Below are 278,161 nucleotides of genomic sequence, written 5' to 3' on the forward strand. Positions count from 1 at the left end.
CAAAGCAGGTAAAGACTTAGCCTTGTTGTCAAATTTATTAGGACATAGCTAATTGATCTTCCTGACTCATCATACAAATGTCATGAATCACAAGGCTGAGACATATTTCTTATTTGCCCCCAAAACAAGACTACTGGGTACTGTATACAGTGGTAGGTACTGTTTACAGTGGATTGAGCATCCAACCACAGCCTTTTATGTAGAAATGCTTCATTCTCCTGTTCACAGATTGAATCAAAGTGCTGAAGGCACTGAAGTTGTAAGCTATTGCATACTTCAAGACCACAATGAACACAAGCCATTCAAATTTATAAAGAGTGTGTCTTAACGCACGGGTCGAGATGTGTGTGCAATTTTTATCCTATTTATTTTATAGAGACAAAATAACAACAGCATTGCCCTTTCTGAAAGCATAGAAAGTATGATAAAAATGGTAATGAGAACTGAATATAGAGACAATTTGCAGACGCCATCATATTAAATGAATATTGTTGGAATATCGAATACTTATCTCACTAAGAATATAATTTCATGATGGAAATTCCTTATACATACACAACTTTTTATTTTTGACACCATATACAAATTCAAAATACACAATAAGATAATTGATGAAAATAAATATAAATAAATTTGTGAGAAATACTTTTTACTCCTGAATTGGGTAGTATTAGTTACGCCGTTAGTAACTGACGGTGTATGGGATATACACCATCAGTAATTTCATACCATACGAGAGCGAACTAACGATGTAACAATTATATCTCAACCGACTACTCGGAAATTACTTGGGGTGTATGGAAAATACTCCATGGGCACGTGACCGCTCTAAGCCAATCAGATTTGGTCATTCTTGTAGAAGGTGAGATATTATTAGTTACACTGTTAGTAACTGATGGTGTATGGGATATGCGACGCTTTCGTATGGTATGAAAATACTGAGGGTGTATATCCCATACACGGTCAGTTACTAACGGTATGAAGATTATATCTCAACCGACTACTCAATTACTAGAGTAGTATGGGAAATACTCGGGGGTGTATGGAAAATACTCCATGGGCACGTGACCGCTCTAAGCCAATCAGATTAGGTCATTTTTGTAGGAAGTGAGATATTCATAAAGACAGCCCTGTTGACTTGTACTTCGTTATGCCCCCTTACGAAGAAGAGGGGGTATATTGCTTTGCTCATGTCGGTCTGTCTGTCGGTCCGTCCACCAGGTGGTTGTCAGATGATAACTCAAGAACGCTTGGGCCTAGGATCATGAAACTTCATAGGTACATTGATCATGACTCGCAGATGACCCCTATTGATTTTGAGGTCACTAGGTCAAAGGTCAAGGTCACGGTGACCCGAAATAGTAAAATGGTTTTTGGATGATAACTCAAGAATGCATACGCGGCCAACAGGGCGAACTCTGAACAATATAACTGAAGCAACTGGTCTGTAATCCTAAATCTATAATTATCAGTCCAATGAAACATCATCCTTTGAGTAAAATAAAGTGGATCAGTAAAAATATTATCAGAATATGATTTTTTTTGTATATTTTGTGTATTAAATATTGTGTTAATGTTTAATTTTGTTGATTAATATAAATATAAGCAGGACAGGGGAGGTAATACACTTTTATATCTTTCTTATATACAGGGGAAACAAATGCAATAAGTTAAAATTTCATGTTTAATGAATAGAGGATATCACTCCCCCCCAATTTTTTTTTTAAACATCATCTAATAAATTACCACACCCCTATTAAACCCCCCGCTCCCCCCAACCCCCTCCACCCCACCCCCCAATTTGTGTGTAACATTAATAAATAACCCCACCCCACATATAAAACCCCCCTCCACTCCCCCCTACCCCCACCACCCCCCATTTTTTTTTTAAACATCTAATAAATTACCAAAACCACATTATACCCCCCTTTCACTCCCCCTAACCCCCGCAATTTTTTTTTAAAAAAGAATAAATTACCCCCACACCACATCATACCCCCCCTCACCCCCCACCTCCCCCCCCCCCCCCCCCCCCAAATTTTTAAACATCTAATTAATTACCCCACCCCCATACCCTACCTACCCCCCACCCCCCCCCACCCAAGGGGTTTTTAAACATCTAATAATTACCCACCCACATGATATCCCCCTCGCGGCTCCTACCCCCCACCCCCACCACAATTTTTTTTTTTAACATCGAATAAATAACCACACCCCACATTATTAACCCCGCGCACCCCCCTACCCCCCCCCCCCAATTTTTTTTTAAACATCTAATAAATAACCCCACCCCACATTAGGACCCCCTCTCACCCCCCCCCAAAAAAAAAAACATTTTTTTTAAACATCTAATAAATTACCACACCCCACATTATTACCCCCGCTAACCCCCCAATTTTTTTTAAACATCTTATAAATTACCACACCACACATTATACCCCCCTCTCAACCCCCCACACCCCTACCCCCCAAAAAAAAAACATTTTTTTTTTTAAACATCTAATAAATTACCTCACCCCACATTATTACCCCCTCTCACCCCCCTACCCCCCCATCCCCCCATTTTTTTTATGTCCCCCACTATAGTAGTGGGGGACATATTGTTTTGCCCTGTCTGTTGGTCTGTCTGTCTGTCTGTTTGCGCCAACTTATACATTTTGCAATAACATTTGCTATATTGAAGATAGCAACTTCATAGTTGGCATCTGCATGTGTATCTTATGAAAGCTCCACATTTTGAGTGTGAAAGGTGAAGGTCAAGGTCAATCCCTTCATTTTTTTTTTAAACATCTTATAATTACCACACCCCCACATGTATACCCCCCTACTCACCTCCCCCCCTACCCAACCCCCCCAATTTTTTTTAAAACATCGGAAGAAAGTTACCACACCCCACATTATTACCCCCTCTCACCACCCACCACCCCACCCAATTTTGTGTTAAACATCTTATAAAGTACCCACACCCCACATTATACCCCCCTTTCACCACCCCCACCCCCCATTTTTTGCTTTTTTTTTAAACATACTAATAAATTACCACACCCCACCTTAGTAACCCCTCTCTAATCCCCCACCACCCCACCCATTTTTTTAAACATATTTAAATTACCACACCCCACATAATACACCCCCTCCTCCACCCCCACCCCCCCCCCCAAAAAAAAAAAAAAAATTTATATAAAAATATCTAATAATTACCACACACCACATTTTACCCCCCTCTCACTCCCCCTACCCTCCCCCCTCCCCCCAATTTGTTTTTTTAAACATCTAAGAAATTACCCCACCCCACATTATACCCCCCCTCTCACCCCCCACCCCCCCCCAATTTTTTTTATATTTTTTTAACATCTTATAAATTACCACACCCCACATTATACCCCCCTCTCACTCCCCCCTTGATCATGACTGGCAGATGACCCCTATTGATTTTCAGGTCACTAGGTCAAAGGTCAAGGTCACAGTGACTCGAAATAGTACAATGGTTTCCGGATGATTACTTACATTAGGTCAAAGGTCAAGGTCACAGTGACAAAAAAACGTATTCACACAATGGCTGCCACTACAACTGACAGCCCATATGGGGGGCATGCATGTTTTACAAACAGCCCTTGTTGTTTATGCATTACTTGTTACCCTAGCAGTTCACACGGTTTCAACAACTCTGACCTAAACATGGGTATAGAGCACTAATGCCCTTTTTCGGCGTAGCTGTTTTACCCAGCTTTTCACCTTAAATGACTTATACATTACGCCAGCAGACACGCATGAATATATTCGAATACAACATAGGCTGATTCGAGATGAAACCTCTGAACTTTGGCTACATCACTGTGTCTGTGCTCAGCGCAAAGGATGTAGCACTGTTCAGCGTAAGGAATTCCAGACTACTCCCTGTATGATCAAACGACACAAATTGTGGCCCAGTTACAATAACGCATAAAAATCCATCTCGCAGAATTTCAAGGTCAGTACTTGTTCACTAAATCGTCCGGGGAATATATAATTGTCTTTCAATAAACAGTTTTGCTTTCATGATGAGAAAACAAACACTACCGAAATAGTATAGTGTCACGATAAGAGGAAAAACGTTTAATTATCCAACCACAAATGTTGCCGTACTTGGTCAGCATGTCTGGAAATGGTTCCCGAACGCCTGGATAGGCTGCCCTTATTTACAACTTTGCTACCGGTATTTTGAAATGGATTTTGTATCCAAAAGCATTGTGCTTAAATGTGCCATTTACAATACGCAATGAGATTTTTAAATGACCCTCGTCATGCAAAAATGGGTCTTATTCCATATGCGCCCATCATATATATAGCCCACTCAGCCTGCGCATCTCTCGATCCGGTCAGGAGATACATAATGAGACAATAACACATTGAGTGATTTTATAGCAAACAGCATCGCCTCTGACCAGACTGCGCAAATGCACAGGTTGGGCTTAAGATACGCTGGCTGAAACACATAAGACCCATTTTTGCATGACGCCGCAATGAAAGAGTCATTTAAATGTGTTGAAAGAAAACTGCGTGTAAATCAAATATTAACATAACACGCAATTTGGATATTTTTTGTGAAACCAGTGGATCAATGTAAGCATCTTCACACAAAATATGGGACATTTTTAGTGTCAAGTTTCTACAATCCTTTCCTGTTGTTCCATTTTTAGCTCCAAAAGTGGGAGACATTGCCATGAGACATAGCATAATGTTGCTTGTTATTTTTTTAAATCAATTCTAATAGAATTGATTTTAAAATATAACAAGCAACATTTTGCTATCGCATTCTAAGCAATACACAGTGTACAAACACATGGTCAGCGTGTTTATTCTACGTACCGTATGTCTGTCAATAAACCAGGCTACGGCTCTAATAGATTTATAGTAGCCCGGTGGGCGTGTGCTGGAAAATTTCAGTAGCCCGATGAAAAAATTCGGTAGCCCCCGGGCTCCAGGCAATGGATTTGTGGGACACTGAATTCTATCAACACATGTTCACAAGAGGTGTGATAAATCAAAAGATTGCCCACTGAATTTATTTAGGTTATATAGAGAAATTACAAATCGAGGCATACAATTTGATTTGAATTATTAAGATCCAAATCTTGATTTCTCTACATGGTGTTCATACATTTCATCAAACAAGTGTTTGGTTTAGTCACAACAACGTCTTCCACTACTGTTATGTTGCTATAGGGGATTGGAAGAAGAAGGTACTTAAGGAGATTATTAACAACGTCTTACAAAAGCGCTCGTCTTTGGAGAAGGCTCTGGTTTGATACATTAAATGAAATATCCCACTCTAGTACATCATTAGTGCATTTGTCAACACGAGAAAAAGTTGTCCACTGCTTGGACTTGGAGGGACAGTATTTCCTTGGGTTGATAACATGTATTATTAGTCAAAGATTCTATATAATTGCCGTCAAAGCATGAAATATGTATATGTTTACAAATCAAAACATTAAACGGGAGCAAATTGACTGCAATATGGCATTAAACATATGAAGTTGGTTATTAAAATTAACAATGTTTGTTAAAATTCAAGCCATTTATTATATGCTTATGATTGTCCGATTTGATGAAAAAAGGTTATTTAAAGGCAAATAGTAACGAAGCATTTACAGATTTTAGTACACTTGGGTTTAATTAGGAACAATTAGAATATAACCCAAGCTTTCACTATGACTGGGTAGATCATGTACAAGAACTACATTTTTCATGCTTTATTTTACATCTGTGATATGTACAAGTCAAATGATTTTTTTTAACAATTTAAAGGGACTAAGCAAAGGCAAACACATGTTAGAAATGAGAGAATTTATAAGAAATAAACTATACACATTTTAATAACTTTTTTATTCTTAAAGATAATCACACAAATACTGTATTTATCAATAAATAAATGTGTGAAAAAATGGGAAATAGATTTTTGGGGAGAAATACTGTTGACTGTTCAGAAACAAACACTTTCATATGATAACTAAAGAACTTTCATTTTTGATATATATATATAAATCTCAATTTATAACTCTACCGGTATACAAAATTTGCAACAGTAACTTAAAAACAGATTGTAAACAAGACTATTGCCAAGCAATATATGTTCCCTACCGGCTCCACCATTGTCAGTATTTTTATTTTATATTCTATTTGTTGCCATAGCAACCAGAATTTTTGACGTAGGAACAAAATGAAATGACGTGCATAATGTCCATATTGCCATCTATCCATGTGTAAAGTTTCATGAAAAAATATTAAGAACTTTTAAAGTTATCGCAGGATCCAGAAAAGTATGACAGACAGACAGACAGACAGACAGACAGACAGATGCACAGAGCGCAAACCATAAGTCCCCTCCGGTAAAACCGGTAGGAGACAAAAACACTTTTCAGTATATAAACATGTTAGTCCTAATGGCAATGTCTTCAAGACTTGTCCGGTACCAGCCAGTGTAAAAACTTCATCGCCATCTCATATCCCATGAAACAGGCCTGCAAAAAAGAATGGTGGTCATGATAATGTTCAATGCTTTAACCCATTTATGCCTAGTGGACTCTCCCATCCTTCTAAATTGGATCAATTTATTTCCAAAATTAGGTATTTCTAGTATATTTATTTCTATATTTAGAACATTTCTTACAGAAATTCCTTTAAGCACAGCGCAGACCTGCATGATGCGGCATCTCATCTGGGTCTACGCTGTTTGCCAAGGCCTTTTTTCTAGACACTAGGCATAAATGGGTTAAAACTCAGTTTTTAGTGTGAGTGTGTGTATATACACCCTTGAATGTTATGTATTTCATAAAGAAGCACATATGGCTCAATGAAAGATACACAAACCTTGAAAAAAGTTAATATTTTCAGTATATTCGGTAATAAAATTTTGTGATGTGAAATCGAAAGTACATCGCGAAAATAGGTGACATAAAGATATACACACTATGAATAACGCAAGCAGATTGATCATTTTATTTATAAAATATATGCAATTTACTACGCATGCACAATTTGCATTGGGTTTACCACGTGACGATGATGATCAATCTACTTGCGTTATTTATAGTTAACTAGTAGTTACCTGGTAGACATACCCAGTAAAATTTATTACCGAATATACTGAAAATATGAAATCTTAACAACGTTTTTCAAGTAATGTAATATACCAGTCGTGATATTTTAATCAATATAAAATATTAATTGTAAAAAAATACTGTAATTTAGAACTTTTCTTTTTTCGTCAATCGCGGTTGACAGTCCCTTTAAAACAGGAACTTACAAAACAATGAACTTAAATAACCAACAAATAAATACCCTTTGCAAAGTTATGCTCAGGTTATTTATGTTTTGTAGCCCATACTATCTGTGGGTTTATTTCAAACAGGCTTTTAACATTAGCCTCCACTTTCTATAAAAAATTGACATTTTCAAACAAAATGTATGCCAGATTATTTGAGACATTATCTTCTTATTTTCCATACACCATTTTCGTAATCTAATGGTGTTAGAACTGTTACTCAGAGTCATTTTTAAAAAAGGTACCTCAAAACAATAATGCAGTTAAAATTGTCTGTAAATTTGATTCCCCTCAAAGATATAAAGACCTCTTAATATTTATCATATCTAACACAGAATCCCTTGTAAACACACTCCTTCTATATCTTAATCACATCTTAAGTTTAAACTGATCTAAATAAATCCCCTTTAAATCTTTAAAACCATCCTAATACCTTTGCATAAGATGTTTTATTCATTTTGCAATGCCTTCAGAGCTTTGATTTTATATTACGAAATATATACACTCCAAACTAGACTTCACTCTAAACTAGACTACACTCTAAACTAGACTACACTCTAAACTAGACTACACTCCAAACTAGACTACACCATAACCAAGACTACACTCCAAACCAGACTACACTCCAAACCAGACTACACTCTAAACCAGACTACACCATAACCCAGACTACACTCCAAACCAGACTACACTCCAAACAAGACTTCACTCTAAACCAGACTACACTCCAAACCAGACATCACTCTAAACCAGACTACACCCTAAACCAGACTACACCATAACCCAGACTACACTCCAAACCAGACTACACTCCAAACTAGACTGCACTCTAAACCAGACTACACTCTAAACCAGACTACACTCCAAACCAGACTACACTCTAAACCAGACAACACCATAACCCAGACTACACTCCAAACCAGACTACACTCCAAACAAGACTTCACTCTAAACCAGACTACACTCCAAACCAGACATCACTCTAAACCAGAATACACTCCAAACCAGACTACACCCAAACCAGACTTCACTCTAAACAAGACTACACTCCAAACCAGACTACACTCTAAACCAGACTTCACTCCAAACCAGACTTCACTATAAACCAGACTACACTCTAAACCAGACTACAACCAAACCAGACTACACTCTAAATTAGACTACACTCCAAACTAGACTGCACTCTAAACCAGACTACACTCTAAACCAGACTACACTCCAAACCAGACTACACTCTAAACCAGACTACACCATAACCCAGACTACACTCTAAACCAGACTACACTCCAAACCAGACTACACTCTAAACCAGACTACACCATAACCCAGACTACACTCCAAACCAGACTACACTCCAAACCAGACTTCACTCTAAACCAGACTACACTCCAAACCATACATCACTCTAAACCAGAATACACTCCAAACCAGACTACACCCAAACCAGACTTCACTCTAAACAAGACTACACTCCAAACCAGACTACACTCTAAACCAGACTTCACTCCAAACCAGACTTCACTATAAACCAGACTACACTCCAAACCAGACTTCACTCTAAACAAGACTACACTCCAAACCAGACTACACTCCAAACCAGACGTCACTCTATACCAGACTTCACTCTAAACCAGACTACACTCTAAACCACTCCAAACCAGACTACACTCTTACCCACTCCAAACCAGACTACACTCTAAACCACTCCAAACCAGACTACACTCAAAACCACTCCAAACCAAACTACACTCTAAACCACTCCAAACCAGACTACACTCAAAACCAGACTACACTCCAAACAAGACTACACTCCAAACCAGACTACACTCTAAACCAGACTACACTCCAAACCAGACATTACTCTAAACCAGAATACACTCCAAACCAGACTACACCCAAACCAGACTTCACTCTAAACAAGACTACACTCCAAAACAGACTACACTCTAAACCAGACTTCACTCCAAACCAGACTTCACTATAAACCAGACTACACTCCAAACCAGACTTCACTCTAAACAAGACTACACTCCAAACCAAACTACACTCCAATCCAGACTACACTCTATACCAGACTTCACTGCACACCAGACTACACTCTAAACCACTCCAAACCAGACTACACTCTAAACCACTCCAAACCAGACTACACTCTAAACCACTCCAAACCAGACTACACTCTAAACCACTCTAAACCACTCCAAACCAGATTACACTCTAAACCACTCCAAACCAGACTACACTCTAAACCACTCCAAACCAGACTACACTCCAAACCAGACTACACTCTAAACCACTCCAAACCAGACTACACTCTAAACCACTCCAAACCAGACTACACTCTAAACCACTCCAAACCAGACTACACTCTAAACCACTCCAAACCAGACTACACTCTAAACCACTCCAAACCAGACTACACTCCAAACCAGACTACACTCTTAACCACTCCAAACCAGACTACACTCTAAACCACTCCAAACCAGACTACACTCCAAACCAGACTACACTCTTAACCACTCCAAACCAGACTACACTCTAAACCACTCCAAACCAGACTACACTCTAAACCACTCCAAACCAGACTACACTCCAAACCAGACTACACTCTAAACCACTCCAAACCAGACTACACTCTAAACCACTCCAAACCAGACTACACTCCAAACCAGACTACACTCTTAACCACTCCAAACCAGACTACACTCTAAACCACTCCAAACCAGACTACACTCTAAACCACTCCAAACCAGAATACACTCTAAACCACTCCAAACCAGACTACACTCTAAACCACTCCAAACCAGACTACACTCTTAACCAAATTACAAGATTTATAAGATTAATAACCAGTTAACTCCCTCCCAAACCAGATAACCATCTTTACCAGGTTATCCTCTGAACCAGTTAAGCCCTAATCCTTCCACCCAGGAGTTTTTGGTTTGACTCCCCATAAAAGTTTCGGACACTTACAGCGTTAGCAGGGAAAGCCCTCAGCATGACCGGTGTGAGACCCCTGAACAGGGCACGGGGTCCCTCTTCCTTCATGACATGCCTGAAAACGTCTCTGACCCCGTTAGGATAGGTCCCCTCAGGGGCTGCAAGGAACAAGTAGCAGGTTGAATCGCCATAGCAACAGACCAGAGCATAAACTAGAGTATGTGAGAGCAGGGTGGTAATGAACACCTACCTAGCTGCATGGTGTCAAATCAAGCAAATTTGTAGATGAAAGTTCTCTGACAGTCGAAAAGGAGGAATACATTTTGTAATTTTATGAAATTAATGATAAAATGATAAAAAAGTATTTTATTCCCATTATTAGATGCATATACATATGCAAGAGAATACTATAAGTATTAATATTATAAGTGCTCCATTAAATACATTAAAAGATTGTTGCCTTAAACATACCTTGTCTATAATTTGCTAAAGGTATATGCACGCCCTATAGACAATTTCTAAAAAAATTTAAACATTTAAAAAGGTATTTATATAAATATACATCTAAATTGGAGCTTTGGAGCCAAGAATTTTTAAGTTTTTGTCTTTTAAAAAGTATTCAAATTAGCTCAGCCAAATAGACCCATGACCGATTTCTGACTACAGACAAACAGATACCAGCAATGCACCCAGACCTGTTTGTAGCCTGGATTTCAGCACGTCTGGACCGATGGCCACACACCAGTTGAACACTCCCGCCATACCCCCAGCAAGCAGGGTTCTTCCTACACTCAGATCACTGCGACTGAAGTAGACAGAAGAAGTGTGCCCCTCACTCTTGGAAAACTAAGCTTAATGCATGTTCATTAACTCTTTCAGTGTGGGAACCGAATTTTGAAGGCCTTTGCAAACAGTTTGGATCCAGATGAGACGCCACAGAACATGGCGTCTCATCAGGATCCAAACTGTTTGCTATTGGGATAGTATTCTTTGAAAATAATCAAAGAAAATGCTAAGTTTAGAAATTGAGCAGACGACATTTTAGCAGACGACAAATTTCCCAGCATGCACAGGGTTAAGTGTTGTCTAAGATAAGTCTGCGCAGTCTGCACAGGATTATCTTAGACAACACTTTACGCTGTATTAATTTTTTTTAGTATAAATCAAGTCTCTTTTCAGCAAAAATCCAGATAAGGTAGTGTCATATGTAACTTTAGGCATATGCATTAAGCTCTGTTTTTATCAGAGCGCAGCTTAAATATTTAAACAACAATTTCTAAAATTCATTAGTCTCTTTAAGAAATAACTGGAAGTCTCTTTAAGAAATAACTGGCAGAAATGTGTTTTATTTTATTGATTTGTTACACTCTTTTAACAATGATCTACTTGTTCTAAATTGCATTTATGTTGTTTATTACATGTGTAATTTTCATTGAAAGTTTGTATTATTTTTTCAGAGACTTTAAGTTACTGCTCTTAAAATAGATTTAGAATATTCAAGAAATTTGAGCCAAAGGAACAATCTCTTTTTTCTTCATCTGTTTTTATTGTATATTTATGTTTCAAACGTTTGCTTCATACTATTAACAAATCAAGATTTAGAAGCAATTATGTTTTTTTCTCTGACAATAAAATATATATTGTTTTATGACACATGTTAATAAATGCCCAAAAAGACAGATAAATTGTTGTCTCAAATTGTTCCCAAAATTTTCTCAGCCCAAATACTTGCCTACTGTTAAAGCGAGATTATACGGTTTTGTCAAATATTTATTAATTTATATAAAATGTGTAAAAAACTTATTAAACATATATTTCAATATAAATTAAAATAAAAGTTAAGAAGAACATGTGTCGAAAAATGCGAAATAAGCCAGATATTTAATTCTGAAATCGAAAATGTCTGTACAGTCAAATACGCCAGCATGTAAATCATGCATGTATTATGTGAATCTAAATTTAGTTTAACAGTTCATTTTCAATTCCTGCAACGATATCTATTCATACAACGCACAAACACTAACTAAAAAAGACGAACGCTTCGGTTATTGTAGGAAAATATGTTCGAAATATCTTCCTCACAATTGGCTCAGGGTGCTTATTTGTCTTTGCTGCATTTTATGAAATTTGTCTTCAATGTATAATTTTTCTTGCCTATTTTGTGTTATTGTAACATATTTTATCAATTTATTACAATTTAACACATATAAAAATTCGTATAATCTCACTTTAACACTCAAGCAAGCAGTGGTCTGATTGATATAAGCCTTACCTGGCCCCCTCTGGTGCTAGAACATGCTGTAACCACTCGTACGACATGAAGTACATTCCGCTAGCTGGAACATCTGTAGAGGAGGCAAAACACCTTCATTTTTATAGCAATAGCACGAAATCGCATGATTCGGACTGCATACATTAAGCTTCTGTGACACCCAAGTACTATTCTTTCCCAGAAAACAGACTTGAATGTCTGAAACAGCCTTTGGCTTTCAAAACAATCTAATTAAAACTAAAGCTTTTAAGCAAATGTTACTTATTCTCCATCAGCTATGTGCAAAGGCCATAACTCAGGGAAGTTTTGCTAACTGAGGATGAAATCAGTCTTGCTTTTTTCAACTTCATAGAGACATATTTGATGTTTCAATTAAATCACTTGAGAAATGTTGAATTATTTGCTTGACAAACTTTAACCTTTCAGACAGAGAACCTGACCAAAAACGGACAATGAACAGACTGTGGGGTTATTAATACTACACATCAAACATGTTAATCCCAAATGATTTCGGGTGCGGCTCGCGGCTCGCAGGTCATTAAATATAAGGGCAAAAACGTTTGAAAAAAAAAATTGCGTATAAGCGAATATCAATTCTGTTATTAGAATACTGACCATTCAATCACATATTCAAATAATTTTGCCATCCATTGTTATTATTATTGGTTGGAACTGAACTAAAAGCAGGAATTTTCTGCACAGGCTTATCTAGGATGACACTACACACGTACATTAAGTTTATTTTTAAAAGAATAAGACTCATTTATAACTTTTATGATGAACATATCTCACCCCTGAGCAGTGTGGCACATGTTCCCCTGTATATACTACGGATTCCACCCTCTCTGTACAGCTGTTTAATGCAGTCTATCGGTCCTGCATATTTCTTGGTGTGAGCGTCAGCTTGGATCTATATGAAAAGTAAATATCAGGTCAATACAATCACAAAATACCAAAGATTCTGCAACATTAAAGAATCTGTTCGCAAGATGACAATTTTCATAGATTCCAAAAAGGAACATAATATTTTAGCATAATATTTTAGCGAGTGACTAAGAAAAATAATCTAATGGAAAATAAATAAAACTATAGTTTCTTCAAAGCATAATCATCAATCAAAATAGGAATGACAATGAGTTTGCAAAGCTTTAATCTTTACTTTAAAAAAACATGTAATACAAAAGTACATTTGAGTCGCGTTCTGAGAAAACTGGGCATAATGCATGTGCGTAAAGTGTTGTCCCAGATTAGCCTGTGCAGTCCTCACAGGCTAATCAGGGACGACACTTTCCGCCTAAATTGGATTTTTGCTAAGAAAAGACTTCATTTAAACGAAAAATGTCATAAAAGCGGAGAGTGTTGTCCCTGATTAGCCTGTGCGGACTGCAAAGGCTAATCTGGGACGACACTTTACGCAAATGCATTATGCCCAGTTTTCTCAGAACACGACTCATTTAAACTACTGAGCAATGTGCTAAATACTAAATGGAATGAGGGCACCATCCTGGACGAGGGTACTACTGTTACCTGCAGCAGGCACTTGATGCGTTCCCCAGGCGTCATTATCACAGTGGTAAACACACCTGAGAGCATGCCCGCATTCCAGTACTGGAGATATCTACATGAAAAACATAATATTATAATATTAAAAACATAATATTGAGATATCTACATAAACATCAGCATTCCAGTACTGTAGATATTTACATGAAAAACATGAAATCAAGATATTGACTGTACATATCTACATGATGACAAAAAATAGTGGGTATCAAATGTAGATATCTACATGACAAACACTGAATTGAGATATCAAATACTGAAGATATCTACATGATCCAGTACTGTAGATATCTACATGATGAACACAATGTTGATATATCAAGTACCGTAGATATCTACATGATAAATGTGATATTGAAATATCCAGTACTGTAGATATCTACATGATAAATATGATATTGAGATATCCAGTACTGTAGATATCTACATGATAAATATGATATTGAGATATCCAGTACTGTAGATATCTACATGATAAATATGATATTGACATATCCAGTACTGTAGATATCTACATGATAAATATGATATTGAGATATCCAGTATTATTATACCTCACTTTTATTCACAATGCTAAACTCCCATAGGCCATCGTGACATAAAAATACTGTCATACCCAGCGGGAAAAAATTTACTGTCCAAAAAATACTGTCGCCCGCTACCTTAGCAATCACGTGCCACCAGCGGGAAAAAATTTACTGTCCAAAAAATACTGTCACCCGTTACCTTAGCAATCACGTGCAGAATGGTACAAAAAATATACTTCCCATTCACGCATGCGCAGTACGCAGTTTTGCATTTTCGTTGTATTTGGATAATAAAAATATCGATTGCAGCTGAAACTTTGCTGTAGAATAGATTAATGCCATTATTTAAGCTTTGAAAGGAGTCATAAAAAAATTCAATTTAGTATAAACGACACACTTACCTAAATGGCAAATCTAATCCAATGCTAAGAACAATAAAGTTACAACGATATACACTTCAAATGTCTGTTCTTAAGGTGTTATGCATGACAAACACACAATCCGAAATACGTTTTGGATTCGTTTGATGCTTTAAACAAATATTTTACTGTTAAACAAGACTATTGCCAAGCAATAAAAGTCCCCTACTGGCTCAACCATTGTCAGAAATTCCACCATTGTCAGAATATTTTTTTTATTTGTTGCCATAGCAACCAGAATTTTTGACGTAGGAACAAAATGAAATGATGTGCATAATGTCCATATTGCCATCTATCCATGTTCCAAGTTTCATGAAAAAATATTAAGAACTTTTAAAGTTACCGCAGGATCCAGACAAACACCATTTTCAGCAGTATTTATAGTCTATTTGTTGCCATAGCAACCATAATTTTTGACGTAGGAACAAAATGAAATGACATGCATAATGTCCATATTGCCATCTATCCATGTTCCAAGTTTCATGAAAAAATATTAAGAACTTTTAAAGTAATCGCAGGATCCAGAAAAACACCATTTTCAGCAGTATTTCTAGTCAATTTGTTGCCATAGCAACCATAATTTTAGACGTAGGAACAAAATGAAATGACATGCATAATGTCCATATTGCCATCTAGCCATGTTTCAAGTTTAATGAAAAAATATTAAGAACTTTTAGAGTTATCGCAGGATCCAGAAAAAAACACCATTTTCAGTAGTATTTCTAGTCTATATGTTGCCATAGCAACCAGAAATTTTGACGTAGGAACAAAATGAAATAACGTGCATAATTTCCATATTGCCATCTATCCATGTTTCAAGTTTCATGAAAAAATATTCAGAACTTTTAAAGTTATCGCAGGATCCAGAAAAAACACCATTTTCAGCAGTATTTCTAGTCTATTTGTTGCCATAGCAACCACAATTTTTGATGTAGGAACAAAATGAAATGACGTGCATAATGTCCATATTGCCATCTATCCATGTTCCAAGTTTCATGAAAAAATATTAAGAACTTTTAAAGTAATCGCAGGATCCAGAAAAACACCATTTTCAGCAGTATTTCTAATCAATTTGTTGCCATAGCAACCATAAATTTAGACGTAGGAACAAAATGAAAAGACATGCATAATGTCCATATTGCCATCTAGCCATGTTTCAAGTTTAATGAAAAAATATTAAGAACTTTTAGAGTTATCGCAGGATCCAGAAAAAAACACCATTTTCAGCAGTATTTCTAGTCTATTTGTTGCCATAGCAACCAGAAATTTTGACGTAAGAACAAAATGAAATAACGTGCATAATGTCCATATTGCCATCTATCCATGTTTCAAGTTTCATGAAAAAATATTCAGAGCTTTTAAAGTTATCGCAGGATCCAGAAAAAACACCATTTTTAGCAGTATTTCTAGTCTATTTGTTGCCATAGCAACCACAATTTTTGACGTAGGAACAAAATGAAATGACGTGCATAATGTCCATATTGCCATCTATCCATATTCCAAGTTTTATGAAAAAATATTAAGAACTTTTAGAGTTATCGCAGGATCCAGAAAAAAACACCATTTTCAGCAGTATTTCTAGTCTATTTGTTGCCATAGCAACCATAATTTTAGAAGTAAGAACAAAATGAAATGTCGTGCATAATGTCCATATTGCCATCTATCCATATTCCAAGTTTCATGAAAAATATTAAAAACTTTTAGAGTTATCGCAGGATCTAGAAAAAAACACCATTTTCAGCAGTATTTCTAGTCTATTTGTTGCCATAGCAACCATAATATTTGACGTAGGAACAAAATGATATGACGTGCATAATGTCCATATTGCCATCTATCCATATTCCAAGTTTCATGAAAAAATATTAAGAACTTTTAGAGTTATTGCAGGATCCAGAAAACAACACCATTTTCAGCAGTATTTCTAGTCTATTTGTTGCCATAGTTATCGCAGGATCCAGAAAAGTGTGACGGACTGACGGACACAAAAACGTAAGTCCCCTCCGGTGAAACGGGTAGGGGACTAATACAAACTAGAAATGGCGCGGCAGAGGCCGACGCGTATCCCCACGCCGCATGTTTGACCCAGGGGCGCCCCAGGGTTGGTAATGGGGCCATGCATAGTTGAGATTGACCGTATTGTCATAAGAGAAGTTCAGTATCAATTAGAAGTGAATCGGTGTAGAAATGAAGAAATTATAGTAAAAGGCAATTTTGGGTGGGCGTGGCCTATGTGGGCGGGGCGCCCCAGGGTTAGTAATGGGGCCATGCATAGTTGAGATTGACCATATTGTCATAAGAGAAGTTCAGTATCAATTTGAAGTGAATCGGTGTAGAAATGAAGAAATTATAGTAAAAGGCAATTTTGGGTGGGTGTGGTCTATGTGGGCGGGGCACCCCAGGGTTGGTAATGGGGCCATGCATAGCTGAGATTGACCGTATTGTCATAAGAGAGGTTCAGTATCAATTTGAAGTGAATCGGTGTAGAAATGAAGAAATTATAGTAAAAGGCAATTTTGGGTGGGTGTGGTCTATGTGGGCGGGGCACCCCAGGGTTGGTAATGGGGCCATGCATAGTTGAGATTGACTGTATTGTCATAAGAGAAGTTCAATATCAATTTGAAGTGAATCGGTGTAGAAATGAAGAAATTATAGTAAAGGCAATTTTGGGTGGGTGTGGTCTATGTGGGCGGGGCCCCAGGGTTGGTTATGGGGCCATGCATAGTTGAGATTGACCCTTATGTCATAAGAGAAGTTCAGTATCAATTTGAAGTGAATCCGTGTAGAAATGAAAAAATTATAGTAAATGGAATTTTTTGGTGGGTGTGGCCTATGTGGGCGGGCGCCCCAGGGTTGGGATTGGGGCCATGCATAGTTGAGATTGACCCTAATGTCATAACAAAAGTTCAGTATCAATTTGAAGTGAATCCGTGTAGAAATGAAAAAATTATAGTAAATGGAAATTTTTGGTGGGTGTGGCCTATGTGGGTGGGGCGCCCCAGGATTGGGAATGGGGCCATGCATGGTTGAGATTGACCGTATTGTCATAAGAGAGGTCCAGTATCAATTTGAAGTGAATCGGTGTAGAAATAAAGAAGTAAATGTAAAATAACCTAAAAAAATGAGTGATAATTTCTGACGCGGCCCCACCCCAACCGCTATAACTTTTGACCCAGGGGTCAGATCAAAATTCCAAATAGTGCAGGGTCGCACATATGCTCATAGCTACCATGTGTGTAAGTTTCAAGGTTCTAGTGCTTTTAGTGTAGGAGGAGATAGTGGCCAGGACGGACGGACAGACGGACGGACGGACGGACGGCGGAGATAACCACAATATCCCCACCTTTTTTTCAAAAAGCGTGGGGATAACTACCAGGTCCATATTCTTGTCCCAAAATGTTTCGTCACCGAAATGACGTCACACGAGTACGTCATAAATTGCGTAATCAAGTGATGAAAATAAAAAACGGAAAGCCGGTTCGGTAATATATTTTAAAGAAATAATTGACGACTAAGAAAATTTATGGGATAAATCGATTACTAGGTCAGTGCCGAATAAACCAAAGTTCATTTTGCTCGGCCCGAAAATCTGAACCACTCAACATATTAATGGTTGTTCATTGCTGAAATTAAATACAATTATTAAATATTGAAACTGTTCATGGTTTATATAAATTGTTCATGTTTGAATAGTTTGTTCGATATAATAAAATAAATATTACATGTCTGACAGGGTGACAGTAAATTTGTCAACTTTCGGAAAAATACTGTCAACCTTGGCTTCGCCTCAGTTGACAGTACTTCCTCAATGATAAATGTGATATTGATATATCCAGTACTGTAGATATCTACATGATGAACACAATATTGAGATATCCAGTACTGAAGATATCAACATGATGAACACAATATTGATATATCCAGTACTGTAGATATCTACATGATAAACACAATATTGAGATATCCAGTACTGTAGATATCTACCTGATAAACACAATATTGAGATATCCAGCACTGTAGATATCAACATGATAAATACGATATTGAGATATCCAGCACTGTAGATATCTACATGATAAACACAATATTGAGATATCCAACACTGCAGATATGTACACGATAAACACAATAAACATGTATTGAGATATCCAGCACTGTAGATATCTACATGATAAACACAATATTGAGATATCCAGCACTGTAGATATCAACATGATAAATACAATATTGAGATATCCAGTACAGTAGATATCTACACACTAAATACGATATTGAGATATCCAGTACTGTAGATATCTACACACTAAATACGATATTGAGATATCCAGTACTGTAGATATCAACATGATAAAAACAATATTGAGATATCAATATATGAGCCGCTCTCTGAGAAAACAGGGCCCAACGTGTGTGTGTCAAGTGGTGTTCCGGATTAGCCTTTGCAGTATCGATAATCAGGGAGGACGCTTTCCATCTAAACTGGATTGTTGCAAAAAAGAGTTCCTTTAAACAAACAAGAGCACCGCCTTCCAAAAATGCAAAAAAATGCAAAAAAAATTTTTGGGGGGTGGGATGGTTGGACGGTATTTCAAAAATAAAATAATAAAAATAAATATTTGTGTTTTTTAACCATGTTAGAAAAAAACAAGAGATGTGTTTGTCAGAAACACACTTCCCCCTATTGCGCCGCTTTGATTTTTTTTCTTTGACCTTGAAGGATGACCTTGACCTTGAAGGATGACCTTGACCTTGAACTTCTACCACTCAAAATGTGCAGCTTCATGATAACGCCGCTTTGAAATTATTATTTTTTGACCTTTGACCTTGAAGGATACCCTTGACCTTGAAGAATGACCTTGACCTTCCACCACTCAAAATGTGCAGCTTCATGAGAACGCCGCTTTGAATTTTTTTTTTGACCTTTGACCTTGTAGCATGACCTTGACAATGAAGGATGACCTTGACCTTGAACTTCCACCACTCAAAATGTGCAGCTTCATGAGAACGCAGCTTTGAACAATTATTATTATTTTTTTACCTTGAAGGATGACCTTGACCTTGAACTTCCACCACTCAAAATGTGCAGCTCCATGAGATACACATGCATGCCAAATATCAAGTTGCTATCTTCAATTTAAAAAAAAGATATGGCCAATGTTAAAGTTTTCGGACGGACAGACGCCATATATTTGACATTTGACCTTGAAGGATGACCTTGACCTTCACCTTTCACCACTCAAAATGTTCAGCTCCATGAGATACACATGCATGCCAAATATCAAGTTGCTATCTTCAATATTGAAAAAGTTATGGCCAATGTTAAAGTTTTCGTAACGGACAGACGCCATAAATTTGACCTTGAAGGATGACCTTGACCTTTCACCACTCAAAATGTGCAGCTCCATGAGATACACATGCATGCCAAATATCAAGTTGCTATCTTCAAAAGTGAAAAAGTTATGGCCAATGTTAAAGTTTGTTTCGGACGGACAGACAGACTGACTGACATACTGACGGACAGTTCAACTGCTATATGCCACCCTACCGGGGGCATAAAAACTATTTTTTTGGGGTGGGGGGTGGGGGGGTATAGTGTGAGGGTGTGGTGGTAATTTATTAGATGATCTTTAATTAAAACAAAAGGGCCTGAAAGGCCCAAAGTCGCTCACCTGAGATAAAAAGAAATGACCTGTTCTTTGCAGCCCAAGATAGCAATGGAACAAATGTTCTAACCAAGTATCACGAAGAATGAACAACAAATGGCCCCTTGGCGGCCATGTTTTTTTAACAGACCTGAACCATTTTTTAACTCTTCCAAGATATGTCCAAGTTTCATGAAGATTGGGAAAAAATGTGTCTTCTAGACTGTTCACATGTTGTCACTATATACATATAAAGAAAACTGCCCCACTCCCTGGCGGCCATGTTTTTTCACTGATCACGACCATTTTCAAACTCGTCCGAGACATCCACATAACTAATGTTTTGACAAAATATCATGATGATTAGGCAAAACATGTGACTTCTAGAGTGTTCACAAGCTTTTTTACTATATAAATATAAGAAAAAAGAGCCCCCCCCTCCCCCTGGGGGCCATGTTTTTTTACCGATCCAAACCATTATCGAACTCAACTGTCCTATCCAGGTGTGGTAGTGCGGTCTCCTTCGCTTACGCAAATGAACCGGTCACAGGACGGTTACAAGCTATGTAACTTTGTGAGCACTTATGTAATGCGGAAATATTTATTTGACAAACTCTTATTTCTGGTCAGGATGAATATACTGACTGGTTGTAATTCAATTAACTAAAGGCGTTCAGTCAGGGACGCCTAAATACACTATAAGAATTTATTTATAAGTGAAAACCAAGGCAGCTTTAACAAAAATAACTAATTTTTATTCCAAGAACTCGGAAAATGAAGATTAATGACAGAAAATTAAGAACAGGTACAAGCCAAGTCTAAAGAATCTAAGTATCGTTACAAAAATGAACAACATACAGCAAATACCTTAATTAATGTAAAAAGAAGTTCAAAATCTGTCAAAAAAAACTGATATAAATATAAGTCAGAGCTAGAGATAAGGTGCGTATTTGTGTAAATACCCAATGTAAAATTGCCGATTACGCATAGAAAAATAAAACTCTGCGTACCGAAACCCAATTGAAATTGCCGATTACGCATATCGTATTTTTTCTCTGCGTAATGAGTAAATCTGTCCCAAAAATACCTGGGTCCTATATACCGGATTTGTTCCGCTTATTCCAAGCGCTTTCATTATAACATTCAGCACAATAATATGTACGGAAGAAAGCGTCTATGTAAATACGTGTTATTGTTGTGAAAATGTCGAAACATCGAGGCCGTAAAAAGAGAAATATCGTATCCCAGGCACAAAAAACTCAATTTTAAAGTGATATTATGCGCGTCAAACAGTATATCATGCTATGTTTATAGGTGTCTATTGCAACCATTGTTTATTTTTGGTGTTTTCACTGCATATACACTTATATTTTTTAATGCAGCATCAACATACTTAAACAATATCCCGGAAAGAGAAAAATAATGCATTTGAATATCAACTGTACTTTCGTTTTGACAACTGACAACAGAAATGATTCGATGAACGATGTGAATCTAAATTTAGTTTTAGTGCAGATTTGTTTATACGACACAAAGACACAATTTTGTTTTACGGATCATTTCGGCTTAGAGGACTGGGACAGTCATGTACAATATCGAATATAATATATAATTTTTTTATAAACAACTGGTAGCAAGATGAGTTGTAGATAATTGGTCAATTACCACATTTTAACTAACTCTTTTGACCTGTTACTTCTTTTCAGCTCATTTCAACAGTGAAAAATGCGCATAATATCACTTTAAGTTATTTAACCGCGATCAACACAAAATCAGAAGAGGAAAATATAGTGCAACCAATTTTTGACGATATTGTGTCGGAGGCAAGCGCTGACAGTGCTTACATTGTAAGACACTGGTTGAAAAAATCGTCTAACTTTTTTTTAATCAAGACTGTATATTATGGATACATCTACATAATTACACAAGATCTCTGAAACTAATCAATTAAGAGTGGAACTTAACCAGCTCATTCAGGTAAGCATATGATAATCTAAGACAATGAAAAGACCCAATTTTAATACAAAAATACCCAATTGTCAATTAAAGTAGTGGGTACCAACTTTTTTGTACCCAATCAAAAATGAAATACCCAATTGAACTCAAAAGTAGTGGGTATTTACCCAATTACTCAGAAAAGTTATCTGGAGCTCTGTATGTTACTGTTAGTCTAGAAAGTGCTTCAAAAATCTAGTTTACAAAATAGGTCTAATTTAATCAAAGAACAATATTTTTGGAGATTAGGAAACTTCAGTGAATAAAATGTAAAAATAAGAAAAATTTACTACAATTATTGAAATAGAAGAGTCTTTCTAATTTAGAAAATGCCAAATAAAAATAATCTTAATAATAAGAATAATTTAGAAAATAATGCCAACATTTCTTGATGCTGGTGTTAAAAATAATTTAGAGTTTAATTATTTCAAAATTCCAACCTTTTTCAAGAGCTGTTAACTTTTCAAGAAAGCATCAAGAGGTGTTTAAATCAGCCCAAACAGCTTATTTTATACAGTTCAGAAGAGATCAATGGCAGAGTAGTAAATTTTCCCTCAGAACAGTGCATTTATCAATGATCAATATCTTCCCAAATTCCAGAGCAGAACTTAAAATAGATTACTGAACCAGGTTAAACAAGGGAGATAAATACTGCATAAATACTGCAAAATCATGTAATGTTGTCTTTCTTTCAGTTATCTCTTAGTTAAAAGGCTTATCATAAGTGTTAATGGCTAAAACAGTTATGTTAACTATGAAAATTCTGTGTTATAAAAAATCACATAATAAGTTAATGTCACATAATATTGACATAATAAAACCAAACTTTACTACACAGGAAACCAATGTTCTGACCAAATTTCATGAAGATTGAGCAAACTAGAAAGTTAACAAGATTTTACTATAGCCATATATAGCCATACCCTTGTCAAAAAATAACCCACTTTCATACCAAAACACATTTAAACCAACATAAAACTGTGTTTTTTCTGAGTTTTTCTTAGCGGAAGTTGGTTTTTGCTAATAAAAGTGAGTTTTATGTGTGCTAAACTGTGCTTAACTGAGTTTAAAGTTGGTTATTTTAAGAAGATGTGTGTTTAAGCGAGTTTTTTTCTGTAAGAAGTCGGTTTTTTGTGTGTCAAAAGTGAGCATTTTTATTTATGAGTTGGTTTATGTGTGTTTAAGTGTGTCTTTTTGTTTTATAAGCGAGTCTTTTACAACAGAAGTTGGTCTTTTTTTTAACAGAAGTGGGTTTAAGCGAGTTTAACTTGGTCTTTTTGTAAATAAGTTGAGAGCTGCAACGAGGCTTAAAGACTCACTTTAACACACTTTTCAACAAGTTGGTCTTTTGTTTATTAATATAACTCATCAATGAAACAATAATTCTTCAACTGGGTCTTTGTTTGATGTTTATAGCCATAAATAAAACAAGTCAATTGTAAAGGGGCTTTTTTTACAGCTTGTTTGCCATTGTCCCTATTGTACATTTGTGTGCTCCCCATAATTTTTAGGGAATATTGGATGAAAATGGCTCTTTCAGAACATCACAGGTTCACAGATGGACAACAAGTATCACTGACAAAAACTATAACAATGGTCAAGCTTAGTTTTATACATGAAAATGAAAGAGTTTGTGTTTCACTTTGAATTTTTATCTTTATGTTTGTTTTTATTATAAACAATATCTTATGATTGTTTTATGTCTTAATTTTTTATTTTTTTTAAACAATCTCATATGATTGTTTATATTTGTTTAAAACAGTATTTACTTGTTAAATCTGCATATTTAAATAATTATGGTATTGGAAACATTATTTTGGAAATAATCTATTTATTTTTGTACATAAGTTATGCAAGATTTTGATATTTGCATATGATACCATCATATCCATTTTCTTAATTTGCAATAAAATAATAAAATGCCAAACATGACCTGTGTTACATAAACTGTCAACAAAATAACAAGACAATACCTAAAAACACCCTTATTTCACACCACTAACAATAAACAGATAACAATCTGTCAGGCACTCAGAGCTAAACAGGGTACAGATTATCTAGGGGCAGATAAGGCTACTGATGGGGTTTGCCTAGAGATAAGGCTGTGTGGAATAAGATATAAGGCTTTTGATTGGCTATTGCACCGAGGAAGTTATCTTTTTGAAAACAACAACTTTTGAAAAACAAGCTGGTGTCAGCAATTGAATATTGAGCTAAATTTAATTCAGCAACATTAATATAAAGAAGTGAAAGACTTATAATGGTAGTGTAAAATGTCTTGAAATTCTGTCAGCATGAAGTATTGTGTGATGAAAACAATGTGTTTTTTACTGCAATGTGGAAATCAATAATAAGTTGGTTGGAAAGGAGGTTGAACTGCCTGTTGTTGTTTTTGGAATACTGAAGAACAGTTTTAACAGGTTTGTATTGTCATTTCTTCACCCCTTATTTTATTTAGTTTATTGAATTAATTATGATCTTTATCATATTTATGTATTGTCACTGGGAAATGTAAATGGATGTTATTGTATTGCAATTTAAAGGATAAACAACACATTTTGAAGCAAAAATAGATAAACTTACACATGAAAAAGTGTAAATGTTGTGTACAGTGAATAAATATGGTTGTGTTTCATGGTTATTGTCATCTAAAATTTTATTTATATCTATTTCTGGTTATTACTGAACGGATTTCTTTCCCTCATACTTAATTAGAACTTATATATTTTAATTTTGAAGGTTAAACTCTTGCCACAAGGCAAAATAGACATTGATGGGAAGATCCTTTGGAAAGAATGTGCATCATCGCCTGCCTGATGTATGGACTTTTAAACCTGGTTTTTATCCTGCACAAGCTGGCAAACTTGAGGGGATCAAGAGTGGGAAAACCTCGCCCTGTCCTTGACCAAGAAAGCTCGATTTGTTGAGAGGTAAACTATACAGGTTATTGCATTTACAATGCCACCAGACCACACAGCCAAATGAGACCACGCATCTTGGTACATTTTCAAACTGCATTTTCTACCAAACCCAATTTCTTTTAATAATTGATGAAAAGTGCTAAGTCACATGTGATCAAGGGATTAAAATTTCAAAAATAAACAAACAAAAACAACAAGCAAATAACTTAAATTTATTATTATTAAAGCAACAAGATTACCATAACAGCAATATTTCATAGTTAAGTGGAACGAAAACATAACCAATCAACATGTTTGAAGAATGCCTTGCCCTTTTGAAAGTGATATGGTATTAATCCTTTGCAGATCAACTGGCATAAGAGATGCTCAAGAGGAGAAGGACACAAGCAGCATCAATGGTACATGTCACTCCAGCGCCTGCTTTCCAGGTCTCTACCAGCTGCTTTCCAGGTCCCTCCACCAACCAAGATCAGGTCTAGGTCCCTGCACTGGCTGCTTTCCAGGTCCCCTAGCGGTCAAGGTCTCTCCAGTAGCTGCTGTGCAGGTCCCAACACCGTATGCCGTAGGTCCCTCCATAAGCTGAAATCCAGGTTCCTCATTCCACTGCGGTTCAGGTACCTCCAACAGCTGAGATCCAGGTCTCTGCAGCAGCTGCGGTCTAAATACTCCACCCGCAGTGGTCCATTGCGGTCAACCTTTTGCTTTAAAATCTTCCATAAATGTCTATTATTGTATAATGTATTGTAAAAATAATCTGTTTGTATTAATTTGCGGTGTACTATTTTTGTCATATAAACATAATTTTTGTACACATTGTGTTTTTTCCCTTTTAACCACATGGGGCTTATAATGAACTGTTGTAATTGCTTCACAAAAACCATTTTTTCTAGAACATATCAGTCCAAAATTATTTTTTTTCACACTGCAAAATCCCACAAAAGGCTCACAAAAAACCTACTTTCTAAAAAAAAATCACTAAAACACTGTTAAAACCCACAAAAATCAACTTACCCAAACGCACAAATTGCTTTTGTTTTTTTCACAGATAAAATACTGTTAATAACTAGGTTTAAAGCGAGTTAAAAGCATGTTTTCACTGTGAAAAAAACTAACAAAGGCGTGCTTTCAGCTCACTTTTCGCTCACTTAAAAACCGTGTTTAGCCTGCTTATAGCTCACATAAAAAACACACTTTTTACCCACTTAAAACCAACTCCACAGACAGAAGTTGGTCTAAGCATGTTTAAAAAACCTCAAAAAACCAACTTGTAGAAAATCATACTCACTTTAAACCCACTTAAGATGGTTAAAAAACCCACTTTGTTGGTTTAAAGCGAGTTAAACCAAGATTTAACTCAGAAAAAAACCAAGTCGGTAAGCTAAAAAACCCAGTCGGTAAGCTAAAAGCATGTCTGAAAAACCCGCTTTTAGCACAGTGCAAATACCGCAGAGTTAAACACAGATGCCTGAAAAAAACTCACTTTAAACCCACTTAAGACGGTTAAAAAACCACTATGTTGGCTTTAAGCGAGTTAAACCAAGATTCAACTCAGATAAAACCAAGTTGGTAAGCAAAAAGTGTGTTTAAAAGACTCGCTTTTAGCTCGGTGCCAATACCGCAGGGTTAAACCCAGTTTAAAACTGGGTTATAACCGGATTTTGCTCACTTTTTTGACAAGGGTATAAGGAAAAATACCCCGCCCCTTGGCAGCCATTTTTTTCAAGCCAAGGTTACCATTTTTTAACTCATCTAAGATATCATTGGGACAAATCATCTGAGCAAGTTTCATGAAGATCGGAAAATAAATGTGGCCTCTAGAGTGTTAACAAGGTTTTACAATAGCCGTATAAGGAAAAATGCCCCGCCCCCTGGCGGCCATGTTTTTCAACCAACGGACATCATTTTCGAACTCGTCCAAGTTATCATTGGGATGAATCTTCTGACCAAGTTTCATGAGGATCGGACAATAAATGTGGCCTCTAGAGTGTTAACAAGACTTTGCTATAGCCATATAAAGCCATATAAGGAAAAATGCCCCGCCCCTTGGCAGCCATGTTTTTCAAGCAAACGTAACCATTTTCGAACTCATCCAAGGTATCATTGAAACCAATCTTCTGACCAAATTTAATGAAGATTGGACAATAAATGTGGCCTCTAGAGAGTGAACAAGGCAAATGTTGACGTCGCACAACGGACAACTGTCACAAAAGGCAATCACAAAAGCTCACCATGTGCTCAGGTGAGCTAAAAAAAAATAAATAATGGGGGGGGGGGGATTGAGGGGGGATTGAGGGGGGATTTTGGGGGGGGGGGGGCGTGGGGGATGGTTTGGGTGGAGTCTATTGTGGTTTGTCAGGTAAGAGTTGTTTTGTCAAAGTATCAATCGAATCTAATCATAAATAAAAAAGCTGTGGCAATTTTAGCATAATTTAATAATTTGACCTTGAGAGTCAAGGTCTTTCAAAGGTCAAGGTAAAATTCAACTTGCCATGTACAGTATCCTCATGATAGCATGAAAGTATGACAACCAGAGTTATGCAACCTGTCCTTTACTGTCCCCTTATGATAGTTAGTAAGTGTTGCAAGTATAAAAGCAATATCTATGATACTTTAGGGGTTAAGTGGACCTAAACACAAAACTTAACCAAATTTTCAAGTATAAAGGGCCCATAATTCCGTCAAAATGCCAGTCAGAGTTACATAACTTTGCCTGCACAGTACCCTTACCATGGTTAGTAAGTGTTGCAAGTATGAAAGCAATAGCTTTGATACTTTAGGAAAAAAGTGGACCTAAACACAAAACTTAACCAAATTCTCAATTTTCTAAGTATAAAAAGGGCACATAATTCTGTCAAAATGCCAGTCAGAGTTACATAACTTTGCTTGCACAGTCCCCTTATGATAGTTAGTAAGTGTTGCAAGTATGAAAGCAATAGCTTTGATACTTAAGGAATAAAATGGACCTAAACACAAAACTTAACCAAAATTTTCAATTTTCTAAGTATAACAAGAGTGCCAAACTGTCACAAGATACGCCCGTTTGAAGGTTTTGGACAACTTGATAACTTTACCATGACCCATATTTGAACTTGACCTACATATCATCTAGACACAACTTCTGACCAAATTTGGTGAAGATCAGATGAAAACTACTTCAATTAGAGAGCGGACACCATGCTTAATGCTTGAAATGCACTAAGTGACCTCGTGATCTAGTTTTTGACCTGACATGACCCATATTTGAACTTGACCTAGATATTGTCTAGACACAACTTCTGACCAAATGTGGTGAAGATCGGATGAAAACTACTTCAATTAGAGAGCCGACACCATGCTAAATGCTTGAAATGCACTTAGTGACCCCGTTACCTAGTTTTTGACCCGGCATGACCCATATTCGAACTTGACCTAGACATTGTCCAGATACAACTTCTGACCAAGTTTGGTGAAGATTGGAAAAAAAACTAATTCAATTAGAGAGCGGACACCATGCTTAATGCTTGAAATGCACTAAGTGACCCTGTGACCTAGTTTTTGACCCGGCATAACCCATATTCGAACTTGGCCTAGATATCAACTAGATGCAACTGCTGACCAAGTTTGGTGAAGATCGGATGAATACAATTTGAATTAGAGTCCGGACAAAGTAAAATGCACTAATTGACCCTTTGACCTAGTTTTTGACCCAGCATGACCCATATTCGGACTTGACCTAGATATCAACTAGATGCAACTACTGACCAAGTTTGGTGAAGATCGGATGAATACAATTTGAATTAGAGTCCGGACAAAGTGGCGCCGTTGAAAATGCACTAATTGACCCTATGACCTAGTTTTTGACCCGGCATGACCCATATTCGAACTTGGCCTAGATATCAACTAGATGCAACTGCTGACCAAGTTTGGTGAAGATCGGATGAATACAATTTGAAATAGAGTCCGGACAAAGTGGCCCCTTTGAAAATGCACTTATTGACCCTATGACCTAGTTTTTGACCCGGCATGACCCATATTCGAACTTGGCCTAGATATCAACTAGATGCAACTGCTGACCAAGTTTGGTGAAGATCGGATGAATACAATTTGAATTAGAGTCCGGACAAAGTGGCGCCGTTGAAAATGCACTAATTGACCCTATGACCTAGTTTTTGACCCGGCATGACCCATATTCGAACTTGGCCTAGATATCAACTAGATGCAACTGCTGACCAAGTTTGGTGAAGATCGGATGAATACAATTTGAAATAGAGTCCGGACAAAGTGGCCCCTTTGAAAATGCACTTATTGACCCTATGACCTAGTTTTTGACCCGGCATGACCCATATTCGAACTTGGCCTAGATATCAACTAGATGCAACTGCTGACCAAGTTTGGTGAAGATCGGATGAATACAATTTGAATTAGAGTCCGGACAAAGTGATGCCTTCCGCCCGCCGCCCGCCGCCCGCCGCCCGCCGCCCGCCGCGGGGTTTCACATAATACGTCCCGTATTTTATACGGGCGTATAAAAAAGGGCACATAATTCTGTCAAAATGCAAGCCAGAGTTATCTTACTTTTGCCTGCCCAGTCCCCTCATGATAGTAAGTAAGTGTACCAAGTTTGAATGCAATTGCATAGATACTTTATGAGAAAAGTGGACCTAAACGCAAAACTTAACCGGACGCCGACGCTGACGCCAAGGTGATGACAATAGCTCATAATTTAAAAAAAAAAAATAGATGAGCTAAAAATACCATAAAACGGAAAGTGGCGTCCCTTAATAGCCTTGTGCAGACTGTTCAGGTGTCAATGATCATCGGGAAAAAATCAAAAGTGAGGAAACATGTTTTTTGTTCCCACTTATCCATGGGCATAGGTGTTAGGCTTGTGACAAAGCGGTGCCGGTGTATTTTAAAACATGTTCTCATAATCCTTCTTATAGTTTGGCTATTGATATTGCAATTTCAGAAGAAGGTGCATCAAATCAGATATGTTTATAAAATGGGAGAAAGCATGTTAATAGCAATTTTTCTGAACTGGCTTAATATTGTTTTTATCCAATTTACCTACAACATTTGTAGCCATAGGATATTTTTGTATGGATGCAAACTAGAGCTTAGTCACATACATGATTTTAAATACGGCGGCATCGCTTTGTCAAAGTCATAACACCTATGCACATGGATGAAAAGTTCAAGGGCATTTAAATAACAAGAGCACCGCATAACGGGTGCCAACGCTCGGCTGCCGGTGCATTTTTTAATTAATGAAAGCTTGTCAGATTTTTTTAAAGAGCTCACAGTGACCTTGACCTTTGACCTAGTGACCCCAAAATGGGTGTGGCGTGTAGAACTCATCAAGGCACATCTACATATGAAGTTTCAAAGTTGTAGGTGGAAGCACTTTGATTTAAGAGCAAATGTAAAGGTTTTAGCACGACGCCGGCGGACGGCTGACAGCGGATGACGAGCAGGCTATGACAATACCTCGGGTTTTCTCCGAAAAAAGCCGAGCTAAAAATTATGTGAATGACCACGTGTGAAAGATATGTTTAGCACAGCCACATTTAATAGTTTATTGTATCAAGTTCCAATTTAAGATCTAGAGAAATGTGTAAGTAGTTTGCGCCACAAACTTTGATCAATTTGTGCTTATGACAAAGAAATATATCAGTTGAAAGGTACATAGCTCATGATTGCAGGAAGGGCATCGCCTCACTTCTAGAGCCCTTCCAGAGCAAATTTTATGCAGAATATCTTATCAGAGGAATTGAAGAATATTTGTAATTTACTTATTATCTACTTCCTTAATAAAATAACCTACTGGTATTTGAAAAGAAACAGAGGCAATATTTAAATATAATCTAAATTGAATTATTGAAATTAATATAAATAACAAAAAAAGATAATTGGCGGGATTTTTTACTTGCGGGGAAAAAGCATACTTTTTGTCATTGGGGGAAATAGGGCCCTACAATGGATGAAAAATGCCCAGATAGCATTTAAGAGAATTCACTACTCCCAATTATCAACATGGACTCACGTGAGGTCGTCGGTGGGATGTTTCTGTTGTAGTTTCTTGCCGATTCCAAAGCCCAGGAAACAGATGGCAAACATGGGGGACACGCCTGTCAGTGGGGCAGCCATCCCTTTGTAGAGGCCAAAAAAACCCTGAACACAAATGTTTTTTGGATAAGGCTAAACAAATAAGGTCTTTTGTTAAGCATTCACATAATTGTAGGTCAACCTGGCTTCAATTATATATATGTATATGCATTGAAATTCATTTTTTTCGCCTTAAGAGTGGTAAAATTACAGCTATGTACTTTTCTGCGTTCCAAATTTGTACGAACTATCTGGACAATAATGCCTAATTTATGCAAAATTACTATCAGCTTTTATGCAAATACGGCGTAATTTAACCGACAATTCAGAAACCAACGAAATGTTATTCAATTGTTAAATCAATTCGAAATAATTCTCCTTAATAAAATCTGGTCCAGATTGTCCTTTATTTTGTTAGTTAATTGTAAATTACAATTGATTTGTATGTTTTTGTGGACTTCGTGACGCTTTTATTATTGCATAAAGCAAAATCATTGATCATTCTTCAGATATTGAACTCATTTAGGCAACTTTTCATAGTTAAATTAAAAGCTGCTACAAGAAATACATCTTAAAGAAGACCTGTGTTTGTGAAACACTATGCCCCCTACCGTGCTTTAAAGCTGCCCAGCAACTATTTTAGAGATAAATGTCCAAGGCAAATCACTTCGCAAAAAATCAATGGACCGGAACGAAACTCACACTTCATCTGTAGGTCATGTAGGTAGACTTACATACCAATAATCAGTTAAATATCTGAAAATTGTTTCGTAAAAAACTTTTGGAAAACATTTATTACAGAGAAAATTTCTAAGTCAAAGGCCAATAATTTCGCTAAAAATTAATGGACCGGAATGAAACTCACACTTAGTCTTGAAGTCATTTAGGTCGGCTCACATACCAAAAATCAGCTCAATATCTGAAAGGGTTATGTAGAAAACCTCCAGAAAACGGAATGCCGGACGGACAGTCTGACTGCTATCTGCCACCATATTGAGGGCATAAAAACATTTAGAATATGCTGTTTCAGACCAACAATAGAAAAAAAGGCATTTTTGTTTAACCCTTTGCATGCTGGGAAATTTGTCGTCTGCTAAAATGTCGTCTGCTGAATTTCTAAAATTAGCATTTTCTTCGATTTTTTTTTCAAAGAATACTATCAAAATAGCAAACAGTTTGGATCCTGATGAGACGCCACGTTCTGTGGCGTCTCATCTGGATCCAAACTGTTTGCAAAGGCCTTCAAAAATTCGGTTTCCGCACTGAAAGGGTTAATAAAGGACCAGACAGCTGAATACTTCCTTTGTACTGTTAACTGTTTAACAACAAATAGAAGGTCTTTGTAATATAATATGTCTCAAATTATTTTGGAATTCCCAAAATGAAAAATAAAAACCACTTTTTTTTTACAAAAAACTGGTGTTGTGCAAAATTAATCATGCTGGTTCAGTATAAAAATGAAACTATTTTTATTTAATTTTATGATTTTTAGGTGAAGCAAAGCTGAAAAACATCTAATCATTTTGTTGTGGCAGGCCTAAACACAAACAAGAAGTATAACCAATTACTTTTACTTGTACTAATAAGCCCTGGAAATCCCACACACATAAATACAAAAAGTACTATGCCAATAAAACAAATGTAATTTGAATCTATACCTTTAACAAGTACTGAATTGCTTTGATATTTTAATTCATTTATTTTAGAATAGGTGTACTGACTTGAAAGTAATTCATGTACTGGTATTGTTTATCATAAACTAACAGAGTGAAACTATGGTTTACATTGTAAAACACTGAGAATTGTAGAGGCTATAGTACATGTATAGACGGTTGTCGATTGAATATACGTTTTTAAGAAGTTATATGCTTTGCAGTTTGCAATTGTGTGATATAAATATCACTCGATCTTTGATCTTCTAAATGTTAAATTCAAGTGATTTTATCATAAATGTTATCATGTAACTTTTGGGGGAAAATAGATCTAAACAAGAGCTGTCAGAGGACAGCGCGCTCGACTATTCGAGTGCTTGACAGTATAACGTAAGCCATGATGGGGAAATTGTTCATATTCAATAATTTATTAGACGATCTTTCAAAAATAATAAAAGGAAAAAAAAAATAAAAAAAAATTTGGGGGGGGGGGGGGGTAGGGGGGTTGAGAGGGGGGTATAATGTGGGGTGTGGTCATTTATTTAACGATCTTTAAAAAATAAAAAAAGGGAAAAAAAATAAAAAAAAAATTGGGGGGGGGGTAGGGGGGGGGGGGGGGTTGAGGTAAAATGTGGGGTGTGGTCATTTATTAGATGATCTTTCAAAAATAAAAAAAGGGAAAAAAAATTTAAAAAAATTTGGGGGGGGGGAGTAGGGGGGGGGTTGAGGTAAAATGTGGGGGTGTGGTCATTTATTAGATGATCTATCAAAAATAGAAAAAGGAAAAAAAAAAATTTGGGGGGGGGAGGGGCAGGGATTCTGGGTTGAGGCGTGGGTTATTGTTTGGGTGGAATCCATTGTGGTATTCAGGTAAGTGTTGTTTTGTCAAAGTATTAATAAAATCTGATCATAAATAAAGAAGTTATGGCAATTTAAGCAAAATGTTCAATTACCTAAGTATAAAAGGGGCCATAATTCTGTGAAAATGCTTGATACAGTTGTCTGCTCTCGTTTATAGGTTGGGGTCATGTTGGTAAACAAGTATGCAAAATATGAAAGCAATATGTCAAGGAACATAGGAAGTATATGGGGTAGTACGCAAACTTTAACATAGATTTATCAATAATATGCATATTCTAAGTATAAAAGGGGCAATAATTATGTCAAAATGCTTGATACAGTGGTCTGCTCTTGTTTATAGGTTGGGGTCATGTTGGTAAACAAGTATGCAAAATATAAAAGCAATATGTCAAAGGACATAGGAAATATTTGGGGTAGTACGCAAACTTTAACATTTGCACGCAAACGGACACGGGAACGGATACGGGAACGGCAACGCCGATGCCGGGGTGAGTAGGATAGCTCCACTATATATATTTCATATATAATAGTCGAGCTAAAAATCATGGAAGCAAAATAAGGCCTTGTGGGTTGTAGATAAGCTGGCATAAGCAGAAATTAACATTAGATTTGTATTCGCCTAATAATTGTTCCGTATTTGTGCAAATTCATGGAGCCCAAAAGGATACATTTTCACAGTTATTAAAAAATAGCCTTAATAAAAAAAAGGAACCATGGATAAAACAAGAGCTGTCTCTATCGGAAGACATATGCTCCCGAAAAACGCTTTCTGAAACCTAAGCGCAGATTTCGAAACCAAGACCCTTGGTTCAAGGCAGGGCAAGGTCAAAGGCAGGGACAAAAATATGTCTAAACTTTTCACTCGTCCTGCAAACACATACACTCGTCAATTAAATATGTTTGAAATAAAGATTGCAAAGGGCTGATATGCCTAATAAGGTTTCCTATATCACTGCTAAAATGCTGCTTACTCAGTTATTCATGCCAGCTGATCACAAAAGAAATGTTAAGCAGTGAAATAAGTTACTTCATTTATGAGGAACACAAAATAAATAAATGAAGACAAATATTTTTTCTAATGCTCGCATGCTTTCCGTTTTGGACGTTTGAACATCGCCCCTGCCCCCTTTAAAGAAAGCTTGTATGTCAGACATTTTTCATACGAAATTCAGACTGGTTTAAAACCGTACTTTGCGGTCAAATAATTCTTTAAAAATCAATTCTAAAAGTCATAGTGAATGCAGTCGGATGGTTCCCTGTCAACATAGACGCGCTTAAAGTTTACATCAAAAAGCCAATATTTACTTGGGACACCTGCTGTATGAAATTTACATTAACAATTTCCGATTCATTCGGGTTCTACTTTCGGAATAGATATGCTTCTATTTAATGAAAAAGAGTCTTACTGGTCAGAAAATACATATTTTTACATCAGCCTTTTTTCACTCAGCCTGTAGGACGAGAGCTTTAGGGAAATTCACTCGTTCACGAATTCTACTTTCGGAATAGATATGCCTAAAGAAAATGATTTTATTTAATGAAAAAGAGTCTTACTGGTCAGAAAATACTTATTTTAACATCAGCTTTTTTTCACTCCTCCTGTAGGAAGAGCTTTAGGAAAATTCACTCGTCCTTTCAAGATTTCACTCGTCAATACAAGTGGAATTTTTGTCCCCTATAAGAGGTCAAAATTTGTGTGCGTATGGAAAGGCCTTGTCCATATACACATGCATACCAAATATGAAGGTTACATCTGAAGCGACATAGAAGTTAAGAGCATATTTCGAAACCTAAACGCAAAAATGTGACGGACAGACGAACAGTGCGATCACTATATGCCCTCCTTCGGGGGCAAAATAATGGATGAAAAATATGAAATCTTTATAAATTATTTCAATAGTTAAATGTTTGCATGAGTGATCAAATGAAAATCATCTGTATGTTGAATGCAATAAAACAAATGAATATCACCAATTATCATTTTATTTTAGCTTACCTCTCTATTTTAAATGTTAATATTTTTCTAAATTCTTGGAATTTAAGACACATTTTACATAATTTACATTGAAGAACAAAGTCAAAAATCACAAAGAAAAAAAATTCACTGACCTCTTTGCGTACGGTCTGCATTGCACAGTCCCAAGTGCCAGCGTACAGAGGCTTCTGACCGGGGGCAGGGCGTGGCATGGTCTGTAGCCGCACCTGAAGCACACAATTTATTTCTCACACATGCAATATCATTTTACATTTGAGTTGTGTTCTGAGAAAACTGGGCATAATGCATGTTCGTAAAGTGTTGTCCCAGATTAGCCTGTGCAGTGCATACTGCACAGGCTAATCTGGGACGACACTTTACGCACATGCACTATGCCCAGTTTTCTCAGAACACAACACATTTAAATAAAGAAAATTTCACGCATATGGGATAGAGCTTCGATAAACATTTGTAATTTAATGTAAACAATGTCTAAACCAGATGAAATGGATGTTTGAAACACAAAATATTTAATTGCCAGCATCTAATCTAATTTCTTTTCCTGGCAAAAGCTTATTGTAAAGGTCTACTTTAAGTCATTTTATTTTTTATAAATTCACAAAGTTCAAACACATTTCAATTGTGTGGTATTTTCAGAAACAAGAAGGAATATCCTTGGTTTTCATTAAGTTTACACTTGGTAATGGATTTTCAAAAGTAGTTGGTGAACTTAAATTTATTTTACTCAATCTTAAAGCGAGATTATACGATTTTGTCAAATATTTATGAATTTATATAAAATGTGTAATAAACTTATTAAACATATATTTCAATATAATTTAAAAAAAAAAAGTTAAGAAGAATATGTGTCGAAAAATGTGAAATAAGCCAGATATTTAATTCTGGAATCGAAAATGTCTGTACAGTCGAAATTGCCAGCATGTAAATCATGCATGTACGATGTGAATCTAAATTTAGTTTAACGGTTCATTCCTGCAACAATATCTATTCATATGACACACGAACACTATCTCTGATCCTAATAAAAAGACGAATGCTTCGGTTATTGTAGGAAAATATGTACGAAATATCTTTGTCACAATCAGCTCGGGGCGCTAATTTGTCTTTGCTGCATTTTATGAAATTCGTCTTCAATGTATAATTTTTCTTGCCTATTTCGTGTTATTGTAACATATTTTTATCAATATATTACAATTAACACACATGAAAATCGTATAATCTTGCTTTAAAAAGTGGCCAGGTGGTGTCATTTTGGTCAGAGAACAAGGCTGTTTAATCTGTCTACTGGGTCAGTATGAAACCACTAAATATAAATGCATATTGTCATGTATATTTGTATTTTATGCTCTGGGGTTATCTAGTGAAAATCTAACTTTTACTTGAGTCAAATGGGAAGGTTTGCTCATTTTCATTTTTCTCTGGATTCTTTATATTGTAAGTAGGTGACAAATAAAACTTTCAGTGTACACGTCAAATCCCTGGACAACATTAAACAATAGGCTGTACATGAATATATTTAGCTTGAGATCCTATTTTTTATTTTGCCCCTTTTAAGAAAACCTCTAGGTCATCTTCACACTTGCTTCACTTTGGGGGATTAAGGCCGGGGCCCTTAAAGGGGGGAATTTCGCGTTGTTTTGGGCGAAAAGGGGAATTTTAGATCTTTTTTCACCAGCCATTCAACACTTTAAATATACAATTGCTATATTTTAATGTAATTTACATAAATATACATTTAATCAAAGGTTAATAGCATGATACCAGCTGGCAACATAGGTATAACAAGAGCACCGCCTTGCGGGTGCAGACCGCTCATCTATTTTCTTTTTAAAGGTGAAGGGACTCTCATTTTCAATCACAAAGGAGGGAGGGGTGGAGTGAAGAGGGGTGTATAGTGTGGGGTTGTGGACATTTATTACATTATCTTCCAAAAAAGCGAAAAAAAAAAAAAAAAAAAAAATCGGGGGCGGGGGGGGGGGGGGGGGGTGGGTGGGGGTGGGGGGGAAGGACGGGGGGGGGGGGGGGGGGGGGGTTGGGGGGGGATTTTTTGGGTGCGATGGTTGGACGGTATTTCAAACATAACCGTTTAAAAAAAAAAATTGGGGGGGGGGGTATAGTGTGAGGGTGTGGTGGTAATTTGTGAGATGATTTATAAAAAAAAAAAAAAAAAAAATATATAATAAAAAATTGGGGGGGGGGGTGGGGTGGGGGGGGTGGGGTGGGGGTATAGTGTGATGAGGGTGTGGTGGTCATTTGTGAGATGATCTTAAAAAAAAAAAAAAAAATAGGGGGGGGGAGGGGGGAGGTGGGGGGGAGGGGGGGAGGGGGGGGAGGGCACGGGGGACGGTTTGGTTTGGGTGGAGTCTATTGTGGTATGTCAGGTAAGAGTAGTTTCGTCAAAGTATCAATCCAATCTAATCATAAATAAAGAAGTTATGGTAATTTTAGCAAAATTTAATAATTTGACCTTGAGAGTCAAGGTCATTCAAAGGTCAAGGTAAAATTCAACTTGCCAGGTACAGTAACCTCATGATAGCATGAAAGTATTTGAAGTTTGAAAGCAATAGCCTTGATACTTAAGAAGTAAAGTGGATCGAAACACAAAATTTAAACATATATTAAAAGTTACTAAGTCAAAAAAGGGCCATAATTCCGTAACAATGACAACCAGAGTTATGCAACTTGTCCTTTTACTGTACCCTTATGATAGTTTTTGAGTGTTCCAAGTATGAAAGCAATATCTATGATACTTTAGGGGTAAAGTGGACCAAAACATAAATCTTAACCAAATTTTCAATTTTCTAAGTATAAAGGGCCCATAATTCCGTCCAAATGCCAGTCAGAGTTACATAACTTTGCCTGCACGGTCCCCTTATGATAGTTAATAAGTGTTGCAAGTATGAAAGCAATAGCTTTGATACTGTAGGAATAAAGTGGACCTAAACACAAAACTTAATCAAATTTTCAATTTTCTAAGTATAAAAAGGGCACATAATTCTGTCAAAATGCCAGTCAGAGTTACATTACTTTGCCTGCACAGTCCCCTTATGAAAGTTAGTAAGTGTTGCAAGTATGAAAGCAATAGCTTTGATGCTTAAGGAATAAAATGGACCTAAACACAAAACTTAACCAAAATTTACAGTTTTCTAAGTATAAAAAGGGCACATAATTCTGTCAAAATGCATGCCAGAGTTATCTAACTTTGCCTGCCCAGTCCCCTCATGATAGTAAGTAAGTGTAACAAGTTTGAATGCAATAGCATTGATACTCACTGAGAAAAGTGGACCTAAACACAAAACTTAACCAAAATTTTCAATTTTCTAAGTATAAAAAGGGCACATAATTCTGTCAAAATGCACGCCAGAGTTATCTAACTTTGCCTGCCCAGTCCCCTCATGATAGTAAGTAAGTGTACCAAGTTTGAATGCAATAGCATTGATACTTTCTGAGAAAAGTGGACCTAAACGAAAAACTTAACCGGACACCAACGCCGACGCCGACGCCAAGGTGATGACAATAGCTCATATTTTTTTTTCAAAAAATAGATGAGCTTAAAATTAAAAAGATAACAAAATAAAAAAAAAAAAATTTGGAGGGGAGAATTTAAAGCTGAAATACGGGAAAAAAGTATACTATTTTAAGGGGGGAACGGGGCCGAATTTCGGCCCCAAAAACGGCCAAATGAGGGCCCTGTCACCTGAAGTATTGAAAAACAACAAAGGTGGACAGCTGCTGTCACAATGCAAGTTAATAACATGCAAAAAAATCAACATATCCTCAGAAGATACCCTGTATCACAGGCAGAAATATTCTCATTCATCATCGTCATACATTCTCCGATATTCACATGGTAATAATAATAACTGTGTTGCTTTAAAATCTTTTCACCATTTCGAACCAAATTTGATCAGAATGATAAACAGTGAAAATCTACACTGTGCAAGACCATATTAAGTCCATAAAAATTGATGATATTGATGCCGGAACCTTTTCTAATTTTGCCTAAAATAAATGGACATGAGGTCATAGTTTAAAACTTGCAAAACCAAAAGTGCATATGTAAATGCATTCATTTGGACATTGCATAATCTCTGTTTGGAATGATCTACATCAAGACATTGTGACATGTGATACCATTCATTCAAAACACTACTATCCCTTACTCTCATAGTATCGGCCCTCCTCATTGTGTCGTGACTTAAATGAAAACCCTCAAGAAGTTCTTGAAAGTTAATGTTTTCCAATTTTTAGAAGTTTTACTTTATTTACCTTTTTAAATGAAAATTACGACATATATTTTCATGATTTTCGGCTTTCATTGGAATGTAGGCAGTGATTTTTTTGCTTTAATTTGTTACAGCCTGTGCCATTTGAATTGGGAAAATTAGCGTGATAAACCGTGAAATTGGGAAAAATAGCGCGATAAACCATGAAATTGGGAAAAATTAAGCATTATAAATAGGAATATAAGTAACAGAAGTGATATTGTTTTTAAGTGCATGTTCAGGGAGTTTTCTAGAAAAGGAGTCTGGTCAAATTGGGATTTTTTTTAATCAATAAAAGTGGCAAGTTTGGGAATGATTTATGGACAAAAATGACTAAATTCAAGTTATATATTTTGTAAGATGTTTAAAAAATGAAGTTGAGACCTAGATTTAAGAAATCATAATTAAGTTATATGAGACTTCTATCTAAAAAATAAAAAAAAATGTTTTTTTTTTTGGAGTTTGGCTTTTTTGGGGAAATTTTGGTCAGATTTTTGGGAAAAAACGTGTATTTTTGCGATTGGGAAGCAGCCGAAAATCGGCTGTAAATTTGAGCAAAAAAAATCACTGGTAGGTCACGTTTATTCCAGGGTAATGCTATGATTTTTAAATTGCGTAACACTTAATTGGATTACTTTGTTTATCATTCATTAGTAGGTTTATCAAATGTTTAATAAGCCGCTTATTTGTTAATAAAATGTAACAATATTTTATTAACAAAATGAGCTAGAGTTATATTTTACCATTGAGAATCTTTTCATGTGCGCATAGTCACAAACCTTAGCAACCAATCAGAAGGGCCGATATAATGAGAAACTTTGTACATGATACAGATTACTACAGGGCGCTAAGTCTCGCCAGAATTTTGTTAAAATATGGCTGATTTCAATGCAGTTTTTGTTGGTATGTCCAAGAATACATATTTAATTATAGATTGACATATATAACATGTTGTTTTTTTATCTTTTCACTTACAATATTTAGATGTATTCATTAAGAGGGCCAATACTTTGGATACACATGTTAGACAAATTATGGTTGGATAAGCGTTTTGACATCTCTGACGTGTATCAATTAAAGTAAATCCGATTATCAAGTGCCATTTATAACAATACAAATTCAGCCCATAGTGTAGATATTTATTAGGAAGACGTTTAAAGGGATCAACTAGCTGTGATAGCTATTGAAATTCCCAAGAATACACAAGGTATGTTGACATGTTTTTACATTTAGTCTTAATATTCCTCTTAATTCAAACATTTGCGTAAATTTGTCTTATGCATTTACACTTATTTGCGAAACATGTTAAAGATTGAGCAATGATGAATGTTACATAAAACAAGAGCAACGCATAACGGGTGCCACGCTCGGCTGCGGGTGCAGTTTTGAATAGATGAAAGCTTGTCAGATTATTTTTTTTTAAGAGGTCACAGTGACCTTGACCTTTGACCTAGTGACCCAAAAATGGGTGTGGCATGTAGAACTCATCAAGGTGCAGCTACATATGAAGTTTCAAAGTTGTAAGTTGAAGCACTTTGATTTTACTTTTTTAGAGCCAATGTTCAAAACCTTGACAAAATTTTAAGGTTTTAGCACGACGCGGACGGCGGACACGACGACGGACACGACATGACGAGCTGGCTATGACAATACCTTGGGTTTTCTCCGAAAACAGCCGAGCTAAAAGTGATTGTATCCGAATTGTTTCCTTTCCGGATACTAAGTCACTTCATGTCGTTACGCTACCTCGCCCAAACGACACGTATTTGGAACAAGTTTCCACTGACAGTATGTTTTCGCTTTACCTTTATCGTGTCTAAAGGGTGTCCTACAAATACCAGACATGCTCCGCCGAATCCTCCAGCCAAGAAATCTTTCACTGGACTGACTTTTTTCCCCATTTTTACTGGTACCTCTGCCGGAGATAGATAGATATGAAATGCACCAAGGTTCACAATCGAGAACGCGCGACTAAATACAAAAGTCATCATATTAGCACAAGGTTAACAAGCACTATTTGTTTGTTTGAAATTCAATGTTGTGCCACATTATATTATTCATCGTTGTTTTGTTATATTATATATTCATTGATTTTAAACTATTGTACAGGCAAATGGTTAATTGCAATAATCCAACGCCCATCTACTGACCCTCCGGATCTTTGAAAGCTATATGTATGTACACATAAAAGAACTAAGCAAATTGTCACTTTCTCTCAATTGGTTGTTTTCTGCTCAGGTACTCCTTTAAAGTAACCCGGGTACTACTACAATGTAACCGGCAGCCGAAAATACCCGTAAAGGCAGCCGGCCATACTCCAGTGTACTTTTTGGTATATTTTCTGTGCGCCGGGTACTTTGTAGTATAACCTACCCAGGTTCAATTCCTGTTCCGGGAAGCATGTGAGTTTGTTTAGTGGTCACCAGACCGGACAGGTGGGGTTTCCTCACTGTACTCCAGCTTCCCCCCACAAGACCACACAGAAATTGAAAAATCTTTCAGGAACAAAATAGCTGGATATTGCAGCTATAATTCAACTTTCATGAGTTAAGTGAAGTTAATTAGGTTGGTGTGCTGGGCAACACTCCGGGTCCACGCATAATGTAGCCTCTGGCTCGGAGAGGACCTCATAAACTTCAAAATACACAAACGCACACTTTTAAGTGGTACCAGAGCCGATAACCAATCAAGCGTCACTAGCGGACGTTAAAATGAATTTACTTCCCATATGTTTCTGGCATTGCTTAATATTGCCAATATAGCTGTAATTCATTATGATAATTATGTGAAGGATGATCTCTGCTTTTGCATGTCATTGGTAATTTTTTTCGCAGTTTTTACCATTTTTAGGACAGAAAGAGTATGACTGGTTGTAATTTATCACCTTTATTATAGTGCAATGGCAAAGCACACATGGGGATTCGACGACCGTGAATATATTGTCCGCCTTGAAGATTTGATTACAACACATAGAGCCTTTCAAAAACATTAATTATTGTTTCTCCCTTCATAGGAAACAAAAGAAGGCTTTTAATGCTATAAAGAGTAAAATGCGTAGGTTTTAACTTAAATGATTATATAACTATATTCCATCAAACAACGAACCACTTGCTATGTCTTGCAGTTCGAATTGTGTAAGCTTCACTATATACAGGTAACTCTTTAAATTAATCCATATATAATAACATTCAGGATTGAAATAGCTCTCAAGTAAAGGCATACATTAAAACGAAGACTCCATTTACATCAATGCTTTTTATTGGGAGTTTCTTAAGTACCATAAAATCAACAATTGTCAAGAACATAAGCCTTGCATACCACATTAAATGCCTATACAACATAATTATTTACAAGAAATGTAATCACCTATTTTATAATGAAAGATAAAATACTGTCAGAAGACAAAAAAATCTATATATAAAATAAGATTATAAGTTTTAGGTAAATGCAATTATTTTTAACTTTATCAAAATTTAAGGCCAGTGAAATCCATCTAATAAGATTTTATTTTCAAGTGAATCAAATTGACTCAGTAACTTCCACAAAATATTTTTAATACGTTATTATTTATATTTTGCTCTAGAAATATTTATTTTATTAAATCCTGAAAATAACAAGACTTAAAAGAAAGTATATCAACAAGAAAGAGGTATTTTGCAAGTTTTGCTAAGCAATAAGTTCTACGCCTGTTCCATATAAATCACAATTCCTGGACTAAGTGATCCACCATATGCCAGATATGCCGGGTATAAAAAATTCAAGTTTCCAAATTCATAATTATGATAACAACAAAAGTCACAGGCATACAACAACTGAGGCTTAACAGATTGATTTGATTATTTTGAGGTTCACACTTGAAATTGTATAGGTAAACTTGGAACTATCACAGCTTGAACTGAGGACGAGGAGTCAAGTATTCGAGTCTTGCTCTGTGAAAACGAGGCTTAATACATGTGCATAGTATTGTCTCAGATTAGCCTGTGCAGTGTAGTAGTGTTGTCTCAGATTAGCCTGTGCAGTGTAGTGTTGTCTCAGATTAGCCTGTGCAGTGTAGTGTTGTCTCAGATTAGCCTGGGCAGTGTAGTGTTGTCTCAGATTAGCCTGTGCAGTGCATTAAACCCCGTTTTCCCAGAGCAAGGCTTTTTTGTACAATACACAAGGTTATAGCTGACCATAAGCCCTAACAATCAAAGAATGAACAAGAGATAGCTAAGCAATATTGTCCCCTACCGTTGAAACCCCACGATTGTCAGATTTGTTTTATTTTTTAATTTTATTTTATTTTATTTGTTTCCATAGCAACCGGAATTCTTCGCGTAGGAACAAAATGAAATGACATGCATAATATTCTTATTGCCATCTATCCATGTTTCAAGTTTCATAAACAAGATGTGTTTGTGAAACACAATGTCCCCCTATATGATGTTTGACATTGTAGGATGACCTTGACCTTGTGAAGGATGACCTTGACCTTTCACCACTCAAAATGTGCAGCTCCATGAGATACACATGCATGCCAAATATCAAGTTGCTATCTTCAATATTGCAAAAGTATTCATAAAATAAGCGATTTGGGCCACATATATTTGACCTCTGACCTTGACCTTTCACCACTCAAAATGAGCAGCTCCATGAGATGCACATGCATGCCAAATATCAAGTTGCTATCTTCAATATTACAAAAGTATTCATAAAATGAGCGATTTTGGCCACATATAATTGACCTCTGACCTTGAAGGATGACCTTGACCTTTCACCACTCAAAATGTGCAGCTCCACGAGATACACATGCATGCCAAATATCAAGTTTCTATCTTCAATATTGCAAAAGTATTCATAAAATGAGCGATTTTGGCCACATATATTTGACCTCTGACCTTGAAGGATGACCTTGACCTTTCACCACTCAAAATGTGCAGCTTCATGAGATACACATGCATGCCAAATATGAAGTTGCTATCTTCAATATAGCAAAAGTTATTGCAAAATGTTAAAGTTGGCGCAAACAGACAGACAGACATACAGACAGGGCAAAAACAATATGTCCCCCACTACTATCGTGGGGGACATAAAAAATATGAAGAACTTTTAAAGTTATTGCAGGATCCAGAAAAGTGTGACAGACTGACTGACAGACTGACGGACAGAGCGCAAACCATAAGTCCCCTCCGGTTTCACCCGTAGGGGACAAAAAATTACATGACAGAATGACCGAAGCAACTAATTTCAATACAGTCCACTCTCGTTATCTCGACATCGGATATCTCGATATTCTCGATATGTGGAAGTAAGCTCAATGTCCCAACTTTTTTCCTTCTTTATCTATATAAATAAACATCGCATATGTCGATTTTCGTTATGTCGAATAATTCGATATCTCGATATAAAACTTTGTCCCGAGTCCCGATTTTACATGTATTTACTGTGGTCTATCTCGAAGTGCGAATAACTGTTCCAGTGTCAGCAAAAGGTGAGAAATTTTTCCTTTGATACTTCACCGTTCCGCTTCGCCCTGCTGCTCCCGATACTGTACGGTAGGAAATTGATCCGTTAATTGCATCAATAATCACACGTGTGTAATGTCGTTAGCCATTAACACTTGAGTAAGGTCTGTCACTTTAACTGTCGCTGTAACATCAATTAACTGCAATTAATACACAGCCTGCCGAAAGGCCGAAATACTAATTGTTTTTACAAACAATATTCCAAAATGCATCGAGTTATATTTTTACTTATAATCGATTGAACTTTGCATTTCCAACTACAAAATGTACAGTTACAGTTCAGTTTTCCGGAACGTGATTTACGTATGATCAGATGGAAAACCCTCGTCTTGATTGGACGTCAATTGCATCATAACTTTAAATAGCAACAGTACCGGATGTTTTCTCGACAGTTTAAAAATATTATAACCGCATGCAATTATGTTATACTTAAAACGTCATTTTAAGCATTTAAATAGCAAAATCAATCGTGCCTCGTAAAAACGCGTATATATCAGGTAGAGAGTATTATTCCACACGGTGACGGCATTAGTTAGACCTCTTAGCTGGTATTCAGATGTTAAAAACAAGGTAAATTTTTAGTCTCATATTTCTTTGAAAACGCCTAATCGGATATCTCGAACTCTCGTTATCTCGATATTTTTTCTTGTTCCCGCCGACTTTGAGATAACGAGAGTGGACTGTATGATAATTTTACTCAAAGATTAAGTGACATATCATCAGAAAAAGAGATTGCATAGATTTCATGTAAAGTAAATTGCTAACACTTGTCACCAATTATACTTAATAAGCAGGCATCAGGAGTATGAATTTCCTCAAACTTAGCCAAAGCTGATATTATCGTCCAATCAGGTTGTGACAACTATATGGAGCTTACCGCTGGGAGCACACTACAAAAATCTTCTTGGTTTATAAAAGGCGAATTGTTGAAGTCTAATAAAAATACTATATCTGATCATAATATATAAAACTGAAACAGCCCAAAACTAGATTAGTGTCACGGTTTCAAGAATAAAAAATATTTAAATGTGAAAAACAACTTATACAAGTCAACAGCTTTTTAATCACATGGGCTATAGATGTAAAGACAGTTTAGCTTTCTCCACAGAATTATTCAGACCAACTATAACTTAGAAAATTCAGAGTCTGATATTGTTCATATTCATTTAAGTTTGTTTTTATGGTAAGCAAACACAAATATCATATGGTTTTGAGACCTTTAACGACTAATAATACATAAACATTCAAAATAAAACTTTGCAACATAAACAAAGTTGAAAAGAAACAAGAAAATAAAACAACACCATTGGGTGTAAGACAGGAACAAAAGATTTGCAAAGGAAATAATCTCTTTGATTTGCATTAACAATGTTTTGCTTGGCAGCAAAATAAATCTAAAAAAGTTAAGTTTTCTTTTCAGAAAGCTCTCTAAAGTGTTATACTATGCAACTTTATTGTATATTTAACAACATTCAAAGCAATTAAACTTTTCAAGAAACTACCTTGTTGTTTGGTGTATTACATGTATTTGATATTTGCACATATTTAACAAGACTTTTGCCAAGCAATATATGTCCCCTACCGGCTCCACCATTGTCACATTTATATATATATATTTGTTGCCATAGCAACCAGAATTTTTGACGTAGGAACAAAAAGAAATGACGTGCATAATCTCCATATTGCCAGCTGTCCATTTTTTAAGTTTCACGAATAAATATGAAGACTTTTTAATGTTATCGCAGGATCCAGAAAAGTGTGACAGACACACAGAGCGCAAACCATAAGTCCCCTCCGGTGTAACCGGTAGGGGATAATAAAATGTAGGTCATATTATTTAATATTGCAAACAGTTTACAAATAATCATTCAGTAATAGTCAGGTTAACAAATTCATGATACTTAAAATCACAACATCGCTAGCAAAAGACACGTGCAATATTTTAAATAGAGCACATCCTAGAAGATTAATGATTGTGATCATGCACACAAAAACTAAACAGGTATCACTGCATGTATTACAAAACATGCATACAAACTGATTATACTTTTTAAAAAGCATATATACATGACTATATACAAGCATTTTTTTTGCACAATTGTTCTCACTCATTAAAACCGTAAAACCAAAATTACATACATACAATAAATAACATTTGATGTTCAACTCACTGACCAAAACACACGCACAATATATTCCTTTTATATGGTGCACATTAAAAATTATCGTCTTTCATCCAGACAATCAATTTGTTTCAAAACACTCATATTTTATTCAACCAGAATTAAAAACTGAATTTGTGTAAGTAAATACACAAGGATCTATTGACATGATTTATTAAAATTTTCATACCTTTGTTATTAAACAATAATGCTTTAGATTTCAAATTAGCAATTTTTAATGATAGTGCAATGCTTAATAGTGGTTTACTTTTGATTGATATGTTCCAGTTTTCCTGGTTGAATACAGAATTTAATAATGTCCAAACAAAAATAAGATGAAATAAAGGTTTTTGATGTAATTAACAAACGGTTCAGCTAGGCTTATGAGAAACTTCATTAGGAAGAACAAATCCTCCATGCGAGTTTCTTGAGATGAATTCAGGTGTTTCTGTGTGTCTAATCACCTCCGGACACAATCACAGATCGCTTGTCGCGGTGCTTTGAACGCGCCTTCGTTCGAGCTTTGTAGGCAGCAGCATTGTACATTGTCTGAAAAATAAAATTATTTCTATATGTGTTTTTGTTTGCTTCCTTTTTTTCATTAATACTTTTTTGACTTGTTTTTAGCTAGTTTGACAGTTTCCATAGTATCATATTACCAACTGATGCTTTTCCTGGGTAATCTGCTTTACCAGTTCTAAACGCATATACATACGCCAGTAACTGACAACCTCCCTAATTTAATTAGAGGTAGTCTGGGTGAGGGGGGGGGGGGAAGACAATTACGGGTTTTTAGTGAATAACTTCTTCAAAAGAACACGATTCCTTAGACTTCCTTGTGTGAGAATATTGGAAATGGATTTTACTGCCAATGAACAGTGTAAGTGTGAACAGTGATTTCTTATAAGTTATGACAATACTACTTAACACAAATATGTATGTATACAGTCTGGCTGAAATGCTTCATAGTTCGTGGCTGCAATAAATAAGTCCTACGGTAAAAATGATGAGTTGATTACTCCTGATCTCATCAAAGCCAAGTTTTTCAAAATTAAAGATTGACTGTGGGTACATACCCTCTCCCACTTAGTGGGTTTGTTGCTAGGGACACCTGTTGCTAGGAGGGGAGCTCCGAGATCAAACACGTCACGCACCAGTGGGTTCCACTGTAACACAGAACACATGGGTGGTAAATAAGGGGTTCCATCGACTTTTGAATACAGGAACTTTTTAATTTAATCATCTGTACTGCTCTTAGACTCTAAGTACATCAGCATTAATCGCAAAACAACCTATTGTACACTTAAGCACTATCTTATCGCTATTTTAACGAATGTTTATTGGATTGCTATTATTATAACACTAAGCATTTAAATCTGATGTCATACCAAACCGGATTTTTATTCAAAATATATTAAAACAAATTGACATGATTTGCAAGACAAAAATCAAGACAGTTTTAAATGAATGTAAGACAAGGAAGTTCCATCATACTAATCATAAGACATTTTATCATATGTTTCTAAGCATTGGTGAATGTTTTGATCGCTATTCAATGTTGCCAATATCCCTGTTCAGCGTCAGCCAAAGCATTGCGTGTTGGTATCTCAACACTTCCATTGGTCAGAAATGTACACAGTCATCACAGGCTGGTTGAATGGGAAATTGACATTAAACTTCACATGTCTAATGAGAATTGTTAAGCGTTCCTTCCCCTAAAATAATTCAATGCATTTCTATGGAATTCAACAACTTTCATTTCACTGAAAACTGTTTCATTTGGAAGACATGATTCAAACTTTGCCCCAATGCATTCATCTGAATGGTATACCAATTTCAGAGCTATAAAGCATAAAATAAGCCATAAATGCCACAATTTTAGTAATATCTACATTTTTGTATTCGATTGATATTTAAAATGCTTTAATTGCTTTAATTGAATAATTTGTGAATTGAGGGCTTGTAACAAATGAATTCTGTGTACCTGTAAATGTTCGTAGACCCCAGAGCCGATGGCCTGACAGAATGCACTGTACTGCATCTTCTTCACCCATGTGTAGATCTGCAGAGATTCTTTTGCAAACTTGACCAGCATTTCTGGGGCCTCACCCTCCTGATCAATAAAAGGACTGAGCACATAAGAAAATGTTATGTTTTTTTTACACAAATTCTTTTTATCATGATGTTAACCTAAACATCTATAAATGGTTACAAAAGGCCCAAAGGCTAAATGGTCCTGAATAGGTTTTGTTCACAAGGTTTTACAATACGCTTATAAGGAAAACTGCAACAAGTGGCAACTATGATTTTTTTAACAAATCATATATATTTTCTCAAATCAGCCCAGATATCATTACAAAACTATTTTCTGATGTTCTGAGCAAGTGATTGGTTCAAAGGTGTGACTTCTAATCTAGGATGTTCAAATGCTTTACAATAACCACATCAGGAAAACTATCCCGACTAATGGTGGCCATATTTTCAATGGAGCCGTACCATATCTCACTAGGCAGAGAAATAATTCAAACAAGCCAATTCCTTGAATTGATATCCCCCACCAATATGCTTCTGGACACAAAAGTGTTATATTTGACACTAAGCTAAACAAGAGGGCCAAGATGGCCCTAGTTCGCTCACCTGAGAAGAGTCAGTTCATTCGATCTTTACCAAAACGTCAAACTTGACCTAGATATTGTCCAGACAAACATCCTGGTCAAGTTTCATCATTATTGAACCAAAACTCTGGCATATGGAGTGATTTTTTGTGTGTAAGATTTGACCTGGTGACCTATATTTTGAGTTGACCCCCCCTTACCAAACATCAAACTTTGCTCACAAAAATAAATATTATGACCAAGATTCATAAAATCTGAAACAAAATTGTGACCTCTAGAGTGTTTACAGGGATTTTGTATAATATAATGAAAATTTGGACAATCTAAGGGCAATAATTATGGCATTAATTATGTGATATATATAAAACCAATCTTTTCAACAAGTTTCATGATGATTGGGCAAAAAATGTGACTTCTAGAATGTTCACAAGCTTTTATTACTATATAAATATGAGAAAACTGCCCCCCCCCTCCGGCAGCCATGTTATTCAACTGACCGGAACCATTTTCAAACTCAACTCTCATAACAAGCAAACAAATTTTCTGACCAAATTTCATGAAAATTGGGCCAAAAATATGACTTCTACTGTGTTCACATGTTTTCACTATATACAAATAGAGAAAAATGCCCCGCCCACTGGCGGCCATGTTTATCACCAATCTGGACCATTTTCGAACTCGTCCGAGATATCAATAAAACCAATGTTTTGACCATTTTTCATGATGATTGGGCAAAAATTGTGACTTCTAGAGTGTTTACAAGGTTTCTCTATAGCCAAATAAGGAAAACTGCCCCCCCCCCGGCAGCCATGTTATTCAACTGACCGGAACCATTTTCGAACTCAACTCTCATATCAAGGAAACAAATCTTCTGACCAAATTTTATGAAAATTGGGCCAAAAATGTGACTTGTAGTGTTCACATGTTTTCACTACATACATATAGAGAAAAATGCCCCGCCCACTGGCGGCCATGTTTTTCACCGATCTGGACAATTTTCGAACTTTTCGAGATATCAATATAACCAATGTTTTGACCATCTTTCATGATGATTGGGCAAAAATTGTGACTCCTCGAGTGTTAACAAGGTTTCTTTATAGCCAAATAAGGAAAACTGCCCCCCCCCGGCAGCCATGTTATTCAACTGACCGGAACCATTTTCCAACTCAACTCTCATATCAAGGAAACAAATGTTCAGACCAAATTTCATGAAAATTGGGCCAAAAAGGTGAATTCTAGAGTGTTCACATGTTTTCACTATATACATATAGAGAAAATGCCACGCCCACTGGCGGCCATGTTTTTTTACCGATCTGGACCATTTTCGAACTCATCCGAGATATCGATAAAACCAATGTTTTAACCAACTTTCATGATGATTGGGCCAAAATTGTGACTTCTAGAGGGTTTACAAGGTTTCTCTATGACCAAATAAGGAAAACTGCCCCGCCCACTGGCGGCCATGTTTTTCAACGGACCGGACCCACTTTTTAACTCAACCAACATATCATTAAGACAAACATTTTGACAAAGTTACATGAAGATTGGACATGAAATGTGACTTCTACAGTGTTTACAAGTTTTTCTTTTTGTTGACCTAGTGACCTAGTTTTTGACCTGGCACGACCCAGTTTCGAACTCAACCGAGATTTTATTGGGACAAAGCTTCTGACCAAGTTTCATGAAGATCGGACAATAAATGTGGCCTCTAGAGTGTTTACAAACAAATGTGGACGGACGGACGGACGATGGACAAAGACCGGTAACAAAAGCTCACCTGAGCAATCAGGTGAGCTAAAAAAAGCATGTTCTTTAAGATACAAAGGGCCATAACTCTGTTATTAACAGATGGTGTATGGTGTACAATGCCATTTGGCGTGCATCATCCTCTTATTCATATAATTATATACTCATATAAAGTTTCAATGAAATCCCCCAAAGCACTTCCAAGATATGGCTCCGGACACAAAAGTGCCTGACAGACGGACAGAAAGACAGACGGACAACGCCATAACAATATCCCTCCACCTATGGCGGGTGATAACAAATGTACATAGCAAGTTTCATGAAAATGGCCCAAACAAATAAAGCTTCTAGTGCTCACAAACTTTGTTTCCACTACATGTACGAGACCCAGTTTCAAACTCAGCCGGGTATCATTTGGTCTGGTTCTGAGCAAGTTTAACCCATTTATGCCTAGCGTTGGCAAACAGTGTAGACCCAGATGAGACGCCACATGATGCGGCGTCTCATCAGGGTCTGTGCTGTTTGCTTAAAGGAATTTTTGTAAGAAATATTCTAATAAAGAAATAAATATACTTGACATCCCTATTTTTTTTTAAATAAATTTATCCAATTTAGAAGTGGGAGTGTCCACTAGGCATAAATGGGTTAAAAGTTTGGGAAAGGGGCCTCTGAGTTCACAAGCTTTCTCTCTAAGTTTACATAGTAATGTAACCAAGTGTTTGACCCCAAATGACCCAGTTTTCAACATACCTGAGATATAATAAGGACAATTTTTGACCAAGTTTCATGAAGATAGGGTAATAGATGTGGCTGCTAAAGTGTTCACAAGGTGAATGTTGATGATCAACGACTTAAAACACATTATTTGATCAAAGTAAAGGTGTTAAATAGTACTTTGCCTTTTTTGGCAGTAACTAGAGAGCTTTGTCACAGACGTGACGAATACCCCCACATGCCGCATTGACACATAATATTTTGCATGTCGTCTTCACAAAAAACAGCGAACACCGTGCTCAATTTTTCAAACGCACTAAGTGACCCCGTGACCTAGTTTTTGACCCGGCAAGGCCCATGTTCGAACTTGGCCTTAAGATCATCTAGATACAACTTCTCACCAAGTTTGGTGAAGATCGGATGAAAACTACTTGAATTAGAGAGCGGACAACATGCTGAATGTTTAAAACGCACTAGGTGACCCGTGACCTAGTTTTTGACCCGGCAAGGCTCATGTTCGAACTTGGCCTAGACATCATGTAGATACAACTTCTGACCAAGTTTGGTGATATTCAGATGAAAACTACTTGAATTAGAGAGTGGACACTTAATATGGACCGACAGACAGACGGACAGACCGACCGACAAGTTCACTCCTCTATACCTCCTAAACTTCGTTTGTGGGGGTATAAAAATAGCAAATGAAAAATCACTGGTAAAACCCTAACCTTGTAAGGGTAATATACTGAAAATAAATAAAAGTTACCAAGACATACACAGGCCTCAGACAAAGCATTGCAAATTTGTTTTTTTCTTCAAATTTGTTACAGATCTCTACATTCCATCACAGGCTCTGCAAGGGTCACACAATTGCTGAGGAAGAATCAACTGTAACTCCTCAGGATTTGTATAGTATCTAAAGTATCTAACATCAACAGTAACAATGTGTTTGCGATTGATATTATCTGGCAAAAGATCAGACCTATTTTGTTGTCCGAGATTTTTTAATATAAACTTTGAGAAAGTTTGTTTACATCAATCTTTACCTTGATTCTCTAATATACATCTTAAAACAATATTGGTGCCCTGTGTTTCTGCAAAGCAGCATGTTTGTTTGTCTTTGTTGCAATCTCAGACCAAACGTTTCAATCATTATCTCTCTGTACAGGTCTGTGTTGTGTCATCATGGATTGCTATGCACAAACTTGCCACATAACAACCCGCCCCCCGTCCATTTGAGACAATGGATAAAGCAATGCAAGCAACTCTGAACAGTAATTAGTGAAGGAGAATTTTTGTTCCACAACTTTTTGTCAATAGAGTGTCAGACATCCATGTGAATACATTATTTTTTATACTTTAAAATCTCATTTCAAGACTGAATCACATTTCCAAATATGGCCATATACATGTACATGAATTGCACATTGTGCACTGGTACAATCACAGAACCTCAGTGAACTCTGTGTACTGCCTCAGACAAAGCATTGCAAGGTTTATATCGGCAGATACACAACTAGGATACGTTCTGTTGTCATCACAGGCAGTTAATGTTTCATGTAAGAAACATGGAAGTTTTCCACATTATGGAATCATGGCATTTACCAGTAAAAAAAGGTAATTTAAGAGTGAAGAAAGTAATGCTAGTGTTCATGCAAGTCAGAAAGTAAAAACATTATTGGGAAAGAATGATCATTATCATAGGAGTATGAAGTAAAACTTGTGTTCAAATAAATTAAAAAAAAAATGCATTTTTTTTTATAATTCAACAATAAAGGCAGTTTGCAGAAACATAAAATCTCAGCTAATTATCATGCAATCTCAGACGAAACATTTTCAGTCCTTTTCTCTCTGTACAGGTCTGTGTTATCATCATCATTGAATGCTAAAAACAATTGCAGACAGGAGTTAACTACCATTTTATCACATGGCAGACAGCAGTTACCTCCTTTTTTAAGACACACCTAAGCATATTAATTTAGCAGGTACGTCTAGTAGCATACATATTAAACATTTCGAAGTGGCCTCATTAAGTAAGTTCCTGAGACTTCAAACTAGAGCTTGAAAACAGAAGGGTTGAACAAGTCAGCGTCCTAAAGCATAGGTCTATTGACAGGCGACTGAATAGAAGTCCACGATTGATCAAGAGTACAACCAAGGCTTTTTTATTCATAAGCTTTAGTAGAATAAAGGCCATATCTTCTCATAAAATGTCTCTAAATTAATGCAGTTTCCCCCAAAATAAACCTCACCCCTGGAAATTTTAATCAGTTGCAGTGCATTGCGTGAAATTCATCCCAAAATGTGAATATCACAAACTATATTTTTCACATGAAAGCTAGGGCCCCTTCTCCAGAGCCATATAAAAGCCCTCAACTTTGTTATGTGGCAGTTTAATAAAAGAATGACTTTGTAGCACTATAAAATGTCTAGCCTCAGACAAAGCAATGCATAAGTTTATTTCAACATTGACACTGCTAATCATCAGCTATCAATAGTTCTAAATATATACAGATTGAGCCCTTTTCACATTTCCCTGGAGGGGTCCCGGCCCCATTCCACCAGCCGTGAGAATGAGCCATGTCTTAAGGACACAAACTGTCATGGCATTACATCAAGGTTATTCTCTATCCTGTCTAGCTTCAGACAAAGCATTGCATAGGTTTGTTTCAACATTGACGCTGCTCTGTTTACAGTTTGTCATCATCAGCTTTCCATAATTCATGAGATATTCATAATGGCTTCTTTGTTTGGTGCTTGTTTTTGTTTTTTGCCCTTTCAAATAGCATTTCAGCAATATCATGGCAGTTAACCTACTTTCAGTTTCAAAGTCACGATAAGCTTTAATGAGGTGTAGAGAAGTACATCCAGCAGGGCACATCATGTTCTCAATTTTCAGAGATCTGTCCCCCTAACCAACACTCCACTTCCACCAACTTAATAACTTTCATGTCAGTAATAACAGTTTTTGTAAGTAGAACAGTCATTTAAGATGACAAAAACCCCTGGGCCATTACAAGCAGGTGCCGAACTAATTTTAAAATTTTACAAATAAAAACACGTTCATACATTGAATCCTTGCAAGGGCATATAACTCTGCAACAAATAGTGTGACATACACAACATCTGCCACTTCTAAATAGTAAAAACATTATTCCTATAAAGTTTTGTTTTAGTAAACAGACCACAGAGAAAGAAGTTCCCATCAATGAGGTACCACAATGCAATAATCCAAATCCAAAATTTGCCCAAGTTCAAGGCCTAGGGCATATAACTCTGCAAAGAATACTGCAATATAAATGAAAATAATGTTTTGCACTTCTACATAGTATGAGAAATATATCTATAAAGTTTCATGTTGATTATACTGAAAACAAAGAAATAAACGTTTTCAACAAGAAGTACAATTGTGCAGCATGACAGACTAACTGACTGACCAACCAACAGGGTTACTACAGTAGACTTTGTTTGCGGTGGCATAATTAAAATATGTGTCTTGTTCTAAGAAAACTGGGCTTAATGCATGTGCGTAAAGTGTCATCCCAGATTAGCCTGTGCAGTCTGCACAGGCAAATCAGGGACGACACTTTCCGCCTTAACTGGATTTTCGAGTAGAAGAGACTTCCTTTAAACGAAAAATACCATAATAGCAGAAAGTGTCGTCCCTGATTAGCCTGTGCGGACTGCACAGGCTAATATGGGACGACACTTTACGCACATGCATTAAGCCCAGTTTTCTCAGAACACGACTCATATATCAAGGAATATCACTTCAAGTCAAGTGCAGCCTCAGACAAAGCATTGCAAAGGTTTGTTTCAACATTGACACTGCTCTGTGACTATATTTCATCATAGGCTCTCAACAGCTCAAGAAAACCCCCGATGATAAACCAGGGATATATAAGCACACCTCAGTAGGTTAATGTCTGTCAATACAATTATGAAATTTCAGAATTAACATAAATAACAAAGAGTTATACAATTATGAAATTTCAGAATTAACCTAAATAACAAAGAGTTATTAGGAGTACATCTCAGCCAATATTCATGTTATTGTTTATGCTCTTTCTATTCTAAACAGGTCTGTGTTTTTTGAAATTATGTATTTTGTTGAACGTTAACAAACCTTTAAACAAATCTCAGTAGTTTTTATTTCTGTACAGGTCTATTTAATGTATTTTAAGTGTTTTATTTACAAATAAATATCTAAGTAGACTTTTCTCAGACAAAACATTTTCAGTCCTTTTATTTCTGTACAGGTCTGTGTAATGTCATCATAGATTTCTTGCTTTCAACCTTAAAGGAAAATGCTCAGACATTTTCACACTTAAACATGATGTACAGTCAAGTTTTCTTCAAAAGTAACAAGAGCTTTGTCACAAAGATGTCTCACACCCACACTGTTTTGCCAGAGGAATAGCCATTATGGCCATGACTTAGTTCAAAGGGCACATAACTCCGGAATAAGTGCATCACTATGAGAACAACTTGTTTTTCTCCACAACTGCATTATTGATGATGTCATATTCTAATTTTCATTAACACAGGGATAGAAACTAACATTTTGGCAACTGATGTGAGCCATTGTTTTAAAAAACAAGAGCACCGCCTTGCGGGTGCAGACCGCTCATCTATTTTCTTTTTAAAGGTGAAGGGACTCTCATTTTCAATCACAAAGGAGGGAGGAGTGGAGTGAAGAGGGGTGTATAGTGTGGGGTTGTGGACATTTATTACATTATCTTCCAAAAAAGCGAAAAAAAAAAAAATCAAAAAAAAAAATTGGGGGGGGGGGGGGTATAGTGTGAGGGTGTGGTGGTCATTTGTGAGATTATCTTAAAAAAAAAAAAAAAAAAAAATTAGGGGGGGGGGGGGGGGAGGGGGGAGAGGGCACGGGGGATGGTTTGGGTGAAGTCTATTGTGGTATGTCAGGTAAGAGTAGTTTCATCAAAGTATCAATCAAATCTAATCAAAAATAAAGAAGTTATGGCAATTTTAGCAAAATTTAATAATTTGACCTTGAGAGTCAAGGTCATTCAAAGGTCAAAGTAAAATTCAAGGTGCCAGGTACAGTAACCTCATGATAGCATGTAAGTATTTGAAGTTTGAAAGCAATAGCCTTGATACTTCGAGTGGATCGAAACACAAAATTTAACCATATATTAAAAGTTACTAAGTCAAAAAAGGGCCATAATTCCGTAACAATGACAACCAGAGTTATGCAACTTGTCCTTTTACTGTACCCTTATGATAGTTTGTGAGTGTTCCAAGTATGAAAGCAATATCTATGATACTTTAGGGGTAAAGTGGACCAAAACATAAATCTTAACCAAATTTTCAATTTTCTAAGTATAAAGGGCCCATAATTCCGTCCAAATGCCAGTCAGAGTTACATAACTTTGCCTGCACCGTCCCCTTATGATAGTTCATAAATCTTGCAAGTATGAAAGCAATAGCTTTGATACTGTAGGAATAAAGTGGACCTAAACACAAAACTTAATCAAATTTTCAATTTTCTAAGTATAAAAAGGGCACATAATTCTGTCAAAATGCCAGTCAGAGTTACATTACTTTGCCTGCACAGTCCCCTTATGATAGTTAGTAAGTGTTGCAAGTATGAAAGCAATAGCTTTGATGCTTAAGGAATAAAATGGACCTAAACACAAAACTTAACCAAAATTTACAGTTTTCTAAGTATAAAAAGGGCACATAATTCTGTCAAAATGCATGCCAGAGTTATCTAACTTTGCCTGCCCAGTCCCCTCATGATAGTAAGTAAGTGTACCAAGTTTGAATGCAATAGCATTGATACTTACTGAGAAAAGTGGAACTAAACGCAAAACTTAACCAAAATTTTCAATTTTTTAAGTATAAAAAGGGCACATAATTCTGTCAAAATGCACGCCAGAGTTATCTAACTTTGCCTGCCCAGTCCCCTCATGATAGTAAGTAAGTGTACCAAGTTTGAATGCAATAGCATTGATACTTTCTGAGAAAAGTGGACCTAAACGCAAAACTTAACCGGACGCCGACGCCAACGCCGACGCCAAGGTGATGACAATAGCTCATAATTTTTTTTCAAAAAATAGATGAGCTAATAATTTGTACAGAGGTTATAAAAGTTTTATCAGAAAATATTGGGGCCAATCACAGATTTTAGGGGCTATTTGAAGATAATTGCTATTATCATCTCAGTTTTAAAAACTTGATAAATGTGGAAGAAGGTTTCTATACAAATGTCAGTGGACATATCAAGTTCAACAGACCAACAGACTGACTACAACAAATCACTCCTTATGTGGATATTATTACCAAATCTTTTCCAAAACACTCTATTTATTTGTATTGGCACTAAACATTTTTTAATACTTTGAATCTCAGACAAAACATTTTCAATCCTTTTACTTTCTGTACAGGTCTGTGTAATGTCATCATGGATTTAATAAAACATCCTTTTTCAAAACTGTTACAATACATTTTTTAACGGTGAGAAATTCCTAACATTATTTTTTTTATCTCAGACAAAACATTTTCAGTCCTTTTATCATCTGTACAGGTCTGTGTAATGTCATCATTGATCTTGTTAAGTGGATAAGGATGATTTTTGAAAAAAAACACAAACAGAAACAGAGCTCTTTTCACCGTCTTTTTAAAAGTTTATGTTGAAAGATTTACAGTTCCTTACTCAGGTTAATGATATTATAACCTATTTATTTTCGCTAGATTTCATCCTAAGCTTGGGATAGAGACACTCTTTTAAGTATGTTCCCTGGGCAGAACCAGTAATTGTAGAGATTTGGAGAGATCTAGAGTGGGAATCAAAATTGGAACCGCCTGGTCACAAGGCACAATATACAATACACCATTGTGGCCTACTCTCAAATGATCTGAGACAATCATTTTCAGCCTTACATTTTCTTTGTAATATCATCAAGGTTTTGTTTACATTAGCTAAGCCTTAACAAATATCTCAATACACTTTCATCTCAGGAAAAACATGTTGTGTCCTATTATTTTCTGTACAGGTCTGTGTTCTGTCATCACTGAAGTGTTCAGAGGGTTCAGTTGATTCTTAAACTAGGTCAAGACGTTATTCTTTCTTTTGTACAAACCCTTCTCTTTTTGGTTGAAAACAAATAGATATCCTTACGGGAAACAAATGCAGATAAAGTTTTATAAGTTTAACAAAAAATGCGTTTGTCATAAACACAATGCCTCCTATTGCGCCACTTTGAAGCCATATATTTCACCTTTGACCTTGAAGGATGACCTTGACCTTTCACCACTCAAAATGTGCAGCTCCATGAGATACACATGCATGCCAAATATCAAGTTGCTATCTTCAATATTGCAAAAGTTATGACCAAGGTTAAAGTTTAGTGACAGACACACACATACAATGACAGACAGACAGACAGGCCAAAAACAATATACCCATCATTCAATCCAGGGGCATAAAAACAATAATTTAAATAGTGCCGAATTTCTGCCTTAAAGTCACACATAGTTCATACCTCGACTGCTCGTAGTATGTCTCTAAAGCTGGACTTCTGTTGTCTGCGGTCTTTCTTGGCGACGTACTTGTGAGACTCGACTGACAGTCTCTTGATGGTCTCACACAGGTTCACCATGCTGGCAGACTGAAACTCCTGAACAGGCCGGCAATCATATGTCAGATCACAATCCATAGAATAACAAGATGCGTTTGTTAAACACAATGTCCCCCTATATGATGTTTGACCTTGAAGGATGACCTTGACCTTGACCCTTCACTCAAAATGTGCAGCTCCATGAGATACACATGCATTTCAAATATAAAATTGCTAGCTTCAATATTGCAGAAGTGACAGTACATGAGCAATTTTGACCCATATATTTGACCTTGAAGGATGACCTCGACCTTGACCTTTCACCACTCGAAATGTGCAGCTCCATGAGATACACATGCTTGCCAAATATCAAGTTGCTATCTTCAATATTGCAAAAGTATTTATAAAATAAGCGATTAGGGCCACATACATTTGACCTCTGACCATGAAGGATGACCTTGACCTTTCACCACTCAAAATGTGCAGCTCCATGAGATACACATGCATGCCCAATATCAAGTTGCTATCTTCAAGATTGCAAAAGTATTCATAAAATAAGCGATTCGGGCCACATATATTTGACCTCTGACCTTGAAGGATGACCTTGACCTTTCACCACTCAAAATGTGCAGCTCCATGAGATACACATGCATGCCAAATATCAAGTTGCTATCTTCAATATTGCAAAAGTATTCATAAAATGAGCGATTTTGGCCACATATATTTGACCTCTGACCTTGAAGAATGACCTTGACCTTTCACCACTCAAAATGTGCAGCTCCATGAGATACACATGCATGCCAAATATCAAGTTGCTATCTTCAATATTGCAAAAGTATTCATAAAATGAGCGATTTTGGCCACATATATTTGACCTCTGACCTTGAAGAATGACCTTGACCTTTCACCACTCAAAATGTGCAGCTCCATGAGATACACATGCATGCCAAATATCAAGTTGCTATATTCAATATAGCAAAAGTTATTGCAAAATGTAAAAGTTGGCGCAAACAGACCAACCAACCAACCAACCAACCAACCAACCGACAGGGCAAAAACAATATGTCCCCCACTACTATAGTGGGTGACATAAAAAGTCATGTCAATAATTCTCAACAGGAGTGCTTTAAAAAAAATGCCAGTCAGGGCTAATTAGGAAAATATTGAATAATTCAAGGGCCTTTATTCTGTAGTGCTTAAGGATATCTTGCTTAGAATTTACACCCACAAACGTTGTGACCCAAGTCTGATGATGATAATATTAAAACAAGCAAAGTCGTTGAATTGATATCCCCAGCCATTATACTTCTTGACACAAAAGTTTTCTGGATAGATGGACAACATGCATCATCCTCTTATCCATATATATACTCATACAAAGTTTCAATGAAATCCGTCAAAGCACTTCCAAGATATGGCTCCGGAAACACACAAAAAGCATTTTTTCAAAGAACAAAGGGCCATAACTCTGTTATTATCCGATGGTGTACAATGCCATTTGGCGTGCATCATCCTCTTATCCATATATATACTCATACCAAGTTTCAATGAAATCCGCCAAAGCACTTCCAAGATATGGCTTCGGACACAAAAGTGCTGGACGGACGGAAAGACGGACAACGCCAAAACAATATCCCTCCGCCTATGGCGGGGGATAACTACTTTAGTTAGAGAGCAGACGATGTACAAACATAAAAAAAAACACATTATAATGCCATCAAACATTATCACCAACCTTCACAAAGATCTATTTTAAAATTTAAGGGGGAACACAAAATTGTCCTGGATGTTGCCTGCCCACAACAGGCATTCCCATATCACATGTGTGAAATGGGTGTACAATCAGGACATTCATTCTACTAACCATGCAATATATTACTATTATTAAACTTAAAACAAAACTGTAATGTTTTTTCATGTTTATGTTAGTGACAAAAGCTGCTTACTGTACACATTGTTTCTTTGTGATTAGTCTGATAAGGTGTATTTTTAAATCGAATAACAATCAGTATACTTTAAATGTTACACATACAAAGTTAAGGAGTAGATCAGACAAGTTTGTGTATAAGGACAGATGTCCATGGTGTTTCAGTACACCACTCCTGTACTTAATAGAATGTAGTATATTTCAAATGCCAGAATAAGTATGATAATGAAGTGTGCAAACACAGCCTTTTAATTGGCTTATGAATTTAGACATAAGGGAGGCAACTACCTCATCCTCCTCTCTCCCCAGCTCATAGAACAATGCGATGGTCTCCCCTGCCACAATACGAAGCTCCACATCCTGGCTCTCAAGCATGTCTGGAAACTTGGACAGGTATCTACAATATATATCACTTTTTTCTAGGGATGGCATCGAATACCAATATCGGTATTCGAATGTTCGCAAATTCATTCAATCGAATATTCGAATATTCGCATAAAACGGCTGGATTGATTTTACCATGGTATGTGTTAATTTCCATTGGTTTGTAAGTTATATCCGTTTACTATATACGAGGCTGTTTATTAACGTTGCTATCTAAAAAAAATGTACGCTGTCGACTAATACTATGACCGATACTGTGATCGGGCACAAATAGAATGAAAAACATCGTGTCATAGAATTTTATTTTTTATTGATTCCACAGATTTGTAGCAGACCGCGCCTATGTAAAACTAAGTTTACACACATTACACGTTGCGGTCTTCTTATCCTCAGACCGTGTATAGTATTCCATACTGCAGAAGGGGCTGGTGGCATTTTCAGATTTGAATTATGATTCCTTGATGATTGTTTAGTTTATATCATCTGTTCCTTTTGAGTAATTCACATATTTAAATGTGTGTCCAAAGTGTGATCACAAAAACTAAATTATTATTCGCAAGTAAATTGAAGCCCTTAATTGGTACCTAATTGACAAACAACAGTTCGGGCCCTTTCTTATATTAAGTATATTGCATTGCACGATTTGAGTTATTCACACATTTTAATGGCTGTACATACTGTGATCACAAAACTTAATTATTATTCGCCAGTCAATTGAAACCGTTAATTGGCACCCCATTGGCGAAAGCAGTCGGGGCCTTTCTTAGAGCGTGTATATTGCATTGCGCAATCAACACTGATACGGGCCGGGTTATCAGTTTGACACGAAGAACGTCACGTCAAACATGTTACTCCCAGATGATTTCGGTTGCTTTTAGTAAGCGGATCGCAGGTCATTAAATATTGGTGAAATTACGGTTGTATAAAAATGCGAATATGCGAATATCATTTTTATTATTCGAATGCTGACCATTCAATCGAATATTCGAATATTCGAATAATTTTGCCATCCCTACTTTTTTCATAAAATTTAAATTGGAATCATTACACGGGTTATTAAATAAACTGAATCATCTTTCTTCATCTTACATCACTGAATTCCTTGCACTTTTAAGCTGGATATACAATCTTCACACATACCATTTTCATGAAAATACTGTCAAGATCATTGAAAACTGTAAAGACTAAGAAGTTGAGACATAAGAGCGTTTGCAGAGGCTGCCCATGCTGATTGTCGTATTTGTTGTGACCTTTTAACTTCCCTACCATGGGCACTACAGGGCTCAAAGCAGAAGGCCTGGATACCTACTTTGTGACCGTTGCATCTGACATAGACATACACCAGACCTTGAGTGCATTCCAATAAACACTGCCACTGCATTAGATTGAATCTCCCTTAAACAAAGGCCTCACTAAACCATTCCTTTAACAAATTAAACTTGAGAACCAGTTTATCTTGCAATCTTATATGAGCCAGATACGTAGTACCTCAAATTTCATATTGAGCCTTGCTCTTGCAAAACAAGGCTCAATGCAGTTCCCCACAGGCTAATCAGATACAAAACACTCCGCACACTGGATTTTAATTTATAAAAGACTTCCGTTAAACTTAAAATTCCATAAATGCGGAAAGTGCTGTCCCAGATGAGCCTGTGCTGACTGCTGACAATATGCACGTGCATTTAGCCAAGTTTTCCCATAACAATGCTTATTTCATTCTATGCCACCTACTTGACGACCATTGCGTCGACCAGATACTGCGGCGCTACAGACATGAGCAGACACCAGGCCGTGAGAGCATTACTATGGAGACGGCTGGTCTCTGGGCTGTGCGTAGGCACGGACTTGTCACCCTTTCTGAACGAGAGCTTGAACACGTTCTCTAGGTTCTCCATCGTGTCAGTTGCATCCTACATATAGAACATTACAATGATTAGCAACATTTCCAAGGACAAATCCCTGATTTGTTATAAAAAGTTATAATACCCTAGTATTGTTAAAGAAGATTACGGCAAACATAGGTGTGATTTAAGATCCATCTCAGGGGAGAAATCTTTTAAAATTATTTAAAATATCAATGGTGATGAGCACTTTCAATTTAATGTAAAACTGCAGGTACAATTTGTTTGAGATTTTAAGTACACCGTTTTTTAAGTATAAAAAACAACAAAAATTGTAGGCATATTTTTTGGATCAGTAAATACTGCCCCCTCTAAGAATAATGTACTTCGGCCCCACGTATGGTGTGCTATACTACACCCCTAATCTGCCAATAATATTATTAAATAGTTATTTATTAACCATTTACCAAGACACAAACCAAATGAGTTTAATTGTCTCTCAGTAACTCACCTCGTCAGTAACTCACCTCAAGTTCTACACAAGTGATGAAAGTACACATGGCCACTGCTATCGCACTCTACAGCAAACACAAATTTTCACTCATAATTGATACACAGTTTACAATTTAAATCAAAATTTCTTCTTAAGTTAGTACTTTATATAATGTCATTTATAAGACCAATAAGAAAATGAGATGCTGATAAAATGTAAATGTACAAAATGTGACACATATTCCCTTGAATTACTGACATTCTGATAAAATCTAAACATGGGTAAAAAAAGGCCATGGTCATTTTTGTGGCCTTTGATTTACAATCATCACAAGGATTGAAACCAATAAAATTGAATTCAACCAATCAAATACTTGTTGTGTTACTTACGTCACAAAAAAAAGTTTTAGTATTTGACTGGTTTTAAGAATTGTACCGAGAGTTAAAATCACCAGCAAAGATAGCAAGTTTGACTGGTTGGTAAAATCCATTTTATTTTCAAGTTAAACCATTTATCAAAGTACATGTAAACAAGGGCTGTTTGTAAAGCATGCATGCCCCCATATGGGCTGTCAGTTGTAGTGGCAGCCATTGTGTGATTATGTTTTTTGTAACTGTGACCTTGACGTTTGACCTAGTGACCTGAAAATCAATAGGGGTCATCTGCCAGTCATGATCAATGTACCTATGAAGTTTCACGATCCTAGGCTTAAGTGTTGTTGAGTTATCATCCGGAAACCATTTTACTTTTTCGAGTCTCTGTGACCTTGAACTTTGACCTAGTGACCTGAAAATCAATAGGGGTCATCTGCCAATCATGATCAATGTACCTATGAAGTTTCATGAACCTAGGCGTAAGCGTTCTTGAGTTATCATCCGGAAACCATCTGGTGAGGACGGAGACCCCACGACACCAGTACATAATATAATCTGCAAATGTGGTCCTAAACTGCATCCAAGAACGAGTCACTGTGACATTGACCTTTGACCTAGTGTCCTCAAAATCAATAGGGGTCATCTGCCAGTCACGATCAATGTACCTATGAAGTTTCATGATCCTAGGCCTAAGCTTTCTTGAGTATCATCCTGAAACAATCTGGTGAACGGATGGACGGACCGACCTACCGACATGTGCAAAACAATATACCACCTCTTCTTCAAAGGGGGGCATAAATATACATAAACCAGTCCATATTTTTTATTTTAGATATTCCTCGATTCTTTTTTATTTTTAACCAAAGTGAAGTTTTAGATATTGTTTTGTTTTTTTGTCAGACATGAGGACCAACAGTTTCCAGAATAATACCAGACCTCAGCAAATTTTATCGTAAATATCAGAAGTTTGATGTCTTTTGCATGGGTTGCAGAAAGTGTCTACATAAGCCCAAGGCATTTAATGTTATCAAGCTATATACAAAAAGTTATAAGCTCAAACTAAACACATTCTGGACAACACTCGTGACACACTTCACCTCCAGACATACCTCCCCGCGTGCTTTAAGCGACGCTGCCGTGTCATTCATCAGCGTGAGCAGCACGGGCCTGGCGTCCGTGAGCAGTTCCGCAGCGTCCTGACCCAGCTGGATACACAACAGCGCCACACAACGGGCAGCCAGCGCCTGCTCCTCACCCTTGCCCTTACGCAGACAGCGGATTATAGCGTCAGCCACTGTCACCTTCCTGTAAATAATTTTTTTAAAGATATTTGATCGCCAATCCTTAGAGCTTTTCTTCATTCGTAATCTAATTATGATTTTTTCATTCTTAACCTGTTTATAGTCATTTTATGTCATCATTCTCGGCGAAAAAATTCCAAGGTAGACAAGGGATTTCAAATGAAGCAAAATTTTTTTTTTCATGCAAGCATTTAAAAAAAAAATTATGAAATATGATCAATGGAAAAAAGTCAGCATTTGTAATGCTTTCCATCAGTTACTTGGATAGTAGATTTAATTCTGTAAGTTTTTTCAATGACTGCAAAAGCCTGAAAGGCCATGTGGTCGCGTATCTGATAAGGGACCTGTGTTGGAGTCCCACTGACAGGTGAGACATATATGTACAACCAATTTTGTCTAGCTAAATGTATTAAATTTCTTCAATACTTTATACACAAACCTTCAATTTTTTTACAAGGTATTTATGAATAGCAGATACACATTTTTTTAATTACCTATCAGCAAGAAATTCAAACAGGTATTTCTTGGAGAAGGCTTTATTGATGCTCTCCAGACACGTCTTCCTTCCCTCTGCACTGAAAACAAATTTTGACGGGGTATACATTAGCACTAGCCTAAATGTGGGCATCTGGAGTCAAACCACTAGAGCACCCACTTTATAAAGCTTTATTGGGAAAACCAAACATTAACCAATTTATGCCTAGCGTCTAGAAAAAAGGCCTTGGCAAACAGCGTAGACCCAGATGAGACGCCGCATGATGAGGCTTCTCATCAGGGTCTGCGCTGTTTGCTTAAAGGAATTTCTGTAATAAATATTCTAAATATAGAAATAACAAGAGCTGTCACCATAGGATGACATATGCCCCCTATAAACGCTTTGATAGAAGTTATAGCATTTTTCGAAACCTAAACGCAGATTTCGAAACCTAAACGCGGACCCTAAGTTCAAGGTCAAGGTCACAGGGGTCAAAATTTGTATGCGTATGGAAAGGCCTTGTCCATATAAACATGCATACCAAATATGAAGGTTATATCTCAAGGGACATAGAAGTTATGAGCATTTTTCGAAACCTAAACGCAGATTTTGAAACCTAAACGCAGACCCTTAGTTCAAGGTCAAGGTCTCAGGGGTCAAAATTTGTGTGCGTATGGAAAGGCCTTGTCCATATACACATGCATACCAAATATGAAGGCTTTATCTCAAGGGACATAGAAGTTATGAGCATTTTTCGAAACCTAAATGTAGATTTCGAAACCTAAACGCGGACCCTACAGTACACTCCACGCGTTTTCCCCAATTTCCCTCCATACTCCGCGGGTTTCGACCTGGAGGGAGATTAAGAAAATCCCGCTATACGCGGCGTTTGCATGATTTTGGACGCGGCGGTTAACGATCGGCAAAACTGATAAACCGACGCGGCGGCCCTCGGCGTTGGCAACGCGGGGGAAACTCCGCGTTTTACGAGATAACGATCAATTTAATTTTGTTTGACTTCCTGATTTTCAAATAAAATTACATTTATTACAAGTACATACATGTACATGTAGTATAATATTTACAATTAAAAAAAAACAACCAAGATAGATCGATCCCGACGTGGTTGTAGAAGTAGTTGTGGTTGTATAGAAAACTCGTTGATTTACGACACACAAAACGTCGTCTTTTAACTAATACTTACCAATTAATATAAACACAGTTTGCAACATTGTTTTTATTTTGATAATTTAATCCAACGTTTTCATGTTAGCAGGTGATTTTCTATAATGAACATGTATACAAATGACCAAGGACCCTAAAAATCTCGCAAATCTGTGTGAATTACAGTTTGACGTAATCAAAGAAAAGCCGCTTCCTGTCTATAGGCATAACTTACTCAAGTAAACACGTTCAACGAATGCATAAGGAATGGTTTTAATTGTCGGAACAAAGTCTATTCTCTGCTCGCTAATGCATTGATTTTCTCTTTGTTTGTAGGTTATTCCATTGATTGCTAAAAGGTGGTAACTATTGAGTTGATAATTGCATTTAATATTCACAGTTGTATTCTTGTTGCGTCGACATTCTAAACAATGTTTACCAGTAATTATGGACCAAATCGGCAGAGTGACATTCACACATGTTAATCCCTTTTGTCAAAACACCGAATACAGCAGTCTACACAATAGGTCAGTAGACAAGCTTTGCGTGTTTTCATAACGTCAAACACTTAAAATCCAGTTCCGTCCAGATGTCTTCTGTAATCAGTTTACAGTACAATTAGTGTTAAAATAATTACTCTACTAAAATACCGTAACGATAAAGATTCGGCGTGTTCGATTTGAAATTATTTTAGAGGAAATATCAACTTATTCGCGATATAATTTCGTTAATAAATACCAAAGAAACTTTTGACCGAAATCAACAATGTTCTCTGCGCTACAAAGTTTGTATCAAAAAAATCAATACACGCACGCTTTGCAGGAGTATACATTGTACCTTGACCTTGTACATTGCAGCATAATTTTCGCGCGCTTTTGTCGGGAAATATACATGACTGTATATTGGAAGCATTTGTAAACGTCGTGTTAACAATTAAAAATCGTAGTGTGTTTCGGATTACTAATTATTATTCTCATTTGGAAATTTTACGGAACATTTATTCTTGTGTCGTATGTGTTATGATTTAAATATTAAATTGTCAAATGTATTATATTAGACTAATTCATATTGTAGACGTACCTGTGAATTAAAAAACATAATTTTTATACGTATTAATTTTCTATACAATTATCTTTTTATACATGTACTACAGTATTTAAACAATTTATTATAACAATGTTTTTATTTTTTGGCATGCCCAGTAGCACACTGCTAACGCGGCGTTGCGCGGCGATCACTGATAAGAACGGAAGGTGTCTGCATTTACCGACTACTGGTCATGTACGTAATTCCGGCCTGTACGTAAAAAATCGGCCACCTGTGTAAAATCATTTTCATGATCTTTACGCACATATTTTGTTTTTATTTAGAAAAATCAACATGAAAACCATCCCCACTCGCAATATTTTGCAAATGTAAGAACCATATCACCGTAAACTTTTGTGTTAAAATGTCACAAATATAGCAGGAAATATTTGGCTCATGGGGAAAGTGATGTCATCATATGTTGCAAAAATTATAATCATATAAGAAACAAATATATTTGATAAAATTATTTTTATTTTATCTAATAAACTTTAATCAAAGTTTTACCAATTTATTGTACAAAAACTTATATTCAAAACATACAAATCAGAACCTAAATATAAATTTTTAATATATGAATTACCTCCCTTTATAAGAATTTTGCTAGATTACATGTTTAAATATTATATATAAGCGTTTACTAATAATCAACACTGAAGTCAACTTTTCAAACAAAATGTGTTTACTTTTTTAGCTATGTTTGAAAAAATTTATTAAACACATTAAATACAAATATTTTTTAATGAACTAGCAGTTTCCCCATTGTTTATATTTATTAAAATAGGTAGGGGGAGTAAATGGTGTAATAATTTCGCATTTATTTTAAATTTCAAGTCAAAAATTTTAATAGTATAAACATTGATTAATACTCTGAAATTGAGGACATTTGTCAAAAGATATTGCTTTGTAATTTTACCTGCAGATCAAACCGAAAAGTGGCCGATTTTTTAGGTACATTTAACCTACGAAAATGGATAGTTTACATGTCATCATTTTCTGTTCATTAAGTAACATTCACCGATCTAATTCTATTTAAATTTTCATGCTAGGTGAGTTTTGAACCCAGGATTATATATGTGAAGTTTAGTTTCAACCAGTTGCCTAACACTAAAGATTTTTCTTAAATAGTCCCAAAAGTGGCCGGAATTACGTACATGACCAGTAGCCTAAAATAATACACGCCGCGGGAATTAGCGAACGCGTCGTAACGCCGAGCGTTTTATCGAGTTCACCTCGCTCTTCCAACGCCGCGTGAACACTCGCTAGCAGAAAAAACCCGCGGAGGGAGCGCGTTTTTTGGGGAAAACGCGTGGAGTGTACTGTAACTTCAAGGTCAAGGTCACAGGGGTAAAAAATTGTGTGCGTATGGAAAGGCCTTGTCCATATACACATGTATACCAAATATGAAGGTTATATCTCAAGGGACATAGAAGTTATGAGCATTTTTCGAAACCTAAACGCAGATTTCGAAACCTAAACGCGGACCCTAAGTTTAAGGTCAAGGTCACAGGGGTAAAAAATTGTGTGCGTATGGAAAGGCCTTGTCCATATACACATGCATACCAAATATGAAGGTTATATTTCAAGGGACATTGAAGTTATGAACATTTTTCGAAACCTAAACGCAAAGTGTGACGGAAAGACGGACAGTCCGATCACTATATGCCCCCTTTTCTCCGAAAGGGGGCATAAAAATACTAAGACATCCCTAATCTTGGAAATAAATTGATCCAATTTATAAGGATGGGAGAGTCCACTAGGCATAAATAAGTTAACATAATAGTGAACATTCTAGGATCACAACGGTATATGAGGGAGCTAAAAGAACACAGGCTTGAAAGCCTTGAAAGGTGATCTTTTCTATTTGCTTAATCAAGGAATTTCTCAGGCTTTCTTTCTTTACATTTCCCAAACAGTATTTTTGCCAAACTAACTCTTTTACAACCAATAACATGTCAGAAAACAATAATTCTTCTAAACCTTTGCAAATCTATGATGAAATAATGCTCATAACCTTTAATACCTTTTTTGAGACAGGCCCTCTATTGCGTCTTTCAGTTTTTCTTCAAAATTCTCCTGACTTGCAGTCTCATCAACTTCATCCCTCTCTAAAACAGGAGTTTTTATGTAAAACTCATTGTGATAACCACTCAGACATGACTGATAGACCATGAGAGATTAGGAAAGAAAAATATCTTAGTCATCAATAATTCATGAGGCATCGCATTTGTTTCCTTGTTCAATCCTACATGGGGTACCAAAGCCAAATTTTACATAAAAAGTAAGAACACTTCATTGGAAATAAATTTGACCCCAAACTCACCATTATAGTATGGATGGATACTAAATCCCTAAGTTGCTCTAATTTTGCTAATAAATAATGGACTCATGCTTATTAATAAGCACAATAATTAACAGAAAGTTATCATAACAGAAAAACTGATCAAGTCTTCTATAATGCCATGGGGTAACAATATATTACCATTTTCGGGAATGCTGTCGGGCTGGTCCTCTGACAACACACTGGCTGTACTCCAGTTGTCTGCCGTGTCATACTCCTCATCACTTGGGGTGGCACGCACTTCGGTAGGCTTTTGGCCTCCTGAATGTATGTTAGTCTTGTCCGTCATGTTTGACGAAAAATATATTTCTCGATGCTTAAGTTCAGCTGACAAAATGTTTTAAATTCAATATATTTCAATAAACAATTGACACAAATATTTGTAGATAAATTTATCTATGTTTAGATATTAGCATTATATAATTTAACACTTAAAAAATAATAATAATTTGAATGTTAATGTCAATCTAAATTTAAACAAGAGCACCGCCTTGCGGGTGCAGACCGCTCATCTATTTTCTTTTTAAAGGTGTACATGTATGTAAAGTATCATTTTCAATCACAAAGGAGGGAGGGGTGGAGTGAAGAGGGGTGTATAGTGTGGGGTGTGGACATTTATTACATTATTTTCCAAAAATGTGAAAAAAAATGCCAAAAAAAAAACAAATCGGGAGGGGTGCGGGGGGGGGGGGGGAGATTCTTGGGTGCGATGGTTGGACAGTATTTCAAACATTAAATAATAAAAATAAATATTTGTGTTTTTTAACCGTTTAAAATAAAAAGAAATTTGGGGGGGTGGGGTGGGGGGTATAGTGTGAGGGTGTGGTGGTCATTTGTGAGATGATCTAAAAAAAAAAAAAAAAAAAAAAAAAGGGGGGGGGGCGGGGGAGAGGGGGGAGGGCACGGGGGATGGTTTGGGTGGAGTCTAAAAGAAAAAAAAAAAGAAAAAAAATTAAGGGGTGGATTCGGGTGGGGTGAGGGGGGTGGGGGGGGGGGGGGATTCTTTGGTGCGATGGTTGGACAGTATTTCAAACATAAAATAATAAAAATAAATATTTGTGTTTTTTAACTTTTTCAAAAAAAAAATAATTTGGGGGGGGGGGGGGTATAATGTAAGGGTGTGGTGGTCATTTGTGAGATGATCTTAAAAAAAAAAAAAAAAAAATAGGGGGGGGGGGGGAAGGGCACGGGGTATGGTTTGGGTGGAGTCTATTGTGGTATGTCAGGTAAGAGTAGTTTTGTCAAAGTATCAATCAAATCTAATCATAAATAAAGAAGTTATGGCAATTTTAGCAAAATTTAATAATTTGACCTTGAGAGTAAAGGTCATTCAAAGGTCAAGGTAAAATTCAACTTGCCAGGTACAGTAACCTCATGATAGCATGAAAGTATTTGAAGTATGAAAGCAATAGCCTTGATAGTTAAGAAGTAAAGTGGATCGAAACACAAAATTTAACCATATATTCAAGTTACTAAGTCCAAAAAGGGCCATAATTCCGTAAAAATGACAACCAGAGTTATGCAACTTGTCCTTTCACTGTACCCTTATGATAGTTTGCGAGTGTTCCAATATCTATGATACTTTAGGGGTAAAGTGGACCAAAACACAAAACTTAACCAAATTTTCAATTTTCTAAGTATAAAGGGCCCATAATTCCGTCCAAATGCCAGTCAGAGTTACATAACTTTGCCTGCACAGTCCCCTTATGATAGTTAATAAGTGTTGCAAGTATGAAAGCAATAGCTTTGATACTGTAGGAATAAAGTGGACCTAAACACAAAACTTAACAAAATTTTCAATTTTCTCAGTATAAAAAGGGCCCATAATTCTGTCAAAATGCCAGTCAGAGTTACATTACTTTGCCTGCACAGTCCCCTTATGATAGTTAGTAAGTGTTGCAAGTATGAAAGCAATAGCTTTGATACTTACGGAATAAAATGGACCTAAACACAAAACTTAACCAAAATTTTCAATTTTCTAAGTATAAAAAGGGCACATAATTCTGTCAAAATGCACGCCAGAGTTATCTAACTTTGCCTGCCCAGTCCCCTCATGGTAGTAGGTAAGTGTACCAAGTTTGAATGCAATAGCATTGATACTTTCTGAGAAAAGTGGACCTAAACGCAAAACTTAACCAAAATTTTCAATTTTCTAAGTATAAAAAGGGCACATAATTCTGTCAAATTGCACGCCAGAGTTATCTAACTTTGCCTGCCCAGTCCTCTCATGATAGTAAGTAAGTGTATCAAGTTTGAATGCAATAGCATTGATACTTTCTGAGAAAAGTGGACCTAAACGCAAAACTTAACCGGACGCCAACCCCGACGCCAAGGTGATGACAATAGCTCATTTTTTTTTTTCAAAAAATAGATGAGCTAAAAAATGAACAGTTTAGATCTAATACAATTTTCACTGTGGTTATTATCCATATCATTCATGTTGTTTTATTTGTTTTTTTCTGATTATAAATCATTAGTCATTTGACTGACTATTTCCGATTGCACAACAGCTGGAAAGTTACTATAAACATATTAAGGCAAACACATGTACAATCAACTCAACCCCTTTTCAAGGAAAAACATGAACTTTAAATTCACATATTTTATAATATCTTGTTTTGAATCTCATCAATCAAATTTAAATAAATGATTGTTCTATTTAAAAGAACAAAATCTGTGTTACTTTGTTTCTATATGCCTGACTCATTTTATAGATGGGTAAAGAGTCTTTAAACATTTTAAATACATGGACGCAATAAAACATTCCTTTGGCAAGTCTTTATCGACATTTCAAAATAAAAACGTCAGATATAGGATGTCATTTTTTTGTTGAAGCTTGTAACTTTTTTTTATAACACGAGCTTAATAAATTAATAATATGTCAACATACAAACAAGGAATAAAACTTTAGTTTACCACAAGTTAGAATTCAATTCAATTCGAGAGTTGTCATACGACTATAACAATATTAAACACCAATTGAATAAAAAATAAACCAACGACATATGTTGTTATTTAACTTATTGCGTGGTTTACATGTTGATCACGTGTGTTTTCGTGGTTCATGTTTTTCAAGCGGTAAAAAAGCTTTGGTCACGTATGAACAATACTCACCCCTTTTACGTCCCTTCGGCATTATTTTCTAAAAGAATTTACACTTTGATAATGTCTAAATTTTTCTAAACACATTAACCTTCGTATATGAAACTCCGAACAATATAAATATGATAAAATAATCGAAAACTCGCTCGGCCACATGGACATCTTACTATCGGAGGGAAGTTCAAGGTTGAACTGATTCTTAAAATAGACAAGAATTTCGACAGTGACTGGTTTGCGACAACAACCGGGGTATTTGTCGATAAATTATATTTCACCATTTTGATATTTCAATTCGTTGCGTATTCTCTGGGTAAACCATCAAAGATAACTGAAGAATATATCAAAATAGCATTCCAAACAACAATCTTACTCCTTAAGAACATTGAACTTTTGAATTTTAACTACCATACTGTAATGTGCGGTTTGGTGAGCAAAAGGGATATTGTTTACTGGTACAGTTATCAATGACTATGTGGGTAGAGACACGGACTCTAGATGAACACAATATACGCTCCGTGGCAGAGGCAAGCCAGAACGCATTATAATAATAAGCTAAGTTTTGGTGATCTATTTCAACGCACGATATTTCAGAACAATACAACACTTGGTAAAAAGATAATAATAATTTTCCTTCTGATAATGTTCCGGAGTTTCATTTTCCTACCGTTCATAATATATCAGATGCAGTTTAAAGTTATTTATAGAAACAGAAAACACCGTGTATTAAGCACTTTTATTTTAAGTTATGAACCTTTAACAAGTATAATATTTATTTATCATTAAATTCATAATTAAATTCGGTCGTGTTTGCTTCAACCATTCGGATCCCAATTACGTGTATTACATATCAGTTTACCCATATGAACCCCGCTGTGGTCCCAGCTAGTGTCCCGACAATTATCAGCGTTGATTAATACACAGATGCGGAGGGAGCACTGTTATAAACTGTTGATTAGTCAGCAGAGAGATGATACCATTATATAGGTTATCTGTATAGTGCTTCAATACACATTCTTCAACTGGGCCTTTTGTTTTCCACACAGTGTATTGGTCTAACATACAGTATCATATATTTATATGTGATCTTTTTTCCAGACCAGTGCGTATTTAGGTCTCATTAGCCGCCATGTACTTGGTTCTTCAAATCCAAAATTATTTAAAATTATATTATTAAATGAACCGTTATAAATTTGACCACGTTTGGCTCACATGGACAGGTCCCCACATACACGAAACCTACTGACGCAGAGTGACATGTAAACAAACTTGGAACACATACGGGTTATGTATCAAATAAAGAATAATTAAATTAGGCATTTATGGCAGGACATATGCTAATTCCTTTCTATGACAATGTGATACTGGGTCACTATGTATTTCTAGAAAACTATTGAACAATTATGATGACATATTGTACCCAGAGCAGCTAGCGTCAATGTTGAAATAAAACTACGTAATCCATTTAAAAGCATAGTTAAATCGTTTATTTGACATCCTTCTAAAATCAGGAGTACTCTACTCATGTGGACACTTTGCAGCGGTCGCTTTTGCATGCTGACGTATGTTAACCTGTATGTACGGCTGAATTCTTTTGACATAAGGTCATAATATACTAAATAGTTTCCCTATATATTTGTTATTTAATGTAAAAGCGACAACTTTGAGCGAAAATAAATGCAACATTTTGCATATAAAGACCCACATAACCATGCCTTTTCTCGAAAGCCATTCTAAGCGGAATCGATTTATGCAATGAAAATGATATGTCATGTTCAAACCAAGAAAGAACTTGACACGAATCAAAATCGGCTGTTTTTGAAACTCTTTTTTTTACGGCCGTTTTCTAGTGTAATATAAGCTTTTTCAGAGCAATGTTTTACTATAGTCTCTTAGTTAATCATATTTCAGTGATTTAGTAGTGAACGCCTATTCATATCCTACCACATATCTCCAAAATATAAAACAAGAACAATAGTTTTAAGTGTAAAATATGCCTTCGAGTCAACTATAATATATTTTTTAGAGAGTATAGCCCTACATCACACGATCATTTAGTATACTGTAACCACTAATGATACGTCATACAATGCTTACGGACAAGAACGGAGAAACTCGAACATGTCTCAGCTAATCAAATTACTGGGTATACGGACAATACGGACCATGGACCATACGGCCCAGGTCGGCGGACGATACGGCCCAGACTATCGGACCCTACGGACCACATGTTTCTTTATATTATTCTAAAACACGAATATACTACAATACTGTGCTACCATTGTTCTATGAATGAGTTAAAAATAAATAAAACAGGAAATGAAACGTTTGTGTCATATTTTTGCAATAGTTATTATTACTCTCAGATTTTAAATTCATTTTAATGTTGTCATCAATTATTCATTTAAAGGCTCTATAAAGGTCACAAATCCAATTATTATGCATATCAACTGGTCTAATTTTTACCGGATTTCAGTTACTCTTGCAGAAAAACTGCTAATAACACAGCTTAGGTACAACGTTGTCAAGAATTATGGAAGATAAACCCGTTTCATAATTTGGAAGAAATGTTTACATTTTTGCAACTAACGTGATGTGTAGCCTCAGAGCGTTGACATATGCTAATCAAATCGCTGAAGGCACCGAAGATGTTCGCTATTGCATAATTTAACACGCAATTCATTTTTCAAAATCAATCGCAAGTTTGAAATGAACACACGCCATTCAACTTTATAAAGTGTGTGTCATAGCGCACGGGTCGAGTTTTGAGTGCACTTTTTATCTTCCTTATTATTTCATAGTAATAACTAAGACAAAATAAAAACAACATGCTTTTTGGAAGTTCTGAAAGCATAGAAAGTATGATGAAAATGGTAATGAGAAATACAAAGAAAATTTGCAGTCACCATCATATTAAAGGAATATTTTTTATAATATCAAACGACTATCTCACCAAGAATGAAAATTCCGTGTACAAAACTTTTGATTTTTGACACCATATACAAATTCAAAATATACAATAATCTTCGTATCTTGTATATGGAGGAATGAAAGTATATAAACATTGCTGTTTATGCTTTACTTGTTACCCGAGCAGTTCACACGGTGTCAACAACGCTAACATAAACATAGGTATAGAGCACTAATGCGCTTTTAGGCGTAGCTGTTTCAGTTTTCATCTTAGTGACTTTTACATCACGCCAACAGACACGCATGAATATTTTCGAATATTTAATAAGCTGATTCGAGATACAACCTCTGAATTTTTGCTACATCACTGCGTATGTGCTCAATTCAAAGGATGTAGCACTGTTCAGTGTAAGGAATTCTGGACTACTCTCTGTATGCTCAAACGACACAAATTGTGGCCCTGTTACAATTACGCGTTACAATCCATCTCGCAGAATTTCACTTTCGCCTCCAAGATGAGAAAACAATCATTAGCGAAATAGTATAGTGTCATGATAAGAGAAAATCGTTTAATTATCACACCACAATGTTTGCCGTACTTGGTCAGCACGTCTGGAAATCATTCCTTGATGTGTGGATAGGCTGCCATTATTAACAAGTTTGCTATTTTGAATTCAATTTTGTATCAAAAAGCATTGTTCTTAAATCTGGCCTTTTCAATTCGCAATGAGATTTGTAATGACCCTCGTCATGCGAATATGGGTCTTATTCCATATGCGCCCATCATATAAATAGCCCACTCAGCTATCCCTCCTTCTGGTAAGGAGAAACATAACATATTGAGTGATTTTAAAGCGAACAGCATCGCCTATGGCCTGACTGCACAAAAGCACATGTTGGGATTAACAAACGCTTGTCGAAACGCATAAGACCCATTTTCGCATGGCGGCGCTATTGACGTGTGATTAAATTGTGTCGAAAGAAAACTGCGTTTAAATCAAATATAAACATACGATATATTTCGATAGTGAAGAAAGATACTCATAAAAAGGCATATGAGGACACATATGAAGTGCTCTCCCGTAGTATATTTTTTATTTACTCACACAAATGTGTGGTTTGACAATGCTAACACACATTTCATGCGGTGAATATGCAGCTTACAAGTGAAAAACACAACACAATAGTCTAACTTTTGTTTAATTGTATTTAATTATTTAGAAAAGTAAATTGCTAACTTTATTTCAAAGTCAGCGTATACGCCGACTACATTTTTAAAAGACATTTATTGTTATAGATATATTTAATATAATATATTTAGTTGTTTTCGGTTTTACCGATTATAAAGCATTTTCGAGGTTGCCTATAGTATGCCTGTAGAAATTGGTGAACTCATATCCAACTGTCTATGTATTGAGAACTGTGAATATAAACAAGCTAAACCTTCTACTAACCTTCTACTATTGCGTTGCTAGCACCCGTAAATACAAAAGAACGCCGCTATCCGTTGAGAACCAAAGAACGTTTTCCAGAAATACCCGCTGTAGAAGCATGAACGAGGTTATGAAACAGGTCATTCGTATTATTATGATAAATTGTTTGTTATATTCGGGTTTAGCTAGGATGAAACTTTTTTTGTTTTTGTCTATCGTATCGCTGAAGTTATTGTTGAACTTATGTTCAACGTTTTATAAATTGAGAATATAAATAAGCGTCAATTTTTTCCCGAATCTCTCAATTTACGACCTGTACTACGTCATTGAGTTGTATGTGAGAGCGTAACCTATTGCGTTGTTATCGCCCGTAAACTTTCCTTTGTTTATCGACAGGCGCATCTATTAAAGGTGCCTTTTCACAGATTTTGGCATTTTTTAACTTATTCATTAAATGCTTTATATCGATAAATGTAAACATTGGATCGTAAAAGCTCCAGTAAAAAATCAAGAATAAAATTAAAAAAAGGAAAAGAACATTGCCCGGACCAGGTTTCGAACCAGTGACCCCTGGAGTCCTGCCAGAGTCCTGAAGTAAAAACGCTTTAGCCTACTGAGCTATTCCGCCGAGCACGCTTACTCGATGTATTTTATACCTTATATAAGCAATCTTCGTAGTTTCACAAAATTTAACGACAAAAACAGAACTCTCCAAATTATTCAATCGTTTCGCGTTGCAACGCTTTATAATTTTTAGATTTTAAAATCGTCAAAAGATGCATATAATAGCTATATTAGACCATGGTAAATGTTCAGTATTACTGTTTCCTCACACATATAATAACTAAAACGAAAACTTGCGAATCTGAAACAACTTTTTTCAATTTCGTCAATTTACCAAAGCGTGAAAAGATCCCTTTAATAGCCTCATATCATGAATGCCAAAACGCCCTCGAAAAAAAAGAACCACGTGACCAAATAGGACGCTAAACGCAAATACCATGCGTCTACGACTTTTATTATGTAAGAACGCTTCGCAATTCCTTTGAAGCCGGGGCCTTGTGATTGCTATTACGTAAAGAATTGACCTCTAACTGAAGTAAGCAAAGGAAACGCAGCACCTAATTGACCAGTCGCCAAATTATCGATCGCTCCGCCCACATAGTCACGTGGTTTAGTGATAAGAAAACTCCGACAAGCAGATCGCAATTATAGCGGATTACGTGAGGGAAATTCTATATTTGTAATGATGTATTATGCTCTTTTCTATAATATAAATTATTAAAGCCGCACACTAAACTAAACTGCTTTGTAAAACGTTAATACAATCATAAAAACTCTAGAGAGAAATGGCGTAATCAAAATAAATGAGTTAACGGCAGACTGACTATCAGAAACGTTTCTTATACATATTATATAGGGAGTTGATGATAAATCCGTTGTAAAAATGAGCATTTATTTCATATTGATTTTGAACTTGTATTCAACCGTCTGACAGTGAACACGGTGGCTATTCATATATAATTTTGAAAATATTTTATTAAATGCAAATGACATATCCATATCATGATGGGTTTTTTGTTTATTAAAAATATTTAGATCTTTGTTTTATTGTGTTATTTTTAAACAGACACCGATTTTTTTTATTTAGATATAAATAAAATTTTGATTGTAACCATAATTTAATACAATATAAAGAAGTGAAACTCCAGCTGCTGGAGCAGTATTGAATTTTCATTAAAAACAATTAGTTGGTCCTTTATTTAAGGCAAGTGACCGATTGCCCAAACAGTACAAACAAGGTTTCTTAAAAATAATAAAAACACAATACCGCTACCAGCCTCTGAAGGCTGAAAATATAACAACATCGAAGATATGTACGGGGATAAGCCTAATTTCGTGGTTTCATTAACAGATAGTCTAATATGCATTTTATTTCATTTTTGTTTAATGCGAACCTGTTACATTTCACTATCAAAAAATGAAGTGTTGGTATTACGGTGCTGTTCACGAACATTCGAATTGAATACATTTAGCATATTATGCATTTGCTTATTTATAACAAGATATGGCCCTTATATGTTAATTGCAATTTTCACAGTTCTCCCCGTATCAATATATGTTGTATTAGAAATGTTGTTGTTGTATTATAAGCCGTACATTTTACACTTGAAGTCGCTTTAAGGCTAAGCCGCGTTGAAATCACCTTTTTGTTGTTTTTACTTTAGTTAAAACAATATTTAAGTAAACAATTTATAATGATTGCCCTTGTTTATGCTCCACAGAAAATAAATATATAATTGGAAATCATTTAAGTAATTAAATAGTTTTCTTTTCTTGTGTACAGTACCTAACAATGCCTTAATGTTCCTTCATTCTGAGATCCACGCAACATACTGTTATTTATTAATCATCGACAATTACGCTGACATTAATAAGCACGTGTGGCAATTATTATGTTGCCCAAACTGCTTAATAATATTGTGCATCAAACGGTATAACACGTTTTATAGAACACACACCTGGTGTGGTTAAACTATTTATTGTGTTTGTTTTCTCATTACTCGTTCATATGTTCAAGAAATAAAGATAAAATAATAACCTTTTATAAAGTATGTATAGCACCTACAATTTTGAATAATGATCGAACAGTAATGATCATGCATTTGATATAAAATCTGTGTAAACTCTTAAAAAATACGTCCATTCCACATGTACAACACGCTTTGTTTGTCGGACAAAATGGCGGCTAGATAAGCGTTGCTGAGGGGTGTGTGAAAAATCGATATCTGATTGGCTGATCGACAAAATGTGGGCGGAGTTGGCGACTGGTCAATTGACCCATTCCTTCTATGTGCGAAGGCAGATTGAATTTTACTAATGTATGGTTTGCCTATAATAACACACATTATACTGCGGTAAATATGCGACTATAATAAGTAAAAAACACTATAATTAAACTTTTGTTTTGAATTAAGTTATTTAGAAACCAAAATTCCAAACCTTATTTCAAAACAGCAAGACTACATTTTTTTTAGAGAATATTCTTGTTATATTTAAAAGTTTTTTTAACAGTTTCAGCGATAATGAAACATTTTTTATGTTGTCTATCGCATCCCTGTAATAATTGTTGAACTCGTGGTCAACGTATTATTAATTGAGACCTGTGAATATAAACAAGCGTAACCTTATACTAGTGCGTCATTCTCACCCGGACTCCCCTTTGTTTATCGCCAGCCTCAGATTTATGAATGAGATGAGCGAAAATACTACGTCACGCAGACGCAGCAGAAAGTGGACTATTTTAATCATTCATAAACAATCTCCTCCGCGACACGTACACTACGATCTTTGTTTTTAAACATAATTGGAGATCTCAAACCTCTTGCATAAATTTTACAACTCTTTCTTGCGCGGATAAGTAAGCGGGAATTGGGCTAATCGTACCTAGGCCGTACCGACCTGAATTTTACACTAAGCACTTTAGACGGTCGCTAAAGCGACCATCTAAAAATAGCCGAAAGAAAATTCAATTTTAATTCTATTTTAACAACTTTTTACCAGCAGAAAGTAACTTATTAGATCACTACAAACGTTTTAACCATTTAGAAGAGACCTACTTTGTGAGTGATACCGGAAAACGTTAAAAGTCATCGTTATATTTTTGGTGATCTGAGTCACTTTCACTTTCACTTTCGCGAGTAAACAGCGATGTAAATAAACTGATTGTTTGTAAACACAAATGACTTGGAGGACACTTTATTTTGAGCTCAAAACAAGTTGTATTGCTCATTTTTTTTATTATTATGTCCAATAGCATATATATATATATATATATATATATATATATATATATATATATATATATATATATATATATATATATATATATATATATATATATATATTGTTTTTTGATAACCTTTATAAATAAAATATGAAAAAAATATTTAAAAATCTGTAAATAATTACGTATCTTCACCTTTATAGAGCCTTTAAGCAGTACGCATCACGCAAACATGCAATTTTATTGACAGAATATATTTTAATACAATTGTAAATTAATACTTATTAAATTTAAAACATGCCGCGTGGTGAAAACGGTAATAAAAATTTATAACACAATTATTAAATATAATACATGCCGCGTGATGAAAACGGTAATAAAAATGGCTTACATCACAAAAAAACTGCACATGTGTTTCTATATTAACAAATAAATGCAAACAATACATGCTGTATCAATGTATGTTTAGACAACACATTTTTATTCCTCTTGAATGAAGTTGAGCAGTCAAACGTATATTTTAAAATTGCAATAGGGGTATGACACTCGAATAAGTGACTCGTACGTTTGCATATTGGATACGCCCTATTTATGACACCTACTGATTGATCTTATCTATTACAGTAATTGATAATATACCCTAATTGATTAACACGTCTGTAAGTACCAATTAAAGGTAAAGTGTGATAATCGTTATAATTGTAGACATCAACGGCTTGTGTTTGCATATCTGGTACGCTATTTATAACATAACATAAATATAGATTGATGTTGATAATTACACTAATGAATAATATACACTAATAGAGTGAGTACGTCTTTAATTACTAATTAAAATTTAAGTGTGACAATCGTTATTATTGACAACAATATAAATATCAGGTATGGACATGGTCTTGCCATATTCGACAAAATGCCTGCGCCTCCTTGTTTATTCTGCTTAAGGAGAATTCACTCCACCTCTAGAGCGGTTACTTGTGACAAGTGCCAACGGTGGCATCACATCCGGTGTGAAAACACTGGAATAACGGAGGACGAGTATGACGAAGCAGTTCGAAACCAGCACGAACTGCGCTTTGTATGTATGAGGTGTCGTCACTACGATACCACCGATGATGATGAAGACATGGATGTAGATGCCGAGGAAGTCAGTCACCTACAACAGCGGGTGCCTAATGGACCGATGGTCACGGAAGAAACACAGGCGCATCTGTTGTTGAACGAAGAGGCCGATACTTGTGATGTTACGGACGCTGCAGCAACAGACCACGCAACGTCAATGTTTGACGTCTGTAGACCTGAACGTGTTGTGGAGTTGGAGGAACAAGAAACGTAAGTAATAATAAAAATAATACAACACATTAAAAATAAAATATAATAAATAAACAAAAACAAAAAGATCTCAATAAACACAAATATCAAACGAATATTTGTTTTTTAGTCTCATAATAATAATACCATAATAATAAAAGATACCAGAGTAAACAGAGCCGTGCTATCCAAGGGCGTTTGTAGGCGACTTGGGACCGCTACGGAAAGAAAGAGATCTGTATGAGTGAGTTGCTGAATGAGTGCTGTAGATTGTATGGACCTGTGTGAGCGATTGAGTGAAATGTCTGATTGTTAGCTTGTATATATTGACAAATATATATAATGGCTTGTATATATTGTTTGCTCTTGTACATTCGTTTGTATATATAGAGAGAGATACGTACGAGTGAACTGTTAAATGGATGTTTTATGGACCTATGTGAGCGATTGAGGGGAACGTCTGTTTGTTGACTTGTATGTTATGTTTGTTCTTGCACATTCGTTTGTATATAGAGAGATATGTACGAGCGAACTGTTGAATGAGTGTTGTAGATTATATGGACTTGTGCGAATGGTTGAGTGTAAATGTATATGTACGTTTTTTTGTTTGCTTGTATATTATAAATGTTTGTTCATGTACATTCGTTTGTATATAGATCATCCATAATTGTTATAAACGTTTTTCTTACAGACATTTGTCAATACAGGTATTTAAACATATATCCATATTTTTTTCATTGAACAGCTATTGTTTATTGCAATGTCATTTTTGTATCAATACTTACTGATTCAGACATGATCCGTCCGCACATGTTCAAATAAAAAAAAAGTATGGTGTGATTAATGTCATTACAGCCACTTAAATATTTTAATTAATTTATTGATACATTATTGAAAGAAGTGAAACACGAAATAAATATAAATTCAGACAGGTTCCGTATGATCCGCAAATCTGGGCCGTATAGTCCGCTAATCTGGGCCGTACAGTCCGCTAATCTGGGCCGTATAGTCCGCTAATCAGATCCGTATGGGCCGCAAATGTTCAAATTGAAACAAGTATACTGTCATTACTGTTATTACAGCCACTTTTAATATTTTATTAAATTTATTGATACAATAATGCAGGCGTGGAATATTAATTTTTCCATGTTCCATATGGTCCGAAAATCTGATCCGTATGGTCCGCACATGTTCAAAAGTATGTAGTCATCAACTTTAATATTGTAGTAAATGTATAAATACAAAAAAATGAAGAGGAACACGAAATGATCATTAATTCGACTGTGTTTTGTATGGTCCGCAAATCTGGGCCGTATAGTCCGCAAATCTGAGCCGTAAGGTCCGCTAATCTGGGCCGTATGGCCCGCTAATCTGGGTCGTATAGTCTGGGCCGTATGGTCCATGGTCCTTATCGTCCCTAATTCAAATTACTGTATTCACCGGAAGCAGACGAAACGAATTAAAACGTTGGCAACGTACTGCATACGATTTGACCACGTGACATATTTACATATAAACAAAAACACGCGGATTGCGACACAACGTGGCAAGACAGATCAGAAAACGAGTCGTGTCGAAAACTCAATTATTTAAGTGGAATTATGACATTTGACGATTCGGAGTGTGTTATGAAGAAATCGGAATTACTGTAATGGATAATAAAATGGCAGAAATATTGGAAGTTAAAAAGTCGAAGAAAACGCGTCGTGGAAAGAAGAAGGGCCGAAATTCGGGAACAGTTTTGGGAAAAGGTAATGAATACGTCCCGACAACGTTTTTGCCGCTTTCATGTCGTAATCATCCGTATTCGAATTTCATACACGAGAAAACACATCACATGTTTGGTAGGCCTCTTAGTCCGAAAGCGCCTCAAAACTCGACTCAATTCCTTATAGAAGACAGTGGGAATGACAAAATCGACGTCGTACAACGTTTACCAGTTTGCTTATCCTCGTTCCAGTTAATGGACATGGTAGTTGAGCCAAAATTTGAAGATTACAGCGAGAAGTCTTTATATGACGACGAAATAAAAGCGATGAAAGGCGCGGAAGAAGAGTACAGTCTGATTTGCGAATTAGACACTGATAATTTTATAGCAGAAGAGTTTGAAAGAGAGTTAAATTTGGAAGTTGAACTAAAAAGCAAGAATGACACGTATAGAAAAACTAGAGAACTAAAGAGCTGCTCAAAAGATGAAATAGTCAGGAGGCTTTTAGCGTTAGAGGACCGACTTCGAAGTATTGAGCTAGGGGAAACAAAATGTTTGAAACAGAAAATTAATGATTTGAAGTCAAACAATATGAAACTGATTCAGGAAAACTATGTTCTAGAAAATTGCGTTCTATATCAAGAGTAAAAGTAGACAACTTCGAGTACGACTAGCAAACATTTGTAGTTAATTTGGAGTACATGTATACTGTAATTAATTAGCACAATGTTATAGTATATTATACAATGTTAAAGATATTTATATGTATTATGACGTACCTAATTTACTCTTATAACTGCCACTGTACCAGTATGTCTATATATACTGTAAATATTGGTTGAAATTTCCCCACAGTATAACTTGTTTATATTGCAATATTGTTTTATTGATATGATGCATATGTTATTATGAACATAAATTATGAGCATAGTTTTCCCTTTCAGTCTGAGGAAAAGACAGTCGGTCGACCAGTGACCGATCAGTAAACCTACTGTTGACTCTACCTTTCGCCCCGTTTAAATTGGGATGTGAAAAGGTAAAGAGGTGTTTTGGAGCATTGTTTAAAACATTGAAAATTTTATTTAGGAAATATTTCAGGGTTAAGTGTCAAAGAAATAGGTCCAAAGATTGAGGTTATAATAGTATTGATAGAATAGCCTAACATGTATCAAGATCTTAGCATAAGGTTTAACTCACTAGTAGTCACTACTACGGATACTTGTACATTATAGATAAAGACATAACTAAAAGATATGAAACCGGTCTAGAATTTCTAGTAGAAATGTCATTTGTGAACAATAATGGATAAAAATGGCTGCATGCACATGTAATTAACATTTTTAGCTCTTGGTTAAATTATGAGATCTTGTTATATACTAGTTACACAGTTGTACACACAAAATAGCTTGAAATGCATTGCTTAAAAGTTTTACTTTGTGTTTATCCAATTTGTTCAGTGATCAGACTCGAAATATCGTGCCAAATGAAATAATGTTTATATATTTCATTGTTTTGTTTGTTCAAACTTCAAAGCCTGTGTTTCTATACAATTCCTGATACTTTTCAGAACAAACGAAGGTTTCCACTGGTGCTTAGCAAGCAATGGGGACCACTGTTCCACAACAGTAAAACTGTGCACCAGGACGGAATATGAGGCCTTTTGGATAAGTCTGGAGGCATAAGTCCATAAGTGGTGTCCCAAAGTTTCTTTATGGTGCACAAAATCATAGTTACTTGATCACAGATTTCTAATTTTTGTATGAATAAGAGGCTCTTTGAACGTGGATATACCGGGTAATGACATTTTTACTAAACAGCTCTTGAGTTTATTTATATTGTTTTAAGTGATGTTGAAAACTACTCTTCAAGAAACCAGCTTATGTGATATCTATTTTATATCCTTTTTTGTACAAGATTGTGAGTTGCCATCAATCTGTGAACAAGGAACTTGATGTTGGTATTTGATTAATGCAGCATTGCTGCACAATATGTACTACTGTACTTGACATTTTAATGAGAAAAGTATGCGAGTACGATGTGTACAATTACAATCTTAAGAATTAAAATAGTTTGAATATGTGTTTACAGACTTAATTACAACAAAATCTTGTTTTCAGGTGCAGAATAGTCATAAGGGTATAAATGTAGCTGCTAAAAATCACTGTAAATTGTAATATAAAATTGTTATTTTGATTTTGTTCCTTTCACAGAAAATCACTGAAACTGTGGTGTGTTTACTGCATGTTTTATTAATTTCATGTATGTTTTATTATATGACTTTAAAGTGTTTTATGTACAATAAATTCTAAAATTGCATCCATTCTTGTGTTTGTCATAACAACATTCTGAATCAAAGATAAAATTGTTAAAGATCAAAATAACTTAATTTCTACGCGACAAAAAAGTACCTGTGTAAAAAGCATAAAAAAAGCAGACTGTTTTACGCTGTAAACTGGCTCTGGTCGAATTCTTAGTTTTTAACTTGTATGAATGCAGACATGGTAACAATAATGGTGTCTATTATAGATAAAGACTATCAAGTTAATATTAACCTTCAGGCAATAAGACTGGTATCATGTATAGATACTCTTTTACATTTATAAAGAAGTTGTTCAAGTAAAATTATCCGGAAGCCAATTTTGATTAACTATGTGTTTAATATTTAAGCAATAAACGAGCATAACAGGTATAAAGTGAGGCACTGGATTCTGTTTTATAAAACATCGTACATCAATAAATTTAATTTTTCAAATACATTTAACAGTTTTCAAGAAGCATTAAGTTATATATGATTTTATAAATTTAAGTTGCAACTTAAATTACATTTGTGGATGAAATAATGTTCCCTGAATTGCCTTACATTTCCTGACTTAAATAATGCGAAATATGTTGGGGGAAAAAACAAACCCTACTTACCCTGAAGAATTATCAGTGAGATTTCAAAACATTCAGTCCTTAGTGCCATCTGGAAATTGAAATTGGCTCATTTAATGCATCGCAAAAAAGAGGTGGCACCAGTGATTAACTGTTGTGCCATTGTCAAGCATGCTTATTAAGCACCAAACACATGTATGACCTATATTCTGACATTGGTTGATTGGAGTTTCTGTCCAAACAAACTTGTATTTGCCCAAACAGGACATTGACCTTTAAGTGTGAGCTTGACCTTTAAGACAAGGGGATGGGGGTCATACATGTGGAGTCATGGGAAAGTAAAAAGTTGCTAAGACAAGCGCTCAAACATACACTCGGCTATTGTGACTGCTATATAGAGTATTCCACAAGCTGGCTTTAGAAAAATCCTTTTCTTAAGTCATATCTATAAATAAGGAATACTGGTTGCTAATCATGACTAATGTTTTGAACTTTAATCAAATAGTTTGTCAGACCATATAGTTGTCACATAATCATGCATTAAGTGTCCACATTTAAAATACAAACAAATCTAATTACAAACTGTTTTTGACATAGATGAGAAAAATCGTTTTCTGTTATGTTCATGGGGCATAGAAAAAATTATCATCAAAACAGAACTTGTCTAAAGTTTCTAAACATCAAGTCTTTATGTCTAAGAAAATTGAAAGAGAAATGCCAAAATGTCAGTCTTTTTCGGCGTAAGCTGCATAAGCCAGCTTTTCACCTTAGCCTGACCTTTGTAAGTGTCCAATAAAATTTCCCGCGGCTAGGTACGAATGAATACACTTCATTTATTCCATTGGCTGATTTGAGTATACCACCAGAACATTGGAAACATATCCGCGTCTTTGTAACACTGTTTTACTGTATGAAACAATTTTATCTCGAATGAAAAGGCTTAATAGATAGAACAGTTTTACACTCAATTCTCGACATCAATACAGTTTGTGCGTACACCTTTTATTTTCAGAGTATTACCAGCGCAAGAGCGTTTATACTTAAAAGGCTATGTTCTCATATTTAGTACTTACTTCCTTATTCCTGTCAACATGTTAACATGTAAAAGTATAAAGAGCAATGGAAGCGAGGCCTCACTTTAAAGCATTGCATTTCAACCCGCGAGGTATATCGGGTCAATTCGCGGACATTCATAGTTTATATACAGGTCATCACCGGAGTTGGCGGCCAGTAAAATAATCGTTATATAATAAAGACGCTATCCGTGAACTAGGTGACCTGGAATTTTCTTTAGACCAGAAATATGTTAAATGAAGATATTCAGCAATATAATTATGGTATGTAAATAATAGATTCTTATAAATGTGTTTTCAACAATACAATGATAAATATTATTGTTGATAAATTTAACAATAATTATTCGTCCATATTGCCTAATGTACTAAAGTGATATTATGAGCATGTAACAGTTTATAGGTGTCTATCGCAACCGTTGATTATTTTTGATGTTTCTACTTCATATACACTTATATTAATTAATGCAGCATCATCATACTAAAACAATATCCCAGAAAGAGAAAAATAATGCATTTGAATATCAACCGTACTTTCGTTTGACAACTGATCATGCGTTTACGAGTTGAACCTAAATTTAGTTTTAGTGCAGATTTGTTCATACGACACAAAGACACGAAATTGTTTTACGGATCATTTCAGCTTACAGGACTGGGTGGGTCACGTAAGAATATCGAATATAAAATATATTTTTATAAACAACTGGTAGCAAGGTGAGTTGCAGATAATTAATCAGTAACCACATTTTAACTAACTATTTTGACCTGTTAATTCTTTTCAGCTCAATTCAACAGTGCAAAATGCCCATAATATCACTTTAAGCATTAGCACGATGATAATTGATACTGTTAATAATCGAATCAAATAGCAATGCCCGACAAACCACTAAAACAGGTTTGTTCGAAGAACGCGCCTATAAATACGGATACTTCTCATGTGGCCGGTTGACTCATATGTTTAAATTTCACTTCCATTCTTCTTTTGGTTTTCTGTTTTGTATCTATAGGTTTATGACCAGCAATATGTTATAATGTAAAATAAGCCGCGAAAACTCCCCGTAACATCCCGTACTGCGTGTGATGCAGCTAAGAACTGCACAGAAAAAGACATTCGCTATCCTTGATCTCATTCATTAAACTATTTACGCCGTATATCTTTTTTAAAGATATTTCTTGTTATTCTATCATATCACTATAATATCTTATAGTTGAGCTTGCCATTTTGTTGTCAAAAAAGTACATGTGATTAAGTTTGTTAAAAACAATAAACGTCTTTCATTAGGAGGGTTTTGTATTTTATTTTCAGAATGACATGAGACATTCATTTGATAATATGAAGTATATTTATTGAGTACGAAGGTGTTTAAATTACTGAAGAACATATTGCTTTAATTAGATCCATCTTCTGCTTTGGACACCAACATTTTGTAGTCACTGAGTCCCAGGGACGCAGTGAAATTTTGGAGAGATGCTAACACTACCAACATTACATGCTCAAATTGCTTTGCTTCCTATGTTTGGTATGTGCAAATGTTGCACAATTTAAACAATAAAACACATCATTTTCAAGACATTGATTTACCAGAGTCAAGTATGGAAATGAAACTACTATCAAACTGCAGTAGTCTAGCAGATATGGTGTAAGTCTATCAATCAGGAGGTCTCTGGTTCCATTCCGACTCAGTGAGCGTCCTCAAATTTTGTTGACAGACGAGTACTGGTTCTTCTTATGAAGTGCCTCAACAAGCTTATGATGCCATCGAGCTTAACCAAAATTGTTTAAACTTGACTGTATTGTTAACTGTTCTTTTATTCTTTGTATTTTGGTAAATATTCAATAATAACGGTCAGTGTTCAGTAAATATGAGTGATTTATTATCATTATTGAAAATGAGGGTACACATATCCTAAAGACATCAACGTATGACAACACAAGCTTTTGCAATAAATGTTTATGTTCCTTTGGAGGCAGCTGTGGAGAAAGCTTCATGAGACGGCACGCAAACTAGGCTTATCACAGTAAACTGTCCACGTCTTTGATTCCAGCACCCCACATCCCCATCTTCATTCATGTCTACAAATAGAAGATAAAAACACAAAGTTAAATATGCCTTCCAGTATAACTATCAGTATTTTTTAAAGAGGCATAACAACGATATTTCACCTAAATATAGGGTATATTATTAGCTTCACTGTTAGTAACTGATGGTGAATGGGATATACACCCTCGGGAATTTCATACCATACATGAGCGAAGCTTGAGTATGGTATGAAAGTACTAAGGGTGTATATTCCATACACCATCAGTTTTTAACTGTGTAACGATTATATCTCAACCGACTACTTGCTTGATTCGGGGTGTATGGAAAATACACCATGGGCACGTGACCGCTCTAAGCCAATTGGATTATTTCATTTTTGTAGGAGGTGAGATATAAAACAATGCATATGCACACTTTTCATGAATATAATTGTAAACTTTAAGCAACTATTTCAGAAAACTTCATCTTATCAAAATACAATACCGTCGCAATGCCCGATTAAATTATCAAACTATAACACTGCGCAATTATTGTTTCACTGCAATATTTGGGATGCAATCAAAATGCTTTAATAAACATGAAATTATACATGTTAGATGACTCATCCAAGGACCAAAAAAGTATTAAAATAAAGCAACAGATCATGACCCTGAAAGCCGGCCCAGTTGATGTTAGTATATTTTCCCATTTTTGTTATGTGTCGCAAAAAAGTGATCATGAGTCAAAATGTGATGGTATATATGTCAGATGTGCAAACAATTTGGTAAAAATCGATCAAAAAATGCCCACATTCATTATTAAAATAGGGCTTTTCAATTTCTGTCCATGGACAGAAATGATCTAAATTTAAACACGCGCGGGTCACATGTAAAACCACGTGAAATAAAATAAATGCACAGATTCGGAGCACAGGTGTTCGGCGCGTGGCCAAGTCACTTAAACACTATCAACATTTTATAAAACAACATTTTTCATCATTTTGACAAACACAAAATTTCTGATATAATGTTTACATGATTTCCACTTCCGCGCTTTTCAAAACGCTGATAAACTCGTATTTGTTTATTGTACTAATGTGGATTATGTTCCATAGCTGGGATATTTCGATAGTTTTACTCTTGTAAAAATCGGCACTGAACGTTTGGTCAGACGAGAGCCGACCTGGCATTTCTACGAGTTCGAGAAGTGTTTTCTTGTAGTTTATGTTGGCAAGTAGCCATTCATGGTCATTTTTCGTCACGTGGCAACCTTTCCCAACAAAATGGTACATAGTTTACGAAAATCGACCGCCATTTAGGCACTTCATGGCTTAAACGTTGATGTGGTTGATTTTCCTGTGTCAAGAGATACCTACCTTGTATATATATATATATATATATATATATATATATATATATATATTATATCAGATTTTTTTTTGTCAAAATGATGAAAAATGTTTTATGACATATTGATAGTATTAAAGTGACTTGGCCACGCGCCCAACACCTGTGATTTAGTAGTTCTTCTTTGTTTTGAAAAGCGCGGAAGTGGAAATCCCGTGAAATTGGCGCTCACATGACCCAAAGCGTGTTTATGTCACAGGTTAATAATAGTCTTGAGGATTCCGCTATGTACATGATTAGGTTTCGTATTTTTTTATGCTTTTGGCATTTTTTGGCACAATTTTTGCGAAAATCAGTATGGAAGAGTTAAGCTTTAGAATGTATCTGACGAATACTGATCAATTCTGGTCGGTTGAGAAAACCAATTATTGTGACTTTGTGAGAAATATCAACATGGCAGGCTTGAATGCAGCAAGGTAAAATAACAGTTTTTTCCACTTGCAAATATAGTTGTCCAATCATGTTAAAATCAAACTTCACTTTATCATTGTAAATTGTTCTTTGCCATTCTAATGAGTGACTATAAAACCAAACTAGAACTTGTCAAAAAGCAGTGACAAATACGACTTGATGCCCCATGTAAAATGTAGCAAGTAGTAACAACGAAAATAGGACCCAAGGGCATGGCAAGTTTTGACCCTCAAGGGGTATTTTGTAAAAAAAATTGTAGAGTGCAACAATACAGCGTTTCATACTAAATTTTAAACCTTTCGGCCTTGTTGTTTCAGAGGTAATATTTTAAAGTTATTTCGCTATATAAGGTAAGTCTATATAATTAACCTCCTTGGTGTGGTCAATTATGAACTCGCGGTAATGATTTGATAAAAAAAAAATAGTGATGACATATCAAAAGTTTCAATTGTATTTCTTGAGAAATGTACAAGTACTTTGCTCCAAAAAATTACAACATTTAAAGCAGACTGACAGAGTGACTCCTATGTTTCCCCTCTCAAGGTCTTTTTTTAGGGGTATAAATACTTGTAAAGCTACCCTCTGATCGTGGAAGCACGAGATGCCGTGCTGCGGGGTGTTGTCTGGGCGCTGGAGGTATGTTCAGCATGCTGAATGGATTCCTCTAAGATATCTACCACCCCTTGTAGACTGGCCAATGCCTCTGTACCAGTCAGTACTGAAATTATAGTTGGTGTGTCCACTGTTTATGTGTGAAAGAGGAAATAAATTGAAAGCAAAATATGTAAGTCAATTTTCCATTAATATATGTTATGAATTAAGCCTTTTTGAGGATATAGCATAAAAAAGATAAGAAATGATGTCATACAAAAAGTTAGCTTGTTTGAATAGGATGGATACAGTCTTGTTTAAATGTATGACAATTTATGTGAAAAAAGGTAATTTTGCCAATCTATGAGAAAGTCCCTTTAAAACACAAATGGTCTCCGTGACCAATTGGTTTGGGTGTTTGCATAAGGAGCAAAAGGTGGAAGGTTTGAGCCCCTGAATGAGAATATTCTGAAATGGCCTGTTGCCTACCCAGCCAGCACAGTTTATTTGAGGGGTAACAATTGCCAGCATGCCAAGTGCCTGGAAAAGGACTGGAATTGGGAGCAAATCTATTCATTAATAAAGGTGTTTAATCAGTCAAAACTGGCTGTCCATTTATTGGCACAAGTGACAAAATTAGCCTGGTAAAACAGGGCTAAATGCATGTGCATAAAGTGTCGTCCCAATTTATCTGTGTTGTCTGCACAGGCTTATCAGGATTAACATTTCCACTTAAACAAAGATCTATTCTGGGCGGAAAGTTTCGTCCCAATTAGCCTCTGCGGACTTAAAAGGCTAATCTGGGGTGTCACTTTGAGCACTTGCATTAAACCCATGTTTCTCACAGTGAGGCTCATATTATAAGAAAACACTGTACTACTGGTAAACGTACTCAGATTGGTGTCTTGAGACTGCGGTCGTGGTCTGGAAGGTTCCTTGTTCAGAGCAGAACTTGAGGAGCGGATACTGCGGAGACCGTCAAACATCTGAGACAGGAATGCAATGAATTTTTTAACAATTTGACACTAAAGACTTGTTGAATATTTCATGATTATTTATATGTCGAGTGGCTTGTATTATGACATAACGCTAGAGACATAGCCTTGAGTAATGCAATAGCACAATCTATGCAACTGATATTACTACATTGACTAGCATAATAGTCTTGCTAATACAGAAACTCAGATACTTCTATTTTCTGGAACTATTTATTGTGGAGCAGGCTATTGAAGTAGTAGTACAAAGGGGGTTAACTAGCTTCTCTATACTATGTAATGATGGCATTTATGCTGACCGGTTTGGCCGTTAGGGGATAATGAAGGACGACAATACAGAAATTCTCCTGCAGTAGGTCATCTTTAAATAACCTTCTAGAAATGATGCAAAGTTGATACAAGATTTTGTTAAAGAGTTTTCATTTATTTCCTGTTTATTAATGATCATTTTGACAATCATTAGCATGATTTCCGGTTTTCAAGGAAAGGATGGTCATGTTAACTCTATACAGGTGTTATGAATATTTGAATAACAGTACACATAATTGTATGGGGTATGTGTATTTTAAAGGGTTTATTGGTAGGTTGTTAATGTGCTGAGAACTTATTTGTGGAGAATTTGTAAAAATATTTTTCATAACATGAAAACAAGTTTCAAATTTCCATTTATAAAGTATTTAAACAAGAGCTGTCTCCATAGGATAACATATGCCCCAAAAAAACGCTTTGATAGAAGTTATGAGCATTTTTCGAAACCTAAACGCAGATTTTGAAACCTAAACGCGGACCCTAAGTTCAGGGTCAAGGTCACAGGGGTAAAAAATTTTGTGCGAATTGAAAGGCCTTGTCCATATACACATGCATACCAAATATGAAGGTTATATCTGAAGCGACATAGAAGTTATGAGCATTTTTCAAAACCTAAACGCAAAGTGTGACGGACAGACTGACAGTGCGAACACTATATGCCCTCCTTCGAGGTCATAAAAACAAGTACATGCTTATAGGAACAACTCTTAACAACCAATCACAAGGGCTGGACCGATAAGAAACATTTCACACGAGAAAGATTACTACAGGAAGCTTAATCTAGTCAGTAATTTGGCAAAATATTGCCAATTAAATTTTTATTTTTACGAAGGACACACAATTAACGCTAAGAAATTGTAGATGTATTAAGGTATACTGGCCAAAGCCAGTCTATTTGACTATTTAAAGTGCCTGCTTAAGTACTTTTTGTAAATCATTAACTTACCTTGGACGTTAATATACGCAATGAAAAAGCATAAAGATGGAATGTATACCGGGGTAATATTAAACAATGGTTTTGCTATAGAGTCATAATGCATATTTGGATTGGTTTCTGTAAACTTTAGAGTTTTCGATCAGTTATATTTTCAGTGCTGTACTCATTACAGCAAAATATTGTGAAGTTGTTTGAATCAGCAGCTTTTAGATAATTTTTATTTCTTTTCATCAATATAATAAGTGACTTAAAACGATATTTAAGAACCTCAATTTCAGCCCTATATAATTGTGTTGACACTACATGTATCAGCAAATAGATGTTATCTGGATCTCCACATTTTGGGGGAAAAGCCCACAACGCTGATCCATTTTATCAACAAATGGTAGTTTTTTTCCAATAATGATATCCCCGGTAGTTGATTTGGTATGTCAATTTTAAGGAATCGCTTTGGGTTTTGAAAGTATTTACTTAATTTAAAGTAGATTTCTTGGTTTGCAGGTTTTTGTACAATCCTTGGAGGATGGGACTGAAAGGTCTTCCAGGCAGTATTTTCCTTGTGGTGGAATACAATCAAGGGGTGTTCAAAATTATTTTTAATTTAGATATCATTCATGAAAATAATGAAAAAAATATTTTACAGCATTTATAAACTGGTTTTACTGAAATAAACTTAAATTAAAAAATATATATTTTTTTTCAGAAAGGATTTTTTGTATTTTGGGGGAAAAATATATACTTTTAGACAGGGAGAAAGGGGCAGAATTTCGGACTCCAAAATGGATGGAAATATGAACTAGAATTTGTTGGCTCTTTACCTGTATGAGTTGCTGTAGCAGTCTGTGTACTCGTTTGAAGGCAGCCTCAAGCTGTGTGAGGTTGGGTGGTGACTTGTTGTTTGTTTACCTGTATGAGTTGCTGTAGAAGTCTGTGTACTTGTTTGAAGGCTGCCTCAAGCTGTGTGAGGTTGGGTGGTGACTTGTTGTTTGTTTACCTGTATGAGTTGCTGTAGAAGTCTGTGTACTCGTTTGAAGGCTGCCTCAAGCTGTGTGAGGTTGGGTGGTGACTTGTTGTTTGTTTACCTGTATGAGTTGCTGTAGAAGTCTGTGTACTCGTTTGAAGGCTGCCCCCAGCTGTGTGAGGTTGGGTGGTGACTTGTTGTTTGTTTACCTGTATGAGTTGCTGTAGAAGTCTGTGTACTCGTTTGAAGGCAGCCCCCAGCTGTGTGAGGTTGGGTGGTGACTTGTTGTTTGTTTACCTGTATGAGTTGCTGTAGAAGTCTGTGTACTCGTTTGAAGGCAGCCCCCAGCTGTGTGAGGTTGGGTGGTGACTTGTTGTTTGATTACCTGTATGAGTTGCTGTAGAAGTCTGTGTACTCGTTTGAAGGCTGCCCCCAGCTGTGTGAGGTTGGGTGGTGACTTGTTGTTTGTTTACCTGTATGAGTTGCTGTAGAAGTCTGTGTACTCGTTTGAAGGCTGCCCCCAGCTGTGTGAGGTTGGGTGGTGACTTGTTGTTTGTTTACCTGTATGAGTTGCTGTAGAAGTCTGTGTACTCGTTTGAAGGCTGCCTCAAGCTGTGTGAGGTTGGGTGGTGACTTGTTGTTTGTTTACCTGTATGAGTTGCTGTAGAAGTCTGTGTACTCGTTTGAAGGCTGCCCCCAGCTGTGTGAGGTTGGGTGGTGACTTGTTGTTTGTTTACCTGTATGAGTTGCTGTAGAAGTCTGTGTACTCGTTTGAAGGCTGCCCCAGCTGTGTGAGGTTGGGTGGTGACTTGTTGTTTGTTTACCTGTATGAGTTGCTGTAGAAGTCTGTGTACTCATTTGAAGGCTGCCCCCAGCTGTGTGAGGTTGGGTGGTGACTTGTTGTTTGTTTACCTGTATGAGTTGCTGTAGAAGTCTGTGTACTCGTTTGAAGGCTGCCTCAAGCTGTGTGAGGTTGGGTGGTGACTTGTTGTTTGTTTACCTGTTTGAGTTGCTGTAGAAGTCTGTGTACTCGTTTGAAGGCTGCCTCAAGCTGTGTGAGGTTGGGTGGTGACTTGTTGTTTGTTTACCTGTATGAGTTGCTGTAGAAGTCTGTGTACTCGTTTGAAGGCTGCCCCAGCTGTGTGAGGTTGGGTGGTGACTTGTTGTTTGTTTACCTGTATGAGTTGCTGTAGAAGTCTGTGTACTCATTTGAAGGCTGCCCCCAGCTGTGTGAGGTTGGGTGGTGACTTGTTGTTTGTTTACCTGTATGAGTTGCTGTAGAAGTCTGTGTACTCGTTTGAAGGCTGCCTCAAGCTGTGTGAGGTTGGGTGGTGACTTGTTGTTTGTTTACCTGTATGAGTTGCTGTAGAAGTCTGTGTACTCGTTTGAAGGCTGCCCCCAGCTGTGTGAGGTTGGGTGGTGACTTGTTGTTTGTTTACCTGTATGAGTTGCTGTAGAAGTCTGTGTACTCGTTTGAAGGCAGCCCCAGCTGTGTGAGGTTGGGTGGTGACTTGTTGTTTGATTACCTGTATGAGTTGCTGTAGAAGTCTGTGTACTCGTTTGAAGGCAGCCCCAGCTGTGTGAGGTTGGGTGGTGACTTGTTGTTTGTTTACCTGTATGAGTTGCTGTAGAAGTCTGTGTACTCGTTTGAAGGCAGCCCCAGCTGTGTGAGGTTGGGTGGTAACTTGTTGTTTGATTACCTGTATGAGTTGCTGTAGAAGTCTGTGTACTCGTTTGAAGGCTGCCCCCAGCTGTGTGAGGTTGGGTGGTGACTTGTTGTTTGATTACCTGTATGAGTTGCTGTAGCAGTCTGTGTACTTGTTTGAAGGCAGCCTCAAGCTGTGTGAGGTTGGGTGGTGACTTGTTGTTTGTTTACCTGTATGAGTTGCTGTAGAAGTCTGTGTACTCGTTTGAAGGCTGTCCCAGCTGTGTGAGGTTGGGTGGTGACTTGTTGTTTGATTACCTGTATGAGTTGCTGTAGAAGTCTGTGTACTCGTTTGAAGGCTGTCCCAGCTGTGTGAGGTTGGGTGGTGACTTGTTGTTTGTTTACCTGTATGAGTTGCTGTAGAAGTCTGTGTACTCGTTTGAAGGCAGCCCCCAGCTGTGTGAGGTTGGGTGGTGACTTGTTGTTTGTTTACCTGTATGAGTTGCTGTAGAAGTCTGTGTACTCGTTTGAAGGCTGTCCCAGCTGTGTGAGGTTGGGTGGTGACTTGTTGTTTGTTTACCTGTATGAGTTGCTGTAGAAGTCTGTGTACTCGTTTGAAGGCAGCCCCAGCTGTGTGAGGTTGGGTGGTAACTTGTTGTTTGTTTACCTGTATGAGTTGCTGTAGAAGTCTGTGTACTCGTTTGAAGGCAGCCCCAGCTGTGTGAGGTTGGGTGGTGACTTGTTGTTTGTTTACCTGTATGAGTTGCTGTAGAAGTCTGTGTACTCGTTTGAAGGCAGCCCCCAGCTGTGTGAGGTTGGGTGGTGACTTGTTGTTTGTTTACCTGTATGAGTTGCTGTAGAAGTCTGTGTACTCGTTTGAAGGCTGTCCCAGCTGTGTGAGGTTGGGTGGTGACTTGTTGTTTGTTTACCTGTATGAGTTGCTGTAGAAGTCTGTGTACTCGTTTGAAGGCAGCCCCAGCTGTGTGAGGTTGGGTGGTAACTTGTTGTTTGTTTACCTGTATGAGTTGCTGTAGAAGTCTGTGTACTCGTTTGAAGGCAGCCCCAGCTGTGTGAGGTTGGGTGGTAACTTGTTGTTTGTTTACCTGTATGAGTTGCTGTAGAAGTCTGTGTACTCGTTTGAAGGCAGCCCCAGCTGTGTGAGGTTGGGTGGTGACTTGTTGTTTGTTTACCTGTATGAGTTGCTGTAGAAGTCTGTGTACTCGTTTGAAGGCTGCCTCAAGCTGTGTGAGGTTGGGTGGTGACTTGTGGTTTGTTTACCTGTATGAGTTGCTGTAGAAGTCTGTGTACTCGTTTGAAGGCAGCCCCCAGCTGTGTGAGGTTGGGTGGTGACTTGTTGTTTGTTTACCTGTATGAGTTGCTGTAGAAGTCTGTGTACTCGTTTGAAGGCTGTCCCAGCTGTGTGAGGTTGGGTGGTGACTTGTTGTTTGTTTACCTGTATGAGTTGCTGTAGAAGTCTGTGTACTCGTTTGAAGGCTGTCCCAGCTGTGTGAGGTTGGGTGGTGACTTGTTGTTTGTTTACCTGTATGAGTTGCTGTAGAAGTCTGTGTACTCGTTTGAAGGCTGCCCCCAGCTGTGTGAGGTTGGGTGGTGACTTGTTGTTTGTTTACCTGTATGAGTTGCTGTAGAAGTCTGTGTACTCGTTTGAAGGCTGCCTCAAGCTGTGTGAGGTTGGGTGGTGACTTGTTGTTTGTTTACCTGTATGAGTTGCTGTAGAAGTCTGTGTACTCGTTTGAAGGCAGCCCCCAGCTGTGTGAGGTTGGGTGGTGACTTGTTGTTTGATTACCTGTATGAGTTGCTGTAGAAGTCTGTGTACTCGTTTGAAGGCTGCCCCCAGCTGTGTGAGGTTGGGTGGTGACTTGTTGTTTGTTTACCTGTATGAGTTGCTGTAGAAGTCTGTGTACTCTTTTGAAGGCAGCCTCAAGCTGTGTGAGGTTGGGTGGTGACTTGTTGTTTGTTTACCTGTATGAGTTGCTGTAGAAGTGTGTGTACTCGTTTGAAGGCAGCCTCAAGCTGTGTGAGGTTGGGTGGTGACTTGTTGTTTGTTTACCTGTATGAGTTGCTGTAGAAGTCTGTGTACTCGTTTGAAGGCAGCCCCAGCTGTGTGAGGTTGGGTGGTGACTTGTTGTTTGTTTACCTGTATGAGTTGCTGTAGAAGTCTGTGTACTCTTTTGAAGGCTGCCTCAAGCTGTGTGAGGTTGGGTGGTGACTTGTTGTTTGTTTACCTGTATGAGTTGCTGTAGAAGTGTGTGTACTCGTTTGAAGGCAGCCTCAAGCTGTGTGAGGTTGGGTGGTGACTTGTTGTTTGTTTACCTGTATGAGTTGCTGTAGAAGTCTGTGTACTCATTTGAAGGCAGCCCCAGCTGTGTGAGGTTGGGTGGTGACTTGTTGTTTGTTTACCTGTATGAGTTGCTGTAGAAGTCTGTGTACTTGTTTGAAGGCAGCCCCAGCTGTGTGAGGTTGGGTGGTGACTTGTTGTTTGTTTACCTGTATGAGTTGCTGTAGAAGTCTGTGTACTTGTTTGAAGGCTGCCCCCAGCTGTGTGAGGTTGGGTGGTGACTTGTTGTTTGTTTACCTGTATGAGTTGCTGTAGAAGTCTGTGTACTCGTTTGAAGGCTGCCCCCAGCTGTGTGAGGTTGGGTGGTGACTTGTTGTTTGTTTACCTGTATGAGTTGCTGTAGAAGTCTGTGTACTTGTTTGAAGGCTGCCCCAGCTGTGTGAGGTTGGGTGGTGACTTGTTGTTTGTTTACCTGTATGAGTTGCTGTAGAAGTCTGTGTACTTGTTTGAAGGCTGCCCCCAGCTGTGTGAGGTTGGGTGGTGACTTGTTGTTTGTTTACCTGTATGAGTTGCTGTAGCAGTCTGTGTACTTGTTTGAAGGCAGCCCCCAGCTGTGTGAGGTTGGGTGGTGACTTGTTGTTTGTTTACCTGTATGAGTTGCTGTAGAAGTCTGTGTACTCGTTTGAAGGCTGCCCCCAGCTGTGTGAGGTTGGGTGGTGACTTGTTGTTTGTTTACCTGTATGAGTTGCTGTAGAAGTCTGTGTACTCGTTTGAAGGCTGCCCCCAGCTGTGTGAGGTTGGGTGGTGACTTGTTGTTTGTTTACCTGTATGAGTTGCTGTAGAAGTCTGTGTACTCGTTTGAAGGCTGCCCCCAGCTGTGTGAGGTTGGGTGGTGACTTGTTGTTTGTTTACCTGTATGAGTTGCTGTAGAAGTCTGTGTACTCGTTTGAAGGCTGCCCCCAGCTGTGTGAGGTTGGGTGGTGACTTGTTGTTTGATTACCTGTATGAGTTGCTGTAGAAGTCTGTGTACTTGTTTGAAGGCTGCCCCCAGCTGTGTGAGGTTGGGTGGTGACTTGTTGTTTGATTACCTGTATGAGTTGCTGTAGAAGTCTGTGTACTCGTTTGAAGGCAGCCCCCAGCTGTGTGAGGTTGGGTGGTGACTTGTTGCACCATTGCTTCATCTCATTTTCGTAGCAGTAGTTGAAGCCCGTGGTCAGCTGAGAGAGCTCAGATAACACCAGGCTGATGGTCCGGCACACTGTCTCCACCTTCGTGTCATCCATCATCTCATACTCGTACTAGAGTTCAACAAAATATGATAATAAGCGACGGTCTTGAACAATCTGTGTGTGTAACACATGACTGATTGTTTGGGACACCATTTCCAGTTTTGTTTTCTCCATGGATATCCATGTAAATATTTCAATATTATGTTTTTCTATAGTATGACACTAGAGAATAACATAATATTGAAATATTTACATGATGATAAAGATACAAAAAATGTGTTTACAGATTTTGAACAAGTGCCATGTGTAGGAGAATAAACAAAAACACACAGATGGTCTATTTTTTCAGGTTTTGGGCAGAAATCCAGAAATCCAGGAATTTATTAAGATCCTACAAGGATGCTAGATTTTGCAAACCAAAGACATTTCATGTTAACAAAATCAATCAAATACAAAGTAACATGATTATGATATTTTATACACAATAGTGGTATTTGTTTAATACAAGAATTCTTGCTTGGCACATTTTCTACTTTTCTGTCAGACATACTGGAGAATTACATACCATTATATTATAATTTACGGTATATAAGCAAGTGAATGATAATCTTCTGTTTATTTCATTAAGTTTGCACAAACATTACAACTGGACAAGTGGTGAAAAGTCTTGCGTTGTACAGCAGTTAGTTTAAAGCCCATTTATTTTACCTCGATTGCATCGAAAGCGTCAGGCTTATTGAAATGCTCTCGAGTACGTTTCCTGGGCCTAGAACCAGTACTTGGTGTCTTTGGGGGAAATCTAAACAACGCTCCCACAGTGGGGTTCGAACCGATGACCACCAGGTCGCTAGGCAGACACCTTATCCATTACACCAAGGCGACCTCATTACACCATACGTGTTTCCTCATATCTTGCAGTAGTTCCACTTGACGGGCCATGTCTTCTGAGAGTTTTATGGCCGCCGCCTCGATTGCCTGCAGGTCCAGCTTTGAAACCCTGTCATAAATATGACATACATTAACAAACAAACATTTTGATACTTTACATTGATTTTAGTTTGGTGAATAAATGTAAATATATGCTTTTTCTTAAGTTAAGTCAAGCTCAAATGGGGTCCTCAGTCAATTCACTAAAAATTGAACATTAGACATAATCATTGCTACCAAAGCCAATCTGTACAGTATTACAGCTATGAGACATAATCATTGCTACCAAAGCCAATCTGTACAGTATAACAGCTATGAGACAAAATCATTCGTACCAAAGCCAATCTGTACAGTATTACAGCTATGAGACAAAATCATTCGTACCAAAGCCAATCTGTACAGTATTACAGCTATGAGACATAATCATTCGTACCAAAGCCAATCTGTACAGTATTACAGCTATCTCATAAGCTCATTATACTCCTAAATACTGACTTACAGGGCGTACTCTGCCATTCCCCAGACAGGCATATGGCTACAGTAACAATCATTTGGATTTTAAAAAATCACCTCGCCTAATACTATTTCTTCATACAGTAACCAACATTTTAAGAATTCTGTCCTAAATCTAGAACTTGTGTGTCAATTTGTTAAAGGATTGTCTGGCCACTTATTGTATTGTGATATTACATGATAGCATATTTATTGTCATTGAAATGGTTGAGTGGATTGTTTTCTCTGAATCAGAGTGTGTAATGCAAGAATAATATCTATAAGCTTGTTTTCAGTCATCACAGTATATTTTCTGCATTTACAAGTGTATTCCACTCACATTTAACCAATTTTAGGTACAGACAAAACATTGTGCCAATAATGCAGCATTTACTGCACATTAAATAGATTTTCATGAAGAGACATTTCCACAAAGGTTTTTGTATTCATTACTTGTCCAAGGTCTTTCCTGACTTGCTCCAGGTCTCCTCCAGCTGTTTTTTCAGGTCCAGTGGCAGCAGTGACAGCTTGCCAGAGAACACCTGGTCCATAGGTCCACTGAGGCACAGGTTGTTCATGTAGGTCACATCAAGGGAGACTTGCTCGTGTAACGGCAATGAGTCGCTGAAGGGACGAACACATTCCAGCATAATTATAATTACAACATAATAATGCAAAATTATTATTTTCTGCTATTGTTTTTTATTGGATTTAATGCTGGCTTTTTGTGTTTTATTAAAGGGATCTTTTCACGTTTTGGTAAATTGACAAAATTGAAAAAAGTTGTTTTAGATTCGCAAATTTTCGTTTTGGTTATGATATTTGTGAGGAAACGGTAATACTGAACATCTACCATGGTCTAATATAGCCATTATATGCATATTTTGACGATTTAAAAACCTTAATAAAGCGTTGCAACGCGAAACCATTGAATAATTTGGAGAGTTCTGTTGTTGTCGTTTAATTTTGTGAAACTACAAAGATTGCTTATATAAACTATAAAATGTGTCTTTCATATATACTTGGCAGGATGGCCGAGCGGTCTAATTGGTTTTTATTTCAGGAATCCGGGGGTGACTGGTTCGAGCCCTGCCGCGGGCTACTTTTTTCCTTTTTTTAATTTTATTCTAAATGTTTTACTGGAGCTTTTTAGATCCAATGTTTACATTGATCAATATAAAGCATTTAATGACAAACTTCAAAACATGCCAAAATCTGTGAAAAGGCCCCTTTAATATAATTACACAAGATGAAGATTCACAGCCATTAACAGAATGGAACACCTGATTTTCCGGTCATTCGTAAGCAATTTATTGAATCATCATCAGAAATGCTGCAGCTTTCAACCAAATAACAATCATAGATATCATAGATAAATCTTCCAGACTAAACCCAAATCTTTTAATACAAGGTAGTAAATAACCATAATACAGGCATTTTTTTCTGTTTGTCATTATTTCTGTATAAAGATAGGGCATTTTAACAAATGGTTTAGCTTACAAGTGTGCTTGAACTGGCAAGTGCTTGAAAAAAATAGGGATAAAGACAGTAAAGGTTTGATTTAGGGACCACATCTGGGGAGGAAACCCCCACCCTTTACTGGGTGTCCCAAAACTGTTAACTTTTGAGTACCGGTAGGTCAAGCTTACTTAGAACTATTTTTAAAACTTGGTATTAAACAAAAGAAAATAATATGAAAGGAGGTAAAATCAGATAAAGCAAAGTGGAGAACAATTTGTTTAACTATAAAAGCACAGAAAAAGGCGAAAATTAACTGAAAGGTGGAGAAACCCCACACATGCTTAAGTCCAGCAAAGTGAGGAACAATTTGTTGAACTATTTTGGCGATCAAAAGGAAATCAGCTGGCATTAGACATGGGACCCATACTTGAGTATTTACATAATATTTTTGATTGCACACAACATACCTGACTATTCCTGGTTCTCTGAACAGCTTGTTTTTAGGGTCCTCTGCAGAGTCCGCTATGGCCACGATGTCAATCAGGTGAGCCATGAACACGGCCTGTCTAGACGCAGGAACAGCTCCCTAGCAGGGATAGTTTTAGTCTTTGAACGTACATTTGTGTTTGGTACAACCAATCAGAGGTGAGATTAAACAGATATCTACTGATGGATAAAGTACTGAAAATTTATCTGTCCACAAATAGGAGTTAGCAATACAAAAAGGTAGGGTACTCTTTTGTCCATCTGACACTTAAGCGCACCCAGTCATTATGTCTCTAAGGCATATTTTGAATTAATAATGTATATATATTGCGTATTAAAGTACTTTGATTACAAATATTGTTCTATGACTAATAAAATGATTTTCACTGTGGAAAATTAATTTATTGAAAACTTCCAATAAAATTTGATTTCTGATAAAAAGGGCAAGGAGGGATTACAAGGGGGCAGGAACCTTGGAGCAGCAGGGTGCTGTGCCTGTCTGTTTAGGTCTAGCTGGAGCAATGATAAACAGAGTTATGATGGATAATATTTCAAGGCCAGGAAACACTGTTCACATTAGTGACAGTAGAGACAATAACAAAGCAACACCGCATGATGTAATCATCAGGTTATAGACATTATAAGTTTATGCTGCTTTGTTGCTCTATCCAAATAAATGGCTGGAAAAACAAAATGATTTTATATTCTCTAAGTATTGTAAATTTGTTTAGTCTTGGTAAATACTGTGGCAGCTCTGACCCATACCCTTATCAAATCAACATCATCGTATCTACAGAGCCCGATATTGGACGCCACAAACAACAGACCTGAAACAAACACAAAATTAAAATGTACTTCAGCATAGTCTTAAGTTATGACACCATTTAATCTTCAAAATGTTTACTAATTGACAATATAATAAGTATCATTATTATGAGCGAACCATTGAAGCCAATTAAATGATGTGCAAGTAGATAATTCCATATTAAGCATGGCCTAATGTTACTTAAGAGAATCTAAAACGTGTCATAATACAAAAGGAATCCTGTTATCATGCCAGAAGTCATAAAATATCTATAAAGCAATTTATAATAATCATGTTATAGAACTTCTGAGTTTAAACACATGCAATTTTTTTATGAAGGAGTTTAGGTGTACTTTGTTGGACAAGTTTGTGTCTATGGAGAGACAGACAGACATTCAGACACAATTATACCTCCATCTATTTCATTGAGGGGGGGGGGGGGGTAATATTGCAAATATTATGACTAACTAGAAGGACATGGATGTCCCAACACTTTGCTTTTGTCTTAAAATTCCACCTATGTTGGAAAATACTGAACTAAAATATGGAGCTACCCAAGTTCACATGGTAGTCATTGTTTGTTAAGTTTTAGTCCTGAGGACTCCTCTAGCAGAAAAACCTTTTGAGTGACGCTTGACTCATCAGAAACAATATATGGAGGTGCACAAGTTCACAGCGGTAAATTGTTTATAAAAAGGGACCATAACTTAAGTTGTGACAAAAAATATCCAAACTAAAACATGAAGGTTGGAAATTTTATAAGCTGATTAAACTGTCAAGTTTCATTCCTCTGGTAGCAATATTTTTTGTGCAATGCGCGACACAAGTGAACACAAATAATTGTTTGCTACCACAGGGGCCCAAACACCAGTTATGTAAAAAATATCCAATGCAAAATATTGGGGTGCTTAAGTTTATTTGCTGTTTAATAGATTTGTAAAGATTAAGCCCTCAGGCAGCAATATTTTTTTCTTTTGATCTATAGAAGTGAACTATTTTCCAAAGACATGAAAACTGAATTTATTTTGGAAAAATATCTGAACCAAAATATAAAGGTGTGCAAGTTTGCAGGCTTGATAAAAAAAATAATCTAAGTGTCAGAACTAACAAAATGGAAAATATCCAAACCAAACAAAAGTTTAAACAAGATGTGTTTGTGAAACACTATGTCCCCCCCATATATTTGACTTTTGACCTTGAAGGATAACCTTTACCTTTCACCACTCAAAATGTGCAGCTTCATGAGATACACAAGCATGCCAAATATCAAGTTGCTATCTTCAATATTGCAAAAGTTATGGCCAATGTTAAAGTTTGATGCAAACAAAGCAACAAACCAACCAACAAACAGACAGGACAAAAACACTGAAGAACATAAAAAAGTAATTTTCAGTTCATTTTCTGCAATATGGTTATGTAAAAAATATCCGATTCACAGTATAGAGGCATGCAAGCTCACATGCTGGTTACATATTTGCATATTTTATCCAGTAGTAACCATGCTTTGTTTACTAATTTGCCACACAAAAGACAGATGAAGGGGGGACAGACAAGGGCATTCTAATTTCCCCTCCCTCGTGAAATAAAAATGAAAGCTACATCATGAAATTATAAAATAGCTGATGTCATAGGGTCATATACATGACATTATGAATGGCTCTTTTCATTCTATGGTAAACAAACATAGCAACGATAACTCTTACTGAAACATACATGGACTTGTTATACTAACAAATGCAGAAAATAATATAAGATATTTTTCAAACTTGCTCATCCTCCCACAGATGAAGAACAAAATTATTGTCATAAAACTACTTGTTAACAAGCCAAAAGCACTCCCGAGCACAGCATAGTCAAATAATAGTTTTCATTTTTTGTGCTTGTGTTTTCCTTTTAAACCATCCAGGTCAAGTATTGTTTATTGGCTAATATCCATAAACAATTCAAAAACTATGTTTCTTAAAAATATAATTAAATATATGTATCTTTTTTTTATAGGGAAAGGTCTCGCACTACAAATAGTGCTGGCAAAAAGCAGGGCAAGGTGAGGTCCGACCAATCTGGTTATATTTTACTAATAGTTTGCTAAATTCAATTTCATTCACACGTGCGATTAAGGTTTTCAAGCACAGTGATAGAAATACATGTAAACACAAGCCCGCAAGCCTTCCACTGCTAAAGGAACAGGGCTTGCTCAGATTGTCTGTTTCATTGGAAGGGTTTGAATCATTTTCCTGGTCTCCAGTTATAAAATAAGAAAGGTCGTGGCGTAGCTGTTGCCTAGCAGCTGGGAGGTCATGGGTTCAATTCACACAGTGGGTATCTTTTTCTTTCACAAAGACATCAAGTACTGGTTCAACCCAGGAAACAGACTCAAGAGTATTTCAATACGCCTGTGGCTTTTGATGTAATCGTGCTAAAATAAATAGGTTTAAACCATATGATAAGAGTTTGGTCTAACTTGGTTGAAATGCTACTTTTGATGACTTTATTTTTCATTAGCCCGTATATATTTGCGAAGTTGTGTTAAATTTCAGCATTTGCTTTCACACTTTATCAGTTTAGAGCGCAGCAGTGGGCTGGGGCAGTACAAGATGCAGCAGCCTGCCATTTCACTCTAGATGTATGTCTATCAATTAGACTTACGCTGTATACGGGAGTCCATCTTTGACTCTACCGAAGCATACTGCGGGTCCAAGATCTCATTGAGTTCCGAGTCAAACCTGCCCCACAATAGACAATAAATGCAATACATTTAGAACAATGAAGAAGCTGACTATAAGAGGACAATCTGATCTTGTTATTCAAAACATTAATGACCTTAAATCTAATTACATCTGCACATCAGGATTTCATATATTTATTGTATAGATTAATATATTATTTATATACAATGATTGCAATATGAGCACATGTGTAACTTGTTCAGTAACATGTATTAAAATCTTCTGAATAGATCTCAAGAAAGATACAATGTTCATGAAGATTATTCCATCTTTGCAAATTTTGATTTGATTTTTTGCGATTTAAAAAAATACTTTTAATTAAGAATTCTGAGGGGTATTTGGATGTAAACAAAAGCTGTTTGTAAAACATGCATGCCCCCCATATGGGCTGTCAGTTGTAGTGGCAGCCATTGTGTGAATACGTTTTTTGTCACTGTGACCTTGACCTTTGACCTAGTGACCTGAAAATCAATAGGGGTCATCTGCAAGTCAATGTACCTATGAAGTTTCATGATCCTAGGCCTAAGTATTCTTGAGTTATCACCCGGAAACCATTTTACTGTTTCGAGTCAATGTGACCTTGACCTTTGACCTAGTGACCTAAAAATCAATAGGGGTCATCTGCCAGTCATGATCAATGTACCTATTAAGTTTCATGATCCTAGGCAGGTTTTTTTTTGGCCCAATTTTATAGCCGAAATTCGTCTATATCCCCAATCGCAAAAAGTATACTTTTTTTTAAACCAAATTTTCAATTTTCTTAGTATAAAAAGGGCACATAATTCTGTCAAAATGCACGCCAGAGTTATCTTACTTTGCCTGCCCAGTCCCCTCATGATAGTAAGTAAGTGTACCAAGTTTCAATGCAATAGCTTTGATACTTTATGAGAAAAGTGGACCTAAACACAAAACTTAACCAGACACCGACGCCAAGGTGATGACAATAGCTCATAACTTTTTTTCAAATGACCTTGACCTTTGACCTAGTGACCTGAAAATCAATAGGGGTCATCTGCTAGTCATGATCAATGTACCTATGAAGTTTCATGATCCTAGGCATAAGCGTTCTTGAGTTATCATCCGGAAACCATTTTACTATTTCGGGTCACCGTGACCTTGACCTTTGACCTAGTGACCTGAAAATCATTAGGGGTCATCTGCGAGTCATGATCAATGTACCTATGAAGCTTCATGATCCTAGGCATAAGCGTTCTTGAGTTATCATCCGGAAACCATTTTACTATTTCGGGTCACCGTGACCTTGACCTTTAACCTAGTGACCTGAAAATCAATAGGGGTCATCTGAGAGTCATGATCAATGTACCTATGAAGTTTCATGATCCTAGGCATAAGCGTTCTTGAGTTATCATCCGGAAACCATTTTACTATTTCGGGTCACCGTGACTTTGACCTTTGACCTAGTGACCTGAAAATCAATAGGGGTCATCTGCGAGTCATGATCAATGTACCTATGAAGTTTCATGATCCTAGGCATAAGCGTTCTTGAGTTATCATCGGGAAACCATTTTACTATTTCGGGTCACCGTGACCTTGACCTTTGACCTAGTGTCCTCAAAATCAATAGGGGTCATCTGAGAGTCATGATCAATGTACCTATGAAGTTTCATGATCCTACGCCTAAGCGTTCTTGAGTTATCATCCGGAAACCATCTGGTGGACAGACATACAGACAGACATACGGACCGACATGTGCAAAACAATATACCCCCTCTTCTTCGAAGGGGTCATAAATATGGGAAAGTCATATGCTTCACTACAGTTATGGGGTCACAATTTGGCACCAAATAGCAAAAATAACCTGAGTTTTCTAGTTGTTTTCATTTTTTTAGGTCTAAAAAAAATTACCCACTTTGATAAAAGCCATTGAAGAAGTCTTATTCTAGCCTCTCCGGGTTTGAAAATAAGCTCTGAGATCCACGACTCCTCCACCCCTTCAGTGTAGGGGCAGCCTAGTTGCTGAAACGGAATAAACATTTTCACTAAAGGGGATAATAGATGAATCATAAGGTATACTATTTAAAAAAATAAGATCACTTTTTAATAAGTTTAAATAAAATGTTTGCTCAACACATGTTTAATTTAAACTCTAAGTAGTAAAATATTAATATTTCTTAACATAATGTTGTCCCTCGAATTTTTTTGTGGGTTGTATAAGTGGTAAGGTATAGTATGGTTGTATAATTCTTATTTGAGTGAAGAGTTCAAATCCTATGGCTCGCTATGAGTGGTAATGGTAGTTGTTGAAATAATAAATGTCACAATAAACTTAAAGCAAACATGAAAGCAAAATACCTTCAGTGCTGACTTAACACATCCACCTATTCAGGCCAAACCAAGTGCATATGTATAGGTAAAATATTAATTTATAATTAAAGCACTTATAGGATAGGTTTTTAATTATTAAGATACAAAGAATGTGGTCCATCTTTATTTAAAGATATTAAATTAGCAACGTATGTACAGAAACTTGTCAAAAACAAACTAGGTGACAGATTGTAAACAAGTTCCATCCAAATATCAAAATAGTCAACTGCTTAAGGCCTCTAAAAGATGTTTCAATTCTTATGTTTGCTAATCTGTGCACAGTTTCCTTTACAGAACTATAGAGTTTCTAAAATAATGTAAATTAAACAACTTAAATTCTAAATACATGAAGAGATTTTTAATTTGTTATAGCAGACTATACTAAGTAATTTTTTGTAACTCTTAATAGACCTTACTTTACCTGATTCTCAAACACAGAACCAAAATGTTATGTATCATGAATATAATGCTAATGTTTTTGTTTATGTCCTAATGGCGTTTTAAAGATATTCACAAGGAATATTAGTTTTCTTTTATTTAACCATGTTCTTCATATATCACTATTTTGCTGTAATATACATTCAAGAAATGAATTTCTAAAAATAAAGTGCACTTATCTTTAAAGAGTTTAATAAGTAATTAAAATATGTAAGTAGTTAAACACCTTTCCAATTATGACAATGCCATTAGTTTAGTGAAAAAAAAGTTTATCTTTGTTTGGAAAGCCACAAAGCATTCAGGCCTTTTCCTGTCTATATTGGGAAGAAGTACCTAGCCAATTGGGATTTTTCGAGTCGCGAAATCTTTTAAATTGGGAAGAATTTTCATAGACAAAAGCATTATTGGGGAAATTATTTTTCTTAATCTTTCTTATTAAATCGAATGTTTTCATACATAGGTATTGACAAATTTGACCTAAAATGCTAAGAAAAGTATTAAAATGTTTTTTCCATGCAACTGTCATTGTCCACAGCTAGCGTAAGTATGTGTATGATAAAAATACAGACTTTGTTAATGTTATGCTTGAAGTTCAAATAAAATACATAGCGCGATATGTCATTCAATTATTTTTTTTATGAATATTCACGGTCGAAAGACCTGTGTTCAACATATTATTGTTCAAAATTCAAGTTGCCAAATGTCTGAAGGCAACCATTTTTTGAAATACAGTAACTTTGAAAGTGAAACCAGTCCATATTTCTCTACGTCAGACCATCGACATCAATTCTCAAACAATCTACAATAATAAATAAGTACACATGATTATCACTTGTTGTATACCGGGTACATTACCTGATTATTCTGAATAATACAGCACTTCAATATTTGAAAGCAAATTCTGACTGAAAATGTGTCTTGAGAATTGCATAAACACAACCGGCCGCCATTTGTCTGAAGTGTTAAGGTAGAGAAAATTGCATAATGGAACACTAGATACGATGACATTTTACGGGGTATTCCCATGAGCACGCTAAAACATGGCACACGGTTATTTAAAACACATTTCCTACCGTGAAACACATTTTCCGGCTTCAGTCATTTCGGTCGGAAATTGGGATTTTTTTTAGAATTGGGAAAAAATTTGCATATTTGGCATTGGGAATGGGTCCGATAGTGAGATAGGCAGAAAAAGGCCTGGCATTTCATGAAGTGCACACTCTCTTAAGAAATTCAGGGGAGTTTACATAAGATTGATCACTTAACTGTAGTGCACAGCAAATGACTTTTATGGCCTCGAATTGTGTTGATTTAAATGTACAATGTAAGGAATCTTTTAAGATTTTTTATGCTAAGTCTAAATCGTTTTAAAAGGTGTATACAAATTCTGAGTTAAATATACAGGGAATTTACTCTTATAAAGTTTATATCCTTCACCTGTTTTGCCCTGTGAATATTATCAATATAAGAAAAAGCTTAGTATATGCAAAGGGCCAAACCGAGAAGGCAAAAATCAAGCGTTGCTGTCAATAAAAAAGTGTTGCAGCAAAAACATCAAACATAAACAATCAAGTCTTCAAGATCTGACATGTTAAAATAATCGCCTATTGGCAATTAATACGCCAAACACAATCACATCCAAATCGAAATATAGGATGGTAACAACGTTAACTATCTGACAATAAATTGCAATTAATTTTGTTATTTTACATCCAATTTCTTCTTGAAATGTTGAGCTTTCACATTTGAAGTGTCCCCCATTATTTTGTTGTTGTTGTTGTTGATGATGATGCAGAATAACGTCAGAGCTACTGGGCGCTTGAATAACATAGGCTACATCCAACTATACTTTTTTCCGATAAAAGTCCAAAACAGGGCCTCTTCGACATTGTCCCAAACAGTGATCAGCCCACTGATTGTGGGTTGGTGGGGCGGAGGGTGAGGGGGGCAGAGAACCCACAGGAAACCCGTGTCCAATGGTATTACCATCAACCAAACTCACGTGCGCCATAAGGGCATATTGAACCTGGGTCGCCTAGATGAGAGGCGCGTATACCGACCAGCCAACAATCGATTACCTGGGAGCCAAAAAATATTCCAAATGAAACGCCGGTTGATTTGATATAAATGTTTGCGTGGGTGCGTCGTGAAAAAAACATTGACGAAAAATTAACATTCTAACATACATTAACATAATTTGATTTGATTGGTCATCTTACCGTAAATTCGGGAACGCACATGCATGGCGGACTGACACGTCCTTCATGTAAAACATCTGAAAACTCATGGGAACATACCATGATCACTCACAGAACCTCTCGACCTCTTACGGACTCTCACGTTAACATCAAATTAAAATATACGGTCAGTTTGATAAGTTTATTTCACCCAAGATGGTCTTTAACGGACTGAACTAATCGGAGAGCGCCAATACCCTGTATTGAGAATACGTGTTGCTTAGCGGCCTACCGGAATATGAATCAGCGCATAACCGTCACTGGGTACCCCAAGTGCGTGTAAGTCTGATGCTCTTCTTTTTATGGCAGATGCCACTGGTTTGCATCTCTTTGCCAAAATGAAAAGAAACAATAAGGATTTGTAACAAAAATTTGATTTTGCGCCACTGGAAGGGTGCGTCTGTTATGGTTTATCAAATACAAAACTTTGTTGAAATGTAACCTCTTACTTTCTGAACCGCCAATATATCCAGTCATTTATGGAAATTACTTATTTAATCGCATAACTGTCACATGGCACAATGCACGTGCTTTCATGGTAGATGCGTGTTTTTTGCATCCTTGCCAGAATGGTAATTATAAAAAATAGTACAGATATTCGCATCCCACATAGAAGATGATTCGCGTAATTAAACAGCCAGGTCTCAACTTTTTTTCTGGAATGCTTAACACCGTTAAAGTTTTCTTCTTGCATTACTGTCTGAACAGAAAAAGCGTTATCACTCTCACTAAATATCCATGGTTATTCCAATACAAATGAGAATTTTGATTTTTCTGCAGTCATAATGAAACACGCGTAGTGGAGAAATTACCGTCTATCGTAATATTAATCACTTAGTTATTTTATATTACAATTCGTTGGAATGTCATACTTACTACAAAACAGTCCTTGGTAAATCTAACACTAAAATGAAGAAATAACATGCAAGAAAAAATGGACATGAGTGGTTCTATAGTCACTGTTAGTGTAAACTGTTTTTAGCATGTCTCATTTACTAGTAGTGTAAAGTGAAACAGACGTTTCTTTAATACGACACCCGATTCAAAATATCATCCGACTTTAAAAAGTGAATTTTTAGTTATATTTTTTTTCTGAATAATAGCCTATTAGCACTTGTTGATAACTGACGTACATCAAACACAAATTGAATCTATACTTTATTTAGATTCTGATCTTGTTGATAACTGACGTACATCAAACACAAATTGAATCTATACTTTATTTAGATTCTGATCTTGATAACTGACGTACATCAAACACAAATTGAATCTATACTTTATTTAGATTCTGATCTTGATAACTGACGTACATCAAACACAAATTGAATCTATACTTTATTTAGATTCTGATAACTGACGTACATCAAACACAAATTGAATCTATACTTAATAGCCTATTAGCACTTGTTGATAACTGACGTACATCAAACACAAATTGAATCTATACTTAATAGCCTATTAGCACTTGTTGATAACTGACGTACATCAAACACAAATTGAATCTATACTTTATTTAGATTCTGATCTTGATAACTGACGTACATCAAACACAAATTGAATCTATACTTTATTTAGATTCTGATCTTGATAACTGACGTACATCAAACACAAATTGAATCTATACTTTATTTAGATTCTGATCTTGATAACTGACGTACATCAAACACAAATTGAATCTATACTTTATTTAGATTCTGATCTTGATAACTGACGTACATCAAACACAAATTGAATCTATACTTTATTTAGATTCTGATCTTGATAACTGACGTACATCAAACACAAATTGAATCTATACTTTATTTAGATTCTGATCTTGATAACTGACGTACATCAAACACAAATTGAATCTATACTTTATTTAGATTCTGATCTTGATAACTGACGTACATCAAACACAAATTGAATCTATACTTTATTTAGATTCTGATCTTGATAACTGACGTACATCAAACACAAATTGAATCTATACTTTATTTAGATTCTGATCTTGATAACTGACGTACATCAAACACAAATTGAATCTATACTTTATTTAGATTCTGATCTTGATAACTGACGTACATCAAACACAAATTGAATCTATACTTAATAGCCTATTAGCACTTGTTGATAACTGACGTACATCAAACACAAATTGAATCTATACTTTATTTAGATTCTGATCTTGATAACTGACGTACATCAAACACAAATTGAATCTATACTTTATTTAGATTCTGATCTTGATAACTGACGTACATCAAACACAAATTGAATCTATACTTTATTTAGATTCTGATCTTGATAACTGACGTACATCAAACACAAATTGAATCTATACTTTATTTAGATTCTGATCTTGATAACTGACGTACATCAAACACAAATTGAATCTATACTTTATTTAGATTCTGATCTTGATAACTGACGTACATCAAACACAAATTGAATCTATACTTTATTTAGATTCTGATCTTGATAACTGACGTACATCAAACACAAATTGAATCTATACTTTATTTAGATTCTGATCTTGATAACTGACGTACATCAAACACAAATTGAATCTATACTTTATTTAGATTCTGATCTTGATAACTGACGTACATCAAACACAAATTGAATCTATACTTTATTTAGATTCTGATCTTGATAACTGACGTACATCAAACACAAATTGAATCTATACTTTATTTAGATTCTGATCTTGATAACTGACGTACATCAAACACAAATTGAATCTATACTTTATTTAGATTCTGATCTTGATAACTGACGTACATCAAACACAAATTGAATCTATACTTTATTTAGATTCTGATCTTGATAACTGACGTACATCAAACACAAATTGAATCTATACTTTATTTAGATTCTGATCTTGATAACTGACGTACATCAAACACAAATTGAATCTATACTTTATTTAGATTCTGATCTTGATAACTGACGTACATCAAACACAAATTGAATCTATACTTTATTTAGATTCTGATCTTGATAACTGACGTACATCAAACACAAATTGAATCTATACTTAATAGCCTATTAGCACTTGTTGATAACTGACGTACATCAAACACAAATTGAATCTATACTTTATTTAGATTCTGATCTTGATAACTGACGTACATCAAACACAAATTGAATCTATACTTTATTTAGATTCTGATCTTGATAACTGACGTACATCAAACACAAATTGAATCTATACTTTATTTAGATTCTGATCTTGATAACTGACGTACATCAAACACAAATTGAATCTATACTTTATTTAGATTCTGATCTTGATAACTGACGTACATCAAACACAAATTGAATCTATACTTTATTTAGATTCTGATCTTGATAACTGACGTACATCAAACACAAATTGAATCTATACTTTATTTAGATTCTGATCTTGATAACTGACGTACATCAAACACAAATTGAATCTATACTTTATTTAGATTCTGATCTTGATAACTGACGTACATCAAACACAAATTGAATCTATACTTTATTTAGATTCTGATCTTGATAACTGACGTACATCAAACACAAATTGAATCTATACTTTATTTAGATTCTGATCTTGATAACTGACGTACATCAAACACAAATTGAATCTATACTTTATTTAGATTCTGATCTTGATAACTGACGTACATCAAACACAAATTGAATCTATACTTAATAGCCTATTAGCACTTGTTGATAACTGACGTACATCAAACACAAATTGAATCTATACTTTATTTAGATTCTGATCTTGATAACTGACGTACATCAAACACAAATTGAATCTATACTTTATTTAGATTCTGATCTTGATAACTGACGTACATCAAACACAAATTGAATCTATACTTTATTTAGATTCTGATCTTGATAACTGACGTACATCAAACACAAATTGAATCTATACTTTATTTAGATTCTGATCTTGATAACTGACGTACATCAAACACAAATTGAATCTATACTTTATTTAGATTCTGATCTTGATAACTGACGTACATCAAACACAAATTGAATCTATACTTTATTTAGATTCTGATCTTGATAACTGACGTACATCAAACACAAATTGAATCTATACTTAATAGCCTATTAGCACTTGTTGATAACTGACGTACATCAAACACAAATTGAATCTATACTTTATTTAGATTCTGATCTTGATAACTGACGTACATCAAACACAAATTGAATCTATACTTTATTTAGATTCTGATCTTGATAACTGACGTACATCAAACACAAATTGAATCTATACTTTATTTAGATTCTGATCTTGATAACTGACGTACATCAAACACAAATTGAATCTATACTTTATTTAGATAACTGACGTACATCAAACACAAATTGAATCTATACTTTATTTAGATTCTGATAACTGACGTACATCAAACACAAATTGAATCTATACTTTATTTAGATAACTGACGTACATCAAACACAAATTGAATCTATACTTTATTTAGACGTACATCAAACACAAATTGAATCTATACTTTATTTAGACGTACATCAAACACAAAATGAATCTATACTTTATTTAGACGTACATCAAACACAAATTGAATCTATACTTTATTTAGACGTACATCAAACACAAATTGAATCTATACTTTATTTAGACGTACATCAAACACAAATTGAATCTATACTTTATTTAGACGTACATCAAACACAAATTGAATCTATACTTTATTTAGACGTACATCAAACACAAATTGAATCTATACTTTATTTAGACGTACATCAAACACAAATTGACTCTATACTTTATTTAGATTCTGAAACGGCATGCGCATGTATCATTCATTGTCAAAATTTCCAACTATAAAGGAAAAACATACAACAATCAGAGACGATGAGGTTATAAAGGAAAAACATACAACAATCAGAGACGATGAGGTTATAAAGGAAAAACATACAACAATCAGAGACGATGAGGTTATAAAGGAAAAACATACAACAATCAGAGACGATGAGGTTATAAAGGAAAAACATACAACAATCAGAGACGATGAGGTTATAAAGGAAAAACATACAACAATCAGAGACGATGAGGTTATAAAGGAAAAACATACAACAATCAGAGACGATGAGGTTATAAAGGAAAAACATACAACAATCAGAGACGATGAGGTTATAAAGGAAAAACATACAACAATCAGAGACGATGAGGTTATAAAGGAAAAACATACAACAATCAGAGACGATGAGGTTATAAAGGAAAAACATACAACAATCAGAGACGATGAGGTTATAAAGGAAAAACATACAACAATCAGAGACGATGAGGTTATAAAGGAAAAACATACAACAATCAGAGACGATGAGGTTATAAAGGAAAAACATACAACAATCAGAGACGATGAGGTTATAAAGGAAAAACATACAACAATCAGAGACGATGAGGTTATAAAGGAAAAACATACAACAATCAGAGACGATGAGGTTATAAAGGAAAAACATACAACAATCAGAGACGATGAGGTTATAAAGGAAAAACATACAACAATCAGAGACGATGAGGTTATAAAGGAAAAACATACAACAATCAGAGACGATGAGGTTATAAAGGAAAAACATACAACAATCAGAGACGATGAGGTTATAAAGGAAAAACATACAACAATCAGAGACGATGAGGTTATAAAGGAAAAACATACAACAATCAGAGACGATGAGGTTATAAAGGAAAAACATACAACAATCAGAGACGATGAGGTTATAAAGGAAAAACATACAACAATCAGAGACGATGAGGTTATAAAGGAAAAACATACAACAATCAGAGACGATGAGGTTATAAAGGAAAAACATACAACAATCAGAGACGATGAGGTTATAAAGGAAAAACATACAACAATCAGAGACGATGACGTTATAAAGGAAAAACATACAACAATCAGAGACGATGAGGTTAAGATTTTCAGTTTTCAAAGGTTAATGCAAGAAATGATAATATTATATGCAGGTAAATAATGTTCACAATAAAATTGTAAAAAAACAACAACAGAACAATTGATGAACACTTACACATATGTTAATCGTATTAAATATCTTTATGTGTAAATATACAACATTGAATACAATTTAACTTAACCACGGCAAACGTTTAAATAAATCTAATTTTAATGGGATATACACATTTTAATAAAGTTATGCAACTAAGTAAAATATTACAATCAATACGATTTACATGTACAATAATACTATTATGAAAAAATTTTAACAAAAAGGTAAAATGGTAAAAAAGGTACAAAAAGACAGTACAGACAAACTTTCATTTCCAAAATAAAAAAGAAAACTAAATTAAAAACAAAATAATTATTAAAATAAATATAGCTATGATATAAAAGTCAGTAACAATAAGCACACTGCATACTTGTTTTTCATTTGAGGTTGCATTTATCACAGTTTTTCGTGTAGCTAAAGCTTCTTTACTTTAAACATATGTTATTTTATAACGACGTACAAGTACACATGATATTAATACATGAAAACATTATTTTCCGACTACATTCATATAAACAAGGGCTGTTTGTAAAACATGCATGCCCCCATATGGGCTGTCAGTTGTAGTGGCAGCCATTGTGTGAGTACGTTTTTTGCCACTGTGACCTTGACCTTTGACCTAGTGACCTGAAAATCAATAGGGGTCATCTGCCAGTCATGATCAATGTACCTATGAAGTTTCATGATCCTAGGCCTAATTATTCTTGAGTTATCATCATGAGACCATTTTACTGTTTCGAGTTACTGTGACCTTGACCTTTGACCTAGTGACCTGAACATCAATAGGGGTCATCTGCCAGTCATGATCAATGTACCTATGAAGTTTTATGATCCCAGGCGTAAGCATTCTTGAGTAATCATCCGGAAACCATTTTACTGTTTCGAGTCACTGTGACCTTGACCTTTGACCTAGTGACCTGAAAATCAATAGGGTCATTTGCCAGTCATGATCAATAAACCTATGAAATTTCATGATCCTAGGCGTAAGCATTCTTGAGTTATCATCCGGAAACCATTTTACTATTTCGAGTCACTGTGACCTTGACCTTTGACCTAGTTATCTGAAAATCAATAGGGGTCATCTGCCAGTCATGATCAATGTACCTATGAAGTTTCATGATCCTAGGCCTAAGCATTCTTGAGTTATCATCCGGAAACTATTTTACTATTTCGAGTCACTGTGACCTTGACCTTTGACCTAGTGACCTGAAAATCAATAGGAGTCATCTGTCAGGCATGATCAATGTACCTATGACGTTTCATGATCCTAGGCCTAAGCGTTCTTGAGTTATCATCCGGAAACCATCTGGTGGACGGACCGACCGACGGACGGACCGACGGACCGACCGACATGTGCAAAACAACATACCCCCTATTCTTCGAAGTGGGGCATAAAAAGGGTAAGACCTTAAGTTCTGACAAAAATGCGTGGTTCAAGAACATGTTTTTGGCGATTTATTTACTTTCGGACGATTCAATTTTTCAGCTAAAATAGGGGAAAAATCACAAACATATATAACAGCATACAAAAGAAAAGCAAAGTAATACAATTATGAGACATTAATTATGTAATAAGCACATAAAAGGCGAACAAACGAGTACTCTCCCGAGTATAATAAGTCAAACTTTAACTACGTTGAAAACGCTTTGTCGTCTTATTAAAGTGTTGCGCAAGAATTTTGCAGTTTGCATTGTATCGCAGCAGAAAACGGTGAACGCTATGTAATTAATTGTGCGCAAGTAAAGACAATGATATCAGTGAAAATGATTGATGCTCCCCGATGATGCTATGTCGATATATGGGTTAATTGTGTGGAAAAAAGTGTGACCTTGACAACATCTATTATTAGCCTCGGTGACCTTGACCTTAACCACAGTGACGACAAACCTCATAAAAAGGTAGAGGTCCATGCAAGGTACCTACATGCCAAATATGTAAGAGATCGGTAAAATATTGAAGGCGCTATGAGAAACTGTAACAAAAGTGTGACGGAAAATCTATTATTAGCCTCGGTGACCTTTACCTTGACCCCAGTGACATCAAACCTCATCAAAAGGTAGAAGTCCATGCAAGGTACCTACATGCCAAATATCGGTAAAATATTGAAGGCGCTATTAGAAACTGTAACACAAGTGTGACGGAAAATCTATTTTTAGCCTCGGTGACCTTGACCTTGATCCATGTGACGTCAAACCTCATCAAAAGGTAGAGGTCCATGCAAGGTACCTACATGCCAAATATATAGATCGGTTAAATATTGACGGCGCTATGAGAAACTGTAACAAAAGTGTGACGGAAGGACAAACTGGCAACTATAAGCTCTCCATATGTATTTAATGGGGAGCATAAAAAGCAGTAAACCTAATTCAAATTCTCAACAATTATATGTATTTACATTCCTATATCCAGTAAAGCAATATGGTGGTGTTTCGAGATGTGTATTCATTACTAACCATTACTTGTTCTAGAGGCAGGTTTGAATTGCAAGAGAGAATGTCATGATGCAATGACATAATCGTTTGCATTTCTAAGATTCATAGCAGATTATTGAAAAAACGTTTTACGTGTGAGCAGTAAAGAAACACAAAACCTACTGAGATTTAATTGAAATTTAAAATGTAGAATGTATTATTATTTCATTATTATATCAGATTATGCTTAGCGTTGAGTGTATATGTTAAAATGTCAAATGAACGTAATCGACACATTTCAATGTCAAGAAATATAATATGATATGATATCAAAATTTAACACATAAATGTCACTGTGAAGAAACGTGACGATGGTCTTAATTTTAGCGACCATTTACTGGTAGAAATAAACTTTAGAATAAGGAACGTTTGACCTCTAAGATTATTAATGTAATTTTTGTATCATGTATGCATAAACAAGTCGCATGTCCATTACTAGTATAGACCATACTTAAAAGTATCACATATGGTATAATGATATATATGACTATGTTAGATGTTATCAAGAAAGTTGAAGTATAAAAATAGCGGTCAAGTGTAACTGCTTCATACTACCAGTTACTCAATTGAGACTATTGTATCAGCATGTGCGAGTCTTTGGCGCATACCCACAAAGCTTCTCAGTTAAAACTTAGGTTAATTTCTTAATTTCATAAAAGAAACATCAAGTTTGTTCAAATGGTTTAACTCAATTAAACATCAAGATAATTTCATAATTTTAATAAACTAGTAATTCATCTATCAATAGATCTATAAATAGATCTTCTGATTCGACCTTAGCTAAGTTTGATTTTTGAAGTTTTGAAGATAAAGCCCCTATGCGCTTCGCTTCTTTTGATAAAATCAATCCACGTCACTAACATTCGTTAGAATGAAACTCTCTTCTTCAGTCACGAGGGATTTGTTGACCAGGTCTGAGAACGACGTAGCGGAGCGTGACGTAAATAATGCTCGACCAACATTCTGACGGTCATGTCTGCCGTAACCAAAAAGGTCCGCGTCTGATAAATCATTACTTGTGAACATTCTGGTTTCTTCATTGTATGCTTCAGTCCAAGCGTAATCGTCCAACTTTTGTACCTCTGTGTTTTCATCCAGTGAATTGAGGTGAGCATCTGTCATTGTATTGGTAAAGACAGGTGGATGAGTATGATCAATTGCGTTTGGTGATGATTTCAAAAGCAATACAGAAGGACCACCATCTGTGGTCATGAAATGACCTTCTCCGGCGATAATTTTTTGCGACCAATGGCTTCGTGGCATCTTTTGAAGGTCAGGATAAGAAACCGTTGCTGTCAGCCGGGTATTTTCATCATAAATGTATCGTTCGACATCTTTAACACCTTTAGCGTCGGTATTTGCATGAACGCGGGGTTCTTCCAATGGTATATTCAATTCATACCCGCTCACTACATCTTTTGCTGGTTGTTCAACATGATCGTATGTCTTCTGGTTTTCGTTATGTTTGCAAACAAGATTTACAGAATCGCTTAAATCGTTGCCGCTCTTTGCCACGTTTGATTGTTTTGTTTCGTTTCCCAATTTCTGTGACAGTCTCTCCGTATTGCTAGGATGCTTGATGTCTTTGCTTCTGATATCCGGTTTACTATCGCTTTCTGTGTTTTTGTTAAACTCGGCTAAATGTTTCTTTGGTTCGTCCTCATAACTGTAAACAAATAAATACAATAAGAAACATAAACACAAACTTCTATGTCAAAATGGTTATTAAATTGTTTGTTTTGCATCTTTTGGATCTCTATTAAAATCTAAATACTGTCGGTACTTTTTAAATATAAAAACTGTCGGTAAAAATTGAAACGAAAGAAAACAAATAAACCTTTCGTTGTCTTTGTCTTGAGCTTTCATTTCTTTCGATTGTTTTCTGTCTTTCTTCACAATGTTTCCGACGTTAGTAACGCTGTTTTGATTACCGATTTGCAGGACCTTGCTTCCAACAATGTTTACTACCCGCCCGCCTTTAGATCCGGGTAGATTGCCAAGTGGATCCCACAACTCGTCTTCACTGCTGTCAGTTTCTTCTGTGTAAACTGCAGTAGGAGACGATTAAAATATAGGAATAAAGAAACTTCAGATCTTACATTCTATTCTGACAATACAGGCAGCTTACCAATTAACATACACGTTATAAAGGCTGGGTTCTACCACGAATTTTTATAAATAATTCGTCTTCATGATATGGTCGGTTTCCGTAACCACAACACACAAAAACTATGCAAAATGACTTCATCTACATTCATTCACACCGAGTGAATAATCAAAGTGACGCTATATTTATTGTTAAAACAAATAAGCAAACTTTTGTTTTAACAATAAATATAGCGTCACTTTGATTATTCACTCGGTGTGAATGAATGTAGCTGAAGTCATTTTGCATAGTTTTTGTGTGTTGTGGTTACGGAAACCGACCATATCATAAAGACGAAATAAACACAACGTTTTAAAATTGATTAATTCGCGAACTTAAATGTAACAACTGTAAAATGTTGTTATACTGCTGGAGAGCCCGTATACGCTCGTCCTGTTAACTGAACAATATTTTCGAATTTCCAGAACTAATATTATAACATTAAGCTCGGCCAATTGTTTTATGCAGAATAACCCTCACATATTGTCCTTTTTGTAAAAAAATACACACGTCGCGGCTCATGTTAGAATAAGTTAATTTTTTTTATTAATGTTGAATCATGTAAATACGCATTAGTTATCAGGGTTGGATCAATGGGTATCGTATTTTATTCATGCCCGCACCATACAGTAATTTTCTCAATATATTTGGGCACTATAAATGCTGGAACATCTTTTCAGTCAAAAGAAAATACTGTCTTCTTCTTTTTTGTAGCATTTAGAGGGGCATTTTCACGTTTTAGTTAATTGACAAAATACAAAAAATTTCGTTGTAGTTATGATATTTGTGAGGAAAAAGTAATACTGAACATTTACCATGCTTTAAAATATCCATTATATGCATCTTTTGACGATTTGAAAACCTGAAAATTATAAAGCGTTGCAACGCGAAACGATTGAATGATTTGGAGAGTTCTGTTGTTGTCGTTATATTTTGTGATACAACTAGGATTCCTTATATAGAGTATAAAATACGTCACTAATTGTATGACCACGGATAGACGAGTGGCTTAAGCGGTTCGAGCCCGTTGAGGGTTACTTTTTTATTTCTTAAATTTTATATTCTTGTTTTTTTTAACTGGAGCTTTTTAGATCCTTGTTTGCATTTATTAATATAAAGCATTTAATAACATACTTCAATACATGCCAAAATCTGTGAAAAGGCCTCTTTAAGGTTGTGCCAATTTGAGTTGAATTTGACTGTTTCTCAGATGAAATGAAACATTATCCGTAGTAATATAAAAGGGTACACAATAAAATTCGTTTTGTCATAACCTTAATTACCATTAACTGCTGGACCCTGATCGTACGTCCGTCTGCTTTCTTGTGTACTTGTAGGATTATCGATTTCCACGTCGTTCGTTGACAGATTAGAAATCAACATCTCAGAAGTTATAATCCCTCTGCCACTACCCATCTGACCTCTTGATTGTTTTTGCTGCTGCTGCAGCGTCTTCTGCTGCATATGTCTGGGAGTATATTCTGTCGGTCTTTGTCGCTGTGCACCTGGCGCCTGCTGCATTGCCGAATGCCTTGTGCGTGGCTGGTTTGTGGCATCATACCCGTCTGCAGAACGGATGTTTGTACGACTGGTGTTTGTCTTTTGACCGTCGTTTACAAGCCCCATGACATGTTTTTCGTCACCACCATCACGTCTGTATTGCGGCTCCTCGTTCAAAGGCATCTGATTGTGTCCGAGAAAACGACTCTGCTCTACGATCCTTGAAAACTGACCTATTCTATGGCAACCGCAAAATTCAGCTTCCTCTGCAGTTCGATAACCAAGGTCCGGACCAAAAGCCCTATTTTGTTGAACACCGAAAGGTTCTACTGGTTCACTATAAGGTGTGAACGATGGATTCACGTTCGCATACACGTAACGGTACTCGGGTTGTGAATATTCTTCACCCGATCTAAGAAAATGTTCACCGCTTTTTGTGTAAGAGGACGCAGCGGAACCTTGGTTAGGTTCAATGCTCATTCGTCTCAGCATGCTTTCAGCATCACTTATGTTGAAGCCATGCTGGGTAGGGTCATTCATTCCTCTATACAAAGGTTCAGTGGTAGCCTGCGGCGTGTATCGTGGCCCTGAGGTCGTAAAAGCACTTGTACCAGCATCCCACGCATGTTGAGGTGCGTTCCTTCTGTGAAATTGCTGATGGGTCATTGAACCTGTTCGTAGCATCGTTTGTCTAAACTCGTCTTGTACTTGCCGTGGGTTCTCTATAAGTTTTCTTCTCCGAATGGCGTTTTTCATGATTGCAATGATTCTGTCGTACGTGTATTTGGACTTGTCAAACCAGTCGATTCCGCTGACACTGGCTAGTCCGGGAGGTGTCCGATAATTACGTTTGTATGAAGCCTGCGAGTGGACTGGCCGTACACTGAATTCACAGTCCGAGACTAGACCGTCCTTGTCAACCGGACCAATCCTAGTCAATGCGATTGCTTCTTCGATGAAAAACTGAACCTGTCTCGAATTTCCCGTATTATTGGAAAGATAGACCAAAACGACACTTGCATTTTTCAGAACATCTTGCACAACTTGAACATGAGACTGCATGAATTTTTCGTCGTCAAATAATTCTATCCGTAACTCTTCGTTTAGCTCTTTGGTGACCATAGCTTTTATTTCATCTTTCATATCAAAAGCATATTCATAATCATTCTTGTCATACACAATTACTGCATCACACAAACGTTTGATATCTGAGCGTTTGGACCCTATTTCCTGTTTTACATATTGTTTGATAAAATCCTTTAGGTCTTTGCAAGAATCTTCAGATTTGTCAATCTTCACGTCTTCACTAAATTTGACACGCTTCTCCGATTGTTTGCCGTTTTCATCTTTTATGTGCTCTGATGTAACAGCTTGTTTTTCTTTTTCTCTCTTATTTGATTTAAGAAGATCTTTTTCATGATCATCATATTCTGCTTGAACTCCTTGCACTTTCCGTTGCTGATTGTAATTGTTGTCAGATATGAGTTGGTCTTGTTCTGGTACAGACTGTTCTTGAACTCCTGACAGCAAGCGCCCTGTCTGCCGATAGGGAAGTTCCAAATACTGCTGCTCTTTTGATATAGAATCTTGTCCGTAGAACGGGTTTGAACGCATTGGAACACTTGACGATGGATAATTTTGCAAATTTGGCACTGTTGGAGGGTAAATAATTTGCATCGAACACTGGATTTCGTTCGAATCGAAAAGCCCGCCTTGAATTCCTTGCGGGTTTGAAGGTCTTGAAATACTTGGCGTTTGGACTTCTGTCTGTAGGATCGTCCGATGACGAGAAAAAGTGGTTACATTTGACCTAGGAAGATCTGTCTGAAAGCCAGGAGGGCCTGGGCAACCATGTGATTGTCTTGACATCATTTCTTCAACGAACTTGTGTTTGTCAGAACCAGTTGTTTCTGACTCAGTATCATCCGCAATTGTAATGTCCATGCTTGAAGGACATCTGTCTTTTTCATGACTGTCGCCTTTAACTATTCCATCTTGACTATTTTCAGTGCCTTCTACAACAAAGAGGCTACTGAAGTACGTACACAGATACAACAATAGCGTCATGTATACGTTCTATATACGTAATTTATTATTATTTGTTTGGTAAATTATTTAGTCATATATTTCTGAAATATGAACTCTTATAATTTAAACAAAAGTTTGCTGTTAAATATCTTTGAATTGCGGCATTAGGATATTTATTCAGAAATTTGGAAATCCTCACACAAACGATATGTCGTGTTTTGTATACATAATCAAATGGTATTTTATGTTTGCGTACAGGCAATAGTTATTTCCGCAATTTGTTTAAAGGAGCACCAATTTATTGAAAACAATTAATTAAGTAACATGAATATTCAATTTCAATTACATTGTACATATATATATATATTTGTCTTCATGGAAATATTGGTGCCTACGGAAGTTAACATGCATTTTATTTAAATAAGGTCATTTAATTTTAGTAAAAGTACTTTTAGCGAATATTTCTGTGTACATAGAGTGGTTTGATGACTATTTTAAAACTTTTGTTCAGCTCATGTGTCCATGTTGATTTAACATTACAAACTGGAATGTTTGGTGGACTTTCCGTACATTAAAACAACGCCCGGGTGTATTTTGCGGAAAGAAATAGGGAATACCGTTTTGACTGTTTGTTGGCTGCTGACCGCTTGAAATGATTATTATAAAAGATACAAGCACTGTGTCCATCTGAATCTGAAAATATAGTATTTTTTCTCTTTAATTGTGCATGTTAAACATGCACTTAAAAACTGAAAATCTTTCTTAAATAAGACTATTTAATTTATTAGCCATTAAAATTAAGCTGCAACTGTTTTTACGTGAGAGCGCTATCGGCTAATCAAATGCAACAAAGCAATGCAGGGGTTATCACCTGGAAACAATTTGACTTGATTTCCACATTACCAGAATGACCATTGTAAAATCACGGGTGCATACACATTTACAGACAAAGGCGTTTAATGGTAAACATATAAACAATACACATTTAAAACGACAAATAAATATTAAATGTTAATAACAAGTTTTTTGATAATTAAACTCCAAAAGCCTCTAAAAGCTTATAGACAAATTGGGCCAAAACTCGTTGGAACCATTGGAATAGAAAGGCGCCAAGCCGCCCGAGAAACAAAGAGGCAAACCGTGGTAAAATGAGCAAACAAATGTTTTCAGAAATTACAGGGAGTTGAGAATGAAATAACAAAACACACAGATAATAAATATTTAAAATTAATTACGATTAATTAAAAAACATGTACGCGTAAATGTAGTTTCGAAGGGAAATGTGTTTGAAGTTTGATGAGGTCACTGATTTGGAAATTCCAATGACAGAAGGATGACTTTCAATATGACAATTTAACATTTCACGAGAATATGTTTGTGTTTTTTTTATTCATAATTATTATAAAATAAATAAAGACACATTTTAAAACTGGTTTTTGTTTAATGAAACCCATTTTAATACAATTTTTCCATGTCCGCTAAATATCATTCGCGATTCTATTATTAACATGTCCAGTGAACATTTTCAATCTAATTATTTAATAATTTTCCTCAACTAAACATGTTTTTAAGCACATCGCTTAATAGCCCAATATAAATTTGTCGTTTTCCAAAGGGGTTTACTAAAATGTGATGGTAAATTCCTAGTTTTTATATAAAAAATCTTTGACAAAACAAAACTCACAAATACCTGCGTACTTCACATCGGAAATTCCGTCGTTTATAAATATAGACACGTAAGAGGGTTATCACAGAAGTAGTCTTCATTGAATTTTGTCGGTTGATCTTTATCGTTAGGATCCTGAAATCTAAGGAATGGCTAGCAAATGTGTGAAATATTTGTGTCATTCAAAAATAAAGTATGTCCACCGGTGCAAAAAGTACAAATGTAATGTCCTTTTCACTTTCCTACAATAAAATGTCTGGAGCTTGTTTTTCATATCCGGATTCTACTTTCGATTTCAAACAAAGTGGACCGACAGGCATTGGATCACAAATCGCTTGTTATTTGCTGAGTCGTACATGCAATGTGTAAAAACAATAACATGCACACCAGAATAAATTTACAACAGGAAATCGGCGATGTAATCCAGCTCATTATATTAAGGAACAATGCCGTTTATTTAGACTCATTAATTATTATCTTCAAATAGTAATATTTTATAGATCTAAGGGACATGTGTGAACATAATTGGAGCTTTGAACGTAAGTGAGAGTATGTGCGAACTTAAGACGAAACGACAACTCAAAACTACTTAAATGAAAACTATATATCGAACAGTAGCCCAACCGCGAAAATGATGAATGAAAATACGTCTTGAACTTTCTCTGAATATTCAAAACATGTATGACAGGTTATTGAGTAAAACGTTATTGCAATGCCTGTCTTTGGTTGGAATTATTCCAAAACTCGAGGCTATTTAAAAGGGGTTTAGTCCTGGGGGGGGTTACTTTCCAAATTTTAGGGTAGGGGTGTCCCGCTGAGACTTCCGAAATGTGACCCATGTTTATACCGGAACTCTGATAAAGTAGACCCATTTTTACAAGATTTTTGAAAAAGCATATCCATTTGTATACGATACCATTGAGAAAGTGGACCCATTTCAATAGAAGAAGTTTGATAAACTGGACCAATTTAAATACTAGAATTTGATAAACTGGACACATTTCATACTAGAATTTGTATCTCCTTCATATCAATACAGTATACTTATTGAATTTGCTGTTATATCTTTCCCGCTACTGAAATTTACTTGTTGATACCCATTTATATACAAGAATGACATTTATGATACCCATTTTGATACTGATACTTTCAAATCTATATGCATTTATATACAAGCAAATTTCTGATCTCAATACCCATATCTATACTTAGATGCTCAAAACCATACCCATATCTATAATTTTAGTCGAAAAACACATCCCATAAAATCGGCACACCCCTATATACCCGTATATAGGAAGTTAGCCCCCCCCCCCCCGGGGGGGGGGGGGGGTAGTTTAGATTATGATAGACATGCCGATGCGCTTATTAAGAGTCAATTTATGCGGGATAATTTTATGGAACGACCCCCAATAGGCAAATATCCACTTATTGCTAGGTTTCTGAACGTTTCGTGAACTTTTTTTAATTTTATGAAATAACATTTGATAAATTTACATTTCAGGATAAGAAACAATTGTGAACGTTATAATAACACTTTTGTTTAATATTATATTATTAATTAAAAGGGTGAGTAACTGCGGTCTGTAGCAATAAAGCATTGAATGATGAATAAAGTTGAATATAAGTCGGAAGATCGGGGGAAACGCTTTTGTCCGGGAACGAACAATTTAACAATAAACACAAGACCGAAGTCAGCTAGGTTGCATGAGAAATAAATGACGGGAAAATGTCGTCCTCTTTGAAGAATAAAGGCATTGCAAATATCTGGCTAAGTAAGAAATTTACGCAAGACATAGGCTATTCTATATGAAAAATATGATGCTGGGCCAATAAGCGATGCAAAACAAATCCTATTGTATCGTATTTTTTGCCTTGTTTTACATGCAGTTCATGTGTTATATAAAAATTACGAATATCGTTTATATCCTAAATATGTGCACCCTAGCTTTTTTCGCGTTTTAATCGGCTACATATTGTTAGACTGGCCAACAGCGTAACGATATTTTGCTGAAACGACGTCTAATCGTCAACTTGAGTCATGCAAGTGATGCATCGATAAATATTTACCACGGCGTTTACTTAATTTATGTTTCGCTAAAAGATCTGACTCTCTTCATGCCATACTTACATTTATTAAACTCGTCCCGAATATTGTTATTTAGCATACTTATTAACACATAACCTGAATTAGTGTAATAGGATAATATGGTATCAGATGACAACTCGTGTCAGATCCGTTATGGATATTTTTCTTAAATGTCTGCATTCAAATAAATGGACCTAGACAAGGGACAAAAGATGATTGGCTATGTTCTTTTCGGAACCACTTTGACTTATTTTCGTTCCCTATGAACCAAACTTCCTGAAAACCAGATTATTCGGACACCATCACCCATAATGTAATTTAGACTCAATAAATTAGTATCAATTATCTGTGCCGTGAATAATTCAATCGTTTACCACCCGATACATGAACTCGTGTACATGACAATTGACATGACGCCGCCTGTCAATCAAATCCTTATCTAAGAATTGATCTACCAATCAACGATCGATTAATCGGGCGCGCGAGTTAGCAACGAACTGTCCGCCAAGCTATGTCTAGGTTCACTTTTATTTCAACGAGTTTCTTTTGTTTTCCTCTTTAAAAAACGTAGATTAAAATGGTAAAACGGTGTCAATGGGGATTATGTAACTCGGAAAATCGATATCCTGACAGATTAGTTGGTGGCATTGAATTTATATCGTTTCCAAAGCCGAAAAGAGATCTTGAGAAGTGTAAGAGATGGATGAATGCAAGCGGTTGTCCCCACGAACAACTGAACGTCAACACTGTCAACGACAATTACAATATCTTATTATCGAATATACTAGTAGATTTAAATAGTTTATGTTATCGATCTGATCATGACATAATAGTTCATGTTTTTAATAGTTTTTTTCAGTTACTAGGTGATTAATAGAAGCAAGGTTCATCTGCATTACTTTAAGAGAAGTAAAACCCAGCATGAAGCCTAATTCATGCTGTTTTATTACTCTGATAGTAATGCACTTTATTGTCATTATACATGTCATTTGAAGGTGACACGTGATATCTTATCTTAATAACGGTATCTACACATGTGCAGACATGTGGTGTCACCAATGAACGCTTTTAATCCACACTTGGAGATCGAATGCCTAGTTCTCATGTTTTCCAATCGGTTACTTGGGGGAAGTCGGAACCTGCGCGTGCGTCTGATACTGGTAGCTTTATTAAGTAGCCTGACTGAATTTTCCTTCATACAACGCTAATTTATATCAGACAATGACCAAACTGATTGTGTTGTGCACTTTCAATTATAGTGATTGATAAATGTCAATAAAGCAATGTTTTAATATTATTAATATCACTTTTATACGTAATAACATGTGGGATTTAGGTACCCACTCGGCGTCAGAAAGCGCGCGAAACTTCACCGAAATCCCAGTTATAAAGCGATATTTCGTGTCAAATACATGAGTGAAAATGGTTCATTAATATTTTCGTAAATAACATGGGTAAATACCGGTGTATAAGTGTTAATTTATTGCTAATAACACCATTACACGTAGTAACAGGTTCGATTTCGGTAAGCGCGCAAGCGTTTGAGAGCGTGTTTAATGTACCAAAAAAAGAACGTTATAAATAGCTGATGTTCTCTATAAACGTATATTTTTGCATTTGCATAATAACGAAATGACACAACCCCCTTTTACAAGTGTTATTTGGTGTGAACAAGTCCATAAAAATCATCCGGAATATTGCGTAAATCTATATGCAATCTATAGGAAAAGAAGCCATTTTGGTGTTAGCTTGTCTACCGGCTGAGCCACGTGATTAAGTGGGCGGAGCGATCATCGTCCAGGCGTCATGTCAATAGGTGTCAGATCCCATAATTTTTTTTATGTATCTTCTTGTTTTAATGCATACACTGTAATGTTCTATTGTCCTTAATGTTAAGTATGTATTTGTTGCCTAGACCCGTAAAGGGATAAGTTTATCCAAGACCCAAGAGGGATAGGTTTTAAACACGTCTATTCGCTATGACTATCTAAGAGGAACTACCGGTACTAACGTTAACGAAAAAAGCATATGAAATACAGCAAGCAATCTTATTGGCCGAGTCTGGCTGTAGGCGGGGCTTATCAGTCGGCGTTGCCAGACCGCTGATCATTACATCCCTCCATTCATTTAGAATGAAACATTTAAACAGAATAATGAAAACACAAGTAGTAACCAATTCGTATTTAACTTACAAAACCATATAAAATAATATATGAATCGAAACACTTCATATGTAAGCTTATCAGTTTGAGCTTTCTGATATATTAAAATCATCTATATTCGACTGTATTGTATTCAAAATATGATCATGATATTGGTACTGCATATAAACAATGTTCTTCTAGAGTGCATGAATCAATTTGATGATTATCAGGCTTAAACTGTTCATGTTGTACTCGTGAGCCTGATAATCATCAAATTTATTCATGCGCTCTAGAAGAACATTGTTTATTCGCTATTACTATCTAAGAGGAAGTACTTACGAACAAGCATATGAAATACAGCAAGCAATCTTATTGGCCGAGTCTGGTTGTAGGCGGGGCTTAACACAAATAAATAGACAGGACAAGGGACTAAATATCTTCTCCAGGTCGGACCTCAAAGACCTCGCGAAGAGGCCGGTAGGACCTGTAAATAAACTCTGATACACACACACTAAATATCTTCTCGCGCTATTGATTTTCACTGCCTGTGAACCAAACTTCTCGAAAACAATATTTTTCGGACACAATGACCCTTACTTTAATTGAGATAAACTCAATTATAATACATAATATGTACCGTAAATAATGCGATCATATACCACCCCATATTTTCATCAGTGAAAATAATGTAAATCCACTACGGTAAATTTCTTTAACTTAATTTATTAATGAATTGTCAAGCAACTTATAATAGCGAGGGTATATAAAGGTATTTTATATCAGCAACATGTATTTAGATCTAATTATGATAAATAATACCGATCTTTGTTTACGAGTAATTTTCAATGACACTGATATCGTATTAATGCTAGATGCATCAATTAACAAATCTCATGCAGGTTGGTAACATTCCATTCATCTATGTATTGGGCTCCCCCGGGACCGATAGGAAATTCAGGTTTAGAGAAGGATTCCGGTTTAGAGGGGAAATTGAATATTTTACTTTCAGAAGGTCAATTACAGAGCCTAATGTAAAAAAACACACACGTTCAGCAAATTTTAATAGTTTAGTTTTATATAACATTCATTCATATTGCATCACATAAGAACAACACATGTAACTTAATATGTTGATTCGAAGCAATATCAGTCATAACCTAGATCAAACAGTGCACCCTAAATAAGAGTATATAGCATACATAAAGCTCATCAACATTAATCTCAGACTAGGTGTCTGTTTCTTTAGTTTCTTTAATAATACTTGATATTGTTTGTTCACGTATGTCACTAGTCAGTTGCACTATACACAATTTCTAGTGTGGTACTGTTTTACTTGATTCCAGTATCAAAACTCATGCATTCGTAATAACGGTTCAAGTTAATGTTTAGAACAATCTATACCATGATATCAATGAAAATTACTGGAAAAAAAACAACAACAACACAAAACATATAATCACAGTAATACATCACATATTCTATTTTTAAATACCGCTTACCGGTAATCATGATTGTCGTCTAAATTGGCTATAATACATATACATACATACCAATGCGTCCAGACATGATGTTTAACCATAATTATATGCAATAAAAATAATATTTTACACAAAAAAGTTAAGTGTCGGTAAATTAATACCGGCCTCGGGTTGATGTAAATTCATCGAAAAATAGACAATTATAAATTATATGCTCTTTATATGTGTCGCACTAGAAGTGCTGTCATCATGATAAGTGGATTACCGGCACTCAGGTAAGAATCAAGAAAAAAATATTATTTTGCCATTTTGATCTAATAAATACTGATTTTCAAAATAGTTTAAATATTTCCCTCATGTACCAATTATGAATGTTCTGTGAAGTTTTGTGGATACTCCCCCCTCATTTGTTAATCTACAACATATTAAATCAATCAACATCACTAATATTCGCAGGCTCATGAGTCTCGTCCTCAGTCACGAGAGATCTGTTGATCAGAGAAAGAGGAAGCGGGACCTGACGTAAATAGCGTTCGACCAACATGCTGACGGTCATGTCGTGTGTTGAGCAACTGTATCTCTTGGGACATTGACCATATCCGTAAAGGAACGCGGTTGATTATGCTCACTACTATTTAGTGATGGGCTTATAAACAAAACAGAAGAAACAACATCCGTCGTTAAGATACGACCTTCCACGGAGATCATTTCATTCCTCTGACGGGATTGTGGCGTATTTCTAAGGTAAGGATACGAAACAGATGCTTTCAACTGAGTATTTTCAACTGATATGTCTTTTCTGATATTTACAGCACCTTTAGCGTCAGAACTTGCATTAAGTTGGAGTTCTTCCAATTGTATGGTAAGTCCTTCATTGGTCGGTTTTCCACAATCATCATATGCCTTCTGCTTCCTATTTCGTCTGCAAACAAGATTCAGGGAATCTATTAATGCATTATCGGCTTTCGCCGCATTATATTTTGTGTTACTTCGCTACCAAATCCCAGTGAGAGACTCTCGTTTTTTTTGTTTGTTTAACTTGAAAAATGTGTCTTTGGCGCGTCCTAATAACTAAAGCAGTACAATAATTTCTAAAACAATCAGTATTACAAAACACATCGTTTTATTATACAATGCCTATATTATTGTAAAACTCTTAATAAAATCTCTTTTAAAATATAAAACTGTGGGAAAATATGACTTGTAAGAAAACAAATTAACCGTTCGTCGTCTTTAAAGTGCGTTTTCTTTTTTTTCGCTTTTCTGTCTTTCTTCAAAATGGTTCGGGCGTTAGTGACGCTGTTTTGATTATCGATTTGCAGGACCTTGCTGCCAACACTGTTTACAACTCGCCCAACTTTCGCTCCGGGAAGATTCCTTAGTAGATCCAGCGACTCGTCTATACTGCTGTCAGAATCATCTGTGTAAACTGTAATAGTAGAAGATTCAAATATACGAATAATGAAACTACAGACACATTATGAGGAGAGAAATTCTTCTTATTACCAGTCTTAAGTCTTACAAAATACATACAGCACACCAATTCTTCAAACGCATCAAATCATGCAAAATGTAATACATAAGTGTATTAATAAATGTTGATTCATAACAGTACGCATTAGTTAATATGGTTGGACCAAAATTATAAAGTGCTTTTATTCATGCATCATACAGTAGTATACTCAATATATTAGCAGGCTCATAATGTTGAAACATTGTCGAAGTCAAATAAAGCTACCCTATGATTATATATTTTGTGTAACACTTGTGTTCGAGCCACTTCGATTTGAATTTTTCAAAATTTTGAACACTTTTTTCCAAACTGGTATATCGTTTTAATTCGTATAGGCTGCACCCGTAGTAATTTAAAAGAATCTACAGTAATGTATTTTGTAATATACAATAATTACCATTATCTGCACGACCCTGGTCGTACTTTCCTCTGTGCCCTTGTGAATGTGAACTTGTAGGATTATCGATTTCCACGTCGTGTGTTGACAGATTAGATTCTAAAATCTCAGAAGTGATAATCCCTCTGCCAATAGCATTCTGACCGAGTGGTTGTTGCTGTTGCTGCTGCTGCTGAGGTACGGGACTATATTCCGTCGGTCTTTGTTGTGGTATACCTGGTACCGACTGCATTGCCGATTGCATTGGGCGTAACAGGTTTGTGGGAATATACCCGTCTACAGTACGAGTATCTATACGACTTGTTTGAGTTCCCAGTCCGTCGTTCGCAAAACGCATAGAATTTATTTCGTCACCGCCCTCCCGTCTGTATTGCAGATACTCGTTCAAAAGCATCCGCTGCATTGACGAATGAACTGGTAGGGGTTAGTTTGTGGCATCATACCCGTCTTGAGACTGGGCATTTGTACGACTTGTGACTTGCCCTTCGTTTGCATGCTCCATAGCATGTATTTCGCCTTGCCGTCTGTAGTGCGGCTGCTCGTTTAAAGGTATCTGAATGTGTCTGGGAAAATTAATCTGATCTCCGACCCTTTACAATTCACCCCTTCTATGGTGAGCGCGAAATTCTACATCATCCGCAGGTCGATAAGCAGGATCCAGCCTTAGAGGCCTAGTCGGTCACGATGTAGTTTGCTGAATACCAAAAGGTAAGACTACATGTAGTTCCCCATAAGGTGTAAACGATGTATTATCGTTCTCATACACATGACAGTACTCGGATTGTATATAACCTTCGCCCATTCTAAGAAAATGTTCACCGCCCTGTGTGTAAGAGTACCCAAAGGGACCTTGGTTTGGTGCACGGTTTATTCTTCTCATCATGTTCTCCGTACTACTAATGTTAAAGCTACGCTGTGTAGGTTCACTTGTTTCCATATACTTAGGTGCTGCTGTAGCCTGCGGCGTATATCGTTCCCCTGACGTCGTAAAAGAACTGGCACCAGCAATCCATTGATGTTGAGGTGCGTCCCCTCCATGATGAGGCTGATGTGGGAATAAACCTGTTTGTAGCGACGTTTGTCTAAACTCACCTTGTACTCGCCGCGGATTCTCTATAAGTTTTCTTTTACGAATGGCGTTCCTCATAATTGCCACGATTCTGTCGTTCGTGTATTTGGACTTGTCAAACCAGTCAATTCCACTGACACTGGCCAGTCCGGGAGGTGTCCTATAATTGAGTTGGTTTGGAGGCTGCGAGTGGACTGGCCGGACAATAAACTCATCTTCCGAGGTAAAAGTCGCATGGTCAATCTTTTTCATTACGACTGCTTCATCGATGAAAAACTGAACCCCTCTGGAATTTTGCGTATTCATGGAAAGATAGACCAAAACGACACTTGCATTTTTCAGAACATCTTGCACAACTTGAACATGGGACTGCACGAACTTTTCGTCGTCAAATAATTCAATATGTAAATCTTCGTTTAGCTCTTTAAGGACTATATCTTTTATTTTATCTCTCATATCAACAACATATTCATAATCATTCTTGTCATACACAATTACTGCATCACACAATCGTTTGATATCTGACTTTTTGGATTTAAATTCCTGTTTCACATATTGTTTGATAAAATCCTTTACGTCGTTCAAAGAATCATCAGACTTCACGTCTTCACTGAATTTGACATGCTTTTCCGCGTGTTCGCCTTTTTCATTTTTGGTTGGCATAGATGTATCAGTTTTTTCTTTTTCTTTCGTTTGTGTTTTTGTGTGATTTTCATCATCTTCTAACACTTCTGAGTTCGCTCCTCTCACTGTTGGTTGAAGAATGAAATGGTTAGACGGTTGTTGATCTTGATCAGGCACAGAATTACCATGAACGTGTGACATCAAAGGTACCAACTCATGGGGCAATTTAAGTTGTGAATACCAAATGTGCGTGAACAGTTGGTCCGAACACTTTGGCACATTTGAGATATTGTGATTTGCCGGTTTATTATATTGTTGTGAACACTCTGGTAAATTTGACGGCGTGTTCAATGTCGTGAAATGCAATATTGTTACCGAACCAAGCGATATGTCACAAATAATATTGTCGTGTAGCACATTGCCGTACGTTGCAGTAGAATGATACTCATGGATAGTTGATGTTCCTTGCACACATTAAAGGTACGTAGATCATAGGCGCTCGATGTCAATGACAATGTTTTATTTTAAATTTATTTATTTATTGTTTAGTTACCCGTTGTTTATTATTATGCATACACATACTAAATTAATAAAAATCTTTCTACAAAACGTCTTCTTAAAAAAGATGGTTCGACTATGTATGTATAGATATTGACAAGGTAAATCACTCGCCATTTTCTAAAGCAACGGAAGTCCGTCATTATGCATAATTAAATCGCTGTCACCCCGCTCGCTCATTGAAATGCGCGCGCAGGCCGGGAACCTCGCTCTTTATACACAATAACAGCCACTAAACACTATGGGCGCCAGATTTGATTTTTGACGTGCTGATTTTTTTTCTGGAAATCACCATGGCAGACGAAATCAAGTTAAACTATTGGTAAGGAATGATTCATGTGTATGCAATTTACAATATCTTTTGTTGATTGCCCCATTAATTGAGTGAAACAATAGTTACAAGGATTTATCACATCATCTTTGGATGTTTCTGTTGAAACTGAAAGTAGATAGAAAAAGAGCGAGGTTCCCGGCCTGCGCGCGCATTTCAATAAGCGAGCGGAGTGACAGCGATTTAATTATGCATAATGAAGCACTTCCGTTGCTTTAGAAAATGGCGAGTGATTTACCTTGTCAATATCTATGTACATAGTCGAACTATCTTTTTTTTAAGAAGACGTTTTGTCAGAAGATTTTTATTAATTTAGTATGTGTATGCATTATAATAAACAACGGTAACTAAAAAAACAAATAAATAAATAAAACATTGACATCGAGCGCCTATGTATTTACCATGGACCATTACAAGTGTTGAATGGTATTTAAATGATGTATGGTCTAAGATTGAAAACTAAAAAAATGCCCAAACTTTCTTACTTAAGTACAATTCAATACAAAATAAACTGAAGCATTAAACACAACAAACCCGTGAACAACGTCTGTTTGAATGTTGATAACCACATTAAACTTAGCTACACGCAAAACAAAGAAGTACCAGGGTATCAGATAATGTTTTCAAATAACGAAAAGACATTACATACAAATCAGATAACAGAAGCAAATGTTAATTACTCTTATGAATTTAATTTACATTAAAATGTGATTATGTCAATGATTTGGAAAATCCAATGACAGAAGAGTCATTCAAAAATTTTTTTTTTTTACATTTGCTCCTTTTGTTTTTCGTTTTTAATATTATAAATACATGTATAACACAAATAACAAAGAATCGATTTTTTCTTGCTTTATCAATAAGACCCTATAATAAAGCAATTTTCCGGTCGAGTAAACATCAGACTGCTTTTATCTTCTTTTATAAATCGCATCGAATGTCAACGTCACTCTCAATTCTCGTATTCCTATTTTGAGTAACAAAATAATCATGATAGAGAAAGAGATTTCGGACAGTTGAGTCTGGCAAGACTGTTAAATTAATTGCTTCTCTGGTGAATTTTTGCAAATAAATCTAACAGAAAGAAACACATTGTGTTTGTAATTTCTCTGTAATGAATGTCTACTCACAGTTAGGAATTTATTTAAAAAAATAATATGTATTATTTTATAAGAATACCGATACCAGAACATCAGATAAATGGACCACATATATAATAACATATTTTTGTTTATTAAAGCCTCTTTTTTATTTGAACTTTACACACTAATAGTAATTATGAATAAATTAGAATACATGTATTAAGTATTAAAGCAGTTAAACCTCGTGCTTCAATTTGTGTGGGCCCATAATAACACATGCATATGAGGAATATTCACTAATAGTCATTGTTTGTAGCGTTGCTTGAATTATAAAATACCAAATAACATATCAATCAAGTGTGCATCAAATGAATGATTATTACAATCATAATGATTACGATTAATGTATACCTTATTTATTGTTAATCATAAAAAACGTATAGGTTTGGTGTTGACTTATTTCTACTAGCATATTTGATAAGTTCAATAACATAGTCCTTTTATTGTTATATGTATGTCACACAAGTGTATAAAGCATTTATATTGGGTGAACAAAACGTTTCACAAATATTGAATATATTAATGATATATTGTGATTTAATTATTACATGTTTGTCCTTTGTTAATTCTGAATATGAATATGAATACGTGGGGGGATTCTACGGAGCGTATGTATTCTTTTTTGTTACACCATGCTTCTCTATCAACCTTTGGGTATTTGGTTAAGATTTCCTTTTTATGCCCCGAAGGAGGGGGTATAGTGATCGCACTGTCTGTCCGTCCGTCTGTCTTTCCGTCACACTTTTGCGTTTAGGTTAAAAAATGCTCATAACTTCTATGTCGCTTCAGACGTAACCTTCATATTTGGTATGCATGTGTATATGGACAAGGCCTTTCCATTCGCACAAAACATTTGACCCCTTTGACCTTGAACTTAAGGTCCGCGTTTAGGTTTCAAAATCTGCGTTTAGGTTTCGAAAAAGCGTTTTTCGGGGGCATATGTCTTCCGATGGAGACATTGGTTACATTTCCCAGTCTGTGCCGAAATTCAAACCATCAAACCAGCAGCATTTACTTGTGGGCAGTAAAATCTTCTTGTCTAACCATTATGAGGTTTATAGAAAATAGAATTCTTTACTTCATTCGAAGATTATTTAAATATTTTGAGTAATTTGATCAATCTTCCTGGAAAAAAAATTGTGTCAGACAATACATCAAAGGTATACAATTTAGTGATTACAGAATATACAGTTTTTTTTTCCATGATGTAGTCCTGTGAAGGCCTTTAATGTTTTTTGTGACTATAATGTTACCCCCATTTAGAAGTTAAACTCAGTTTATACTTGAAATATGGTTGGTCCCACTGTCCATACAAGATTATGATTCTAAAAATCATAATTTTTATTCTAACAGAAAAAAAACGGGATGCAACAGGTCACGAAAACACAAACCAGTTAGCCTATTTTACATAAATAAATGAACCGCTAATTCTATGAATTACTATACATGTCTTTTTCAGCTGTAACGAGGCACTCATGCGAATCAATCTAGTCAACAACGGTCCGATGGCTGTCGCCTTCGAAGTCTATGACGATTTCTTCAGCTACAAGTCGGGTATCTACCACCACACAGGCCTCGAGGACAAATTCAATCCATTTGAAATCACCAACCATGCTGTGCTACTTGTGGGATACGGAACGGATTCAAGCAACCCGGAAAACCCCCAGGATTACTGGATTTTGAAGAATTCATGGGGCGAGAGCTGGGGTGAGGGCGGTTATTTCCGCATCCGACGTGGAAACGACGAATGCACCATCGAGAGCATTGCTGTGCAGTCTTTCCCTATTATGTAAATTGGGACCCATGATCGTAAAGTGTATTAAAACTTTTGAAAACCATCTCTTCAAATGATAATACAACCAAATGTTATGAAATTGTATAAGTTCAAAGGTTTTGCATGCTGGTATTCCAAAAGGGTATTGTTTATAAAAGTTCGAAAGATCCTAAAAAATTATAACATTCGCTACGTTAATGACTTTTGAGCCAAGATTATTGTCTAGTCGTTAGCTAAAAAAATTTTTTTCTAACTGTAACATTCCATAAGTGTATGGGCCTATTTAATGCCTGACCGCCCATATTAAAGCAGGGCCTATATTCACAAAGTGTCTTAGCGGTAGTTAAAAACATGTAGAAATGTCTTTATAATGAATACATTCCTGAAGCTTTCCATGTTTCTTACATATAATGAAGCATATTTGCAAGTTTTTTTGTTTTAAGTCCTTTTGAAAAAAGGTAAAAAGGTACTAGAATTCATAAATCTGTGACTGTTTTCTCAAATACTGATGCACGCAAACCAAGTTCCTCAGCTTTCAAACTTTGAACACTCAACACAATCAGGAGATACAACCTTTGTTTGGTCAAGCACATTGAGCATATGACTTTGTGATTCTTATACAGAACTTAACCCATTTATGCCTAGTGGACTCTCCCATCCTTCTAAATTGGATCAATTACTTTCCAAAATTAGGGATGTCTAGTATATTTATTTCTATATTTAGAATATTTCTTACAGAAATTCCTTTAAGCAAACAGCTCAGACCCTGATGAGACGCCGCATTATGCGGCGTCTAATCAGTGTCTACGCTGTTTGCCAAGGCCTTTTTTCTAGACGCTAGGCATAAATGGGTAAATTTTACATTTAACATGTTTCACAATTGTAACAACCTACATACATTTATTATTTACAGCCTTTTTTGATCTTTTTTACTTTTTCAGTGTTTGAATTGTATTTGTGTACTATATGGTTATCTATATCCAGTGTTAATTCAAAAGGGCTCATTGTTAAAATGTATATTTAAAGTAGGAAACAACTCTTGTAAAGACACAATTCACATGATGTGAGAACAGTTTTCAGTGCTATATGCTGTTTTGCCATTATTTTGCACCATAGCCCTTGCAAATATATTATGAAAAACATGAAATACTGAAATGTTATAATTGATGATTGTACACAGATGTTTGAGAACTTGCATAATTCTTGGTGTACAAGTAAAAAATACTATCAAGAAAAATAGTTATTAGGCAGAATTTCTTAAATAAGGTGTTTTGAATAGTCTTAGAAATACAGATTTACATGTCATGTATGTTCAACTGAACTTAAAAATAGCGTTATAATGTTTATATTTATGAGCCTAGATTGTTGCTACGTTTAAGAAAAAAATGAATTATATTAACATGTCAAAATTAAAATTGATATAAAAATATGTTCATTTCTCCAAAGATCAGTAGTTTTAATTATTAAGATTGTAACTATTTTTTATGACACATATTTTCCTATTCTAGTAGGTTGTTTTTAGTTTAGAAAGTTTATATTTTTTAATTTGAGTGCTTAATTTTGTACCACCTTAGATGTTTTACATGTCTCAATTGTGAATAAACATGAATATGTACATGAAATTCATATTTGTAATGACCATTATTGTATCCGTCTTCTGAAATGCTAGAATTGATTGTTGACATGATTTCGAAATGAACTTCTGTTATTTATCTGTTCAATAAATCTCACATATTAATAACTACTTTTACAAACTGATGTGTTTATTAAACACTGTATATTTGAGGTAGAAGGATGATTACTGGTATCCCTATACATTTCAAATTTCACTAACATGTCATTAAAGCGATTTTACACGATTTTTTTAAAATAAAGCAAAGATGAATAAAAAAGCAAAAACAAGATTCTTCAGAATTGTTACCGGTAAATCGACGATTTGTATATACAAATAATTGTGTTTTGTACATAATTAAACCCATTCATGTTAAAAAGACATGTGCACTATAAGGAAATCCCAACAACTCTGTGCAGGTTTGTTCATACGACACAGACACACATTTTATGCCCCCCCCCCCCCTTTTAAGAAGGTGGCATATGCCAGTCGCACTGTTTGAGTGTCCTGAAATAACTGTCTCGTCCCTAAATATGTAACGTATTGACGGATTTTAAATTTAATTTCCAAAAATGTAAACCTTCGTAAGACGTCGTTTCGCATGTAATACCTATTTAGGTATATAAAAGGTCAAGGTCATACTTAGATTTCAAATGTCAAATTGAGACATTTAACAGCCGGAAAATTCGTTCATTAGCCATAACTTTGATATTGTCTATGGACGGGAGTCCTTTAATAAACATATTATTTAACTCGAATTAAAACAGTGCCCATCCATTTTCTGCACGTATCACGTACATGTTAATTGCCCTGCCTGACACTTGCTCTGTGGTATGTTTTCATATACTGGTATCTACATTTGTCCTTTTAAATTAATGGATTTGCCCCTCCATTTTAGTTTTATGCAAACATTTCACAGTGAACTATTCAATACATTTTTATTTAACGTCAGATATTGGCCCTCCCCTTTATTTGTATTACTATAAAGATTACCGTTGCACATTTAAGACATTCGAGTGGCATAAGAATTGATTTTTTGCATTTGTGCAAGAACATGTTCATTACAAACATCGATGCATGATTTGTCCGTAACTATGGAACGTATTGACGGAGTTTAAATTTAATTTGCAAAAATGTAAACGTTCTTAAGACGTCGTTTTCGCGTGTAATACCTATTTACGTACATCAAAGGTCAAGGCCATACGTAGAAGTCAAAGGTCACATAGAGCCATTAAACAGACCGAAAATTCCTTCATCAGCCATAACTTTGATATTGTATACGGAATGGAGCCCTTTAATAAACGTATTATTCAACTCGAATCAAAGCAGTGCCTATCTGTTTTCACTTACATGTTAATTGCCCTGCCTGGCACTTGGGTCCGTGTAATATATACCGTCTTTTCCTTTTTCGTTTTGTATTCGACACAACGAAACTTGAGAATTAAGGCATATTCGTTTATATTCCGATTTTCTAATAACCGAAACAAAAACAAAGTACGAAAACAAAATTAACTTCTTTTTATCGTTTTTTGTTGTACTAATTATAAAACAAAATGCGAAATGTATTTCCCTCTTCAAATTTCGTTTCAATCTTCATACAACGAAAATCAATGATTAAAACTTGGTCTCGTTTACCGTTCTTGGTTTGATATTACGGTTTACAAAAAACGAAAAACGAGTGGCGCTGTTGAACAATCTATAAATAAAAAAAAGTTCTTTGCTCTGTGCTGCTGTCTTGGGGAGGTAACTCATTCGTGGCTATTGCGCGTTCTTTTTTCCTTTACATAAGAATTCATCACTTATTTCGATTAGGATGGCTTCTTATGTGCATTTTTGGGGAGGGAAAGACACGCCGTAAGGGAAGAAGACGTGGATATTTTCAGTTGTTTTTCGACCAGGATGGCTTCTTACGTGCATTTTGGGGGGAGAGAAAGACACGCCGTATTAGAGAAGAATACGTGGATATTTTTAGTTGTTTTTCCATATTATGTATTTGTCCAAATTGAAATGATCATAATCTTCCATCTAAATGTTTCCCAACGTACCGGTATTTCATGTCGATCCAACCGAATTGATAGGGCTTTAGTTAGTCTCTTATGAAACTTCCTTTTCTTTGCCCTTATGACACGTCTTTTTCTTTGCCTGTATACTATGCAAATTCAGTACTAATTTTACAAAAAAACAAACTCGTTTTAGTCCTATAATTAGGGAGAGGTCCTTACATTTTAAGAGCTGTAATACCCCTTCCCCTGAATCCCGGTTTCCAATTATTATTAACCCTTAGACCCGGATGATGTTTAAAGAAGAACAATAATCGGCGGCGGCTGCTAAAATGTCCCCTTTTTACATCACCGTACATAATAGAGTGTTATAGTTGTATTAGTACTGCCAATATTGAAATAAAGAACAAGACACAAGGATAATTAATAAAAAGTTGTTTGAAGCTTATGAAATGGTTAAGTGCAAGGTGTCTAAAATATAATTTATAATTCGTTCGATTAAGTACAAATACATGTACATGTTACATTTCACAACTGAACTGTGATATGTCTAGTGCTATTTGCTCTGATAGAGTTTTAACCAAACGCCTTATATGAAACCGTTTTGCGCTTGAAATAATTATATATAATATTATTAATAATATTAATAAATGTGCCTATTTAATAACTTATTAAAATACATATTTAATGTTCCGGAAAAAGCGCTCAAGATGAAGTTAATGCTTACAAAATATTTACCTTCATATACCTTCATATAATATATACATTGATCCGTAAAATGACTTCTCCTCCCATAAGCGAAAAAAACGTATTACATACGAGTCGCCGCACTTCAGTGCGACGCCAATAACGCCGCTAAAAATGACTTTAAATGTTACGGTTCATAAAGAAGGCGAATAGCATGCGTAACGCCTATAGAAACTACTTGCACGCGTTGAAACGTTCCGTTTTAGACAATGGTTGTCTCCTAAAATGGAACTCGAATACAATTATAAAAAAGCTTGTACATCTGTAACTATTCGTGTATGATTTGCAGAGAGAAACGCGCATTCAAGCAAGCGTTGGCTTGCGTGATCTGTTAAAGTGCACGAAAAGTCGAAAAATGTATTATTTTATTCCTTTTATACACATCCAGTTCATGTAAAAAGGATTTCGAAAAGTGGAAAAAACGTACCTAAAAACATTATTCATAAATTTGTAACAATTTCATAGTTGTAACGTATATGGTATTTTAAATAATTGACTTTCATTAGCGTTGATTTTTCTATTATTATAATTTAATGGTGTTGAAATATAATGTTACTAGATCTATTTATTTTCCCATCAGAGTAGCCAATAATAGCTGTCCCAAGACTCGACTATTCTTCGTCTATTATTGTCTACATGTATGTATTCAAAAATATTAAGATCTAAGGGAGAAAATTGCGCAAAAAGATCAATCACGACTTATCTCTCCAAAACAGCGGAGCGCCCCTCGTTTTTCGTAAACCGTTTTATCAATTCAAGAACGGTAAATGGAAACAGGCACTGTGTTTCAATTTTCATATATTGATTTTTGTATAATTAAAATTGAAACGAAATATGAATAGAGAAATAAGATTTTTGTTTTGTTTTGTTATTAGTACACCGAAAAACGATACAAAGAACTCAACGTTTTTTTGTTTTTTTTTGTTTTTGTTCTGGTTATAAGAAAATCGGAATATGAACTAATATACATTAATTTTGTTTTTCGTTGTGTCTAATGCAAAATGAAAATGGAAAAGACGGTATATACACGGTCCCACTTGCTTTGTGGTATGTTTTCATACCGGTATCTACAATAGCGTCTAATATTGGCTCTCCCCATTATTTGTATAACCATATTGAATCACCGTTGCACATTTAAAACATTCAAGTGGCCAAATAATTGTTAGCTCATCTATTTTTTGAAAAAAAAATGAGCTATTGTCATCACCTTGGCGTCGGCGTCAGCGTCGGCGTCGGCATCCGGTTAAGTTTTGTGTTTAGGTCCACTTTTCTCATAAAGTATCAAAGCTATTGCATTCAAACTTGGTACACTTACTTACTATCATGAGGGGACTGGGCAGGCAAAGTTAGATAATTCTGGCGTGCATTTTGACATAATTATGTGCCCTTTTTATACTTAGAAAATTGAAATTTTTGTTAAGTTTTGTGTTTAGGTCCACTTTTCTCATAAAGCATCAAAGCTATCGCATTCAAACTTGGTACACTTACTTACTATCATGAGGGGACTGGGCAGGCAAAGTTAGATAACTATGGTGTGCATTTTGACAGAATTATGTGCTCTTTTTATACTTAGAAAATTGAAAATTTGGTTAAGTTTTGTGTTTAGGTCCACTTTATTCCTTAAGTATCAAAGCTATTGCTTTCATACTGGCGACACTTACTTACTATCATAAGGGGACTGTGCAGGCAAAGTTATGTAACTCTGACTGGCATTTTGACAGAATTATGGGCCCTTTATACTTAGAAAATTGAAAATTTCGTTAAGTTTTGTGTTTTTAGCCGCTTTACTCCTAAAGTATCATAGCTATTGCTTTCACTCACAAACTATCATAAGGGGACTGTACGGAACAAGTTGCATAAATCTGCTTGTCATTTTGACGGAATTATGACCTTTTTTTGACTTAGTAACTTTGAATATATGGTTAAATTTTGTGTTTACATCCACTTTACTTCTAAAGTATCAAGGCTATTGCTTTCAAACTTCAAATACTTTCATACTATCATGAGGGTACTGTACCTGGCAAGTTAAATTTTACATTGACCTTTGAATGACCTTGACTCTCAAGGTCAAATAATTAAATTTTGCAAAAATTGCCATGACTTCGTTATTTATGATCAGATTTGATTGATACTTTGACAAAACAACTCTTACATGACATACTACAATAGACTCCACCCAAACCATCCCCCATGCCCCCCCCGAATCCCCCCCCCCCAAAAAAAAAACAATTTTTATTTTTTGTTGTTGAAAGATCATCTTATAAATGACCATACCCTCACACTATTACCCCCCGACCCCACCCAATATTTATTTTTATTATTTAATTTTTGAAAGACCGTCCAACTATCCCACCCAAGAATCCCCCCCCCCAAAAAAAAAAATATATATATATATATTTATTTTGTTTTTGCATTTTTATTTCTTATTTTTGGAAGATAATGTAATAAATGACCACACCCCACACTATACACCCCTCTCCACCCCACCCATCCATCTTTTTTGATTGAAGTATTGAGATAGTTCCCTTCACCAAAAAAAAATAGATGAACGGTCTGCACCCGCAAGATGGTGCTCTTGTTTTTTTTTGCATTGGTGTGTAGAAAATCATGTTCATTACACATATCAATGCCTGATTTGTCTTTTTTACTAATTATTTATTAGAACAAGAGATGTGTTTGTCAGAAACACCATGCCCCCTACTGCGCCGCTTTGAATTAATGATTTGTTTTGGATTATATCCCTTTTAAAAATATTACTTCCCTTGTGAAAATGATCTGTACCTGCCAAATGATATAAAATATAAATTCTCTCCCTTTAAAGCTTGTTACTTCCCTTGGATTTTGTTTTTTGACCTTTGACCTTGAAGGATTACATTGACCTTTCACCACTCAAAATGTGCAGCTCCATGAGATACACATGCATGCCAAATATCAAGTTGCTATCTTCAATATTGCAAAAGTAAGCACAGACTGACAGACGGACTGACAGTTCAACTGCTATATGCCACCCTACCGGAAACCTGGTTAAATTAAACAAGATGATGTTGATGTTTCACCAAATCATGGCCATGCTGCTTTTCCTCTGAAACCCCAATCTCCAAAAGTAGCAATAATATATGCAGAATTTTACTGTTGTTCTCTAGAAACTTTGTTCAAATAATGCCCCTTGCTTCAAAACTTGCCACACCCAATGGTCCAATTTTCTTTGTAACAAATTGCTTCATATGACTTCTTTTGGCGTCGGTTGAATTCGTCACTACTGCAACAAATGGATAAACATGTCATAGTTGCCATCACCTTATATTTCATTCAGACATTACAAAGAGTACTAGAGAACTATGCAATGCGTATTATTTAACGTCGAATATTGACCCTCGTATTTATTAATTCACACAGGCGGACGCTTGTCCTGCGTTAATATGCGGTCACTTTTTTATAAAGCGGAAATTTGCTTCACTTAGTTTTCGAATATGAGTATGAGAATATTTTCCTCATTTACATTTTCATATACCCGATTTTTTATGTACTTATGTTGTTTAGAAATGAGGGCTTGAAACGTTTATGTTCATAGACACGTTCTCCTTTATTTTTCATAGCTGCGTTTATATCCCCTTTTTCCTTTCTTTATTTTTCACGCAAGCGGATTTGTGTGTCTTGTATATGTTATTCATACCTTAAACTGAAATACCTTCTCTTATTTTTCAATTGTATAGTGATATTCAAAATTTCTAACTTGCTTGCCAACACGAAGGGTATAACATTAAAAAAAACTTTGTTAAAACGTAAACGTTAGAGTCTTATTATCAAATGTTAAGACCATGCAACAAAAACCCATGTAAGAAATGTTTAAACGTTTAAAGTAAATTGATAAGTGGAGTGTTGTTCCATAATTCTGCTTTATATTGATAAATTTAAATATTGGACCTAAAAATCTCCAATAAAAAAACAACAAGAATACAATTTAAAAAAGTAACCCTAAACTGGGCTCGAACCACTGACCCCTGGTGTCCTGGAGTAAAAAGTCTGCCGCTTAGACCACTCGACCATCCGTGCTAATGGTGTAAGCGGATGTATGTTTTACTTATATAAGCAATCCTTTTATTGTCCCAAAAAATAACGACAACAACAGAACTTTCCAAATAATTCAATTGTTTTGCGTTGCAACGCTTTAAAATTTTCAGGTTTTCAAATCGTCAAAAGATGCATATACAGGATATTTTAGAGCATGGTAAATGTTCAGTATTACTATTTCCTCACAAATATCATAACTAAAACAAAAATTTGCGAATCTGAAACAACTTTTTTTAATTTTGTCAATTTACCAAAACGTCAAAAGGCCCCTTTAAATTTGACACATTTTCAAGAAAGGTATTTGAAAGATATTTTATATAGTAGAGAATCGATGGCCCAAAATTCACATTAATCAGGTTCGGTACATTTGTTAGTGTGTTTTGAGTTTATTTCGACTATTTGGTATTTGAAAATTATTAAAGTGGCATTTTCTCAGATTTTGGCATGTATTGAAATTTGTCATTAAATGCTCTATTGATCAATGTAAAAAAACAAGAATAAATTTAAAGAAAAAAAAAGTAATCCTCAACTGGGCTGGAACAACTGGAGTAAAAGTCTAACGCAACCAATCGGCCATCCGTGTTCGCACAATGAGTGATGTATTTTATACTTTATATAAGCAATCCTCGAAGTGTCACAAAATATAACGACAACAACAGAACTCTCCAAGTTATTCAATTGTTTCACTTTGCAACGCTTTATAATTTTCAGGTTTTTAAAGCGTCAAAAGATGCATACAATGGATATTTTAGAGGATGGTTAATGTTCAGTATTACTGTTTCCTCACAAATATCATAACTAAAACGAAAGTTAGCGAATCTGAAACTTTATTTATTTGTTGTATTTTGTCCATTTTCCAAAACATGAAAAGGCCCCTCTAAGCGATACTCAAGCCTATATTTTTAAGACAGTGAAAGCACCTAATTCGTCCATTTAAGCAATCCGTTTTTCAAACCTTCTCCCATTTAGTTCAAAGCAAAAAAAAAACAACAACACTTGTGTATACGGAGTGCATTTTCAAGTGAGTTGTTTAAGGGGCGTGGCTGTGAAATTACAGATCGAGAACCGGGTAAACGTTATTCTACTCAATGCAGACTATTGTTTCTAATCCAAATCAATAATTGACTAGTTTGTAGTTAATACATCAATGCATTGTCGTTAAATAATCTCGAAAACTGATGACATGCATCGGGGAAGGAAGAGCTTTTTGAACGACTTGATATTAATTGATAAATAACATTCAACATACACTTACGGGCTTTATTTGCAATTTTGTGTATTTAAATTTCAACATGAAAAGTCTTTGATAACAATAAATGTGTATATACATAACACAATAACAGGATTTTATCAGGGACAAAATGATTGGCCTCAAAAGTTCGTTTTCGCAGTATGTTACATTGATTGACTCAATGTCATATATTTACATTCAGGGGACCAACTACAAAAACATGATTAAATATAGAGACAAATGCCGATAAATACGAACAAATATCTGTGTTATTAATTTACTCTTCTGTACTAAACAAGACTAAAAAAACAACCGTAACCGTTTTAAATGTGCTTTTAGATATTGTGTAGATTACGGACAGTGGCGAAAAAAGCACTGCATCAGAATAGCTAATTTACGAATCGGCTACTGTTGATACATAATCAGCCAGGATAACGATTGGTGATAATGAACAAAAACTGCAGCAGTTGTTATGTTATGTCAAATGTTATTCTTCAAAAAGACATGGATGTATTGCAGCAAATTTAATACATGGAAGTGTCCTACATAATTTTATACGTGTCAATGGAATCATTAAAAACCCAAAAAGAGTACAAATGTGCATTTACCTTTACAAATTAATTTGTAGATCTAATGGATTCTGTGCAAATAGAAGTAATATATGTAGAAAAAGCAGTATGCTTCTTCAAGTAAATATCCTTTTTATTGGTTTCAAATTAAGAAAATTCAGAACTGTAAAGGAAGTACTTTAAATTTCTTTGAAAAAGTCACAAAGACACATATAAACGTTACCCTTTTTTCAATTTTAAAGGCGAAATACTAAGAATACTAAGCATTCTTGAGTTATCATCCGGAAACTATTTTACTATTTCGAGTCACTGTGACCTTGACCTTTGACCTAGTGACCTTAAAATCAATAAGGGTCATCTGTCAGGCATGCTCAATGTACCTACGACGTTTCATGATCCTAGGCCTAAGCGTTCTTGAGTTATCATCCGGAAACCATCTGGTGGACGGACCGACCGACGGACCGACCGACGGACGGACCGACCGACATGTGCAAAACAATATACCCCCTCTTCTTCGAAGTGGGGCATAAAAAGGGTAAGACCTTAAGTTCTGACAAAAATGTGTGGTTCAAGTACATGTTTTGGCAATTTATTTACTTTCGGACGATTCAATTTTTCAGCTAAAATAGGGGAAAAATCACAAACATATATAACAGCATACAAAAGAAAAGCAAAGTAATACAATTATGAGACATTAATTATGTAATAAGCACATAAAAGGCGAACAAACGAGTACTCTCCCGAGTATAATAAGTCAAACTTTAACTACGTTGAAAACGCTTTGTCGTCTTATTAAAGTATTGCGCAAGAATTTGCAGTTTGCATTGTATCGCAGCAGAAAACGGTGAACGCTATGTAATTAATTGTGCGCAAGTAAAGACAGGGATATCAGTGAAAATGATTGATGCTCCCCGATGATGCTATGTCGATATATGGGTTAATTGTGTGGAAAAAAGTGTGACATTGACAACATCTATTATTAGCCTCGGTGACCTTGACCTTAACCACAGTGACGTCAAACCTCATCAAAAGGTAGAGGTCCATGCAAGGTACCTACATGCCAAATACGTAAGAGATCGGTTAAATATTGAAGGCGCTATGAGAAACTGTAACAAAAGTGTGACGGAAAATCTATTATTAGCCTCGGTGACCTTTACCTTGACCCCAGTGACATCAAACCTCATCAAAAGGTAGAAGTCCATGCAAGGTACCTACATGCCAAATATCGGTAAAATATTGAAGGCGCTATGAGAAACTGTAACACAAGTGTGACGGAAAATCTATTTTTAGCCTCGGTGACCTTGATCCATGTGACGTCAAACCTCATCAAAAGGTAGAGGTCGATGCAAGGTACCTACATGCCAAATATAAAGATCGGTTAAATATTGACGGCGCTATGAGAAACTGTAACACAAGTGTGATGGAAGGACAAACTGGCAACTATAAGCTCCCCATATGTATTTAATGGGGAGCATAAAAAGCAGTAAACATAATTCTCAACAATTATATGTATTTACATTCCTATATACAGTAAAGCAATATGGTGGTGTTTCGAGATGTGTATTCATTACTAACCATTACTTGTTCTAGAGGCAGGTTTGAATTGCAAGAGAGAATGTCATGATGCAATGACATAATCGTTTGCATTTCTAAGATTCATAGCAGATTATTGAAAAAACGTTTTACGTGTGAGCAGTAAAGAAACACAAAACCTACTGAGATTTAATTGAAATTTAAAATGTAGAATGTATTATTATTTCATTATTTTATCAGATTATGCTTAGCGTTGAGTGTATATGTTAAAATGTCAAATGAACGTAATCGACACATTTTAATGTCAAGAAATATAATAGTAATATGATATCAAAATTTAACACATAAATGTCACTGTGAAGAAACGTGACGATGGTCTTAATTTTAGCGACCATTTACTGGTGAAATAAACTTTAGAATAAGGAACGTTTGATCTCTAAGATTATTAATGCAATTTTTGTATCATGTATGCATAAACAAGTCGCATGTCCATTACTAGTATAGACCATACTTAAAAGTATCACATGGTATAATGATATATATGACTATGTTAGATGTTATAAAGACAGTTGTAGTATAAAAATAGCGGTCAAGTGTAACTGCTTCATACTACCAGTTACTCAATTGAGACTATTGTATCAGCATGTGCGAGTCTTTGGCGCATCCCCACAAAGCATCTCAGTTAAAACTGACGTTAATTTCGTAATTTCATAAAATACATCAAGTTTGTTCAAATGGTTTAACTCAATTAAACATCAATATAATTTCATAATTTTAATAAACTAGTAATTCATCTATCAATAGATTTATAAATAGATCTTCTAATTCGACCTTAGCTAAGTTAGATTTTTGAAGTTTTGAAGATAAAGCCCCTATGCGCAACTCTTCTATGGATCAAATCAGTCCACATCACTGACATTCGTAAGAACGAAACTCTCTTCTTCAGTCACGAGGGATTTGTTGACCAGGTCTGAGAACGACGTAGCGGAGCGTGACGTAAATAATGTTCGACCAACATTCTGACGGTCATGTCTGCCATCACCAAAAAGGTCCGCGTCTGATAAATCACTTGTGAACATTCCGGTTTCTTCATTGTATGATTCAGTCCAAGCGAATTCGTCCAACCTTTGTATCTCTGTAGTTTCATCCAGTGAATTGAGGTGAGCAACTGTCATTAGATTTGTAAAGGCATGTGGATGAGAACGGTCAACGGCGTTTGGCGCGGAACTCAAAGACAATACCGAAGGACTACCATCTGTGGTCATGAAATGACCTTCCTCGGAACTCTTGTCATGTAACCTAGGTCTTTCTGTCGTCGTTTGAAGGACAGAGTACGAAACCTTTGCAGTTAACTGTGTATTTTCTTCAGACATGTATCTAACATTTTCAACAACTTGAGCGTCGGTATTTTTCTGACGTCGCGGCTCTTCCAATGGTATATTCAGTTTATACCTGCTCACTCCATCTTTTACAGGTTGTCCAAAGATATTGTCTGTCTTCTGTATATCATTATTTTTGGAAAAAAGATCTACAGAATCGCTTAAATCGTTGCCGCTCTTTGCCCCGTTTGGTTGTTTTGCTTCGTTTAGAAATGTCTGTGAGACACTTTCCGGTTTGCTAGTATATTTTATGTGTTTGCTTCTGACATCCGGCTTTTCCTCGCTTTCTGTGTTGTTGTTTAACTCGGCTAAATTATTCTTTGGCGCAACCCCATAACTGTAATAATACAAACATTTCTAAAACAATAATAAACATAAGAACATCAGTCTATGTTAAAAAGGATATTAAATTATATTTTATCTTTACAAATAGTATTATAATTAAAAAAAAACTGTCGGAAAAAAGACTTGAAAGCAAACAAATAAACCTTGCGTTGTCTTTATCTTGAGTTTTCTTTTCATTCGAGTGTTTTCTGTCTTTCTTCACAATGTTTCTGACGTTAGTTACGCTGTTTAGATTACCGATTTGCAGGACCTGGCTTCCAACAATGTTTACTACCCGCCCGCCTTTTGATCCGGGTAGATTTCCAAGTGGATCCCACAACTCGTCTTCACTGCTGTCAGAATCTTCTGTGTAAACTGTAATAGTAAATATTTAAATATACGAATAATGAACTTCAGATATATTTCAAGAGAGAAATTCTTCGTGTTACCAACCGTAAGATTACATTATACATGTCAATACATGCAGCACGCCAATTAACATACACATTATAAAGGCTGGGTTCTACAACGAATTTATAAATAATTCGTCTTTATGATATGATCGGTTTCCGTAACCTCAGCACACACAAACTATGCAAAATGACTTTAGCTTCATTCATTAACATCGAATGAATAATCAAAGTGATGACATATTTATTGTTAAAAACAAATAAGCGTTTGCCAACTAAACAAAACTTTAAAATTGATTAATTCTTGAACTTTCATATTTCAATTGTACAATTTTGTTTTACTGCTGGATCGCGCATAAACGCTCGTCCTATTAACTGAAAAATATTTTCAAACTCCCTGAACTTATCTAATAACATTAGGCTCCGCCAATTGTTTGTTGCAGAATAACGCACACTTATTGTCCTTTTTGTAAAAAACAAACATGTCGCAGCTCATGTTAAAATAAGCTATTTTTATAAATGTGGATTCATGTTATCAGGGTTTTCTTAATGTATTAGGGCGCTCTAAATGCTGAAACATCTTTTAGTCAAAGGAAACTACTGTATTGTTATCCTTTTGTAGCAATTAAGGTTGGGCCAATTTAATTTGAATTTGTCTGTTTCTCAATTTTGAACAAAATTGTAAAAACTGACATAGCGTTTTGTTCCGTATAGATTACAAATGAAACCTTATCCGTAGTAATTTAAATGTTTATACAATAACATTCGTTTTTTAATAACCTTAATTACCATTATCTGCAGGACCCTGGTCGTACATCCGTCTGCTTTCTTGTGTACTTGTAGGATTATCGATTTCCACGTCGTTCGTTGACAGGTTATAAATCAACATCTCAGAAGTTATAATCCCTCTGCCATTATCCATCTGACCTTTTGGTTGTTGTTGCTGCGGCGTCTGCTGCTGCATTTGTCTGGGAGTATATTCTGTCGCTCTTTGTCGTCGTGCACCTGGTGCCTGCTGCATTGCCGAATGCCTTGGGTGTAGTTGGTTTGTGGCATCATACCCGTCTGCAGAACGGATGTTTGTACGACTTGTGTTTGTCCTTTGCCCGTCGTTTACAAGCCCCATGACATGTTTATCGTCACCGCCATCCCGTCTGTATTGCGGCTCCTCGTTCAAAGGCATCTGATTGTGTCTGAGAAAATGACTCTGCTCTCCAATCCTTGAAAACTGACCTATTCTATGGTAACCATGAAATTCAGGTTCCTCTGCAGGTTGATAACCAAGATCAAGACCCAAAGCCCTAGTCGGTCGCGAAATATTTTGTTGAACACCGAAAGGTGCTACTGGTTCACTATAAGATGTGAACGATGTATTCACGTTCGCATACACGTAACAGAACTCGGGTTGTGAATATTTTTCACCCGTTCTAAGAAAATGATCACCGCCTTTTGTGTAAGAGGACGCAGCGGAACCTTGGTTAGGTTCAATGCTCATTCGTCTTTCAGCATCACTTATGTTGAAGCCATGCTGGATAGGGTCATTGATTCCTCTATACAAAGGTTCAGTGGTAGCCTGCGGCGTGTATCGTGGCCCTGATGTCGTAAAAGCACTTGTACCAGAAGCCCACGCATGTTGAGGTGTGTCCCTTCTGTGAAATTGCTGCTGTGTCAATGAACCTGTTCGATTCATCGTTTGTCTGAACATATCTTGTACTTGCCGCGGGTTCTCTATACGTTTTCTTCTCCGAATGGCGTTTTTCATGATTGCAACAATTCTGTCGTACGTGTATTTGGACTTGTCAAACCAGTCGATTCCGGTGACACTAGCCAGTCCGGGAGGTGTCCGATAATTACGTTTGTTTGAAGGCTGCGAGTGGACTGGCCGTACACTGAACTCACAGTCCGAGACTAGAACGTCCTTGTCAACCGGACCAATCCTAGTCAATGCGATTGCTTCTTCGATGAAAAACTGAACCCGTCCGGATTGTTCCGTATTCTTAGAAAGATAGACCAAAACGACACTTGCATTTTTCAGAACATCTTGCACAACTTGAACATGAGACTGCATGAATTTTTCGTCGTCAAATAATTCTATCCGTAACTCATCGTTTAGCTCTTGAGTGACCATAGCTTTTATTTCATCTTTCATGTCAACAGCATAATCATAATCATTCTTGTCATACACAATTACTGCATCACACAAACGTTTGATATCTGACCGTGTGGGCCCTTTTTCCTGTTTTACATATTGTTTGATAAAATCCTTTAGGTCTTTGAAAGAATCATCAGCCTTGTCCATCTTCACGTCTTCACTGAATTTGACACGCTTCTCCGATTGTTTGCCGTTTTCATCTTTTATGTGCTCTGTTGTAACAGTTCCTTCTTCTTTTTCTTTCTTTTTTGATTTCAGAAGATCCTCTTCATCATCATAATTTATTGCTTGAACTCCTCGTTGATTGAAATCTTTCACTGATATGAATTGGTCTTGTTCTGGCACAGACTGTTCTTGAACTCCTGACAACAAGCGCACTGTCTGCCGATAGGGCGATTCAAAATACTGGTGCTCTTTTGAAATTGAAGCTTGTACGCATGACGGGTTCGAACTTCCGAACGCACTTGGATGATTGGTTCTTGAAGATTGATTAAATTGTTTTGATTCTTCTTGTAAATCTGACAGTGTGCGCCATTTTGGAGGGTATACTATTGGCGCCGTCCTCTCGGTCGCGTTTGGCTCGGAAAGACAGCCCTGTATGCCTGTAGCTTGTACGTAGGACCGGTCCGAACGCATTGAAACACTTGACGATGGCACTGTTGGTGGGTAAATAATTGGTATCGAACGCTGGATTTCGTTCGAATCGAAAAGTCCGCCTTGAATGCCTCGAGGGTTAGAAGGTCTTGATATACTTTCCGTTTTGACTTCTGTCTGTAGGATCGTCCGATGACGAGAAAAATCGGTTTCATTTGACATAGGAAGGTCTGTCTGAAAGCCAGGAGGGCCTGGGCAACCATGTGACTGTCTTGACATCATTTCTTCAACAATCTTGTGTTTGTCAGAACCAGTTGTTTCTGACTCAGTATCATCCGCAATTGTAATGTCCATGCTCGAAAGACGTCTGTCGTTTTCATGACTTTCGCCTTCAACTATTCCATCTTGACTATTTTCAGTGCCTTCTACAACAAAGAGGCTACTGAAGTACGTACACAGATACAACAAGAGCGTCATATATACGTTATGTATACGTAATTTATTATTTATTTTTACTTGCCTAGTATATTATTTAGTCATATTTTTCTGTATTCGGAACTAATACAACTTAAACAAAAAACTTGTGTTTAATATTTTAGCATTACGGCATTAGGATACACTCATTTGGAAATCCTTACACAAACGATATGTCGTGTTTTGCATCATAATCAATTGGTATTTTATATTTGCGAACAGGCAAGAGTAATTTCCGCAATTTATTTAAAGGACCACCAATATGTTGACAACAATTGCGTAACACGAATATTCAATTTCAATTATATGTACATATATACATTATATATATATATTTGTATTCATCGAAATATTGGTGCCTACGGGAGTTTACATGCATTTTAATTATAAGGTCATTTAATATTAGTAAAAGGACTTTTAGCGAATATTTCTGTGTATATAGAGTGATTTGATTACTATTTTAAAACTTTTGTTCAGCCCATGTGCCCATGTTAATTTAAAATTACAAACTGGAATATTTGATGGACTTTCCGTACATCAAAGCAATGAAAGGAGTGTATTTTGAGGAAAGAAATAGGGAATACCAATCTGATAAACTGATGATTGCTGACCGCTTGGTAGGATTGTTATTATAAAAGACACCGCCAATCTTTCCATCTGAATTTGAAAAGAATTTGTCTTTAATTATGGGCCATTAAAATTAAGCTGCCATTGGTCTGTACGCGAGAGAATGCTATCGGCTAATCAAATGCAACAAAACATGCAGGGATCATCACCTGGAAACAATTTGACTTGATTTCCACGTTACAACAGTGAATGTTGTATAAAAAAGAGTACATGCACAATAACAAAGGCATTTAATTCTGCATTATAAAAGATATTAAGAAAAAGACAAGAAATACTTAATGTAAATAAAAAATTATAAATAAATAAACCCCAAAAGCAATAAAAAGCTTATAAACAAATTGGGCCTTAAATCGATGGAACGTTTGAAACGGAACATGGCACCGAGCCGCTCGCAAAACAAATAGGTACACCACGGGAAAACATGCGCAATCAAATGTTTTTACAATGACAGGGAGTTGAAAACGTAACAAAAATACTTAAATACATCAAATAATTAAAATTAATTATGATTTAATTCTGAAACGTAAGCATAACAATAGTTTCGGAATTTGATTTTGATGATGTCACTGATTTGGAAATTCCAATGACAGAAGGATGACTTTCAATATTACAAATGTTTACATTTCGTGAGAATATTTTTGTGTTTATTCAATCACAATAATTATGAAAAATAACTAGAGATACTATTTTAAACAGTTTTTTTTAAGGGAATACATTTTAATATAATGTTTTCCCTGTTCGCTAAATATCATTCGCGATTCTATTAATAATCTGAGCGGTGAACATTTTCAATCTAATTATTTAAACATTTGCCTCCATTATAAATGTTTTTAAACACATCGCTTTAAAGCCCACCATTAATGTGTAGTTTTCCAGAGGAATTTCCTGCAAATTGATGGTAAATTCCTATTTTTTTTTTATACAAAATATCATCGAAAAACAAAACTCATAAATACCTCTGTACTTCACATCGGAAATTCCGTGTATAAATATAGACACGTACGTTTGAGGGTCTTCACGAAAGTAGTATTCGTTGAATTGTGTCGGCTGATCTTTATCGTGAGGATCTTCTAATCAACTCATTAACGAATTGTTTATACAATTCAAAAAGTAAAGCCCGTTCATCAACGCATTACATAACATATATATTTTCTTTTCACTATCCTATGGAACAATATGTACTGAATTTGTTTTTATATAACCGGGGTCTACTTTCGATTTCAAATAATGTTGAACGACAGTGATTTTAACACAATTCGCTCGTTATTTTCTTGCTCGTATGTGTGATATGTAACACATGTTACAAACAATACCATGCACACCATTATAAATGTACAAAATGACAATGGACACATATATACCGGTAATCCAGACCAACATGTTAAAGAACAATTCAGTCTTTTATACACATTATTTATTATCTTCAAATTGCAATATTTTATAGATCGTTGGGTAAAGGCACATGTGTGTAATGAATGGGAGCTTGGAAATTCATTGAGTATAAGAGCAAAAGACCACAAAACACATCAAAACACGGTTTTATCAAACGGAGCACCTACCTGACAACTATATAGAACAGTAATATCGAAAATGAATCAAAATACGTCTCTGAATAGTACTATCATGTATTGCAGGTAATTGAGCAAAACTTTGTTGCAATACCTGTCCTTGGTTGGAATTATGCCAAACACCGATCTCTTGAAAAAGTTTATAAAAAAAGTCATTTATAGTTTATGACAGGCATGCACTGGCGTATATTAAGAGTCAACTTATGCTGTTGAGTTTTATGGAATAACCCTCCAGTAGGCAAATATCCACTAATTCATGTGTTTCTAAACGTTTCGTGGGTTTGTTTAATTTGATGTACTATAATTACATTTGATGATAAAAAACAACTGTGCGCGTTGTAATAATTTATTTTATTTTGTTAATTTAAAGAATGATTGATGTACCTTCGGTTGGTTAGCAATAAAGGATTGTCGAATAAAATGGAATATATGTTTGAAAATCGGGAAAAACACGTTTTTTGCAGGGACGGACAATTACAAAAAATAAACACAAGACCAAAGTCAGGTTGCATGAAATATAAAGGACGGGAAAATGTATGCCTATTTTAAAAGGTCATTATAAATATCTGGGTAAATATTAAATAACCATACGACAAGCGCCTGCCTATATGAAATTATGAGGCTGGGCCAATGAACGATGTAAAACAAATCCTATTGTAGCATATGCTATACCTTGTTTTAAATACAATATAACCCTCACGAACAATGATATCACATGCTGCACCCCTTTTAATGCGTTATTTAACCATTTCGTATATTGTTTATATCTCAAATGTGTGCACAATGGCTTGTAGAGTGTTTTAAATGGCTACTTCTCGTTTGACTGACCGATGGCTTTACGTTATTTTACTGATATCACGAGGTTACGTCAAGTGACGTCGCGATCTGTCAACAACTTAACGGTTTTATCGCGACGTTTACGTTATTATTTTATTTATTTTTTTAATTTAAAAGCATGTTATAAACAAGATGTGTTTGTGAAACACTATGTCCCCCCATATATTTGACCTTTGACCTTGAAGGATGACCTTGACCTTTCTCCACTAAAAATGTTTAAGTCCATGAGAAACATATGCATGCCAAATATCAAGTTGCTATCTTCAATATTGCAAAAGTTATGGCCAATGTTACAGTTTGACGCAAACCAACAAACAGACAGGGCAAAAACAATATGTCCCCCAGTATAGACTGGGGGACATAAAAATATCTGACTATCGTTATCATGTCATACCATGCTTATCAAACGCGTCCATGATATTTTAGTAATTAAGCTCGCCAAAGGCTCATGTGCTCGTTTAATAAAATATGACATGATATGACAACTCATTTCAGATCCTGTATATCTGCAATATAGAGCGATTTCATCGTCTACATTTTGCTTGACTGACCAATCACGTTACTTTATTGTTTACATGTTGAAATAAATACATATAATGTTGTTATTTATGGTAAATAAGGTAGATATACATTGTATTCAAACACGTTTGTTAAAATTATAAAAAATTTAAAATGTTAAAAATTCTTAACAATGCATTATGATATATAATTCAAAGAGCTTACAAACATGCTTTAACGATTGTAATAAACGTTATACATATTGAGTCTCAAATGTCAAGCAAATTTTAAATAATTTTTGGACTTTATTACGTATTTGAAAATCCAAACGTTGTGCAAGTTTTATTAGTTCAAATGAAGACTTAGTGACAATTTTAAACAATAAAAGTGTAGTAACATGAATACAAATTAAGTATTTGATATGTATACAGTTTTCAAAACCTCTTTGGAATATGAAGAATATTGAGACTTACTTCCTCGACGATTGCGCTTATTTTTAAGTAAGATTAAGAGTCGCTACATACCCGTTAATAATTATTTTGTTATAAGAAATGCCGTTCTTAATAATACTGTTCAATAAATTACAGAACCGCCTTGATAGATCTCAGTTTCGTATCAGGTATATATAGGGATAAATAGAACCTTGATAGAACCAACATGTGTTATTACCATCGATTTATTTATTTTTGTATTCTTAAACGACTATTATTTGTTATCAAATGTTATGTTGTTATACCTAATTATGTGACAGAGAATAATATGTGTATTTGTGCATGAAGACGATTGTACATTTGTACAAGTCTGAATGAACTGTCTGTCTGTCTGTTATTTTGCTGAAATGACGTTTGAACGTCAACTAACGTCATGCAATTTATACTTCTTTAAAGATTTACCAGCATGTGCTCAACAACGATCTGACTCTCGTCATGCCATATCGTTATTTATTAAACTCGTCCCGGATATAAGTTACTAAGCATACTTATTAACACAATTCTTAAACAAGATTAATAAAATATGGTAACAGATAACATTTACAACTCGTGTCAGATCCTTTATGGAAATATTGCCTTAATGCCTGCATTCAAATAAATGAACAGGACCCAGGAACGAAATATGTTTGGCTACGTTTCGTTTAAGAATCGCTGAGTTGCGCTCCCTATGAACCAAACTTCGCGTAAACAAGCAATAATCTGAGCCGTCAACGTTGCAATCGTTTATAACCGATATATGAACAGGCGTAATAAAATATGGTATGCAATGACAATTCGTGTCAGATGCTATATGCTTTATATAAAAAGACAGGAAAATGGACGAAAGATCTTTGGTTCGGTATCTAATTCTCGCTCCATGTAAACAAAACTTATCGAAAACAAGATTATACGGACGCCATGACACATACCTGAATTGAGATAAACTCAATTATTATCAATAATCTTTTCCGTGAAAAATGCACGTGGGTACTTTCCATTCACCTACGTATTGGGCTCAGAAAAAGCGCCATGCCATGCACGTAAGTTTCACCCATTCATTAGCATGCAAGGTTAACGTATAGAAAAATCCTGTCCTCGTTGTTAGTGAAGCACTTTAATATGGAGGGTGGTCTTATAAACTTATTCCTGTATGGTGTCAATTGAATTATTGTTTTGCATTGAACAAAGTGACCTAGATACGGTTGTGTTGTCGTAAATCGTAATACGTTTTATTGATACAATTTCGAACATAAAATTCTGTGCAACATGTAACATTAAACGACTACGTTGAGAATAAAACGTAGCGTCTTAATAAAAAGCAAAGGGTTTTAGCAGTGTTTAAAAAACAATTTTCTCGATGTATGCGGACACAAAATAGTTACAGCAATATAAATACAAAGTTTTAATATTGGCGAAATTAAAAATAATTTCAAAACCTTTAATCAATACTGGATTTTTGGTCCTTGCAATTAACGTTAACGTTGGTTATCGTTCCAGTAAGACACGATTCTTGTTATGTAAGAGCACTTAACGACAACTCTGCTACAAGAGTGTTAATTAACAAGAATATACATCCACGAATCACAGCACTTTTGTCACTTAACTGTACTTAAATACATGTGTTTAACATTTTAGTTTTTAATAAAATCTTCTGGAATTGTTAGATCTTATTAATCGCACGAAGCGACGACAATCTAACCATAAATTGAAATATGCGCTCAGAGCGCTTTTTTAACAGAAGAACACTATCAGTTTGTTTTATACATTTAACAGTTGTTGTAAGTTTGCATTCATTAAAACGTATGTGCGTATTTTATTGGCAATTAATTCTTTAGCTGCATATAGGTTTTGCAAGAAATCTATGTCTATGTCCATCTTAGAGAGCCACGCCGGAAGAAAAAAACACGTTAAAGCATTATAACTCCTTACACTTGTTCGTGTGTGCGTGCGTGTAATAAACAGCACTAAGACATGTTGACGGCGTGACTCGTTCTCTTTATTAAATAATCGTCTACCAGATCAAGGTTACAAACCAATAAACATTTACGAATACATGACATCCCTCTCCTTAAGATAAATTAATAATATTAATGACATCAACTTTAAGAAAAGTGTTAAAAACTGATATGTCTATGTAATTATAATGTTTTAACATAACAATGAAAGTTCTTTAAATTTATCTTAAACAATCAATAGTTATCATTTACATTTCTAATGCTACTACATTAATGTTACTGTATTCAAATACCAAGTTAACAATTTCAAACATCAGTTTCACTCATTGACAAATTACATTTTATCAAATGCAATAAAGCTCAAGAGAGGTAACTCTAAGATGTTGTCCATCTCCAGAACACATTTTCGTATTTCCCTTTGATTCCATATATTCAATTGAAGGGAATAAACTTGTCCATTGTCTACACATGTATCAATACAGTTAGTTATACAGCGGCTTCCTTTTTTAACAAAATGCAACTATTTCTTAACATCTTTCACAATGAATTTATGAATAATTGTGAAAATTGTAACTGTCACATTACCTATGCATTTTTTAAATAGTTTTAAACTATGAGATTAACTATGGTTATGTATCAACTAAAAACAAATGACTAGAATCAATGTCTCTCAATGTCTCTGAACCTTTCTATAAAAACCTCAACTACACTTAAGCTTAAATGAGCATCAGCTTACAAGAGTTTTTTAGACTAGAATTTGGATCTGTCTTGAGACAGAATGGCATCACGGGGTTTATTATGCCCCTAAACACAGTGTATGCCATTAAATCTTAATATCAACTTTGTAATCACTGTACTTTGATGGCACTTTAACTATTCTGCCGGATCTCATTGTTATAGGTGTTGTAGCACTTTTGACAACCGATGCTGGAGGGTCAACAACAGGAGGCTCTTCAGTGAGCATCGCACTGTCATTGTCTTCAACGAAACTGTTCTTGAATGTAGCTTTTGTCGGCTTCAGATCAATCGGGTACCCTCGGACAATTCCGCCATAACGGCACAACTAAGCCAATATTAAATGAAGAGTTAAATGCCCAAGTGAAATGGGTCATATTATAAACAAACAGCTGTTGATTTTTTAACCTGAAGAATAACATATGTTGGGTGAGCGATATAGCGCAATCATGGCCCTCTGTTTCTCGGAACCTATCAGAAATAGTTGGTTCACATTTAGTGTACATGTTTCAAATACAAGGAGAACCCATTTCACTTGGGCATTTATTCTTCATTTAATATTGGCTTAGTTGTGCACCCTTTTTTAAATTTATCTTATTGTTTGGTTATTTTTATTCACAAGTCTAGAATATGTCAAAAATAGCTTTATCAAATTAATAGCTATTACAACAACATCCAACACTGAGACAAGTGGGGCATACTCTTAGTTGAGAAAAGTTCTTGAATATTCTTTTTTTAATACTGCTAGTTGATACTATAAAAATGCTTTCTGCAGTAAAGGTTCAGTGAATTTTCATTAATATTTTAAATATATGGAAACTTTCATACAATTTCTGACTGGTAATTCAAGTATAAAATATGTTTCATTGACATGTCTCTTTCGTTTCAGAAATGCTTTAAAGGGCTGTTCAGCTACAAAACTCTGAGACAAACTGGAATTCTTTACCATTACAAATGCAAGTTGAAAAAGAGCGATGTTACTGTAAAGGTTTAGGGCTCCTTTAAAGCGCATCATGATTCCTGTCGCTTGCAGGTAAACAGATGGTGAAGGAGCAGTTGATGGATTTCTTTGGCATGGGGAGTCCTGATTCCAGTTGCAACCGAAATAATATTCCGCTGCTGAAGTCAAAATCTGACAACTATGAATTACTGTTAAGGTTCATGTAGAGGCTTCATTTTGAAAAATGTGGGACCCCAAGCATTGAACTCAAATTTGACTAAAGGAAGAGTGCCACATTGAAAATGTATACATATATGCTTTAAAGGATGTTTTTCCTTCAAACTGTTACCAATTTTGTACATCAACGTATCATACCATCCACAAAATCAATCAAAATACAAAGCGATTTTAACACTAAAATATACATTATTTTCAAAAATCTGAATCATGTTTATTCCACGTATTTCGGCGGAAAATTATATAACTAGTGAATAATATCGACATTGACGAGGGCAAGTTACGCTTAAATAGTAAAAAAAGTTTACATATCTAGAAATATCAAAACTCGAACACATGTCATTTCATCACCATGGGGGCAGCCATTTGTAAATTCATAACATAGAAAGAAACATGCTAAAAACTAACCCATCGCCTAATTGACATTCCAAACAGTTGACGATGACAAATGCATTGGATTGTAATCTTTCCGTTGATGTTTGCAAACTGCACGATCAGACCTCATAAACACTCAAAAGAATAACTATGTAAGAAGCATTTCACCAATGTTTACAATTGTTGTCGAATCACCATACTTATATTATTGCGCATGAAATAGTACGCTTACAGACTGACAGAAAGATCGATACGTAACTCCGTTAAATTCATCACGGTATACTATTCTATTGATAATATATAATAACACAACGCTTTAACAATCTAAAAGGAGAAATAATTCTTTTAAACAAAGTTTTTAATAACGAAAGTGAAAACAACGGAAGTTAGATGGATATTCTGTGAGATGCACTTCGGCTCCAGAAAAAACAATACAAATAAACTAAAAAAGACGTGTGGGGGACAATTTTCAGCTGGAAAATATTTGAAATAGGGTAAGTGATGATATCTCTACGTGGTCATTTATGTTATTGAGTGCGATCTCTTGCTGATTAATGTTAATAGTTGTTTTACTAGTTGCGAACCAACTGTCAAAATATGTTTGTGTTTTCTCAGGTATGTGTATACACATACCCGGTTTTCTCACTACTGCACGTGGTTTCGACCGATTTGTTTTGCACGTTTTTCTACGGAGCACAGCGAGGGCCACGCTTTCAAAATGGGTAGAAGTAATCGAAATATAAAATCAATCGGTTTGCCAATTTCTTTATAATTCTTTACAATTTTATATGTCGTCTGCAATCTATTTCAATTTTAGATGGTTTAAATTTGCAATTTGGTTGAGAGGTAAATAACAAAATTGTTAAGCCTTTGAAGAAGAATTGTGACTCTTACTATCCACCATACCTGGATTTTTAAAAAGTAGTTACGTTTTAGTTATTTTTAGAACTTTGTTTAGGAAATTTATCCAAAATAGGCAGTTGAATAAAAACTCATTTGTTGTTTTATGACAATAATTTTCTGTGAAATGTTGCTAACTTGACCTTGTATATGTATATAGCTTTGTATTTATTCAACTTAAGGTAGTGCATATCCTTCCTAACTTTAGATTGAGATTTTGTAAATTAGTGTAAAAATGTATTGGTTTTAAACCAAAATATGAATAAAGCACACAAATATTGAATGTCAAAAATGTGTTTATGTTATTCTATCCGTCTTTAGCTTTAAAATGATATATAGTTTGACCATATTGTACCACATTGAATGAAGAAAAACCAAAGCGAATTTTTAATGAATTTTATCCCCCCCATGAACCTTAAATTCATTAAGACAGTTCCTTGACCACTTTGGCTATCTATACTATGCACATGAGACAGATGATGTGGTGTGCAATGATACAGATGATACGGTGTATACTTACTGAAGCAATCTCTGTCACTGGTATATGATAATTGTCTTGTTACGCAGGCATTTTTTTAGTTTATTTAGTTTAAAAAATCAAATGTTGTTAAACAATATAAATACAAAAACGCGTAACCGAATTGTAGTACATGTACACACCACGAGGACTGCGTGTATCTCGTGTCATACTGCCGCAGTAAAAAGACGTTGCCATGGGTGGCACGCGAGCTGTAAGCTGGTAAAGTCACAGAGTTACAAATTAAGGATGTTGAAGGCAAATGAAAATAAAACAGAAAACTGCCATACTGTTTTAATATATTTATTTATAACTCATCTCAGAATTTTGAAATGATTAAAATAGCGACATGTTAAAAATCATAGCGACAAGTTTTTAACGGATTGTTTAAATAATCCTAGCACAACTTTTCACGCATGACAAGTTCATTTCGAAAAAAATCCGTCACTTTTGTTTGGCGACACTCCTTGATGGTTCGGTCTTGAAGAACACTCATCATTCTTGTTCCTGCGCATTGTAATCAGCGTCTTAATTGGTCGCGTGTTCATCTCATTAAAGACATTAAAGAAAATCAATCGCCAAGTGTGTCATTTAAGATGCATTCTGTAATGCCGACTCAAATTTAAGTTTAAGTAAAGTCGAAGTCGAATCATGTTTAGTCACGCGTATTAGCTATCACTCCTAAACAAAGTAATATTTCACGCCTCGGTGATCGCGCTTTTGTTTAAACGACAGGTTGGCCATTAAGCCTAAATCAACAATACTTAATGTATGCGCTTTTGTTTATTCGGCGGGGGTCGATTAAGCCCCATGTTGGGAAGCATCCGTATTAACGAGACATAATTACAGCTAAATACTAAATACACAGATCGGTGTCGCGAAATATATGTCCGGATCCGGAACGCGAGATTCCGGACTTAACGAGGGAAAATACTGCATAATAAATCCGTTCCCCTTGACTTTCGTCCGGATCGCGAGTTTTCCGGACTATCGAATTCCGGAAAAACGCGGGTTCACTGAAAACTTGTAATTTTTGAAACTTTTTTCAGAATAAAACAAAAGTGAATTGAAAAAACAATACTGATAAAAATATAGGGCAAAAATATTTTAGAGTCAATTTGTCTTGTGTGTGTAATTGACAGTATAACATGTTTTTAAAAAAAGAGATGCGTTCGTCAGAAACACAATGCCCGCTTTTGCGCCGCTTTGAAATACTTTTTTTTTTACCTTTAACCTTGAAGGATGACCTTGACCTTGAACTTCCACCACTCAAAATGTGCAGCTTCATGAGAACGCCGCTTTGACAAAAAAAAATAAATATTTTTTTTACCTTTGACCTTGAAGGATGACCTTGACCTTGAACTTCCACCACTCAAAATGTGCAGCTTCATGAGATACACATGCATGCCAAATATCAAGTTGCTATCTTCAATATTGCAAAAGTTATGGCCAGCATTAAAGTTTTTTTTCGGACGGACCGACAGACTGACATACTGACTGACGGACAGTTCAACTGCTATATGCCACCCTACCGGGGGCATAAAAATATATAGCACACGTATTTATTAACTCTGCAATGACCTGTTACCGGTAAATTGCAAACCCAACACCAACCTGTTGAATGGGATACACACACAATGAAATTTTCATTACTACATGTACATATTTACACATTATTACCAAATGCTCCGGCTATGTCTAAATTTGTAAGCTTTTCATGCGGGAAAAATGAACAACAATTTTCATTTTAAATTCTTGCAGATTTTGAAAATCCAAAAGGTTTCAACAACAATTCCCTAAGGAAGTTATCCTCATTGTTGCAATACTGAACTATGTCTTCTTGAATTCCAGCAAGTTTTTTTGCAAGGTCCCTTTTGTTGTTATCTAGTATCTCCTGGAGGTACTAAGACAGGTTACGAGGTGGTCGTGCATGTATTATCCTCGTCCCACTTGGGGGATCAAACCCGATGCCAGCAACAGATGATGTGAGAACAAGTCTGATTTTGGGTTTTTTAAGTTGTAGTCCTTCAACTGTGGTTTTGAAAACAACAATCCATTTAAATGGTGTTAATTGTTAATATATAATTAAACATTACATTAAAACATACCTACACAGTTAATAGTTTGGTCTTGAAATGGACTTTGTACATGAATAATGAAAGGGAAATAAATACCAATAAGGATCATTCTTGAAATTGATGATAAAAAATGATCAAAGTATACCAATAGTAAAACAAATGCCATGCAAAAGCATTTTATCCTCCAAATAGCACATGTGTAAATTATGGCCTTTGCTGGGTGTTGAACCCATATTTCTTCCCACAAAGCAGGGGAAGTGTTCTTCCGCTGAACTACAAAGACTGATAAATTTAATATGAACATAATGATAAAAAAAGACTTGTCTGCAAATTAGAATTTATCCAACCCTGGCTCTCTACTGATGGTGTACATCCAGCTTGCAGGATCGACAGGTCGGAACTATTAGGCACATTTGCAACATTGTGTTTTGTATGTTTATTATTTTTGTTCGAATGCAAATGTACATCTGACGGCGTTTGGGATATCGGGGGATAAAATATTAGTTCCGAACGCTGAACTTCATTTGGCATGAAAACTACGCCCTGTATGCTTGGAGGGTTTGGAACTTGGGGTTCTGTATTCTGGTGTGAATTATCGGGACTACTTGGTGAAGGTATGTGAGCGAGCAAGGAGGGCCCGGGCAACAATGTGCTTGTTTGAACAACCACTTGTGCATGCCCAGCAGGAGTGGAATCGTTCAATCTTGCCGCTTCATCCTCATTGCCCTCTTCATCTGGGCTACTAGAACTATCAGTATCGTCTACAACAAAAACGAACGCAACTGAAGAAGAAAGACAACAAGAAATTAAGACTGTATTGAAAAATTCGGCATTAAATAAGTCAAACAATTTTTAAACGTTCACTTATAATAGTATAACAAATAAACTTGTGTAAATCATCGAGTACCGTAATTACTCTATGTTTTCGGACGCTCTAAGTTTTCGGACACCCCTGTTTTTAGCAAAAATAATTATGTTCGTGACCCTTAATTTTCGGACACACGAGTTTTCGTCCATAATTAATGTCTCTAAGTTTTCGGACAGTATATTTTACAGCGCTATTTAACCAAATTTCGGTCCTGTTTTCATATCAAATGGCAATTCGATCATGGGGTTTTACAACCAGATTTACACCATAAAACATGGCAGGTGCATGCCTGAGGGCAGCGGACCATTTGCGTTATTGTTGGATCTTGTGTATAATCATCCCTCTATGGGTCTAGTGAAAAAACAACAACAATAAAGCAACATAACAGCCTTCATCAGCAGCATAATATTTTTTATACTAAATAATTGAAACTTAACATATATTTTTCTATAATTAACATAATAGTATACATATAGCTCGCAAACATTAATGTGATACACAAACACTAGGTGTCTGACTTAATTAATGCTTGCTATTGTTTTTTACACGTATGTCACAAGTCACTGATACCATAAAACTATTCTAGTTGGGTACTGTTTCAGTCGATTTCAGTATCAAAAAACTCATGTATTCCAAATGGTTCAAGTTTGGCGGTCTATACAATGATAACAATGATCAAAGCGCTGAAGGCACAGAAGTTGTTCGCTATTCTATAATCTAAGACGCAACTCAGTTTTCAAAATTATGTTACAGCTTTTTATATCGCAAGTTTGAAATGCACACCACCCTTTTAAATTTATAAAGAGTGTGTCTTAAAGCACAGGTTGAGATGTGTTTTGTTTTCAAATCTTTAATAAAAAAGGTCATTTACGCTTCATTTTGGAAAAACAGGGCTTAATGCATAGTCAATATATAAAAAACGTACGAGAGAAACCACTTGATACGTATGAATACATAGCTTGCAATAAAAGTTTAGAAGGGGTTATATGATTGAAATATATTAATCGCATGGCCTTTTAGGTATTGGGCGAATTGATCACAAAAAATATGAAAATCATATTATTTTATTGAACATCTGTCAAGAAAAAACATCACTACCGTTACAAATAATAAAACATGCTTTATTTAACAAATAATAGCTAGTGCTACAAAATTATCGATTTTATGAAGAGATGTCATTTTCATGTTTTAAATACAGCCGCTTTTGATAACATGTTATGAATAATGTACCCAAGACTTATACATATACGCAAGAATTTCCAAATACTACAAAAATGCGCACTTTTACTTTTTCATTGCCAATTATCAAGCGAAACATTTGAGACGGTCTTGCACATACACATAATATTCAACCTATTATTTACTGATGTCACAGATTACAAAACAAGAATATGAGCCTTATTCTTAGAAATCACTTAAACTTTGCTGTTACGGTAATGATAAATCGTAACGGTATTTTCAATTTGGTAACGGTAGTGATAACATCACGTAACACAAACTAGAAATAATTTATGTAAAACACAACACATTTGCTAACATTATAAACATACTAATTCGCTTATTCATATTACATGGCATCATGTAACACAAACTGGAAACAATTAATGTAAAACACAACACATCTGCTAACATTATAAACATATTAATTCGCTTATTCATATTACATGGCCGCATGTTTGACACTGATCTTGATAACCCCAAAAACAAAATGCCACATGAGACGATGCCGAATTTGATATTTTGTTTTCAAGGGTTGACAAGACCAATATCACACAAACGTCCATGTAACATTTTTAATTTCGTTTATACCCAACACATATGGTATTTGTGTTGTATAGTATTGGTTGCTCAAAAGTGTTAGTTTTGTTTTAATGCCATTTAAAGGCCGAGTTCTTGTTCAATTAACATCCACAGATGAGGTGGTATCTGTCGTTGTCTTGACGTAACTTGCTCTGGTTCTTTTGAGAGCAGTGTTATAATTTTGTCCTGGCTATACCACAGCACATCTTCCGTCCTCGGCCAGAAGAAGCATTTTCTGCCGATTCTGTGCATAACCTGAGATTAACGATATCATATTTATGATAGAACAGATTGATGAAAATGGAGACGCATGGAATTTCTCTTATTTAGATTTTAGATCTGTCAATAATACTTATATTTTTGCGATAATAGCAGTTATGGTCAAATTTTACAAATTTTGGAGATACTTTGATTTGGACGTAATTGTAAGGTGATCTAATATAAAGTTATTGTCATACAATAAAATTATATAGTATGTAGTAAATGCCATTGACATTATAATGTTGAAGTCAATATATATTTTAGGGACCTGCGGATTTAAATGAGTGTATTTTTTATTCACAAAATAAACCTCTTATATTTAAAAAAAGATTGTCTAACCTGTACTTCAAGATCATTTTCAGCGACAGCTTGCACAACACCAGGGTATGGCATACCATCATAGTTAACGACCACATATCCTCCAACGAGAAATCAATGTGAACCATTATTTCTTCATGTGTTAAATTCGATCTTAAATATTTTAGTGTTGTATATTGATTCCTAATGTTAAATTTGTGCCTACATGCTTGCTGCATTTCAGCATTTATTTCAGATGCCAACACTTCTCTTGTACCTTGATCTTGGTCCTTCACAGTCTTTGTTACAGTCCTAGATCTATCATTTCCCTTGTCCACTATTTCTTCCCTTCTAGTCTTCCACTCAAACCATTTTACCTGTTCGCCATTATCATTGGTGTAGTCAAAGGTTGGAACCTTATCTTTGCATTGTGTGCATTCTCTGTACATACACGACTTGTTTGTTTCATCACAAACAATCTCTGTGACCAAAGTGTTGACATCCTTTGTTCTTACCATTCCAACTGTATGAGCAGCATGCAGTTTTAGACAAATATTGTCATGGATCCTGCACAGACAGGTTTTGCGGTCTTTCTCTCTAGGTTTAATGACCCAAAACGGGCGAAGCTGACAGAACAATGTGTATGATATTGTGTTCTTTTCACTGAGGTATTTTAAGTGTAGATTTTTTAGATCGTCATTTAGGAGGCGGATTTGTCTTTTGTCTCTGTTCCTTGTTATTGTTGACTTCTTGTCGGCTGTAAGCTGTGATACGTCATCTCTTTCATAAAAGGATTTTACGTCTGACTTCATTTGCAAACTCTTGACATTTGGTTTTCTCAGTGGTTTCTTTTGCAGATGTTTCCTTGACATGAAAAGCGTTGACTTAACAAATGTGATTAGACCATATTGCTTTAATATGCGTTTTCTGGCTACTAAACTTGCAATAAAACGCCTCTCTTTATTTGATTTAGCGGTAGTGTATCTGCGCCTAATGTTATTTATCATGCTTTTATACAAGAAGTATGCCTTTCCTGACAACTGGTTTGTATCTTGATCATGATTGCCATCATTGTTTAAATCATTTACTTTTCTCTTCAGACGGTTATATCTTTTCTTGTATCTTTCGGTTAGACGTTGCTGACATTTTAATTTAATAACTAGCTTTGAATTTTGTCGGTAACATTTAGCCTTCTGATTCTTCCGTTTCCTGGCCAGACTTCTTCTCATTGACAGGAAGCGTCGGTTATCTTCGGGTATAGGATTTGGATTCTCTGCATTGGTATTAGGAGATGTTGGGGGTGTTAGGATGTGTGCAGATGTCTTCTTTCTTTCTCTGTATTCTCTGGAGTTTTGGCGCCATCTCTTTCTTACTTGGCGTTTTTCTCTTGGCGTCATATTTTCAACGGATTTGAACTGGCCTGTCTCTTTTCTTTGTTGATTTCGTTCTCCTTCTCTCTGCTTGTAAAGCTCGTGGTTTGCTCTGCCCTTTGTTTAGCCCACCTTTATAGCCATCTTTGTAAATCCCTATAAAATGTACTATTTTTGAGCTGCTAAACACAAACAAAGATGGAATTCTTCAAGTTACTAGCACGTCAAATCAAAACAATTTAAGTATTTTTTCAACAACTTTGTTCTCATTTTGTTTAATTAACAGTTGTTTTTGAAAATGTCTCATATTACTATGTGTAGGTTAAATGGTTATAAAAATGCCTGTTAGAGTCAATGTACATCAGAACATCTTGAAGTAGGAAAAAAAAGAAAAAAGGAGTAAACAGTTTCAGAAACAAGTGCTATTTAAATACTGTCATTGTGTCATCAACTTAATTGCATTTGCGGTTTATATTTATCTTGTGTAAATCAAATTCACAACATGAGTTTGCTTTGTTTTGTTAAATCATTAATGAGCCATGCTTTGTTTTGTTAAATCATCAATGAGCCATGCTCTGTGAAAAGTGGTTAATTGCATGTTCGTAAATGGTCGTGCCAGATTAGCCTATGCAGTTCGCACAAGCTAATCGTGGACGACACTCTCCGCTTTTATATTTTTCGTTTCAAATAAGTCTCTTATTAGCAAAAATCCACTTAAGCCGGAGAATGACGTTCGGGATTAGCCTGTTCAGTCTTCACAGGCTAATCTGGGACGACACTTTACACATATGCATCAAACCCCCTTTTCACAGAGCACACCTTATTTATGATCGTCTGCATAAAATTGTTTTGTATTTGTTTAAAAATGACTCGGTGACTCGCAAATTGGTTATTATTTAAAAAACATTTTGCAATTAATATTTTATATTCTATTTTGTAACTTATATATAACATATATATAAAAAATGTCCTTTATTATTAAATCAATCATTACCGTTACACTATCAATCATCACCGTTACGCTGTACTGTAAAAAAATAGGTATCGGTAATGATCGTAACGGTAATGAAAATTATATACAGATTCACCAAATGTACCACGTCATAAACCAAAATGGCGCCTTATGTTTATTTCATCTGATCTAATTACACACATGTAATGCATTTTGAAGGTCAAAGTCGACATTATCTTTTAATAAATATACAGAAACTGACGTACGGTAATGACTTTACAAATATGCACGTCCAATACCATCATACTAACCTTTGATTATTACCTCTAAATCGTCCGCCATAGAACCAGCATTTTTCCACATTAAAAAATACCCGCGTTTAACTGATGACGTCACGTAAAGAAGTGCTGTTTAGGGGAAGTAATCAGCACATTTCCACAAGTCAACAAAGTAGTAACGGTAATGACACGGAAAAATTAAAAATAGGGACGGCATTTAAACAGCTCAATTGCAATATAAGAGTAAAGTTTTGATCAAATTTGTTTTATTTTGGTTTATGGCGGTCTATTTATATACTTCTTAGCATAAATTGAAATTAAAATAGCATGCTTGAGATATTAGAAAGATGACATCAATTTCTATACATACAGAGCGGGACATAGGGTTTCGAAAAACAGCTCAATTTTATTAAGAGAATAAGAGGCTCCAAAATGTTCAAGTATCTCAGCTATTTCAATCAGTGATGATTTTCACGCAACAATGATTAGTATCATGATTAAAAGAGCGTTTTGAAATATATTTGTGTGTGGAAACTCTCATCCTATTTCAGGGACATATGATGTACATTTTTTTATATATTGACTGCATGATGAGTTGTCATCCCAGTACCAGAAACTCTCTTTAAACGAAAAACACCATAAAATCAGAAAGTGTCGTCCTTGATTAGCTTGTGCGCATTGCAGAGGCTAATCAATGTGCACAGGCTAATCTTATTTAACATGCATTCAGCCCGGTTTTCCCTGAAAGCAGCCAATATGAACAGATTTAAATGATAAACTGGCCAATATCGTCGCACAAGCTGTTAAACACTAGACTGGCCAATGTCGTCGCACAAGTTGTTAAACACTATTGATAACATACACACACACACACTCGCTGCCTGCAGTGTACCAGTGGTGAATTATTAACAGGCAGATGCGGTGGGTATCGTTCCTAGCGTAGTAAAGCAGACGCTCCTAGCGTATGGAATGTACGTCATTCGTCGTCTGCATAATTTTATTGCAGGTTGTGCTGTCGCTCATGCAAAGCGTGCGCTCTTATTGACCAATATCGATTTTCCAATACAACGACGCTCCGCCTAGCGTAGTTGAGAGCAGACTTGCAAAATTCGCTGAACATTAGTTGCTGGCTAGCGAGAACAACTAAAAACTATTGAAAAGAACACACACAACAACAACAAACATGTTCAACATATAAGCAGAGTAAAATCCCGCTTAATCATGATTGTCGTTTTAATTGCTTTAACCCACATATTTAAATAACTAGGCGTTCAGGGATGAGGTAAAAATACTTAAATCCAACTACAGAATCGTTTTTTTCCATGCTGTAATTTAGCCTAGACTTGGAATAAAAGGAAACCCCATTTTCGCATTAAAGAGGCTTAATTTTACAATTGGAATTGATATTTTTAATTATAACTCACAATATAACAAACACAATCATTACTAAAATCAACACTATTTTTTTACACCTCTGATTTAGAGGTGTAACAAAATAAATAGTGTTGATTTTGATTTCTGTCGAGTGTATTTGATCATTAATATTCTGATTTTCAAAATATGTTTAAGATATTTTCGTCATATACGAATTACCGAATGCTTAGTTTGTGATATGGCCCCATACATAGTACTCTGCAACAGATTATATCAATCCACATCACTGACATTGGCAGGATCATAAGTCTCGCTTTCGATTACGAGAGATCTGTTGACCATGCGAGAGAATGATCGATTTGAGTGTGACTCAAATAACATTCGACCAACGTGCTGATTGTCATATTGGCGTTTACCAAATAGGTTAGCGTCTAGCATGTCAGTCCTAACTGCTGTTTCCTCTTCGTACGATTCGTCAGAACTTTGTGCAAATGTGTTTTCATCCAATGAAATTAGTTCAATCACTGTCTCTCTTGGGAAATTGTCTGTAATGGGAAAGGGACGTAGTTGATTATTCCCACTCCTATTTGGTGATTGGTTCAAAGAAGGAACAGAAGAAGCACCATCCATCGTCATGATACGACTGTCCTCGGATATAGTTGCATTCTACTTCGGGCTGTGTGACGAATTTCTAAGGTCAGAATACGAAACCGGTGCTGTCAACTCAGTATTTTCGACTGAAATGTCTTTTCTGACATTCCCAGCACCTTGCACGTCAGTTCTTGCATGGCGCTGGGGTTCTTGCAATGGTATATTCAGTTCGTACCCGCTTACTCCACCTTTCGCCGGTTTTCCACACCCACTGTATGTTTTCTGCACGGTATTGCATCTGAAATCAAGATTTAAGGAATAAATTATGGCATTGTCGGCTTTCGCCGCGTTAGTTTGTGTAGCTTCGTTTCCAAATTTCAATCTTAGACTCTCCGGTTTGCTAGTATATTTAAGGCCCTTGCTTATGATATACGACTTAATCTCAAGTTCAGTGTTCTTGTTATTTAACTTGGGTAAATGTGTCTTTGGTTCGTCCTCATTACTGTACTGGTGTATGCATTTCTTAAACAATCATACACTTAAGATTATCAGTTCGTCTATGTAAAACTTAATATTACATTTTTTTCTCTGTGTATAATCTCTTATAAATGATAACATTTGTCGGAAAATATGACTTGAATTAAATCAAATAAACCTTTCTTTGTCTGTAAGACGTGTTTTCTTTCCTTGCGTTTGTTTTCTGTCTTTCTTCACAATGTTTCGGACGTTAGACACCCTGTTTTCATTTCCTATCTGCAGGACCTTGCTACCAACAATGTTCAGAATACGCCCGCCTTTTGATCCGGGAAGATTCCCGTGTCCAGCGAACATCTCATCTTCACTGCTGTCAGGATCGCCTTGATAAACTGCAGTTGTGAGGAAGATAAAACTGTCAGTATATAAATTATTGTTGCCATTCGCTTGTAGTATACTATACAGGAAAATATTTGCAAGTTAATGATAAATACAGAATAATTTATTAATATAATTTTTTTAGTTCAAAGTAGCTCTACATAACCAAATTCCAATTCCTACAAGTTAATGTTTATGTTAGTTTATCCTATGTCTCATATATTCAGAACAAAGGTTGAAAACAAATTATTAAAGATGGGATCGCGGCCTTTAAAATTTATGTTTCATACAATAATATACTTAAAATGTAAGGCTGCTCACAATAGTGGAACATACTCCAGGTGTAATAAATGCATATTATTCGTAATTATATTGTAAGGACCATTTGAATTTTAATATGAAATTAGAAATATTTCTAATTCTCAGGACACATATTTCCAAAATGATAGTTGTTGTGCCATTAAGTGTGCATAAAGTATGCAGTTGAAACCGTACTCCCAAGAATTTTTTATTGTATGTTCTGTGCTTAGTACTACAATGTATCATTAATTACCACTATCTACAGGACCCTGGTGATACGTTCCTACGGCCCCTTCTGTTCTTGTAGGTTTAACGATTTCCACGTCTTTCGTTGACTGATTAGAAACGAACTGCATAGATGTTCTATCACCTCTGTGAATTGTTTTCTGAATCCGCTGTTGCTGCTGCTTCTTATGTCGGGAAGGTCCGGAACTATATTCCGAAGTTCTATCCCCTATAACAATTGTCTTCTGACTCCCCGTTTGCTGCTGTGTGTGCTGCTGCGTATTCTGTCGAAGGGGTGCCGGTGTCCTATCCCCTCCACTCATTGTCATCCGACCCTGCAGTTGCTGCTGCGGATGCTGCGGCCAATGCGGACCGGGACTATTTTGCGGCGGTCTTAGTTGAAATTGGATTGGCGCATTCTGCATTGCTGATTGCATTTGGTTTGTGGCACAATATCCGTGGGCAGCACGGATATTTGTCACACTTGTGGTAGGCCTTTGTCTGTCGTCCGCGGGTTGGATGTAATATTCGCCCATTGGTGAAAATTGTTCACCGCCTTGTGCGTAAGAGGATCCAGCGGAACCTTGGTTTGGTTCAAATCTCATTGGTCTCATCAAGCTTTCCGTATTATTAACGTTGAAGTCATACTCGTTAGTAAAATGATTTCTTCCCCCATGCATGTGTTCAGTGAAATCAGTAGGCACGTTTAGTGCACCTGGTGTCGTAAAAGCACTTGCATCAGCAGTCCATGCATGTTTTGGTGCGTCACTTATATGATATTGCTCATGCGTAAACGGTATCTGTAGCGTTGTTTGTCTTAACTCCTTTCGTGATTGGTGCTCTATAAGTCCCCTTCTCCGAATTGAATTTGTCATAAGTTCAACAATTCTGGTGTGCGTGTATCTGCTGGTCCTGTTATACCAGTCAATGCCGCTGATACTGACCAGTCCGGCGGGTGTCCGATAATTGCGTCGGTTAGGAGGCTGTGAGTGGACAGGCCAGACACTGAATATACAACCCGAGCCCAAAGGATTTTGATTAGTCAAGCTCACACTGGCCAATGCGACTGCTTCTGTGATGAATAACTGAACCTGTCTGGAATTTTCAGTATAATTCGAAAGATAGACCAAAACGACGCTTGCATTTTTCAGAATATCTTGCACATTTTGAACAGTAGACTGCATGAATTCCCTGTCGTCAAATAATTTTATCCGTAGAGGTTCATCTACCTCTGTGCGTACTATAGCTTGTATTTCATCTCTCATATCAACAGCATAATCAAAATCATTCTGGTCGTACACAATAACCGCATCACACAAAAGTTTGATTTCTTGCAGTCCGGATTGTGCTCTTGAAACATTTTGGCGCAGATAGTATTCGTTATCTGACTGGTGTTGTTCACGTACAGACTGTCCTGCATCGTATGATAAAAAAAGACTTGTCTGCAAATTAGAATTCATCCAACCCTGGCTCTCTACTGATGGTGTACATCCAGCTTGCATGATCGAAAGGTCGGAACTATTAGGCACATTTGCAACATTGTGTTTTGTATGTTTATTATTTTGGTTCGAATGCACATGTACATCTGACGGCGTTTGGAATTTCGGGGGATAAAATATTAGTTCCGAACGCTGGACTTCGTTTGGCATGAAAACTACGCCGTATATGCTTGGAGGGTTTGGAACTTGGGGTTCTGTATTCTGGTGTGAATTATCGGGACTACTTGGTGAAGGTATGTGAGCGAGCAAGGAGGGCCCGGGCAACAATGTGCTTGTTTGAACAACCACTTGTGCATGCCCAGCAGGAGTGGAATCGTTCAATCTTGCCGCTTCATCCTCATTGCCCTCTTCATCTGGGGTTTTACAACCAGATTAACATCATAAAACATGGCAGGTGCATGCCTGAGGGCAACGGACCATTTGCGTTATTGGGTAAATAACCTTGTAAACCGGTATTAAACAATTGTTTCGCCCGATAGCATAAGCGTTATGACAATTACCAGGGATAGTGCGAATTAACAGTTCAATTATCTACCGCAATTGTACTACTCCTTCTCAGTACAATAACTGTGAAAAATACTAAACGCTTCAAAGTGTGATGCACCCTATTGCAAGTTTTACGAACAATGGAAGGTGTTAGACAACAACTATCGGAAATCAACAAACAAAGAATTCATAGTTAGCTTTTTTATTGCGTTAATTACAGGTTCATACTAGCGAGTATCGGTACATCACATGCTCATCTTTGAACTCGTTGGTCAAAGTACAACCTTGTAGTAACTTTCTGTCTAATAAATAAAGCATTTAAAAAAAAAAAAAATCCAGTGTAAACATATATAACTGTAATTTATACTAAACTGCATGGTATTTTACAAGCGCGTGCTATTACCGGTAGTCGTTGATACAATTTACGCTATTTTCGGACATTTCAATTTTCGACTCTAAGTTTTCGGACACCTGTATTTTGTGAATATTTTTTGTATCTAAGTTTTCGGACACGAAAAAAAAATATTTTTAAGTGTCCGAAAACATAGAGTAATTACGGTATTCAATGAACTAGAATATTTATTCAAAAGTATGGAAATCATTTAACAAACGATAGGTCATTAATTGCATACATAATACTATTGTTTTATCACATGTCCTTGTGTTGATTTAGACTTTTTGCATATTAAAGGTACGTAGAAATGATGAATTTATAAATGAGTATACTGTTTTGAACGACCGTTGGCGAAGAACTGGGTAGAGCAGATTGAAGTAAAGTGCAATTCTGTAAATACTGTGCCATCTGAATCTAAAAAGATATTCTCGTATGAGTATGCATCTTAAAATATAGGAATTATTTAGGAAAATCAAGCTTCAAATAAAAACTAAACTACAATAAAATTTTATTGTAAAGCAAAAGATTGCCGTTAATATAAAAAAGAATTCACCATAGTGAAGCAGACGTCACCACTCACAATGTATTTTCAATAATCGGTGTGTATATAGCCACATTGACCTAGGAACATTTCAAATATACACAGTTATTTTATGCTCTCCGATGGTTTATAGAGAAATATTTCACTGTTCCAAACAGTGAAAAATAACAGTGAAACTTATCGATAATTGTCATTGTTTGATCGGAACTATCTTTATATATCTTTGGTTTCCATAATGTGACCAAATGTTACTAAGGGCGATTACTCTGCATTGAATGTTTATAAAAACACACGCATAAGCTTCCCTTGAACATACATTTAATAACATTTCGGGGCGCCCAAAAGAAAATTATATTGTCCAGAATGGCAAAAATACAAAATAATGGTTTGTTAGCATCAAATCAAAGGAAAATATGTTGGATTTGGTGGAATATCGATTTTAATTCACTCGTGGTCATAGAAAAAAATATTTTTTCACACGTGGCTGAGCCACTTGTGAAACTATCATTTTCTATAATAATTCGTGAATTAAAATTGATATTTCACCAAATCCAAGAAATATCCTCTATGTATTTAAATAGTGTGGTCCTTGATTGAACATTTAAAGAACAGCAGACAAGACATTCATCGTTCATTACTATGTAGTAAAAAAAGGAGTACCAGGGTAACCGATAAGCAAACAAATGTTTTCCATTAATGAAAGGACATTTAAATCAGACAACAAACCTAAATGTTAATAAATCGTTCAATTTAATTTCCATTAAATTTGATGATGTGACTGATTTAGAAATTTAAAAGAGAGGACGGTTACCTCAAATGTTAAAACATTTGCTCAATTTGGTTTTGTGAAAATGTTATATACATGTAACACACAAATTACCAAATAAAAGATGTTTTCATCAGATATATAGACCACATAGATAGTTTCGCTAGATTTATTTAGCCCTTGTTTATTTTAACAATACACTGGAATAACCTTTTATATAAATCAATGAATATAATGCATACAGAAAGTACGCACTTAAACCTCGTGCTTTAAGCTTTTGTAGGCCCATATAACTCGTCAATATAAGAAATATCCACTGATTCATAGTTATATTATAAGCTTTGTTTGAATAATAAATACCAAATACATATACATGAAATGTTTATCAAATACAATAAATGAGAATCATTATTATTATTATTACCTAATTATTGTTTATGTAGTATTAATTGTAAGACATAATATAGTTTGGGGCTGATTTATTTATACATACTTATTTGATAGATCCTTGTTCATTGTCTGCGCACATGAGCTCCACCGGTGACTCACCAATCTGATTGCTGTACTAACTGCAGAGCCTGCATGCTTTTGTCGATCAATAAGGACATCTGCAACAATAATGTTTAAATATATCGTTTTATAGCCCAGTCTACCAGAGGTGACATTTGAAATAAGTTCTCTAAAAAATAATGTTTACTGTTTACTGTCTTCATTACTATGATTCACTATTTCTAGTACGATCTGTATATGAATTTGAAGCTGCACTATTCCCTTAACTTTTTACATTAGTTTCCTGAACAAAACAGGTTTAATGCAATTGTTTCACAATCCGTTAGTTAGTGAGCTTATGTATTTATTTAACTACTATCATGTTTCTCAAATGTCTTAACATGTAATTTATATATAAATTGTCGTTATTTCTTCCTTACATAAAAAAAGCTGGCGAATGTATGCTTAAAAGACCAGCATTTATGGCTGGTTCATTACAACCCGAATGGTGGGACCAAGTTTGTGGAAAAAAAACACTTCAAATGTGCTGCGTTTTGAATTTCGTATAACAAATTCACAGAATGATTTGATAGATGATAAAAATAAACCAAGCGAATTTAAGATCTTGTGTAAAACTAAAATACTTGATTATCAAAAAACTAGGAGAAATAATATTTTTCAATTGTAGAAACAAGCCTGACCTATTCAGGAAAACTCTTAAACAAAAGAATAGTAAACCCACTACTAGTTGTGACATACCCGCCGATACATGGCATACTTATTTTAGTAAATTATTGATTAATGAAAACTCTTTAAAAATAAATTTTGAGAGTGTCTTATGACGCAACCGCTAATGTTCTTAATAAGCAAATATCAATTGATGAGGTCACTCTCGCAACAATGTCTAAACTAATATATAATAAAACTTGCGGAATTGACGGTATACCTTCCGAATTGAAATATACTGTTGTTGATATAGCTTCGTATTTTTGCATACTTTTTTTAAGTCACTATAACGCTCAAAATCAACGAAAATTTCGTTAAGGTTTTCGTAAAATAAAGTTAACACCTTAACAATCAGTGTTCCTTATAGCAATAGCCAAAATTTCAACGCTAGATGTGATATGATTACTTAGATTTTTGTAGATACAAAATGCTCGTTTTTATTTATTTGTGGCCACAATTAATTCCCGCGAATATATCTATTCATACGACACACGAACACCGTGTTAGTGTTCATGTGTCGTATGAATAGATATGAAAAACAATAATTAAAACGAGCATTTTGTATCTACAATTATCTATTTAATCAGACCACATCCGGCGTTGAAATTTCGACAATTGCCATAAGGAACACTGAGTTTTAATTGGTTAAGTTTATTTTACGAACAATTGTACGAATTTTTCGTTGATTTTGAATAGTAATGTTACTTTAAACACTATATTTGAATATGGTATATTCCCACAAACATGGGCAACTAGTGCCCAGTCCATAAATCTGACTCGATTACCGATCCCCAGGTATCTCAATTGGATATACAATGTATAAGATATTTACTAGGATAATTAACAAACGCCATTACGATTGGGAAGAAGCGTATAATAAAATTAAAGAATCTCAGGCAGGATTTTGCCATGGATATTCAGCAGCTGAAACTATGCTTTGTCTTCAAGCAATGATTCAAAAATTTCTAATTAAGGAAAGGGCTGATTTTATTGCTTATACATCGATTTGAAAAAGGCTTTTGATAATATTAATCACAATGCATTATTTAAATGTCTCGAAAAAAGGGGCTACATGGCAGGTTCCTCTTCTTTTTAAAATCAATTTATAATAACTTACAGTAATGTGTAAAGATTTATTTCTCAGGAAGGGGGTGTCCTCTAATTCATATACAACAGAGTTCATCCCCTGCAACATTAGTCTTACATTTACATTTTACATTATATGAACTGAAGAAAATAGTAGCGGCAAGTTATTTCGTGGATTCAAACAAATATAAAGCAGATATACATAAGTGAATGGATGAAACATAATGACATACATACATAATTGCAATATGCAATCCATTTATTGCATAAAATATTTGTATTTGTAATGCTTTTTCACCTTCACGAGTAAATTCACCCTATTTAACCCAATTAGTAATTATTGCGAGCCGAATGAAATAGTACCTTATAACTAAACACTATCATTTAACATAATCGATAGTTTACATTTTTAAAGTTACCTTGAATATATATGCTTTTTTAACAAATTGCGGTACTACAAAGTTCGACCGTTATGTCTACACTTTGGTCTCTCTGCTGTACGTTTGGTTTATCGACATACACGGGCTGCACCTAGCTCAGTGTATGTTTTAAAAACTTAAATACATTTTTATAGACATTTCTATTAAAGTTACATAAAATAACTGCGTTTGAAGAACGTTTGTTGAACCTTTACCTGTGCATTTGTTACACTTAACAGGACAAATAAACGTGTACATTATTTTAAAAATTCACCCTAGTGTATGGTTCCATGTTTGTCCGAAATGATAAACCCTAATACTGGCTGATAGAAGCTAATTCTGTATGTTTAATCATTTTTTGTGTCATTGAACCCTACATGTAAATGTGTGATGCTTGTGGAATCTATGTATCATACTGCGATAGGCTTTGTCGAATTTATATCGTCAAAGAGTCCTTGTTTAAACATACCTCTAGTTTGCATGTTATTGATGAATTGTGGATATTTAAACAACAAATACACACCAACCTTGGACACAAACAGGCCCGAAGCCAGAGTTTTGAAAAAGGGGGTGCGAATTTTCCCATCAACGATTGTTATTGATCAACGAAGTTGCGAAGCGGTACATGGGGCAGGGGTTGTCCCCTTCCTGCAATCGGGGGTTTGGAGGTCCTCCCTCTAGAAAATTTTGAAAATTAAAAGTAAAATCCTGCATTTTGGTGGCTTTTTATCTGAATTCAGAGACTGAAGTTATAGAGCATTTTTATATGGAAATTCACATTCATTGACTATACTCAGTGACTGATCGACATGAATATGATATAACATGCATGTATTCCCCTCTGTCGTTTTTCAATAACCACCTTTTGTGATCAGTCACGGAAATACATTATTTTATACCCGAAGCTAGTATGCGCGCACACATTCAGTTTACATATGCTACAACACATTGATAGAATATAAAATCAACAATAAGAACGTTATACAATATCATTATTTATTGGAATCTTGATAACATTGATGTTTTTTACTATTCCAAAATTCTACCATTCCAAAATCGCTCAAATTTAAAGAAACATTTGACTTTTTTCAAATCAACTTTTTGTCTGCTACTATCGATAGTACCCGAGGCCTAGCATTGCTCTAAACTTGCTAATCGTGTTTTGTACAACAAGCACTGATTTACAAAAGTGGGTCTTCTCTAATCTGCATCAATACTAAACAGAAATAAAAATGTTATAACTGGTTACTTATATTTTTTTTAAATTATTGTTAACAAATTAATTATCATTTTCCAAACGAATTTCAGAATACAACAATTTAGGCTTCATAAAGACCCTTTAACCACAAACTACTCGTCATATTGTCTTAAAGCCGTTATAAATGTATAACAGGACGTTGAAGAAAAGATATGGACTTATTTGCCCGTATCCGTCACAGTTAATGAACATTTAATGTTAACGTCCACCTGATCATATATGGTATGACGTTTTAAATTCATTATAACAACTGTTGCAGAGTATGGCATATTTCCTAGTGCCAAGTTTGACTTAATTAAAACATTGTGGGCAGTTCTGTATGTGGAGCAGAACAGATGCCAAAAGGTGTTGGTAAACTACAAAAAAGCTTTATTGCTTTAAAGAAACGATTTGTTTTCTTGCCATACAACAACAAAAGTTATCCTGTCTTGAGCATAGCTGATATTTTTTGTCTGAAAATCCTTAAGGTGATTCGAAAATGGTTGTACGGGGATATAACAGAAAGTCAACGCAGTCTGTCGAAAATGCTGTGTACAATCGTTAATTGTTATAAATCGTGGTATAATGCAAAATTATTAACCAGTTACTCATTAGTCTTCGGCAATAGTCGACGGGTGTCTTTTGATTTCCGTCATTTTCGGAAGCTGGCATAACATTCCGTTAATAATAATCTAAAATGTTCTCTCTTTCCTGTCGGTAGCATATTGAATTCAACATTATTGTAGCGCTTAAATACGAAGACTTACTAGATTCCGGGAAAAGATAAATAATCGGTTTTGCGTCAAATAAAGTTGGGTGCATCTTAAAGTTCAAATATTTTTTTACTCGTCAAAAACCCGTTTACTCGCACCCCCCCCCCCCCCCCCCTTGGCTACGGGTATGATAAATATTGCTTCACAGTCTTTAAATATACCCATTATACGTTCAATAGCTTTAGCAGGCTTCACACCAACAACTTGACCTTCCGAAAAGGAAATAACAATACGCGTTAATGGCTGCTGAACTTTGCCACGTGTACACGACTGGTTTTTCCCATGGCGAGAATGTGTAGGCAATTTTTGTTCTTTTAATTCTCTTAGTATAGGGGGTGATAACAAAGGTATCATTCAATGTTTTTTGCTTAGATGTCCACATGTTTTCAGGTTTTCCTCTAAACTCGTCTACAATAACTATGACTCAAATGTAGGCTTAAAGGGGCCTTTTCACGTTTTGGTAAATTCACAAAATTTACCCCAAAAAATTCTAACTAGCAAATTTTTGTTTTAGTTATGATATTTGTGAGGAAACAGTAATACTAAACATTTACCATGCTCTTAAATATCCATTATATGCATCTTTTGACGATTTAAAAACATGCAAATTATAAAGCGTTGCAACGCGAAACGATTGAATAATTTGGAGAGTTCTGTTGTTGTCGTTATATTTTGGGATAGTACGAGGATTGCATATATATACTAAGTATAAAATACGTTGCTCATTGTATGAGCACGGATGGCCGAGTGGTCTAAGCGATGTACTTTTACTCCAGGGGTCAGTGGTTCGAGCCCAGTTGAGGGTTATTTTTTTTTTCTTTAATTTTATTCTTGTTTTTTACTAGAGCTTTTTACATTTGAATGTTTAGAATGTTTATCAATAGAAAGTATTTAATGACAAACTTCAATAAATGCCAAAGTCTGTGAAAAGGCCCCTTTAACTTATTAATACATGAGACATTATAATCTAATATGTATTTACATGTTTGTTTTTTCAATTTATTTCTCCTAAATGTTAATTGTCGTTTTAACTTTACAATTTGAAATTTGTATCGGCATTTTATAAGCCAAGAAAATATATTCCACATTACACGATAATGGAAATCAAAAGTAGACTAGTTTACGTATAATTATTTAAAAAAAATTGTACACACTTATTATAATATAAGGTCATCAGGTATGAATATAGCTATTATTCGAAATCAGTGAACACTTGATTTGTTATTTATTTATATTTGTTACAAATAACACCGGCCTACATCCGAGCAATTATGTATTGCTATTCCGATAGGAAATGACATTGAATCTTATGTAAATATGCGTATATTTGTGTTACAAAAGAGCATGAACCGTAGACAGTTGTATATACCTATTGATTATTTGAGTTCCGAATAAAGTCCGTAGACAATATAAATCATACAATCAATTAAGAAATACAAAAACATTATCATTTCATAAACAACATTTTAATGACGCAACAAAAACAAGCAAATCGAAAGTATTATTTTTTTTATACAGCAGACTATTTCTTATCAAAAATGAACAGCAACAACTTACAATCAACACATTATTATCACCTTTGCCAAACGGTATTTAACTTATTCTTATATGACCTTACGGTAATCTATATAATTTTTATCACAGATGAAAACAGCACTATAGACCAGTTGACGAGTGACGTCACGCGCACCTGCAAAGTTTAGACTCCGCCCACTGGATTCATATAAGCGCATATTGAGAATGTTGACAAAATCATCGTTTTTAAGGATAATCATGCACAATATCAACTATAATTTTACTAATTATGTCTAAACAAAACATTAGCATGCAATGAAATGCATCATTGGAACGATTAAATTGTTGTTATTATTTGTTTTTACTAACAACGAACTCGGGAGTGCAACACAATCTAAGAGCTCGATATGTGGTAACCACAAAAATCTCTCTACTTGGCACTTCTTCGCGACCATTTTTAGTTTAAACATTCTCAGAAATTGAAATTATTTCAGAATAAATTAAATTTAATTAACGAAAACAAATAAGGATGATAACAAACAACCAATAGGTCAATTTTATGTACGCAATATGTAACTGATTTGAACCTTTATATGTCTGAAAAAAAAGTATTTTATAGGTTTTTGGAAAAAAAACTTACCTTGTTACACATTAATTAAATTCTCTTGATTAATGTAATTGTTTTATTTAATTGTTCACACTAATTTTGACAGTCGTTGTTGCAGCATTTATATCCCGGTGTTTAATTGTTATGATCGGATACTGTCCAAACAAATACAAAGAAAACATGGTGTCATAAACCCAGGGACCTATACTTGGGTCCCTCCATAAACCACGTGTGGCAGATCAGTGTCTGGTCATTAAACACAAGTTACGATACCTCCATGTCATCTCTTGGCATATTGAGCAGTCATTTAAGCAAAATTTAAAAGCTAAAATACTGAACAGTTGCTTCAATAAACTATTTTAACATTAAAAAAAGAAGACATTTGTCAAAAATGGATTAACAGGAACTTGTGTATATATATATTAGCCAGTTTAATCATAATAATACAATGTTTAATAACTATACATTTAAAATATTGTGCAATTTGGTAAATAACTGCGTTGTACGAAACACCATCATGAACACAAGCAATCACAATATGGTAAAAAATAATTGCGTTAAATAAATTACATATATGCATTTGTCATAAAACGCTAGATTTTTATCACTCCTTATTAATAGTAAAGAGATTTCAACATACATGCAAAGACAGTTCAATTTGCATAATATGCAGGGGTTTTCCGTTTGTATGCAAAATTGTATTAATATTGTCATTCAATGTAAACGAAGCGAAAATGCATTCAATGTAAAATAAAATTACCACAATATTTAAAAATTGTAATGTATTCCGCTTTTTAGGGCTTTGTTGTATAATTGATTAAATGCATCTCTATCGATCGCTGATGAAAAATAACACTATCCACACCACTTATAATTATAATACAATTAATATATGTTTTATTATTGTTGAAATATAATTTATTTAAGTCTTACTATCAGAAAGAATACGGCTAATTTATTGTTTTGTTTTATGGAATTGTCAGTATTTAGTCTTCCGATCACGTTTACTCAAAGACCTATCTATAGGTCTTTGGTTTACTCTATGCTTACAGACCAGTTGAATGTTATTGTTTACATTCGGGATTTTCCGCGCATGCGCACTGACTGGTTGGCAAAAAGCACTGGTTACAGTAACGTAAAACATGTATATATGTCTTTTGTTTAGTCATTAAAACGATACAAAAATCCGAAATAAACATTAAAACTCTTAAATAACAGTGCAAAAATATAATATTTAGTACCAATAAATGTATTTTCATAAATATAATTTCCTCTGTATAAAAATACGAATTACTTATTAACATCAGAGTAAACGTGGTCGGAAGACTAAAAACTGGCAATCCCACAAAACAAAACAATAAATATTCTTTCGAATTCTTTGTGATAGTAAGATTTTGATAAATTATATTTCAAAGATAATAACACATACATTTATTTGATTATTATTATAAGTGGTGTAGATATTGTTATTGTTCATAAGCGAACGAAATTTAAGTGTAAGAGGGGCATTTAATCAATTATATAAAACGAAGCCCTTAAGGGGATCTTTTGACGCTTTGGTAAATTGACAAAATTGAAAAAAGTTGTTTCAGGTTCGCACATTTTCGTTTTAGTTATGATATTTGTGAGGAAACAGTAATACTGAACATTTACCATGGTCTAATATAGCCATCACATGCATCTTTTGACGATTTTAAAACCTAAAAATTATAAAGCGTTGCAACGCGAAACGATTGAATAATTTGGAGAGTTCTGTTTTTGTCGTTAAATTTTGTGAAACTACGAAGATTGCTTATATAAGGTATAAAATACAACATGCATGTGTACTCGGCGGAAAAGCTCAGTAGGCTAGAGCGTTTTTACTTCAGGACTCTGGCAGGACTCCAGGGATCACTGGTTCGAAACCTGCTCCGGGCAATGTTCTTTTCCTTTTTTTAATTTTATTCTTGATTTTTTACTGGAGCTTTTACGATCCAATGTTTACATTTATCAATATAAAGCATTTAATGAAAAAGTTAAAAAATGCCAAAATCTGTGAAAAGGCCCCTTTAAAGCAGAATACATTACAATTTTTAAACATTGTAGTAATTTTATTTTCCATGGGATGAATTATCGTTTCGTTTCCATTGAATGACAATTAATATCATAACGTTTAGCATACATATGAAAAACAAGAACTGTATATTATGCAAATTGAACTGTCTTTGCTTGCACCCTCTTTACTGGTGATAATGAGTGAAAACAATCAAGCATTTTATGATAAATAAATCTATATATTAATTTATTTTACGCAAGTATTCTTTACCCTTTTGTTGTATGCTTGTTTTCATGATGTCGTTTCGTACACTACAGTAACGTACAATCTTAACAAGTATAATAATAGCCGAGTTTACATCTGCCGGTACTCGTTAAATACGTTAATTGTGCAGCAGTGAAATTGCACGATACTTTTAATTTATAGTTATTAAACACTGTATTATTATAATTAAACTGGCTAATATACACTAGTTCCTGTTAATCCATTCGGACAAATATCTTCATTTTTTTTAAATATGTTAAAATATTTAATTAAAGCAACTATTTCGTATTTTGGCTTTACAATTGTGCTTAGATGATCGCTCAATATGCCAAGAGATGACATGAAGCCGCAGGGCTTTCCTTTGACCCGAGCTCCCGGGTTTTGACGCTTGAAAATTACAGAAGACCCCTTTTTGACTCTTGAGAAAATTACGTCATGCGTCACATTTGACCCGAGGGGAATATACTGACTTGCGTCAAAGAGATCAAAAGTTGTTAAAACTAAGCGATAATTGGCTCGGGGCGGAGTATCTCATTTAGTACACGCTAATCGTTAACGCCCGTTTCCAATCATCGAAGCACAAGTCCACCCAGTAGGCGGAGTTTGGTTAATTAAGAAATCTAGTATTGACCAATTAAAACACTGCTGGTTCGATGACGCGTGTATTAACTTTCCATTATTTATCATAGCGTTTGTTATCAGCTGTTTGCGGAAAAGACGTGTATTAAACCCACCTAGTTGCAATAATCCAACTCCCAGCTATTGACCCTCTGAGCTGTACGTATGTACTCATAAAAGCTCAGAGCATTTAAGAAGAACTATAAACCCACCAAAACAGAATGGACTCATCCGCGTCAGTTTTAATAATATTCAATATAAAATAATAACATCCATATCCACAGAACACCGTAAAGCATATTTTGAGATATTTCCAGAGTATGTCAGAATGTATTTCCAAAGCTGAATGCACACATCACTGTTTTACTTCATGATTGCTCAGTTCAAAGACGCGCGAAAGTTATGCTGCCATATGTATACTCTCTACAACGTCAAATTACACGCTTTGCATCAAAGTTGCTAAAAATAACTATAGAACCGATATAACTGACCTTGTGGCAAAGTGACAAATTTTGCATGAGCTAATTGATTACAAAATACATGTAGGCGTAATAATTGACCGTTTGAGAAGGCATAGAAAATGGCGTGTTTGTCGCACGTCTTCAGTGAAGATGGCACATGAAATAATTAAAGGGCGTCGGAATTTTTGATGGGATTAAATACGGAGGCACCTTTATCGGCGAGTAGAAATAATTTCCTTTTATAGTTTACCGATTTATATAGGCTATTGTGTTTAGGTACCACTCGTATGTTGTTGTTTTTTTGTAACAGCCAGCGGAAATGTTTTTTTTCACATTTTGTATTTCATTCTTAATTTAATAGCCACGCGAAACGGTCAAACAAAGTTATAGGATAAAGTGTAATTGTGCTTGTGCATTCGGAAAATGTCGCAGAGAAACCTTTTCGAATTCGGAATCGGTAGTAACTCTGAAACTTTGAGATGTTGTGTGAGACATATGACACATTGCTCTCTGAGATGTTGTGTAAGACATGCAGTGATTTTTTTTGCTTTAATTTGTTACAGCCTGTGCCTTTTGAATTGGGAAAATTAGCGCGATAAACAGTGAAATTGGGAAAAATAACGCGATAAACCATGAAATTGGGAAAAATTAAGCATTATAAATAGGATAATAAGTAACAGAAGTGATATTGTTTTTAAGTGCATGTTCAGGGAGTTTTCTAGAAAAGGAGTCTGGTCAAATTGTTTGTTTTTGTAATCAATAAAAGTGGCAAGTTTGGGAATGATTTATGGACAAAAATGACTAAATTCAAGTTATATATTTTGTAAGATGTTTAAAAAATAAAGTTGAGACCAAGATTTAAGAAATCATAATTAAGTTATATGAGACTTCTTTAAAAAAAAAAAAAAAAAAAAAAAATTTTTTTTTTTTTTTTTTTTTTTGGAAGTTGGGCTTTTTTTGGGAAATTTTGGTCAGAATTTTGGGAAAAAACGTGTATTTTTGCGATTGGGAAGCAGCCGAAATTCGGCTGTAAATTTGAGCAAAAAAAATCACTGAAGACATGATATGACATATTACTCTTTGAGATGTTGTTTAGAACATATGACATATTACTCTGCTGTATACATGAAGTTAATGTTGTATTAGAATACATGTTTTGTATTTATGAATCATTGAAATATTGTGTTTAAATGCATAGTGTTGTAGTGACAGTAAAATGTAAGAAATAAATGTTAACATACATGTATCTTTTAATTTGTTGCTTTTTATATATTATATCTCAGTAATTTGCTTAAATTGCAAAAAATCATTGACTCTCCTGCATTATTATAAGGACTCTTAGAAGTTTGATTTTGACTCTTGAAAATATGGTCTCAAGAGTCCTTGACTCTTGAGATTTGAGGTCTAAGGAAAGCCCTGTGAAGGTATCATAAATTGTGTTTAATGACCAGATACTTGTATGCCACATGTGGTTTATGCAGGGACCCAAGAATAGGTCCCTGGATTTATGACACCATGTGTTCTTTGTAATTGTTTGGACAGTATCCGATCATAACGAGATAATCGGTTAATGATGAATAAAGGTGCAATAAAACACCGGGTAAAAAACGCTGAAACAAAGAGTGTCAAAATTGGTGTGAATAATTAAATAAAAACAATTACATTTATCAAGATAATTTATTTAATGTGTAACAAGGTAGATTTTACAGGCATAATTAAATGTTCAAATCAGTTACTATATGTTGCGTACATAAAGTCGATCTATTTGCTGTTTGTTTACATCCTTATTTGTGTTCGTTCATTAAATTTGATTTGTTCTGAAAGAATTTCAATATCTGAGAATTGTTTATCTAAAAAATAGTCGCGAAGATGTGCAAAGTTTAGATTTTTATGGTAACCACATACCGAGCTCGTAAATTGTCTTCCACTCCCGAGTTCGATCGTTTATAGTAAAAACAAATAATAACAACAATATAATCGTGCCAAAAATGCATTTCCTTGCACGCTTATGTTTTATTCAGACATAGTTAGTAAAATTATATTTGATATAGTGCATGATTATCAATAAAAACGATGATTATTTCAACCTTCTCTATATGCGCTTATATGAATTTCACCTCTTTTTGCCATCCAGTCTAATATTTGCAGGTGCGCGTGACGTCACTCGTCAACTGGTCAATAACTACTTTGTATTTTTATGAAGAGGAAATTTTATTTGTGAATATACATTTATTTGGTACTAAATATGATATATTTGCACTATTTTTTAAGAGTTTTAATGTTTATTTCGGTTTTATTACCAATTTATTGACAAAACAAAAGCCCTTTATACATGTTTTACGTTACTGTAACCAGTGTTTTTACCAACTAGTCAGTGCGCATGCGCGGTAAATCCCGAATGTAAACAATAACATTCAACTGGTCTATAAATAACACACATATGAACCAATCACATACGTTGTTAAAAATCTAGCGAACGATATCTGATAGCCTGATAGTATCTTAATTACAAGTTTAATACACGGTCTTCGGTGTTTTGAGTTTTCATTTCCATTTTAGAAGCAACTTTCATATGACCGCAATAGGCCATCTTAAAACATATATCTTTTCATTTACAGATTTACCACTTATTTGGCAAAAATAAAATATAGTATTTAATTGACGCTGTAGTTCAAAAGCGGTTTCAGAGCAACTCGCTGCACCATAGGCAAATAATTTACAATGTATATTTTGAATAACTTCAGTAATGAAAATTCCTTGATGGCCCCGGTCACGTAGGTAAAAGAATTACTAATTTATGAATACATTTAAAATGATCGTGCTAGTTAAGTCCCCTTGTCTTGTACTAATGTTACACGTACCGGTAAATTCAGTGGTGGCATTGTTATTTATGACACGTCTGCGACTCCGTAAATTTGAGTATACATATCTAGAGACAGGTACTTTAATTAGTTTTTCCTTAAAACCTATTTTTGCGTTATGTAAAATAGTTTATAGTGCAATATTCCATCATAGGCCTTTTGAAAATCAACGTTTAAGACATAAAACCTTCTTCCTGGTTTAGTAATACATTGTTTGTACCATGCTCTGTAAGACAAAATATGTTTTCAATTATAAAAAAACTTTCCGAAACACTGATTGCGACTCATCTTTTTTGCCAAATTCTTCGGACTAAGTACTCAGTCGTGAATTTGCAATATTTCCAGACATTTTATATGTTTAATTTATCAATAAAATACTTCTATAATTTGTCGGTTCCAGTTTGAACCGTATTTATGTAAGGGAACAATAATTATTTTGCCCACATGTAAGGAAATACTCCAATGTTAAGAATGTTATTCAAAAGCGAGCAAAATACTAGACATAAAATATTAGCGGTGTTTCTATAAAGCTGTGCACCTATACCATCAAACCCCTGCGTCGTTCCCATTTTTAATTTATTAATACTTATCATTATTTCTTCGTGTGTGATAGGACTATTTAGAACTAAATCATATTCTGGTAAAGCAGCTTCTTCAGAAGTTATAATCTAAAGCATATTTTCTCCAAATAATAGTTGATTAAAACAATTAATTAAGCCAATCACTTTCTTTATTTGTTGTTGGTAACTAGAATGTAAAGATTGTTGAAAAGTTGCACTTTTAACTGTTTGCCAACATACATTTGGATTGCTACGTGCTTGGCATAGCCTATTTCTCATATTAAGTTTGAAATTATCCTTCTTACTTTTGACATATTACTTCAAAATTTATTGTTTCGTTTAGGTAAATTTGCAAATCCCCCATTAAGCTTGTGAAACGGAATTTCTCAAAACGTTATACTAACGATATTCCAAAACAGCACATACATTATCCAACCATGGTTTATCTTGCCGTTCATAAACATTATGTCGATAACGATACTGATACATGTATGTAACTTTGATGTGACATACTTTTAAACAAGTTTTGTACTTGTACTTTTGTACTTTGTACTTATCATAATCGCGAAAAGTGAACTTGTAGTGGATAAAAAGATTTGTGCAAATGCAATACAGTCGGAGTGATCAATATAAACATGTATATTATTTCTTTTACATACTTTTGTGAATACAAGTAAACTGTTGTATTGAGGAAATAACGTATTTGTTTACTTAGATAGGTTATTTCGTTTGTGCCTTACATTTCTTGCTAATCGTTATTAATGTTAATGTGAACAATGCATAACGAATTCACTCTGACCCAAATGATTTTTTATTATGCATATAAGTGCCGAGAACATTTAACAAGAGGGCCATGATGGCCCTGAATCGCTCACCTGACTAACCAAATACAACCCCAACACAGATTTCATCAAGATAAACATTCTGACCAAATTTCATAAAGATTGGATAAAAACTGTGACCTCTATTGTCTACACAAGGTTTTTCTAATATTTGACCTATTGACCCAGTTTTTGACCCCAGGTGACCCAAATACAATCTCAACCCAGATTTCATCAAGATAAACATTCTGATCATATTTTATAAAGATTGGATGAAAACTGACCTCTATTGCCTACACAAGGTTTTTCTATTATTTGACCTAGTGACCTAGTTTTTGACCCCAGATGACCCAAATACAATCCCAACCAGATTTCTTCAAGACAAACATTCTGACCAAATTTCATGAAGATTTTATGAAAACTGTGACCTCAATTGTCTATACAAGGTTTTTTCTATTATTTGACCTAGTGACCTAGTTTTTGACTCAAGATGACCCAAATAGTATCCCAACCTAGATTTCATCAAGATAAACATTCTGACCGAATTTCATAAAGATTGGATGAAAACTGCGACCTCTATTGTCTATACAAGGTTTTTCTATTATTTGACCTAGTGACCTAGTTTTTGACCTAGTGACCTAGTTTTTGACCCCAGAAGACCCAAATACAATCTCAACCCAGTTTTTATCAAGATAAACATTCTGACAAAATTTCATAAAGATTGGATGAAAACTGTGACCTCTACTGTCTTCACAAACAAATTGTTGACGGTTTTTCTATTATTCGACCTAGTGACCTAGTTTTTGACCCCAGATAATCCAAATACAACCCCAACCCAGATTTCATCAAGATAAACATTCTGACCAAATTTCATAAAGATTGAATAAAAACTGTGACCTCTACTGTCTACACAAGCAAATTGTTGACGGACGCACACACGCACGCACATACGGACGCCGGACATCACACGGTCACATAAGCTCACCATGTCACTTCGTGACCGGTGAGCTAAAAATGTATGCGGAGACATCCTGGGAAAAAATGACGTAATACAAATAATGTCTCATTGAAATATATTCATTTTGTAGTAATTGACAGACATATATACAAGTGCGGGTGGCTTTCAGAATAATTGAGAATAAGACGCGGGCGAATACGTTTTATCCAACGTTGATCTCATTTGAGAAAATAAAAAGACGACACCATGTGGTTTGATTGAACAAGAGCTGTCACCATAGGATGACTTATGACCCCTATAGACGCTTGATAGAAGTTATGAGCTTTTTTCGAAACCTAAACGCAGATTTCGAAACCTAAACACGGACCCTAAGTTCAAGGTCGAGGTCACAGGGGTCAAAATTTTTGTGCGTATGGAAAGGCCTTGTCCATATACACATGCAGACCAAAAACGAAGGTTATATCTCAATGGTCATAGAAGTAATGAGCATTTTTCGAAACCTAAACGCATATTTCGAAACCTAAACGCGTACCCTAAGTTCAACGTCAAGGTCACAGGGGTCGAAATTTGTGTGCGTTTGGAAAGGCCTTGTCCATATACACATGCATACCAAATATGAAGGTTATATCTCAAGGGACATAGAAGTTATGAGCATTTTTCGAAACCTAAACACAGATTTCGAAACCTAAACGCGGACCCTAAGTTCAACATCAAGGTCACAGGGGTCAAAATTTGTGTGCGTATGGAAAGGCCTTGTCCATATACAAATGCATACCAAATATGAAGTCGACATCTCAAGGGACAAAGAAGTTATGAGCATTTTTCGAAACCTAAACGCAAAGTGTTACGGAAAGACGGACAGACAGACGGACGGATAGTCCAATCACTATATGCCCTCCTACCGGGGGCATAAAAACATATACAAAAGACACAAATCCGTTTGCGTGAATAATAAAGAAAGTGAGTGTCAACGCATCAATGAAAATTAAGTACATCAAATTCCGGGTAATTGGAAAAATAAAGTGAGGACAAATTTCTTCGTAATCATATTCGAAAAAAAGTGAAGGTAAAATCCCCCTCTATAGAAAACAAAATGGCGATATATTATCGTTTTCTTAAAATAAACGTAGAACAAGTGTGTGTCTGTATGTAAAAAATGAGTGGGTCAATATTCTACGTAAATAAAACGTATATCATGGTGCATTTTGTAATTAAAAAATGACGGGGAATCCGATGTTCATTAAAACGTCATTATCGTGCACTTTGCCATGCCTGCATAGACGATTTAAAAAGGGAAGGGCTAATATCCTATGTATGAACAGTGACCTATACAAACATTGTTTGTATAGGTCCCTGGTATGAACGAGAATTTAACACAGTAGTGGAGAATACACCCGACGCTCAATGTAGTAATATGTAGCAAGATGTAACAAGATAAGTATTGATGCAAAGCATCAAAGGGCGTCGGGAATTTCAGTGTAAAAGGCACTCAATGAAGTTACATGGAACGATTGTTTTTCTACGATAAATATTAATATATTGGCCGATAAATAAAAACGAGCATTTTGTATCTACAAAAATCTAAGTAATCATATCACATCTAGCGTTGAAATTTTGGCTATTGCTATAAGGAACACTGATTGTTAAGGTGTTAACTTTATTTTACGAAAAACTTAACGAAATTTTCGTTGATTTTGAGCGTTATAGTGACTTTAAAACAAAATAGAAAAAGATACAGGTATAACTATTATCTATGATTTTGTGTTATAACCCCCAAATAACCATTATTTATGATGTTGTGTTATAACCTCCAAATAACCATTATCTATGATTTTGTGTTGTAACTCCCAAATATTTCATAGTTCATTTTATTTACATTGGTTTCCTTTTTTACTGGTATCCGTGTGCAGTTATCATTAATGGAACAGAACTGTGTAGGTTTTAACAATTTTGCTTCATCTTGTAAGCGTAATTGCATATTTTTCTCAACTTGAAGGGGAGATGATTCTGAACTTATTCTTACGTTGCTCATTTACGATAGGGGTTGACTACTCATTGATATGAAAACACTGTAAACGTTTGAAAAAAAATGAATGAAAACTGTAAATTGTATAAAGAAGCTGCATTTCACAATACTTTGAAGTTCAGTTAAAGATCATAATAGATGTATTGCTCCGATATTCATCATTTTCAATAGGGTTCGAGTAATACTGATATAAAAACACTTACCCGGTAACAAGTTTGGAAAGATTCAGACGAAAGTTGTGAAATCTTTTAAACATCTGGAAATTTTTTATTTTGTCAAATTTAATAGAAGAAAATTCTGGACTTATTGTCCCGATGTTTCTCATTTTAAATGAGGTAAAAATGCTCATTGATATGAAGACACTGTAACTTTGGAAAGAATCTGTTGAAAAAATGTTGACATAATCATCTAACCAAGCAGTTTTTCACTTTTATTTTTAAATTCAAAGAGACATAATTCTGGACTTCTGGTCCGATATTGCTCATATAGAGTTTGGGTTGGGTCCTCATTTGTAAAAAAAAAAAACCGTGAAAGTTTGGGAAAAATCGGATGACAATTTTGGACTTCGATCAAGGATTTCAAAATTTCTCAAATTCTAAGGAAGATAACTATGGACGTAATGGTCGGATAATGCTAAAGGGCCCATACCCCCTGGATAGTAATAGGTGTCGCGCTTCGCGCTCTATATGTGGTTCTTAAAAAAAAATCCGAGGAGTGCTTGACTCTAGGGAAACGGGTTGCTGGGACACAGATCCTCCTTGATAAGCGGCTGCTTCCTTTATCGCAACTCATTGTTACAATCAATAATACGGGTCGCGCTTCGCACTCTATATGTGAAAAGGAAAGGCCTATGATAGACAACCATAAAAATACATGGATAATAGATGTGTTAGTTGCATTTATTTGTTAATATAAAAACACGTGTATTTTTTATAAGATATTTAAGTGATGTAAGAAATTTTAATTAACGTTGTCACCACGTTGCATCCATTAATTTTAATAAAAATGTCCAATTGTAGTAAAATGGATTTAAAAATGTCTACATAAAATAAAGCTTTATTATATTTATTAACCTGACTAAAAAAATTGTCAGTCGCCGAACTTTTCCGTTCGCGCCGGAACCCGGGATTGAACCGGGGGCCTTTAGATGAATTTTGCGTAAACAACTTCAGTCTAATGCTCTCCCAACTGAGCTATTCCGGCTGACATTCATTTATGTACTGCTATTTGGTGAAGTTGTGTATAGCGATCGTTATTATATGTCTATTAATAAACTAATACATTGTACGTTTTTGTACCACTACGCCTTCCAATAAACTTGCTTGGGCGATAGGTCGTCAAATATCGTACTACATTGATTCTCCACTAAATAAGCAAATTAGAAAAACCACAAAATAAATATATTTTGATTATGTTTTGTTTTTATACAAAACATCATTTGTTTTTATACAAAACCAGAAAGTTTCGCGTATTTGCCCAGTCCCTGTGATCTTTCCCCTGTGATCAGTTGTGGATCAGTTATTAATTAAAACAATTAGCTTTGCATTATTGGCAATAAATGTTGTAATAAATGTAATAGGCACAAATGCAGTACTTATTTACACAAAAAAATTACCACTATGCAAGATATTCTTAAAACAAAAATATATACATTGATCCGTAAAATAACTTCTCCTCCCATTAGCGAAAAAAAAATGCATTACATACTAGTCGCCGCCCTCCGGGCGACGCCAACAAGGAAAATTGGACCATTGGGCGTTGCAAGTTTCGACACCAGGTGAATTATTTGAACACAGTTTCTGGAGAAACACAAACAAATTCAATATACCATAATAGTAAACCATTGAACCTAGAAATTTCTAACTTTACAATGTTTTAAATTGTTTTTCTATACAAGTAATCTACTTGACACCCTGGACGTGGAAGTTTTGACCACATGACCATGATTTGGTGAAACCAATTTGATGGCTAATAGTCTATGTTACATACCGAGTATAACACATGTGGACGTTGTTATTTCAAAGTATATAGTACCAGTAGTCATGTAACAGAAGTTTTGAGTTGAAAAAGAGGCTTAGTCACATATATTGATAAACTTATTATTCTATTTTTCAAACTTGTTGGAAATCATCATCATTTTTTACACAGACATGTAAAAACAATGCTTCTACCGCTCGTACGTCTTTAATGAGCAACATTGATCTAATATGGGTATAAAAATAAAGAGAAGGGCCAATATCCGAAGTTAAAAAAAATGTATTTAAAGGTTCACTGTGAAATGTTTGCATAAAATACAAGGAAGGTGCTTATGCACGAAATAAATAGGACAAGTGTAGATACCGGTATATGAAAACATACCACAAAGCAAGTGCCAGGCAGGGCAATTAACATGTAAGTGTTACGTGCAAAAAACAGATAGGCACTGCTTTGATTTGAGTTCAATATATGTTTATTTAAGAGATCCCTTCCATGGACAATATCAAAACTGTGGCTGATGAAGGAATTTTCCGGCTGTTTGATGGCTAAATTTGACGTCTAAGTATGACCTTGACCTTTGATGTACGTAAATAGGTGTCACACGCGAAACGACGTCTTATACAGGTTTACATTTTTGCAAAGTTATTTAAAACCCGTCAATACATTACATAGTTACGGACGAGACAGGAATTTCCGGACACTCATGCAGACCTACGGTGCGACTGATATATGCCGCCTTCTTAAAAGGGGGCCATAAAATTTATGTCTATGCCGTATGAACAAACCTGCACACAGATGTTGGGATTTCCTTATAGTGCACATGTCTTTTTAACATGAAAAGGTTTAATTATATACAAAACACAATTATTTGCATATACAAATCGTTGATTTCCCGGTAACACTTCTGAAGAACCTTGTTTTTGCTTTTTTATTCATCTTTGTTTTATTTTTTATTTTTTTAAAAATCGTATAAAATCGCTTTAGTGAAATTTGAAATGGACAGACCAGTAATCATCCTTTAATCTCCAAAACAATGTTGAATTAACACATCAGTTTGTAAAAGTATTTATTTATATGAGAGATTTATTGAACAGATAAATACCAGATGTTCAATTCAAAATCATGTCAACATTTTAAATTTAAGAAGACGGATACAATAATGATCATTTCAGATATGAATTTCATATACATATTCATTTTTATTCACAATGGAGACATGTAAAACCTCTAAGGTAGAACAAAAGCACTCAAATAAAAAAAAATTCTCAACTAAAAACAACCTACAAAAATAGAAAAATATCTGTCATAAAAAAGAAGTTACAATCTAAATCATTAAAACTACCGATCTATGGAGAATTGAACATATTTTTATATTAATTTTTATTTTGACATGTTTATATAATTAATTGTTTTCTTAAACGTAGCAACAATCTTTTATGTAAAAAAAAAGCAGAAAATAACAAGATTTAAGATTTATGTGAGCTGGGCTCATATATATAAACAGTATAAGCTATTTTTAAGTTCAGTTGAACATACATGTAAATCTGTATTTCTATTTAAAACACCTTATTTAAGAAATTCTACCTAATAAATATTTGTCTTGATAGTAATTTTTACTGGCATACCAAGAATTATACAAGTTCTCAAACATCTGTGTACACTCATAAATTATAACTTTTCAGTATTTCATGTTTTTCATAATATATTTACAAGGGTTATGGTGCAAAATAATGGCAAAACAAAATAAAGCAGTAAGCACTGAAAGCTGTTTTATCACATCATGTGAATTGTGTTTTTACAAGAGTTGTTTCCTAAATCAATCACAAATATACATTTTAACAATGAGCACTTTTAACAATAGACATAGATAACCATACAGCACAAGCATACAATTCAAACTCTGAAAAAGTAAAAAAAAGATCACAAAAGGCTGTAAATAATAAATTTATGTAGGTTGTTACAAATGTGAAATTTACCCATTTATGCCTAGCATCTAGAAAAAAGGCCTTGGCAAAAAGCGTAGACCATGATGAGACGCCACATAATGCGGCGTCTTATCAGGGTCTGCGCTGCCTGCTTAAAGGAATTTCTGTAAGAAATATTCTAAATATAAAATAAATATACTAGACATCCCTTATTTTGGAAATAAATTGATCCAATTTAGAAGGATGGGAGAGTCCACTAGGCATAAATGGGTTAAGTTCTGTATAAGAATCACAAAGTAATGTGCTCAATGTGCTTGACTAAACAAATGATGAATCTACTGATTGTGTTGAGTGTTCAAAGTTTGAAAGCTGAGGAACTTGGTTCAGTTTCAGTATTTGAGAAAACAGTCACAGATTTATGAATTCTAGTACTTATTTACCTTTTTTCAAAAGGACTTGAAACAAAAAACTTGCAAATATGCTTCATTATATGTTAGAAACATGGAAAGCTACAGGAATGTATTCATTATAAAGACATTTGTACATGTTTTTAACTACCGCAAAGACACTTTGTGAACATAGGCCCTGCTTCAATATGGGCGGTCAGGCATTAAATTGCCATACACTTAGAAAATGTGACAATTAGAAAAAAATATGTTTTTTAGCTCTCAACTAGACAATAATCTTGGCTCAAAAGTCATTAACATAGCAAATGTTATAATTTTTTAGAATCTTTCCACTTTAATAAGCAATACCCTTTTGGAATACCAGCATGAGAAACCTTTGAACTTATACAATTTCATAACATTTGGTTGTATTATCATTTGAAGAGATGGTTTTCCAAGGTTTTAATACACTTTACGATCATCGGTCCCAATTTACATAATAGGGAAAGACTGCACAGCAATGCTCTCGATGCTGCATTCGTCGTTTCCACGTCGGATGCGGAAATAACCGCCCTCACCCCAGCTCTCGCCCCATGAATTCTTCACAATCCAGTAATCCTGGGGGTTTTCCGGGTTGCTTGAGTCTGTCCCATATCCCACAAGTAGCACAGCATGGTTGGTGATTTCAAACGGATTGAATTTGTCCTTGAGGCCTGTGTGGTGGTAGATACCCGACTTGTAGCTGAAGAAATCGTCATAGACTTCGAAGGCGACAGCCATGGGTCCGTTGTTGACTAGATTGATTCGCATAAGTGCCTCGTTACAGCTGAAAAAGACATGCATAGTAATTCATAGAATTAGCGGTTCATTTATTTATGTAAATAGGCTAACTGGTTTGTGTTTTCGTAACCTGTTGCATCCCTTATTTTTTCTGTTAGAATAAAAATTATGATTTTTAGAATCGAAATCTTGTATGGACAGTGGGACCAACCATATTTCAAGTATAAACTGAGTTTAACTTCTAAGCATTATAGTCACAAAAATCATTAAAGGCCTTCACAGGACTACATCGTGGAAAAAAACACTATATATTCTGTAATCACTAAATTTTATACCTTTGATGTATTGCCTGACAAAATTCCAGAAAGATTGATCAAATTACTCAAAATATTTAAATAATCTTCGAATGAAGTAAAGAATTATATTTTCTATTTGACTTCATAATGGTTAGACAAGAAGATTTTACTGCCCACAAGTAAATGCTGCTGGTTTGATGGTTTGAATTTCGGCACAGACTGGGAAATGTAACCAATGAATTGCTCTATTATAATTTGTGTGAAACAAGAGCTGTCTCCATCAGAAGACATATGCCCCCGAAAAGCGCTTTTTCTAAACCTAAACGCACATTTTGAAACCTAAAAGCGGACCCTAAGTTCAAGGTCAAAGGGGTCAAATTTTTTATGCATATGGAAAGGCCTTGTCCATATACACATGCATACCAAATATGAAGGTTACATCTGAAGCGACATAGAAGTTATGAGCATTTTTCGAAACCTACACGCAAAAGTGTGACATAAAGACAGACGGACGGACAGACAGACGGACAGTGCGATCACTATACGCCCTCCTTCATGGGGCATAAAAAGGAAATCTAAACCAAATACCCAAAGGTTGATAGAGAAGCATGGTGTAACAAAAAAGAATACATACGCTCCGTAGAATCCCCCCACGTATTCATATCGTGTAGAATAGACACGTGGACAGCTCTGGAGCGTGGAACACGATCCGTCCGACCCCTTGTAAGGGTTACATTCCTCGAGGACCAGTCCGAAATCCTCCGCATACTTCCCACTGATCAGGTAAGGGAAACCACCCTCGCAACCTGGGAAAGATTAGGGTTTGTACAGTTTAAATTGTAATGTACATACTTTAACTCATACAAAGCATTTAATGTTCTTTATTTTTCATACTACTGATGAAATGGCTCTTTTTAGAAAAAACAAAAGCTGTGGTTGTGAAACACAATGCCCCCTATTGCGCCGCTTTGAAGCCATGTATTTTACCTTCGACCTTGAAGGATGATCTTTACCTTTCACCACTAAAAATACCCAGCTACATGAGATACACATGCATGCCAAATATCAAGTTGCTATCTTCAATATTGCAAAAGAAATGACCAAGGATAAAGTTTTGGGACAGAATGACAGACAGAATGACAGAAAGACAGACAGACAGTCAGGCCAAAAACGATATTTCCCTGATCATTCGATCCGGGGGCATAACAATTAATTTTAAAATTGTGTGGTGCTAGAAAAGTATTGCTCCTAAAGTGACGAAACTTTACAAAGGTATTCACTGGTACATGAAATAAGCATTTGGATTCCTATCTAACTGATGAAATTACCCTGTGAGTATTGGCTGCACTCTACGACATCCTGTGGTGAGAACACGGGCTGCACTGTATTGTTGGTCATGACCCGCCACCTGGCCTCATTCATTGCCAGAGAGGCAAAGGCGTAACAACTGCCACAGCTTCCTGTTTGGCATGAAGAATATAATACAGTCAAATAATACTTGTGTTGAGAAATGTACATGGTGCTTTCAAGCTTTTATGCTACACAACCCATGATGTTAAGTCATAATTATTATATGTTGTTGTTGATACTATGAAGTCAAGTTAACTGAAAACATGGACACAACAATCTCGACTCACTCTTATACCCCCACAAGAAAACCTTAAAAACAAGATGCTGAATTCAATAAATGCATATGTCCCCAGTGGAAGCCTTATAAGCATTAATTCATTGGCCCGTCCATGTCCCAAAAAAGTGTTTAAAGCCGTCATCCATGCACGTATCAAAGCTTTGTAGCTAGCAGTATTGATGTTATACAAAATGTGTCATGTTAGGTACCTCGTACAGACAGACGAAAAAACGCAAGGACAGGCCTATAGCTTAACGCCTCCTGGCATCAGAAGATACTTGGTATCAATAACACATCTCATTAATTTGAAAAGAGACTTTGACGTTTTACTTATTCGTTATCTTACAGTTAAACTAGAAGCTAACCTTTACCTTAACCCAGTACATTAAAAGTTTGTGAGTGATAACCATTACCAGTAATTTGATTTGCTATTTTAATGAAACAATTTTATTTTTTTGTACATAAATCTAACATGAGTCCCAAAATAGTAACAATCTCACGAATTAAACATGAGACTTAGTCATTACTCATAAAGCAAGCAGGTAATATTCGTCAATCCGAAAGCATATTTTGAAAGTAGATTATTATTCAAACGCTAGTTTAGCATGGTAAGACCTCCACTGGTTCTTACCCTGATTCCTGATGGGTGACACATAGTTCAATCCTTCAACGTTCCTCCAGTCAAAACTCTTTGGCAGGTCAGAAGCCATCCTTGCATGTTCTGACCTCACTGCAACTGGTTTGGGGATGCTAAAATTGGATAAGATTAAACAAATTGAGCCACATTAAGGGGAAGCCAGGCTTAATTCATGTGTGTACAGTGTCGTCCCACATTAGCCTATGTAGTCTGCATAGGCTAATAAGGTACAAAACTATCCCCTTGTAGTCTGCATAGGCTAATAAGGTACAAAACTATCCCCTTGTAGTCTGCATAGGCTAATAAGGTACAAAACTATCCCCTTGTAGTCTGCATAGGCTAATAAGGTACAAAACTATCCCCTTGTAGTCTGCATAGGCTAATAAGGTACAAAACTATCCCCTTGTAGTCTGCATAGGCTAATAAGGTACAAAACTATCCCCTTGTAGTCTGCATAGGCTAATAAGGTACAAAACTATCCCCTTGTAGTCTGCATAGGCTAATAAGGTACAAAACTATCCCCTTGTAGTCTGCATAGGCTAATAAGGTACAAAACTATCCCCTATGTAGTCTGCATAGGCTAATAAGGTACAAAACTATCCCCTTGTAGTCTGCACAGGCTAATAAGGTACAAAACTATCCCCTATGTAGTCTGCATAGGCTAATAAGGTACAAAACTATCCCCTTTTATGGATTTTATAGTTTAAAGGAAGTATCTTCTTAATGAATTTGGAAGGAAAATGTTGTCCTTTATTAGCCTGTGCACAGACGATTTAATAACCTGAAAATTATAAAGCATTGCAACGCGAAACAATTGAATAATTTTGAGAGTTCTGTTGTTGTCGTTATATTTTGTGATACTACGAGGATTGCTTATATAAACTATAAAACACATCACTCAATTTATGAGCATGGATGGCCGAGTGGTCTAAGCTATAGACTTTCACTCCGGGGATCAGTGGTTCGAGCCCAGTTGAGGGTTACTTTTTTTCTTCCTTAATTGTATTCTTGTTTTTTTAAATGGAGCTTTTTAGATCCAATGTTTACATTTATCAATATTAAGCATTTAATAAAAAACTTCACTACATGCCAAAATCTGTGAAAAGGCCCTTTTAACAATTTCCAACAGAGCTTATTATTTAAATCTATGCAATACTTTCTAAGAACAAACAAACTGTTTATAAACAACATGTTCAACAAGTCATTTTACTTTGATAATAATATATATTTTCTGGCAGACATAAACCCCCTGAAAAACATGCATGAAGTGAAACTGAGTTGAATTTGTACATACTATAGTTCAAGGCCCAAAGTCGCTCACCTGAGATAACAAGATATTATTGGGACGAATCTTCTGAACAAGTTTCATGATGATCGGAAAATGAATGTGGCCTCTAGCACAGGTGGTTATCGTGTTGCTATAATATTAATTAGTGAAAACATCATTTTGAATGATAAATAATCATATTATAACGAAAAATTAACTTTTCTGAAAAAAAAAAAAATTCACTATCAAATATATATAACAAGGTATGCAACTCAATATCACCCCAAAACGGGGTGCATCGCTTTGAACAGCCATATCTTCATCAATTGTGCAGCGATTTTCACGATCTCGGTCTTATTCAACGCAGAAATGAATTTCCTTTCTGGAAATGTATATGTCTTGCAATATTTTTACAAATGCTGGGTCAACTTTTAAGAAATAACACGATACACAACTCGCATGACCCAGTTGACAATGATCATGCAGTCTTTATGAATGAAATCTCCAGTTGTAAAGACACACCTCCGCATTGGACCAATGAAATCACTCGTGTGTTTAAAATGTTAGTTAGTTGAAATGTATGTAAACAAAGGTTTCAAAAGGCGCTGGACAGTTAGTCTTGATGCATAATGTAACGACAAGAACGGTAATAATGTTTTTTCATACGTTTTATTGAATTATGGTATCGAGGTACATGAACTTTGTAGGGAAGATGCCCTTTACTCCTTGAAGATTTCGTGAAAATTGCTGCACAATTGATGAAGATATGGCTGTTCAAAGTGATGCACCCCGTTTTGGGGTGATTTTGAGTTGCATACTTTGTTATATATATATTTGATAGTGAATTTTTTTTCATAAAATTTAATTTTTCGTTATAATATGATTATTTATCATTCAAAATAATGTTTTCACTAATTAATATCACAGCCATACGCTAACCACCTGTGGCCTCTAGAGTGTTAACAAGGTTTTACTATAGCCATATAAGGAAAAATGCCCCGCCCCCTGGCAGCCATGTTTTTCAACCAACCGGCATCATTTTTGAACTCGTCCAAGATATTATCGGAATGAATCTTCTGACCAAGTTTCATGAAGATTGGACAGTAAATGTGGCCTCTATAGTGTTAACAAGATTTTACTATAGCCATATAAGGAAAAATATCCCGCCCCTTGGAAGCCATGTTTTTTCAGCAAACATAATTATTTTCAAACTCATCCAAAATATCATTGAGACCAATCTTTTGACCAAATTTCATGAAGATTGGACAATAAATGTGGCCTCTAGAGTGTTAACAAGGTTTTACTATAGCCATATAAGGAAAAATGCCCCACCCCTGGTGACCATGTTTTTAAAGCAACCAAAACCATTTTCAAACTCATCCAAGATATCATTGGGACAAATCTTCTGACCAAGTTTCATGATGATCGGAAAATAAATGTGACCTCTAGAGTGTTAACAAGGTTTTACTATAGCCATATAAGGAAAAATGCCCCGCCCCCGTGGTGGCCATGTTTTTAACCAACCGGCATCATTTTCGAACTCGTCCAAGATGTAATTGGGATGAATCTTCTGACCGAGTTTCATGAAGATCGGACTATAAATGTGGCCTCTAGAGTGTTAACAAGATTTTACTATAGCCATATATAGCCATATAAGGAAAAATGCCCCGACCCTTGGCAGCAATGTTTTTCAAGCAAAGGTTACCATTTTCAAACCATCCAAGATATCATGGGGACAAATCTTCTGACCAAGTTTCATAAAGATCGAAAATAAATGTGGCCTCTAGAGTGTTAACAAGGTTTTACTATAGCCATATATGGAAAAATGCCCCGCCCCCTGGCGGCCATGTTTTTCAACCAACCGGCATCATTTTCAAACTCGTCCAAGATATTATTGGGATGAATCTTCTAACCAAGTTCCATGAAGATTGGACAATAAATGTGGCCTCCTGAGTGTTAACAAGATTTTCCTATAGCCATATATAGCCATATAAGGAACAAGGGACAAAATTGTCACAAAACCAGGTTTTAATTGTGAAAAAAAAATCTGATAAAGGGAGAAAACTCAAACTGAACTTTTGAAATGAAAAAAAAAAAATAACCCCCTTTGTAATTTTTTTTTTTTTTTTTAAATCTATTTTTAGTCGTGGCGACCTTGACATTGGAGATATTGACGTGATTCTTTCGTGGGACACACCGTCCCATGATGGTGAACAAATGTGCCAAATGATTTTAAAATCTCACAATGAATGACATAGTTATGGCCAGGACAAGCTCATTTATGGCCATTTTTGACCTTTGAACTCAAAGTGTGACCTTGACCTTGGAGATATCGACGTAATTATTTCGCGCGACACACCGTCCAATGATGGTGAACAAATGTGCCAAATGATTTTAAAATCTGACGATGAACGACATAGTTATGGCTCGGACAAGCTCATTTATGGCCATTTTTGACCTTTGAATTCAAAGTGTGACCTTGACCTTGGAGATATCGACGTAATTATTTCGCGCGACACACCGTCCAATGATGGTGAACAAATGTGCCAAATGATTTTAAAATCTGACAATGAACGACATAGTTATGGCCCGGACAAGCTTATTCCGCCAGCCCGCCAGCCAGCCCGCCAGCCAGCCCGCCCGCATTCGCCAATCTAATAACCAGTTTTTTCCTTCGGAAAACCTGGTTAAAAATGCCCCGCCCCTTGGCAGCCATGTTTTTCAAGCAAATGTTACCATTTTTGAACTCATCCAAGATATCATTGGGACAAATCTTCATGCGCATGAATATCGGAAAATAAATGTGGCCTCTAGAGTGTTAACAAGGTTTTACTATAGCCATATAAGGAAAAATGCCCCGCCCCCTGGCGGCCATGTTTTTCAACCAACCGGCATCATTTTCGAACTCGTCTAAGATATTATTGGGATGAATCTTTTGACCAAGTTTCATGAAGATCAGACAATAAATGTGGCCTCTAGAGTGTTAACAAGATTTTACTATAGCCATATATAGCCATATAAGGAAAAATGCCCCGCCCCTTGGCAGCCATGTTTTTCAAGCAAACGTAACCATTTTCGAACTCATCCACGTGGCCTCTAGAGAGTTAACAAGGCAAATGTTGACACCGCACAACGCACGTTGGACAAAAGGCGATCCCAAAAGCTCACCATGAGCACGTTGTGCTCAGGTGAGCTAAAACCAGTACATAAAGAAATTGTAAAGAATGAGAGAAATTACAATCAGGGTTCGAACTACTGTATTTAAACAGTTACAGCATCAGTGTATATTTGGGGTACCCAAAACAAATTACTGGTTGTAATTTTCCAATATGTTCAGTGTCCCATTATGAATACTTAATTACAGTAACAACCAAGCTTCAAAACATGTTAGCCTGCTGACAATTCCTACCTGGGAATTCTGGATTTCCTTCCACCAGCCATTCTAATCATGTCTTCTATCTGCATGCCTTCAAACTGTGCATACTTGGCAGCCTTCCAGGATTTCTGTGAGCGATTTATTTCCCCAACAAGAGTGGTGTTGGACTGGTATTTGAGACTTGTAAACTTGTGCCTGAAAAATTGTAAAACTATTACTGCTAATAATGCCACCTTTTGTCATATGTGAACAAAATAGAAGAAAACACTTGAAATGTTATGCATAAAACTATTGACAATATTAAACTTATTTTGGCAAACTTTCCAAATATGTATACTAAAGCATTCACATTTGAATCATTAAGCATTACCATACATATTATTGATAACTTAGAGCATCAATAACATATCTTAATAAAGGGGACATACATCAGTTTCCCTTAATTCTGGGATTACAAAAGACATATTTTTTACTTAAGTTTTTAGTCAAGAGAAATAAGCAAAGATATTTTTCTTTCAAACATTTCTTTAAATATATGTATCAAATCAGAGACCGCATAGTGAATATCACCTGTCTGTATTGTCTGTGTTGACACATAGAATGCATGGACATAAAAAAATCTCACAAAATATGCTATAATAATAAAAAACATATACAGATTCTTTGCAATTTTATGTTTCAAAAAAGGCCAAGTAAGGCAATATAATATTTCTTCACCTCTGTGTTTCTACAATGCAAGAGAAAACCTTGAACACTTCCTTACTCTGTAACCACACTGTTCCTCTGGTACTTGAGCGTCGTGAGTGGTGTTCCTTTGGTGCCAGTGTAACATGCCCAGTTGCGCCCAAAAATGTCATGAGACCAGCCCGGTAGGGTTTGATCACAAATGCTGTCGTAGTCTTTACCATGCTTCTTGTACATAGAGAAGGCAAAGAACTTTCTGCCATTTATAACTACCTCGAAACCCTAGAAAAGGTAGAAAATCATGTCAAAATCACAGAGTACTCAAACTACAAAATTTAATAATACACACACATTTTCATCCATCTAGTTACACAACATATGTAGCACTAAAATGATACTACTTTATGACAGTGCTGTATTATTTTTTTTTAATTGCATATTTAAGATTTTATTTATAATTATAATGTTTAACAAGAGCACCGCCTTGCGGGTGCAGACTGCTCATCTATTTTTCTTTTTAAAGGTGAAGGGACCTATCTCAATTTCAATCACAAAGGGAGGAGGGTGGAGTGGAGGGGGGTGTATAGTGTGGGGGTGAGGTCATTTATTACATTTTCTTCCAAAAATGCAAAAAAAAATGCAATTTTTTTTTTTTGGGGGGGGGGGATTCTTGGGTGGGATGGTTGGACAGTATTTCAAAAATAAATAATACACAAAAATAATTGTGATTTTTAACCATGTTTAAAAAAAAAAAAAAATTGGGGGGGGGGGGGGGGGGTTGGGTTGAGGGGGGGGGGCGTATAGTGTTAGGGTGTGTTGGTCATTTATTAGATGATCTTTCAGAACAAAAACAAAAAACTTTTTTTTTGGGGGGGGGATTCGGGGTAGGGGGCTTGGGGGATGATTTGGGTAGAGTCTATTGTGGTATGTCAGGTAAGAGTTGTTTTGTCAAAGTATCAATCAAATCTAATCATAAATAAAGAAGTTATGGCAATTTTAGCAAAATTTAATAATTTGACCTTGTGAGTCAAGGTCATTCAAAGGTCAAGGTAAAATTCAACTTGCCAGGTACAGTACCCTCATGATAGCATGAAAGTATTTGAAGTTTGAAAGCAATAGCCTTGATACTTTAGAAGTAAAGTGGATCTAAACACAAAATTTAACCATATATTCAAAGTTACTAAGTCAAAAAAGGGCCATAATTCCGTAAAAATTACAACCAGAGTTATGCAACTTGTCCTTTACTGTCCCCTTATGATAGTTTGAGAGTGTTCCAATAATGAAAGCAATATCTATGATACTTTAGGGGTACAGTGGACCAAACACAAAACTTAACCAAATTTTCAATTTTCTAAGTATAAAGGGCCCATAATTCCGTCAAAATGCCAGTCAGAGTTACATAACTTTGCCTGCACAGTCCCCTTATGATAGTTAGTTAGTGTTGCAAGTATGAAAGCAATATTTTTGATACTTTAGGAATAAAGTGGACCTAAACACAAAACTTAACCAAATTTTTCTAAGTATAAAAAGGGCACATAATTCTGTCAAAATGCCAGTCAGAGTTACATAACTTTGCCTGCACAGTCCCCATATGATAGTTAGTAAGTGTTGCAAGTATGAAAGCAATAGCTTTGATACTTAAGAAATAAAATGGACCTAAACACAAAACTTAACCAAAATTTTCAATTTTCTAAGTATAAAAAGGGCACATAATTCTGTCAAAATGCCAGTCAGAGTTACATAACTTTGCCTGCACAGTCCCCTTATGATAGTTAGTAAGTGTTGCAAGTATGAAAGCAATAGCTTTGATACTTAAGGAATAAAATGGACCTAAACACAAAACTTAACCAAAATTTTCAATTTTCTAAGTATAAAAAGGGCACATAATTCTGTCAAAATGCCAGTCAGAGTTACATAACTTTGCCTGCACAGTCCCCATATGATAGTTAGTAAGTGTTGCAAGTATGAAAGCAATAGCTTTGATACTTAAGAAATAAAATGGACCTAAACACAAAACTTAACCAAAATTTTCAATTTTCTAAGTATAAAAAGGGCACATAATTCTGTCAAAATGCCAGTCAGAGTTACATAACTTTGCCTGCACAGTCCCCTTATGATAGTTAGTAAGTGTTGCAAGTATGAAAGCAATAGCTTTGATACTTAAGGAATAAAATGGACCTAAACACAAAACTTAACCAAAATTTTCAATTTTCTAAGTATAAAAAGGGCACATAATTCTGTCAAAATGCACGCCAGAGTTATCTTACTTTGCCTGCCCAGTCCCCTCATGATAGTAAGTAAGTGTACCAAGTTTGAATGCAATAGCATTGATACTTTATGAGAAAAGTTGACCTAAACACAAAACTTAACCGGACGCCGACGCAGACGCCGACGTGATGACAATAGCTCATAATTTTTTTTCAAAAAATAGATGAGCTAAAAATGTTCCTATAAAAATCTGAACTTGCATCAGAACCTTCTAGATCAACTTAAGATCTTTCTGAAATGGGGCTGATTTAAACAGATTACTTGGAAATTTGTAAAATGAACTAAAAGAATCCCCTTTAAATAAACATATTAAATTTAATGAATGACTTATTTCTTCCCGTAGACTTACCTGATTGTAGATCAGAGTCCACCATCCATTGTTCCCAAACTCGTCCACTACCAGATCTGGGAAGTACAGCGTGACTCGCAGCTTACTCTTTGGAGGATCTGCAAGGTAACAGGGTTTTTAAAGGTAAAACATTGACTGTTGTCCACAAAACAAAGCCAGCATAGGCTTATTAGCATATATGGCTTAAGATGAACCTAAAGATGTTTGAAAAACTTGTATGCCCTTTTTCCTAAACGTTCATGATTTTATTTAAGATTTCAATGCCCCAGAGAAAAAAATCATCAAATAACAACAATCATAACATGGCAAGTGAAACAATAATATATAAGAGACCAGTGTCTAATATTCAGATGGTGTTTTATCATAACTGAAAAGAATATTATGGGTAACCATCCATTTCTTCCTTAAATGTAAACAAGATGCTGCATTCAATAAACTCTGAGGCCCAAGTGGAAACTGTTTTTGTATAGATTCACTAGCTGATGTGGTTGTGTCCAGCATGTTAAAAGCAACATTCATACAAGAATCAAAGGATTGTTGGAAGCAGTATTGATGTAAATCAAAACGGGCCATTTTGGGTTAACAGAGAATTAAGACCTTCTAAATTAGTCTAAGTCCTAAAATAGGTGAATGTCAATGTCAAATGATGTCAGATGATGTGGGTGTGTCCAGCATGTTAAAAGCAACATTCATACAAAAATCAAAGGACTGTTGGAATCAGTATTGATGTAAAGCAAAACGGGCCATTTTAGGTAAACATAAACCCAAGTTATATAAGAACTTGAGGTCAGATGATGTGGGTGTGATGATGGTGTTTAAAGACAACATCCAAGCAAGTGTCAAAGCCTTGAAGGAAAAATTATTGATGCTCTACAAAACATGTTGTTTTGGGTTAACCACGTATGGGCGGACAGACAAACGAGCAAATCAACATAGGCCCCTCACATAATTAAAGAAAATATTGAGCCACTGAAATGGCACTTACTCTGTTGTGATCCAAAGTTGGTGCAGTTTAGAGACCTGTCATGACCACTTTCCCCAATCTGGAAAGTCCACTGACCAACTATGTCCTGGTATGTACAGTTAGCAGGCGTATCGGCGGCAACAATAGCCCACAGTGAGGCGAAACACAGCAAATACTTGATCATTGTTGTAACCTGCCAACAATACTCTGAAATTAATTTTTACATGGCAGCAAAAAACAGTGGACATTCTAAGTGATAGTTCCCAGGGGGCACAACACCAATTAGTGGAAGTCTGATACAAGGCATAAAATTACATAACAAATAATGTTGCTATCATTACAACTAACATTACTATCAATGGTAGAACACTCAAAACAAAAACAACATTTACACATGACTTGTTTCTTAAACATTACCAGTGTATTAAGTTTTGGCAGTAATTAAAACAATAAATATAGGTAATACATAAGAATATAGAAATATTTGTAGAGTCTAATGTGTTCTCTAATGTTTCTGAAGAAATTCAAGTTCAATTCACCCTAACATGTGTTTAGGAGTTTTGTTCCATGCTGGTGTAATTTGAACTTAATAAAACCAGAAGAAGGTATTACCAATTTTTTTAATTACCAACTTCTTCTTAAAAATATTAGACTGGAATTTTTCTACAAAGTAATATAAAATAGTTAAATATATAATTTAATGTTGAATGAAGAATACTAAATCATTGTTTGAATTATCCATGAAAAATATTGATGTACTCTTTTAAAACTTTGAAGAAATACAACTTTTTAATCTACACTATAAAACAGGGTTGTCATTATTGACCGATTGCCGATCAAATTCATCGGTTAAAATCCCCAGAAAATCAGTTGTTTTTCCTGAATCTTTAAAATTGTGATCGGAAGTTTTGATCTCGCAAACCGACAATAATTGATGAGGAATAACCGTAGTATAGTATAGCGACGCCGGGTCATTTAAGTCCGTTAACTCTGCCTAAGAGCTACTGTTTTCAATAAATTTCTTAGCGAGTGGCCAATAATAATTTTTCCAGCTGTCAATCAAATTCTTCTTGGTAAGCGCATCAACCAATCAGCGCTCAGGTAACCAAATACAAGCCGACCCCACGGCATGTGAAACTGTATCAAATAACTGTACATTTCACAGATTATTACTGACCTTATCTCAACGAATGTAGCACTGTAGATAAAACGTAATTAACTAGTTTTTTAGTTAGAGAAAAAGTTTCCACATATAAAAAAAAATGCTCTACGAGTTTCTACCAAAATAAAAGACCTCTGCCCTACAAAGTTGTTATTCAGCAATTAAATATTAAAGTCCACGCTTTCCCCAAAGAAGAATGTATGATGTTGTACATAAAGTCTAATTGGTGCATGATTTTCATCTGTACATGAAATACCCGAGAAATGTGTCTTTGTTGCTAGAATTTTCTTAACTTTCCGAGAATAATGAACAAGGGCTGTTTGTAAAACATGCATGCCCCCCATATGGGCTCTCCGTTGTAGTGACAGCCATTGTGTGAATATGTTTTTTGTCACTGTATGTCAATGACCTGTGAAATGTATCCAATTAATAGTGCAAAAACCAATCAGGACCTATACTAATCAATTATATCCATTATATGATTGAGTCTTTGATTTTTTGGATTTCTTTCACACATTTTGACTTATTTGACAATATGTGAAACGTGCACACAATTTGTAATGTTTTATTTATTAATGGTAATGAAACATGTTATTTATAGCAGTTAACTCCCCTAGTCAATGACCACCATAGATAGCAATGCAATCTGATTAAAAATAGCCAAGGCTAGTGTTGTGTATTGGGCAAATGTATACAAGTGCAACTTGACCACCTGACCAGTATCATGTGTTTACCACACACAGAAGTCAGTTATGTAATAGACCATGTATTCCGCTCCCAACTTTGGCCACTTGCCAAGATACTGACCAGTATCAGATGGGGTTGTGAAACTGTGTAAACAGTGAACACCAGTCCATGTAATACTGGCCTACCACTTGTACTAGTTGATTTGGAGTTAATACAGTAATGCATGTACAAATGAGACACTAAGCTCAAAAGTTAATTATATGTGCCTCTGAAAACTAACCAGAGGAGTGGGTTGAAATTTACAATCTTTACTTGGCATTTGAGGAAATCTGAACTCTCAGGGTTTGGATAGAACATCCCCAAATTAACTTTTCTTTACACTGTTGTTATTTTTGTTCAATACACAAATATTAACCTAACTTTACAAATCCTGTACAGTAAAGGAAACTAAATCTAAGTTGATATTTTAATATGCTTGATCCTATTTATGTATTAACATTGTTTAATACATACAAACTGTGTTGCTGTTTTTCAATTAACAAGCAGATTAAAAATTAATTATATTTTTATGTATAATTTGAATTGACAAAATTAAATGCAAGTTGCGTAGCAAGAATTACATGTTTGATTTATTGTCAGTGAATTGTGACATTTTCTCAATGTTTCAGACCACCAGTTTGTCAAAGCTATCAACCGCTTGGATGGTCAAGCTAAATAGAATTGACCCAGCAAATCACAACTGTCCTGTTGCCACATAATATTACATATCATATTACATTGGTTTTTTAAATGTTGAATTCTCACGTCATTTCCATAAACATAGTATTTACTGGCACAGAAACAAAGGCTTATACATCATTATGAATGAACATGTGTCAAAAATTCAATTTGTAAGTCTCTTTACTAGACAGTGTGAAAACAGAATAAACTAGTGACCTGAAAATCAATAGGGGGCATCTGCGAGTCACGATCAATGTACCTATGAAGTGTCATGATCCTAGGCAAAAGCGTTCTTGAGTTATCATCTGAAAATCATTTTACTATTTCGGGTCACCGTGACCTTGACCTTTGACCTTGTGACCTCAAAATCAATAGGGGTCATCTGCGAGTCATGATCAATCTACCTATGAAGTTTCATGATCCTAGGCATATGCGTTCTTAAGTTATCATCCGAAAACCATTTTACTATTTCGGGTCACCGTGACCTTGACCTTTGACCTAGTGACCTCAAAATCAATAGGGGTCATCTGCGAGTCTTGATCAATCTACCCATGAAGTTTCATGATCCTAGGCGTATGCATTCTTGAGTAATCATCCGGAAACCATTTTACTATTTCGGGTCACCGTGACCTTGACCTTTGACCTAGTGACCTCAAAATCAATAGGGGTCATATGCGAGTCATGATCAATCTACCCATGAAGTTTCATGATCCTAGGCGTATGCATTCTTGAGTTATCATCCGGAAACCATTTTACTATTTTGGGTCACCGTGACCTTGACCTTTGACCTAGTGACCTCAAAATCAATAGGGGTCATCTGCAAGTCATGATCAATCTACCCATGAAGTTTCATGATCCTAGGCATATGCATTCTTGAGTTATCATCCGGAAACCATTTTACTATTTCGGGTCACCGTGACCTTGACCTTTGACCTAGTGACCTCAAAATCAATAGGGGTCATCTGCAAGTCATGATCAATCTACCCATGAAGTTTCATGATCCTAGGCGTATGCGTTCTTGAGTTATCATCCGGAAACCAATTTACTATTTCGGGTCACCGTGACCTTGACCTTTGACCTAGTGACCTCAAAATCAATAGGGGTCATCTGCGAGTCATGATCAATCTACCTATGAAGTTTCATGATCCTAGGCGTATGCGTTCTTGAGTTATCATCCGGAAACCACCTGAAGGACGGACGGACCGACGGACCGACCGGAGCAAAGCAATATACCCCCTCTTCTTCGAAGGGGGGCATAAATATGAAAATGATTTCGGATAGCACATTTAATTATACGCATTTGAAAATACTTCAATTGAATAATGCATTTTGTTATACAAATGGTCATAACACATAATGTAATAAGAAGGTAAATAACGTGTTTTGAGAATGCCAAACTATGCATACATATAGGTCTACATGCATGAATGACCTGACAAGTTATATCAATATCCAGAATGAAATGTACTCGGTAAAATTTAAAGAAAGACTCGTTTCTACTCTAAAAAATTTACTTTGATTTTCGCAAACTTTTCTGAAAGGAGGTACATGAAACATTTTAGATTGAGTCGTTGATTTGTTGTAATTACTATATATATACGGTTCTCAATGCTCTCAAATTCCGTCACAGTGATTCACGCATGTTCAATGGCAATTCCCCAATACCACAATTCAATTTGTATATGCACTTGTGTTAAATGGCGGACATTTGTGTTTACGAAATTCTTTAACTGTTACACATTAATTGTCAATATTGGCTGAATTTTGGTTTTGAAAAAAGACAATGTAATAATACTAGATTATTGGGTAATGGATAGATTATTGGAACATGCAAAGATCTATCAATATAATATGTTTTTACATTGTACCAGTGTTTTTTTTCCTTATTTTGACGGGTCCGGTAAACGGACCCGTTCCCAATGACCTACGGACCTGTTCCCAAGATGAACCGGACCCGTCCCAATTTCCGAAAAAATACACAAAATCCCAATCAAAATCATGTAAACAATCCCCGAAAACGCCAACTTGATGTATTTCGAGAGCGTTTTAACTTGCTGCCGATTTGACTTCTCAATCATTGACTGGTTTAAACATTTAACTTTACATTTGTATATTAAATACGTGTATGTTATTGTGAAATATAAACCAGTCTGAATTTTCTTACGCTTCAAGCAATATTCGCCATGAGTCACAATTGCAAGTATTACAGAAAGAAATTAAAGCCTAGTGAAGTCAAAAGCAATTCGTTAAGCGATTGTGGCTTGATAAAATGTTCCGCGTCTGTTTTGTCCACCCATTACCCTCAGTACACTGCAACAAAAAATAAGCACTTAGTGCTCTGATAAGGCTATGCAACCTGGGGGTGTCTGGACTCTCATCAGCCCAGAAAGACGCCATTCTTGATATATTTAAAGCAGATAAAAAATAGAACTCTGTCTGAAACAATATGTGTTCCGATAGCATGTTGTTGTTTGTGCAAGACTGTGAATAAAAGTTTATGTTGCTTTCCTGTGTCATTTAAAGTTGACAAAAGTAAAACAAAGTCATTAAAATACCATTCTTCAATTCACAACTTGATTTTTCCTGACTGGAAGATTTAGCGACTTTTTCCCAATTTGGTGATTTCACGACGCTAAAAATTCCCAATGGCATGGGTACCGGACCCGTTCCTAATTGGGTGAAAAAAATCACTGATTGTACAGTATACTAAAAATGTGAAAATCTTTAAATTTTCAGTTCTTTTTAGACCTCATTTTAACTTTTTATGCTCTGAGAATAGCAGTACTTTGTCCCTCAAAATATCTAGAATTTGTTTTCAGTCTGGGGGCTTTGCCCCCCTGGGCCCCCTACCAGGGCCTTGCCCTGGAACCACAAGGGGGCTTAGACGGCCAACTTGACCCCCTTCCTTATTGTTTACTACTCCAAAATAATCCTTTGTTTGCAATCATAATGACAACCCTGCACTTATAACAATACAGATATTTTACAGATATACATCATTGTTTTATATATTAGATTTATACAGTATAAGTAAAAACATTAAAACGCCTAAAATGAAATATGTTCACATATAAAATTGTCAATAATAGGACATACTGTATAAATGCTGAGATACACCAGTAAATACTTACACTGGTAATAACTAAAGCACACAAGTCTAAATAAGTCAATACACATTACCTCCATCATCCTGATTTTGACAATATGAATTAAGTCTTAAAATGTATTCACGACTGATAAGATGAAAAAGAAGCTTACTTTAAATATCACTTCCAGATCACATGAACAACAAGCACAAGTCAAGAACAGAAATGTCACTTGACTGAAAGTACATGTATCATGTGACAATGACACTACCTCGTGCAATTAATCCTATCCCAACAGACAATACAAGAACAATGACAATTTGAAGCCAAAGCTTTCAATATAATAAATTAAGCATTAAAAAAGTATATACACTGGACTGATAATTAAAACTTGAAACTTTAATGAGTGAATAGTTTCTCACTTTGGTGCAGAAATTTGTCTTCCGTGAAAAGCAAGTTGACACCGGTTTTAAAGAAGGTTTAAAATACGGTTTACATATAAGGCCCTAATGTGAAAATACTGAGCTCAGGCCGCGGATTGAACCCACGACCACCAGAGTGGGAGTCAGACACTTTAACCACGTCGCTAAACAGCTAATGTGAAAATACGGAGCTCAAACCGAGGATTCAAACCACGACCTCCAGAGTGGTAGTCAGACACTTTAACCACGTCGCTAAAGAGCTAGCCCAACAGCAAGGCTGTTGGAAGTGACCTTATTTCACTACACTCCTCCCCTTTTAATGTTTCAACGCCCAGACACGCCCGCTACAGCATGTCTTGCATCCGCATGGCCCTCCCAGAAACCATTAAACAGCTCAGACCCATTCCCGCATTCACAGTTCTTTTTTGCCTCGTCGCCATTAATGTGAAAATACTGAGCTCAAGCCGGGGATTGAACCCACGACATCCAGAGTGGTAGTCAGACACTTTAATCACGTCGCTTAAGAGCTAGCCCAACAGCAAGGCTGTTGGAAGTGACCTTATTTCACTACAGCCCTCACATAAATCAAACCAATCTCTATACAGAGTTGTCGTCCCATGCGCTCACATACACTATCTACCATAGTATTATATTATGATTATTATCATTTTCTTTTATATTTTGAAAATAGTGTATAAGTTAAGGTTCATAATAACGAAATCAATTACATAATTTAAAAAAACTAAAAATAACAACGGGAAAATTATTGTACCACGCGGCTCGGCTATCATCACTTGGTTGATTATAAAGGCATGGATATGATCCAGCTATGCTGGTTCCAGTCAATACAAATATCTGCGCGGAGGTTCAAATCAAACAGAACCAGAGTGACGGACGGATACACTAAATGTTTTATGCAGTTTTATAGTGTATTTATTTATCATTTTGTTAGCGTTATTATCATAATTTTGTATTGTGCATATTGTTTTACAGTTTAAATTAGAACTCAAATGTTTTATAGTGGATATTTTATTTCATTCGAAATGACATTTTTTGTTTGTTTTTGCTTTTTGCTTCGATACCAAAATTAGTCAAACGATTATTGCTTATGTCAAATAAGTAAGGCCTTTTGAAAAACGATTTTACACAATGTTATATTAGTTGACACTTAAAATTATGTAATAATGTATTCAACTCACAAACAAGTTTGTTTAAAAATTCATCAATTGAACAAGCTAGTATAGAAATTCTAGCACTGGACTAGACATACAAACGTTTGTTTTTGGAATTTCGTTTGGTCAATGCTAGTTGTTACTAACGATAACACGCGCGGTGCACGTGCTTGAAGTTTCAAGTTGTCAACCATCGGATAAAGATTGATTTCCTAAATATGTTCAAAGCTGTCAACATTCGCTGTAATTTGATTTCAGAAAGGAAAACGTATTATATTGTCCATCCATTATTTAATTATATTTTGAAATTCCATAATTGTGTTTTTAATAATGTGTGATATATAGAGATCTATTTGTTGTTTGCACTGTGTGTAACATGGAAATGCTCTTAGGCAAGGTAAATTATTGTCAGAGCTTAAGGAAACAAAATTCTGCAAAAACAGAACTTTAATGGTCTTTTGCAGACATTGTCGATATCATTATGTACCAGTGTTTAAAAACTAAATAATGCAAAAATATATCAGAGTACTATTATCTTTATGAATAGACATAGCACTTGCTTGCTTTAGAAAATAAAAACTATCATGGTAGAAACAAAGCTGAGTCTCTTGAAGTCCTTTTTTTTGCGTGAAACTACCATTAGTGGATAAAATGTACCACCGTTTTCTGAACCGAGATATAAGTGGGTATTTACAAAGTCTACCGCAATCATGGATAGTAGTTACATTTTACTTCACCTCGGCGCCAACCTTGTAGCTGTGCCGAGCTATAAACAAACACTAGTTTCGGATTGATTCTGTGTAGTTCCTTGATTCATAATTAATTTGACGTTTAATAATTTGTTTTCAATAAAAATGCCCTTTTTAGTGACGTAGTACGTTATATCGTGGCTTAAAACTGTTTAATATTAATAAAACATGTCTGGATTCTACGGAATTGATTCCAGTCGCGAAGTGATCCGGGTTTCTGTAAAGGTATGTAATGTATAAAGTTCGGATATTCACTATTCGGATATTTGTTTCATTTGTTTGCACTTACGTAAATAATACCATATTTGTATTCATTATTATTATTTTATGAAGAAAACTAAAATTTGGAGTTAAAGTTTATATAAAATTGGATGTTTTGTGACAATAGCTGGCCGCAAATTAATCTTAAAATTCTGTTTATGAAATCCACTTATAGAATTTAGAGTCTAGACTGCAGTTAGTCCAAATTTTTGACGCTCTTAAATATTAAGCTACTTTTTATATGGGTAAATTCTTTGGAACGTCTCATCGGGGAAAAGTCAAAAATTTGTTGGAAACCAGAAAGTTTAAATTTTAATCAATTTGCGTAAAATTGCAAAATAACATTATACTGTACGATCTGTATCAATATTATTTATGTACGGTATAAAAATAAAAGATGTAATTTATTTCAGAACATTTTAATTGTCACTTTGGAAATAAACAGTGTTTAATTTATCCAGAAAAGTATAATAACATCGGTTTACTATGTAACGCTCTGCACCACAACAGACGAACGCAAACTGTATTTTACGCCGTTTAATCGTCCACATTTAAACCAGATACTTTACATTGAGGTTGTGTTATCGAATTATATCTACACAGCGAGCGAATCGAGAGATATTGAAAATTTGAATAGTGGTTGGATTTAAATTGCTCAGGCGTGCAAAATTCAAAGTGTCATTACATAATTTTTACGGAACATTATCGAGAAATGAATTATCTACACAGGTATGTAAATATTATTGCAATCCGTTGATATTAATTGTCTGATATCGGGGCTTGAATGTTGTGCACAAAATCCTTGCGCAACAATATAGACAAAGAAGGAAAACATTCCACCATATTTTGAATGCCAGCCCAGTTGGACGCTCCAAATATTGCCAATATAAAAAGATGCTTAATATTTGAGAGCGTCAACAAGTTGGACTAAGACTGCAGGATTGTTAAAAAATGTATTTGGTAATAAAACTTGTATTATCAGAGTACAGTAGCAGTTTAGTTTGCATTTGAACAGTTAAAATCACCACTGTATTTTACATTCTGCATCTTTCATGTGCAATATAAAGACCTTGTTTGAAGCATATAACGTTTGAACAGAGTTGTTTTAATGTATTATCATCACCATTATCTGAATTAAGTTAAACTTTGTTTCACCATTAAAGTTAACAAAAATATAAGTCAAATAACAATTTTATATCAATGCAGGGCCCTCAATCTATCAGTCCCCCACCTGAACAGTATACTTTTTTCCCCTTTTGGGGGCAAAAATTCCCCCTGATTAAAAAAAAATAAATAAAAAAAATCCTTGCCATAATTCAGGCTCTGAGCAAGTGAACCCATTGACTTTTAAATAAATATATAAGATAATTATTCTGCAGGGCTTTTTATATCCCTATTGAGTGGGAGGCATTAAGCACTGCATTTGGCCATCACAAGCTTTTGATTTGAACTCCTTTTTATGATGTAACTACTGGGTAACTATGTATCTAAGATTATCTTTCAATGTAACTTTCACAGTAATATCATCTTAATGTGAAAATAATCATGAAAAAGGAATTTGTTCGGGCTGATTTTAGAGCTGTTATTGGGTTGTATTCCTAATTGCAAGTACAAATTCAATGTATCTGTATTTGCAAATACTGTCAAAAAATAATGGTTTGACTTTTTGATGTTTAGAAAAAGAGAAGATACCGGTATTAAAGTTAAAAAAATTAAAAGTTTTGAAGTTGATGTATCCATTCAACTAATTTGTTCATGTTTGGATGATCTGTTTTATGTTAGTTTTATCATCAAGAATTCAAAATTGTTATATCAAACAGTAATACTTTTTCCCCAATTTAACGTATATGGATGCTAAAAGAACCAGTTTCACTGGTGTGGTCATATTCCAAAAATGGTGAGAAAAAGCCCCCGATGTATCATTTAAGTTAAAGAACATCAGAAGAAGAAACTGGGAGATATGATCTCATGATACATGTAAACCTGTAATGTAATTTGAGTCCTACACGAGTTCACAGTTGTATGCTGTAATTATCACTTCAAGGTCAGAATCAGAGGATGACTAGTGATGTGGTTCAAATGATCTCCTTGTTCTACTTTACTTGACGTGATATCTTCACATTTTGCAGAGCTGTTCATCAGGGCAATCAGGCCATAACAAAAAAATGCAGTGTTTTTGCAACTTTTTGGCACAATCATACCTTCCATTGCGAAACAATAGACATTCCAGGTAAACAGACAAATGTTTGTTTATGCCCCAGGTAGGGTGGCATACATTTGTATATGTAAGTAGTGCTGTCTTTCTGTCTGCCCATCAAATACTTACCTTATTTTGGGTGTGTGAGTCTACCTGCATGACTTACAGATCAAGTTAGAGTTTTTCGAGTCACACTTTAAAGTTGAAGGTCCAATTTGACCACAAGCAGCTTGTTTTTGACATAAGTTGAGTCTTGTGACAAAAGTGGAATGTGGGGGTATCTGTGCCCTATGGAAACAAGTATTGTTTTTATTAAATCTGAATTTGCCAGATTTTTATATTTCAGTGTACATGTAGTTATCATGGTTCTCAATGAAAAGAAGATTTTATAGTTGTATTATATCATTAAGCTGTTTGTGATTTGATTTGCTTTGATGAAAAGACTGAAGATTTCTCTGCTAGCTACCTATGACTACAGTGCAGAGCTATGACCGTTTATCAGTATCCTTTATCCAGTCCACAAATGATAAAACTGTCTCCTGGACTGATAACAACATGTTTTCAGCTTGACATATGTCCTTAACACTGGGACATACATTTTTCCTCTAGTACAGAAGTGAGGGCAAGCATCTTGTTTCACCTTGTCCTTACTTTTGGACTTACATACACGGTTTGCAAACTGGAATCTCCTGGCCTCTGAGATTTTTGCAATTTATAATTGTAATTTTTTTAGATGCATTAACTTCAAAGTAGTAAAGGTCTGGCATTAATCTCATCTCCTACGGTAACATCAGTTGAACCGGTAAACGGCACTTTCCCAATGACGAAAAAAATACAAATTTTCCAATTGCTGTCCTTAAATTCCCAATTAAAGTTTAAAAAAAAATAAAAAAAATATTTTTATTTTTTTATTTTTTTTAAAGCAACATTTAGTTAGTTTCCCTTTGCAGCTCTATAGCTTGAACCTAGGTTTATATAATATTGACAGCTTGAAAACACTTGTTTATCAATTTTAAAGTATTTGGGAGCAAAAAATCAAATACACCAATTTCCCAATTTGAGGTTTTCACGACTCGATTTTTCCCAATTTTGAGGTTTTCACGACTCGATTTTTCCCAATTGGACCGGTACAGGTACTTTTCCCAATTGGACAAGGAAAATCGCTGACACTGTAGTGTATGTTTGCAATCAGCATAAAACCAGAACAGCCTGTATGTAACTCACAGACTGTTCAGGCTTTATGCTGTTTGCTTCTCATCTAAGGGTTTGAAATGAAGCCTTTAAGACTTGAATTTAGTAAGAAAGGTCTTTAATTAAATTTAACTTTCTGAGGGACTACAAATGCGTCAAAATACATATCCGGTACCAGAGTACACTTCAAGTTTTGCTTCAGATAATTGTTAACATGGTTTACTTAGAAAAATCACCGAAATGTTTCTTCATACTATTTCACCCTGAAACTTACAAATTTTGCAGTTTGAAGAATTCTGTGACCCAAACTGGGAGTAAATTATTTCCAAACTTCCTTAAATGTGAGACTTGCTTTCATGCTTGTTATATTAGTTGCTTTGGTATTATCAAATCTTTGCAGTTAAGATTGATGGTGGTTTTTAGTGTTCACTTCTGGACATTTATAATTGTAACATTGGCAAATTTTCATATCTACTCTGTAACAGTCATAGTAGATAGAGTTGTTTTTGTGGTTAACTATTAAACATACAATAATTTAATGATTTGCTTTCTGTGACCTCTCTATCTAACCAATCTTACCTGTATTTATCCTGGGTAATAATTTGTGAGCACTTATTTTTGCTTTATCTTACAAATTGACGTATGTTCATATGTTTGTATGTACTTACACTAGGACAAACATTTTTGTATGTACGTAAGCCAGGCCAGTAATTATTTTTTACTTTGGCCCAGATTTTGGATGTTCAACATTGCTGCATAAGAAAACTGCCCTATCTTGTTCTTAAAAGTCATGGTAGATAGTGTAGATAGTGTAGTGCCTTTTGAAGTGTAATCTCTTTTTGTAGTAAAAACAAGGCGAGTAAACAAAATAAAGAGTGAATTTTACCCTTTGGATCAGACATCTTTGAATGCCTGCTACTAACTTTGAGGATTTTTTTTCATTTATAGGTCTTTGTGATGATTACAGTGTTGTTTTTGTAGGTCACATTCGTCAAAAGTATATATTTGTTCCATATGACTGCCTAAAATTCCCTTTTTCTTTGGTAAATAAAATGCAACATTTAGTTAATTTTCCTATGCAGCTCTATCATTCTTTGGTTTGAACTTAAGTAGCTATTATATTGAAAACACTTCTATATTTTAAACTATTCCTTTCCCAATTTTAGTTAAAAGGACGCAATTTTTCCCAATCATAAGGGCTCAAGCCCCATTCCCAAATTGGTGAAAAAACACTGGATTAGATTAGATTTTGATGTAAATCACAACCTGTGATGATAGTCCTGGCAAGCTGTTAAAAATTTGCATGTTGATAGAGTAACATGTTTTGTAAAGCCTTGGAACATTAGGATGATGACCGTTCATGTAAATGTCAAACATTTCTGTTGCTACGATACATTAAACTGTCTGTTAATTGATCATTTTTATAATAATTGAGCTGAGGCATTCAGTGTTACCTAATGTCACTGGATGTGTGCTTGCATCGAAACAATTAAATATCGAACTTGTGTCCTGTGAAAATGCAAAAATATGTTCTTCAAATTACAAAGTTGAAACTGCTGCACGTACAGACTTTAGTAGCTGTCCTACTATCTGCCTTTGCAATTAACCCATTTATGCCTAGTGGACTCTCCTATCCTTCTAAATTGGATCAGTTTATTTCTAAAATTAGGGATGTCTAGTATATTTATTTCTATATTTAGAATATTTCTTACAGAAATTCCTTTCAGCAAACAGCGCAAACCCTGATGAGATGCCGCATCGTCTCATCTGGGTCTACGCTGTTTGCCAAGGCCTTCTTTCTAGACGCTAGACATAAATGGGTTAAAGAGCATGGTAAAGCAAATTCAAATGTAAGGGTTTTGATGTCGGGATTTGCAAATTTATGGTATGTTATAAAGTAAAGTTATATATTTTGCTGATATTTCAGAGCTGCAGTGGCGATATAACATGTGGCACCAAGGACTAACTAGTATCCTATATGTTCTCTGTATTTCAGAGATAAGATGGAAAGATGCAGCCAGGGCACCAGAAGTATTTTATTGACCCAATATATAAGAAAAAGAGATTTTAATTTCAAAAATATTTATACCTTTCTTGTGTATTCCAGTCCAGAGGGGCAGCTGTGGTGGGCACAGAGTGGCCCTGATATTTTGCTCTAGATCTGTTCCTATATCCTCTATGAATGTTTCTATATTTCAGAAATATGAGGGCAAGATGCAGCCCTGCTATTTTGCTCTAGATCTGTCCCTATATCCTCTATGAATGTTTCTATATTTCAGAAATATTAGGGCAAGATGCAGCCCTGCTATTTTGCTCTAGATCTTGTCCGTAAGTCCTCTATGAATGTTTCTATATTTCAGAAATATGAGGGCAATATACAGCCCTGCTATTTTGCTCTGGATCTGTCTTATATCCTCTATGAATGTTTCTATATTTCAGAAATATGAGGGCAAGATGCAGACCTGCTATGTTGCTCTAGATCCTGTCCCTATGTCCTCTATGAATGTTTCTATATTTCAGAAATATGAGAGCAAGATGCAGCCCTGCTATTTTGCTCTAGATCTGTCCCTATATCCTCTATGAATGTTTCTATATTTCAGAAATATGAGGGCAAGATGCAGCCCTGCTATTTTGCTCTAGATCCTGTCCCTATGTCCTCCATGAATGTTTCTATATTTCAGAAATATGAGAGCAAGATGCAGCCCTGCTATTTTGCTCTAGATCTGTCCATATGTCCTCCATGAATGTCTCTATATTTCAGAAATATGAGAGCAAGATACAGCCCTGATATTTTGCTCTAGATCTGTCCCTATGTCCTCTATGAATGTTTCTATATTTCAGAAATATGAGGGCAAGATGCAGCCCTGCTATTTTGCTCGAGATCTGTCCCTATATCCTCTATGAATGTTTCTATATTTCAGAAATATGAGAGCAAGATGCAGCCCTGCTATTTTGCTCTAGATCTGTCCCTATGTCCTCTTTGGATGTTTCTATATTTCAGAAATATGAGAGCAAGATGCAGCCCTGCTTTTTTGCTCTAGATCTGTCCCTATGTCCTCTATGAATGTTTCTATATTTCAGAAATATGAGAGCAAGATGCAGCCCTGCTATTTTGCTTTAGATCTGTCCCTATATCCTCTATGAATGTCTCTATATTTCAGAAATATGAGAGCAAGATGCAGCCTTGCTATTTTGCTCTAGATCTGTCCCTATATCCTCTATGAATGTTTCTATATTTCAGAAATATGAGAGCAAGATGCAGCCTTGCTATTTTGCTCTAGATCTGTCCCTATATCCTCTATGAATGTTTCTATATTTCAGAAATATGAGGGCAAGATGCAGCCCTGCTTTTTTGCTCTAGATCTGTCCCTATATCCTCTATGAATGTTTCTATATTTCAGAAATATGAGAGCAAGATGCAGCCCTGCTATTTTGCTCTAGATCTGTCCCTTTATCCTCTATGAATGTTTCTATATTTCAGAAATATGAGAGCAAGATGCAGCCCTGCTATTTTGCTCTAGATCTGTCCCTTTATCCTCTATGAATGTTTCTATATTTCAGAAATATGAGAGCAAGATGCAGCCCTGCTATTTTGCTCTATATCTGTCCCTATATCCTCTATGAATGTCTCTATATTTCAGAAATATGAGGGCAAGATGCAGCCTGAACAGAAGAAGTTCTCCATTGACCCCCAGATCACGTCCTTCGAGATGCTACAGAACCTGCTGGCCAAGGCCTTTGACATCAAGAAGTAAACAGCATTCAGTTATTATAATTAGAGACTTAAGTTCAGTTGTCTCCCTTGGCATATAAAGACCAAGGCAGACCAAAGTTGTACATTTGTCCTAACTATGTGGAGTTTACTAGTTTAAAGCTATTTATTTTTGCATGATTATATGAAAAGTCTTAAGTATATGGAGTAACACTTGAGTCTATTAATTGGGTAGAACCAGTACTTGTTGGCTTGAGGGAGGATCTTGAGTGCTCCCGGTGTGGGGATCAAACCTGAGACCTACAGATTGGAAGTGGATAATACTGATCTCTAGGCCACCATATCAAGTATGCCAACATGACCTCGAAGCTTTCTTTTGTAGGAAGTTTTCCTCTTTAGTAAATTGTTACCTTCCATATTCAATTTACGTACAAATGCTCCCATTTTGGAGACAGAAAAGGTCCCAAATATCTGAAACAATACTTTTTACGATCACAAAACCTTTCATTTTACCTCCCCGTAAAATCAGGTCATGTTACAGAATCACCAAAAAAGCTGTTGTACAGTTCACATATACATGTTAATAAAAAAGTACAAATTTTTTACGATACTGCGAAGCAGCTCGTCTAAGTTATCATACCATGAAAAAATTCTTCACAATGGCGACCTATGTAAAAGACCGAGCCGGTCCGATTGAGATAGCTCAATTTTTCTAATCGGCATACCTCACTGATTATCATTGATAAAGGTAAAGGAAGCTCAGCTATAAATAGGACAGCATATTCTGGGAAAGAGATTTAATAATAGTTTGAAAACGTTAATTTTAAATCAGTTACATTCAATCCATTATATGTTTATAGATCAAGGAAACAACTATGCATTTTCTGTATTGTATTTGACATTTGTTGTGATTCTGTAAATAAATTGCGAATGCAAACGTGTATACTGTGAAACCATTATTAATCGCCAGGCATTAATTTTCATAAATTTCGTCAGTCGACCGATCGGCGAATTTAAGATCCTAACGAACAATCATGCTCTATGTTTGAACAAATACAAACACCAAGTTGAACAATACTTGAAAACTTTACCGTACACATGAGGCATTAAATTCCAACATAATCCATGCACACATTCACTGCTGTTTCGTAATCAAGATTAATCCGGTTTTGACACAAAGGGATGTAGATTACACAAGGTACTTAACTGACACGTGACACTTCTTTAAAACGCGTGTGCATTACAGCTGTATCGAATGCGTTGACTTCGTTTATGTAGAATGGTAATGAAATAGCGCTAATTGTTTATAACTGTATTACCCATTAGGTGCATTGTGTTTTTCAGGGGTGTTGCATATTAGCCATCACGCAGCGAATGCCGATGAAAGACACTAAACCAAATGAAAAGATGACGATGTGTGATCAACATGCGTATTTATCACAAATTAATAAAGAATATTTTAATTGCTGTTTGTTGTTTGATTGTTTGCGTTTAACCACACTTATTACTATTTTATATGTATCAATTTATTTATTTTTGAATTATTGACATTATTGATTTATATACCGGTAGTTTACTTTTTAAGAACAAACACACACATAGAGTTTCTAATTTTAATGTTGATATTAGAATAAAAAAGCATTTTATTTGAAAAAAAACACTTAACAAACTGGAACCTCTTTCGTATAACACAAACAGTTTTAAAACGGTATTGACAGCATTTTAATAAAACTCATACCAACTAGAACACATACCCAATTGGCAATTGGCTTCGTTGTTACAAACACTCGTTAACGGTTATTCGATCCCACTTGTCCGCTAATCATAACAATGAACGTGTTAATGGCATACATTAAGAGGGTCCATTACTGTCCCTTGATAACAAAAGACTAGTTAATTGGCATGTGACAAACAGGCCCCACCTCCTGCAGTGATTCTCAAGTGTGTTCCCGCATTCGTACCACGATTTTTCGCAACTGCGATTGATCGCGAATATGTATTACACACAAATCGGATATTGACGGACGCATTTTTTTAAAATTCAAAATCATAAATCGGCGAATTTAAGTGCTGACGAAATCGTCATTTTTATAAAAATGACGAAATTTTGTGCTGTCGAAAATAAATGGTTTCACAGTAATTAACGTTTAACGCGATCATGAGTGTAAAGAAAACGAATTATTTCGAACCTGCCATGTTTGTCAACGTTATAGCGAGTATGGCATATAAACAGCATAATAGCCGTAAGACATCTATGAAACTCGCTATTTAGTGCTTTCTCATTTTGCATATTTAATAAACTTTTAAAACAGAAATTACAGAGCAACATCAGTGCACATACTATGTTTGATAGTTCATTTGTTTGTTAAATATTGTTTGCTGTTTTAAACAAATTAGGTCATATCGCGAAGATTTAGTTAACCTTACCATGTGTTCATTGGCGAACTCACGTATTCAAGTGCTCTTACGACTATGTGCTCATACCTACTTTCTGGAATCATCATGAAATTATTGCCGTAATAAACCAACAAACATGCCTTAGCTTATTCAATTAGAGAAAAACAATAATCAAAAGAGAAAAATTATGTGAAATCACGTCCGTACACATGACATCATTAACTTAGGAAAGGAAACAACGAAATATAAAGTTTGGTATGATATACATGTGAAATTAAAAAGCATGATGTAATTAAAGAGCATGTCAAGTTTTGAATATATCTGCTGAAACGTAATGTTATAACCCACAAATGTTTTACTGTAACAGAACGTTTTTTTAAGATAAGTGGTACAGAAATTACGCGTCGAATATCTTTTTAAAGGTATTTCTTGTTATATTTGATTGAGAATGTAACCCGCCTCCCAGTATTGCTGAATGGGTCAAATTCCCCACGGTAACTACTTCCCCATACCCCCAAATTTGTTTTTGGAAGCAACATTTTTCGTACCCATTTTTTTTTTCGTACCCAAATTTTTTTTCGTACCCAAATTTTGTTTCGTACCAAATTTTGTTTTCTTACCCAATTTTTTTGTCGTTACGAATTTTTGTTTTCGTACCCAATTTTTTGGTTTTGGCATTATTTGTGTACCCAAAATTTTCGTACCCATTTTTTTTCGTACCCAAAATTTTCGTACCCACATACACAATTGTTGTGATGTAGAAAAACTTAAATTGATGCTTTTATATCCATCCTCTTTAAAAGCATCGTCACACCAGTACTGTGGGTACTTTGATTAAAAGTGATGCTTATTTTCTCCATTTTATTGCGCCCATTCCCAGCATAGTGAAGACCCAACACTGTTATTGGCTATTGAAGTTACTTAACTTAAAGGTCGCAGTGGTGTAGTTGATATGGTGTCCGCCTAGCAACCAGAAGGTCACAGATTCAATCCCCACTGTGAGAGCGTTTTTTAAGACATTAAGTACTGTTTCTACTCAGGAAACCGACTTGAGAGAGTTTAAAATAACCCTAAGACTTTCGTTGCAATTGAACTTAAATAAATATGTATAAAATGCAACATTGCAGTGACTTCACCATAAGCTACCTGTCCCAGGACGGTTCCCAGGACGTGTATCTCAGCATGCTGTCAGACTGGGACATGGATGCCGCCTTTCAGAACGCCTCCGACCCTTGCCTCAAACTGAAAGTGGACCTGAAACCCTTCGATGAAGGTATGCTACCATGATTGCTAAGTTAGTGTTGTAGACTTCTCTATGAAGTTTTGGACTTATATTATAATTGACATAAGCAGTGAGACAAATCAAGCCAAAAGTTTCTGATACTGAAACTAGGAGTACACATGTATATATGTTGATTCTATGATAAATTATCATGCTTTTCGTAAATGAATAAGGTTGTAAACAATTCTTACTGTATGTTTATTTTTAGCTCCACTTGCCAGAAGCCAGCGGGGCTTATGTCATGGTCCTGTGTCCATCGTGCGTGCGTGCGTCCGGGCGTGCGTGTGTTAACTTTTTCTTTAAACATCTTCTCCTAAACTACAAGTCCAATTCTGATAAAACTTCTCAAAAATGTTCCTGGGTTGAACCTCTTTAAAATTTGTTCACATTATGCCCCTGGGGTCAAATTTAACCCTGCCCCGGGGGTCAATAAATTGAACATATGCTTACATAAAGCCTATTTTGTGCAAACTTAAACAATCTTCTTGTCCATAACCGTAGGGCCTAGGGCTACCAAATTCGGTATGTAGTGACATCTCATAGTTCTCTACTTAGTTTGTTTAAATTATGCCCTGGGGTCAAATTTGACCCTGCCCCGGGTGTCTCAAAAATGAACATACGCTTAAATAAGGCCTATTTTGTGCAAACTTTAAAAATCTTCCTGTCCATAACCGTATGGCATAGGGCTACCAAATTTGGTATGTAGTGACATCTAATAGTTCTCTACCAAGTTTGTTCAAATTAAGCCCCTGGGATCAAATTTGACCATTCCCCAGGGGTCACAAAATTGAACATATGCTTACATTGGGCCTATTTTGTGCAAACTTTAAAAAAACTTTCTGTCCATGGACTCCATAACCATTGGGCCTATTTCTACCAAATTTGGTGTGTGTTAAAATCTTAAAGTTCTCTACCAAGTTTTTTCAAATTATGCGCTTGGGGTCAAATTTGACCCTGCCCCGGGGGTCACAAAAATGAACATATGCTTAAATAAGGCCTATTTTGTGCAAACTTTAAAAATCTTCTTGTTCATAATTATAGAGCCTAGAGCTACTAAATTTGGTATGTAGTGACATCTAATAGTCCTCTACCAAATTTGTTCAAATTATTCCCCTGGGCTCAAATTTGACTCTGCCCCGGGGGTCACAAAACTGAACATATGCTTATATAAAGCCTCTTTTGTGCAAACTTTAAATATCTTTCTATCCATAACCATTGGGCCTAGGGCTACCAAATTTTGTATGTAGTGACATCTTATAGTTCTCTACCAAGTTTGTTCAAATTATGCCCCTGGGGCCAAATTTATCCCTTGAAGGCTCCCATTAAAAAGTTGTTCAAGAAAATTTGATTCGTCAAGAAACAAAAAGTAAGGAGAATCCAACTTAAAAAAGATGTATTTATTAAAAGTATGTTCTACTGATGCCGTGAACAATCCCCTTGTTTATAACATGACTGCCGCTAAGTCTATTACTAGCAACCTATCAGAGAATAGATCAGATACCTTATTTCAATATATGGCAATCCTATTATTTTTCAAAAACAAACATGACAGGTAACCAATGTCACATGGAAAAAGTAAAGGAAAGTAAGGTCAAGCTAATTGCTAGTCATGATATCTCTTTAAACCTCACGCCATATGCAAGCAGTGTTGCCATGATAACAACATCTTGGTGAATTATAATTCAATTTTTTGTCTCATAAACATTTACTTTGTTTAACAAACAACCTCTACAAAGTTATCATTCCTACTGCCTTTCGGCACCTCATGAACCTGAAAAACTCGTAACTTTATGTTTCCTCAGGCAAATATCTTCTTTGTACAATAAACAATTTCTTCACCACGTTAACAATCCTGCTACACTCACTAATGCCTCAAGAATGAAGTAAAGTTCAGGTGATCTACGTCATTAGGTATTTTGCATATGTCATGAACTATATAAGTAACAGAAACTTTGAAACCTACAAACACTTATTGGAATTTTGGAAAAAAAATTCATGATTGAATGAAGGAACTTTCATTAATCTTGTAGAACATGCGTAAATTTGATCTTCAGCATATAAAAATATGGGAAAGAGAAAGAACGACAATATCTTTTGGAGAGATCAATGTACCTACGTTATAAGCAAAGGACCTGTGCGACAATCCCGGCCTGTTTAGTCTGTTTAGTTAATACCGTAGTAACCTTTTCTATATATAAAAATGCTCACCCTTCCAACTTTAAGCGCCCAGTGGGACAAGGGATAGAAAGAGAAAGTCACATGCTTGAGTATATTTCAAACCATGTGCATTGCAGGCTTTTTTCGCATAAAAAAACAGTGGAGCAATACAGGGCCATCATGGCCCTCTTGTTTAATATGTCATAGTTTTGTTAGAATATTCATTTGAAACTTACTTGTGTTGTAGTGGTTTGAAAATCACTGTATAAATGAGTTCACCATGGAGTAATTTATATGGTGTATGCATAACGACCAGGATGTCACAGGTTTGATCCCCACTCTGAGAGCGTTCTTTAGATTATCATTTCCCCCATAGACACCAAGTACTGGTTCTAGTCCCAGGAAACGGACTCAAAAGCGTTTCAAATAAGCCTTTGGCTTTCTATGCAATCAAGCTAAAATAAATAGGTTTAAACTAAATAAAATCATTTATATGAAAAAGTATTTTATTTCACTTTTTCCTGCAAAGTGATACCCTGTGTTTTAATCCAGTTTGAAGGGAAATTATATAACTTGTAAGCATTAAACAGACTTTTTGGATGAATATATTAAATTACTTTTACAATTAATATATGACTTTTCATACTGAAATTGAGCTAAATTGATGAAAGTGTATCGCAATACTGTTAATAACAGTATTTGGATACACTTTCATCAATTTAATAATACAAGAGTTTACAAAAATCCATAACAGTACAATTAAAAGAAAATACACCTTAAGGAAACAATGCTAGCGCATAATTTATGCTAATATAGTTCATAAGTATTAGGTCATTGTCTAAAGTTATAAATGTGGCAAGAATATTTTAAAATTAGGGCTTTATTAAGCAGCTCTATTCACAGGAAAGTCTGAGCCAGTGTTCTCACCCAAATGTTAATGTACATGTTAGCATCTGCAGAATGCTGTGGTTAAATGCTACGTCTCCATTTCACTGTTTCTTCTACAGGTATTCAATTAAAACTTCAAACACATATTCATGGGCATTGTGTTAGACCATTTACAAAGTTTCATTTACCTTACTAAAAATGTCATCAGAATTATTCCCCTTTTTGTAGTTAGAAAATTCGTAAGGTACACATGAAACATCTCCTTATCACTGGTTCTATTACACATGTTCAATTGAAAATTCACACATGCTTTCAAGGTCATTTTGTGAGGTAACTGACAAAATTCCATAACACTGAACAGCAATTTTCCAGAATCGTTTTTCTTTTTTTACTTAGAAAGTTCTGGTTTACATTTGTGTTCAACTACCCCATATCTCTGTATCTACAACATATATTGAAATAATACGTTAATTATGTGTTTAGGCTCTCTATAAACATGCACTGTCGAAGATCTATTACTGTGACCAGCTTTTTAGCAGGATTACAAACCTTTCTGTTTGTATAAATATCTGGTTAAGATTTGAATGCACGATGAAATGAAGAAGGTTTGCTTGCAACAAGGACATATCTCTGTAACTACAACAAGGACATATCTCTGTAACTACAACAAGGACATATCTCTGTAACTACAACAAGGACATATCTCTGTAACTACAAGGACATATCTCTGTAACTACAACAAGGACATATCTATGTAACTACAACAAGGACATATCTCTGTAACTACAACAAGGACATATCTCTGTAACTACAACAAAGACATATCTCTGTAACTACAACAAGGACATATCTCTGTAACTACAACAAGGACATATCTCTGTAACTACAACAAGGACATATCTCTGTAACTACAACAAGGACATATCTCTGTAACTACAACAAGGACATATCTCTGTAACTACAACAAGGACATATCTCTGTAACTACAACAAGGACATATCTCTGTAACTACAACAAGGACATATCTCTGTAACTACAACAAGGACATATCTCTGTAACTACAACAAGGACATATCTCTGTAACTTCAACAAGGACATATCTCTGTAACTACTACAGATATTCAATTGAAACTGTACACATCTTTTGGAGGTCATCATGCAAGGTCCCAAACCAAGCCCATAATTCTTATCTGTAAGTAAGCAGAATTATGCCCCTTTTTTGTCCTGAAAATTCAGGTAAATGATGGCATGTATCAACTCATTTCTCTAACTGACATGGGTTGCATTTGACATTTAACTGTTGTCATTGAACGGTAGTTAGTGAACACCAGCCATAGCATCTTCACATTGATAATCTCTTATATAATGTAATATATATGCCAGTTATATAATGCCAGTTGACCCAGTCCTCAATTAAAATTCATGATGCATTACTGTGTTTCAGCCTTAGAAGACTGGGACATCATAGCTCCAGTAGAGATTCCACAATACAGACTGGGCTTTCTCAATAAGGGGACATTACTCGGCAACATCACTGGGCACATTGCTTCAGGTGTAGAGAAAACTAGGTCACAGATGCAGAAGGTGATGGCAGGTGAGTAAACCCTAGGCCCAGATTTCATACTGCAAAGCTTTTTTATTTAATTAATATTGGTATTTTAAAGATGGTGCGAAGATTAATGAACACAAATAGTAAAAAATCTCAATTTAAGTTAAAATTGAACATTTAATATGAAATTTTCTGAATGTTTTTTTCTCACAAACAACTAAATAAAAGATTGTTTTAATATTTTATTTTTCAACATCTTTATGTTTGTACATGGAATAACAGAAACGTAAGGAATTATAGGAAAAGGTTTTCCCTGAAGAATTTTGTGAACAACTTGTAGTTGGTCCATAAGACTCTTTGGCTACTGTCAAAATTAATGTTTGTAACATTTAAGATTTGATTTTAAAAGTGGCATAGAAAATATTGGGATAAGCATGCCATCCTTATGCTCACCTATACACTCCATATTTGTTCAGTAATGAAGTCCCAATACTCACCTATACACTCCATATTTGTTCAGGAATGAAGTCCCAATACTCACCTATACACTCCATATGTGTTCAGGCATCAAGTCCCAATACTCACGAATACACTCCATATTTGTTCAGGCATCAAGTCCTTATACTCACATATACTCTCCATATTTGTTCAGGCATCAAGTCCCAATACTCACGTATGCTCTTCATATTTGTTCAGGCATGAAGTCCCAATACTCGTGTATACTCTCCATATTTGTTCAGGCATGAAGTCCCAATACTCATGTATACTCTCAATATTTGTTCAGGCATCAAGTCCCAATACTCACGTATACTCTCCATATTTGTTCAGGAATGAAGTCCCAGGAGGAGCAACTGATCAAGCCCATCAAGCCTCCGATGTCTGATCTAGAATTCCGTAACTACATGGACTCAGATGGTCATATGATTAAACCGGAAGAATTCCGTCTCAGCATTTACCAGGGTGGCGTTGAAAATGTCCTGCGTCGAGTCGTGTGGCGCCACCTTTTGAACATTTTCCCGAGCACTCTGTCAGGACGTGAACGATTTACCTACATGAAGAGGAAAGAGGGCGAGTATTTTGAGCTGAGAGACCACTGGCAAAAATTGATCCGGGCGGGACAGGTTTCTGAAGATATAAGACACGTGGCTTCACTAGTCAAGAAGGACGTTCTGAGAACGGATCGGGCACATAAGTATTACGCAGGAGGGGATGAAAGTAAAAACCTCCAAGCTTTGTATAATTTGCTTGTGACCTATGCTCTGACACACCCAGAAATCTCTTATTGCCAGGGAATGAGCGATATTGCGTCACCGCTTCTTGTAGTCCAGAAGGAAGAAGCACAAGCTTATCTCTGCTTTTGTGGTCTAATGAAACGTCTAAGATCTAATTTCATGTATGACGGAGAGGCTATCACAACCAAGCTCCAACACTTGTCCTTACTTGTGCAGTTTTACGACCCTGTATTTCATTCATACCTGAGATCGCACGGGGCCGAAGACCTCTTCTTCTGTTATCGATGGCTGCTGTTGGAAATGAAACGTGAATTTCCGTTTGAGGAGGCTCTGTACATGCTGGAAGTCATGTGGAGCACTCTACCAGCAGACCCGCCTGAACACGAGCTGCCTTTGAAGGATCCAAACTACTGCCCTTCGCTGTTGGTGTCTGTTTCGCCAAATTCTCCATCATTCAGTGTGAAAACTCAGTATTCCCGATTGCTTGCCAAAAGACGGTTGTCGTCGTCACTGGGAAAAGATGGTTCAAATATGTCGGCATTAAGGTCACCAAAGTCTCCAAAATCAACTGAACTTGTTATGCAAAATGGTTTGGATCATACACTACAGACTGTTGGAGAAATGGAAGAGAGTTCAAAAGACAAGTCATGTGAAACACTGCCTCAACCTGCAACAATATTAAATGCCTCCTCTCAAAAAGAGAATGAAGTCAGTGATACAGAAAGTGTTCCCAATATCACATCAGATGCCATAAACGAGACGTGTTCATTGACAGAAGAAAATAGTTCTTCAAAAGAAACTAGTCCTACTTCTGAAGAGAAAACATCAAAGCAAAGTAGTTCCAATTGTGACACAAGTAGTTCCAGTGAAACTTCGTGTGATTTCCACAGCACTGTCGTATCGGTTAGCTCTTCAGTGGTTAATTTGTCTGAAGAAATTATAAGCACAAGCAATTCTTCGTTTATGTCTGCTTCACATTCCAGGGAGAGATTTCCAAGTCTTATCGTGTCAAGTTGCGACAGCAGAAACGCTATCCTGGACTTTGAAACAGAGATCATATCTTCATCAGAAGGTAATACTTTAGTTGAACATGCAAACGATTTTGATTCCATTATTGAAACATGCGAAGCAGTAAACTACAGAGGAGAGCACAGACGGAGATCTGTATCTGACAACCAGCTTCTTAATGGTGATATGAATGAGGATCAGGCTCAGTTTCATTTATCTCTTGAAGAGACTGAATCAGAGTCCCTGAAAGCTTCTGCAAACATGCCCCAGATTAAGGGGTCGTTTTTCAGCGGGATGCGCCGTTTGTTGTTGTCACCAAAACGACGGCCCGGTATTGGGCAATCAGTGCTGGTCACGCAAAATGGCAACAAAATGAACGGCAATAATGTCAATATAATGACGCGGAGTGACATGACAGGTTTAAAATCTGTAAGAAGTAAACATGATCATGACACAGAACATACCTTGTTTGAGGTGAATAAGACAATGAGAGGACAAAGTGCCAATTCTGACAGTGGTAATTGTTCATTGGCATCGTCCATTAACTCTCTGCACATTAACTCCAACAAGGCACCAAGTGCTGTAAAAAGTGGTGGGAAAGTTGGGATGGCTGCTTTGCATACAACCAACATGCCAATTGATATTTTATCTGAAGAGGAACAGAAATTCTTCGATGCTAAGCATGCAGAAGCCATGGTAGAAGTGCAAAAACTTGAAAACTTGGAAAGTGAAACTAAATGTCTGAACGAAAAACAGCCATCATTCTGTGAAAATCATTTTGCAATTGCGAACAATGTCTCACCTGTTAGGACAGACGCAATTGATGATTATTCTACGCAGGATGTGATAAGTGATTGCATGGAGGTGATTGACTCAGAAAGCCAGTCCATCTCGCGATTTAAACAACTCCCTTCCCCGGAAGTGTTTGGCTACGGAAACCCATTCCTAATGTTCATCTGTCTCACTCTGCTTGAGCAACACCGGGATGCGATCATTGGTGCGGGAATGGAATATGACGAGTTGGCGATGTTTTTTGACAAACGCGTACGAAAGCATGACGTTCACAAGGTGCTCCATCACACACGCGATCGTTATAACGAGTATCTACATATGCAGCAGAAGATTAGGATGGAGAAAGAAGACTTGCCGGGATTTAGTGTGTAGCTTTTAGAGCATGAGCCGGGTTCAGGGAAAACTGGGCTTTATGCATCTGTGTAAAGTGTCATCACAGATTAGCCTGTGCAGTCCGCACATGCTAATCAGTGATGACACTTTCTGCTCGTATAGAATTTTTCATATAAGGATTCTCTGCTAACCAAAAATCCAGTTTGGATGGAAAGTGTTTTCCCTGATTAGCTTGTGCTTAAAGCCCAGACTTCCCAAAACAAGACTCATAGTTGAAGGGACGTGTTCAAAGAGTTTTGTTATTTTTGAAAAATGCCATAATTCTTTTTAGTATAAATGAAGAACAAATACATATTTAAGAATTTGTCCTAGTCTATAAATAACACCTTCCTAAATGTATTATTGCCATAATAAAACATGAGTCTATAACTTCTTTACCATTGAGGCTTATGTTTATGGAAGTAAATTGTTCATGCTATGTTAAGAAATACAAATTTGTCCAAAGTAAAATGATTAAATATAATTATTTTACCAATTTCAAATAATGATTTTTTGTTCAAATCCAAATTATTTCTTTGTAACTAGTTTTTAGCTCGGCTGTTTTAGGAGAAAACCCGAGGTATTGTCATAGCCAGCTCGTAGTGTTGTGTCCGTCGTCGTGTCCACCGTCCGCGTCATGCTAAAACCTTAACATTTTGTTAAGGTTTTGAACTTTGGCTCTAAAATCGAAGTGCTTCAATCTACAACTTTGAAACTTCATATGTAGCTGCACCTTGATTAGTTCTACATGCCACACCCATTTTTTGGGTCACTAGGTCAAAGGTCAAGGTCACTGTGACCTCTTAAAAAAAAAAAAAATCTGACAAGCTTTCATCTATTCAAAACTGCACCTGCAGCCGAGCGTGGCACCCGTTATGCGGTGCTCTTGTTTTTGCTTGCTTTTATCAAATTTTATTTTATATTGGCTATCAACAATACAAATTTTGAAAAGTATTTTAAAGTGTCAATCGTTGAACAATTTTCTTTGATTAATTGAAGAATGGGTGATAAGTTTGTGTTTTTTCAAGTCTTTTTTTAGCTCATCTATTTAAAAAAAAAAAAATTATGAGCTATTGTCATCACCTTGGCGTCGGCGTTGGCGTCCGGTTAAGTTTTGCATTCAAACTTGGTACACTTACTTACTATCATGAGGGGACTGGGCAGGCAAAGTTAGATAACTCTGGCGTGCATTTTGACAGAATTATGTGCCCTTTTTATACTTAGAAAATTGAAAATTTTGGTTAAGTTTTGTGTTTAGGTCCATTTTATTCCTTAAGTATCAAAGCTATTGCTTTCATACTTGCAACACTTACTAACTATCATAAGGGGACTGTGCAGGCAAAGTTATGTAAATCTGACTGGCATTTTGACAGAATTATGTGCCCTTTTTATACTTAGAAAATTGAAAATTTGGTTAAGTTTTGTGTTTAGGTCCACTTTATTCCTACAGTATCAAAGCTATTGCTTTCATACTTGCAACACTTATCAACTATCATAAGGGGACTGTGCAGGCAAAGTTATGTAACTCTGACTGGCATTTGGACGGAATAATGGGTCCTTTATACTTAGAAAATTGAAAATTTGGTTAAGTTTTGTGTTTTGGTCCACTTTACCCCTAAAGTATCATAGATATTGCTTTCATACTTTGAACACTCGCAAACTATCATAAGGGGACAGTAAAAGGACAAGTTGCATAACTCTGGTTGTCATTTTTACGGAATTATGGCCCTTTTTTGACTTAGTAACTTTGAATATATGGTTAAATTTTGTGTTTCGATCCACTTTACTTCTAAAGTATCAAGGCTTTTGCTTTCAAACTTCCAATACTTTCATGCTATCATGAGGTTACTGTACCTGGCAAGTTGAATTTTACCTTGACCTTTGAATGACCTTGACTCTCAAGGTAAAGTTATTAAATTTTGCTAAAATTGCCATAACTTCTTTATTTATGATTAGATTTGATTGATACTTTGACAAAACTACTCTTACCTGACATACCACAATAGACTCCACCCAAACCATCCCCCGTGCCCTTTAAGATCATCTCACAAATGACCACCACACCCTCACACTATTATACCCCCCCCCCACCCCACCCCCCAAATTGTTTTTTTTTGGAACGGTTAAAAAACACAGATATTTATTTTTATTATTTTATTTTTGAAATTCCGTCCAACCATCGCACCCAAGAATCCCCTCCCCCCCACCCCACCCCCCCTCCAATTTTATTTTTTTATTTTTTATTTTTTTTTAAGATCATCTCACAAATGACCACCACACCCTCACACTATTATACCCCCCCCACCCCCCAAATAATTTTTTTAAAACGGTTAAAAAACACAAATATTTATTTTTATTATTTTATTTTTGAAATACCGTCCAACCATTGCACCCAAGAATCCCCCCCCCCCCTCCCCCCTGAAATTTTTTTTGCATTTTTTCTTACGCATTTTTTGGAAGATAATGTAATAAATGTCCACACCCCCACACTATACACCCCTCGTCACTCCACCTCTCCCTCCTTTGTGATTTAAATTGAGAGTCCCTTAATAGATGAGCGGTCTGCACCCGCAAGGCGGTGCTCTTGTTTTTCTTAAAATCATTATATATTACTGAATTCCTGATGAAATAGCTCCATACTTTGTAAGAGATTCTATGTGCTGGGATATTAAATTTCTTATACATCATATTTTGTATTGTATTACCATAATACCAAACAGTCTTGATATTGTAAGTTTTTTCTCCATACACTACACATAATTTTACTTCTACCTTCAATCAGTTGATTGTGCATTTAAGAAATTATTTGTTCTGACTAAATAAAAAAATAAATAAAAAAAAGTGTGCTAGATTCCAGATTAAAAGAACGGTGTCATTTTTGCATTTACTTTCATTTACATTCCAGTTGTTAATTATGGACCTTAAATTTACATTTAATACTTAATTAATTGTCATCACTCTGATATGGCTTTGTTGTAATTAATTGTTCATATAATATGTGTCTTATATGTACATGATTGAAGTTATTCCAGTATAATGTTGACAATTAAGAAATAGACCGCCTCTCTGACGGTTTTATAACATCTCCATTGTATATGGATGGAAGTTAACGCAATCACACTAAATAGTTAATTTCACTACAGATTTTATGGTTAAACAAAATACACGTATGTGTTCAAATGATTATTAAGATGATTTCTTTTTTATTCAAAATGTAGACTATAACCAACATGTTGATAGATGTCAATTGTCAATAATAAACCTGCTTAACTTATTGCAACTACAATTTTGCTTCTACTGCTTGGCATGTTATGTTCTTCAAAGTATGATGTAATGTGGGTTGAACACCTTGTAAATATATAATATATAGAATACATGTATTAGAGAATCGAAGGAATTGCCTGTGGATCTATACTTTTTATGTCCCCCACTATAGTAGTGGGGGACATATTGTTTTTGCCCTGTCTGTTGGTCTGTCTGTCTGTTGGTCTGTCTGTGCCAACTTTAACATTTTGCAATAACTTTTGCTATATTGAAGATAGCAACTTCTATTTGGCATGCATGTGTATCTCATGAAGCTGCACATTTTGAGTGGTGCAAGGTCAAGGTCATCCTTCAAGGTCAGAGGTCAAATATATATGGCCAAAATCGCTCATTTTATGAATACTTTTGCAATATTGAAGATAGCAACTTGATATTTGGCATGCATGTGTATCTCATGGAGCTGCACATTTTGAGTGGTGAAAGGTCAAGGTCATCCTTTAAGTTCAGAGGTCAAATATATGTGGCCCAAATCGCTTATTTTATAAATACTTTTGCAATATTGAAGATAGCAACTTGATATTTGGCATGCATGTGCATCTCATGGAGCTGCACATTTTGAGTGGTGAAAGGTCAAGGTCAAGGTCATCCTTCAAGGTCAGAGGTCAAATATATGTGGCCCAAATCGCTTATTTTATGAATACTTTTGCACTATTGAATATAGCAACTTGATATTTGGCATGCATGTGTATCTCATGGAGCTGCACATTTTGAGTGGTGAAAGGTCAAGGTCAAGGTCATCCTTCACAAGGTCAGGGTCATCCTTCAAAGTCAAGCGTCATATAGGGGGACATTGTGTTTCACAAACGCATCTTGTTAAAAAATGTTTTTGCTAGTGTCATATTCATGTTGCAAATTGTGCATAGTGCGTATTACTTATACTCGTGTTTTGTGACAAACATCAGCCACTGTAGTGGCATAATGCACAACATATATCCCGTCAAAACATGGTCAATATGTTAATATCCAATCAAAACATAGTTTATATGTTAATATCCTGTCAAAACATGGTCTATATGTTAATATCCCATCAAGACAGTGATATTTTTACAAAGTTTCTACTCTGAGTCATGGGACTCAATAACTTGCAAATCTATGAATCCCAAAATTGGAAGAATGAGTCCAAATATTAAACTACATTATTTTTTGAGAATTTTCAAGGCATGTTTGGGACTCACATAATTCAGAACTTTGCATCCCCAGAGGTTCTAATGGGTTCATGAAGCAGGACTCGCAGGTAAAAAAAATACTGTCAAAACATTGTCTTTATGTTAATATCCCATCAAGACATGGTCTATATGTAAATATCCCATCAAAACATTGTCTATATTATCTCATCAAAACATTGCCTATATGTGAATGTTCCATCATTAAATGTGCATAGTTTAAATAAACCTTCATGTTAATAAATCTTTGCTTTATTTGAGCATTGCTGAAGTTTTCATGAGCTGTAAAATTAAGTCATTTTGTTTATTTTCTTGACCTCTTTTATGTTTGTCTTTTTCTTGTAATAAACATAATAAACAATGTTTTTATCTAAAGCAATGTTTAGGTGTAAGATAACTACATTTATTACATCCTTGCAAACGTTATATACATAAACAGTTAAGGTATATCCCCCTTGAATTATTAGAGTCATTTTCAGTCAATTAGTTAGTTATTTAATTGGTCAGTTTATGTTCCATAAAAAGTTTATGGAATGTGTTTATTACATATTTTAGAAATGATTAATTGAGCCGCGTTGTGAGAAAACTGGGCATAATGCATGTGCGTAAAGTGTCATCCCAGATTAGCCTGTGCAGTCCGCACAGGCTAATCAGGGACGACACTTTCCGCCTAAACTTGATTTTCGGCAAGGAGGGACTTCCTTGAAACTAAAAATACCATAAAAGCGAAAAGTGTTGTCCCTGATCAAAATCCATTACCAAACTTCAATACAGTGATAAAAAAGAAGAAACTTGAAATTTGATTTTGAAATTAAACGTTTTAATGTACCCTGTCTATCACCACTTAATCTTTTCTTCTTTTTTTTTTATTCAATATAAGACATACAATGTATACATGTATATGATCGTATAAACAAAGTGATGCTATGTAGCAGCAATAATGTTCAGACATGTTATACAAGATATGCTGATATATATTTTTTGACTTTTGTGATTTCCTTTTGATTAAAGAAAAACGTTTTTAAAAGAAAAGAAGAAAAGAAAAAAAAACAACAGAATAGTTATGAATAAGGATGAGTTGCATAAAGATGGTAGAGGGTATACTGGACTTGTTTATGAAAGCTTAATGTGTTTCCACTTTTGTTTAAATATATGAAGTGTATCATTGTTTAGGGCTATTTCTTTTTCAATTTGGATCTTCAGTTTTAAATATTTATTAAAACAGTTCATTGTGGGTATTTGTTTTCTGTATTTCATTTTTTTTTATTCAATATAAAACATACAATGTAAATATGTGCATAAGCAAGAACAAAAGTGGTATAATACAACAGTAATAATGTCAAACATATATTATACATGATATGCTAGGATATACTTTTTTTTTTTGCTTTGGTTGCATGTGGTGTATGCTGTTATTTTTTAATGTAATAATCAATCCTATAGATGATTTGCGTAGAGTTAGGTAGAAGAATCTTTGTCAAACATTTGAATAGATGGCATATGTCAACATTTGTTGTTCGGTGCATCATGGTTTACATAGAAATCTATTTACTGGGGACTAATTTTTATTTTCCCTAGCCTATACTGGGGGACATATTGTTTTTGCACTGTCTGTTGGTTTGTTGGTTTGCGTCAAACTTTAACATTTGCCATAACTTTTGCAATATTGAAGATAGCAACTTCATATTTGGCATGCATGTATATCTCATGGAGCTGCACATTTTGAGTGGTGAAAGGTCAAGGTCATCCTTCAAGGTCAAATGTAAAATATATGGGCCAAAATCACTCATTTAATATACACTATAACTTCGTAACAACTTCTCATATGCATATGTAATTCATATAGCTAATCATTTTGAATAGTGAATTGGATGGTGAAAGGTCAAGGTCATCCTTCAAGGTCAAAAGTCAAATATATGGGGGGACATAGTGTTTCACAAACACATCTTGTTTATATTATATTTGCTTGAATCCATGTAGTAACTGGACATATGAAGCTAAAATTAGGCACATCTTTATTAGAAGTATGCTGCCTTATGACAGTGCTGTAATTATTGAACTGTATTTCATAGACTTTTTTTATTACTATTGTATCTTTAGATTGATAATTTACAAAAGTTATCACCTTGCCCTTGAACACAGCATTATAGCTCCAAAGGTCATGAAACGATGAAATGCAGGAAATGGTATTCAGTTCTTTAATATTATATGACTTTATTGAAAACTGTCTTTTGGAAACCACTGTTCGGATTTTGAAATAATTTTATATAAATATTTTGTATTCTTGACCAAAAAATGTAGAAGTATTTTGATTTACATGATTTTTGTTAAGTTTGTGTGATTTTATTTTATTTTGATCTCTAGACATATGCAGTGTGATAAAATATATATGTCATAAAAGTACATATTATATAGTTTGATGATTTAGATCTTTTGATTGTTAGATACAGAGAGTTTAGTTTTGTTTACCTATTCATTAATGATGAATTTGGGCAGTTTAATAGAAGATCATATACATTTGTATTTGGAGAACACTTATACAGATCGAAAAAATATGAAAGATGTGTTCAAACTATGTAAATATTTTGCATGCTGATATATAATTGTCATATGATGACTAAATTTTGCGTGTGTTAAAAAAAATTAACCTGACTTTGGTCAAGCATGAATATATTACAATACATTTACATTCAATATAGTTGTGAAATAATGTAAGCCCTTTGTTTATGCAAGTAAGAGTTGGAAAAAGTATTTAAATTTTGAAAACAGTGATATTATTGTTACATGATGGGTGGTTACATTCGTGTCCGTTAATTTGCTGTAATTGTCTTCTTGAATATAGTTGCATATGAATTCTATAATTCCATGTTGACTTTGAACCATTGATATTATTTAATTATTTCACGTCTTTCACTTTTTTGTTGTGTATCCTGGACTTGTTACTTTTGCCATGTTTTCTGTTGTTGACTTCAACATTGTGCACTTTGTTTGACAATAAAAAAATTACTATGCTCAAAGTAAGTCCCATGTAAAAATATTCATAATTTATTTCATGTATCAATTGATTTTGCTATAACTGCTCTTATATCAATAAATGTTAGATATTGGTTCGTTATTTGATCATATTGTCAATGGCTTTTTGATGTACCAAATTCATTTTCAATATTCCAAAGTTCAGTGTATAAGTAAAGATTTTTGAAGTTATAATAACCATTTTACTGATTTGGTTGTGTTCAAGATTTGCTATTTTATTTAAGTTTTATCAATAATGCTTTAAATGCTTTTATTTAAATAATATACTTTTCCGAATTTTCTTTTTTTCAAAATGACACTATAATGTCAATTTCACGGGTTTAAGTGATACATGTGTATTATGCGATATTCTTGCAATGTTGAACAAAAGTTCTTGTTTGTGCATGTGAAACTGTCTAGGTTTAAAGTAATACTCTTAGCATAGTTTTGTTTTAGTATAACAAAATGAAGTTGAGTGTTTTATCATTTTCATGTAATATTGTTGATATTTGTCACTATTCCAAATTGTCCTCACATGGGGTCGTTGAGGAAGTCTATGACATTTATTTCAGCAATTTTTTATACTGTTAATTTTGATGAAATGGGAAGCTTTGTATTACATGCATAAATGGATGAAAGTGAATTATATCTGTTCACTGGTATTAAGGGTTGCAATTAAAGCCATTAGGATTGTATTTATGATACCCGGTAGTTACAATTAGATAGATTTCATGGGGCTGTAAGAAAGAAAAACAAAGTGGTATATTATACTATTTTATCATTTTGGGATCAACTGCATTTTCCTAGCGTCTATTTTGTTTCAAGATTATAGTATATTGCTATGTTAGCATATAAATGTACATGTAGTTAAAGTGACTTTATTTGTGTTGGGGTCTGTCCTGCATTATTGGTCATATGATGTGCAATAAACATGTGGCATTTCTGTGTGTGTATTTCAGAGTTTATCCCTTAACCAGTTAGATACATATTTTTATGCATTTGTAGTCCCTTAGAGAGTACTGTAACATTTATATTTATACCCCCACAAACGAAGTTTAGGGTGTATATTGGAGTGAGCTTGTCGGTTGGTCGGTCTGACTGTCAGTCCGTATTAAGTGTCCGCTCTCTAATTCAAGTTGTTTTCATCCGATCTTCACCAAACTTAGTCAGATGTTGTATCTAGATGATGTCTAGGTAAAGTTCGAATATGGGTCATGCCGGGTCAAAAACTAGGTCACAGGGTCACTTAGTGCGTTTTAAACATTGAGCATGGTGTCCGCTCTCTAATTCAAGTAGTTTTCATTCGAGCTTCACCAAACTTGGTCAGAAGTTGTATCTAGATGATGTCTAGGCCAAATTCGAACATGGGTCTTGGCAGGTCAAAAACTAGGTCACGGAGTCACTTAGTATGTTTTGAACATTGAGCATGGTGTCCACTCTCTAATTATGCCCCCCTTTGAAGAAGAGGGGGTATATTGTTTTTCACCCGTCGGTCGGTCGGTCGGTCCGTCCACCAGATGGTTTCCCGATGATAACTCAAGAACGCTTAGGCCTAGGATCATGAAACTTCATAGGTACATTGATCATGACTGGCAGATGACCCCTATTGATTTTCAGGTCACTAGGTCGAAGGTCAAGGTCACAGTGACTTGAAATAGTAAAATGGTTTCCGGATGATAACTCAAGAATGCTTAGGCCTAGGATCATGAAACTTCATAGGTACATTGATCATGACTGGCAGATGACCCCTACTTATTTTCAGGTCACTAGGTCAAAGGTCAAGGTCACAGTGACTCGAAATAGTAAAATGATTTCCGGATGATAACTCGAGAATGCTTACGCCTAGGATCATGAAACTTCATAGGTACATTGATCATGATTGGCAGATGACCCCTATTGATTTTCAGGTCACTAGGTCAAAGGTCAAGGTCACAGTGACTTGAAACAGTAAAATGGTTTCCTGATGATAACTCAAGAATAATTAGGCCTAGGATCATTAAACTTCAAAGGTATATTGATCATGACTGGCAGATGACCCCTAGTGATTTTCAGGTCACTAGATCAAAGGTCAAGGTCACAGTGACAAAAAACGTATTCACACAATGGCTGCCACTACAAATGACAGCCCATATGGGGGGCATGCATGTTTTACAAACAGCCCTTGTTCAAGTAGTTTTCATCTGATCTTCACCAAACGTGGTCAGAAGTTGTATCTAAATTATGTATAGGTCAAGTTTGAATATGGGTCATGCCTGGTCAAAAAATAGGTCACAAGGTCACTAAGGGTTGTTTAAACATTGAGCATGGTGTCTGCTGTTTTTTGTGAAGACAACATGCAAAATATTCTGTGTCCATGCGGCATGTGGGGGTGTTCGTCACGTCTGTGACCAAGCTCTAGTTTTAAATTATACTTTCATTTCTCGTTAATTTAAGACCTTTCTTACTAGGTTCAAATATTTAAGGCTTAATTTCTAATCCTTAGATACAGATGAGCAACAAACAGCATAAGACCTGAACAGATTGTGAGTTACTCGCAGGCTGTTCTGGTTTTATGCTGGTTGCAAAAGTTTTTCACTTTGCTTCGTATGGGTCAAAGGGTCAATCTGCGTCTGAGGCTGGATTATACGTAGACCAGGTGTGTATCTCAACACCCCGACCTAATTAAACTATTGTAATCAAGAAAATTGGGACACATTTCTAATTAGCAATTTCCAGCTATATAAATGTTACTGAAATATTTATGCCCCCCTTCGAAGAAGAGGGGGTATATTGTTTTGCTCATGTCGGTCCGTCCGTATGTCCGTCCACCAGATGGTTTCCGGATGATAACTCAAGAACGCTTAGGCCTAGGATCATGAAACTTCATAGGTACATTGATCATGACTCGCAGATGACCCCTATTGATTTTGAGGTCACTTGGTCAAAGGTCAAGGTCATGGTGACCCGAAATAGTAAAATGGTTTCCGGATGATAACTCAAGAACGCTTATGCCTAGGATCATGAAACTTCATAGGTACATTGATCATGACTCGCAGATGACCCCTGTTGATTTTGAGGTCACTAGGTCAAAGGTCACGGTGACCCGAAATAGTAAAATGGTTTCCAGATGATAACTCAAGAACGTTTACGCCTAGAATCATGAAACTTCATAGGTACATTGATCATGACTCTCAGATGACCCCTATTGATTTTCAGGTCACTAGGTCAAAGGTCAAGGTCACGGTGACCCGAAATAGTAAAATGGTTTCCGGATGATAACTCAAGTACGCTTACGCCTAGGATCATGAAACTTCATAGGTACATTGATCATAACTCTCAGATGACCCCTATTGATTTTCAGGTCACTAGGTCAAAGCTCAAGGTCACGGTTACCTGAAACAGTAAAATGGTTTCCGGATGATAACTCAAGATCGCTTACGCCTAGGATCATGAAACTTCATAGGTACATTGATCATGACTCGCAGATGACCCCTATTGATTTTCAGGTCACTAGGTCAAAGCTCAAGGTCACAGTGACTCAACTTAGAAAAATGGTTTCTGGATGATAACTCAAGAACGCTTTCGCCTAGGATCATGAAACTTCATAGGTACATTGATCATGACTCACAGATGACCCCTATTGACTTTCAGTTCACTAGGTCAAAGGTCAAGGTCACGGTGACTCGGACACAGTAAAATGGTTTCCGGATGATAACTCAAGAATGCTTACGCCTAGGATCATGAAACTTCATAGGTACATTGATCATGACTCGCAGATGACCCCTATTGATTTTCAGGTCACTAGGTCAAAGGTCAAGGTCACGGTGACTCGACACAGTAAAATTGTTTCTGGATGATGTCTCAAGAATACTCATAGGCCTAGGATCATCAAACTTCATAGATACATTGATCATGACTGGCAGATGACCCCTATTGATTTTGAGGTCACTAGGTCAAAGGTCAAGGTCACAATGACAAAAAACCTATTCACACAATGGCTGCCACTACAACTGACAGCCCATATGGGGGGCATGCATGTTTTACAAACAGCGCTTGTTTCATTTTTATGTGGAGTAACCAGAGGCAACCCCACCTGTCCGGTATGGTGACCATCAACCAAACTCAAATGCTCCCAGGGATGGGCATTGCACCTGGGGTGACAAGATGAGAAGCATTTGTACCAACCCCATGCTTGCCAGACAGCACATATGGCATGTAATGTGTTTCATTTGCATTTATACATCCATGCATCTTTATCCAATATCGCTGTCATGTACGACATGTAAGATAAACAATGCACTTTAACTATATTTTCCTCCAGGGATGTCCTTTGAAAACAGATGTCGGTCAGATTTCACACTTTTAATATATGGGAATTTAGTAAACTTTTCCCCATTGATTGCTGGCACTATTTCAAATGATACAGGTCTATTATTGTAACTATTTCTTAGTGTCAATCTTAAGCTCTACTATACACCAATTAGTTCAAGCTATACTTGAAGCTACAAGCTGCAATTTAGCAGAATTATGCCCTCTTTTTGTACTTAAAAATTTGGTTGAAGTAAATGTGAAATATCTCCATATCACTGTTTCTACATCAGGTATTCATTTGACACTCACGCATGTGTTTAGGGACATAACGTGAGGTCACTGACAAAGTTCCATAATTCTTACTTGCAATTCAGCAGAATTATACCCCATTTAACATTTGTGCGCAACTTCTCCATATCTCTCATATTTTTAATTCTACATATATTTTTTTAAAAAAATTGCTCCGATTCTTTATGAAAATTCACTGTCCAAACTTATAACTGTGACCTACTTTTTAGCAAGATGATGTCCCCTTTTTTACTCATAAAAGTCTGGTTAAGATTATATGCAAGTTAAAGTGCAAGCAACAAGTACATATCTCTGTAACTTCTACAGATAATCAATTGAAACTTGACAAATGTCGTTTGACTCATAATGTTAGGTCAACAACCAAGGTCTTTAACTCTGACCTGTACATTTGCAGAACGTTGACGAGTGACGTCACGCGCACCTGCTAAATGACCCGAGTTTCTACTGGAGGGCAAAAGCGCATATACAGAAGCTCTATCTCAATATCTATCTCATAGTACTGCCTTGACAAAATCAACGTTTTTGTTGATAATCATGCATAATATCAAATATAATTTTAATTATGATGTCTGAAAAGACATAAGCATGCAAGGAACTTTATTTTTGAATAATATTGTTATTATTTGTTTTTACTTCAAACGAACTCGGGAGTGGAAAACCATTTAAGAGCACATACGGTATATGGATACCACAAAATTTCTCTACTTGCACTTCTTTGCGACCATTTGAAGTTAAAACAAGTCTCAGAAATTGTAATTCTTTCAGAATAAAATAGATTTAATGAACGAAAACAATTGAGGATGAAGACAAACAACAAATAGATAGATTTTATCTTAGCAACATACCTGTATGCATGTAGTAACCTCTATATGTCTAAAAAAACTAACCTTGTTACACATTAAATAAATTTTATCGATTAATGTTATTGATTTATTTAATTGTTACACCAGTTTTGACACTCTGTGTTGCAGCATAGGTGTTAAATTGCACATTTGTTCATCACAAATCGATTATCTCGTTATGATCGGAGACCGTCCAGACAAAGACAACAGGGTGTCATAAACCAAGGCACATTGGGTCCATGCCATAAACCACATGTTGCAGACGATTGTCTGTTCATTAAACACAATTCACGATACCTCCATGACATCTCTTGGCATTTTGAGAAATCAGTAAAGCCAAATTTTAAAGCAAAAAAGAAAAGTGGCTTCAATAAAATATTTCAACATTACAAAATGACGAAATCTGTCAGAAATGAATTAACAGGAACTAGTGCATTATATTAGCCAGTTTATTGAATCATTATAATACAGTGTTCAATAAATATAATTTTAACATATTGTGCAGTATTACTGCTACGTAATTAAGGGATCCGGCAAATGTAAACTTCGCTAGTACGTGTAAAGATTTTACGTTACTTCAGTGTACACAATACCAGAGCGACTCTGGTCCCTGGCCGTCTTTACCTTATATGGTAATCATAACCATATATGTCACAACACAAACATCTATAAATAAACGTTATGAATGAGTGTAATATGACCATATATGAAGAAAGCGTAATCAAATTACGTGCGAGGGGTACCGAATGGAGAAACAAGAAAAAACATCGTTGGAATAATCTCCCCTTTTGATTGCACACGAGCTTTCAAACGGTTGAGATCCGGTATTGTATACGTTTGTGACATTGTTTTGAGATCAAGAAGTCATTTCGGCGCTTATATATTTCAGTTTTGTTTTTGAACTTGCAATAGCTATCTTTTAATTGTGATTTGGTGTATTTCGACGTTGTAAAGTGTATAATTCAAAGTGGCATTCATTTTCGCGACCTAGTCCTAGTAACTCGGTGTGAGTGAACGAAGGATTTGTGTTTACTTTTCACCTTAAGTTCAACTGTGCGTTTTATTACCCATTTTGTGATCTATTAAAAACACGTGCTTCGCGCATTTGGACACTTACAGTGTGTTTTACACTAGTGCAATAATTGACGCTTTTGATGTGTTTATAGTGACTGTGTGATATTTGAATTGATTGTAGCTAAAGAAACTTCAGCGTACAGTTTATATAGTATTGACAGACCTGTACGCTGAAGCTAACCCCGTATCGAAAGTCAACCAGAGTCGTAACATATTTATGTCACGCTATAAATCAAAGGAAGCTCATTTTCTTGGATACATTTCTACATATATTAGTGAATGAATATAAATTACTGCATCGAGGAATGTTTTAAGGTTCAAATGTTTCAAATGCATCTGACATTAGATGAAAATAACTCTCATCAGTCTGAAATTCACAATTTTGACGCCATTGTTGCTTTGTCACGTGACGAGTTTTCATTTGGATACTTTCGGATAAACCGTGACATTTTATGCTGAAATTGTAAACATTACTTTCGTTTTCTGAAATCTATTATTTGTGATTAACAACTTACGTCTGGTGGATTATAAGACTGATTTCATTGTGAATCAGGTAGTTTTATATAATATTTACTTTGACTTTGTATTGACACTACAATTTGTTTACAAAATAAGCCAGAATAATTAAAATACCGGGAAATGTCATTCTGAATTTGAAAACACTTGAGCACATGGTTTGTTACTAAAAATAGAAATAACGTCATATGACCGTGAAATCTCTGGAGATTCGCATTTCAAGAAAGTCTGTCACATCGCTGTTTTTCTCGATATGTATGAGCAGAATAGATACATTTTAAATGTTTAAGATAGTTTTTTGTGAAAGAATATATCAGTTAAATGTGAAAAATGTCAATCTTTCCAATCAAGTGGTTGATTTGGGCCAACAACTGCATTTAAAAGCTGTTTTGGACCGGTCTTTGTTAACTGTCAACTTTTCGGGAATTTCTGGTTGACTTTCCTAATGGGGTTGGTCCATAACTATAAAGTCGCGCCAGTCAAAAATCATAAAAAGCGACATTTAAAGTTATGGAAGCCAGAACTACATTGATTGAACACTTACCAGTGGATTGCAATTTTGAGTGACACTTTAATACTAATTATAAAAAAAACAGGTGCTTCGCGCATTTGGACACATTCAGTGTGTTACACACTAGTGCAATAATTGACACTTTTGACATGTTCATAGTGATATTTGCACTGAACACTGACCAGTGTATTGCAATTTTGACACTTATTGATTATTGAAAACTAGTGCTTTTTAACTTGTGTGACCTTTATTTTTATTAAAGCGTGATTGATCTGTTTTGTTTATATTCTTTTTGTGTAGTTAGATACACATAAGACAAGTTTAGTCGTCCTTATTAGTCTTGTTGCAATAGTATTGTTAGTAAGGTAACAATAGTAAGGTAGTATTTGGGTTGTTAAGACTTGTCTTTTTATAATTAGTAGATTTATTACGCAGGCTCTTTTGAACAGGATGCAGTGTTGTGTCAGGAAGCATTTTCCTTTTATTTTTTCAGGTGCCCAAGACAGGAGAAAAGTGAACCGTATTGCTGGGGACTCCAATGCTCATCGGATTAAGGATATTCTTCCTGACGATATAGCTGTCAAATGCCTGCCAATCTCTGATGAGAATATGTAATGACAATGGTATAGAACAGTAATTACAGTTTCAGGTTTGTTTCTATTAATGGTATCACATGTACACATTTTTCTAAACGTTAAAACGAAATGATTAATGAAATAAACAAAAGGTTACCGTTTAAACGGTATCCATATGTCAGTTATAAAAGCGTCATTGACATCGCATTTCCAAACTGAAAGTAATGATTATTTCCAGAAGTTATATTCAGATCATAACCCATTTGGGCAATGACGTCATATTAAAACCAACTGTTCTTGCCGTTGTTGAGTCATTGGGTACACATTTTCTACTTACATGCCGTAGTATTTTATAACAAAGACAAATAAATATTGATCCCACATTTCTTCAATAAGACTACACCTGTGTAAATTTTTTATTGTTTTCTACCTAACAAGATGTACATAAAAACGAGTATCTGTTTATTAAATTAAAAATGAATGCGGATGAATAAATGTTGGAAAAAATTTCCTCATGCACGTTGTGCTGACGCGCGTCAAATGTTCAAGACAATTCGGGGAATGATCATGCAACAAATAGCTGGAAAAATTTTCCCGAGCACTTTGTGTGTCAAATATTCAAGACGTCTAGGTCGTACATGGTGTTTTGTTATGTTTACGCTGTTGTGAATAAGGGCCATCTGGCACACATGATACAAATGTATACCAGTCTTTTTTTAACAGCTTTTAATAAGTTTTGCAACATTGTAACGTAATGAACTAAAATGGATTATGTTGATATCAACAGTCGTTTAAATGTTTACTGTTTTTGTAAACATTTTTGAGAAAACACGAATTGCCACCATTTAAACGTGATACTCATAGTTTCTATAAATGATGTAATTATTTCATTTCTTTATACTTAAACAGTTCAAATGTCAAGTCCTAAGCTTCGTATGATTACAGTATTTGTCATCAATATAAAGTTAAACTTATTATGCTGATGTGCAATGATTGGCATCATTGCGTTTTCTAACTAATTTGCATGGTTATATATTTTATTTAAGCGTGTGGAATATTTTACAGATTGTAGGGAATTGTAATTGCAAACTTTTCATTTCAATCTTGAGGCAAAGCATGAATTTTCCTTGTGTATTCATTCATGTATATTTGTGATTTATTTACACAGACATTCGCCAACTCTGTTTTCAAAGGTGCCAAATTTTCTTGTGATCGTTTTCGCCATGCATTGTTGAGTGACTTGCGGAAGATGGATGTTCAACAGCTGTATCTTCATCTAGGCTCAAATGACATTCTTACGAATGAAGCGGTGTTTTACCGGTACATATACAATTATAAAAAAAAGCTTTGATATTTAAATTTAATGTAGTTGTTTCCCATAACTATATAAATTTGCAAAACTAACATTTTACATGGTTTATTCCTCAATGAGTCATGGAAACTTGCAATCATTTTAGAAGTGTTATCTAGTTTCTAATTTATAAATAAAGCATTTCACAATATTTTCTATTATCCATGTTAATTTGACATTTTATGCTCCCCCAAAAAATTTGGGGGGGAGCATATAGTCGCCGCTTCGTCAGTCCGTCTGTCCGTCCGTGAACAATTTTTGTCCGGGCTATTTCTTAGCAACTAAAGGCCGGAATTAAATGAAACTTAATGGAAAGCTTCACTATTAAGAGGAAATGTGCATATTATCAGCGGGTTCTGGTCGGATGATTTGTCACTGAGTTATGGCCCTTTTAAATTTTCTATTAACTGTACATATAGTGCAATTCTTGTCAGGGCTATTTCTCAGCAATTAATGACCGGAATTCAATGAAACTTTATGGGAAGATTTACTACCAAGAGGAGATGTGCATATTATCAGCGGGTTCTGGTCGGATGATTTGTCACAGAGTTATGGCCCTTTGAAATTTTCCATTTACTGTACATATAGTGCAATTCTTGTCCGGGCTATTTCTCAGCAACTAATGACTGGAATTCAATGAAACTTTATGGGAAGCATCACTACCAAGAGGAGATGTGCATATTATCAGGGGGTTCTGGTCGAATGATTTTTCACAGAGTTATGGCCCTTTGAAATTTTCCATTGTACATATAGAGCAATTCTTGTCCGAGCAATTTCTCAGCAACTTATTACGGGAATTCAATGAAACTTTATGGGAAGCATCACTACCAAGAGGAGATGTGCATATTATCAGCCGGTTCTAGTCGGATGATTTTCCACAGAGTTATGGCCATTTGAAATTTTCCATTGTACATATAGTGCAATTCTTGTCCGAGCTTTTTCTCAGCAACTTATTACATGAATTCAATGAAATTTTATGGGAAGCTTCACTACCAACAGGAGATGTGAATATTATAAGCCGGTTATGGTCGGATGATTTTTCACAGAGTTATGGCCCTTTGAAATTTTCTATAAACTGTACATATAGTGCAATTCTTGTCCGGGCTATTTCTCCCCAACTACTGACTGGAATACAATGAAGCTTTATGGGAAGCTTAACTACCTTGAGGAGATGCGCATGTTATTAGTGGGTTCTGGTTAGATGATTTATTTACAGAGTTATGGCCCTTTGAAATTTTTAAGTTACTAAACCATCCATTGTATTATTTTGGCCAAAGTTATGCCCCTCAAGACGTTTCCTTTTATCTGAATATATAGTGCAATATTGTGACAAAAAAACCTTTGTGGAGCATCACCCGTCTCAAACGGTTTCTTGTTTCATTATTTGCTGTCTACAATTAATTTTACATGAAATAGCAAATGTTTTATTTATGCGCATAATATTAACAATATAATTATACATATTTGTTTATGTAACTATTTTGATAGGTAAGTCAGTCTGCAAAGAAAAAGAACACATTTGTATATATTTTACTCCACATTTTTTATGCCCCCTTTCGAAGAAAAGTGGGTATATAGTTTTCGCACTGTCTGTCTGTCTGTCACACTTTTCTTGTCCGCTCTCTAATTCAAATAGTTTTCATCTGATCTTTACCAAACTTGGTCAGAAGTTGTATCTAGGCAATATCTAGGTCAAGCTCGAATATGGGCCATGCCGGGTCAAAAACTAGACCATGGGGTCATTTAGTGCATTTTAAGGTTTAAGCATGGTGTCTGCTCTCTAATTGAAGTAGTTTTCATCTGATCTTTACCAAACATGGTCAGAAGTTGTATCAAGACAACATCTAGGTCATGTTCGAATATGGGTCATGCCTGGTCAAAAACTAGGACACAGGGTCACTTAGTGCATTTCAAGGATTAAGTATGGTGTCTGCTCTCTAGTTTGGGACTTATTTTGCATTTCTAAATTAACGTTTTTTATGCCGCCGAAGGAGGGCATATAGTGATCGCACTGTCCTTCCGTCTGTTTATCTGATGTCTGTCTGTCCGTCCGTCACACTTTGTGTTTAGGTTTCGAAAAATGCTCATAACTTCTTTTGTCGCTTCAAATGTAACATTCATATTTGATATGCATGTGTACATGGACAAGGCCTTTCCATACGCACACAAATTTTTACCCCATGACCTTGACCTTAGGGTCCGTGTTTAGGGTTCAAAAAATGCATTTAGATTTCGAAAAATGCTCATAATTTCTATCAAAGCATTTATTGGGGGCATACGTCATCCTATGGAGACAGATCTTGTTTAACAATTTAATTGAAAATAATATGTTGTCAACATGAAGTGTATATATGCAAGATCACATTCCCAATGACAACAACTCTTTTATTGTTGACTGTATTTTAGCTGGACTATTATATATGAAATATATATAGTGGAGCTATCCTTAAAGTTTGCGTACTACTTCAAATATTTTCAATGTCCATTGACATAGCTTTCATATTTTGCATACTTGTTTACCAACATGATCCCAACCTATAAACAAGAGCAGACCACTGTATCAAGCATTTTGACAGAATTATTGCCCCTTTTATACTTAGAATATGCATATTATTGATAAATCTATGTTAAATTGTGCGTACTACCCCAAATATTTCCTATGTCCTTTAACATATTGCTTTGTTATATTGCATACTTGTTTACCAACATGACCTTTAACCTACAAACAAGAGCAGACCACTTAATCAAGCATTTTGATAGAATAACGGCCCCTTTTATACTCAGAATATGCATATTATTGATAAATCTATGTTAAAGTTTGCGTACTACCCCAAATATTTCCTATGTCCTTTGACATATTGCTATTATATTTTGCATACTTTTTTACCAACATGATCCCAACCTATAAACAAGATTAGACCACTGAATCAAGCATTTTGATAGAATTATGGCCCCTTTTTTACTTTGAGAATTGGACATTTTGCTTAAATTCACATAACTTCTTTATTTATGATAAGATTTTATTAATACTTTGACAAAACAACACTTACCTCAATACCACAATGGATTCCACCCGTGCAATACCAGTGCTCCAGCTAGGCCTAAATCGAAGGGCGCCCCGCCCTGCCCTCCCGAACCTCTGCCCTGACCTTCCTAGGGCCCCCCCTGCCCTTAAAAAAAATATTTATTTTTTTATATTTTTTTTTACATATGATGATTAATAAATCTCTTATTAAAATACATTGTAATTAATTTATTCCTCATTGTAGTAATTAAATTTGAATTGTTTAATGACAATGGGAATAATTTATTCTTACAATTATTGATAACACATAAATTAACATGCATGAGGAAGCATTCTAGAAACGCCCGCGCGCATGAAAGTGCCCTTTTGACAAAATACTGCGCGTCCAAAGTGCCCTTTTGACAAAAAATCCCCCTGCCCTTTTCAAATCCTAGCTGCAGCTCTGCAATACCCCACGCCCCAACCCAGAATCCCTGCCCCCCCCCCCCCCACCCCCCCCCCCCCCCAAATTTTTTTTTTTCCTTTTTTTATTTTTGAAAGATCGTCAGATCGTCTAATAAATGACCACACCCCACGTTATACCCCCCTCTCAACCCCCCTACCCCCTCCCCAAATTTTTATTTTTTTTCCTTTTTTATTTTTGAAAGATCATCTAATAAATTATTGAATATGAACAATTTCCCCATGATGGCTTACGTTATACGGTCAAGCACTCGAATAGTCGAGCGCGCTGTCCTCTGACAGCTCTTGTTATCTATTTTTATTAATGAAAATGATTGTATTGAAATAATTTCAGAGATGTAGCTGACTTGTGCGATTTGGTGCATCAGGTCAGTCCAGACACTGAGGTTGTCTTTTGCAAAGTTTTCTGAATAAAATACACTGAATTTAGTGGTTTGATAAAAATAGAAAATGCCCAGAGCCAGTAGCACTGACACTTGCAGTGTGATATAAGAAATGGCAAAAATATTTTGAACCTTCTCCCATAACAGATATCTCCCTGTTAGCTAACAAACGTTTTTTTGACTGATAGTTCAGTCACATAAATGTGAGGGGACTGTCAGGATGTTGTTTTTTTTAAATAATAATTATTGATTAAGTGATAAGAAAATATTGAAATTGTGTTCATTGTTATTTGAACTAACTTTAAGAAAGTATTGAAATTGTGTACATTGTTATTTGAACTAACTTGCTTACATTACGTGCATTTCAAGGATTAAGTATGGTGTCCGCTCTCTAGTTTGGGACTTATTTTGCATTTCTGGATTAACTTTTTTTATGCCGCCGAAGGAGGGCATATAGTGATCTAACTGTCCTTCTGTCTGTTTGTCTGATGTCTGTCTGTCCGTCACACTTTGTGTTTAGGTTTCGAAAAATGCTCATAACTTCTTTTGTCGCTTCAGATGTAACATTCATATTTGATATGCATGTGTATATGGACAAGGCCTTTCCATACCCACACAAATTTTTACCCCATGACCTTGACCTTAGGGTCCGCGTCTAGGGTTCGAAAAATGCTCATAATTTCTATCAAAGCATTTATTGGGGGCATACGTCATCCTATGGAGACAGCTCTTGTTTAACAATTTAATTGAAAATAATATATATGTTTTCTTATCTAAGTTAATGTCAAAGTTCTTGTTTAGTAGGTATTTATTGGTTAAAATGATGAAAAATAAATGTTAAATATATTTTTATGTTTCACAAAGTTTTATATTTAAAGGAGGCGCACAATCAGGTGTCCAGAATGCAGGGTTGTTTGCTCCAACGAAGACGCTTTGCTGAGCCACTTCTGCAGTCGCCACATCAAGCAACCAGAGACTGGAAAAGAGAGTAAAATTAAGCTGATAGGCTCACCAATGGTATGACTTTAAATCACTAACTTGTGTATGCTTGACAAGCATTTTATGTACAAATAAAGTAACAAAAAAAGGAGGTCAACACATGCACTTTCCCATATAATGCTTTCTGTATCTTTTAGCAACTAATGACACGATTTTGTGTTGACATACTCAATATGATAGTTATAGCCCTATATAACTGGTATGTTCATTTTAGTTAATCTTTCTATTTTATTAAACCTGTTTGTTTTAGCTAGATTGCTTGAAAAACACAACCAGAATTATTTTTATGCCCCCGGATCGAAAGATCGGGGGTATATTGTTTTTGGCCTGTGTGTCATTGTATGTGTCCATGTGTGTGTGTGTGTGTGTGTGTCCCAAAACTTTAACCAAAACTTTAACCTTCATCATAACTTTTGCAATATTGAACATAGCAACTTGATTTTTGGCATGCATGTGTCTCTCATGGAGCTGCACATTTTGAGTGGTGAAAGGTCAAAGTCAAGGTCATCCTTCAAGGTCAAAGGTCAAAAAAAATAATTCAAAAACTTTAACCAAAACTTTAACCTTCTTCATAACTTTTGCAATATTGAACGTAGCAACTTGATATTTGGCATGCATGTGTATCTCATGGAGCTGCACATTTTGAGTGGTGAAAGATCAAGGTCATCCTTAAAGGTCAAAGGTAAAAAAATAATCAAAGTGGCGCATTAGGGGGCATTGTGTTTCTGACAACCACATTTCTTGTTAGCATTGTCTTACCCCTGTTACATGCAATGTACATGTGGCTTATTAAATTGGAAACCCTGGTTTGCATGAGAATATTTTGCAAAACATAGTTGAAAAAACATACATGTATACAAACTTAGTCATTACTGTTAGTATAATGAGCACCTCTATTTCTGAATATTTTGATTGGATGGTTATGGGCCTTTATGCGTGTGTCACATTTATGTTTGTGAAAGTGTGTAATTAGACAAAAGAATTTATATATTTTTATTTTTTGGGTAACAATCACTTATTTTAGAGTTATTTATAAGTAAATCTTACAGATTGCATCTGCTAATCATGAACTCAACGAAGTCAGCTCAAGGAAGTGGAAGGCATGCTTGGAAAATAGAAGTTTCCATTATGAAGGCAAATTTTAGTATATTTAAAAATTGTAACCAAATGAAGTGACAAGATCTTGAATGAAAATTTGATTGAACATTTGTTATCTGTCAAGAGAAACAGTTTGAAGCGAATGAATTAAGTATTGCCTATTGTCTATAAGTTAATTGTGTGACCTGAACCCTGTGAGGGATATTACTTATTTTTATACGTCGGTTTTGAAAAAAAGGGATGTATTATAGTTTCACCCTTGGCGGGCGGCGGCGTCCATAACAGTGTCCACTCTCTAATTCAAATAGTTTTCATCCGATCTTCACCAAACTTGGTCAGAAGTTGTATCTAGACAATATCTAGGTCAAGTTTGAATATGGGTCATCCCAGGTCAAAAACTAGGTCACGGGGTCACTTAGTGCATTTGAAGGATTTAGCATTGGTGGCTCTCTAATTGGAGTAGTTTCATCTGATCTTTACCAAATTTGGTCATAAGTTGTGTGTAAATGATATATAGGTCAAGTTCAAATATGGGTTATGCCGGGTCAAAAACTAGGTCGCGAGGTCACTTAGAGCATTTCATGCATTTCGCATGGTGTCTGCTCTCTAATTGAAGTAGTTTTCATCCAATCTTCACAAACGCTCAGAAGTTTTATCTAGACAATATCTAAGTCAAGTTCAATTATGGGTCATGCCGGGTCAAAAACAAGGTCAGGGGTTCACTTAGTACATTTCAAGGATTAAGCATGGTGTCCGCTCTCAAATTGAAGTAGTTATCATCCGATCTTCACCAAATTTGGTCAGAAATTGTGTCAAAATGTTATCTAGGTCAAGTTCAAATATGGGTCACGCCAGGTCAAAAACTAGGTCACGAGGTTACTTAGTGCATTTCAAGCATTTAGCACGGTGTCCACTCTCTTATTGAAGTAGTTTTCATCTGATCTTCAACAAATGTGGTCAGAAGTTGTATCTAGACAATATCTAGTTCAAGTTCAAATATGGGTCATGCTGGGTCAAAATCTAGTTCACAGGGTGCATTTCAAGGATTTAGCATGGTGTAAGCTCTTTAATTGAAAGAGTTTTCATCCGATTTTCACCAAATTTGGGCAGAAGTTGTGTCTTAATGATATCTAAGTCAAGTTCAGATATAGTTCATGCCGGGTCGAAAACTAGGTCACTTAGTGCATTTCCAGCGTTTAGCATGGTGTCCAAAACCTTCAAACGGGTGTATCTTGTGACAGTTTAGCACTCTTGTTTATTACATTAAAGCCACACACCTTGAAATGAAATACATGTTACTCAGTACATATAGATGCAATTTGAAAGTGTGCAAAATTGTCATTAAATCTATAGCCTAGTTAGCAAGTAATTTATTTTTTTAAATTTTCAAACTGAATGTATGATTTGTATACGTACATGTTCAATTCGAGAAACACAATTATTTTTAAGTTTTAAAGCACAAGAAAGACGGATTTCTACCTTGCAACCACCAGATATATTCTAATTGGCAAAGATAAAATATGTTTCTTATTTATATCCAAATTTACTATGCCAGATATTTCATTTCAAGGTGTGTGGCTTTAAGGAATGTTTTTTAAATGGGTATATTACCAAGATCTGCACAGCCAGGGTGATATTAACCTTCAGATGTTAAAGCTTTCTAAGAATTTTAAGGCTTGCCTTTTATACTTGAAATGATAAATCATTAACATGTTTTGTTCTTTAGGAACATACAAACATTTCCCACCCACCATGTGGATCAAGATGTTTGGGCTGATGATTCTGGGTCGTATGTGTGGACAAGGTGGTCCTCATTACATCATGATGCAGCTGTGTATTCAACAACATGTTAACCTGTCCCAGCGGATGTTGATGCTCTTAAATGATGTTGAGAAAAATCCAGGACCGGTACTTTATGACAAAATATACATCGTTTATTGAATAACTATATATATTTATTTTAACATTAAAGTGATTTTTTTCTTGCATTTTTGTGCCTTTTGTTACTGAGAACTATTTTATCATATGTTGGTGATTGAAACCCAGGACCTGAAAGTGCTTCTTAATATTTGCAACAAATGACAAATCATGTTAAGTTTTTGAAACATCTGTTTTTTGTTCAGTTAAAGGACATATTGAACTCACTAATTGCTAAGTTAACTTAGATGCATCAAGTTTTTATTGATGATTTCTACTTTCTGTTGAATCATTATCCTTTCCAAAGCCAGAGAGATATAGTGTTGGCGTTTTCCATCGGTCAGTCTGTCAGTCCATCCATCTGTTTGTTACAAACATTTTAGGGCTTCATATCATGAATTTAATAAGATTTCAACATGGAAAAATAAGTGTATGCCATATTCATACAATAGTGCAAATTTACTTTTTTTCTTTCTTTTTAGATTAGTTATTAACAAAAGAACAGAACAGTAACATACTTTTATTACATTAACAGAGGCTCTGATTAGATGTGTATCTGCGTAAAGAACTCATAGAAAATATCAATATATAGATAAATAAAACAAAAATAGAGTTAAACAAATCATGGTGAAATCCACAATACACACCAAGAGCTATTAGTAGGCTTATCTCCATTGACTTATTTCACAGTAAATCTCATTTTTTTTTCCTTTTCATTAACATTTTCAATCAAAAATAACATTTGTGAAAAACTTAGTCAATGATTATAACTAAAGTTAAAAATGTGGACACTGTAAGTTAATTGACTTTGGCTTCCAATCTGCAGTTTACAAAGTTGCTTGTTATAGGAGTATTCGTGCAAATGGATATCCTGCAAGGAAGACTTCCACTCCATAGGACAGCAAGATGCACATATCATCTCTCATGTGGTTCAAGAGAAATGCTGTAGATGGGGAGACTGTACCAAAGTCCTGAGCTTTAATAGTCTTGAAATCCATGAACTTAAACATCATGATGTGAGTTTAGCACTGTGTATGAACTGGTGTTGCTTCATTTTCTGCATATCTTTATCTCAGTCTTCTCTAGTTTTGATGGTCAAATACATATTGTCTGCCAGTTTTTTTCCCCCAATACTGCCGTTCATCGTTTGCTTGCATCAAGAGTTTTAAAAGAAATTAAAACTCATTTGTTTAGTTAGAATCTTATGAAAGACTTAAATGGCCATGTTTAATACAATTGTATAACAACATATATGAGCTAAAAAAATAGTTGGAATAATTAATGTATATATGAACATAACAAATTAACTTAAAATCATAGGTCTTGTTTTGTCTGCCACTATAAGAACCAGAACATATTTCGGACATTCGAGGATTGACTTGCTGTGTTAGAGGATCATCAGGTGATGGAAGAAACCAGGCTTTTTTCGACTCAATGTTGATGAAACCTGATCGACATGCTCATCTTGGTTGAGTAAGCCTGGGTTGAGTGTGTCCAAAAAGTAGGTAACCTTGTGCAATCTTAGGAAAACATTGTAACCAGATCCAGGTTTATTTGACTGACAGACCGATGGACAGTGGGTCAACCGTAAATCCCTTCATGTGAAAACGGTAGGGACAAAATAAATATCACATTGCTTTTCTGAGTTCATTTGTAAACCAAGTTTTATCACAAAATTAAAATGGTCAATGTATTATTTTGTGTATTTAAAAATTATGTGAATATTAAGTTTCATGAAATCTTACTGAGTTTTCTCAATTTTAGCTACTATTCGGACATGGACTGACGGACAAATGGGCAACAATGTCGCAATTTGTATACCAAGTTTTATAAGAATTGTTTCATAAAAGTAACCAATGTGTTTGTTCTATGTCAAGGTAACTACTAGGATGAAATACACAAAAAGATTTTGGTTCACAATAGGGTAGGCTCCGCGTGCCGTGAACCGGGCAACAGCTTTTGTCATTTAACATTTGTGTTATAATGGCATAAGCTGGCAGATACCCTTTAACTTTAACGATGTTTTCCGATAATTTCTCGGAAAATACAATCTAGCAATTTTTATTTAATTTAGATTACTAAAAATTAATATTATATTTATGCCCCCCTTGGAAGAAGAGGGGTATATTGTTTTGCACATGTCAGTTGGTTGGTCCACCAGATGGTTTCCTGATGATAACTCAAGAACGCTTTGGCCTAGGATCATGAAACTTCATAGGTTTATTGATCTCGAAATAGTAAAATGGTTTCCGGATGATAACTCAAGAACGCTTACGCCTAGGATCATGAAACTTCATAGGTACATTGATGATGACTCGCAGATGACCTCTATTGATTTGCAGGTCACTAAGTCAAAGGTCAAGGTCACAGTGACTCGAAATAGAAAAATGGTTTCCGGATGATAACTCATAAATGCTTACGCCTAGGATCATAAAATAAAAAAATCAGAGGTACATTGATAATGACTGGCAGATGACCCCCTTCATAGGTACATTGATAATGACTGGCAGAAGACCCCTATTGATTTTCAGGTCACTAGGTCAAAGATTAAGGTCATAGTGACTCAAAACAGTTTAATGGTTTCCTGTTGATAGCTCAAGAATACTTAGGTCTATGATCATGAAACTTCTCAAGTACATGATCATGACTGGCAGATGACCCCTATTGATTTTCAGGTCACTAGGTCAAAAGTCAAGTTCACAGTGACAAAAACGTATTCACAATGGCTGCCACTACAACTGACAGCCCATAGGGGGGGCATGCATGTTTTACAAACAGCCCTTGTTCTGTGTTAAAATTATGTACACGTCTGCGTTAAATAAATATGTTCACATTTGAAATAAAGCTAAAAATGTGTATTGTTGTTATTAGTAATTTGAACCGAATTGCTCTGTGGGAAGTAAAAGTACTATCAACCAGACCTAAATATGTGGGTAATTAAAGAGCACGAGAAAAGATGAAAATTAAGTTAGCTCAACCATTTTAAGCAATATTACTGGGTCACACTTTTTACGATGCAAAATCTGAAGGGTCCCTAGAGTATGATGATTACTTACACGAGGAGTGTCCTATTCATTGCTGCCGCATGATCCTATCAGTAACGAATTAACGCTTGTATCGTTAAAGCAAGTCGTATATTCACGTTTATAAATATTTAAATAGAAAATAAAGGTTTAGTTGTCGCATATCCACCCGCATGATGTGTTTCTTATAAAGTGCACGTATATTCAAACCGAACAATTTTGTCCTTAGATAAAAATATACTACATGTGATCATATGTGGCCTCACAAGACTTATTATGAATTTATTATATCGCCATCGCAATTAGATGTAAATAGTTCATACATGCACAGTGTTCTTTCAACACAACCAAATCACACTTATAGTCGCGTCTTGCGAAAATAGGTCTTAATGCGTATGCGGCCAGCGAAAGTCAAACACGGTCTGCGCTATTTCGCAGTGATTGTTGTTAGGTCAAAAACGTGCATGAAGAAGTCCGGATTTCCGCAGTGATTTGGCCAATGCGGTGGGTGATTTCTCTGAAATCAATAATTAAAATATTCTGATTCATTCATTCGGGTCTACAGGCGTGAAATTTCCCCATCATTTAATTGTTTGTTGATAAAGGGTATTTAATGTGAAAAGCTTGGTAAGACAGCTACGCCGAACAACCGAACTAGCATTCATTAATTTGATCAAAATATGCACACAGCAGAATGATTGTGTTTCTTACATGGCTTTTAGAAGAACAGACCATGCAGGCGAGCAGTGAACAATATGATTAGGTTTAGTTGCCCTAACCCTATATACCCTTGGTATGACTTGTGAGTGTTGAACTAATGTGCTACAGCATCACTTAAATACGAACATACGATAGTCAGGTATCCCCGCATAATGACATATAGAATATTACTGGGTAGATACCGCTTGGCAAACTTGAGCCTGGGATAGTCGGTTATACCCGCTTTGTGAAATTAGGAATATAACAGGTTTGATATAGCATTAACAGTACGTACTTGGGGGTTATAGGAAATACCCGCTATATGACTATCCTGTATATAACTAAATGACGTCAAAAATACAACTGATGTGATACGGCATTACTTATACGAGCATAGGGTAGTAAGGTATAACTCGCCTCCTACAAAAATGACCTGATTCGATTTGCTTTGAGAGGCCATGTGCCCATTGTGTATTTTCCATACACCCTGAGAAATTTCCATACACCCGAGTAATCGGTTGAGACATAATGGATACACAGTTAGTAACTGATTGTGTATAGGATATACACCCTCAGTTCCCTTCTCGAGCTTCGCTCTCATACACCATCAGTTACAAACAGTGTAACTAATACGGTATTACTTATAACAGCATAGGGTAGTAGTATATACCGCTATATAACTCGCTAGTATAGTACAGGCTTGATACGGCATTACTTATATACGAGCATTGGGTAGTAGGATATATCCGGTATATAGCTCGCTAGTATAGTACTGGCTTGATACGGCATTACTTATATACGAGCATGGGTAGTAGGATATACCCGCTATATAACTCGCTAGTATAGTACTGGCTTGGTACGCCATTACTTATATACGAGCATGGGGTAGTAGGATATATCCGGTACATGACTCGCTAGTATAGTACTGGCTTGATACGGCATTACTTATATACGAGCATGGGTAGTAGGATATACCCGGTATATAACTCGCTAGTATAGTACTGGCTTGAAACGGCATTACTTATATACGAGCATGGGGTAGTAGGATATACCCGGTATATAACTCGCTAGTATAGTACTGGCTTGATACGGCATTACGTATATACGAGCATGGGGTAGTAGGATATACCCGGTATATGACTCGTTAGTATAGTACCGGCTTGATACGGCATTACTTATATACCAGCATTGGGTAGTAGGATATATCCGGTATATAGCTTGCTAGTATAGTACCGGCTGGATACGGCATTACTTATATACGAGCATGGGGTAGTAGTATATACCCGCTATGACTCTCTAGTATAGTACCGGTTTGATACGGCATTACTTACATACGAGCATGGGGTAGTAGTATATACCCGCTATGGCTCGCTAGTATAGTACTGGCTTGATACGGCATTACTTATATACGAGCATGGGGTAGTAGGATATACCCGGTATATGACTCGTTAGTATAGTACTGGCTTGATACGGCATTACTTATATACGAGCATGGGGTAGTAGGGTATACCCGGTATATGACTCGCTAGTATAGTACTGGCTTGAAACGGCATTACTTATATACGAGCATGGGGTAGTAGTATATACCCGCTATAACTCGCTAGTATAGTACTGGCTTGATACGGCATTACTTATACCGGGTATACGAGCATGGGGTAGTAGGATAATTCCGGTATATGACTCGCTAGTAAAGTACTGGCTTAATACGGCATTACTTATATACGAGTATGGGGTAGTAGGATATACCCGTTATATAACTTGCTAGTATAGTACCGGCTTGATACGGCATTATTTTTATACCAGCATGGGGTAGTAGGTTATACCCGGTATATAACTCGCTAGTATAGTACTGGCTTGAAACGACATTACTTATATACGAGCATGGGGTAGTAGGATATACCCGCTATATAACTCGCTAGTTTTAGTACCGGCTTGATACGGCATTACTTATATAAATGGCATGGGGTAGTAGGATATACCCGGTATATGACTCGCTAGTATAGTACGTGCTTGGTACGGCATTACTTACATACGAGCATGGGGTAGTAGTATATACCCGCTATGACTCGCTTGTATAGTACTGGCTTGATACGGCATTACTTATATACGAGCATGGGGTAGTAGGGTAATACCCGGTATATGACTCGCTAGTATAGTAATGGCTTGGTACGGCATTACTTATATACGAGCATGGGTAGTAGTATATACCCGGTATATGACTCGCTAGTATAGTACCGGCTTGATACGGCATTACTAATATACGAGCATGGGGTAGTAGGATATACCCGCTGTATATGACTCGCTATATATTTACTGGCTTGGCTTATACGGGCATTACTAAAATACGAGCTGGGTAGTATGGTATATCCGGTATATGACTCGCTAGTATAGTACCGGCTTGAAACGCATTACTATTATACGAGCATGGGGTAGAAGGTATACCCGGTATATACTCGACTCGCTAGTATAGTCCTGGCTTGATACGGCATTACTTATATACGAGCATTGGGTAGTAGGATATATCCTATATGACTCGCTAGTAGTACCGCTTGATACGGCATTACTATATACGAGCATGGGTAGTAGGATATACCCGGATATTGACTCGCTAGTATAGTAATGGCTTGATACGGCATTACTTATATACGAGCATAGGGTAGTAGGGTATACCCGTATAAATCGCTATTAAGTACTGGCTTGATACGGGCATTACTTATATACGAGCATGGGGTAGTAGGATATACCCGGTATATAATCTCGCTAGTATAGTACTGGCTTATACGGCATTACTTATATACGAGCATGGGTAGTAGATATATCCGATATGACTCGCTAGTATAGTACTGGCTTGATACGGCATTACTTATATACGAGCATGGGGTAGTAGTATATA

At 35.5% G+C, this 278,161-nt stretch overlaps 11 protein-coding genes, 5 long non-coding RNA genes and 1 other non-coding gene across 52 annotated transcripts; 5 read left to right on the forward strand and 12 right to left on the reverse strand.

Annotated features, from left to right (window-relative positions):
* Positions 1-5,720: 5,720 nt before the first annotated feature.
* On the reverse strand, positions 5,721-42,416 carry LOC127832089 (mitochondrial carnitine/acylcarnitine carrier protein-like). Its single transcript, XM_052357278.1, has 9 exons — positions 42,246-42,416; positions 36,289-36,381; positions 31,605-31,732; positions 14,046-14,136; positions 13,311-13,428; positions 12,519-12,591; positions 10,942-11,051; positions 10,280-10,404; positions 5,721-6,503 (listed from the first exon to the last, which is right to left on the reverse strand). The coding sequence occupies exons 1-9, from the start codon at positions 42,339-42,341 to the stop codon at positions 6,438-6,440; spliced, it is 900 nt and encodes a 299-aa protein (XP_052213238.1). The 5' UTR covers positions 42,342-42,416; the 3' UTR covers positions 5,721-6,437.
* LOC127832102 (uncharacterized) lies at positions 23,619-27,257 on the forward strand. Its single transcript, XR_008026694.1, has 3 exons — positions 23,619-25,081; positions 25,401-25,591; positions 25,928-27,257. It is a non-coding gene; the product is annotated as an uncharacterized LOC127832102 (long non-coding RNA).
* Positions 28,808-30,026, reverse strand: LOC127832097 (uncharacterized). Its single transcript, XR_008026690.1, has 2 exons — positions 29,568-30,026; positions 28,808-29,411 (listed from the first exon to the last, which is right to left on the reverse strand). It is a non-coding gene; the product is annotated as an uncharacterized LOC127832097 (long non-coding RNA).
* Positions 42,417-43,680: 1,264 nt separating the features above from the next.
* LOC127832085 (interferon-related developmental regulator 2-like) lies at positions 43,681-75,443 on the reverse strand. Its single transcript, XM_052357261.1, has 12 exons — positions 75,268-75,443; positions 72,295-72,414; positions 71,836-71,920; positions 67,582-67,662; positions 66,896-67,091; positions 65,447-65,497; positions 64,810-64,988; positions 62,983-63,091; positions 60,693-60,827; positions 50,091-50,219; positions 49,183-49,272; positions 43,681-48,655 (listed from the first exon to the last, which is right to left on the reverse strand). Exons 1-12 carry the CDS (start codon positions 75,287-75,289, stop codon positions 48,563-48,565), a joined length of 1,290 nt encoding a protein of 429 aa, XP_052213221.1. The 5' UTR covers positions 75,290-75,443; the 3' UTR covers positions 43,681-48,562.
* Positions 75,444-86,156: 10,713 nt separating this feature from the next.
* Positions 86,157-88,717, forward strand: LOC127832096 (uncharacterized). Its single transcript, XR_008026689.1, has 3 exons — positions 86,157-86,444; positions 87,346-87,437; positions 87,969-88,717. It is a non-coding gene; the product is annotated as an uncharacterized LOC127832096 (long non-coding RNA).
* A 3,484-nt stretch (positions 88,718-92,201) lies between these two features.
* On the reverse strand, positions 92,202-114,625 carry LOC127832086 (uncharacterized). 14 transcript variants are annotated; one of them, XM_052357263.1, is made up of 12 exons: positions 114,520-114,625; positions 111,917-112,023; positions 109,967-110,043; positions 107,281-107,342; positions 106,497-106,615; positions 105,022-105,192; positions 104,047-104,146; positions 103,069-103,218; positions 98,101-98,160; positions 95,670-95,763; positions 94,766-94,904; positions 92,202-92,422 (listed from the first exon to the last, which is right to left on the reverse strand). In XM_052357263.1, the coding sequence occupies exons 1-12, from the start codon at positions 114,568-114,570 to the stop codon at positions 92,413-92,415; spliced, it is 1,140 nt and encodes a 379-aa protein (XP_052213223.1). In that variant the 5' UTR covers positions 114,571-114,625; the 3' UTR covers positions 92,202-92,412. The 14 variants fall into 14 exon arrangements, with proteins under 14 accessions (XP_052213223.1, XP_052213224.1, XP_052213225.1 ...); XM_052357264.1 differs by lacking the exon at positions 98,101-98,160 and adding an exon at positions 98,365-98,424; XM_052357265.1 differs by lacking the exon at positions 98,101-98,160 and adding an exon at positions 98,453-98,512.
* Positions 114,626-124,226: 9,601 nt separating this feature from the next.
* Positions 124,227-130,964, reverse strand: LOC127832075 (uncharacterized). 4 transcript variants are annotated; one of them, XM_052357232.1, is made up of 5 exons: positions 130,886-130,964; positions 129,813-129,888; positions 126,951-129,179; positions 125,359-125,569; positions 124,227-125,187 (listed from the first exon to the last, which is right to left on the reverse strand). In XM_052357232.1, the coding sequence occupies exons 2-5, from the start codon at positions 129,880-129,882 to the stop codon at positions 124,365-124,367; spliced, it is 3,333 nt and encodes a 1,110-aa protein (XP_052213192.1). In that variant the 5' UTR covers positions 129,883-129,888; positions 130,886-130,964; the 3' UTR covers positions 124,227-124,364. The 4 variants fall into 4 exon arrangements, with proteins under 4 accessions (XP_052213192.1, XP_052213191.1, XP_052213189.1 ...); XM_052357231.1 differs by having other exon boundaries at positions 126,951-129,182; positions 130,886-130,956; XM_052357229.1 differs by lacking the exon at positions 130,886-130,964 and having other exon boundaries at positions 126,951-129,182; positions 129,813-129,910.
* An 11,764-nt stretch (positions 130,965-142,728) lies between these two features.
* LOC127831115 (dipeptidyl peptidase 1-like) lies at positions 142,729-145,217 on the forward strand. Its single transcript, XM_052356106.1, has 2 exons — positions 142,729-142,814; positions 143,666-145,217. Exons 1-2 carry the CDS (start codon positions 142,729-142,731, stop codon positions 143,997-143,999), a joined length of 420 nt encoding a protein of 139 aa, XP_052212066.1. The 3' UTR covers positions 144,000-145,217.
* A 9,560-nt stretch (positions 145,218-154,777) lies between these two features.
* LOC127832076 (uncharacterized) lies at positions 154,778-162,761 on the reverse strand. Its single transcript, XM_052357233.1, has 4 exons — positions 162,660-162,761; positions 158,646-161,027; positions 157,611-157,821; positions 154,778-157,459 (listed from the first exon to the last, which is right to left on the reverse strand). Exons 2-4 carry the CDS (start codon positions 160,954-160,956, stop codon positions 156,643-156,645), a joined length of 3,339 nt encoding a protein of 1,112 aa, XP_052213193.1. The 5' UTR covers positions 160,957-161,027; positions 162,660-162,761; the 3' UTR covers positions 154,778-156,642.
* An 8,306-nt stretch (positions 162,762-171,067) lies between these two features.
* LOC127832078 (uncharacterized) lies at positions 171,068-192,085 on the reverse strand. Of its 13 annotated transcripts, XM_052357236.1 has the most exons (9): positions 191,955-192,085; positions 188,915-189,064; positions 188,000-188,068; positions 186,161-186,275; positions 184,914-184,981; positions 184,693-184,774; positions 182,010-183,833; positions 181,260-181,470; positions 178,889-180,902 (listed from the first exon to the last, which is right to left on the reverse strand). In XM_052357236.1, the coding sequence occupies exons 5-9, from the start codon at positions 184,914-184,916 to the stop codon at positions 180,680-180,682; spliced, it is 2,343 nt and encodes a 780-aa protein (XP_052213196.1). In that variant the 5' UTR covers positions 184,917-184,981; positions 186,161-186,275; positions 188,000-188,068; positions 188,915-189,064; positions 191,955-192,085; the 3' UTR covers positions 178,889-180,679. The 13 variants fall into 13 exon arrangements, 10 of the variants coding, with proteins under 10 accessions (XP_052213196.1, XP_052213201.1, XP_052213195.1 ...); XM_052357241.1 differs by lacking the exon at positions 188,915-189,064; XM_052357235.1 differs by lacking the exon at positions 188,000-188,068.
* Positions 175,176-178,417, reverse strand: LOC127832081 (uncharacterized). The gene is made up of 2 exons (XM_052357252.1): positions 176,082-178,417; positions 175,176-175,736 (listed from the first exon to the last, which is right to left on the reverse strand). Exons 1-2 carry the CDS (start codon positions 177,434-177,436, stop codon positions 175,655-175,657), a joined length of 1,437 nt encoding a protein of 478 aa, XP_052213212.1. The 5' UTR covers positions 177,437-178,417; the 3' UTR covers positions 175,176-175,654.
* Positions 192,086-204,236: 12,151 nt separating the features above from the next.
* Trnaf-gaa (transfer RNA phenylalanine (anticodon GAA)) lies at positions 204,237-204,326 on the reverse strand. The gene is given in 2 exon segments: positions 204,237-204,272; positions 204,290-204,326. It is a non-coding gene; the product is annotated as a tRNA-Phe (tRNA).
* A 1,826-nt stretch (positions 204,327-206,152) lies between these two features.
* On the reverse strand, positions 206,153-227,635 carry LOC127832083 (dipeptidyl peptidase 1-like). 5 transcript variants are annotated; one of them, XM_052357254.1, is made up of 9 exons: positions 227,603-227,635; positions 219,681-219,852; positions 218,696-218,793; positions 216,158-216,360; positions 215,428-215,589; positions 210,746-210,864; positions 209,816-209,947; positions 209,122-209,293; positions 206,153-208,237 (listed from the first exon to the last, which is right to left on the reverse strand). In XM_052357254.1, the coding sequence occupies exons 1-9, from the start codon at positions 227,618-227,620 to the stop codon at positions 207,904-207,906; spliced, it is 1,410 nt and encodes a 469-aa protein (XP_052213214.1). In that variant the 5' UTR covers positions 227,621-227,635; the 3' UTR covers positions 206,153-207,903. The 5 variants fall into 5 exon arrangements, with proteins under 5 accessions (XP_052213214.1, XP_052213218.1, XP_052213217.1 ...); XM_052357258.1 differs by lacking the exon at positions 227,603-227,635 and adding an exon at positions 225,737-225,811; XM_052357257.1 differs by lacking the exon at positions 227,603-227,635 and adding an exon at positions 225,487-225,652.
* Positions 214,095-215,192, reverse strand: LOC127832098 (uncharacterized). The gene is made up of 2 exons (XR_008026691.1): positions 214,477-215,192; positions 214,095-214,314 (listed from the first exon to the last, which is right to left on the reverse strand). It is a non-coding gene; the product is annotated as an uncharacterized LOC127832098 (long non-coding RNA).
* Positions 222,108-223,714, reverse strand: LOC127832100 (uncharacterized). Its single transcript, XR_008026693.1, has 2 exons — positions 223,004-223,714; positions 222,108-222,713 (listed from the first exon to the last, which is right to left on the reverse strand). It is a non-coding gene; the product is annotated as an uncharacterized LOC127832100 (long non-coding RNA).
* Positions 227,636-227,663: 28 nt separating the features above from the next.
* On the forward strand, positions 227,664-255,137 carry LOC127832077 (TBC1 domain family member 25-like). Its single transcript, XM_052357234.1, has 5 exons — positions 227,664-227,882; positions 234,948-235,057; positions 238,543-238,688; positions 243,187-243,336; positions 244,120-255,137. The coding sequence occupies exons 1-5, from the start codon at positions 227,826-227,828 to the stop codon at positions 246,693-246,695; spliced, it is 3,039 nt and encodes a 1,012-aa protein (XP_052213194.1). The 5' UTR covers positions 227,664-227,825; the 3' UTR covers positions 246,696-255,137.
* A 5,234-nt stretch (positions 255,138-260,371) lies between these two features.
* On the forward strand, positions 260,372-272,845 carry LOC127832091 (uncharacterized). 4 transcript variants are annotated; one of them, XM_052357281.1, is made up of 7 exons: positions 260,372-260,459; positions 262,230-262,359; positions 263,480-263,631; positions 268,411-268,549; positions 269,581-269,665; positions 271,356-271,537; positions 272,395-272,845. In XM_052357281.1, exons 2-7 carry the CDS (start codon positions 262,351-262,353, stop codon positions 272,713-272,715), a joined length of 888 nt encoding a protein of 295 aa, XP_052213241.1. In that variant the 5' UTR covers positions 260,372-260,459; positions 262,230-262,350; the 3' UTR covers positions 272,716-272,845. The 4 variants fall into 4 exon arrangements, with proteins under 4 accessions (XP_052213241.1, XP_052213242.1, XP_052213244.1 ...); XM_052357282.1 differs by having other exon boundaries at positions 263,505-263,631; positions 272,395-272,844; XM_052357284.1 differs by having other exon boundaries at positions 262,230-262,385; positions 263,505-263,631; positions 272,395-272,842.
* The last annotated feature ends 5,316 nt before the right edge of the window (positions 272,846-278,161 follow it).

The sequence above is a fragment of the Dreissena polymorpha genome, chromosome 5 (assembly GCF_020536995.1).
Source record: "Dreissena polymorpha isolate Duluth1 chromosome 5, UMN_Dpol_1.0, whole genome shotgun sequence".
Lineage (NCBI taxonomy): Eukaryota > Metazoa > Mollusca > Bivalvia > Myida > Dreissenidae > Dreissena > Dreissena polymorpha.

What these genes read in the sequence shown, in the direction of transcription:
- LOC127832089 (XM_052357278.1), bottom strand. Translation starts at nt 42,341, where the DNA reads ATGGGGAAAAAAGTCAGTCCAGTGAAAGATTTCTTGGCTGGAGGATTC. An exon ending in CATCCCACCGACGACCTCAC is followed by an intron (nt 14,137 to 31,604) that starts GTGAGTCCATGT and finishes TTTTTCATGTAG; the next exon opens with ATATCTCCAGTACTGGAATG. An exon ending in GCATCAAGTGCCTGCTGCAG is followed by an intron (nt 13,429 to 14,045) that starts GTAACAGTAGTA and finishes CTTTTCATATAG; the next exon opens with ATCCAAGCTGACGCTCACAC.
- LOC127832085 (XM_052357261.1), bottom strand. Translation starts at nt 75,289, where the DNA reads ATGCCGAAGGGACGTAAAAGGG. An exon ending in TTTGAATTTCTTGCTGATAG is followed by an intron (nt 67,092 to 67,581) that starts GTAATTAAAAAA and finishes AATTATTTACAG; the next exon opens with GAAGGTGACAGTGGCTGACG. An exon ending in AACCCACTAAGTGGGAGAGG is followed by an intron (nt 48,656 to 49,182) that starts GTATGTACCCAC and finishes TTTATTTTTCAG; the next exon opens with ACAATGTACAATGCTGCTGC.
- LOC127832086 (XM_052357263.1), bottom strand. Translation starts at nt 114,570, where the DNA reads ATGGGGGACACTTCAAATGTGAAAGCTCAACATTTCAAGAAGAAATTG. An exon ending in GATGGACTCCCGTATACAGC is followed by an intron (nt 107,343 to 109,966) that starts GTAAGTCTAATT and finishes TGTTTGTTTCAG; the next exon opens with GTCTGTTGTTTGTGGCGTCC. An exon ending in ATGATGTTGATTTGATAAGG is followed by an intron (nt 106,616 to 107,280) that starts GTATGGGTCAGA and finishes TATCCCTGCTAG; the next exon opens with GGAGCTGTTCCTGCGTCTAG.
- LOC127832075 (XM_052357231.1), bottom strand. Translation starts at nt 129,882, where the DNA reads ATGGACACAGTGCTTGTATCTTTTATAATAATCATTTCAAGCGGTCAG. An exon ending in TCAGGGTCCAGCAGTTAATG is followed by an intron (nt 125,570 to 126,950) that starts GTAATTAAGGTT and finishes CTCCTACTGCAG; the next exon opens with TTTACACAGAAGAAACTGAC. An exon ending in CAAGACAAAGACAACGAAAG is followed by an intron (nt 125,188 to 125,358) that starts GTTTATTTGTTT and finishes ATTTGTTTACAG; the next exon opens with TTATGAGGACGAACCAAAGA.
- LOC127831115 (XM_052356106.1), top strand. Translation starts at nt 142,729, where the DNA reads ATGATATATTGTGATTTAATTATTACATGTTTGTCCTTTGTTAATTCT. An exon ending in GTGGGGGGATTCTACGGAGC is followed by an intron (nt 142,815 to 143,665) that starts GTATGTATTCTT and finishes TGTCTTTTTCAG; the next exon opens with CTGTAACGAGGCACTCATGC.
- LOC127832076 (XM_052357233.1), bottom strand. Translation starts at nt 160,956, where the DNA reads ATGGACATTACAATTGCGGATGATACTGAGTCAGAAACAACTGGTTCT. An exon ending in CCAGGGTCCTGCAGATAATG is followed by an intron (nt 157,822 to 158,645) that starts GTAATTAAGGTT and finishes TTACTATTACAG; the next exon opens with TTTACACAGAAGATTCTGAC. An exon ending in CAAGATAAAGACAACGCAAG is followed by an intron (nt 157,460 to 157,610) that starts GTTTATTTGTTT and finishes GTATTATTACAG; the next exon opens with TTATGGGGTTGCGCCAAAGA.
- LOC127832081 (XM_052357252.1), bottom strand. Translation starts at nt 177,436, where the DNA reads ATGACGCCAAGAGAAAAACGCCAAGTAAGAAAGAGATGGCGCCAAAAC. An exon ending in AAAATGATCTTGAAGTACAG is followed by an intron (nt 175,737 to 176,081) that starts GTTAGACAATCT and finishes CGTTAATCTCAG; the next exon opens with GTTATGCACAGAATCGGCAG.
- LOC127832078 (XM_052357240.1), bottom strand. An exon ending in GCCAACGGTCGTTCAAAACA is followed by an intron (nt 183,834 to 184,692) that starts GTATACTCATTT and finishes GTAAAACCCCAG; the next exon opens with ATGAAGAGGGCAATGAGGAT. An exon ending in CGTCTTACAGACAAAGAAAG is followed by an intron (nt 180,903 to 181,259) that starts GTTTATTTGATT and finishes TCTTGATTTCAG; the next exon opens with ATGCAATACCGTGCAGAAAA.
- LOC127832083 (XM_052357254.1), bottom strand. An exon ending in AGGAAATCCAGAATTCCCAG is followed by an intron (nt 210,865 to 215,427) that starts GTAGGAATTGTC and finishes ATCCAATTTTAG; the next exon opens with CATCCCCAAACCAGTTGCAG. An exon ending in GTCACCCATCAGGAATCAGG is followed by an intron (nt 209,948 to 210,745) that starts GTAAGAACCAGT and finishes CATGCCAAACAG; the next exon opens with GAAGCTGTGGCAGTTGTTAC.
- LOC127832077 (XM_052357234.1), top strand. Translation starts at nt 227,826, where the DNA reads ATGTCTGGATTCTACGGAATTGATTCCAGTCGCGAAGTGATCCGGGTT. An exon ending in TGATCCGGGTTTCTGTAAAG is followed by an intron (nt 227,883 to 234,947) that starts GTATGTAATGTA and finishes TCTATATTTCAG; the next exon opens with AAATATGAGGGCAAGATGCA. An exon ending in GATGCAGAAGGTGATGGCAG is followed by an intron (nt 243,337 to 244,119) that starts GTGAGTAAACCC and finishes ATATTTGTTCAG; the next exon opens with GAATGAAGTCCCAGGAGGAG.
- LOC127832091 (XM_052357281.1), top strand. An exon ending in TAGAAGTTTCCATTATGAAG is followed by an intron (nt 269,666 to 271,355) that starts GCAAATTTTAGT and finishes TTTGTTCTTTAG; the next exon opens with GAACATACAAACATTTCCCA. An exon ending in TTGAGAAAAATCCAGGACCG is followed by an intron (nt 271,538 to 272,394) that starts GTACTTTATGAC and finishes TGCTTGTTATAG; the next exon opens with GAGTATTCGTGCAAATGGAT.